This window comes from Tricharina praecox (genome assembly GCF_024521635.1).
Source record: "Tricharina praecox strain CBS 144465 chromosome Unknown BZA05scaffold_4, whole genome shotgun sequence".
In the NCBI taxonomy this organism is placed as follows: Eukaryota; Fungi; Ascomycota; class Pezizomycetes; order Pezizales; family Pyronemataceae; genus Tricharina; species Tricharina praecox.
Genome location: NW_026250406.1, coordinates 1,393,306 through 1,629,432, shown reverse-complemented (window position 1 = coordinate 1,629,432; position 236,127 = coordinate 1,393,306). Strand labels below are relative to the sequence as shown.

Genomic DNA, 236,127 nt, shown 5'->3' with positions numbered 1-236,127 from the left:
TCGTATGATGATCGTCTGGCGGTGATAGGGAAGTAAAGCACGAGGTAGGAATCATTGGGTTGGTACGGTAGCTTGATGGGGGAGGACGCGAGGTTCTCACCGGTTTTCTTTTCATGGTTGAATGGAATTAGGTTTTCGTCTCAAACTTTCAACACTCAGCTCAATGGTTATCTCAGCTATTGGTCTAACTGTTGGATGCAGACGTCCGATCGCTCTGGGGGAGGCCTGGCGCCAGAGGAGCTCTCGCCGGAGGTGGTGGCGACAGAGCTTGTCCGAGTCATATTTGGTGCCGGACGACTGGCGACCGGATCTCAAGCGTCCGGACCTTAGGCGTCCCAGTCATGTCTGATGCCCTGAGCGTGATGGGGTCTACAAGCAGCCCACCGACAGGACGAGCCTGGAGGCCATGTAGATAGCACATGTACATAGAGGACCTTCTGCCGCTGCAGAAGACAGAATAATCAAGATTTTATACTCCTATATTCGACACTAATGGTGGGCTGAGCCTTGTGGGAGCCTATTTGTATTTTCGAACGGCAGTATACACGGCGTCGATTCCCCGCGGTATGTGTTGGGTTAGGGATATGGAGTGATAGTAAAGTCAATGCACACGCGGGCGCTTAACACCCTCAACTACAGTTACACGCGACGCTGTGGGTACATACTACGCGGAACAGAAGCGAAACTCGTTGTTCCACATCGTTTTATCTTACCGGGACTTGGAGAATCGAGAGCATCTACACGCCTAGGCAGCACAGTGGTTGGTGTCATATGTTAGGTCGCAGTACACTTGAGCCGCTGGTACGATATAATGATGCTGATACCTAATACCTACGGGCCGTGTCTTGCTAAGTATGTCCTTTAAACAGACCGATCAAATCTAAGCCACAACACAAACCTGCTGTCTGTTGCAACTAACGCTGCTCTTCCCACCCTGTTTTGTTTGTGCGACAACCAACAGTTACACTTAGCCCTAAAGCCCTTGGTGGGGCGCATAATCCTCGCTGGCTGAACTTTGAAGTAAATTCCGCTCTCCTCCTACTCTCCTCCTACTCTCCTCCCACTCTCTTCTTCTTTCCTCCACAACACCGTTTTTCCTAAATCATCACCCAAACTTCCTCCTTTTCCATTCTTCTTTCTTCCACAAATTACAACACACTTCATCCTCACTCATCACGGTGGACAAAATAATCAACCCCCTTTTCTCCCAAAGTGAGTTTTTCACAAGTTCAGCTTATTTCCACAACACGGCTAACGGACTTGGTTTCCAGAGTGAACTCGGCTCGAGACGTAAGATGGCTAGAGTAGCCCGACTACCCACGCCTCTACAATGGCTGCTGGCAACCTCTATGGTGTGCGCCTTGGTCTGTGCCTCAGCGGAGTAAGTAGCCAGGATGCCATCAACCTTGTTACTACGTGTGCTAATCATAAGCCAAGCCTTTAAAGGAGACGGCAATGGCCCTATGGGGCTTGCCGCTACAGCCACTCGGATGGCAAGACCAGCGGCTCGCCCTGTGTCGTTCATTACACCCGCTGCCTCGGAAGCTCCCACCGACACGGTTTACCGCCGTGTCCGGCGCCACTACCATGGCGCACATTCGATCCTGCCCGCGGATGGCATCCGCGGAGTTACCATCCGGGTGTTCATCAAGGATGCATCTTAACTGGGGTGGCGGCGATGAAATCCAAATGCGCCTGCGCGAGATCGACATCGTGATGGAGTTCATGAGCGAGGACACGGTGGTCTGCTAGATCTGCCATGAGAGGGCCCCAACATCAAAAATCGCCGCCGAACACCATGACACCGTCGCGGAACATGCCGCTATTCGTTCTACCCACTTGCGCCGCGCGCGCTTCTTTTTTTTCAACATCAACAAATCCAATCATCTACCGAAACGATAACAAGACAAGAAGCTTGAAAAGCGTGCGGTGAGCAAATACAATTTGCAGCCTATGATTCCAGCTAGGACGGTCCTAAAAATGAATCAGCCTATGACTTTTATCTGGTTGTCTCTTTGGCTGCTGTGCGAGAGGATGATTTTGTCCACTCAAAGAGTGTTGATCACCCTAAAATTCCCTGATCTACGTTCTCCCAAATCTTAAAGTGATAATAATTGTTCATCGCTTACTGGTGTGCACATTTGCTGTTCATCTTATCTCGTCTTCACCGTCTCATGCCTCCGGAATCTCTGGAACAATATAGCCGCCGCAGGACACACGACTCCCTCTTTTGAAAGGCACGAGAAATAGGTTGACTCAATGTATGATTTGTATGAGAGTTGTCCTTTCATCGACGGCTTTCTACCGACTATTATATCCTCCCGCCAGCGACCACCCACACCTGCGTACAGTGCTGGCCTTCCACCACCGTTCCTTTATACGAAGACCTCAATTTTCTTCGCAGGAGCAAAAAACTTGCGCCCAACAATGAGGCCGGGACGGTGTACAGGTCCTACCCGGAGTCGAACCGGGATTGCCGGAATCAGAATCCGACGTGCTAACCATTACACTATAGAACCGTTCATGTCGCAGCGCCAGTTTTAGCGGCAATGGACCTAGCGCGGCATGGCGCTGAGTCTAGACGGTGTTGGGGGGCCACTTTGACGAAGATCCTGGCATATTGTCACATTAGCTCGGATTTTGACATTTGCGGAGTAGCGCCGTATTAGATTTCGCTCATGCGGCTTTCGCTGGAATCGGTTGCTTTTGGCGAAGAGAAGTCGTCTTAATTAGTGTGATGTGAGCAGTGAAAGTTCATGAAATCGGTTGGAGTGTGGCTGCGCAGTGGTCGAAGCGTGGCCGATTACTCTGCGAAAACCTGGGTACCGATGTCTGATAGGCGGCGGCGGCGGTCCGCCAAGCGGTAGAGCTGTTGTGTCTGTAGTCGTGTAGCGGGGTGTTGCGCCACTCCGGCGGAGAATGGACTTCAGCGGCACTGCGCGTGTAGAATATCGAACATTAGAGGGATGCAAACCGATACGAGTGGAGATGACAGGAAGGTGGCTGGACTTACATCAGTAAAGGTCGTTTTTCGGATGTGCGACTCTGAGGCAGCCCCCACCGACAAAGCACCTTCCCCTTCGTTTTCCCTCCCTGACATGCGCGACATGATTCATGGTTGACGGTCCGCTCCAAATCTATGCGCCATAGTCGACTAACAGACGTTTACACGCTGCAGAGGAGCAGGGCGTTTAAGTGTGGTACGTCTTTGCCGCTCACCGAAAATGAACTTCAAGAGAATCCTGCTTCATATACTCATGATGCTTGATCGTGATTCTTGATTGCGATTCTCGATTCTCAAGGTTCAGTTGACTCGCTGATGCCGTCGGCCCACCCCATCTATCCCGCAGACTGGCGGCACATAATCTTGCCAACGGAATAGTTTACCTAGCAGACCAGAACATAGCCTATCTACGTAGAATGCAAAAGGTGGCACGACACATAGAAGTTCAGGTAGCGGCGGAAGACATAGAAGTGCAAGCAGCGACGAATGACTTCCGTCGGTTCACTTTCCTTTCTTGTTTCTTCTTTCTTCCCTACACTCTTCACAACAATCATCCAACATCATCCTAACGACAAAAAATATCTACCTCCTCAAAAACAAATCCTCCAACACGATGCACTTCTTCAAGTACCTCCTCCCCGTTGCAACTATCTTCCTCACGGCTGTTACCGGTGCCCCCATCGATCACGATACCGCCGTCGACGCCTTCCCCGGCGATGACCGTCCCTCTGCCGCCGCGATGACCAGCAGTGTCACTCCCGACGTCTCCAGCTCCGGCATCGCTCTCAATATACTCACGGCGGGCAACGAAACCTTTTCCGCGGCGACCAAATGCGAGACCAGCTGGGGCAGCCCAGTGAGGCAGCACGTTCTCCAGGCGCTAGCCAAGATCAACACGAAAGCCTGGTACAAGCCGGAAACGTCCTGAAAGTCCCATTGCGGCGACGTCGCCGAGCATCAGTCCGCCCGCATCGTCTTGTGTGGAAAACCTGAGGGAATCATGTGCTTGTTCGTCAAGTCTGCTGCCGAGGATATTGTCGATAGGTGCTCGTCCGACGGCTTTGGTTGGTTTCCTAGGGTGGGCGGGCAAAATCAGATTGAGAGCTTTGGTGTCAAGGTGATGGTCGTATGGGCGTAGCCACAGTAGTGGGAGAGTACAGCATACGGTTATTGGAATCAATTGACATAGCTGTATCCGGGAATCCTGTGAATTTTACGTTTCGCAAAGACGAGTGAATGTGACCTTCCTCTTCAAAAAACCTAATATATGAAACTTTGGGTCCCATTATGAACTTGCCAGCCATCCCATCTACTCCCCTGTGCATCGCGTCGGTCGTAACAATTCCGTGTCTACTTCCATCACCTGGCGTTTAGCGACACCTCCCATCGAAGGCCCTTGTACACGCCTCAATGACAGTTCATTGAGTGCTCTTCTTGGGTATGCACATGTGGCTGACGAAATATCCTCATAGAAGAACTTCCGACGTCTGCGCGTGGTCGTAAGTCCTGAAGCGAGTGATACAAAAACCGGGCGGTTGCTACTGGCGATGTTCCGACAGGTACGTCTACAGTGGTTGATATTCGAGCATCCGAAGTGAAAAATATGTTTTCGTATCACGGAATTGCGAAGTGACTGATGTTCGACAGTGGAGAGTTCACAGCAGATGCAAGTAAGCCGTCGAAAGGGTGAGATCTCATGATCAAATCGCAGCAAGACTGCTTCAGATCACATTCTCTACACGTTCTCGGATTCATTCGGACGCGTAGGTTACCTCCAGCCTGTCTTTTCCCTACACTTCTAGGTATCTCATGCCTCCGTGATTTTCTATCGCAATAACCTGAAATCGCAACCAAACAGAACTCTAGGCACAACCGCTACACCAACTCCATCACACTTACTCACCTCTTGTCTTCACGATCCTCTCAGTCTTCACCCTCTACGCCATAGCAACATGGCCTCAGCCCTCGTGTCACGGGTGGTCTCCCGCCCACGCCGTACGAACCGCCGAGCCGTCGAGCCGTCGAGCCGTCGAACCGTCGAACGACATCGAGTCCCGCTCCATCATCCATGACTCTCGACATTCCGTACACCGTCATACACCCTGAGTTGAACCACTGACCCATGCCGACCTACCGCATGGAAGCACATGATCGCACCACGTCCGTCCACTAGATCGCATCATCACACGCACAGACAATAATCCCGTTTTCTTCGGCAGGTTAGGTAACCTGCCTGCGAGACCTCCGCAGCTTCAACCCCCTAGCTTCACCGAGATCGAAGGCAGTCTGGCGAAGCTGGTTTGTTCTCCTCAGCCTGACTAACACCGTCTCGTCTCGGGCAACCTCAAAGACGGACTGGACGGACGTTTTACAGCCCTGCCTCCTAGAGTCAATATCGTACGTAGATACAGCGTTGGGAGTCGGGAGTTGCGACCGTTGCCTCTGCACCTCGTAGAAACGTTCCTGTTTTTAGACTATCCTCACACGGTCGGACAAACCGTGCGAGTCAGGGTAGCCGAGTATTGCATCGTATGCAGGAGTCTACGCATGCATTCTCTAGAACCATTCTAACGGTTCCTACAGCGGGTGGCGCTGCGGCGGGCGGTCTTGCTACGAGATTAGAGGACGAGTATGAGTAGCTTCGGGTGCATCGTCTACCGATAGCTATCTCGAGGCTGATACCGATGCCCTGCTACACCTATGCACGTGATGCCCTGCTACACCTATGCACGTGATGCCCTCCTGTATTTCAATAGCTTGCCTGTAAGTAATGTGTAGTATGCTCCAGCCGGTTGATCGGACTCTCCACACTGTCAACCTACTGAGCGCCGTTTATGGGAGCACGAGCGGTGCTGGAATATTCACATGTTTGCTCGTGTTTGCTCGTGTTTGCTCGTGTTTGCTCGTGTTTGCTCGTGTTTGCTCGTGTTTGTTTCGCTCGCATGCCTCGCACTCGTACTAACCGTCAATCTCACTCGGCACCACTTTGAAGTTTGCTTGCGATCACCCGGCGAATACTATGTGAGAAAATTGGCCGTCGCTAGCGGAAACTCACAATTGTGAGTGTCCGCTTACCCAGCATTTCAGCTAAATCTCCTCCTGGATTCTCTATAAGAACCCCCCCCTCCTTCTTTTCCTCCCTTCTTCTTTACTCATCTCTCTCTTCACAACAATCTTCTTGGTCTCTTCCTTTTATACTCGACTCTCTTAGCTCATCTTTACACACACCACTCTTTCACATCCCTACTCCCCACGGAATCTCCCCAATTACGTCCTTTACACCATGACGTCCAAAGCCACCGACTCTTCTTCACCGCCTCGGCGGTGCCGTCGCCCACGCCCCGGCGCCCCGTCACCAAGATTATTGTTTCGAACCAGGAATAACTTCCGGGTCTCGACCCCCACTGCCTCGGCGGTTCAGTCACCCGCGCTCAACTTGGGGAGAAGAGGAGTGGTTTGGGTACATCACGAAGCTGGTAGGCCGGCAAATAAGAATTGCCTGGCTCTACCGGCCCAATGACACCATTCTGGATGGGGGTCACTATCCGTACAAGAACGAGGTATGTTTCCTTTTACACTTTGTTTACATTTCGCTGACACCGAATCTAGCTCTTCTTCTCGGACCACTGCAATTCAGATGAGAATTCCGACCCACTTTATGCAAAGAATACAGTTGGCCGGATGATTTGTGTGGTGTTCAACCCAAAGAACACCGAATAGATTGGATTCCGCCAATTAATCCATCCGGCAGAAGGCGCAGACCACCGAATACGTCTTCATTTCTACATCGAAGAAGGATCTAAAACTCAGCAACTGACAACGCTGAAGACAACTCGGTGGGTGGCTCATGCATCTGGTTTAGGCGCCTTCCCCCGCTGCTCATAGCTGACCGAACCTAGGACATCAAGGACGTACTGTTTGTCCGGGGCTATGGCGCTCAGAAGGGCCGCAAGAAGCGTGAAGTGGAGATACCACCTCGGCGGCTCTGCCCCCCGCGCCCCGGCGCCCCGGCGCCTCGGCGCCCCTGCGGCCGTGGCCGCCGCGTTCCACGTGTTGGATGTGACGCACATGGTGAGTGGCTCATGATTTTGCGTTACTCATCCTCCTCCTGAGCTCATCGCTGACGGATTTTAGCAAATCGAGAAGGACTGTAAATTCTGCGAGACTTCGGTGGAGTTTGAGCAGTTCCTTGCACATTGCTTTGGTTTTTTTTCTCCGTGTATCAAAATTACTTGCAGTTTTTAATTACTTCCTTAAATTTATAACTTTCTTTCCTGCTAGTCTGCCTGTTATGTATGATCAAGTGAATGGGGAGTCTGTGTGAGACGAACAGTACTGGGTGGTAGATTCGCAGTCGAGTAATTCGTAAAGTGAGCGTTCGGTTCCCGCTTCGCCTCGGGTTGACCGCGACGGTTGGTTAAGAATTGTGGCAATTCAGCAGACAAGCAAGGGCAGCACGGCACTAAGTGCAAGAATTTGGCGACGCACTTCGGCGGCCGTCGGCGAGATCTCGCTATGCGGAACGTAGAGCGTCAACATTCCGTGCAATTGAAACGGGCCGCCTGGGGCGCTGGGCGGCTATGCCAATCAGGAGCATGACCATCTATGGCAATCCGGACCATGGAGACGCAAATGGCTGGTGGACAGCTTGAGGTTGTGGGAAAGTCTGGGATGAGGAAGGTTGCTAATTAGACCGGAGATGTATGTACAGTGCTAGGACAAAAAGGATTGGACAGTGCCCATTTTACACCAAAAATGGCCATTTTCAGCCACCGATCCAACAACCACAACGTATCGAAAAAAATCAGAGACCATCGTGAGACCTCTATAACTACACCGACAAGGATATGCTAACTCCTCGCAGAGCTCTGAGTCGTTGTTGTGGAGCAATACCATACGGGGGAAAAGTTAATAGTTGCCAAGTAGCTTTTTGTATGGGAGCCCCATACAAAATTTCATGTCACTTTTCAACTCCTGCACAATACAACGTCATACAGCCCCAATCTGTGATGAAAGTCGTCAAAGTTTTTACTGATGAAGAAACTTGTGATTTTAACGCTTCTGTGAAAGAGACGGTTTTTTTCCACCAGGTGGAGGGTATGTTTGGGTTGCATGAAAATGGGCATTTTTGGTGTAAAACGGGCTTTGTCCAATCCTTTTTGTCAGGGAACTTTAGAAATGCCGTTGCCAGCGGAGGATGAGGGATAATAAACGGTGGATTTTTCCGCCTATGTACTTTCGCTAGATTATTTAGCATGGATAAATCTTCCTTCGATTACTCCTCTACACAGAATCGATCACCGTTCCGTCTGTTACCTCTTGTTCCTTTCTTTTTGGACCCAGTGGCTTGTTTTTCAAAAAGGTCTGCAGTCCCAATCGGCGAGTCGATATTCGCAAAAAAGCTCCAACATCTCGGACCAAAAGGCGCAGAGAGTATAGCAGAGTGGCGAGAACGTATCCACGAGGTTTTAAACACTGTAATCGATCCTGACGAGATGGAAAATATTCACGAATGGAAGATGAGCGAGTGATATCACATGTCTGTGGAGATGCGCCATCCTTCTCCGTGGGAGGACGGCGGCATCGCACGGGGGACCATGGAAGGGCGGTGGTATACGAGTGAGGAATGAGGCTTACATGAGAGAGAATGATGAAAGAACGGGAAAATAGGGGTCGAAACAGCACTGATGAAACAATGGGCACAGCCAGAGAAATTGACATTCGGTACTCTAAGCAATGAAGGTGTAGAAAAACAGAAACGACCAAGCTATGCGCAGGTGCTATCTACAGCTCCTCCAACCATCGAGCCCACAAATATCGTATGGATCAGGGGTAGGAGCGCGTGGAGATGAAGCCGGTGTCGGTGTCGGGGTAGACGTTCTCCTTCGCGGTGGTTGACTTGTTGGATGACTCTTGCTGCGGATTCTCGATGTGGTCGACATGCAAAGCTTTGAGGGTTTCGGACCTGTTGGAAGACTCCGGCTGCGCGTTTTCGATGTTCGGGCGGTCGGAAACGTGAAACTTGTTCTCGAAGATGTCCTCGAGGGTGGTGATGAGACGGTTCTCGGCGGCTTTCGAACTCTCGGCCATGACGTTGTCGTACATGGTGATCTCGATGCGCGGTATCCCAAAATTGGCGGCATTGGCCTTGCCTTTGCCCTTGACGTCGGAACCTCCTCCCTGCCACTCCGGCTGACCGTTCCGCCTCTGCTCCTTGAGTCTCATCCTCCTCCTGTGATCCAAAAGGGTCCTTGATCGCACTCCCCTGGGAAGACCGGAATGCAGCACCGGCGCGTCGTGCAAAGGGGTGCGGGAGATGAAATCAACGTCGGTGTTCTCGAACGGATCGAAGTCTCGGTTTATCGGAGTGTAAACGGTAGGTTCCAGATCAGGCGAGCTTGGGGGCGAGATGCCGCGTTCGAGATCGGCGGGGGGTCTGGAGGTCAGGAGGGAGAAGATGGAGAACGAAAAACACATGGTCGATCGGTTTCTCTGGGGTCGTGAGTGAGGTGGAAGGGGTAACGAGTGTGATGCGTTGAATGGTAGGGTAGTGGCCCTAGTTAGTAAGGTAGAGAGGGAGGGTACTGTACCAGTGAATGTAAAGTATTAAATGGGGGGGAGGGGTTGTTTAACGGAGTTGACCCTGACTGCCCGGATTTTGGCGCTGACTCACCACTGTTGATATTTACAACGTCCGCAATTCCCATGGACACGCAGTCACTCGGAACTCCCGCCGAGACAGATTTTGTGAATAGTGACTGAATGGATGAATTATGGTATGTTTATTGTGTCTAGAGAAGGGAGGCTGTAGCCTCCAGTATAGGAAAGGGGCGAAGGCCCGTGCCCGCAAGAACGAGTGAGATATTACAACAACCTAAGTTAGAGCGTATCGCAATCACGAAAACAGCACGGTGCAACGACCGTCGGCAGAGTGCTGGTGCAGTCGGGACAAAACCCAGACTTGAGAACACCTGTTCACGAACTGCGCGCAGTGGAAGGAATAACAGAGAACCCTGTGGACGGAAGTCCCCAAGAAAACTGGTCGAAGCGAGGACGGACTGAAGATCAGGGATCTGTTCGGCCACCTGAAGTACAGCGAGCCCGTCCTCCGGATGCCGGCCGTCGGGTGCCCCTCCGCTTCGTGAAGAGCAACAGAAACCCCCGGGCAACACCTCGGACGTGGCGGCGCTGGCGGCGGAGCGCACCAGTTCCATAACAGGGTGCAGGGAGAAGGAGAAAGAGCGGCGGCGGTGGGGAGAGCAATGGAAGCAGAAGAGAAGCGGCAGGCAATGGAACCTGTTTTCCTCCCCCACCCCCCCCCCCCCCCCCCCCCCGACATTTGTCCTTCCGAAGTCCTGCCTCAGGCACACCAACTCCCACCTCGGAGAGATCCATGGACTGGGACGCGGTGAGAGCCAGAGCGGAGGAAAGGGCACGGGCCGTACGACCTGATAACCTGGCAAGCGAGGAAAGAGATCAGGCTTTAGACTGGCTGGAGCCTTACCAGTGTTGGGGAAGTGACAGCCTTCAATCCTTGCGGGAGTAGTAGCAGACGATGTTGGAGGGAGGAGTGGTGTTGAAGGCGGAGGTGAGGAGTCCGGAGTTTAGATAGTTGGGAAGGCTGGGGTAGAAGATTGCTAGACTATGGCGACCATCATCTTCCAAACCTTTCCTTTCCTGCCAGATCCGCGGGTCGAAAAAAAGCTCTAGATACCACCACGGCCGGTTGCTGCGCCGCTGCCTACCAACGTTGTTTCCTATCTATTGTCGTGGTGTTACCCTACCGACTCTATGATCTAGCCTACCCAGTCCTACAGGAAATTCTACTTTTCTCTGCCTGATGCCAGTGTGTAAAAAATGATACGTTTTGAGATGTGGAAGCTCGGAAATTTGAAAATCCGCCGCTATATCCCTTCAGCTCGCATACTTCTATAGGCTACATGTCATTGGGGCCGGTAGTCAGTACGTACATTACTACGTGTATTATGCCTCTGTTATTGACCACTCTCTCAATCCACCCTCCATCGTCCGTCTTTGTGAGCCGTTATGCGGATACGCCCAAGTACTTTCGCCTGTCGTAGACTGTGAGGGTTGTATCTGGCCGCAAGCGGGCGTTCGACGGCGGCGGGTGTCCCGCGCACACACGAGTCCTCTTAAAGTCCGACGTATTCTCTGTATCCTTAGTCTGGAGCCTGCCAGAGGACTTGTCATAATATCACGAACTTCCGTGTACCGCTTCACTTGCGTGGACCGCGTCATATACAATCACTCGCTATGTCGAGATACATCGGTTAGCCGTTCTCACGGAGGTGGCGTGCGGCGGCGAGCGGCCTCTATCCGAGGCTCCCAGCGCCTTTCTCTATATATGCCTTGTACTCTGGCTATCATACACTGTACATTACTTCAATATGCCACTTTTCTTGACAGGACTGACGCCCAGCGAACCGAGTGAGAAAAAGGGGAGCTGTAGTAGGCTGCCTGATATGCATGAGAGCGGCCTGTTGTATGTAGTGGACCCTCATTCCAGGCGCGGTCAGATGCCAAATCCACGTAGATGGTCATTACTACGCTGTGATTAAGCTCTGTACCAGTTGAGTGCCGGTACGCGACCTATTTTGCGTACTGCAACTGATGCCACAGAGGATTGCGAATATGCCCATCCAATGTTCTTCCTAAGCCTTCAAACACCCCCGCCATAATCTATTATACATAGCTCAATCCCCATCGTGCGTGTATCATAGTCACCCTGTCGTGCTCGAATCGTCATGTCCGCCTGCTTCCCGTGTTGCTTCCAGAGTCGAGACCGCAAGGTAGATATCCCACTCTTCATCCCTTCACCCATCTCCTCGGTGTATCACACTGCTTCGGGGTTATTCGGGCAGGCTGGGAGGTACTAGCAGGGTGGTTGTCCAAATTTCCACGCAATCATGGAGTAGACTCCCCCAGATCCATCATCCCTGATCACCAACGCGGTGGACGGGGGACCAGTGGTGCTAGGTGGTGATTGCGGCGGCGGTAATGGCGTTGCCATTGACGATAGTACTCAGAGACCAGTGAGCGGTTCTTGAGGGCGGAACTACTGGTCCTGATCTCGGCACTGGACGGCCAACGAAGGAGTCGCAATGGGCCGAAGTTCTACTCTGCATCGACTCACAAATAAGTTACCAGTAATTATGCATGGAGAGGCGAGCCGGTGGTGAGCAATGCCTGTGGATGAACCAAGGAATGAAGAAGAGCGGTAGGCTGGCGGATTGTTCTACTTGCACGAAGCTGTGGAAATATTAGAAATGTCCACCCAAATAATGACCCAGAGGGAATAGGAGAGAAGGGGCACACATCTGGAGAGACATACCAGGTAAGGCGGAGAGACCTGAGCTAAGACTTTCACGCCCAAGCGGATCGACTATGGTGAACGTTAATCGGTCTCGTTATAGATTTCCTCGCCGTCGTGGGTCACTGATGTAGTCTGACAATCGCTTGTCAGTATGTCTGGAGTTATTGTATGAAATTCTGTATCATCCTTCATCGCTCCGTACTCGGGCACTGCAAAAGGTGAAGATAATGGGATCACTTCTCAACACTCGCTCATCCGACTTTATGCTACGGATTCTTCCCTGACGATTAAGTGCGGCTTATATGTGGCCCCATACGTAGACTGTATTACCGATAGAGCCATGCAGATAATCATCCAACACCGAGCTTCGGGTTGGGTAGAAGTGTGGTTCTTGAAGGGGGGTTGTGCGAGTAACATCGTCTGCGTGGACATTGTGCTTGCTGTGGTTATATAAGTAGAGCGAGACAGTCAGAGAATGAAGATAGACTGAGATTGGTTGGAGTGTTTCACAGACTCTACCTGACTTAAAAGTGACTGCAATTGCCGCCGCCGCCGTGTCCGCCGCGCCTACGAGATAGTCTACTCGATGTCGCCGTAATCACTGCCGCAATTGTCTCCATCGCAGTTCCTATAATGCTTATAAAAAGACGTGTGAGAGTAAAAAAGCGCACGAGAATCAAGATCGCGAGAACGCCAATTTATTCCGAAATTCCCAGTTGAGCCGTACAGGTACGCAGAGCAGAGCACAGTAGTAACAGTAGATCAATGGCGAAGAAATCCGTGCACCTAGTAACCCAGTACCCCGTGCGCCTAGTATCCCCTCTCCCAGAGACTCCTCACCGGCGGATTCGACGAGACGCCGTTCTCCGCGAAATCCAAGACGATAGCCTCCTTCCACTTGTCAAACTTCCTCGCGTAGGGCTTGAACTTGATAGCCTGGGGGACCCAGACGCACATGGCGACGTCGTAGTCGAAGAAGTGATCGCTGTCGTTGTGGATGAAGTTGAACAACGCGGCGCGGAACTCGATGAGCTCGGTGTAGAGCTCGCCCGGCGGGACGTTCCTGGACTCAATCAGAGCGTCAGCCCACTTCAGGTACTTGTTGAGCGAATCCACGTAGTCGATCGTCGCATCCCGCTGGTGCTTGATGAAGAGCGTGCGCAGCTTGCGGTAGCTTGCGATTCCGGCGGCGGTCGAGCTAGCGATTCCTACGGCCCGGCGCAGCGCGGGGGCTGTGAAGTGGTCAGCATATGTAAGCAGATTTTATTGACGGGGGGTCCTACAGCTCGGAGCCGAGATAGAGGTAGCGATCGGGACCGGGGCGGACTTTATGCTCGTAATGTCCGGCGCGGAGTGGATGGTGGTGGCGCTCGGGTTGGTGACAATCGTGCCGGTGGCTGACACGACGGAGAGTCGGTGGGCAGTCATGGCGGAGAGCCGGTTGGCACGGTGGGGGTGCACTTTGGGGTGAGTATGCGCCATGGCCGGTGTTTGGTGGTTGTTTGGGTTGAGGGGACTTGAGGATCCTTTCGCGGCCAAAGAAAAGTGGGAGAAGAGTGAAGCCATCGCAGAGGGCAACAAGAATTTCATGAGTCGTCACTCAGTTGTAGCAGGTGTTCGGTTAGGCTTTGAATATCAAAAGAAATAACAGTGATAAGCACATAGAAAATCTGAGCTTAATATGAATGACTTTCAACTCACAACTCTGTGAGTATCGATTACTGTCGTTGGTGATCGAGCATCGAAGGGGCGCTTCATAAGTCGGGTAAGCTTATCGAGCAGCGGCGCCGCCTGGTACAATCTAATCTCTTCAGTGTTATCATTAAAGTATCATGTGCGATAATTACAGTATCCATCGCCTCCGTGACTCCGCCACGCAGCGACCGCTTCCTTTGTTCGCATAAAATGTGAGCCTTCCGGTCACGTGATTACAGCCTCGCTCGCAAGCGGTCTCAGCCTTGCCGACGTGATCCGTCCGCTTTCACATATTAAGGCCGGGCCACCAGCTGGAAGCCACAGACTGGTTGGTACGAGACTCCGGCGTCCGCAATAACGATCTGTTTAATTTCATGCCGCACTTCAACTAACGTCACATAGAACCACGAGGGCTGCACATTGCCCAACGCTTCGCTTATTTCATGCGACATTTTACACTCCCTACACTCCCGAGACCATGGCCATCGCATTTACTCTGCGATACAAAGCATTTACACCTTACTGTAACGCACCATTTGCAAAAAGATCTATTGGACTGCGAGCGGTGCGGCGTGGATCATGGTCGGCCTTTCTGGTCCACAAGTTTTCTCAACGGTTTTAGCGCGAAAGTCTCTGGACTGTGAGTTAACATTAAGGCTGTCATGGCCGAATAGTGTCCAGAGAAAGGCGTTGTGTCCGAGTGGTTAAGGAGAGAGATTAGAAATCTCTTGGGTTCGCCCGCGCAGGTTCGAATCCTGTCGACGTCGGTATACCTTTTGATGTTTTTCCTTTTGCTGAGAGTATGATGCGGCAGACCCATGCTGGTGGGCTGCATGGGTTGCGACCGTCGCCTACGCTGAATTGGCAATGGTGGCGATGTGGATTTATGCGGTTGCAATAAGCATCTGTTAGCGCCGGGATCTACCGGCGATTCCGTCGCTTAATCAGACCCTGCCGAAACGAAACCCTGTGTACTCGTGTTAAACTTGAAGACGCCGCCGGCGCGGTGCATGTAGCCGATACTGCAGTGATCCCTTACCTTCTGCGCAGCGGTGGAGATCATGCTGCAGGTGCGGGTGATATCGTGCTTTCCGCAGAACGAAATGGCGCCGCCGTAGTACTTGTCAAGCTTGGTGCACTTGGAGCCGCCCATGTTCTTCTGCGTGCAGTCGTTCCAGCCCGTGTGCGTGGCGATCTTGGCGATTAGGTAGTTGACTTCCGTGAAGGTAGGCGAGGCCCACGTCGTGTGGCAGGAGACCCAACCGGGGGTCGGGAAGGAAGATGGACCGGACGACGAGACGGAGAATCGCTCGACGTCGGTGGTGTTGACAAAGTCAGGGTTGATGACGTAGTCGGGGAACTCGAGCTCCTTGTCGACGGCGTGCTCCTTAGCATGGGCTGGGGACTTGTTGAGCATTTTGGTGACGCCGCTGGAGATGAAGGAAGGGGAGGGAAAGCCATCACAACGACGGATGTAATGGCAGCGGCCAGGAAGATGACGAGTTCAGTGACAGGCATGTTGTAGATTGGTTGGTTGATTGTTTTGTGGCAAGGTGTGGTTTGATGAGGGATTGTAGAGGAGGATTGGACGAAGGTTGAGGATGAGAGGTGAAGTTGCACGGTATGTGTGAGGCAGCTACTAGTAATCAGGGATCGGACTAGCAGCACTACTTTTAATGCTACGAGCGTGCCAGAAGTGCTCGTCATTTCGACTCACAGCCGTGCGTTAATATCAGACATCCAGTAGCCCTCGAGCTAGTAGTTGTACTGTTTCAACTCCCTTCTATTGATCTTAGTAGTCCTTGTAAATACTGAGAGCCGCAGAGCTGGTAATTCAGTAGAGGGATTTTTGGTTCACTATTTTACATTGAGAAAAAAACACCCCCCCGATGGGTGCGGGGCGGCGTTTCTACTGCCTGACCTGCACATGATGCAGCATAGTTATTCAATAGGCACGATGCCATGTGTCCACAGTTGTCCATGCCTAACCGCAGCTGTCTATGCCTAACCGTAGGTGTCGATGCCTGGCCGCAGCTTTCTAGGTGTGATCGCAGTTAGCAAGGTTCTGCGCACAGCGTAACACTCTGACTACTAGATAGGCACGGTACCTGGATTGAGAGCAGTGCATCAGTGATCGCAGCCAACCCCACGTAATATTAGGCTAGCGTTGAAGAAGCCATTGTGCGGCCCATTCAGGAAGTAGCAGTCACTTCCCACAATCACGTGTGGTGGGCGCTTGCAATCTTCAATGCGCTAGCGGGTTACAGCTTGGATTCTTCCTCTCTTTCTCTTCCTCTCCCTCCTTCACCCGTATAAACAACTTCAACTATCATCCTCCACCCACATCACTTTGATGAATCCCCTCCAAAACCATCCTTTCACTTCATCATTACAATGCATCAAGCTTCAGAACAACCTTCCTCAACATCGACACCCACCGATCGAACAGCACCACCATCATCACCGCCCACAACAACATCGCAGACGCAGTGCCGCTCGTAACTCGTGCCCCCGGTCGCCCTGAGGGAAACGTACATGCACGAGAAATTGTGCGTGTTGCGTTTCCTCAGGGACGATCTGGGGAACGATTGGCCCTCAGTCGGGAGGATGTATAACGAGCATTGGTATCCCGATCATCCTAAGGGTGTCTACAAGGGCGCTCTGTACTCACGGTACAAGAAAGAAGTACCCAAGGGTGATGGTGGCAATACCGCAATCTTAGGGGTTGATGACGACTGGGTGTGGGTGAGCGAACGATACAGGGCCGTTCCGCAAGCTGACCCCCCAAAGGACAAGCCAGGTAGGTGTAGTCTTCCAGCTGCGGTGGTGCATGCGCCAGTGCTAATGTTTCCCGCGGCGACCGAAGAGCAGAACAACGAAGCGACATGTGTCGTCGAAAACGGTATCACCATCAACCAGGGAGATGCCATGGACACGTCGGAAGATGAAGATGAAGACGAGGAGCCACCCGCGCCCCGGCGCCCAGGCGCTCTCACTATCATCACTGGTGCTTCGTTTGCGGTCATGATCTCAAACTCGGTGAGTAGCTCATGTTTGCGCATTAATTGTCTTCCTCCTCTGCTCGTTGCTAACCGAAGCTAGGAAACAAGGAAAGAAAGGAGGATAGTGGAAGGTCTGATATGACCTAGGTAGTGTCAAGGATACGGATGATAGAGGTAGGGATAAATAGATAGATAGACAATGTTGAACTGATTCTCTACTTCTCGTCGGGCCAGAGATGCCCTCTATACACACGTTCGTCTTGCCAAGGCAGAATAATCTCATGTAGGAGACACTCAGATCCGTCGGGTTCTGAGACGAGCAAATCTTGACACCCATCGCCATCGCGTTTCGCGTTGTCGTCACAAACCCGAAGAGTGGCTCATGATTCTCCGTTGCTTGTCTGTTTCATTCACTCATAGCTGACCGAACCTGAGAGACAAGGAAAGAATGGAGGATAGTAGACGGTCTGATAAGGCCTAGGTAGATGGAAAACGTTGCTGAAATGCGTATTGTCTTTCGCGTTACTTTATTCCGTTATGCCAGTGCGATTGCGAGTAGGTAGTTTAGTGAATCTACTATCGAGCTACTATCAAGGACCAAAAGTTTTTTACTTTCGCATTTCGTCTTTCCATCGAATACTCTCCTGCTCCCTAAGTAAGTATGTCTACATTTCTCCGCGCCTCCATGAAGTTACATCTCGCATCACGCACCCCTGCCCTCCCCCCACCTCACCTCCCTCTGCGCTATTGAAACGTATGACGAACAATTCCCGGCGTTCGATAACCCGTCCTCGAGTTACGCGTGTCGATGACCAGCTCGACCTCGATATTAAGCCTGATTGCCCCCGTCAGTATTGGGGCCCATATCGATTCTATAATCGGGCGTAACATCATTCCTCTCCAGCCCATCGTACCACAGGGTTCTCGTGAATACATTTCGTGACGGACTGAGTCTTGGCGGAGTTTCCTTCCCAGCCGGATGAGATACGGTGTAGGTTGGGATGGTGGATGAATAAGGACCTTTGAAAGTATGTGTGAGATGTAGACGACCGATCGCTCTGGGGAGTCCTGGCGCCGGAGGTGAGGCGTGCGAGTCATATCTGGTGCCGGACGACTGGCAACCGGATCTGGGGCGTCCGGATGTTAGGCGTCTCGGCCTTAAGCGTCGGAGCCATGGTTGGTGTCCTGAACATGATAGGTTCTACGAGCAGCCCGCCGACAGCGCGAGCCAGGAGGCCATCTAGCAAATGTATATAGAGGACCTTGTGCCGCTGCAGAAGAAAGACGATAATCAAAACTTTATACTCCTATATTTGACAGTACAGTGTATGTAGGAGAAAGGCACCACTCGTTCTGGATGCCTGGGTTCTTGGACTCTACGTAGCGATGTGTGGACTCGGAATTTGGCACGGCGGTCGGGAATCTAGGTGGCAGCTAGACCGAGACTACCCGATAGAGAGGAGGCGGTGATGTTTGCAAGCTGCGTAAAGCATGCTAGCGGGCGGCGTGTGTGGCGTTCAATGGAATGATTCACTGGATGTTGCTGGCGGATGCTCAACTTGATGACGCTGGCACAGAGCGACAGGATGGCTCCGCACAAACCATGTTACGCAGTCAGGACCATACGCCGACCGCAACATCCTCGCATTCGCATCAGAGAAACCAACTCCGGTCGCTACAGGGAGGCGTTCGTACTATTTGGACTTCACATGGCACGGCATACTGTTTGAATATGCAGGGTGCCTGGATTGATAGCAGTGCATGAGTGATCGCAGCCGAACCCACGTGGTATTATGCTGCTTGAAATTTTTAATGCGCTAGCGGGTTGCAGCTTTGTTTCTTCCTCTCTTTCTCTTCTACCTCGCACTACTTCACCCGAACATACCACTTCAACTACTATCATCCTCCCACAACATCACTTTGATGAATCAACTCCAAAAAAATCATCGAAATCCATCACTATAAGGAACTATCTACCCGAGTATGTCCCGAAGACCAAAGCCGTCGAAAAATACTACAGTCTCAACTAGGTAAGTGTAACCTTCTAGCTGCTGCGGTGGATGCGCGCCTGCTAATGTATGCTGCGACCGAGGAGCATGATGGCGAAGCGACATGTGTCGCCGACGACAATGACACCCTGGAGCAAGATGACGGAGCCGACACGTCGGAAGACGAAGACGAACCCCAGGTCACCCTGAGGGAAAGCTACACACACGAGAAATTGTGCGTGATGGGTTTCCTTAGGGACGACCTGGGCAACGACTGGCGCTCAGTCGTGAGGATGTATAATCAGTACTGGTATCCCGATAACCCTAAGAGTGTCTGCAAGGACGCTCTGTACTCACTGTACAAGAAAGAAGCACCCAAGGGTGATCGTGACAATGCCGGCATCCTCGGGACTGATAACGACTCAGCATGGGTGAGGGAATAATACTGGGCCCTTCAAAAGCTGACCACCCAAAGAACGAGTCAGGTAAGTGCAATCTTCAGCTCTGGCGGTGCATGAACGATTGCTAATGTATGTCGCGGCGACCGAAGAGCAGAACAACGAAGCGACATGTGTCGTCGAAGGCAGTAACACCCTCGAACAAGGAGACGCCACCGACACGTCGGAAGATGAAGATGTAGAAGAAGAGCAACCCGCGCCCCGGCGCCTAGGTGCCCTTACTGTCATCATCGCCGCGTTTGCGGTCATCGTGACCTAAAACTGGGTGAGTAGCTCATGATTCCGCGTTACTAGTCTTTTTCATCTACGCATCGCTGACAGAACCAAGAGAACAAGGAAAGAGAGCAGGATAGTCGACGGTCCGATAAGGCCCAGGTGGATGGAAAAAGTTGCTGGGTGTCAAGGTGCTAAACGTGTATTGTCTTTCGCATTACGTCCTTGCATAGATTACTTTCCTGCTACCGAAATCTTCGTTCCGTTATGTCAGTGCGAGTACGACTAGTATAAGGAATGTATTATCGAGTTACTGAGGACCACACGCCGATGGCAACATCCTCCCATTTAAATCAGGTAAACAAACTCCGGCTGCTGCGAGAAGTAGTTTGTACTGCTTGGACTGCACATGGCGCGACATACTGTTTGAAGATGCAAGATGCCTGGATTGATAGCAGTCCATCAGTGATCGCAGCCGACTGGCCCAGGTGGTATTACGCTAGCGTCAGAGAAGCCCTTGTGCGGCCCATTCAAGAAGTAGCAGTCACTGCCCACAGGCAATGTTCAATGCGCCAGCGGGTTGCAGTTTGCTTTCTTCCTGTCTCTCTCTTCTACCTCTCCATCCTACACCCGAACATACCACTTTAACTATCATTCTCTAACAACATCACTTTGATGAATCACCTCCGAAACCATCACCATAATGCACCATCTACAAGAGTATGTCCCGAAGACCAAAGCCGTTGAAAGTCCATCTCATTCATCCCACCCTCCCCACCTCACCCTTAATCTTCATCCTCCATCATCCTCAAAGCTTCACCCACACCGTCACAAAGAAACACCCTTCACTGCGGCAAGCTTTAGATCAAGAACTCGAAACATCAACAACCACCGAGCATAACACCACCACCACCACAGAAGCAAAATGGCAGACCCACTGCCCGCTCCCATCAGGACCTCAGTCCTCGATGTCTCCGATGTTCCGGAGACCAAAGCGGCCGAGAATCCCAGGCTTTCCGAGGAACCCACCGCCGTTCCGCAGGCCGACCATAACGAACCAGGTAAGTGCAGTCTTCCAGCTGAGGCGGTGCATGGGCGCCTGCTAATGTGTGCCGTGGCGACTAAAGAGTAGGACAACGGGGCAACATCTGTCGCCGAAGACGATGCCACCCGGGGATAGGAAGACGTCATGGACTCGTCCAAAGACGATGGCGAAGCCGATGATTCCCTGAACCAAGGAGACGCCACCGACACGTCGGAGGACGAGGACGCAGACGAACCTCAGGGCGCCCCTCTGAGGGAAAACTACACGCACGAGAACTTGTGCGTGATGCCTTTCTTCAGGGACGATCTGGGGAACGACCGGCGCTCAGTTGTCAGGATGTACAATGAGTACTGGTATCCTGATCACCCTCCGGGTATCTACAAGGATGCGTTGTACTCACGATACAAGAAAGCGGTACCCAGCGGCAATCTCCGCCTCGTTTGCGATCGTGACGTAAAATTAGGTGAGTAGCTCAGGATTCCGCATTACTCGTCTTTTTCCCCTATTGGTGGCTGACCGAACCTAGAAAACCTCAGAGATCAAAGAGCACAGTGGGTGGACTAAACTTGCCACCCACGCACCGGCGCCACGGCACCTGGGCGTCCTCACTCTCATCATCTCAAACTCGGTGAGTAGCTCATGATTCCGCATTAATTGTGTTCCTCCTCTGTTCGTAGCTGACCAAACCAACGGAACAAGGGAGGAAAGGAGGATAGTGGACGGTCTGATAAGGTCCAGGTAGATAGAAAACGTTGCTGGGTGTCAAGCTGTAAAACGTCTATTGTCTTTCGCATTACTTCCTTCCATGAATGACGTTCCTGCTACTCAAATATTCGCTCCGTTATGCCAGTGCGATTGTGACTAGTATAACGAATGTATTAACGAGCTACTATAAGGGCGTAAAGACAAAATTCGCTCTCGATGACTTCCATTGATTGCTTTCCTGTTATACAAGTAATTATGTCTACTTGTATCCGTGCGTCCAAAAAAAGACACATTACATCCCTCATCCAGCACATCCTGGCCTCACCCCTCATTGCGCTATTCACAATCATACCAGAGGATCCGCGACGATCTGTCTCCTTTCGTTGACCGATGCGTGTTGATGACGTTGTTGACCTCGATGTTAAACCTACTTCTTATGAGTCGTCGGGTCAATATCGATGCTATAGTTGTGGTTAAGATTCCTGTGTGGCATTGGGCAACACGGGCCTCGTGAGTGTGTTCCATGGCGGACGGTCCTTGGCAGACTCAAATATAGAAATATAAAATCTTGATTGTCGTCTGTCTTCTGCAGCGGCAGAAGGTCCTCTAAATACATGTGTTTTTTAGATGGCCTCCAGGCTCGTCCGGTCGACGGGCTGCTAGTAGACCCCATCACGCTCAGGGCACCAGACGCCTAAGGTTCGGACGACTAAGATCCGGTCGCCAGGCGTCCGGCACAAGATATGACTCGGACAAGCTCGAGCGCCAGCACTCCTCGAGCGATGCTGACGAGCGGTGCAGTGAGGCAATCCTAAAGTTTCTGGGAACCACGGATGTGAGGAGGAAAGCACTAGCAGACCTTGAGGCTGGACGAGGATGAGGACGAGGCGAGCATCACATCGGGGGCGGAGCAAGAGTGTCCAGCAGGATACTTCGTCTGCGGCCACTGCAAGGAAATGGGAGAGGAGGATACGCGGGGATAGGTTTTGGAGCGGAAGCACATGACGGGGAAGAGAGGCAAGGGACAGCTAGAAGAGCGGGCATGTGGGCCCATACCGGCCTTTACTGTCGATATACGTTTTCTTTGCTTGTGGCGGCCCGAGGGGGATGGGGCAGGGGAAGTGGGGCGCCTAATCGGACTGGTCGGTACCGGGGCTTTCACCTTGACTGGCCAGGGCAGACAGGAAACGGAAGTCGTGGGTTCGGCATAGTGTCGATAGACTGCATGCAAAATAAAACAGGAAGATCTTTGTCACTGCTGCAGCGATGAGACGTCTACAACCGACAGGCAGAATTTCTTTCTAGCCGCATCCGATCCAGTGTATTTTGGCGTGGTGGACGAAGAAAGATCGAATGCACCGAGTGGTATTACGCGAGCGACAAAGAAGCCATTGTGCGGAGCATTCAGAAAAAGCAGTCACTGCCCACATGGATCTGTGATGGGTTGCAATCTTCAATGCGCTAGCGGGTTGCGGTTTGGGGTTTTCCTCCCTTTCTCTTGCACCTCTCCCTCCTTCACCCGAACACACCACTCCAACTATCATCCCCCAACAACATCACTTTGATGAACTTTCACTTCCAAAACCACCACTATAATGCACTATCTTTGCGAGATACCTACCGGCTTCCCACAAGCCTACCACCCAAAGGACGAGCCAGGTAAGTGCATCGTTCAGCTGTGGCGGTGCATGGGCGACTACTAATGCATGCCGCAACAGGGAGACGCCAGCGACGCGTCGGAGGACGTGGACACAGACGAACCCCAGGTCACCTCCCCTGAGGGAAAACTACACGCACGAGCAATTGTGCGTGATGCGTTTTCTCAGGGACGATCTGGGGAACGACTGGCCCTCAGTCGCGAAGATGTATGAAGATCATTGGTATCCCGATCACCCTAACGGTGTCTGCAAGGACGCACTGTCCTCGCGGTACAAGAAAGCGGTACCCAGCACGAACCGCCGCTGCGTTTGCGGTCATCATCGCAAACTCGGTGAGTAGCTCATGATTCCGCATTGGTCGTCTTTTTCGTCTGCTGGTGGCTGACCGAGCATAGGAAACCGAAGAGGTCAAAGACCACAGTGGGTGGTCTCCGTCTCCCACCTGCGCCGGGGCGCAGGTGGAGTTGGGGTCCTGCACCCTGGCGCCTCGGTGCCCTCGCGGCCTTCACCACCGCTTTTCAGGTCAATTTGACCACCTCAAGCCCCCTACGCACCGAGACGGAATCTCGCTAAACCCCGACGAGTGTAGAACCCAGAACGCAGTTCTCAAGCACTTTGGCAACGTCACGCACCAGCACCACAAGGCCATCGAATTCCGGGTTGCAATAGTTCGCAGGTTCCGGGAGGAGCCCAACCTCATTACAATGCCACTACACAGCGAGGAAAACAAGAAGGCTTTCACTAATCGAGTGACTGCGTGGAGGTTGTGGGCCCCAAGGTCACGCCCCTGCGCGATCTAATGCACGGCACAATAGTGAGTCTGGCCTTTCGCGGCAAAGAATGTCGTCTCGCAGGCAACTACGTGGTGTACTTACTTGTGACGGTGATACGCTCGCGTCTCGCACGTCCGAATACGTAAGGCATCGACTACTCCGCTGCCATGAAAGCAGCCATCAGCACAACTACGCAAACATCAACCGGCGGCAATTTCGATCAGGGTGCATACACTGGCTTTTTCTTCATCGCGTTCAACCCGCCTGGATGTTGCTCTGTAACTTCTCGTGACTAACTCGGTGAGTAGCTCATGATTCCGCGCTACTCGCCTTTTTCATCTGCTCATAACTGACTGAACCTAGAAAACAAGGAAGGAAAGGAGGATAGTGGACGGTCTGATAAGGCCTGGGTAGATGGAAAGCATTACTGGGTATCAAGGTGCTAAACGTCTATTATCTTTCGCATTACTTTCTTCGATAGATCACTTTCCTGCTACCGAAATCTTCGTTCCGTTATGCCAGTGCGGGTGCGACTAGTATAAAGAATCTATTACCGAGCTACTATCAGGGCGCAAAAACAACCTTTGCTCTTGCACTACTTCCCTCCATTGATTACTTTCGTGTTAACTACATGAGCACCTATGTCTATTTGTAACCGCGCGTCCATGAAGTTACACCCCTCATCCAGCACATCCTCGCCTCCCACCCCTCACTGAGCTATTCACACTAATACCAGAGGATCCGCGGTGATCTGTATCCTGTCGTTGACCCATGCGTGTCAATGACGTTGGCATCGATGTTGAGCCTACTTCCTCTTATCAGTATTCGGGCCAATATCGATGCTATCCCCTACATGTCCGGGGCGTGTGTAAATTTGTTGCACTGAAAAGCATGCCCGATTGGGAGGTAAAATTGCGCCTACACAACCACAGAGCTCACTGTCTCGATCAATCTGGTTGCAGCTGTGCTGGTAACAGTCACGGTTGCCAGGTAAAATGACAGTCACCGTCGCCGCCTCTGACCCACGGCACTTCAAACATCCTCGGCGTGAATACTAGAGATATGAGTAACAGCGCTGATACAGAGATTATGAGTCCGGGACTCAAGTCAAAAACAGGCAATCATGTTGCAATCAGGCCTCCGGTGGATACTACTACACCGGTGGCGGCGGCGGGCTCTACTACTAGAGTACACTACTAAATGTTTAGAAACGCATCGGGTGGAGGGAAGTAAGCATGTGTGCCGCTAGATACATGATGGTAGAGAGCATGTTTCTACTAACTTACTCAAGTTGCTCTGCGGAAGAGTACACTCGCCGAATGCTTTTGATATCACTCGTTGCCAACCTTTCTACATCGGTCCAGATTGGGCCAACTTGGTGCGGTACAACAAATATACAAGCGCCGAACATGAAGGGGATACTCTTCTCACTCGATTAACAATCCACATTGAACGATAGCCCCCCCAACGACTGTTTGCTTCGCAGCTGCTTCACTCTTCTCATACCAGCACGACGACTGGTACCGACAACTTCTACAAGACAACCTTCCGTCCTCTTCACCAACACCCCACACAAATACCATCCCACACCACCTCAATACTGACAATTAACGAATCTTCCTACAAATCCACAAACTAAAGTAAGTCCACCTCTTCCTAACGGCGGATACCAATCGCACGCATACCTAACACGCATCGCGCAGCCTTAACCCTCGTCATCACCGGAATGTTTCAACACCTCCGCCACCTCCGCCAGAACTCCCCCATATTCACAAGACACCCAGACCGCAGCCCGATGTCGTCGCCATCCCCGCAACCACCGCATCTCTATCCTCCCAGCACCCCCTCCCCCTCCCCCTCCACCACCTCCTCCTCCTCCCCCTCCTCCCCCTCCTCTCCCAAGTCCCTAGCCAAGCTCTGGCTGCACTCAGTGCGCTTACCGCGTTCCTCCTCCTCGTCGCCAGGCTCATCCAAGTCATCCACTCCGCCCACAAAGTGGAGAACCATCAGCAACGACAGCAACCTCCTGCTGCAGGAGCTGCAGTCCGCCGTGCGCCCGTTCACGCCGACTGCCACGCCGATCTCGGCCGCGTGCGAGGCGCACAAGCATGAGCACCCTCTCGTCAAGGCCGCGGTCAAGCGCATCTTCGATCTGCGCCATAGCTATGAGTACGAGTCCATCGCGAAGATCACGGTCCAGGCGGCCGATGTTCAGCGGAAAGGCGGATGCGCGGCTTGCGGGCTGAAGGAGGGCGCCGATGGTTGGATGCTGGTTGGGTTGAGGGCCCTGGGGATGAATGCGAACGACGAGATGTATCGCGTCGTTGAGCGTGAGCTGCAAGAGATCCTGCCGGAAATGGAGGCGAGCGTGGAGGTCTTGTTGGCGCTATTGGAGTTGGAGAGGAAGATGGAAGCGACGCAAGAGAACGGAAGATTGTGGGAGTTCGAGAGGAATGTGGAACTGCCGGATGAGATGGAACTGCCGGAGGAGGACGAAGAATCGTTGGAGTATGACAGCCAGGAGGAACTGACGGAGGAAGAGGACGAAGGATTTTTGGAGTTTGTGAGGAAGGTGAATCTGAAGGAGAAGATGGAACTGACCGAGGAGAACGACGAATTTTTCGAGTTGGAGAGTCAGGTAGAACTGACGGAGGAGGAGATCGAAGGGTTCTCGGAGTTGGAGAGTAAGGTGGAACTGACGGAGGAGAGCGAAGGATTCTTTGAGGTGGAGAGGATGATGAAACTCTTGGACGAGATCGAAGAGGCGTTGGAGAGTATGGAGGTGAGTCTGACTTCGCTGGAGATGAGGGCTATAGATACTGACTATGGAGATAGGGACACTTGATTGAAGGCTTGATTCACGATTAGCGGCATTTGCTAGCGACGGGTAATAGTGGTGCTTTCATCTCAGGGAAAACATTACATAGTAAGATGAAGGGCCCTTAAGTACTCTCTTGATTGTTGAATGTAGGCTGCCATCCGGCAATGTCCAACTCTGTGTACCTATGCTAATCATTGGGCAAAAAAAGATCTCGAGATGGAGAAACACAGCACACACGGTGGAGAAAGGTTCAGCTGAGGGAAATTTGATTTTTGCGCGCGTGCTTTCTTTTCGTTCTGTACCTAGCGAGTTGAATCATTCCTGGCATGTACTCCTTCTCATCACGTCGTACTTATATGAAGGGAATACGGCATGACACCGCAAGACATTCAATAGAGAGTTAAACTAGAATCTGCCTCTGCAATATATGGCGATAAACCTACTGGGAGGAGTCAGGACAACCGGCAAGCCGGGAGTGGATCATGGGATGTCACACAATATCCGGGATCTTCGGATATCACTCGTCTTTGGAGCGGTTTTCGCCGGTTCGCGCCCGAGCATCGAACTGTCTTCGCAAACCCACAAAGCGCAAAAATTCAAAAAAGGATATTGTGAATTACGTGAATGATATGATATGTACCGTAGAACATATAATACATAAAGCTCACGACCGTCAACAGCTTCTTACGAAAAGTCTGCAAACGCCAAGCAAGGGCCCGTGCTAGACCGAAACAAGTACTTCAGCGAGTGATAATTCATCAAAACCAAAACGAGAGAAATGAGTGATTATCCATGCATTTCGCACATTCGTTCCGCCCTGCAGCTCGACTTTGTCACACACCACCCCATGCCATACGCCTCACCATTGTCACGGCTCTATCACCCCTCACATCAGGATACGATGATACGATGACACAGGCCGACATCATCGATGATGGATTCAATACACCCAGAGCGTCAGTTCAAGAAAATGCAGATCCCAATCCGAATGAAACTATTAGCCCAGCGCTAACTCATCATAGGAGTTTTCGAGTTTGATCCTCGCCGCGTCACCGTCTCAGCATGCTCATGCGCAAAGTTAACGCTTCCCGCCACCACCGCCGCTGCCATCAAGGCACGCCCGATCTGCGATCCATTTACATGATCCATGGATTCCAGTACTTCCTCCTCCTCCTCCTCCGCGGGCGCCTGAGTTGTTGCCGCTGCAGCCACCGTGCTTCAACTATCTGACCGAAGGATAGTGAAGCTCTGGGTTCAGAAAACAGACGGCAGCAGCTAGAGGATGGACAATGAGAGCGTGAAAGTTCCTGAAAAGCTTTCGGGGGCCTACCGGGGGAGCCTGAGGCGATCTTCCGTCTCCTGCCATTAAGGGAATGGTCACCATCGTGACAACATCCCGTCAGAAGTTCGAGCTGCTTATTCAACGATTTGCCTCGCCTTCTCTTACCCTACTACCGTACCCCATCCACCAACGGAGGCGTCCCTCGAGCGATAACTCCAATTCTACATCAACATGCGTCTTCTTGAATTTCACACATTCCTCGTCATCATCGCCGAACCACCGGAGATATTCAAGGAACTCGCCAGGGACTACGAGGTCTCCAGATGTGTGGAGGATGAGATGGAAAGCGAGTTCCCTACAGAATACATACTACAGTCGCTGTGGGTGGGACTTGGTGTGGATGTTTGTCGAGTATGGACATGGTTCTGACTCCGCCGCACCACCGCCGCACCACTGAGCTCGCCGCGCGGAAATCTAGCCCGGTAGAGACTACGAGGTCCCGATGATGTGGAGGATGAGATAGAAAGCCAGTTCGGTTTTCCGTACAATCGGTGTGGGTGAAATTCAGTGTCGATTTTTTTCCAGCATGGGCTTGAGTCTGAGGCCTTTTTGGAGACGCCTGGCGCAGGTTGCATACGGAGGGGAAGGCCCAAGGGATTTGGTACGTAAGGCAGAACGTTCACGATCGACGGCACAGCGTGGAGACACATACCGGACGATTGGAAAGGTGAGGGAAGCGAAAGGAGCTTGATGGAGCATGAACGGAAATGTCGATCAAATCGCACGGCAAAGTCGGACGATACACAGGAGAGTTTTGAACTTCCTATAAATGCCATCAGCCGACGAACTTTCTGCCGCCGAATGCCGGCCCTACGTAGGATATCCGCGGAAGCGACTCGGGAGTCGGTCCCAGGGTTTTGAATCTTCCCGTCACGATCGAGGCCGGTACCAACAACGAATTGAGGGCGGCACGACTTCAATGTTCGCATTGCTGAGCGATGGGTACGATCGGCCACCACGCCCAAGCTCAGTCGCGCGACTATGGTCTCCTTACTTCTGTACGGCCTTCGACGTTGTTTTACGAGTAAGCGTTTCACACTCCGTTGGCCCCGCGCTTTGCGATTCTGACGTGAAATTTAGTGCGCTTTGATTGGTCGCTTGCAGAATCTCTAGTTCGCACTACAGACTTAGTCTGCCATTGTCGCCAGCGATTCAACCGAGTCCGGTTTTTACATGTGCTTTGTCGCGATCATGGGATGAAACCTGAAAGGTGGTGGTGCACTCGGACTTGATCGTCGCTCGACGAACGCAAGGGCGGTGGGCGCCACTGTTTATCGCTCATGCGATGCTGGGCAATATTCGGGAGTACCCGGTTACACGATAGGCCACACAGATATGTAGGCCATGCACCGTGTCTTGATCGAGAGACGGAGCAGAGACAGGTCCAACCCACTTGCGTCCATTCGCGAGGGTCCACGCCGCGCCACGCTGGCGCGCCTCACCTCATGTCGCCCTAGTCACTTCGCTGTGCCAATCGGGGCGCGCTGTCCGCCCATCTAGATCGCGCACTAGACCTGTCTACCCTTACAGGTCTCAGTTCGTGGCGGCGGGTTCTCGGCAGTCTGGATTTTTCCTGCGACGGCACGGCGTGCACGAGAAGTGGATAAGAAGAGTGGGTGTTCCGCGATCGATGATGCTATCGATTTGTCCCCGGCTATCGTCCTGCATCATTCCACGCATTTCACGCATAATTCCTCGCATTCCTCGCATTCGTCGCATTCCTCCCTCGCAACCACCATGTCGGGCGACGCCGAAAATTCTCCCAGCGCGGCGGAACAGTGCGCGGCGTCGCGCTCGGCAATAAACTGCTCGAACTCAGTCTTCCCCGACGACCGCGTCACCTGCTGCGAAACGGCGCGCGCATGCACCGAGCTCCAGGCCGCACTCAACGGCAGCTCCATCACCTGCGGTGGCAGCAAGTTCTGCTTCTCGCAGTGGTCCGTCGCGTCCGGCTACTGCGTGCAGGAGCGCGATGGCTACGTCGCCGAAGTATACCCCCGGATTCCCACGGAGGCTCCCCCGTCCGCCACGACAACGGGCCGCCCAGGATCGGTCGCTACCGCTACCGTCACGACGACGCAAACCGCCGGTACGAACTCCCCCACATCCTCCTCTTCCTCCGACGCGTCGACCGCGGCTGCGCCCACCACACCGGCTCAAGGCACGACGGGGGCCGCGGCGCTAAATCCATCCTCTGGGGCTACGGGACTAAATCCATCGTCGGTGCCAGGCTCGTCCAACAACGCCGTCAAGATCGCAGTGCCAATCGTTGTCGTACTACTACTCCTTCTGGGCGGCGGCCTCTTCCTGTTCTGGCGACGACGGAGAGCACGCCAGCAGCAGCAGCAGCAGCAGGGGTACCCGCACACGAACGAGCTCGAGAAGGCGCCTGGTGCTCAGGACATCGCGGAGCTGCACGAGCATTTTACTGGTAACCGCGCATACCCAGTCGGTCAGAGTCATTGGGCTGATATCTGTGTAGCCGAGCTGGCAGTGCACTCGCCGCCCGTCGAGTTGCCGGCGGAGTACACGTGGAATATGGGTAAGAGTGTGGCGGCAGTCGATGTCAAGCCTGCCACCGTGGCGTCGGCCGCGGTAACCCCCGAGCGGATGTCGCTGGAGAATTCGGTGCGGGAACCGGGAATGAGTGTGCCCGTGTCTGGACTGGTGACGCCGCAGCGGAGATCGCTGGATGGTGGCCCGGCTAGCCCTGTCAGCCCCATGAGCCCGCTGAGTAGTATGGACATGGCATTTACCGCGCCCAGCACGCCGCTACGGGGGTCGCTTGATGGTCCCGCGCGACCGAGGAGCTGATGTGGGCGGGGGTAGGGGTGTGTTGGGCATCTGCCGGAGCTCTGGGTTCGCGGGTAAAAGTTGCTTCGGTGTGTATAAATTAATGGCGACTGTATATATGGGATTGCATTACATGGGAGGGACGCGGAATGACGGGCTTCAGCCTGACGTCGGAATCACGGAGTGTGGCTGTGGGGGCATGAGTGGACGGTTACCGGGTGCCTGCACACGAGATGTCAAAGAATCTAAACTTCCAAATGCAACGGGCAACTCCTACCGATCTACCGGAGTCCGGGACCCAGTTATGCGGTTTGTTTAAGCTCTCGTGTTCATTTCGCTTATCGCCACATGGATCAGGCCAATCTACTACCTAGCACACCGAGAAACTGTAAATTTACACGAGTGATGCCAATATCCGTCGATCCGAAGAATGGGGTGCTGAGACTTGGAGGTTTGTGGCGATATGTACACTCTACTATCTATCACTCGCTTCCTCCCATCCATTCCGCGGTGTGCTGGGTGTCGGATTTCACTATGTAGGAAGGAGATGTGTAAAGGAAGACAAACACTCGATATATTCCGCATGTACAATATATGCCTGACAACTATGTACCAACACCCATCATGTCCGCTAATATCTACAACAGCACTGGCACCGCCCCAGGCTCGAACCTACTCTCGCCGGTCCTGATCCACTCCTGCACCAATCCGTTGCCGTCATGTACATAGAGTCTTACGCACCCATTACCCTGGGCATCATCGTTCCACGCGACGACGGCGGTCTGCGAGCCAGCCGTTGCCTGCACCACCGGCACGAACGGGCTGAACCCCCAGGTCATGGGCCCGTCTCGCGTGCGAATGATGGTCTCGTTCACGCGCCAGCCGCCGTCGAGCACGTAGGCGCGCATGACGTGGCGATAGATTTCGGCGACGCTCGGTGGCGTCACGATGTTCGTGATCGCGACCGAGGTGTGTGAGCCGGGTGGGAAGACGAGTTTGCTGAGGTTGTAGCCGCCTGCGAGGGGGTTAGTAGGTTGACCCGGGATGGGGGGGGGGAAAGGTACACACCGATGTTCCACAGGTTGTCGATAGGGTTCCACCAGAATTGCGTGTGCTGCCCATTATCTAGCTGGTAGTTGATGCTGCAATGGATTGCCGTGGCGGCGCCGATGGCTGTTCCGGGTGCCGCAGGGAGGTACTTATCGCGGCCGGCGCCATCATCGTGGAAAGCCATATTTGCCACATCGTACCAGCATTCAACGATCCTGTTGTCCTTTCCTTGGTAGAAGACCCATCCGAGGCCTCCTCTGGCAGTGCTAGTAGCGTAGCCGAGCTGCGAGTACGGCGCCGGCTCGAACTTCAGCTTCGCGGGAATCGCCATGCCGTCCGTCCACACGCCCTTGTCGTCCATCGTGCGCTCGCGCAGCTGCCACAGCGTGTTGAAGAAGATGACGCGCGGCTGGGAAGGGAGAAGTTAGCACGCACGTACGTGCCTACACACCCAGGGAAGGGAAGGGGAGGAGAACTGTGAACCAACCTTCTTCCCGCTACCAAACGTCGCCGCAGCGGCAATGGGCGTATTCGCCGCAACATTCTTCGCCTCCTCGACGATGCCGCCATCTTTCCACACGCCGGCCTGCGTTCCCGCCTCGATGTTGCACACCGAGTACCTAATATTCCCCGCCGTATCGACATAGTACAGATGCGTCTGCTTATACCCATCCAACCTGAGCGCGGCGAACGCGGACCTCCTGCGGTTCTGCAGGGACTTTCCCTCCTCCACCGCTGCTGCCGGGACAGTGGTCGGCTCGATCTTCCGGAGCACTGGTAGCCGCGCGCGGAAGATGTCCGGGCTCTGGTACGGCGCCTTGCTATCCTTGCACGCGGTGGTGGGGTCCTTAGCGACTACGTCGACTTCGGTCACGATCCGGATCATCTGCTGCCGGCAGAAGGTGCGTGCGCGAGTGAGTGAAAAGGCGTTCGGCTCGTAAAGGGTCACATCGGTCTTCTCGTCGGTGGTGAGGTCCGCGGGGAGGTAGACTGGCTCCGGGTTCTTGATGTATAGGGCGGATTCGTCGAGCACTGGTGGATGGCTGTGAGCTACGGTGAAAGAGTGTGCGGGGTATGTGTTGACTTACTGATATTGATGTTCTTCCAGTGGAGCTTGTAGTCCATGTACGCGTCGAGCAGATCGGCGGTGTAGACACCCGCATTATCGTAGTTCAGGGGGGAGAGATCCTTCTGGTCGATGACGAACGAGCGAAGACTCGTGTACCGTGTGAGGATTGCACTGGTGCGCTGAGGGGTCTGCGCAACCAGGTCCGCAAACTTCGAGGCCGCAGCTGTCACGGTAGAGATGTTCCACACCTCCTCGGGCCTCTTCAGAACACCGCCGCCGGACCAGCTGACGCTCACGGTCGTCTCCGTGTGCTGGGCGATCTCCGAACTCTTGATGCCGACCGAGCCGCTGGCCTCGATTCCGACACCCCCGACACTCAGCGCGAGTGATGCTCTGCACGGTACATCAGCACGCAGCTCCGACAAGATGTGGCGAGGAATAAGATAACTCACGCAGCCTTGATATCCCTCAGTTTTGATTTATCGAGGACCTTGATGCTGATGAGGGCATTGAACTCTCCGCCCTCCAGAAAGCCGGAGATGAAACAGTCGCCAAAGACCTCTGTAAACTTCTCCTTCGAGACATTTGCCAGCTTCTGGTATTCATACGACTCCTCGAGGATCTGCGTCTGGTTGATGACCTTGACCTGCAGCAGGAAGTTCATATCGCTCTCGCGGAACTTGTTGGTGTCGACGAACGCGCCGGAGCCCGAGCCCTGGATCGTTCCGTACTTGATCGCCAAGCTGCCACTGATGTTCATCGAGTCCGACACGTCGGACAGCTTGTCGACGTGCCGAGAGTTATACGTCACGATCTGAGAGTTGGAGCGGTTCTTCACCGTGCCGGTCTCGGCTAGGTCTGTGATCGTGTTGCCGGTCTTGCGGTCGGTCACTTTGACCGCATTGTCCACGCAGATCTGCTGCGTGTAGGAGTTGAATCTGGAGGAGAAGTTAGTCTGTGGCGATCAAGATGCGGGGATGAGTGTGTTTACCCTTGGCCGAGGCGCATGGCATTCTGGTACGGGGCGAGGAGTGTAGACATTGTTGCGGTTGGAGATTCGGGATTCTCGTGAAGAAATTGGAAGGTATGAGAGGAGGGATTGATTTCTCGCTCGGGGTGAATCCAAGGGAGATCTCTGAGTTGGTGGTGATGTTCTTTCGTGCCAGCGATCGAAGGTTATATAGGCGTCTCGCTTCCTAAATCCTGGTTGCAATTGATCTCGCTCATGAGGAATCTTCACGTATTCAGCTCCTCGTACATGTGATGGACTCGGTGGCAACATCTCAGCTGCATTCGTCGACGGCCATCCCGCTTTCGAGTTGCCGCTGTTGAAGCAGTAAGTATGCCACGCGACCCGTCCTCGCTTGCACGGTAGCTGAACTTATCTAGTCACTTGTGGAGTTGTACTGCTCAGCTCATGAAAGATCCGATTCCGCAGCAGTTCACGAGTCCAGACCAAGTAGCCGGGAAGTGCCATCTTATTTTTCGTGAAGATTCTCAGCTGAAACTCCACGCGCGTCGATCGAATTCGACTGGGTGCATAGCATAAGCCACGGCGCGTCTTCCTGAACTCTCCCCGATAGCGGCCTCGCCCTTGGATTCCGCCGCTGCCGTCGCATTGCGCTAACGTGGCGATCGTAGGCTGAATGCACAACATCCTTGTGGCGCGGTTGGGCTGCAGTTGGCAAGGGTTGGGAACGCCTCGACTGGAGAGTCCACGTGCGGATTGTGGAGAGCTAGATCGTGTGCATGCAGAGACCGGCAGCATGCGATCCAAGAGTTCAGCTGGGCTGAACGACGCTCTGCCGTTTGGTGTTGCGGGAAAAGGCACTTTTTTTGGTGAGGGTCTTCAGGTCGTACGACTTGCGACGACGGCTCTCGCCACTGTTAGAGAAACAGTCTAGTTTGCGATTTCGAATCGTGTCCTCTTTTCCACGGTCAACCGCTTCGAAATTCGTTCTCGCTTTAGCACCGGATGCGAATTGGATTTCGAATGGGGTCTTGCCGGCCTCCTTCTTCTCCCATCCTCGCCATCCTCTCCTCTCATCCGCAATGTCCGATCCCTCACAGAACACCATCCAGCGTGCAGTCTCGAACGGCGGTGCTTTCCCCATTCCCTGGGGCAGTGCTTTCCCGAAGAGAGTCTCTCTCCTCTCCTCTTTTGACTCATCTCTGGCCGTCAATGGCAATCCCTTCTCTGTGCAATCCCCATTCGTCGCGAGAAATCCCTTCATAGCCAACGATGAGACAGAATTCGTGCTCGATTGCAGCGGCCGTACTGCAGGCAGCGGCGCGTTCAGAGAGGTCGTTACCTCCGGCTCCAAGTCGACGACGGAGCACCTGAGTGTTGGCATGGGCATCACTGTCGGTTGCTCGTTCCTGAGTGCTTCCGTCAGTGGGAGCTATGATCGCACGGTGACGGGCAACAGTGATGTCGGTACCTCTCTTGCCATCTTCCCTTCATATGTAGGACACTGAACGAGAACACAGTACCATAAGAAAAGCCAGCACAGCCACTACCGTGGTCCCTTGATCAACTGCGCGAAGCTGCCGGACTTCACCGACGATGCGCGTGCATTACTCCAGGAAAACCCCAAGGAGTTCCGGCGGCGCTACGGCGATTACTTCGTAAAAGCTGTACAGCTGGGCGGAGAGAGTGCACTGATGGTCTCGCAGTCGGCGAGCACCACGACCACAGTCGATGTCAGTTGCTCCTCCCATCCACCCATCCACCCCTCTCCCCCCCAGCTCGCATCCCCGTGGCTGACCATCCCCCCTCCAGGCATACTCTGTAACCGTAACGGTCAAGATCCTCTTCATCAAAGCGAAAAAGACGTGGTCGGGGCAATTCATCTCCTCGCTCTCCGACCGCACACTGTCGTTGACCTGCTTCGACACGGTAACGTCCTCACACGTCTCACACGCCGTGAACGCGCAGTCGCCAGAGTGGGTGATCGCGGACCTTGCCGCTATGCTCGAGGAGTACGATGACTATGCGAGTAACCTGCAGGGCCGCGTGACCGATAGGCTGGATCAACTCCTGGGTAAGGGCTGGAAGGAGGGGATGCCGATTAGTGAGGCCGCGGTGGGGGAGTTGGTCAAGAGTGGTTTAGTCGTGGAGTTGGTGCTGGCGCCGTATGAGACCGTTAGGGACTTTGTGGAGTATAAACCGAGGCCGGTCGAGTCGGAGGTGGCATTGTCGCTGGTTCTGCCGGCGGAGTAGGATCGGTGCTTAGAGTGTATGTAGTATGTATGGTTTCTTTCTGCGATACGTAGTATTTTTTCGTCGAGAACGTTATTGTCGTATGTCGTGGACGTCCCGCAGACAATGAGGACGGTGAGGAGGTTGTTGTTTTGTCCACCGCCGAGGGCTCCGCCTAATGGCCACCTCTGACTGGCCTAACCCAATGTGCTCTAGAGTAGTGCAATCCTTCTTCCGACATCATGGTCGCACGTTCCCCAGCCATTAGTTATCTAATCTCCGATGTGATCTCCTCGTATCTTATCAATCTTGGTCACCGCACCTCTCAGAATAGCAGACAATCATTGTCAGGATGATTGAATTTTGGACAACCTCTTCACCATAAAACTTCACTTAATTAAGCAAGTAGAGCTGAAGAAGCGATCAGAAATAGAGTAGTGTACATGGCAAATATGTGGCTAAGTAGCAAAGTGGCACGAACAGGGAATTAACAGGCGAGGATGCAGCGAGAAAGCGCGGCGACGCCGAACCACCAGGACGGGACCTCGTTGGTTCGCTTAAGCAGTGAGAATTTAGAATTCAGCACTGTATTGTAGTTATGATATAAAGGAAGAAAAGCATCACGGCCCACAACTCATCCGAAAGCCAACTGCCGTTCTGATGTCGTCGAAATCTCGAGTCGAATATCGTCGCAAATAGTCAAATTACTGCCGAAAAGTAGCCATGAAGCTCTCTGTGCCGTGAAATTGGCAGGAAGTATTGGTAGAAGCGAAGGTACGAAGAATGGGTGTGAAGTTACCCCTTCCCCAGCAGCACGCACAGTCACAGAGAGCTTTGTGTCGGATGTCGATGGACGTCGCGACTCGCGACTGCCATGCTGTAGATTTTATTTTGACTTCCGGGGAAGCCGACCCTACAACGGAATGTGGAGCGTCTTCGCCGGCTACGTAGAGTCTTGACAGTTCTGTACATATGAGGTATCTACGTACTCTACGTTGACGAGTTTCCACCATCAGCTCCCCTGAGGTTTACGATTTACCTTGGGACAAGTCACCCTTCCCCGACAATCCATTAGCTGAAACGAAACCTGTGTTTCCCCAACGGACATATCAATAGGGATAGTCGATAGCCTTGGTCCCGGTGTGATTTTGCACTGATCGGTAGTAACTGACAGGTATCCGGTGACTGAGGCCGGAGGTGCGGAGTCGTGTATCAATCTATATACTGTAACTACGGTTGCACCGACGACGCCAAGTTCTTCAAGACATTGCTACCAACCCGCACGGTACGACATGAGCGCATAAATGTCGCGTATATTCGGTCGGCCGGACCGGTGAGAGTTTCGGGCAGCTGTCATCGAGAGTATATGTTCAGCCCGTTTCGCTCCGAGAAGAATACCTCCTCACCACTAGGTATCTCACTCATCCTTACCACCATCCAGCCAGTCCTTCACACCTACGCCTGTCACCAGTCGTCTCCATAATGCATCCTTCCACCCGCCTCGTCCTGCTCCTCCTCCCGTTGACACTCGCGCTTCCCTCCCCGCAAGTCTTCACGGCAGCCGGCCTGATCCCAGCGAACAACTGCACAACTAGGTGCGCATCCACGATCAAATGCCCAACCCTATTCCCCTCCTCGTGCATCTGCCACAACCAATCGGTCGCCGACTGCGCGAAGAAGTGCGGGCAGGAGCCGACCCCAACGCCGCAGGACTGCACTGTCAAGCCCGACAAGTGCATGACAATCTGCCGCGGCACCTACGACTGCACGGGAATGTGGCCGCAGAGCTGTTACTGCGATAATAAAGTCACCATTGCCTGCTCGTTTGAGTGCGGAGTTAGGACGCCCGAGTTGTGGGAGTGTCCGCCCCTGCCAACGTTAACGTTGGCGCCGGCGGAGACTGCGAAGGTTAGGGCGTAGACTGGCGTGGGTGGTGATGAGGTCGGCTGGCGGTACCGTTCGGGTTGGCGGTACCGTTCGGTCGGGATGGCGGATTGTGTTTGAGGTCAATGTTGCTCGGTTTTGACTCTGGTGGATGCCGGGGGGATTTGAGTTATGGTTGCCGGGATGAGTTTCCAAATCCATGTCACAGTATGTAGAATGTCGAACTTTGTTTTTTTTTGCGATCACGTGCCATTACGTGCTACGCAACCGAGTGATATGAGCACCAAACCAAGAAATGCATGCTGATGAGGGACGGAGCGTCAAGGCCTCGGAGGTGCGTATGTTGTGACCCTGATGATTATGACGTACGGCTGCTAAACAAACTATAAGTCTATAAGATGCTGAACGGACACATGTGCAGTCACTGAACGAGGTAATGTTGCGGTGTGCCAACAAGTTTCTCCCTACAAGACGAACATCGACTGCTATTGTATGTGATCTTCAACCAGCGTTCCGAAAGGATGATCCGTAGCTACAAGGACGTCGTCCGTAGTAGCAGACCACGATCGCATCTCCAGAGTATGGTGCAGCGAGGCAACGGGCTGTCGGTGCGATAATACCATCTATCCTTCTCCAAATATTACTCAATTAGGCCTTTGCTAAGCTCATATGTTGCTCTTGTGTTCAGCAGATATCATTCGTCGGTATAGTATAGTGGTTAGTACGAAGCTTTGTGGTCCCACAGATCAGCTTAGACCCATGTTCGATTCATGGTACCGACAATCATCAATCATTCTTTTTTCACTCACTTGTTTCAACTTTTTGGGCGGTTGGAACCTGGGACCCGGCAGACATGATTAATGCGGGACAGCAGAGTTACCCGCACTCGCACGTGACCCTCAACATCGATCGTCGGTCAAATCACCACTCCCTACAGGTTAGCTCGTGTGAACGCAGAGTTTTACATCGACTGTGAGACAAGTTGCGGAGGGGGAAAGTGGGGGTGACGATTCGAAATTTTTTCGGAGCCCGCGAAAGGGATTCGAGAAACCTCACCGTCAGAAAGACGGGAGGTTCTGTAAAATGTTCTGCTCGTGAACGTGAACGGAACAGGGGTAGAAAAAGAGGCTCGCAGGTGTTGGCGGGTGCACCGAAAAACGGAGGTTCTGTAAATTTCCGTGCTCGTGAACGGAACTTCAGTAGCCGGACCTGGCTCTACGAAACGAATGTATACAGCTCACCAAGCCGCAGCCTTACCTTTTGCGGATACCACCTCCTGTCCGCATCAGTTCTCACGTTTACACATAAGAAAAAAACCATGACACCCCTCGACGCGGGCAAAAACAATGTCCTGCCCATGCGGGACAGGGCAAAAATAGGTCCTACCAGGAGTCGAACCTGGATTACCGGAATCAGAATCCGATGTGCTGACCATTACACTATAGAACCGGCTGATGTTTGTGATCAAAAATAAAGTATATACACCTAGCACACAATACCCGCGAAGCAATAATTGATGAAAACGGATGGCGATGGCTGGTTGCTGAGCGATCCACGCACTTGTCGTGGTGATCTAGTCGGTAGTCCAACTTTGCAATACCCGAAAGAGGAGCTTTGGAGGATGATGGCTGTATATATGCAGTTCGGCCTGCGAGACAGGCGGTCGACGCCATGCAGACATGAGATCATATTGTTGGCCCGAAAGTTGCTGGTGAGCATCCGAGATAGATCACTCGGACTACCGTTCGGTAGTCAACGTTCAGATGCTTCACACTACCATTGTTTTATAGCTCCAACCTAAAGTCTTTTACGTTGATCTGATCTCCCAAACATCTCTCGTGATTGTGCTTGGAATTTCCATTCTCGGAGATAGATACACGAGTGCATATACGTCGAAAATAATCGCAGCGATTGAATAGGAGAGAGTGAATCCTCAGGCGCAGTCAGGACTGGTTTGCACTCGATCTTTTGCGCCACACAGCAGGATGATCTCTACAGCGCACCGCCTGTTTGATTCAAAAAATTCGCAGGTTCTGACGCCGGAATAATTTCCGCGCAGACCACTCGCGCACCACCGTCCGCCGGTGACCAATGAGCTCTGACTACGGCAATTACTTTGATTGTTCGAGAACTAGATCAGGTTGCTTGAAGCAGTCTGAGATCCGAAACCTAGAATATGACCTGTAGGCTGCAGCGCCATTCCGCAGACAGACGTAGACGAAAGAAGTCCAGAAAAAAGAACAAAAAGAAATGTGACAGGAGTGGGACTTGAACCCACGCTCAGTTTCCCGAACCAGGAATCGAATGATCGTATTAAGGTGACCTTAACCTGGCGCCATAACCAACTCGGCCATCCTGCCTAACGATGTACTCTGCAGCTTATTAGCTGCTATGGACTATTTCGCACGCAGTCTTGTGCAGAAATCCGCCTAGCGTTGCGGGGGCAACATCAACCAGCTTCAATGAGGACTCCCATACGTGCAACCTCACCAACAAACCACCCCACACGACCCATTTACAATACATCCGACCCACAACCATGTCGTCGACCATTTGCCTCAACAAAAAGCCCGCCGAACTGGGAACCCCCAAGCCCGCGCGCACCCTCAAGCCCAAGTCCACCTCGAACGAGTGGGATAAAACGTACGCCCTCCCTTACCCCTTAATCTCCATTCCCGCTTGATACAGTTGCTGATCCGCCTGTCGCCGGCGCAGCTTCATCACCATCCTCATCGCCCTCATTGCGCTGATGGTCCTCCTCCTGGTCTCTGGCGGAACCGTCTTCCAGTGCAGCGATACCGTTTACACAGGCCATGGCCACCAACTGTACAAGCCCACCATCGTCGACCACAACGGCCAGGCTGCGTAAGGAATCTTTCTACTAAATGTTCACATCCACGTAACTGACACCCTGTAGGTTGAAGATTCCGGACCCCGCCTGCAATGTGCAGTGTACCAAGCTGAGATCCCCCGATTCTTGGCTCATCTGGTATGTTCTCTAGTCTTCGCGCGCTCGAAAAGTATTTCGGAAGCTGAATGGTGCACTGTTCATAGGGTGCTGGCTGTTTTCATGATGCTGGTGATGGTTGTTCGTGTGCTTACCGGATAACCTCGGGCTTGGTTTGGGTGGGCGGTACGTCGATAGTCAATACGATTCATCCGCTCTATTGTCTGTTGTCTTCCTTCCAATTAGGCTTCTGAATACTGAGGCGGTATAAGCTGTATGGCGTTGGGGAACGGGTCTAAAAGGTGGTCGGATATCTCCCAAGTGCGCAGCACGAGTGCCTCCCATTATGCGACCTGAAATCGTAGATCTACAGGGACAGTACTTGTGACAACATCGTCCTCCCTGTTAGATAGGCAACCACCGGACTGCCTCCTGAGTAGCGGCTCTGACGTGCTTGAATCGCGTACGCCTTGCCGCGGCCAGGGACGTCATGAATCATCCTCTCGATCGTCGCCCGGGCTCCCGTTTAGATGGTGACTCAACCGCGGATGTACCGCCTCAGATCCATGGCCGCTTCCATTGGTCTAGTGATGGCTGCGATTCGGCTTCACCGTGAATTACCGCCTATTCCTTTCCCTCGTTTCGGCTTTCCCGGGAAGGTGAAAACGTTGCCAGATCGCGCTCTGCGCCCCTTCATACCAGGTCACTAGCCTCTTCTTTTTGATATTCATTTAAACCCCCGTTGACAACCCGCTTTGATTGTGCCCCGTAGGAGCCCACGATAGATATTTCAAGTGAGGCGTCGGTAGTAAGTCAGCTTCCAAGAAAGACGTCACTCCGTGGCGGCCGCCAAGGAGGCTCGAGTCCCAGAGCGCTGAGCTCATGTTCGACACAGAGGCCAATCGAGTCTCGCGCTCTCGCTTCGATCTCTCCTCTGTATTTGCGACCTCTCCCAGCGTCGCGTCGAACATCTGCCCAAATAACGATGTCCAGACTTTGGATTGTCTCTCTTCTATGAATGCGATCGATTGCCGGTCATGGATATGGGTGAGTGGGTGTGTCTTCCTCAAGATCGTCGCTCGGTACTAAGATGAAGAAGTGCAACCGCGGAGATAGTAGGTGGAGCGATGCCGAGGATCAGCGCCCTGCTCAGGTAGGGAAGTAGGCATTTTCCACGAATTGCAAGAGTACCCGAGCCTCGAGACGGAGGATGTCGACGAGAACTTCGAGGTCATCGCCAGGAGGCACAAGGTCGATTACGAGGTATTTGTGCACAAGGCAGCACCATCCTTGGCGGCAAGAAGTTCTTCCAAAGCGACAAACAGGCAACACGGAACGCAACGCCGCGCTATTTAAGACAGTGAATAAATCAGCCAAGGCGGGTTTCTTGAGTTTCTGAGGGTACACGGAGGGTGTCAAGAAGGACTTCGAGGCCATCGTGAGGAGGCGCAAGATCGATTACCAAGACTTTGTGCACAGGGCAGCACTATCGTTGGCGGTAAGAGATGGAGTGTGTCGACGAGGAGTTTCTCGGGCGATGCCGAGGAACAAGGCCCTACATGGTAGGGAAGTAGGCATTTCCCCGAAAAGCGCGGGTACTCTAGACGGAGGGCGTCGACCTGGAGTTCGCAGTCATCCTGAGGAGCCGCAAGGTTAATTACGTGTGAATAGCGCAATGCGGGGTGGGAGGCCTGGATGTGCTGGATGAAGGATGTAATTTCTCGGACGCGCGGATACCAGTAGACATGATTACTTACATAGGTCACAGGAAATTCATGAATGGAAGGAAGTAATGCGAGAGTAAATGTGCTTATTTGCGACTTGATAGTAGCTCGATAATAGATTCTTTGAAAAACTCGCACTCGCACTGGCATAACGGAACGAAGATTTCGGTAGCAGGAAAGTAATCTATGGAAGTTGAAGAAAGTTACGTCGTCACAGCCTGGCGAACTCAAAGGTCAGGACACGTAATGTGGGAAAAGTAAAATAGGACACGCAATGACCATTCGCAATAGTCATTCGCAATAGATATCGCAATGGTACGCTCAATGGTCATGCGCAACGAAGGGAGGGAAAAAACTCGGGATTTTGGGAGGACAGGTGTCGTCCAGTATAGTACTGCTTTTCTTGTTTTATGGTCGTATATAAACTGTCTATATTGTCCGCTCTTTTGTTTCCCAACCAAGTAATCAGTCAATTCAATCTTTTATTTCCTTCTCTCTCGCTCCACCTCCCGTCCGTACGATCATACTTCCACACCGCCCAACGACAGAAGGAAGTAATGCGAAAAACAATAGACGTTTAGCACCTTGACACCCAGCAATTTTCTCCATCAGCCGGGTTTTTCGAGGCATTGAAGATGAGATTCTCGGGCCGGTTAGAGTAATCAGCATAGGCCTTATCAGACCGTCCACTATCCTCCTTTCTTTCCTTGTTCTCTGGGTTCGGTCAGCTATGAGCAGATGAAAAAGACGAGTAACGCGGAATCATGAGCTACTCACCCAGTTTCAGATCAAGATGACCGCAAGCGCGGCAGTGATAAGAGTGAGGGCGCCTAGGCGCCGGGGCGCGGGTGGCTCTTCGTCTTCATCTTCATCTTCCGACGTGTCGCTGGCGTCTCCCTGTTCTAGGGTGTCATCGGCTTCGTCATCGTCTTTGGACGTGTCCATGGCGTCTCCCTGGTTGATGGTGTTACCGTTTTCGACGATACATGTCGCTTCGTTGTTCTGCTCTTCGGTCGCCGTGGCATGCATTAGCACTCGCCTATGCACCACCGCAGCTGGGAGACTGCACTTACCTGACTCGTCCTCCTTTGGGTGGTCAGCTTGTTCAACGGCCCAGTGTCGTTCCCTCACCCACACCCAGTCGTCATCAGCCCCTAACATTCCGGCATTGCCACGATCGTCTTTAGGTACTTCCTTTTCGTACCTTGAGTACAGGGCGTCCTTGTAGACACCCTTAGGGTGATCAGGATACCAGTACCAATTGTACATCCTGGCGACTGAGTGCCAGCCATTCCCCAGGTCGTCCCTGAGGAAACGGATCATGCACAATTTTTCGTGCGTGTACGTTTCCCTCAGGGCGGCGACATGGGGTTCGACTGCTTCCTCGTCTTCCGACGTGGTGGAGGCCTCTCTTTGCTGCTGGGCGTCATCGGCTTCGACATCGTCCTTGCACGTGTCTATGACGTCTCCCTGTTCGCCGTCTTCAGCGACAGATTTAACTCCCTTGTTCTGATCTTCGGTCGCCGCGGCATTCATTAACAGTTGCTCATGCACCGCCGCAGCTGGAAGACTGCACTTACCTGGCGCATCCTTTATCGCGATGGAGTTAGAGTAAGATTTTGGAGGTGATTCATCAAAGTGATGTTGTTGGAGGATGATGGTTGAAGTGGTATGTTCGGGTGAAGGAGGGAGAGGTAGAAGAGAAAGACAGGAAGAAAGCAAACTGCAACCCGCTAGCGCATTGCAGATTGCTTGTGGGTAGTGACTGCTATTGCTTGAATAGGCCGCACAATGGCTTCTTTGGCTCTAGCGTAATACCACGTGGTGTAATCGATCTTTCTTCGTCCACTGGGCGAACATGCACTGCATCGGATGCAGCTGAGAATCTAGGTCTGCTAAGGACCTTCCGCCACAAAACGCACTCACAAGACCCGCGCTGCCCGATGCAACGTAGTCGAATCTCACCCAAGTCTACAGAATCGATATTGGCCCGGATTCTGAATCCTGATACGAGGAAGTAGGCTCAAAATCGGGGTCAACAAGTCATTAAAACGCGTTGGTCAAGGACAGGATAAAGATCGCCGCGGATTCTTTGTTATCAGTGTAAATAGCGCAATGCGGGGTAGGAGGCCAGTTGTCTCACATCAGACTTATTCCTATCGTAAATGACTGGCACCTCGTATCTCGGCGCTAGTCATTGCTTCATCCTGCTTTGGTAATCAAATATCATTGTCAGACACTCCATAAATCGTAATCCGTCACGTTTGGTGAACGGCGAGGGTTCGTTGCTTCCAGGCCTGACGACTGGTGGCATTCGCTGCCATGGCCTCTCTACTCGATCCGCGACTATTTTCCCACGCCAAATGACAACCACATTCGCGGCGAGTGAGAGACGATGAAACATGCTGCTTAGGTAATCAAATATCATTGTCAGCGACTCCACAAATCTTAATCCATCATGGTTCGCGAACGGCGAGGGTTCGTTGTTGCCTGGGTCTCATCACCAGTATACGGTACCCAGCATGCTGTAATGAGGAATTTCTCACGCTAGTTGACAACCACTTCCACGGCAAGAGAGAGACAAGGAAGCATGTTTCTTTGGTACTCAAATATCATTGCCAGCGACTCCATGCATCTTAATCTATCATGGTAGGTGGACGCCGAGGGTTCGTTTCTGCTAGGGGCCAGGGCCTCACGACTGCGTTCGCTCCCACGGCCTCTCTGCCTCACCACTGGAGTCGCTATCCTGGCCTCTCTGCCTTTGTACATACTACCGTTGGTTACTCGTGGCATGTTCCTTCGTCGGTAGATTCTTCACATAGGCCTTCTTACCTTCACCGATTTACAGCGGCATTTCATTCTCACCGGAACCGACTGCGACCCTATTGTGTTCATGCGAAATGTGAATAGATTAATAATATCGAAAGGAGAGTGTGTTATATGGACACTGGACACTGGAAACGCAGATACTAACGAAACTAGACTCTTGATGCTGAATTCACATCTAGGTTGTCCACCGCCGATCACTCGGACACCTGCGGCACCGCATATTTTTGGTGGGGTGACGAGACCCCCCCTGTCTGCGAGGTCTTAACTCAGACTTTGGTGCTGAAGTGAAAATGCTGTGCCCGGCGGAGCGAATTATGGTTGGGGGTTTGAACCGGCTGACTAAAGTCTGGTGCGAGACAAAATGGAAGGAAGTAATACGACAGCAAATGTTTTTTTTGCGATTTGATAGATGTATGTCGAGAATAGATTGTTTAAACTACTCGCACTGGTACTGGCATAACGGAACGAAGATTTCGGTAGCAGGAAAGTAATATATGGAAGGACGTGATGCGAAAGATAATAGACGTTTAGCACCTTGACACCCAGCAACTTTTCCATCTACCTAGGCCTTATCAGACCGTTCACTATCCTCCTCTCTTTCCTTGTTTTCTAGGTTCATTCAGCAATGAGCAGATGATAAAGACGAGTAACGCGGAATCATGAGCTACTCACCCAGTTTCAGATCACGATGACCGCAAGCGCGGCAGTGATAAGAGTGAGCGCGCCGGGGCACCGGGGGCGCCGGGGCACGGGTGGTAACCTCAATCCACCCACAGTGCTGTTTGACTTCTTCGGTTTCCTCGGTTCGGTCAGCCACCAGCAGAGCAAAAAGTCGACTAATGCGGAATCATGTGATACTCACCGAGTTTGAGTTAATGACTGCAAACGCAGCGGCGGTTGGCGGTGGGTACCGCTTTCTTGTACTGCGAGCACAGTGCGTCCTTGCAGATACCCATGGCATGATCAGGTTACTAGTACTCGTTGTACATCCTGGCGACTGAGCGCCAGTCGCTCTCCAGATCGTCCCTGAGGAAACGTATCATGCACAATCTCTCGTGCGTGTACGTTTCCCTCTGGGCGACCGGGGGTTTGGCTTCTGCTTCGTCTTCCGACGTGTCGGCGCCGTCTGGCGTAACTGAGGGGCAGTTGCCCGGGGTTCCTGACAAGTGTAAACGTGTAAAAGTCATGCTCGCCTGGCGAATTCCTCCTCGCGCGAACAGGAGCTCGAGCAGTGAAAATGTTCAGTCCATCGGATCTGAAGCCGCACCAGGCGTAGATGCGACTGGTTGGGCTGGGACGGCGGTGAAGGAGGGGATTCATGATTGTGATGTTGCTGGAGGATGATAGTTGAAGTGGTATGTTTGGGTGAAGGAGGGAGAGGTAGATGAGAAAGAGAGGAAGAAAGCAAGCTGCAACCCGCTAGCGTATTGAAGCTTGCAAGCCCCCACCACAAGCTTTTGTGGGCAGTGACTGCTATTTCTTGAATGGTCCGCACAATGGCTTCTTTGGAGCTAGCGTAATACCACGTGATGTGATCGATCTTTGTTCGTCCACCACGCGAACATAGACTGCATCGGATACGGCTGGAAAGCAAACTGAACCCTGCCAAGGACCGTCGGCCACGAAATACAATCATGAGACCCACATTCCTCGATACGACGGAGAGGAATCTTACCCACGACTATAGAATCAATATGGGCCGATTTTGATAAGAGGGAGTATGTAATTGTAGGCTCAACATCGCCGTCAACAACGTTATTGACACGCGTGGGTCAACGACAGGATACAGATCGCCGCGGATTTTGATTTCGAGTCCATCGTGGGGAGTCGCAAGGTCGATGACGAGGTCTCTGTGCACAAGAAAGAGACGCCGCATTTTCATCAACGCCATACGTGGGGCGAAGCCCGGGATCAGGCCCTGCTCAGGTAGGCATGTAGGCATTTGCCCGGATGGCGAGGGCACCGGAGATGCGGTGTCGACGGGAATCTCGCAATCACCAGGAGGAGGTTCAAGGTCGATTGCAGGTCGCTCGCTCCCGTTGCTCCGATCATCCATTACTCGACCACCTACCGCAACTACATGTTGATATTATGCGCCTTATGGTCTAGTCCGGAGTCACTGCTACTTTCCACTATGCTTTACTAATTTTCACAGTTTTTGCATACTACCCTCATTTCCTTTGCGGCTGCTTGCCAATATCTGTGGCTTCTCATTCGAATCCGCCTCGTTGGGTAAAAGCCTTCACGCCACCAGCCCAGTCCGGCGACGAGTATACGGCGACTAGTATCGTCGCATCCTCTGTCTGAGGCCCAGCCGTCTTCTCGTCTACACGAGATCAGTTCCGTTTATAAGTAGTTTTCTGTCTCTTCTTTCTTGTTTCAGTACATCAATGAAATCAAGTTCTTCTCTCAATTTCAACACTAGACCCCTAAAAGACGAATCTGTCCAATTACGCTACGCTGGGGACGGATGCACATTCCGCACGCCTGCATGATTTGTTCGTAAGTGCAGACTATAGACAAGAAAGAGACGTCTGGTTTTCATCGAGATACGTGGGGAAATGCCGAGGATCAGGGCCCTACTAAGTTGGGGAAGTAGGCATATGCCCGAATAGTGCGGGTACCCGAGACATAGTGTGTCGACGAGGAGTCCACGCCCATCGTGACGAGGGGCAAGATTAAGTACGAGGTTGGGCGTCTCTCTGCAAAAGATCGCATCATCCTTGACGTCAGGGGAGGTCAGGAAGAAAAAACCTCCGATGGGTGCGGGTAGGTGTTTCTACTGCCTGAACTACACATGGCGCCACATGGTCATTAAGTAGGCACGGTGCCATGTGACTACAGTTGTCCATGGCGAACAAAAGCTCGCCAGGTGTGATCGCCGTTAGCCAGGTGCTGCACACAGCGGAACACTCTGACTAGATAGGCACGGTGCCTGGATTGATAGCAGTTCATGAGTGATCGCAAACGACCCCACATGGTATTACGCTAGCGCCAAAGAAGTCATTGTGCGGCCCATTCAAGAAATAGCAGTCACTGCCCACAAGGACTTGTGGTGGGCGCTTGCCATCTTCAATGCGCTAGCGGGCTACAGCTTGGTTTCTTCCTCTCTTTCTCATCTACCTCTCATTCCATCACCCGTACATACTACTTCAACTATCCTCCAAGAACATCATTTTGATGAATCTCCTCCAAGTCATCCTGTTATTCCATCATTATAATGCATCAAGCTTCAAAACATCCTTCCGCAACTCACACACCACCGATCGAACCCCCGGCCGCCCTAAGGAAAAGCTACACGCACGAGAAAATGTGCGTGTTGCGTTTCCTCAGCGAAGATCTGGGCAAGGACTGGCGTTCAGTCGCGCGGAAGTATAACGGGTGTTGATATCCCAATCATCCGAAGGGTGTCTGCAAAGACGCCCTGTACTCAAGGTACAAAAAGGAAGTACCTAAAGATGATCGTGGCAACGCCGGCATCTGCTTGACCGACGACGACTGGGTGTGGATCAGGGAACTATACTGCACTGCTGCGCAAACCGACAACTCAATAGACAAGCCAGGTAAGTGCAGTCTTCAAGCTGCCGTGGTGCATGGACGAGTCCTAATGTATGCAGCGGCGACCGAAGAGCAGAACAACGAAGCGCCATGTGTCGCCGAAGACGAACAGGGAGACGCCATGGACACGTCCGAAGATGAAGATGAAGATGAAGATGAGGACGAAGACGGAACACCATCACCCTGAGGGAAAGCGACACCTACGAGAAATTGTGCGTGATGCGTTTCCTCAGGGACGATCTGGGGAACGATTAAGCCGCAGTGGCCAAAATGTACAACGAGTACTGGTATCCTGAGCACGCTACGAATATATGCAAGGACGCACTGCCCTCGCGGCACAAGAAAGCGGTACCCAGCACCATTCGCCTCTACGTTTGCAGTCATCATCTCAAACTCGGTGAGTAGCTCATGATTCCGTGTTACTCGTAATTTTCATCTGCTCATAGCTGACCGAAGGTAGAAAACAAGGAAAGAAGGAGGATAGTGGACGGTCTGATAAGGCTTAGGTAGATGGAAAGCGTTACTGGGTATCAAGGAGCTAAAGGTGTATTGTCTTTCGCATTACTTCGTTCTGTTATGCTGGTGCGAGTGCGAGTAGTTTAGCGGATCTACTCTTGAACTACTTTCAAGGTCCAGAAAAACATTTGGTTTAGCATTACTTCCGTCGACTGAAAACTTTCTTGTTATTCAAGTATGTCTACATCGTACAGTGTGTCAACACGGATTTAGTGGGGTGATGCCGAGGATCAACGCCATACATGGTAGGAGAGTTGACAATTCCCCGAGAAGCGCGGGTACTCGAGACATAGGGCGTCGACCCGGATTTTTCGGTCATCATGAGGAGCCGCAGGATCGACGACGAGCTTGCCTGTCTTTGTGCACCAGATGGCACCATCCGTGACGGCAGAAAAAGACAACCGCGATGAGTGCGGGGAGCCGTTTCTACTGCCTAGGCCCTGAACGCCACGTGGCACCACACAGTCATTGAATAGGAGAAGTGCCACGGCACCGCAGTTGTCCATGCCTGACCGAAGCTCTCAAGGTGTGATCACAGTTAGCAAGGTGCAGCACACAGCGGAACACTCTGACTAGATAAGCATGGTGCCTGGATTGAATGCAGTCGGTGAGTGTTCGCAGCCGACGAGCCCACGTGGTATTACCCTAGGGTCAAAGAAGCCATTGTACGGCCCATTAAAGAAATAGCAGTCACTGCCCACAAAGAGTTATTGTGAGAACTTGCAATTTTCAATGCGCTACCAGGTTGCAGTTTCTTTTCTTCCTCTCATTCTCGTCTACCTCTCCATCCTTCACCCGTACATACCACTTCAACTATCATCCTCCAACAACATCACTTTGATAAATCCCCTCAATAATCATTCTTTAACTCCATCATTATAATGTATCAAGCTTCAGAACAACATCCCGCAACATCTGTCGCCGGCCACTGAAAGGCCAACTACGTCTCCCACCAGCTCCCAACTCTCGCTCACGATGAACCTGCCGGTCATTCCCCGCGTCTCTACCGGTGAGCTCTCCAAGAAAAAGCGCAAGCCGATCGCCGCCGTCGGCTCCGACAACAAACCGAAGAAGACGAAGACCGTGAACGATGACAATAATGCACCTTCCTTTCCCCCCCACCACCTCCTCACATTTCTACCTTCCTACTCTACTTCCCCACACCTCTACCTCCCCACCTACCCCATCTAACATCCGAGAATTATAAAAACCCGACGCGTTGCACCAATTTCATTCGTCTTCGCTTGCAGCTACTCAATACACCAATGACTAACGATACCCCCTCCACAATTCTCTTCCCCAGCTCCCAGGCCTCTTTCACGATGCACCTGCCGACCATCCCCCCGTCTCTACCGGTGAGGCGTCCAAGAAAAATCGCAAGTCGACCGCCGCCGCCTCCGAAAATAAATCAAAGAAGACGAAGACCGCGAACGATAACGACAATGCACCTGCGACTCCCGGCCCGAGTACTGCGACTGCCGCACCGAGTACTGCGACTGTCGGATCGAGTACTGCGACGCCAGGCCCGAGTAATGTGTGACTGCAGGCACATGCGCCTCGGCACCGACGCACCCTCGCGGCCTTCACCGCCGCGTTTCGCCTCCTCGTGACTAACTCGGTCAGTAGCTCATGATTCCGCATTGCTCGCATTGTACCACTGCCCGTGGCTGACCAAGCCTAGGAAACCGAAGAGGTCAAGGAGCACACTGGGTGGCCTATGCTTGCCACCCGGGCCACGGTGCCCCGGCGCCGAGGTGCCCTCACGGCTATTACGGCCGGTTTTCGCGTCGTCGTTACAAACTCGGTGTGTAGGACATGATTCCGCGTTGCTTGTCTTCTTCCTTTGATCATAGCTGACCGAACGTAGGAAACAAGGCATGAAAGAAGGATAGGGGACGGTCTGATAAGGCCAGGGTAGATGGAAAACGTTGCTGGGTGTCAAGGTGCTAAACGTCTATTGTCTTTCGCATTACTTCGTTCCGTTATGCCGGTGCGAGTACGAGTAGGTTAGAGAATTTACTATTGAGCTTCTTTCAAGGTCCAAAAAAAATATTTGGTCTCGCATTACTTCCGTCCATTGATTAGTTGCCTGGTATCTAAGGATGTATACATCGGAGAGTGTGTCAACGAGGAGCTTGCGGCCACCTTGAGGAGGTACAACATATAATGCAGAAACCGAGATCTTTGCGCTCACGACGACACCATTTGTGCCTGCAAGAGCATCAAACAAAGCGACGGCCAAGCACAACAGAAGGCAGCGATGAACTGTTTGGGGGAGGGAAGAGAGGGATTACAATCGAGGATTTGGAACAAGTTGGGCAAGAAAAACAGAGGTGGTCTTGATGATGAGGAGCAGAAAACTCCACTCGAATCCCGATACGGCGGAGGAACTAGTAGATGGTGAATTAGTTAATGCGATACTGTTGCTCATGTCCACCAGCTAAGGCTTTGGGATATTATCACGATGGTTCATGTTGTAGAGATGGTGTTCATTAAGAGGCGGAAACGAGTAGGCAAGGCAGTGAAGGGGAAAACATTTGACGTTGCGGGGAAAGAGGATCGGAAATTAGGGATGTGACAAACTCACCTTGCCTCGTTTCAATAATCCTCTATAGCACCCCACCGATCTACATTCCCACAGCACCGTGCTTCATTCCCACGTAGGATCTGCAGATCAAAACCACTAGATATCACGCCCGTATGAGAACAGAAGATCAAGATGTTTCAATGTATGCCAGAAGTCGAACGAAGAGCAGTTGCGTGGAAGACAGTCATCTCACCGATTTGCCCCTAATTCCACAATCCAGCTGAGCTTTGAAACTACGGCGGTCGAAATTGAGCAAATAGTCCCCTGTTTTGCGTTGTGCATTGCACATTTAACATTTGACATTTCGCTTCTGGCCTTTGACTTTTGGCGACACGGCTTCTTGAAACCGACCGTTTTGCAACACAGCGCTGGTCGCCCCCTCCCCCCCCTCCCGCCCCACCACCACCACCACAACAGAGCACCCACCGAGGCGGAAAGAGGGCGAAAGAAAAAGAGAAAAAAAGAGAGAGCAGAAAGGAGCGAAAACGCGAGCGAAAATTGTGAGAGGATAGTCAGGTGACAGCAGGCCGCCGAGCGAGAAGTCGGGAGGTGGACTACAAAGTCGCAGGACTGTGCCAGGGCGCTCACGCCGCCGGGCGAGAGGATTAGAGGGTACTACAAGGCGGTAGAGCTGTGGGAGGTCGCAGGACTGTGGCAGGGTGCTCCTACAGCTGGGTAAGACGAGGTGGCAGGACTGTGGCAGGGCGAGATTATGTGCGTGGACTACGAGGCCGCTGGACTGTCGCAGGGCAGTCCCGGCACCCAGCGAGACGTTAAGGGGGGGGGAGACCTATCTCAGTGACGAGTCATTCCATCTTAATGACTAGTCACTAATTGTGCGCATAGCAAGTCAGTATGTTTCATGACTTAGGCATAAATTCCACTCATCTGGCCTGTGCTGATCATACCGTGCGACTGGAGACAAATCAGACAGATATGAGATGCAAACAAATCACCAGCAAAACTCTTTTGATGATCATATTACGATATCGTGGGGTTCTCTCTTATCTACCCCACTCATCCAGTCATGCCCCAGTCGTCCACCAAAGCCGGCATCACCCTCGGTGACGCGCCATGTGCAGGTTCTTCCCACTAGTCATCCACACAAGCCGAAATTCGCCACGGAAGCCAGTTGTCGTCATATACTTCACTACTGAGCAGCAACCTCAAGGGAAGAAGGTAGAGAGAGAAGAGGGTTGATAGGAAGCGCAAAGGGATAGGAAAAGAAAGAAAGGGACAGTGGGGTGAAACGATGTAAGGTGCGTTCCAGCCTAGGCTGATAATACTCTGTTGCGGCCCGTAAGGCCTTGGTTGTCGGAGCGGCGTGTTTGATCGAGTGAGTTTTGTGCACGACTCACGAGGAAGGTTTCAGTTCGTCTGGGACGACTATAAGTACAACTAGAGCTTCAGCTTGCATAATAAGAACTACATCTTCTTCTTCTTCCGACTGCCTTCGAATCGGATCCCCTCGCGTGCGCCCCAAACCTCCAGATCGTGCATCAACAGGTTATTAGCCCTCTGCTTCCCTAGGGAATTCATCAATTAAGTCAACAACTACCCCATATTTTACTAACAGTCGTCCAAATGGAGCGAGTTGTGTTGAAAGAACACAAATACACCGAGTAGGAGGAATACATCAGGGACGAGCTCCTCGCCCGCGCCCTTTAAGGGATCGTTCAGGGCACCACGAAGCCACCCCGGAAGCCTACACCAACCTCAAAGACGAAGACCGAAGCCGCTACTGACACCGAACAGATCGACAACGAGGAGACACCGGAATCTACAGACCCCAGCTACATGAGCGATTTCCGTCGCTACCTCATCCAGCGCGACACGTACAAGGACAAGATTGGCCTGGCCACAGCGGAGATTCGACGTTCCCTGGACCCCTCTGTGCGGAGGCGGTATGCAGACAAGAAGTACATGTCAGCACCAGACATTCTCTAGGCGGACATCGAGAAGGACTTCGACCGGGTGGCCAAGATCGACGCCAACGTTGGTCTCTACAAGCTGAACGCTATCCGCAGGGCCGACGTTGATAGCGCGGCTGCTTACCACTCTCGAATTCTGGAGGTAGCTAAAGAGTTGCGCAACGTGGGCACCGTGCTGCCGGAGACGGTTTTAGCGTTCTACATGGTCCAAGGACTCCCGACGGGTGATGTGTGGCTTGATTTTCGAACACGTCTCAACTCAAGTCACAGTGCCGGAAGCTGCCAGAAGATTTTAGACCAGCTCCAGATCTTCGAGCGCTTATATGCGTGGGACCGTCATGATTTATTTGCAATGTACCAACACCGAGTTGTCGACCGCCCTCTTTGCGAAGAAGGGTATGGCCAAGAAGAAGGATGGAGCTTCCGGGGGATATCAGGATAAAGATTCTAAGGCCATCTAGTGCTACGGTGGCAGCAAGAAGGGACACATAAACTCAGCAAGAAGGGACACATGAAGTTCGAGTGCCGGTCAAAGCAACTCTGGAAGGAGAACTCTGACTCGAAAGACAAGGAGAATAAAGAGTCAAGCAAAGAAAATGTCGTGAATGATCAGGCAGCGTCAAGCGCAGGAATCGGTTTCTTGCTTCTCTCTCGAGAAGACGGGGACTCAGAACCACTTACTCTTCGACCGAAGGTTGATGAAGTTTGCGAGACTGTTATTACCGATCGTTGCGCGACACCCACCGATTGGGTGGTGGATTCGGGGGCAACGAGCCACTGCACTGGAATGGATCACAATTGGATTCGGTACCGCGCGATCGCTCCGGGGGAGCACGCAGTGATCTTTGCGGATGAGATCAAGGTCAGCGCAGCTGGGATCGGTGATATCAGGCTGTTACTGCCATGTGGAACAAACTTCGAACCGCGCCATACTCCGCAATGTACAGCATGTTTCTGCTTGCGGCAAGAACAACCTCATGAGAGTCTACCAGATCCTGACGGTTGGAGTCAAGGTGGACTACAACTTTGACGGCAGGGTCACCCTCTTCACCAAACAGGATCGGAACATCGTTGGAATCGGTCCTATACCGGGCAAGTCGTTCTACATGATTGCTGACCATGCGGCTACGTACCATGTTGTAACACCGGGGTGGTTCACAGTTGGCACGCTCACAGCAGCGGGCAAGGACAGTCTACTGATCAGAAGAGAACAGCACTTGTACAATGGCGGTGAAGTGAATGTGGAGGCCCAACTGATTCGCACGGCGGCTTGTTCTTGGAAACAACTGAGAAGGGTTGATGATCGGCTAATCACGAATAGGGAGAGAGAGTAAATCCAAGAGTAACAAAGTCTGATTGTTATGGCTTAACTCCCTGTGATGGTAGTCGATGCCTTCTCTGCGGCGGAAAGTCGTCGGTCTTTATACCGACACGACTCACCACGCCTGATGTCTAACTATGAGCGCTCGGGAGAGTATTACCTCAATAATACACAAGAGTATCTCGCACGAGATGTGGGCGATGGCTCTAGGCACTGGGTCTTCGGGTACCGAACCCTTGTGTATCTTGGATTTTGGTGTTTCCGAGCTGAACTCGTATGCACCCTTGAGTTGGTCGGCGACTACAAACGACGGAGCCGCAGCCTATTGGCTCGATTACTTCCGTGTCTTTCCGGTGACTACTATCTCGCAGATAGAATCCGTCTTCTTATTGTTTATGACGTGTCTCAAGCGCCGGAGCAATAGCGGGAATTTCTCGGTAGAAGGGTGCCGCTGCGGTGGCCTCCTCTTGTTGAGGCAGGTCTGAAGCCTGGGTGTTTGCGGCCATGACGATTCGCTAGGTGAAGAGGTAGAGACGCAACAAAGTGTAACGGCACGGTTGGGCTGGGCTCCAGGTACCGAAGACGGGTGGACGGGTGGACAGGAACTGGGGTGGGCAAGGGCAAGACGGGTCGGGAAGATGAGGTAAGATGGGACTCAGTGCAGACGGCAACTGAGAAACAAGGGCGGAGAGAGGAAATGCGGCGCAGACGGCAGCCGAGGCAAGGACAGAGGTCACAATTGTTTCATTAACAAGTTGTTGCGTGAAGAACTAAGTACAGAGTGTAATAAAGTACACTGGCAAAGTACTATACCACACGACCCAAAGGTATTTTGATGGCTGAACGCCATCATCCCAGTAGCTACTTAAGGCAAGGATTTGTGAACCGTGACATAGGCACTACGTTGCAGTTGACTGTACAGTATTGTGAGCGGAAGGTGGAGGTGCGGGAGCTGCACTGGATGGCCACATCGTGGAGGTCCATCCAAGGGATTCCGAGGAGAACGGGGGTAGTGGCCTAGTTTGGTGACAAACATAGTCATTTTCTCATGGTGTTCCTGTGAATGTAATAAAGTACACTGGGAAAGTACTATACCGCTAGAATAAAAGGTATTTGGATCGCCGAAGGCCATCATCCCTGTAGCTACTTGAGGGAAGGATTTCTGAACCGTGATAGTGAGATTGCAACGGTTTCACAACGTCAAAGTCTTGATAGATATCGGTTATGGAATACAAGTCAGGGAATCTGATGATTCACAGCGAAACAATTTTAACGGTTATTGCCGCGAGTGTTCGGTGTCCTGGTGGTGCTGGTGTTTGGGATTTCCGTGGTGATAGTCGAGTGACTATATAGTCTCCTCATACACCAAGCACGTTGTCGGAAAAACTCTGTCGTGGGAAACTCTTTTGCAAACGCGGTCTGGGTCATGCGCTGTCGTAAGCGCTTCGAAGAGTCACCCACTGAGTGTAGGCAATACAGTCGCTGTAAGATGACGCAGGGATAGTGGTTTCGACTAGGCGAGAAGTGCTTACTACTTCCTACCCGAGCGTGGCTCCGAGTAAGCAGTACACATCTTTATGTCGGCACTGAGAACTTGCCCGGTTCTACACGCTTCAATTCGTCCATACATTGGTACTCGCGCGTTCTAACAGGTTCCATGATCGGCGTGTCTTTCTACGGGGTTCCATGATGCACCGCCTCAGGCCATCTCGGCCGTATCGGACTTTACCGTGCATCGCCTGTGTCGCCGATCACTGCTTAGACTCTGGATCCCCTTTGCTCACTCCTCCCTCACTCGTCTCTATGCTATGACTATGTATTCATGTGTTCCAATCCTTCTGAAACCAACCGCTCTTGCTGTGACTACCCGAAAGTCTATTGGGGTGTCACAAGAGTACACATTTCACATACTTCATTTTCATTGTAAGAGTAACTCTCGATAAGGTCTTTCATTACAGTGGTGCGTAGGTGGGTAAGCCGTTTGTACCATCGTTTGGATTCAGCGATGGGTAGCGATGTCATCGCTTGTTGATCAGGCACCGACGCGCTCAGTAGAGCGTGAGAAGTGATCTGTGCGTCAACGTGGTACTGTCTGCCGTTACGGTGGCCGCCTGTCAAGGTAGATTATGATCCAGGTGAGGTGATAGTGCAGTAGCCGTTGACGAAGAGCGTACTGTGTCCTCGAGAGTCGAACTCTCCGACCGAGAACAGCGAGATACGAATGGTAGGTGTATGAAGTGCCTCAATTGGGTGATTTTGGACTAGTAGGGAGCCGTAGTGGGTGGCAAGAATGCAAGAATCATCGCTGAGTTTGATTTCGATCGGGTTCATTAGGCGGTTGTAGGAGGTAAACATATTAGGGCTGCCGTTGTAGATATCTTGTGAGGCGCCGAAGTCGAGTATCCACTTAGAGGGTGCTATTACGATGGCCAGAGCGAAATAGCCTACTCTGGCCGAGTTGAATTGGTCGGCTAGTCAATCGAAATTTTCTGGGTTGCTGGCGAGGTTCTCCCAATTGCGGGCCGCGCGTAGGGCCCTGGCTGGTTCTCTGCTCTTCCAGTGCTGGAGTGCCCGTACTCATAGGCTGCAGTCTCTCATCGTGTGGACAGCCTTGAGGCAGTGAAAGCTGACGATGCTATTAGTCCGTGCGTGTTTGCGGGTCTTGTTTCTTCCGCAATCTTCCGTGGTGTGGTTTTCCATATTGCAGTTAGTGTAATTTTATGTCTTACGCTGCGATTGCCTCTGTTTTCCACCTTTTCCAGATTTGGAATAGGCTTCGTTGCCGGATGTCGCACCGAGGTTTGCGTCGCCTAGGCTTTTCTCTTGCACTTCATCCTGCTCATCCTCCGTGAGAGCAGTACTTATCGTTGCTCTGGTGACTTCTGGCGTGCGCTTCAGGTAAGCAATAGTGTGTTTGAAGGTGGTAGGTACGGTGAGAAAGATATGGTTTCGTAGGGCTTGGTCTGTTATTGCTTCGGTGGAGGCAGCGAGTTGTGTAAAGAAGGATTGGAGGCGTGCGATGTACGATTTCATACTCTCTCCGGCGACCGGGCGGGAGTCTTGGAATTGGTTAGCGATGCTAACTCTCCCCATATAGGATAAGGTAGAATCTAAATGATCCCGTAGAGTCTTCCACATCTCTGATGGGGATCTAAGCTCTTCGATGAATACTGCTACTGCATCGCTGCAGGAGAAGCGCATTGCTTTGGCATCGTTTGCCTGTCGCTTGCGGTAATTGACCTGGGCAGCTCTGGCTGCTACGGAGTTGCCGGCCGGAGGTTGCTCTTCTTCTTCACCGGCAACGATTTCCAGTGCATCCATGGCAGTCAGAACCAGCGACAGGTCATTCTTCCACTTTGGGTAATTTAATTCGGTGAGCTTGTTGATGGTACCCCACTTGGAAGCGTAGACAGTCTTATCGGTTGCCATTTTGGTTTTTCGATGGTGATTGTGGTCGAGCGGATTTGTGCGAGTGTATTTTCTTTGGAGGTGAGGCGCTATGCCGGGCTCATAACCTGTTGTGAATAGTGACTGAATGGATGAAGTACAGTATCTCTAGTGTGTCTAGAGGAGGGAGGCTGTAGCCTCGAGTATAGGAAAGGGGCGGAGGCCCGAGCCTGAGCCCGCGATGATAACGAGTGAGATATTACAACACGTGTGCTGGTGGGCGGTAGTGAGTGAGTTCCAATGATGCGTCTCACTGCTGATATCATCGAGGGTGATCCGGCACGGCCACCTCCTGTATCCCAACGACAGCCACAGGATCCTCTCGCATATGTCGGCAGAGATAGGACGAGTATTTAGTAGCGCTGAACTCGTGGTGACTCACCGCCGGTATGGTTTAAGGCCTGAGAGCATTGAGGCCAGCGAATGTTTGTGATTTGGCATACTTCCGCCACTGTGGACCTGTCTTCTTAGTAGAGTAGCTTTACATTTCATGTAGTGTCTTTTCCTCCTATACTCTGCTATCTTTCTTTCTTGAGAGCGCTGCCGGCGTGGGCCTGTTTTCTATTTCATCATGCGAGAGAGAGAGAACTTCAAGTTTGTCGTATGTGGCCTAACTAGACTTTGGCGACCATCAACTTCCAAACCTTTCCTTTCCTGCCAGCTCCGCAGGGTCGAGAGAACAGAACATCAAATGTTGTCTCATGCGGCCTTGCTAGACTATGACGACCAGCACCATCCCAACCTTTCCTTTCTTGCCACCTGCGCGGGGTCAAGAGAAAGCTCTAGTTTCTACCACCACGGACCGTTGCTCCGCCGCGACCTACTATCATTGTTTCCTATCTATTGTTGTGGTGTTAACCTATAAACTCTAGGATCCAGCCCGCCCAGCCCAACTTATAGCCTGGGCTGAGCTGCGAGCGCATCGGCTCCAGCCGAGGCCATCAGATCAATCATCAGCCCACCAGCTCCAGCCCAGCCCATGGATTTTGCGGGGTGTTGCCTGCATTGGTAGGCTCAACATCGTGGTCTACAACGTCATTGACACGCGTGGGTCAACAACAGGATGCAGATTGCCGCGGATTCTCTTTTATAAGTGTCAATAGGGCGATGCGGAATTTGACGTCAGGATATGCTGGATGGGTGATGAAATGTGTCGCACACGCGGATACAAGTAGAAATAATTACTTGTATAACAGGAAAGAAATCACTGGAAGGAAGTCATGCGAGAGGAAATGTTTTTTTTGCGCTTTGATAGTATCTCAATAATCGATCCTCTAAACTACTCGTACTCCTGTTGGCATAACACCACGAAGATTTCGGTAGCAGGAAAGTAATCTATGAAAGGAAGTAATGTGAAAGACAATAGACGTTCAGCACCTTGACACCCGGCAACATTTTCCATCTACCTATGTCTTATCAGACCGTCCACCATCCTGATTTCGTTCCTTGTTTCCTAGGATCAGTCAGCCACCAGCAGAAGAAAAGACGACGACTAATGCAGAATGATGAGCTACTGACCGAGTGTGAGATTATGACCGCAAATGAAGCAGCAGTCATGAGAGTGAGGGCACCGCGGCGCGGATGGCTCTTCGTCTTCGTCATCGTCTTTGGACGTGTCCATGGCGTCTCCCTGTTCGAGGGTGTGACCGTCTTCGACGCCACATGTCGCTTCGTTATTCTTCTCTTAGGTCGCCGCAGAATGCGTTAGCAGTCGCCCATACACCGCCACAGCTGATGATTGCACTTACCTGACTTGTCCTTTGGAGGGTCAGCTCCTTCAATCGCCCAGTGGCGCTCGCTCACCCACACCTAGTCCGCAGGTGCCTGCAGACTCGTGGCTAGGGTCGCAGTACTCGGTCCGGCAGTCGCAGTACTCGGTCCGGCAGTCGCAGTACTCGGTCCGGCAGTCGCAGTATTCGGTCCGGCAGCCACTTACTCGGACCTGCAGTCGCATTACTCAAGCCGGCAGTCGCATTACTCGGGCGTGGAGTCGCAGGTGCATTGTTGTCGTCGTTCGCGGTCTTCGTCTTCTTTGGTTTATTGTCGGAGCCGGCGGCGGCGATCGACTTGCGCTTTTTCTTCGAGGGCTCACCGGTAGAGACGGCTTGATGCATTATAACGATGGAGTGAAAGAATGATTTTGGAGGTGCTTCATCAAAGTGATGTTGTTGGAGGATGATAGTTGAAGTCATATGTTCGGGTGAAGGAGGGAGAGGGAGAAGAGAAAGAAAGGAAACCAAGCTGCAAGCGCCCACAACACGTTATTGTGGGTAGTGACTGCTTTTCCTGAATGGTCCGCACAGTAGCTTCTTTGTCGCTCGCGTAATACCACTTGGTGTAATCGATCTTTCCTCGTCCGGAACGCAACACACACTGCATCGGATGCGGCTAGAAAGAAAACTTTGACAAGGACCGTCCGCCATGAAACGCACTCACGAGACCCGCGTTGCTCGATGCGACGGAGAGCAGAGAGAGATATCTTCCTGTTTTTTTTTGCATCCAGCCTATCTATACTACGGAAAACAAACGAACGCCTTCTCCTGCCCGGCTTGGCCAGTCGGATGCGGCGCCACACTTCCTCTGCCCATCCGCCTCGGGCTGACACAAGCGAAAAGTAGATTGACAGTGAAGACCGCTGTGGACCTACATGCCCGCTCCTCCTGCTGCCCCCTAGCGACTCTCCCCCGTGTTCCGCCTTTACCTCTCCAAACGATATCACCGCGTATCCTCATCTCCTACCTCTTGAAATCTTACGCACGACTATAGAATTCATCTGGGCACAAATAATGAGACGAGGAAGTAGGCGCCAGTGTAGGCAACAGCCCAGCCCAAGCAGAGCCAGTCCGCAGCCCGGCGAGTGTAGCCCAGGCCGGGCTGGTGGGCCGTGGCGAGGGAGTTTAAATGATGCGTCTTACTTCTAATACCGTCGAGGATGGTGGATGCGGCACGGCCACAATCTGTATCCCAACAATAACAGCGACAAAATCACCTCCCGCATGTGTTAGCACAGGAACGATGCGTGTTTAGTAGCTCAAAACGCATGGCGACGGGCCGCCGGTAAGGGTTGAAGCCGGAGATCATTGAGGCCTACGAACATTTGCGGCATTGGCATGCGTCCGCAACTGTAGACCTGTCTTCTTTGTGGAGTAGCTTTAAATTTCATGTACTGTTATTTTCTCCGTGTTGTCTCCTGTCTTTCTTTCTTGAGGGCGCTGCCAGCGTGGGGCTGTTTCGTAGTGTCTATTATGAGAGAGAGAACAGAACATCAATTATTGTCGCATGCGGCCTTACTAGACTATGGCGACCACCAACTTCCAAGCCTTTGCTTTCCTGTTAGCTCCGCGGGGTCGAGAGAAAGCTCTGCTACCACGGCCCGTTACTACGCCACTGCCTACTGGTACCAACGTTGTTTGCTATCTATTGTCGTGGTGTTACCCTACCAATTTTAGGATCCAGCCCGCCCAGCCCACCTGATAGCGCGGGCTGGACTACCAGCTGATTGGCATCAGCCTGGGCTACCAAAACAGCCCACCAGCCCCAGCCCAGCCGATGGGCTTTGCGGGATGTTGCCCGCACTGCCATAAAGGCCGCATGGATGACTTACTACATAGCGTGGTAGACAAAGGAGTATCGATGCAAGTCGTGTGTAGGAAGGACGGACCTCTGTTTCTGAATAGCTGGCTTCTTGCACTCTCCGTAGCAATGTGTTGACTCGGTTTGCAGGGCGGTCGAGAAGGCGGCTAGGCGCAGACGACCTGATAAAGAGGAGGAGAGAATATCAGTGGTGGGCGGCATGATGCTTCCCCGCGCGCGTGTCTTTGGATGGAATCATGCAATGACCATCGCACAGAGCGACAGCATCGCTCTCGCCCAAGGCATGTTTTGCAGGCTGGACCTCACGCCGATAGCTACATCGTCGCTGTCAGAATATGGGACGTCCGGAGATGACGATGTCCCTAGTACTCCAAGGGAGTATCCGGCATTCCCAGCACGGGTGACGGAGAATGGACCTACTGAAGGGATGGATGCAGGGATTTCCTGATCTATGAAGCTTGTATATAGAGAGAGCTCCCTGCTCCCGATGTTCCTTTTGTATCGACTACTATTGTCATGTTTATCTACCTCTTATATTCAACACTCGAATTCTCCCCGATTACCCTAACGGAATGAAGATTGACCGCAACTGCCCCGATGAAAGCTGTTCCTACGGCGGTGACCAAGTGTGTCTGTCTAAGATTCGGATTCCACTCTGATCACCTTCCCCTGCGTCTGCGTCTGCAATCGGTTGAGAGGGCGATTCACCTCATTGATGACGGCGTGCATGAAAAGTTCCACGAGCGCGACGTGCTGCTCGCGATTGCTCTCGTTCCAGCTACTGTCATTCGCTACAAAGGTTTTATGCTACGCACTAAGCAAGCCCCGTTTCCCCGTCACATTCTCCACAACCCCACAAGCCCCACAATCCCACAATCCCACAATCCTACTGCCCCACCACCCCACCACCCCACCACCCCACTTATCCACTTCTCCACTTCTCCACTTCCACTTTCCCCCTTTTCTTCTTCCTCATCGCTCCTGTTATTTAGCTTGCTAAACAACGCGCACGATTTTCGACTTCGATCTCGACAGCAATCTCGACTTCCATCTCGAATACAAATTTCCAACGACTACGGCTTTGCTGCAACGCGCTTTCTTCGACTCATCTAGAAGACACACATACACAGCTTACTTCACGGGTGAGTCCTTCTTAGCTATATTTATCGGGATATTTTCCTTCCTATTTCTGAGGCTTATTGCTTCCGCAGAACATCTGAGCTACAGCGGCGTCTTCTTGGACGCTGCAGTTTGCGCTCTGTTTCTGGTTGGTCGGCGCCGTTTTCCGCTTAGTCAACGTGGGGTCCCCTCGCAGCCTTCCCCGCCACGTTTCACATCCTCGTGACTAACTCGGTGGATTCCGCATGAGTCGTCTTTTTCCTCTGCTCATAGCTGACTGAACCTAGGAAACGTGGAAGGAAAGCAGGATAGTGGACGGTCTGATATTACCTAGTACGAGGTAGATACAAAAATAAGTGGAGATCAAGGTGGGAAACGCCGAGTCCGGGGCCACGGCCCCCACCACTGGGCGGCTTTGCCGCCCGCGCACCCGCGCCCATCGCCGCCGATTTCGCGGTCGTGATCTGGAAATTGTCGAGTCCGGGGCTATGGCCCCCACCACCGGAGCGGCTTTGCCGCCCGCGCCCTCCCGTTAATCGCCGCCGCGTCCGCGGTTGTGATTTGAAGCTCAGTAAGTACCTCATGATTGCGCATGAATTATCTTCCTCCTCTGCTCATAGTTGACAATTGTTCTACACAGACCACACCAGTCGGCCGACCGACCAGTCATAGGCTTTAGGAGGTCCAGATATATCCTGACTGACCAGACCTTGCCAGGCTCGGTCGGCCCAGGTCGGCCGACGTCGGGTTAACTGCTAAATCTATCAGCCGCACAGAATTCCTTAGTGTCTAGCGGTATTTAGAGAATTTCCGGTTTCAAATATTGTTTCTTAGCCCGACCTATCCGACCTATGCCTGGTCGGTCGAGATACATCCCGACCCGACCTGAAAATTTATGATCGGGATATAACGCGATCCATCAGACTAAGTTTATTTTTGGTCGGGATATATCCCGACTGACCAGACGAGAGTGTTTTTTAGTCGGGATATATCCTGACCGACCCTACCATACACAAACTTGGTCGGGACTGGTCTATGAAGAACACTGTAGCTGACCGCACCCAGAAGAGAAGGAAGCAAAGGAGGATAGTGGACGGTCTGACAAGACCCACGCAGTGTCGGGAATATGGAGGATAGAGATAGAGATGGATAGATAGAAAATGTTCAGTTAATCCACTACTTCTCGTCGGGCCCGAGTGGCCCTCTATAAACGTTTGTTTTGTCCAAGGCAGAATACTGGTACGTAGGAAAGACTTACAACCTTCTACTTCTGAGATGCGCACGGTCCACGCCGGGTCATCATGTGTAGCCTTTGGGATTTTAGGTCATCTACAGCCATGCGGACGTCTAAGCGTGTAAGGCACACGGAAAACATCACTGCGTATCAAGGTGCTAAACCTCTATTGCTTTTCGCAATACTTCGTTCCATTATCACTGTGCGAGTGTGAGTAGTTTAGACAATTTCCTATCGAGCTACTATCTGTGACCACAGTTGTCCATGCTTGGCCGCAGTTGTCCGTGTCTGACCGCACCTCTCAAGGTCTCACCGCAGTCAGCCACGTGTCATCGCAGTTAGCCAAGCACTGCACACAGCGTAATCCTCTGAGCACTAGATAGACACGGTACCTTTATGCGTGGTCACAGCCGACGAGCCCACGTGGTATTACGCCAGCGTCGAAGAAGCCATTGTGTGCCCTATTCAAGAAAAGCAGTCACTTCCCACAAGCAATCTTCAGTGCGCTAGTGGGTTGCAGCTTGCTTTCTTCCTCTCTTTCTCTTCTTCATCTCCCCCCTTCACCCGTACATACCACTTCAACTATCATCCTCCCACCACATCACAATGATGAATCTCCTCCAAGTCATCCTTTTACTCCATCATTATAATGCATCAAGCTTTAGATCAATATTCCACATCATCCAGAACCACCGATCGAAGACCACCACCACCACCACCCACAAGAACATGGCAGACGCATGGCCACTCGCAACACAAAACTCTGGTCGCCCTGAGGGAAAATTACACGCACGAGAAATTGTGCGTGATGCATTTCCTCAGGGAAGATCTGGGCAACGCCTGGCCCTCAGTCGCGAGGATGTATAACGCGTATTGGTACCCTGATCACTCTAAGGGTGTCTAGAAGGATGCCCTGTACTCAAGGTACAAAGAGGAAGTACCTAAAGACGATCGTGGCAACGCCGGAATGTTAGGGGCTGATGACAACTGGGTGTGGGTGCGCGAACGACACCGGGCCGTTGGACAAGCTGACCACCCAAAGGACAAGTCAGGCAAGTGCAGTCTTCCAGCTACAGCCGTGCATGGGCGAGTGCTAATGTTGCGCTTAGGAGTCTTGTCGCCGGTGATGGCGCTTTCGGGTGCTGTGATCAGTGGAATTTGAGCTTTTCTTTGGCACAATGCCGGATATCCAAGGGATATCCTGTTTGGAGGAACAAACGACCGAAGAGTAGAACACCGAAGCGACATGTGTCGTCGAAGACGGTGACACCCTCAAATATGGAGACGCCACCAATACTTCGGAAGATGAAGATGAAGAAGAAGAGCCAACCGCGCCCCGGCGCCCTCACTCTCATCACTGCTGCTGCATTTGCGGTCATAATATCATTTTCGGTGAACAGCCCATGCTTCCGCGTTCCTCGTCTTTTGCATCTGCTGATAGCCGACCAAAGCTAGGAAAGAAGGGAAGGAAGGAGGATAGTGAACGGACTGATAAGGCGTAGATAGATGGAAAACGTTGCTGGGTGTCAAGGTGCTAAACGTCTATTGTTTTTCGCACTAGTTCGTTCCATTATCGCGGTACGAGTGTCAGTAGTTTAGACAATCTCCTATTGAGCTACTATCAAGTCCCAAGAATTAGTTCCTTCCATCGATTACTCTCCTGCTGCCTAAGTATGTCTACTTTTCTCCGGGCCTCCATGAAATTACATCTCCCAGCAGGCACTCCTGCGCTCCCCCCACCACAACTCCTCTGCGCTATTGACACGTATAACTAAGGATTCCCCGCGGTCGGCAACACATCATCAACTCACGCGTGTCAACGACCTGCTCGACTTCTATATTAAGCCTGCTTGCTACCTTCAGTATCCGGGCGCATATCAATTCTACAGTCGTGAGTAAGGATCCTCTCCCGCGTATCGGGCGACACAGATGTCGTGAGTGCGTTTCGTGACGGACGGGTCTTTGACGTAATTTGTTTCCCAGCCGCATCCGCAGCTGTGTAAGTTGGCGTGGGGGATCAAGATAGATCGATTGAAGTATGTGTGTAGGAAATAGGAACCACTCATTCCGGATAGCCAGGTACGTGCACTATCCATAACGAGGTCAAGACTCCTCCCCGCGGCGATGAGTGGACTCGGTTAGCAGGGCAATCCCCACTCCGAAGTCGAGATTGTTAGAATATGTGACGTCCGGACTCCGAAGATGACGAGGTCTCTAGCGTACTCTAGGGTGTATCCGAGCACGGAAAACCAACCTCCTGAAGTAATCGATGCAGAAATAGTCTAGTCTATGAAGCTTCTATATAGAGGAAGGTCGCCGCTCACAATGTTGTTGCTATATCTACTATTGAATACTACAATTATCATTTTTATCTACCTCTTATATTCAACAGCAGGATTCCATTATGTTTGTAAGCTGCATGCTGCATGCCAGCGGGCTGCGGGGGTGTCGTCGAATGCAATGATTCCGTCAAATAGAAGAGAATCTTAATTCTTGTCATGTTCATTTACAGCACAGTTTCTCCGGACCGTAGGTTCTCATTACCTCCAGAATCTCAGGTCCCTCCCATAGGCCATCATACACCATACCGATGACGATACGCGCTGAGGCTTTGTCTGCCAGAATTGCTGTGGACTGCCATCATCTCTGCGACGGTCATAGCCACCTTCCGCAGGCCCATCATTCCTGTGGTCTTCATCCACACATTCCGGACCCCCAACTCTGACAGATTCAGTGAGTATTGGTGGCGGACGCTCAACTTGATGACCCTCGCACATACCGACGCCATTACCCTCGCATAAAGCATTTTTTGCTGTCTGCACGGCATGGCGATAGCAACACCCTCGCATTCTCCCCGCTGATCTGACAAAATGGAGTTCGACCGCAACTTCCGCGATGACAGTTGTACCTTGGGCATTGACCAGGACATTCAGCCTAGGATTACAATGTCATTCTGATCACCAGCGTCGCCTTCCCAGTCTGTAGAGAGGGCGATTCGCGTGGATGATCACCCTGTGCATGGAAAATTATACGAACGCCAAGTGTTGCTTGAGATCGCTCTCTTTCTAGCTACTGCCACTAGCTACAACGGTCTTCTGCTCTGCCCTAAGCAAGCCGCATTGCTCGTCACATCCCCCACCACCCCACCACCCCACCACCCCACCACCCCATCAACCCACCAACCCACTTTTCCTCCTTTGCTCCTCTTCACTTCTCCACTTCTCTACCCCTCTAATTCTCCACTGTCCCACTTCTCCACTTCTTCAACACCCCACTTCTACACTTCTCGACTTCTCGACTTCCTCTTCCACCTTTTCTTCATCCCCTCTCTCACTACTCTCCGGCTTTAACCCCGGCACCACCCCCGCACCCCGCTCCAGAGAGCGGTTCACCACGCGGAACAACGACCTGTGGGCCGCGGCCCCATGCGTCGAATGCGCAATCAGATCCGCCGCGCAATTGAGGCGATTGCCGGACAGGACCACGAAGAAATTACAAAGGCCGAGGATGATCCCGTCAAGGCAGGATCATCTATAAACACCGACCGGGCGAAGCTCCTCATGGTGGTCAACGGCTTCAAGAAGAGGCTTGAAGATATTCCTAGATACACGGTTAGACCTACACTTAAAGACCTAGCGAGCCCCAGCCCATCCCAGGCCCTATACGATTACATTCGTGACAAGTTCAAAGGATCAAGGGATGGAATATTCCATTTTGACTCAGACGAGGATTCCGAGGCAGACGAGCTCTTCCTGAACGCGGAGCAGATAGGTTCAATCGAGAACTGTGAGCAAGAGGAGACCAACAAATACGAGGCAGACGTTACCTTTCACTATTCCAATGAGGACCCTCTCAGCCCAGGTACGCTGTTGTTGAACGAATGCGCCGTTGCGGACCCCGGACCCACGGCCTTTTTCGATTCCTACCAGTCGCCGCGTTCGCTTCTTCCCAGCCACTTCTTTAGGTGGCTGGCAACCTGTACACCGACAAGAAGTGAGATGAGCCGTCGCGGACCCCGGTCCCACGGCGTTCTGAGATCCACTGGAATCGCCCTCTTCCAGCCTTCCTCATCTCTTTAGGTGGTGGGCAGTCCCTACACCGACAAGCATTGTCGGTAGGCCGGCCTAAGCCGGTCTCCCAGGAATTAAGAAGCCAGAGAAGGCACTCGTTCCTGGGTTGGTGCTTGAAGCGCAACGAAGGCGAGGCTTATCCTGTGCGCGGCGGGGGTCGTTGATCAATTTCTTTGATCGCCGTTGCTGCGTGGGCCGGGGGGAAACGATGTGGGGTAAGGATGACGGGTGCTGGGAAAGCAGGCTGAGGGATGGAATGACCGCATCTACGAAGGAGCATATATCGCAGGTACGAATCAGGATAAATCTCAAATATAATTTAGGATGTATCATAGCCAATCAGGTGTATGTTCGCAGCTACGCAGGAAGATATATCGCAGGCGCGAATAATGATGAATTTGAGCTACGAAGGGGACATCAGGAAGAAACATTTATCCTTTGGGGGCGTGTAGACGCTCCTGACTCTGGTCACGCTGAGAATGCTAAGGCGCTATCGCACATTATGAATGCCTGGCATCTCCAGTATTAACGACCAATGCCCAGTCATTATCAGTCTGAACGACAAATGCCCACTCATTTCCATACATGAACGACAAATGCCCAGTCAATTCCGTGTATGATTGGAGACACCGAAAACCGTCTGCGTTACCTCTCGCTGGAGTAGTCAACCAGCCAGAAATCCCTTCAGTGCACGGTGTTTACGAGTAGGCGATATTTCCTGTGTATTTCAGAATATCTATTCTATTGCTATTTGTACTATATACCCCGCATAGAACATGTACATGCCTCATTATTTGGGCTAATAAACCCTTCCTATTCCTCCTCCTGCCCGTCGTCATCCTCCTCTCAGTCCACGCTTTCCTCTGCCTCGTCCATTTCCTCCCACCCTCCTCCGCCCGTCCGAGCGGCCACATGCTCCTCTTCTAGGCCGGCATGGCACAAAGGAAGGAGATGGCATCCACGAAGAGACACTCGGCGAGTATCAGTATGTAGGGAGCACGAGATATGGATGCAGGAGGCTGTATCGTGGGAGGAGACTGTATTTATTGAGAAGGCAATATCAGCGGCAGTTCCGGCAAGACGAGTAGCAGTGGGGAACGAGCGCGAGGTGGAGGTGGTGGTGAACGAAGGCGAAGTGGCGGCAGTGTTCTACATAGAACAGACCGGTCGTGATAACTGATAACCTTATCAGCCGCAAAAATTTCTGTCATAGTTATGCGTGCGGAATGTGTGGATGACGACCGCAACAATACTGGAAGTGTTGAGCTTCCGGAATGTTACTATAATTGTCGCAGAAATGCTGGCAGACCACAGAAATGCTGGCAGAGAAACCATTAGCACGTGATGATTTACTAGAGGCTGTGGAATGTCTCAAAATCTGGCAGAAGGATGAGATGATTGCGGCGACTCAGGCGGATGTGAAGGAAGTTGGGGAGATGTTAGCCGCGCTATACGAGGAGGATCCGGTGTAGAACAGATGATTGTAAAGATTCCAGATTTCATCGTGTATAATTTCTTAGCCCGACTTATTCCGACCTATGTCTGGTCGGTCGGCATATATCCCGACCGACCAGACCATTTTTTTGATCGGGATATATCACGACCGACCAGACCAAACATTTTTTTAGTCGGGATATAGCCCGACCAATCCGACCATACCCAAATTTGGTCGAGTCTAGTCTATTCAATCTTCTGCGCTGCCTACGGTTAGGCAGTCCGTTGGGGAGCCGGTATGATCGAACCGTGGGTATAGGGAGTGCGGTGTGTGGATTTGTGGAGTAGCGAATGTGGGAAGGACTGATGTTGGAACTTAAAGAAAGTAATCAAGGTTGCGCTGCCACTGCCATTATGTATGTTCTGGCCTGCTGGGCAAAATTGGTTTTTTATAAATAAACCGGCCTGCGGGGCAAATAACTGGATATGCGATCTGACTGGACTGCCGAGTCAGAAAATATTCTGGGCGGACCGGGCAAAATTATGTGCAGATACGCGGACATCACAATAGTTTTCTATCGACTCAACACTCAAATCTTCCCACAGAGCTCATGCAGTCAATCTACAAATCATCGTCACGTAGGTTTTCACCCTCCTTCTCTTTCTCAACCCCCGTCCGGCTTCCCCTTCTGCTTTCTCTCCGGCTTCCTCTCCGCTCCCATCCTCTCCAGCATCTCTCTGGGTACTATCATCGCCCTGGATGGCCTTTGCTGTGTTCATTTTAGCCGTAGGCCGAGCCCTTTTCTGGCTAGATGCTGTCTGGGTACCTGAGCGGAGACTGCAGCGGCTTGATATTGGTGCTGGTAGAACAGCGGTAGCGGGTGGTGGAGTGTTCTGTCCATCGATACTGGAAAGTTTGGAGGAGACAGCTGGAGCTTCTGGTATTACTGATGGTAATTGTTGCATTCTAGGAGGGCGGTGAATTAAAGCAGCTTCGGTACGAGTTTCCAAACTCGACGGATTATTTTAGTCAAATTGCCTTCCATGGTAGTGGACTGAACAGTTGACGTTTTTCTTCATGCAACGGCACTTGCTGGTCCAGCGTGGAGGCATGTAATTGCAGGAGACGCATATTCGCTCGCGAGTTTATGTTTTTGCCGTTGCTGCTTGAAGTTTAATCGTGTTGGATAGCTTATCCTCGGGAATCAGTTTGCTGGCTTCTATATAGAACTATGCCACGACTTGAGTGAGTTTTACTTGCTAGCGCCGGAAAATTTGCGGCCAGACTGACCTGCTCACAAATATGCCCGAAGACCGGTCTGTCCATGAAACATTTCCCCACTGTCCGTTCACCTCGTATATCCGGTCACTTCGTCTGGGGGCGGGTCACTTGGTCGGATGGCCGGTCCATTTATAAACTACTAATTTTGCCCGGCAGGCTAGAGCATATATCAACATTTTCTTCAGAGGCGTGCGTCCGTGAGTATGAGGTCAGACTGATGGCTAGTGCTGTGGCGAGTGCTGATAAACTTAAAGAACCACACACAATTCGCCACGCATAGTCTCCGTCGTCTTCCAAAAGATTCTAGATCTCATGTTCCTCATGTTCCTTTGTTTCGTCGTCGCCCTCCTCTTTCACTTCCAATTCCTACTCCTCGTCATCACCGCATTGTTCATTCCCGGCCCCGGCTCGCCGGTAGCGAGAGGACATTTCTCGGGTGAATTATATCCTCTATATAAACTTGCTATCTAGGTGGCCCGCTGGCGCGCTGGCGAGAAGACGCGCCCTGATCACCCAATATGTCCAGTGCTATCCCCATTGCAGCGAGAGAGAGAGCTGAGTGCATGGCAGCGAGAGGGGGTTGCTTAGGCGAATCCAGCAGAGTGGCCATGGTAGCAAATCCAGGACACAGGCCATGGTAGCGAATCTAGGACATAGGCCGTGGCAGCGAATACACTAGACCAGGACTAGCAGGACGAGCAAGATGAGCACGACGAGCACGACGAGCACGACGAGCAAGACGAGCAAGACGAGCAAGACGAGCAAGACGAGCAAGACGAGCAAGACGAGCAAGACGAGCAAGACGAGCAAGACGAGCAAGACGAGCAAGACGAGCAAGACGAGCAAGACGAGCAAGACGAGCAAGACGAGCAAGACGAGCAAGACGAGCAAGACGAGCAAGACGAGCAAGACGAGCAAGACGAGCAAGACGAGCAAGACGAGCAAGACGAGCAAGACGAGCAAGACGAGCAAGACGAGCAAGACGAGCAAGACGAGCAAGACGAGCAAGACGAGCAAGACGAGCAAGACGAGCAAGACGAGCAAGACGGGCAAGACGAGCAAGACGGGCAAGACGAGCAGGACGAGGAGCAGTAGGGGTAGACGATATCCGACAGAGCGAGTTGATAGAGGAGATAATAGTTGATATCTAGCGAGAAGAAATTGTCAACGGTAGTTCCAGCAGGATGGTTACACTAGGGCAAGTAGCAGTAGGAGATCAAGGGCGAAGAGGATGAGGAGGTTTTTGAGGGTGCGGAGGGTGTGGAGGGTGAGGACACAGTTTCGGTGGCAAGATGAGCAGGGCCAGAAACATGGCCCGGAGGTATTATTCAGTCGGGACGGGTGCGGTTAGGAGGAATAGAGAGAGAACCCATTGGCGCCGCTGCCAGCGGGTTATTCGTTCTTCCTATGTTTTTACGCGATGTGCTAAGTGACGTCAGCATGGCGCGATCCCAAGGTTAACAGCCAACTATACACAGGTGTCATGAACCATAATCTTCTCTCACCCAATATACCAGAGCGACTATTTCTCCAGAGCACCTCGTACACCAGGGCAACGATTACACCAGAGCTATGTCACGGGCTACTGTCGAAAGGTTGAAGGCTGCGATCAGATGACGGCAACGAAGAGAAGACCGCACGCAAGACATGATGGGACGGAAGAGTTGAGCGAGCACAGAAGAGTCAAGGAGTGGAAGTGTCCAGGGAGCATGGCAACAGCACGGAGGATTTGAGGGACGGGCCAGTCAGGGGCGAGGCAGGGCGAGGCCGGCGAACGGTCCAGGGAGCCAGGCGAGGCCGAGGAAGAACGCCTAGTAAATGGCGAGTAACGAGAAGAGTTGAGGGAGCAAGGGCAATGCCAGGGAAGAGTAGAGGGGACGGGCCAGTCACAGGCGATGCTGGGGAAGAGTTGTGAGAGCAAGGCGAGGCCGGGGAAGAGTTGAGGGAGCGGACGGGGTGTAGATACTAACATTGTTCAGATAGGCCACATGCAAGTAATGAATAACACAAAACTCCCACTGATTTCTAGGTATGATGTTTCGCCCAACAGCGTTCCAACGAACGTTCGAACACCCAACCGCAGCTGACGTCTTTCCCAGGGAGGATGCTGGCGTGGGTCAGTTCACACGCTTCCAGCTGACTCAACGCGCCGAACGTCGCAAGTTTTATGAACGAAGCCGACTCCGTTTATGGAGAATTTGTTTTCCTGATTGATGTGTCCGAGCCGTTAAGGAGGATATATCGCAGGCACGAAAAAGGATGAATCTGAGCTACGAAGGAGGATGTGTCGTAGTCATGAAGCGGGATGTATCGCAATTATGAAAGAGGACTCTGTCATTACAATTGAGAGAATGTTGGCTGCGCTTTTTGAGGAGGATTTAGTGTAGTATAGCTTGAGTCTACATCAAAGAGTTGCTTCTAATTACTAGCTTAATAAAATTTCTGCAAGATCAGCGCTGTTTAACCCGGCAGAAAATTCTGACGTCCGCAGAAAGCCGATATATGCACAGTTGGTCGTGATACACTTTGTTTGATGGTGTGGCGAATCAGCATAATACCAGCACTATCCAGAGGTATGGATGGTAAGCAGCGGCGCCGGCCGGCGTCGCCGGGAGGAGACGTCAACAGGAGATATAAGAGTCGGTAGATAGCCGTCGAAGATATTGCAACTCTCATACAAAACATCATAAGTTCGAGTGAAACTCCGTGCCTTTCAACAAACTTCCTCCACTAGTCCAGACAAACCCCCAGCTTTGTGTTGACCTGTCAATGTGAACCACAGGTGGTGAGCCCACCACTGCTCCCTATGGAGACCGCTGCTAACATGCTCCAAACTCAGACTACATCTTCCGAAGGAATACCTGTTTCAGCAGCCGCAAGATTGACAGAAATATCTTCAGCATCAGTAAATGCAATCAGATGAGAGTTCGGAAGAGTGGTGGGAACGTATACTTAAGGACGAGGCTACCGAAGAGACCATGGAACCAGGCGAGGCCGCGCAAGAGTTGAAGGACCACGCGAGGGGTAGGGAAGAGTGGATGGTGCGGAAGCGATTATGGCACGCAAGGGTTCAGACTCCGGAAGAGTCCAGGAAGCAAGTCGGGGCATGGACGAGTTGACGGCACGGACAATGTCACAGCTCGGAATTGATGAGGGAACAGTAGAGTTCAGGCCCAAAGCCCCGGAATTGTCGAGTGAGCGGAAGAGGTGAGGGAGCAAGTGTTGAATGTATACTAAGGCGCCAGGGTAGATGGCGAGTGTACTAGAGAGTGGGGGAATTGGAAGGTGGGGAAACGGTGATATGGGGTAGTGGGGTAGTGGGTAGTGGGGTAATTGAGGGGAAGGAGGAAAGGGGGGGGGGAGGGCGAGTATGTTCAGATGATTGAGGCGCGCAGGGCTGGATATAAGTAGCGAGTATGTCGCAGTAGCTAGACCGATAGCAATCTCAAGCAGGACTCGCTCGTACATTTGTTCAGCAGGTTGACGGCACGGAAGAGATGAAGGATGAGGCCATAGGATGCATTCTTCTGCGAGCCCGAACTGCTGCGTGGGACTGTTTGTATAGAATTTTGAAGACACTCTGATCACCTTCGTCAGTGACTCCAATAGGTTGAGAGGGGGTGTCACCTGGGTGTTGACCGCATGAAGGCAAGATTATACGAGCGCGGAGTGGTGTTTGAGATTGCTCTAGTTCTAGCTACTGCTACTCGCTACAAACTTATTCTGCTCCGCCATAAGTAAACCGCATTTACCCGTCGCATCCCCCACCACCCCACCACCCCACCACACCACCACTCCGAATCCCACAATCCCACAATCCCACATTTCGAACATACCACCTCCCCACCACCCCACTTCTCCTCCTCCTCTCCCCCTCTTCTCTTCTCCACTTCTTTAACACCCGTATTTTCCCCTCCTCTACTTCTCCACTTGCACTTTCCCAGCGTTAGTAAGTTTCGGAAAGATCGCCTTGGTTAATCTGCTCGCTACCACCGGTGGTGCCACTATATGCACCGAGACCTCGTATTTGACCTTGCGCCTCTTCTCGATGACCGTAAATTGCTCGTCGACACACTCCGTCCGTTTCCGCTATTCTCGCTATTCGAGGAAATGCCTACTTCCCTACCAGAGTAGGGCCGTGATCCTCGGCATTTCCGGAGATATCGCGATGAAAACGCGACACCGTTTTCCTGTGCATAGTGATCTTGTAATCGACCTTGCGCCTGCTACTGATTGCCGCAACATTCTCACATGTTTGCGCTGAATTTCGCAGCTTTGACCATCTTCTCGCACTTCTCGTCCCTCTGCCAGCGCGCGACCCACGAGGTCGCGAACTCTAGCAAAGCGATAAAGCCCTCTAACATTTGCAGCTTGATGTCTTCAATGGCGTCCTGCTCCAGCTTTTGAATCAGCTGTTCGTCGTTGTGGCTTCAGGTTTGCTTGAATTTCTGCAGAAACGAGTCAGTCTTTGGGTTGCTTTTTCATTCATTCTTTCTTTGTTTTTAGCGACGACGCGACAGGACGGAACTGACCTGTGTTGTCTGAACGAGCAAGCGGTCTTGCAGGCGCGCAGAATGCACATCTACCCCGGCGTAACCAGTGTAGGTAGGTGGACATGGTTCGTTGTTTATGTGACTAGTCTTGGTCGTCGAGCGATGCGATAATAGGAACGACGGCAGCGAGCGACCTGTATTCCACGTGCGCCTCCTCTTGATGACCGCAAACGTCTCTTCCACACCCTCCGCCTCGGGTACCGTCGAAAATGGAGGGAAATGCCTACTTCCCTACAGGGAAAGGGCCTGACCCTCGGCATCGTCCCACAAACTCTTCGCCGACAAACTCCGTCTCTGATCAAGAAGAACATCGCCCTTGTCCTAGTGCATGTGCCCCACTGTACTTGGCATCCTTCACTCACTCGAACAGTGCTGTGGTGCGATTGATAGTAGTGCCTGGCTGTTGCTTTGATCGATCGTCTTGCTGTCAAGAATGGTGTCGTTTTGAGCATAAAGATATCGTAACCGACTGAGGAAATTGTGCCACCTCCTGATGTCCGCGAATTTCGGATGGACACCCTGTCACCCTCCGTCTCGAATAGTCTCGCTCGTCTCAGAGACTCTCGCTCCCAGGAGCAAATGCCTACTTCCCTAGCTGAGCAGGGCCTGATCCTGGGCATCATCCCACAGACTCCTCATCACCAAGCATATCGCCCTTTTCCTAACTTTGCTCCCAGATGCTCCATTCTAATTCCCCTCTTCACTCCCTTGAACAGTGCAGTAGTGCGTTTAGTTGTGCCTGGCTGTCGCTTTGATCTATTGTCTTGCCGCCAAGAATGGAGTCGTCTTGCGTACAAAGACATCGTATTCGACCTTGCGCCTCCTCGCGATGAACTTGAAATCGTCGTCGATACACTCCGTCTTGGGTATTCGCGCTATTTGGGAAAATGCCCACTTCCTTACCTTACGTACTTTCGTTGGAGCTGTATGTTCATCACGTGAAACGTCAGTACGATACTCAAGCAAAGCGATATCCGAACGACTAACCTCCGGAAAGCCATATCATCAGCATGCATATTCTCGACCATTTGATCGATTTAATCAGGGTACCAGGCAGCCTTGCGATGAAAATCTCTTAGCTAGGTCGGCCGTATTCGTGATCAATTCGTTCCGTATGAGCGTCGGTTGAGTTTCGGTGCAGTACCAAAATATTCCCACAAATTTGGCAGGCTGAGAGGTCCTGCCATGCTACTGTATGATGAAGATGTAGCTATAGACCGTGAAGGAGGGTAGACCTTATCGACATGTTAGATGTCTGCAAAAACGTAACCAGACTGTAGGAAACTTACCACACTTCGCCGGTCCCTATCTTGAAGACTTGGCCTTTCTTCATGTGGGTCTTCAAAGAGTTCTAGACTCATAAATGTAATCATCAGTCTTTTAGCCGGTTGAGCTACTAGTTTTTTCTTGCAGATATTTCAGGCTATGTACGTACCGTGATGGAGAGTGGACCTTATCGACATGTTAGTGGTTTCTTCAAGAATGGGCTTTCAAAGCTGACGATATTTACCATACTACGCTGGCCATAATTTCTGGCCCGGATCCATTTGGTTCGTCATGTAGGTTGAGGATTTGAAGCGGCATTTTGAGACCTTTAGCAGCACGAGCTCCGGTTTTGGACTTGCATGGCCATAGCGGCTAATATTCACCGTGAAAGAGGGTAGACCTTATCGGCATGGTGAGTTTTCTGCAAGGACGGGAAATCACAGCGAAGGAAACTTATCAGATTTCGCCAGCCATGATTCCCTACCATGATCAGTCATGCGGTTCCTCACCAACTTTGATAGGTTCAGGTTGAGGAATGCCAACGGAGTGTATCTTCTTCGGTAGGCTGAGGGTTACCGTCTTGCCACTGCCGGTGGCTGACCCTATGGACCGTGAAGGAGGGTAGACATTCCTGAAGAGATAACACACTTTTTTCATAAAAGCCCTCTCAAAAAGGATACTTACCACATTTCACCGGCCTGAGCTCCTCGCCCATCACGAGGTGATTCGTCCCCCACCTTCGACCCTCGGAGAGATGCAGACTAACGAGCAACATCATCTTTGATATCTGGAAGACGGCACTCATGTCGTCCTGCGCAGGTATCTGCAGCCAAGGCAAAGAAGAATGGTAGACCTTTTGCTATTTTAGTACAGTGCACGAACATAGAGACCCGAGTAAGGGTTTCTACATACCACACTTCGCCAGCGATGACTGCGAGTCTCTCGAAATAGGGATCGTCACCCATACCCAATCATCGGCGATTGAGAAAAGCCGAGATCTGACAGCTTTGGCAGCATGCGCGTCACAGTAGTTGGCTACAGCTGTTGACCATGAAGGAGGGTAGACCTATTCACAGAATCAGTAATTTTTCACAGGTATGAAGATTCAAAAAGGATAGTTACCACACTTCGCCGATCCCCATCTTGGCCTTTCTCCACCTGGTTCTTCAAGCGGTTTTAGGCTAAGAAGCGTCATCATCAGGCCTTTAGCTGCTTGATCATCTGTTCTGTTCTTAAAGCGGTTTCCGGCGATGTTAGCACCGTGAAGGGGAGTAGACCTAACCGTCATGTTAATGGTTTCTTCAAGGACGGGCTTTCAAAGCAGAATATATTTACCATACTACGCGGGCCATAATCTTTGGCCGCCATCCATTTGATTCTTCATATAGGTTGAGGCTCAGAAGCGGCATCATGAGACCTTTAGCAGCTCGAGCTCCGGTTTTGTACTTGCAAGTGAAAGCGGCTACGCTACCCCGTGGAGGGTAGACCTTATCGACATGTCAGTTCTTTATCCAAGAGCGGGCATGCAAAGCAAGGGATATTTACCACACTTCTCTCGTTCCAATCTTCACCTTTCTGCATGTGGTTTTTTAAGTAGGTTGAGGTTAAAAAGCAGCGTCATCAAGCCTTTAGCTGCTTGAACTTCTGTTTTGTTCTTGCAAACCTTTGCGGCTGTAGATGTACCGTGAAGGAGGGTAGACCTTATCGCCATGTCAGTTTGTTTTATGAACGGGATAACAAAGCAGAGGATACCTACCACACTTCACCGGCCATCATTCCTTGCCTTGATCACCGTGGTTCCTTACCAACTATCACAGGTTCCGGTTATGTAGTGCCACTGTGCCAAACAAGTGTTAGATCTTTGGTGGGCTGAAAGTTTCCGCCATGCTAATGCATGATGCAGCCGCCTCTATGGAGTCTGGACCGTAAATAAGGGTAGACCTTATCAAATTGTCAGTTTCTTGTCCTAGAACGGTTATGCAAAGCAAAGGATATTTACCACACTTCTCCGGTTCCAATCGTGGCCTTTCTCCATGTGGTGTTCTAAATAGGTTGAGGTTGAGAGGCGGCATCATCAGACCTTTAGCTGCTTGAGCTTACCTTATATTCTTGCAGACGTTTGCTGCTATGGATGTACCGTGAAGGAGAGTAGACCTTGTCGACAGGTTACATTTCTACAAAAAAGGCTACCAACGCATAGGGTACGTACCACGCGTCGCCGGCCATGACTTCTCACCTGGATCCTCGTGGGCTTTCACCAACCCTGACAGGTTCAGGTTAAGCAGACCCGAGGGAGGATGAAATCCTCGGCAGGCTCTGAGCTCCCATGATGTCACGGCATGTGGCTACAGCGACGGGCCGTGGAGGAGGGTAGACCTTTCTGCAACGTTAGTACCTTTTTCCGATATGGCCGTCCCAAATACAATACTTACCACACTTCACCAGCCAGAGCTCCTCGCCCACTATGCGATGCATCTATTCGTCACCTACCTCGGAGACATGCAGGCTAACGAGCGGAATCACCGATGTTGGGAAGCCGCTCCTCCAGTCATACTACTACTACGGAGGTATCTGCGGCCAAGGCAACGAAGCGGGGTAGACCTTCCGGTTCTTAGTAAGTTGCACAAACACAGATACCCGAAGATACAGTTCCTACGTACAGCACTTTGCTAGCGATGACAGGTCTCCTCTCGTGATAAGTTTCTTCACCGATCCTAGATTGGCTGCACTGAAGAAGCGCCATCATACTGTGACAGCTTGGCGGCCCTGCCTGAAAGGTACCCTGGTTGGCTACAACTATTGACATTGAAGGAGGGTAGACCTTTTAAAAGCGTTAGTAATTGACGCAGGTATGAAGATGCAACGAGGATGATTACCACAATTCACAAGCCAAAGCACTTCGCCTTACGCAAGAGGGTTCTTCACGTATCTCCACGGCTTGCGGCCAGCGCTGGCTTCATCTGACGTCTCGGTAGACTCAGCTCCAGTTTTATCATCGATGACGGCTGTGACTACGGGCTGTAGAGAAGGGTAGACCTGGTGGGAAGTTAGTAAACCATCTCGGGACATACAGGATATCAATGGGACGCATTAAACTGAGCAGCTAACCGCTCCTCAACTTGAGCGATAAATCACTAATGATTCCGGATAAACAGCGACAAGCCTTGATCGCTTCCCTCGTACCACCTGTTGGTGGCTGTCAGTCATCGATTTTGGATTGCCCCCGAACAAATATGTTGTAGAGAGTTGATTCAAGGCCGCTCGGCCGAGACCGGTGACATGTGAGGCTAAATGCGGATGGGGTGGATCGTACCTTTCGGAATTTCTTTTCTATTGTAGTGTTGTGAAGTGAAGAGGAGAGAAGATGAATGGTTGCCGGGACGGGGGTTGAGCGACCCGGTGACTCCCCTGTCGAATGAGCGCTATCCTATACTGAGCCACATCATGTGGCGCGGTACGTGCCCGTCCCATCACGTTTTCACTTGAAGAAAGAAAAGCCAAATCATCGAGGATGTGTATCAAAAGCCTTTCTGCAAGATGTAGCGTATCCTACTGATTTCTTCATTTCATCATTGGTAATTTATGCATAAATTAATATATCCGAGCAGCGGGATTGCGGAATGTCGCACTAATAGCCCCTTCATGTGTGAGACGATAAATCCAATCTTGTGAGATTGATGATGAACGTGACGCTCGACATTTGAGATAAAGAAAGTCAAATAAAGGAAATCCGCTCGGTTGACAGCGAGTTTTCGTCAGTGGAGAGAGCAGAAGCTGAAACAAGAGACTCCAATCCTCATCTGAGTATACATGTTACATCCAGGATGATGGTGCCGAATTTCATGAGATAGGTAGGAGGATTGGTAGGGATATATAACTGTTTTTCTCCTTGCTTCTTCTTCTACTGCGGGTCACGGCCCTTCTAGTGAAACACAATATTTCTGCCGTTGGTCGAGATACCCGTGGCCGGGACCAGACAGTAGACCCGACAGCGAGACATATCTCCTCCTCCTCATACAGTTCGCGTGACCGAGTCCTGGACTCCTTCAAACCAGTGCTGAGTGCTCCTTTGAAACTTCACCATCACCTTACAGCGGACATGAGGAGAGTTCCCACTTCCTTCATGTGCTTTGAACGCCGTAATCTGACAGGTCGTGGTCAGCCGCTCGTGTTGATTGCACGTTGAGAGTTGGGATGTTGCAGCCCCTTGGGACCCAATATGATTTCCTTTTGCGGAATGTGGATAGCGCTCCCCCAAGCATTGTATGTACTCGGGTAGGGACTTTGGGAAAGTGGCTGTAAAAGAGTCGATTTGCAGGCTCCAAAGTAGGGCTGTGACTGTTGTCACGGTTATTACTTTTTGCACTCTCTCATAATTTCTTTCATTGCGGGTATTGGTCTGCTTTCTGGAGATCGCTTTGGGCACCCGTTCCATTCAATTGTATTTGCGCTAGCGTTATGTTGTAGTTAGTTCACAGACCAGCGCTCAATCTTGATCTTGCCTGAAATCCAATAGTTTACTACAGCATTCAATTGCCGACATCCCAACCTACTACGTCCATCACCACCCGACACTACCTTGATCTTGCCAGCCAATCCAACACACATCTGACCAACATCCCTACATCGCCGTCATGAGCCCTCAGGAACACCCCGCTCTTCCAGTTCCCACCGAAGTCGCACTGATGATTATCGGAGCCCTCGATGGAATCGACGAGTTCTTCAACTTCCGTCTCACCTCACGGACGAACCGAGAGCTCTGCGATCTGGTCCCACTAGCAACCCTGCGCAGGCTTCTCCAGACCTCCAGTGCGATGGTTCGGTCGCAGCAAGATGAAGCGGGTCTGGAGCTTCGGCTGTCTCGGGTGAGGCATCAGTTATTACTAGCCAGGTATGTCCTTGGTACCCGCGACCAGCGTAGGCTCTACCGCGACACGTGGGATCAGCAGATGCAATTGTATGAGATGAGGATGTGGTCTTGGCAGACTGGCATGAGAAGTTGACTCTAAAGTTGGTGAGGCACTGATCCTACTTGACAATTCCACGGACTGACTGGGGATGGTAGGCCAAATGGGCAGTCTCCTCGTCGTCGGCGTCGTGTATGCGCTGCGAGAGGACCTGCAAGCTGTTCCCTAGATCGTAGCTCGTTTCCGGTCAGTGTCTCCTTTCAAATATGGATTTACAACGCTGACAGTAACTTTAATCATCCAGCGGCCCCGCAAATACAGTACTACGGCAAAAAAAATTTACACTTTTACACATAGCGGCATCGACACGTTCCCCTACACCGACCACAGTTTTAGATCATCGATTCACCTTTCACCACCAAACATTACTTCTAGCGACGGCTGTGCAATTACGCTGCACAGAGGAGAAGCGATAGTAGAGTCGCAGGACCGGTTCTGGGATAGAGGAGGATTCGGATGTCAGAAGAAAAGTTTGTCCTGCTGCGTTTACGCTGAATGCAATGTTTGTTTTGTTGGTGATAGTTGAATTCAGTTGATGGTTGAAGGGGATTGGTAATGCCAAACGTTGTGCCAAAGTGATACTGTAAATGTATAGCCAGCAGTGATCTCGAGTGCGTAATACTACTAGCTGGTTTTCGGGTTCGGCATGCCTATCTACCACAGGGGGCCAGCCCACTGGGCAGAATGGTATCGGTAGCCTGGCCTAGGGAGAGATACTTTACTACTGGACTGGCTTATCCGGCTCCTGGTCCAGCCTAGCAACCGCGATACAATTCACGCCTGGTCCGTCCAGGTGTTGGATCCGATTCACCTATACTGGGGCCAGTCCATCTATAGATGCTCAACTCGATTTAAAGACGGACAATTCTGCCCTGTGGCTTACAACATATGTACATGCAGGGCTGTCAACCATCCATCCCGTCCGTATTTGAGGTTGCCCGGCCCAGGACGAAATTAGTCGGAGTGAGGAGGCCAAGGACTACACTCTTCCGGGGTGGAGAAATGAGGACGGATACCCTACAGGGCCCGGAATTGAATGGAACACTAGGGCAATGCAAGCGGCGTGGCGCCACACAGTGGCGCAGGTGTACTGATGTGTGGCTGTGCGGCTGTGCGGCTCCATTCCGCAGTGTCTCTCACGATAGAACTTTCACACCATCCCCATTCCTACTTCTAGCACTTTCTATCCCCTGAGGTCGATTGTTTGACGACGTTGAAAATTCTGCTCGACGCTGAAAATTCTGTTGGTAGTCACCGCGCTATATACTAGGTACTTGGCCAACTAGTAGTCAGCGTAGCACGCTAGTGCCATCAGGTACCTATAGGTACCTGGCGGGTATCTTGGCATTTCATCCTTCAGACGGAATGGATCAGTCCTCTGGAAAGCCTGCCTGAGACGGGAAGGAACGGGAGGGGACGGGACTACCGTCCACTAGTGGACGGTCGTCTGGACGGACGGTTTACAGCCCTGTGTACTAGGCCCTCAGGTATCGCATTCAATTCTCCGAACGAACCATTCGCCCACAGCAGTAACCCGCTGTTCCCGTTCCGAGTCCTGACCGAGTTAGCTTTGATGATTATCGACGCACTCCGGGAGTCCACGAATACCTCGACTTCCGTGGCACCTCTCGCACCAACAGAGCATCATCGCGACATTAGACCCCCTACACAGGCTGCTACAGACGTGTACGGAGAATATTTGGCCGCGGCGATGGGAGGCGGGTCTAGAGCCTTGACCTTTCAGGTTGTGACGCCGCTGGAAAGAATCCAGGTTTCGCCACTCAGCGTAGGTTCTCCTAAGAAGTTGCTACGCTTGGTGAATCCATGTGGTGGCGGAGGATGGGGCTCGTTCCCTAGCGTCCACATGGGTGATGTGAACAATGGGCATCCTAGCTAGGAACTAGACGAATCGACCGGGCCGGATACTGAAGGCGTCGAATCCGCGCCAATGGCGTCGATGATGATGGAGACAATCTATGTACGTTGGCATGCTACCACCCGGCCTTCAAGGATGTTGCCATCTTGTGCGCAATGACGGGTAACCTCGTAATCGACGTTGCGGCTCCTCACCCTGACCGAGAAATCCAGGTCGACGCCCTCCGTCTCGAGCACCCGCGCTTTTCGGGAATATGCCAAATTCGGTGCCATGTAGGGCCTTGACCGTCGGCATCGCCACTCCGCGTCGACACACTGTCCGATGTAGACATACTTGGGTAGCAGGAAAGTGATCAATTGACGGTAGCAACGCGAGACCAAATCTTTTTTTGGACCTTCAAAGTAACTCAATAGTAGATTCGCAGCATCGCTAAACTACTCGCACTCGCATAAGCATGAAAGAAAATAATAATGCGAAAGACAATCGACTTTTAGTACCTTGACACCCAGCAACGTTTTCCATCTACCTAGGCCTTATCAGACCGTCAACTATCCTCCTTTCCTTCCTTGTTTTCTAGGTTCAGTCAGTTATGAGCAGATGAAAAAGGCGAGTAGCGCGGAATCATGAGCTACTCACCGAGTTAGTCACGAGAAGTTACAGAGCAACATCCAGGCGGGTTGAACGCGATGAAGAAAAAGCCAGTGTATGCACCCTGATCGAAATTGCCGCCGGTTGATGTTTGCGTAGTTGTGCTGATGGCTGCTTTCATGGCAGCGGAGTAGTCGATGCCTTACGTATTCGGACGTGCGAGACGCGAGCGTATCACCGTCACAAGTAAGTACACCACGTAGTTGCCTGCGAGACGACATTCTTTGCCGCGAAAGGCCAGACTCACTATTGTGCCGTGCATTAGATCGCGCAGGGGCGTGACCTTGGGGCCCACAACCTCCACGCAGTCACTCGATTAGTGAAAGCCTTCTTGTTTTCCTCGCTGTGTAGTGGCATTGTAATGAGGTTGGGCTCCTCCCGGAACCTGCGAACTATTGCAACCCGGAATTCGATGGCCTTGTGGTGCTGGTGCGTGACGTTGCCAAAGTGCTTGAGAACTGCGTTCTGGGTTCTACACTCGTCGGGGTTTAGCGGGATTCCGTCTCGGTGTGTACGGGGCTTGAGGTGGTCATATTGACCTGAAAAGCGGCGGAGAAGGCCGCGAGGGCGCCGGGGCGCAGGTGGGAGACGGAGACCACCCACTGTGGTCTTTGACCTCTTCGGTTTCCTATGTTCGATCAGCCACCAGCAGAGGAAAACGACGACCAATCCGGAATCATGAGCTACTCACCGGGTTTGCGATCATGACCGCAAACGCAGTGGCTAGGTACCGCTTTCTTATACCACGAGGACAGTGCGTCCTTGCAGATACCAGTACTGGTTATACATCCTCGCGACTGAGCGCCAGGCGTTCCCCAGATCTTCCCTGAGGAAACGCAACACGCACAATTTCTCGTGCGTGTAGTTTTCCCTCAGGGGGGCGACCTGGGGTTCGTCTGCGTCCTCGTCTTCCGAGATGTCGGCTGCGTCTCCTTGCCGGGGGTGTCATCGCCATCGACATCGTCCATGGACGTGTCCATGGCGCCTCCCTGTTCCATTGTGTCATTGTGTTCAGCGACAGATGTCGCTTCCTTATTCGGCTCTTCGGTCGCCACGGCATACATTAGCACTCGCCCATGCACCGCCGCAGCTGGAAGACTGCACTTACCTGGCTCGTCCGTTATCGCCGCTGTCGGGACATCGAAAATTTCCGGGACTGGAGTCATGTTACGAGCGGGCTCTGCGTCTGCCATGTTGTTTCTATGGTGGTGGTGGTGTTAGGATCGGTGGTTGTGGGTGACAGATGTTGCGGAATGTTTTTCTGAAGCTTGATGCATTATAATGATGGAGTGAAAGGATGATTTTGGAGGTGATTCATCAAAGTGATGTGGTTGGAGGATGATGTTGGAGTTATATGTACGGGTGAAGGAGGGAGAGGACGAGAAAGAGAGGAAGAAACCAAGCTGCAACCCGCTAGCGCATTGAAGATGGCAAGCGCTCATCACAAGTCCTTGTGGGCTGTGACTGCTACTTCTTGAATTAGCCGCACAATGGCTTCTTTGACGCTAACGTATTACCATGCGGGGTCGGCTGCGATCACTCATGCACTGCTATCAATCTAGGCATCGTGTCTATTTAGTCAGAGTATTACGCAGTGTCCAGCACCGGCGTGGCTAACTGAGATCATACTTGGAGGCTGCGGTCAGGCATGGACAACTGCAGTCAAGAATGGACAACTGTGGTCACATGGCACCGTGCGTATTCAATGGCTATGTGGCGCCCTGTGCAGTTCAGGCAGCAGTAGAAACGCCTGTGCGCACCCATCGAAGTTTTTGTTTTTCCTTATGTCGAATAGTGATCCAGAACGCTCTCTGCTAAATTACTGTCAGAATATGTGATGTCCGGAGATGACGATGTCCCTAGTATACTCTAGTTTCTGTTCCTTCCCTCGGTTTCTTGGTTTGCCCTACGTCACTCTTTGGGAAAGGCGAGATCGGTGGGTAGGAGAAGCCGCACGAAGCCGCTTTACGAGAGTCGAAGCCCACAATGTCGTGGAAACAGAGTGTTTACATTACTATATTCTCGATGAGTCGCATGCAGTCAATGATTATAGAAAAAACGAAGGTCTACTCGACACGTTTGCGGAAGTCTGGTAAGTGCTGATTTATGCGTATAAATTGATGTTTTCTCTCTCTCTCGACATCATACCAAAACCCATCTAATCTACATAGTTTCCATTGCCGCTGCGCTCACCTCAGCGTCCTAATGTGTCCCTTTGGATAACCTCCAGCCCTCGCTCCCTGGCTCATCTTACAGCTTCGCCGGCTTCGCTTCAACATACAGGCACTCCCCCGTCGCATATACGGTCCCTTCGCCATCCTCGAGCGTACCAGCGACCCACTTCTTCCGCACTTCGCTCTTCGTAATCCTCGCGCGACACACCACGACCCTCGGCGTTGGCAGCGGCTTCTTGAATGTAACATTTAGAAACGCTGTGAAAGCGATCGTGTTTACCGGCGCGCCTAATCCGATGTCAAGGATCGCTGACACCGCGCCTCCGTGTAGAATGCCTTCGTGCCCATTCAGTCCATCCCCCACGGATATAAACGTGCATGTCTCGCTCGGTGTCGCGACGGGAAGGTAGGCGCGGAACGTGTCGTCTGTGTTGAAGGTTACCGCGGTAAGGGAGTCTTCATGGCCATCCCTGGATCTGGGTCTGCCGACGAAGGCAAAACTGACGATCTCAGTGGTAGCCGCGGTGAGAATCGACATCACCCATGGTGCAGAGGTGAAGTCTTTGTGGAGGGCGGAGATGTCGAGGCTCATGGTGGCGTTTATGGCGAGCGAGTAGTGATGCGTGGTTGGCGACGCCAAAGTGCGACTCGGGGATCCTGATAAATCAGTATCTACCCGAGGCTTCCCGTTTTGATGCAAGGATAGGAATCGCGATTGGCTTGTGGTTGGCTTGTGGACGCGCCGAAATTGCGAGGATGTAAGCGAGCTGCATGAACGATCACTCGGATGTGTGCTGCTGTACAGTGGCATCCATATGCTCGCAGCTTCTTCGGAATGTCCTGTCCCTTTTTTCTGTCTGTCTGTCTCTCTATACGCGGATGAGCAGGGTGGAGAGCAATATGGAACCCACATCGAGCTCGTGGCCAGCGGTCGGAGATAGTGGGGTGCAACGGGCGTGTGTACAGCCATGATCTGATAAGGTTGAATTTTACGATGATAAAACAAAAAAACAGACCAGAATCTGCTTCTCGCGAACATGATTTGCCTCCTTTTTCTGTGCTGCAGGCATCATCTTTCTCGCTGGTAGTAGAGTACAATTGCTCGACCATCCTACTGAGTCGCTCGGGGGTCGGGACGCCCCCTGGCCGCCATTCACGGTCGGCTTCGAAGGCGTTTGCTTACGTGATCATTCCCGACCGCCATTCTGGACAGTGCAGGTAACCGCCCGAAAATCCTATGGGCTGGGCTGGGGCTGGTGGGCTGATCTGATAGCTCGGGTTGGAGCCGATGGGCTGGCAGCGCAGCCCGGGTTATCAGTTGGCGTTGGGCGGGCTGGATCCTAGAGTTGGTAGGGTAACCCTACAACAATCGATAGGAAACAGGCTCACGCAGGTGAGACGAAGGACTGAAGTCCTCCTATGTGTGTGATTTATTTTGGATATAGGCAGCGCCACAATGAGCTGGCCGGATCGCCCTCGACGAGACTAGCAGTGAACGGATCGTTGCAAATCACTCTCTACTACACGCGCCGGGCTGCGGACTGGCTTTGATTGGGCTGAGCTGTTGCCTGCACTGATCTGAATTGGCCCTCTGCCTCTTCATTACCTGAACCTTTGCCGCTAGTAACATTATTGTCTCTTCCGCCTGTGTGCATCATAGGTATCACATCAACAGTGTTTGGTGACGAGGATTAATAGTACTAGGACAAAAATAGTTGGACAAAGCCCAGTTTTCACCCAAAGTGGCCATTTTCAACCACTGATACAACAACCCCAACGCATCGAAAAGAATCAGAGACGATTGAGAGACCCCTATAACTACACAGACAACGATATGAGAACTGGGCACGAAGTTTTGAATTGTTGGTGTTGAGCAATACCAAATAGGGAAAAGGTAATGGTTGCCAAGTAGCTTTTTGTATGGGAGCCCCTTACAAAACGTAATGTCACTTTTCAACTCCTGCAAAATACAACATCGTACAGCCCCAATCCATGATGAAAGTCGTCAAAGCTGTTAGTGACGAAGAAGCTTGTGGTTCTAACGGTTCTGTGAAAGAGATGATTTTTGTCGAGCGGGTGGAGGATAGGTTTAGGTTTCGTGAAAATGAGGCATTTTTGGTGTAAAACGGGCTTTGTCCGATCCTTTTTGTCATCGTAGTTCAGCTGAATGGCTACATTACCGGAGATGAATTTCCCTTCATTATTGACTCTTTGGAAGCTTGATACGGGTTATTATTGTCTTTGATCCAGGGAAATTATCTCCAGGTGGACACTCACATTTCAGAGTAGAGCCCCGCATCGCGAACTAGGTCGCCTTGCACGCGCGTCATTCGGCAGCCTGGGTACACAGAACGAAGTGCATGCAGATACGAAACATGCAGAGACAGTTGGCCAATCAAAAAGACCGAAGTACTCATCAACCCCGCATCTTTCGCCAACCGCGCACGTAGTTATCCCTCTCGCGTAAGTACGGTAGGAATGCAGGGTGAACTGCGCGAAAGGAGACCTTTGCTCATGTTAGCAAAAGAGCCGTCTACACAACCCCGCACACCCAAGATCAACTCCTTACTTTTCGTTCTCTACCAGGGCTTAGAGCTGCCTGTCACCTTTTGTTCACCAGTACTCCTTGAAGACTTTGCTTCAATAATTCATTGCAAGCTAACGCGGAACTCTGACATCATTGACTAATGAGTAACGCGTCCTCCAACGATTCGATCGCTCCGGTAGAGCCGGAGCGAAAGACTCCCAAGTTTGTCGTAGGCCTGGACTTTGGGACAACGTGCGTCGATATCTCTCAAACTCACATGCTGACGATGATCCCCACTTTAGATACACATCGGTAGCCTTCGCGCACTCCGAAAGCCAATCGGAGGTAAAGCTCGTAAACACCTGGCCCGGCGGAAGCATCGGTAACAATTCGGCGGATCAAGTCCCGACCAAACTTGACTACGCACAGAGTCCCAAGAAGAGATCATGGGGTTATCAAGTTTCTGATGCCGCAACGACTCCGGCGCCTCGTCCGCTGAAGTGGTCCAAGCTCCTGCTGCAAAGGCCGGATGCCGGCTCTCAATTGGCGGCGAAGCCAGCACAGCGGTCGAGCGAGATCCTACAGGAGCTCGGGATTACGCCTGTGAAGGCCGTCGCAGACTTCCTTGTCCACATCAGGGAGACAACGTTGGCGTGTATCAAGAGAACCTACTGGATGGAGAACGAGGAGGAGTCGAAAGTGGAGTAGATTTTGACCGTGCCAGCGATATGGAAGGACTCGGCAAAGGAGCAGATGATTCAGGCCGCCAGATAGGCCGGGCTTGGCGTAAGAGGGTTGGACTTTGAACTTATTAGTGAGCCCGAGTGTGGTGCAACGTATTCGCTCAAGGCAATTCAGCCAAACAATCTCTCGGTGAGTTCAAACTCCGCAAACGTTTCGGCGGGGATCACACTGCATCTCTGGTGGGCCGCATAACTGCTGATATTGTACACAGCTCGGTGATATTTTCGTCCTCTGCGATGCCGGAGGTGGGACAGTGCACATAACTTGATATCACCATCGTTTGTCAATAGCTAACGCTCGCAAGCGACTTGATCTCTTACAAGATCACTGGCACCGATCCCCTGCGAGTCGAGGAGGTGGTGGCTGGTGCCGGCTGGGGTCATTTCATTCCCGGGTGGCGTCTCGCTAACTTTCCTCCCAGGTTCTCTTTGCGGAAGCGTCTTTCACGACCAGCGATTCGAAGAGTACATCCGGCGCATTCTGGGGGACAAAATGATTGATGCTATGAAGGTCTCTAAATTACAAGGTACCCCACTAGTTACATATTATCGATTGCTGAAAATCCTGCAGCCCCGGTCGAAAGAAGGCATGATGCGTTCCTGGGAGGAAACGGTCAAATTCAAGGTCGGTTCCATATTGCCACACTCGGATGACAGTACGCGGCTCACCATTGACGATCAAAATATTCGCAGTTCGGCAACGAGATATCGTTTGGGAAATTCGAAGTCATCATTCCGGGGGTAGCTGATAGCGAGGAAATGAACTTTGAAGATGGATATCATAGTATGAAATAGTAAGCTCACCCCCTGAACCCGACCTCAGTATGAGCTGAGATCTCGCAGTGAGGATGTCAAGGGGATTTTCGATCACGTAGTAGATCGGGTTATTGCCCTGGTATCGCGGCAGGTGTCAAAGGTTTGGCAGAAAGGCGATAGCGTGAAGGTTTGTTGCGCCTTCAATAGCACCCCAGGATTCTCTAACTAAGGATTCGTACATAGACAATCCTCCTCGTTGGAGGCTTCGGTTCCTCTGAGTATCTGATGAAGCGCCTCGAAGACAAATTTGGCAGCCAAATGATCGAGGTCTTGCAACCAGTTAATGCGTAAGACCTCAGACCGCTACCACCTTTCGCGTACTTCAACGGCTCCATCCAGATGTAACAATAAACACTCGAAGCGCAATAGCCCGAGGAGCACTACTCCGAGGCTTCGATGGCTCGATAGTGATGTCCCGCCGTGCGCCCCGGTACTACGGCGGCAGCTTTGGTACACCGTTTACCGGCGCAATGGAGATGCGACCTCATACCTACCTGAGCGAGGGGTCCAAGAGTGTGCTGGTCCATGAATCGATGGAGTGGTATGTCCGGAAGGTATCCGCCTCCCTACTCCTATACTCCTAGAAACGCAGGCACGTCGGAAATAGTCTACCAAGAGCCGCCATTCAGGGCGCTCTAATTGAGCCATCAGGGTGGTCTGAGTATGGTTGCTATTTAGAAATCCTCGCCAACGCGAAGCCGAATCTCGTCACCAGTTTGAAGCTACACGCCTGTGATGACGATCCCCCTGCCTTCATATGGCAGAACCCGAGCGGTAGTGTTTCTTTGATCCTAAAAAATCTTGCAAGAACACTTGCTCAACTGCTGTAGCCGTCTATCAAGTGTGCACGATGGAAGCAGACCTTAGCAGAATCCCGCGCAGTGAGTTCAAGATGTTAACAAACATTGACAGAGAGAAGTATTACCGCGTACACTTCAAACTTCGAATGACATTGAGTAATGAGGTGAGATTGATGATATTCTTTCACTCGGCTACGCGTATCTAATGGAGTTACTCGTGTAGGTTTGGACGTACGAATTAATGTGTAAGGGAAAGCGCTATGGTGCTGTCGAGACACGGTTCACCTGTGTCCGAAAATACCTGAGCGGACATTCGGGGTAGACTCTGGTGGAGTCGATAAGGGGCGGTCATGTGCAGAGGAATAATTGCAGTGATGTAGAAGAGGATATCATTGTGGACTCGGCACTTTCACATGTACCGAAATAGAAGGTGCCCTTCAGGCTTCGGGTGAGTCGTGACGGTTTCACGTACCTAAGATATGCTTGGCCAGGCCTCCAGGCCAGTGACAAACTCTACCCAAGCTGCCCATGATACAACGACCCGGCGGTGCCACCGCTCATTTTCCTCGAATTTGTCAACTCCCTGTTAGTAACAGGTACCGCATTTATGCTTCTGCAACCTTAAAATAGATTCTAGCTATTTACGAATGTACGAAAGAAAGAATACTGATCACAACTCGCGTTTTACAAATATTCTGTTCCACCAAGTCGACCTCCTTCGGCGGAATCCGAATCCACCCCTTGGAAAGCACTGCAGCGACAATCGCCTGCGTTCCCTCCTCCATCTCGGTGGACCGTACATCCTGCATCGTCTCCTCATCGAACAAATCGCCCACTCCTACACTGTCATCCAGCCGGAAGCTCCCACGCTGACATTTCATCTCCGCGGCGAGGAAGCGGACTGAGCGGAGAGAGCCTCCAATGGCTGGGAGAAGCTGCTCTTGCAAGGTTGCATGCTGTGGAATGGAGCAGAGGACGGCGATGAGTTCTAACGACAGTGAAGAAACGTCTTCCAGAGTTTGCTTGAGTCGCGGATTTTGAAAGAGAAGGGAGGCCGTTTGGGAGCGCCAGATGGCTGTTTTCTCGTTACCTAAGGTGGAATCTGAACCGCTTAGCAGGAATATCGAAATAGAAGTGAGATGGGCGTAGCGTACCACCCTGCTCGAGAAGTGCTTCGAGATCCTTGATGCATTTCAGGATATCCACGTCACATCCTGGCATCCAGACGGAGAATATAAACTTCCCCATAAATGCCCATGCTACGCAGTCGATAAGTTCAGAAAGCCTCAAGAGGCGGATATCGTGAACTCTCCCCCAAAAGAGGTGCTGTGCCAAAATCCGTGGCTCAACCTCGGTTAGAGGCGCGGCACAGCTGCTTTGCTTGAAGCCATTGCGACACCAGCTGTGGATCTACAGATAATGTCAGAAACGTCTCCACTGCATATTCGGAGCATACAGGCCCGCCAAACCTCATGGTGCAACGTTCGAAATCGCCGCACAAAACTCTCATCCGCAATAGGCTCCAATCCCGAGCCGACGCTGTTGACAGCCCTGACGTGTGCTGTCCGGAGTTTTCCCAGCATTTCCCGCTGACGTAGATACTTCTCTGCTTCCTTCTCAGTCCCATCGGACTGTGCTTTCGCGGTATCGCGCAATTCCGAATTCGTCACTTTGAGCCGCTTGTTCAATTTCCTCTCTTTTTGAAACTTCTCGTACCAATATTACGCTGCCTCCCCATCGTACATACTGCGCTGTGGGTGGTCGGGGGTCTCCGCAAAAAACCCCGAGGGGGTGCTTGCTGAAGCCGAGGGAGGGACGCACCAGGGGATGTCGAGGGCGGTAATCCCAGTCAGACATTCGTGTCCATAGAGAGGGGCCCTGATTGCTGTTTGTAACTTGATTTGAACTTCATTCGTCGATGTTGATCGTCTTCCCGCGCTCGCAATCGACTGGCCCGGTTGAGGGGGTAAGTGCGGGTCAGGTAGTGACGCTGTTTTCGCTGGCGTGCGTCTCGGCTCCATCGATAGCATTCATCGTCGCTGAACCGGTGAAGGTCTATATCTGCGTTGGAGATGTTTAGCTTTCGGTGTACTGGTACTTTAGTGGAAGCGGAGGGTGAGATGAACTTGCTCTCTTAGGTTCAGGATGCGAAGGGGAAGTGGCCTGTATACTTTGCTACCACAAGCCGCTACCCCGCAGCCCATCCGCAATAATACTCTAGACACGCGATTACGGTCTGCGGCTGAAACACAGAATTGTACAACCCACCTAGGCAGCCAATCAAGAGAACCGAACAAATAGCCAAGTACCCCGCACGCGACCGACGTCTTGACAGCTCACAACAGCACCAAGTCAGTCCTTCACGTCACTACTCTTTCAGCTGCATTCCTCCGGTTGGCCCAGACCAGATCGATCCATCGTCAGATATCCGCACGGTTCGAAAACGCGAAATGGTTAACGGAAGCGCCGGAGCTGGCGATCGCGTCGCGGAAGAACCGAAAGGCAGCAAATTGGTTGTCGGCCTCGACTTCGGAACTACGTTGCGTCTCTTCACTGATCCTGCGCCTTCATTCCCCGTCTCTAACGGTAGCAGGTATACATCGGTTGTGTTTGCGCATTCCGAAAGCCGACAGGACATAAAATTCGTCCAGACATGGCCGGGCGCCAGCGTCGGCGCGAATTCGGCGAACCAAGTGCCAACCGAAATCGAATACACACCGGAGGGCATCAGATGGGGCTATGAGGTTTCCAGGAGCAGGCCGACGCCAGGATCAGGCCCGCTGAAATGGTTCAAGCTTCTGCTGCAGCAGGAGTGCCACGACGGGGGTGCTGGGTCTGGTTCCAAAGCCCGGCGGTCTACCCACCGGGGGAAGCACGAAGGATCGAGGTGGGATACCCGCGGTAGCGGAGCGAAAAGATCGACAACGGTGGATGAGGCATTGAAAAGGTTGAGTGTATCCAGCTCTGCGGAGCCAACTCGGCCACCATCCCAAATTGCGACGGCGTCTTGCGCCACTTCAGTCGATTCTGCACGCGAGATCCTAAAGGGGCTGGATATCAGAATCGTGACGGTGGTGAGTGACTTTCTGTCCAAAGTTAGGGAGACTACCCTCGACAGTATCAAGAGAACCTACTGGATGTAGCAGGATTTGCAATCCAAGGTGGAATGGGTTCTGACAGTGCCCGCAATATGGAGCGATTCCGCGAAGGATCTGATGATCCAAGCTGCAAGGAAGGCGGGGTTTGGCGAACGGGGCATGGATTTTGAGCTCATCAGTGAGCCGGAATGCGGCGCTACGTACGCGCTAAATGTTATCCAATCGAATAATCTCTCGGTACGTACTGAATCCTCTGCATGCGGCTCATGACTATGCACTTTGTCTACCGTCTGGTATGGCGAACTGAGCAGCTCACTGACTTTCGATCAGCTTGGGGATGCCTTTGTCCTATGTGATGCTGGAGGGGGGACGGTGTATGTACATCGTTCATACGGTAATCCGATTTAGTCGGTACAAGATTAACGAACAAAAGCGACTTGATCTCCTACAGTATCACCGGGAATAACCCCTTACAAGTGGACGAGGTCGTGGCTGGCACAGGTTCGTGTTGCTTCCCGTTCGAGGTACTCCTTTATCAGCATACTTACCCATGCATTCTTCTACTAGGTGCCCTTTGCGGAAGCACTTTTCTTGACAAGAACTTTGAAGACTACATGCGGCGGATTCTGGGGGATGAAACCTTCGATGCTATGATGGTGTGTACCCAATTTTTCCGATCCTTTAATTGCGCGCCCGCTGAATCGTGGATCCGTATGGCTCTAGCCGAGGTCAAGAGCGGCGATGATGCGATCTTGGGAGGAAACGGTCAAATTCAAAGTCTGTTTTTTCTTCCCTCCACAACCAATATCACTGGGCTCACGGCAGTCTTGAAGTTCGGAAACGAGGCACCGTTCTCAAATTACGATATAAACGTTCCCGGCGTGGCCGATAACGAAGAACTGAAAATCGGTGAAGGATGGCACAATATGCAATAGTACGTCATCGGCGGAAACGTCTCATGGGAATGGTCCGAATGGACGCTGACAATCATTTTTCCCAAGTGAGGACGTTCTGAGTATCTTTGATCCCGTGATAGATCAAATTGTCGCGCTCGTGTCTCAGCAAGTCAAGGACGTACGCGCAAAGGAGGAAAGGGTCAAGGTGTGTATTCCCAACCTCGCGGACAAGAGAATGATGTCGATATCCTAATCGAAGATCTTAGGGAATCCTTCTCGTCGGTGGTTTCGGCTCCTCCGGGTACCTCTTGAAACGTCTTGAAGGTCATACTTACCGCGGCAAGAGGATCAGTGTGCTCCAACCCGTGAACGCGTATGACAGCTAGCTTTCACCTTAAACCTGATGGATCCCGGAAATAACATCGAGCACAGACAAACCGCCATAGCGCGCGGCGCGCTCCTCCGAGGGTTTGACGGCTCCATCGTGATGGCAAGACGTGCCACAAGGCACTACGGAAGCAGCTATAACAGCCGAAACTGCAGCTTACCAGAAGCACTGGGTCATATTTACAGATGTCCGTATGAGGACGTCTTGAAGGTTTCTGATAAGATGCACTGGTACATTGTGAAGGTATTATCTCCGCGGTATCTCAAAGCAACCACTACCGGCGTGAAGAGACGAGGAATAACAGCAGCCATCTAGGGCACGGCAATCGGCCAATCCCACCGAACCTTTCGCCGCCACGTCCGTGCCCCACCCGGCGAGGAGCCAGATTTCAAATTCGAGTCGCACCTCTACGCGTGCGATCTCGACGATGCCCCTGTCTACAAATGGCAGAAACGGCCAGGTATGTGACAATGCTTCCCCACTACTCGCGTTTGAACGAACATCTACCTTAACCATCTGTCACATAAGCCGTCTATCGCGTGGGTGAATTGATCTCGGACCTCGGATCCGTCCCCCGCCGCAAATTCGTGAAGAGTAGCTGCACAAATGGCGATACGCTCTATCGTGTGGAGTTCAAACATCGCATGACGCTGGTGAACGAGGTGAGCTCAATATTTCCAGCGGTACGCATGGATCACGTGTAGCTGACGCAGTCACTCGCTCGCGTAGGTCTGGAAGTTCGAGTTGATATTTGACGGACAATGCTATGGGGCTGTGAATATACAGTACACCTAAGCTTGCTGGCATCTGGCTCTGTCGTACCTTGTATGTGTCGGTGAAGGGATCTTTTCGAATGTCCTCGAGCACCAAGCAGGGCGGCGGGCGAGTGATCGGTCATGCGATCGACTAAGGTGATCGACTCAATGGCCGACTCGACGATAAATGATCGACTAGTGATATCTCGAGGGGATATATCATGGCATGACGTTGGAATCCACACATGACTGAATTCGCTTTTTGTTTCTCTGTATCTCCTTACAAAACTCACTCTATTGCCCGTTCCTTTTCATCTGTATCTAAGCATCAACTTCTCTCACACTCTCCATCACTCGCTCGTTTAGATCCGCTGTGACAAAATTATGTACATTTTTATTGTATTTTTTCGTGGAGGAAGTACATAAAAGAGTGGCTCTTTTTCCCCATGTTGGACTGCAGTCGAGTGCAGTCACACCTTGTCCGGCAAAGCGGTTGGCGGAACGGTAGACTACTTTCATCCCGTCCTCCTACAGCTGTTTGGGACAGAACTTCTCCCCTCCCACCCCAGTTGTTCCCATTTCGAACTACTGGAGAGTCTACATCGTTGGAAGAGTATGTCAAAAGCGATCAAACATGGAGTGTATTATTTAGCTTCGTAGCATGTCAAATGAAGAATAATTATTCTAAGAAAGACAGCGTGAACACAGACTAGCACAACGCTCCCGAGGGGCTCCATAGTGACAATTGGGCCCTTCACCCAACCTTCGCACCCTGGTGCGAAGCCCGACCCACTGTGCCATTGGGGTCAATCGGACGCAGCTTCTACATGTCAGCAAAGCTCTCGCATGGGTGTATGGGTGCCGGAACGAACCTCCATGTTGTCCGAAGACATCTGCCCTTCTCTTATGACCTCTCGGGTCGAGCTTCATCGTCATGTGGCCGCGAGCATTACGGTATCGCAAGATACCGTGCATTAGGGACTGCGCAAATGCCCCGGAACTCACCGGCTGGATGTTCTCGGCTTCCGACTCGGACTCGGAGGCGCTTTCTTTTCCTTGGAAGAAATCGGACCAGGATTGAAGTTCTTCTCCATCCAGCGCTGACGAAGGGTGGTGGCCATCTCCAGGGTATCGTCATCGAAGTTAGCTCTTGTAGTAAGAAGATGCAGGGTCGACAAGATTCCGATCTTGTCGACCCATTCGAGTGCGTCTTCTTCGAATTTGATATATGCCAAGCGGTCCAGACCCTGCTTAAGCATCCGAAGATCCTCCATCGTCAGAGAATCGGCGCCCTGCTCGCTGAGCTTCTTATCGCAATTCTGGAAATTGCGTCTCCAGTACAGTAACCGGAAATTTTTGGGCTGGTCTTTCTTCAGTCTCGCAGCTTCTTCGAAAGTCATCCTCTATCCCCTGAATGGTCGGTCCAGGACCACCCAGCCTCCACGTGACGCGACGTCGGTCTCATCTCAGCCCTATGAGTGGAGAATGTTAGTATGAATGAGAATAGTAGGGCGAGAGCTTGACGAACCCCCTCGCGCATAGCTGTCACCCTCCCCCCTTAGGGAGAACATAAGTTCTCCCTTGAAGGTGGGGTTTTGCCTAGCCTTCACGGGGGGGTGTCCTGGGGGGAAGACCTGCTTCCGACCTATCAGTGGAGAATGTTAGTATGAACGAGAAGAGTAGGGGGAGGGATTGACGAACCCTCGCTGACACAGAAAATACCCTCCTCCCCGAGGAAGAACACAAGTTCTTTCCCTTGAAGGGGGGCAGTTGCCCAGCCTTCGTGGGGGGTGGGGAGGTTGCCTGGGGCGGAAGACCTGCTTCCGGCCTATGAGTGGAGACTGTTAGTATGGATTGCAGTAGTAGGGTGAAAGGGTGGCGTACCCGCTAAGAGGTTCTGGATGGACAACCTGTATCCGAGATGCTCTTGATGTTGCTTCGAAAACTCCTTCGAGTCTGTGAGTTGAGGCGGTTGGTATGGATGGGAGTAAAAAGGGAAGAGGGTGACAAACCAGTGAGCAGCTCGCGCATGCACGGTAGGTGTGCTTCATCATGAATGAGGTTGAAGAAAGGAAAAACGTATCTGTATGAAGATCTCGGAAGGTTGTGATGTTGTTAGGTGAAGAGGATGAAAGATGAAAGATGAAAGTAAAAAGAAGGAAGAGGGGGAAGGGAGGGAGGTATTTATAAGAATTGGGGGCAGCAGATTTGGCCGAAATCCTTGGCATGCGCACACTTACAGTTGTGCTTTTACGCTACTAGCGGCGGCCAATTTTCTCTCATAGAATTGTCCCTGTGATCGAGGGCAAATATCATAGTGGTGTCGAGGGAGACTGAGAGTTAGCGCGAGTGTGACGCCTGCGAGCAAAACAAACATGCACAAGCATGCATAAACGAGCAAAACAAACATGCACAAGCACGCACAAACAAGCGAATGCGTCCAGCAGCAAAGATTTGGCCGACATGCTTGGAAGACACACTATCGTGAATTTCCGCTGATTCGCATGTGGGCGACTGGGTGGTCGCGATCGCACGCGTACAGCTGCGTCTCGTCGAGGATATCTGGTTCCTGCTACCTCCCGGAGGCTACGGGAATGTCGGCGTACGCAGCCACGACGCCACTTCGCAGGGCTCGATTATCGCATCCTGGGTACATACGTAGCGGCTTCGATTCTAGTACATCTTTTTTGCGCAGAAATGTGTACGATTATATTCTATGCGTGCACCCAGCGAGCGATGGCCGCAAAGGGCGCTGCAAACGGCTCACGCAGCTGGGAAGGAGTTGTGTGATGTGGATACATCTGGCTCTCGGCCCTCCTAGAGTCAATATTGTACGTAGACTCTACAGCGTCGGGAGTCGCGAGCTGTGACCGTTGCCTCTGCACCGTCTGGAAACGTACTTAATTCTGGAAAATCCTCACTATGTCCGAAAAACCGTGCGAGTCGGGGGAATCGAATATGGCATCGTACGCACGAGTCTACATATGCGTGCTTTTGCATGATTCTCAGGGTGTGCACGGCGGGTGGTCCTGCTTGGAGAGGAGAGGACGAGGAAGAGTGGCTTGCTGTACTACGTCTACGGATAGCTACCTCGAGACTGATACCGACGCCTTGCTACCTATGCACGTGATGCCCTCCTGTATTGTAATATATTGCCCGACTGTAACGTTTGGTATGCCCCAGGCGGTTGATCTGACTCTCTACACCTTCAACCGTTTGAGCGGCGCCTACAGAATGACGAGCTTTGCTGGAAACTTCGCATGTTTGCTCGTGTTTGTTTCGCTCCCATGCCTCACACTCGCGCTAACTGTCAGTCTCACTCGACACCACTTTGAAGTTTGCTTGCGATCACCCGGCGAATACTATGTGAGAAAATTAGCAGCCGCTAGCGGAAACACAATTGTGAGTGTGCGCGTGCCAAGTATTTCGGCTAAATTTCCTCCAGGATTTTCTATAACAGCCCCCCTCCCTTCCTTCTTTTCCTGCCTTCTTCTTTACTTATCTCTCTCTTCACGACAATCTTCTCACTTCCTCCTCCTTTTATACCATCTCTCTCCTTCACCCCAACATAACACTCCCACAGGGGATATCGCATCCATCCGGCATGTAAGTCAACATCACTTCCTGTATCCCGTACTCATCGCTGAACGAATCTAGGACAGCAGCGGACGCGCTGCTAATCGACTGTTTGCCCGGAGCCCTGGCCCCCACCACCTCGGCGGCTCTGCCCCCTGTGCCCTAGCGCCTCGGTGCCCCCGCGGCCGTGCACAACACTCCCACAGGGGATTTACCACCCATCCGGCATGTAAGTCGACATCCTTTCTCTCACCTGTGCTCATCACTGACCGAACCTAGAACAGCAGGCAACAGGGAGCAAACAGACTGTGTGTCCGGGGCTATCGCGCTAGCAAGGGCCGCAAGAAGCGTGGTGCGGAGATCACCGATGCATACTTCGTCCTGTACCACCTCGGCGGCTCTGCCGCCCGGCCCCAGCGCCCCGGTGGGCATCGCGGCCCCAGTTGATGTTATGGACGCGATGAATTCGCCAAAACTCCTTTTGTCTTTTTCATTACATCGTTCGATGCCGAGCTACGACTCGGATAACCGAGTGGGATGGGCGACCCGTGGAGCTTCGGATCCGGAATAACTTCCGGAGTTCGACTCCTTCAGGTCGCCCGACTCCTTCAGGTCGCCCGCGCCCTGGCGCCCGGCGCCCCGGCGCCCCCGCGGGCAACATCCCTCCAACTAGGTACCCAAGTCAACGACAAAAACATTCATTACCTGCACCTATACCCAGAATGCCGATCAAGAGAAAGTTCAACGACGACGTTCCTACCGGCGGAAACGAGGCTGGCGACTCTCACCCGAACGACGCCATGGATCTCGACTATGAAGCGGCCAACACCCCGCACAACGCCGCCTACACCGCGTCGGATCATTAGGCACATTGCTTTGGTTTCTTTTTTCTGTGTATCGTTTGTTTTCACTGTGTATCGTTTCGTTTTACTGTGTATCAATACTACTTGTATTTTCTCATTATTTCCTTACATTGATTTATGTAGTTTCTTTCCAGGTACCTAGTCTGCCTGATACGTAAGATCAAGTGAAGCGTCAGTCGGTGTGTGTGTCGAACAGTAATAGGTGGTGGATTGGTAGTAGAGTAAGTCGTAAAGTGAGCGTTTGCTTCCCGCTTCGGCTCGGGTTAACGGCGACGACTAGTTGAGAATATGCTACTCTCAATGATGTGCCGTCCCCGTCATCGCGGCGCACGATAAGCGGTGGTTACACAAAGAACAGCACCATTCCTGCGCTTCGAATGGGAGGTTGCGAAGAATTTATGATGTCGTTGACGATAACTCCATGTGAATAATGAGCTGAACGCGAGATTCTCACCCGCCGTTTAGCCGCTCGTTTTTGACCATAGTATCGGAGGTAAAGTACCAGCAGTCATGGTGGGTCGCCCGTCGCCGCTAGCCCGCACCCCGACTATCAGGGAAAACAAATTCACCGATCTAGTTAGGTCGCATGCAATCAATGATTAAACAAAAAAAAATCACCATGAACGTAGCCGGCTGCGTGTATACAGCTTGCGATGTTCGGCGGGTCAAGTAAGTTGGGAGAGCGTGAACGGACCCACGCTACGGCGGTCGCAAGTGGACAAATAGCCAAACATGTGCGTTGTGCATTTGACATTTTACATTTGACATTTTGCTACGCGCCGTCTTGCAACGCACCGTTTTGCAACATAGCGCTGGTCGCCCCACCCCACACCACAACAGAGCGACCACCGAGACAAAAAGAGGGAGGAAAATAGAGAGCAAAAGACAGAGAAAAAGAGAGCTGAAAAGAGAGCTGAAACGAGAGCTGAGAAAGAGAGCGAAAATTGCGGGAGAACGGTGGGTGTCAGTGAAGAGCGGAGTTTGGTGGGGTGGAGATGGGTTAGGGTTTAGATGTCGCAGAGACTATGCGACATACGGTAAAGCAATGTCATCACCACCATCACCTCCACAGCTTCCTCCGCCACTGGAAGGAGCCCAGAAGTAGTTGATATCATCAAATTTGAGACTCCGAGTGATATCTGATAATACAGGTTGCAGGCTCCTACTCGGAGGGGCCAGCCCGATCCCTAACAGGAGACAACGCTCGCCCTGCCTCCCCGCTACCCGCTCCCAGAGCTCGTCCGCTCCCAGAAAGCGTCCGCCTCCTGAGTATCGGCTGCTGGCTCCTCTGCTGCCAGCTTCGCCCATTCGTCTGCCTTTTCGTTGCCAGGGACATCCTTGTGAGCGGGGCACCACCGTATGTCAATCAGCATGTCCGGTCTATTCTTCCGGAGGAAGAGATCTAGCGGTGTTAGCAGTACTAGCGGTGTGGGTGGTGATGGTGGTGGTGACGGTGATGCTTCGCAAACAAAAACGTACGGTTAATGGTGGAGATGGCACCGTTTTATCCATTCGGCCTACCTAGTTTCTGTGACACCTAAACCCTAACCCATCTTCACCCCACCAAACTCCGCTCCTCGCCAACACCTACCGTTCTCTCGCAATTTTCGCTCTTTTTTTCCGCTCTCTTTTCCGCTCTATTTTTCTCTCCCCTAAGCTTTCTCTTTTTCTTTCTCTTCTCCTCTCTCTTTTGCTATCTCTTTTTCTCTCTCTTTTTGTCTTGGTGGCCGCTCTGTTGTGGTGTGGGGTGGGGCGACCAGCGCTGTGTCGCAAAACGGTGCGTTGCAAAATGTCAAATGCAAAATGTCAAATGCACAATGCACATGTTTGGCTATTTGTCCACTTTCGACCGCCGTACACGCCACCATATCACCTGAGAACAACGTCAGCTGGGGTGGGTGAACGTTCGTTGGAACGCTTTTGGGCGAAACATCACATGCAGAAATCAGTTTGATTTTAGTGTTATTTATTGCTAGCATGTGGCCTACCTGAACAATAGTAGTATCTACACCCCGTCCGCTCCCAGACCTCTTCCCCAGCCTCGCCCTTGACTGGCCCGTTCCCAACACTCTTGCCCTGCCTGGCCCTTGACTCGCCCGTTCCCACAACTATTCCCTAGCCACGCCCTCCTTGACTAGCTGTTCGAACATCTCTTCCGCGGCCTCGCCTGGCGCCCTCGACTCTTCCTCGGTCTAGCCTCCGCTCCCTGGACTCTTCCGTGGCCCTGCCGTGCTCCCTAGCCGCCTCGCCGCGTTCGCCCTTGACTAAGACACCATGAAGAGTAGGAGTTTCTGGATGGTTGACCACTCCAACGAGAGGACACGCAGGATCGAGAGGTAACGCAGGCACATAGGTGTCTCCAATCACACACGAAATAGCCAGGGCATTGGTCGTTCGTATCTGGAAATGACTGGGCATTGTTCGTTCATATCTGGAAATGACTAGGCATTCACTCTGTGCAATAGCCCCAGGACGTTTCCAGCGTTACTAGAGTCAGGACCGCCTACACGCCCGCAACGGATCTTTTTATTCCCCTGATGTCCGTCGGGTTACACAAAGCTGATTTTGCAGAAACATTCTTAGAACAGTAAGTAGAAGCAACTCATTAATATAGACTCCTTCTATTGCACCAAATCCTCCTCACAGAGCGCAGCCGACATTTTCTCAATTGTTATAACATCCTCCTTCGTAGCTTAGATTCATCTTATTTGTACGTACGACGTATCTTCCTTCGTAGCTGCGACGCATCAACTTCATTAGCTATGATTCAGTCTTTTTCGTACTGGCGGTGTATCGTTATTCGTACCTGCGACATATCCTCCATCATAGCTACAATCATCCCATTTCTTTGCCGGCTTTCCCAGCACCTCAAGCACAATATCTTCCACCGGCCCAGGCAGCAAAAATAATCGCACAGCGAGATCAAAGATCCGCGCTGCGCGGACCACATGTTGTGGCCCCCCACACATCGCCGGGAGAATGCAACGTCCACGCCATGCAGGCCAGGTCCGTTGATCTCCCCTCGTACACCGACACGGTGCTGGCGTCTCGACCGTGCTGACATGGAAAGGTTACGAGAGGTCTTCGCTGCGCTTCCAGAACCAACCCAGGAACGAGTGCTTACTCTCTCTGGTCAGCTCCCGGGAGACCGGCTTCGACCGGTATACCGAGTGGGATGTACTACCCGTGGAGCACTTCGGATCCGGATTCACTTCCGGATCTCGACTCCTTCAGGTTGCCCGTGCCCTGGCGCCCCGACGCCCCGCGAGCAACATTCCTACAGCTACCCAAGTCAACGACCAAAACATCCGCAACTTAGCACCTCATCCCCAGAATGCCGATCAAGAGAAAGTTCGACCGTCGGAAACGACGCTCGCGACTTTCATCCGAACGACGCCATGGATCTCGACCATGAAGCGGCCAACACCCCGCACAACGCCACCTACACCGCATCAGCTCATTAACATTGTTTTGGTTTTTTTCTTTCTGTGTATCGTTTCTTTTTACTGTGGATCGTTTCTTTTTACTGTGTATTCAAATTACTTGCATTTTCTTATTACTTCGTTAAATTGATAAATTTCCTTCCTCCTACCTAGTCTGCGTGATGTTTTGGATCAAGTGAAGCGTCATTCGGTATCGAACAGTGCCGGGTGGTGAATTGGCAGTCGAGTGAGTTGTAATGTGAGCGTTCGCCTCCCACTTCGCCTCGGGTTGACCGCGACGGCTGGTTGAGAATGTGGTACTCTCAGTGATGTCCCCTTCCCGTCGTTGCGTGACAGAATAAGTGGTGGTTATGACAAAACAGGACGATTCCAGCGCTTCGCATGCGAGGTTTCGGAGAGTTTATGACGAACTCTGTCTGTATAGCTTGATCGTATTAATGTGCTATTAACACCCCGCTGTTTATCCTATCGTTCATGACAACAATATCATAGGCAGAGTCGCGACAGTCATGGTGGAGCACTCATCCCCGCGCGCCATCAGCCCGACCCGCTTTCGCCGTAAGGCTGCATGCGGCGGTGATGCGACGGGAAATAGATACATTGCTGAACCGAGCCCGCTACCGAGACCGTAGACATGAACCATGCAGAGCCCTTGTATTGCCATGGTCGGTATAACTGACTACACTGACCGCACACCCGCAGCCTTCGTCTATGAATTGACATGTGGCGCTTCTGGCGAGGGGCGGAGATCACCCGCGAGACGTTTCATAGCCGCCCACGTGCTCACCTGAGATCGAACGCTGGAGTAGCTTCGGCGGCCTCGATGGTCTCGGTGGTCTCGGTGGTCTCGGTGGTCTCGGTGGTCTCAGCGCAGTGATCCCCGTCCCCACCCATGCTCTCGTAGCAATCACTGCACTCGTGCTGTGTCACTTCGGATCGGGTTCTCGGCGGGTTCTCCAAGTTACAGACGTGTAGAATTGGAGGATGACAGCATGATCCGCAAATTCCTGTCCCTTGTCAACTTAAGATGCGCACCCGGCAAGTGAGCGCGCCCAGTCTTTCCGCTAGTTACCGTCGGGTGAAACAAGTTATTATGAAGGTAGGCGACATGCATATCTCGGTGCCGACATCATGAGATTACCAGGACTGTGAGACGATCGCTGTTACTAGTGAGCTGATGCACCAGCGGAGCGGAGAGGAGCAACTAATCTACGAAGAAGAAATCAATCGTCCGGAGCTCGGAGAATGGAGAGATTGGTCGATTTATTGGGCGAGGTATTTAAGCATATTCTGACCGTCGATATGAGGGGGGGATATTGCTCGACATTCGCTCTCTACGCTCTGCTGGACCGGACCACACTCTCTTATCGCGCGATACTTCGGTTACTTTACACTCATTCATTTTTCCTTCATTCTCTCATTCATTCACTCACTCGCTCCTTCGAAATGACCATCCTTCGCACCATCATCACATCGCTCCCGTTACTCGCCGGCGTGAACGGGCACCTCTCGATGTGGAGCACATCCATGTTCGGGCTGGACCCCACCAACATCAACAGCGACAACGCCTCGCAGCCGCTTCAGGACTACACCTTCAACCAGTGGTGGTGGCACGGCGCGCTCGACCTACCGCCCGCAGACGGCGAAGTCTTCGAGCTGAAGCCCAACTCCACTGTCGACGTGATGATCTCCTCGAACAAGGGCCACACACCGCTCGGACACGGCTGGTACGACGAGAACCCTCGCGAAGGTACCTCCCTCCCTTCCTCCCGCACCCTCTCCCCTGCTAACCCACCCCCGCAGCACCGAACCCATGGACCAACACCAACGGCTGGGGCAACATGCACGCGCCTTCCCGCCTTGATGTCGCGGGGTCCGCACTCGCAATCGCGTACAAATCCACTTCCCACACTGTCATGCCGGCGGACTTCGTCGTCTTCTCGGTAAAGTACGACTCTCCGGCGCGCCAGCTAGAAACCTTCGCCGTCCCCGACCTCCCCGCGTGCCCCAACAACCGCTGCATGTGCGCCTGGTTCTGGATTCACGCCAGCGCAGGCGGGACGGACCAGATGTACATGACGCCCTTCGTGTGCAATGTTACCGGCGCGACGAATACAAGGAAGCTGGGGAGGCCGGCGGCACCGTGGAAGTGTGAGAATAATGCGACGGAGGGATGTATGACTGGCGCAAAACAGCCGATGTATTGGATGAATAGGGAGGGGATGAATATGTTCGAGCCCGGCCATTATGCGCCAACGTATGCTGAGCCGTTGTATGGATTCGCCGATGGCGCGCAGACGGATATTTGGGAGGATGGGAGGAACGCTACGCAGGCGGAGGAGGTAGAGAAGGCGGATGATTTCCAGGTCCCGGCGGTGCCGGCGTCTACTTTGGTAACGTTTAGGACTGCGGTTTCTACGGTCGCTCGGACTGCCACCACCACTCCTACTGTGGCTTCGTGCAATGCGCGGGGTTCCCAGCAGTACGCTCGTCGCAAGGGCAGGACATTCTTCTGATCGTACCAGCAGCACGGTGGGTGGATGACCGGGAGTATAATTAACGGGGAGAGAAGTAGTACATAGAAATGTAAACGTGATGTACATTGTACAGAGCGATTTTGCTGCTGGAATTTTCCCACGCGCGAAACCTGCGAAACCCGCGAAAACAGCTGGTCCTGCGAAACCCGTGAAAATAGCTGGTACAGGCTGCAGCTTGCAGACAGTCGGCACACCCGGATACGGAAATTTTGACCATCATGGTCATCCCACGCAACGCACCCATGGATATAGACGGAAGCACCGGAGGCTGCGGGTGGATGAGCAGGACTGCGCACAGCGGTGCTCGAGGACCATGAACCATCACCCAACCACTGCAGACATAATGACACACCGCCTGACATCCCCAGCCAGCTGCACCTCCGGTGATGCCTACAGGATACCTATATATCCCTCCAACTCCAGCAGCCCGGTAACACCCACTCTATGATACGAACTGCATACCCCAGATAGCCGGCAGGGATCGCTATCTACCATGCGTTGTCTAGGTGAAACGTGCTATGGGAGAATACCCGTATTCAAGGTAGAGTACTTGATTTCCGGGATCTTGGGAGTCAGTCGTAGGACTACGGGCCGAAGACGGGTGGCGAATGCCGGAACGTATGTGATGGGAGCTAAGGCCGGTCGCAGAGTGACCCGGCCCCAGAGAGGTTCGGTATCGACTCTTGGTTCTTGATCGATCGACTCGTTGGACTTGGTGGACTCTTGGTGGACTCTTGGTGGATGCGACAGGTCACGCGACGGCCGACCACCCAGGATTGAATGCGGATCTGTAAGGACTGGAAGGACTGGAAGAACCGGTAGAACCGGAGGTCCTGAGTGCGAGTCGGTGATGCTCGCACGTCGGATAGGTGAGTCAAGGCGGATAAATGAAGGCGGAGATGCGAAAATGACTGTACTTGTATTGTGGCTACGATATTTTCGTCGGCAGCACCTGAGTTAGTGTGATGACTAGAGTGCGAGGCTGCGAACCCGTGGTGATCGTCGACATGCTAGTTACAGCGATTGATCTCTTGTTTGCCTTATCGTTTTTGATCAGTAGTGAGAGATGGGGGCGGCTACGACTCAGCGGTGATAACTATCAATGGCAGCAATGGTGATTTCGAAGTATATACTTTGTTCAAAGGCCGGCCGCGGGTGGGCGGTCTGTGAAGGTTCCGTGTGCGGATCGAATCATCGTCCTGTACGTCTTGTCATTAGGGGTGTCGCGGCGGTTCTGATAATCCGATTGCACTCAGCTCTTGGCTGGGTCTGTACGAAGAATGGAGGATGGTGTTGCATCGTGGATTAATAGGCAAGCACTCGGAGTTTCCTCGTCGGGTGCCAAAAAAAAGTGAAGAGCTGCGCTTTTTTTTTCCAGCTGGATACATGTATGCACTATCTGCGAAGCTCCAGCTGCAATTTGACGTATTGTACCCCCTTATCGTGTGTCTGGCCAGGTTATTTCTCCTCTCATCGTGCCGCACTGGCGACGGTTGGATAAGAACCGGTGATGGGTCCCGGCTCGTAGGCGGAGCATGCACACCCGACCTGGTATGTACATGAAAGAGGAATTATCTCCACGATGCAGCAGGACAGAGCTCCAGCTAATTTAACATATTCCACAGACCCGCCGTGTCCGACCAGATTTTTCACCCTCTTATCGCCGCACCAGTGACTGTTGGGTGAGAACCGGTGATGGGTCCCGCTCCCGCGCAGAGCATGCACTCCCGAGTCCCGAACTCGTGTGTACATGAAAGACGAATCATGAACACTTTCCAGAAGGGTGGTTGACTTAACAGTGTATCGCAGCGGCTCAATAGTAACTACGAAGATACCCTCAACTGAGAAATCAAGTCGTCAACGACTCCACACGACGTAGTTGTGGATGCAGCCGGCGCATGCAGTTCTGACTCCTGAGCTCGTATAGGGAATGTTCGCTGCGAAGCAGCACGCCGCACAGGTGACAGCCAAGGAAACAAGGCATGGTGCGTCCGACAGTCCGTGCGACGTTGCGTGCACACCAGAGTCAAGCGAAGCCTGGAAGGTGGGCATTCCTATCCTCGGCCCTTCCGGGAGCCGGGGCTGGCAGCTTTCATCGTCATGTGCTCGTGTGCGCGATGCGAGGATTCCCCGCTAGGACCTGGAGGTTGTCGTTCTCCCCCGCGACTCTATGAGCTTGCTTCTCGATCCTCGATTCTCAACTCTCGCTTCTTGAGGTCTGACGATTGCCGATGGTCGTGGTGGTCGTTGTGGCTATGCTCAGTGCTCACGAGTGACGAGTCACGATCAGAATACGAGCAGAGGACCATGTGTACTACGTAGCACTCCACAGCGCGACCAATGATGGCAGCCGGCACCTCCGGTCTTAGATCAGGTCGCGCAACTCTCGTGATTCTCCTCAACCACTCGGAGAGCCGGAGTTACCGTATCGTGGGCAGTGTTATGGATTATATTTATCACAGCTCCGACCAGTGTCCACACCCGGTTCGTATTCTACCTCTGTCTACGTCGTACAGCACCGTGTGACGATGCGCACCCCTGGTCCCCAGGCCTGCCATCGCACTGTCAGTGTCAAGCAGTCGCCTCCCGCGTGCTCCCGGGCCTGTCGACACCCGTACCAGCTCTACCGAGGCCGAGTTGCAGCAGCGAACCTTATTTCACGATGAGAGCCAATATGTTCAAAACCATCAAAACCATCAAAACCATCAAAACCATCAAAACCATCAAAACCATCAAAACCATCAAAACCATCAAAACCATCAAAACCATCAAAACCATCAAAACCATCAAAACCATCAAAACCATCAAAACCATCAAAACCATCAAAACCATCAAAACCATCAAAACCACCACAGCTCCGAGGCGATAATGCCAAGCATTCTTGATTGCTACTCGTACTCATACTGTCGTACATACACCAATGACCAATGACCATATCCCGGTAACCCCACAGTTCCGACCACATCCGCAGCACAATCCAATCACCGCAGACTTCCCCAGACTTCCAGTACAGTGGATACCGAGGGACATCGACGTCGACATCACCCCTGAAAAAGCGCATTAAAAAAAACAAATCGAAGAAAAATACCCCCCCGCCCAGCCGTGACCCCGCATCCTCGCCGCGTCTACCATCTCCCACCTACACTACCGCTGGCTCCTCCAGGGGCGGACACTCCTGCGCAGGCGGGCCCTTAACACCACACATCTCCGCACACCTCTGATTAATCCCATTCTGGCAATAGCAGCTCTGTGGCCAGATGAGAACACACGCCTGTCCGCCCTGACACTCTGCAAAACAATCTTTCGGTGGTGTTGTGGGCGGAGGCGCAGGCTTGACTCTGCAGTTCTCCGGCGTCGGCGCCGGCTTCTGCTTGCACTGCTTTGCGCACCGTGCGATCGCCGCGTTCCAGCAGAGGCAGGATTCGGGGAATGAGGCCAGGCAGGAGACCGCGGCGGCGCAGCCCGACGTGCACTCGTTCGGGAGGATCGTGCCTCGAGGTCGGGCTGAGGGTGCGCCGAGGGTGAGTGCTACGGCGGAGATGAGGAGGAGGAGTGTGTGGAGGGATTGCATCGTGTGTGGTGGTGGGTGCGTGGTGGGGTGAGGAGGAGTGCGTGGTAGTGCGTGGTGGGGATGGGGAGGTGTGCGGTATGCGTTGGTGAGGGTGAGGGTGGAGGAGGTGGAAGGTATCCGCCTCTTCGTCTGCGAGCTGCGGTGGGTACATATACCCCTCTGCCGGCTCCCAAGCTATTCCAGCACAATACCAACGCGTATTCCGTGCGGTCAAGTGGCAGCATCAAATCCAACACGAGGCTGGTACTCTATATTGCCTGCTCCACTCGCCTCTGCATTGTCCGCCAACTACCGGCCCGCGGGACGGCTCGCTGGCTCGCTGGCTGGGTATATGCAAGGCTTAGTACATATGCGCTCACGTCGCACGGGGCGCATGGGCGGAATCGCCCACACGAGCTCGGCGCCGCATGCAGCCGGATACGGCGGTGTCGCCGCTGCAGAAGGAAGGGGGCACCCCAGCCCGGCGTAACTAATGACCAGATGCGATGTGCCCATGAATAGCATCTGTAAGGAACGGCTCAGTTGGAGGTTCTGTTGCTCAGAGAAACAGCCCGAATCGCGAGTGAAAGACTGCGACTTCTGCAAGAGTGGCAACGATATCTTGACTCACCTAAATCTTGGCCGTATTCTTCGCCACAACCCAGCGTGAGCTTCCGCCGGTAACCCGCTATTGCACCGCGCTCCTTGTTACCGTAAGCAAGCAGGTATCCCGACCGACCGACGCTTGGCATCGACTCTCAATTACACTTCGGCACTTGAGTGGGGTCGATGTCTCTCTGATCCGGGCCCCCCTTGCATCCCCTGGAACATCAGACTCTGGTCTCTCAATGCGATTCGGTAGTCGGTACGACAGGCCACGGCCCAGCTTCGGTGGCTTCGGGGGTCTCGCGAGAAGCGGGGAGACGCTAGTAATAGTTGGAACTTGGCTGGAGTCTGGAAAGCCAAGCTTTGTGATGCGGAAGTGGGTTGGCAGCTTGGCATGGCGGGGATAGGGTTGCGGTCGCCGGTGATGCGTACCGGCAGCGCGGCGTGCCTGCTGCCGGTGAAGAACGACATAGATATCGAAGTAGTGGCTGGCGCTGTAATCGGTAGTTCTATGTCGTCGCTGGGGCTTTCGTCAATGGACGATCTCTCTCTCTGTCTCTGCCAGCGGATGTGTCGTACCCTTGCCTTGCCTCGCCTGGCCTCGCCTCCCTCGCCTCGTACTTCGCGGAAATTAGTGCCAAGGCGTGCCACGAACAACACGTGACGTCACGACTCACCACAGCGCTGACCTATTTACGGAGAGACACCCTTCCTCACACCAACATAGAGAAACAATCGCCATCGCCATCGCCATCTCGTGCCATAGAGGCGGATAGAGGCGGATCATGTCTCCGGCCCGTCGGGTCGCGGGTGCGACTGTCCGTCTACACAGTTCGAATTGGCCCCCCAGTGAGGTGATCACAGGACTCGCTTATCTAGAGTACGTGCACTACTAGTAGGTATCTCGGTGACAGCGAAGCCCAAAATCCAATCCGCTCTCTTCCGACATACTCCCGGCTGCGTCAGGAATCAGGATCAGCCTGAATTGTTGCGCCACGTTGAATCTCCCGCGCACGATTGATTTTCGGGAGTCGGGAAATATTCCGCACCTCCGCACCGGATACGGCAGGCTTCTGGACGGTTGCAAAATAGTTGTGGAGAGGAGACGGTCTAGATAGCGATGAGAGTGGCTTCGCGGCTACGGTCGTCGGTTGTTTGCACGTGCATACGGACTGCTGACGTCATCACCTGGTCGGTGGCTGGATGCAACCACATTCATCGCGCGCACTCGCTGCCATTTTTCAACTCTCTCGAAGAAATGAATCGCACGTCCTAAGTCGGGATCGCCACACTACTTACTTTGGCCGTGACTGGGGTTACAGGTACCTCGATGCCGCTGTGATTTTTGGCTTCGAGTGAGTTAATCGTTTACCTCACTGTTTGTCCTCCCGCATACGGCATTGGCCCCCCCATCTCTCCGCGTCGCTTGCCGCCTATCTGCTCTCTGGCTTCACCCATTTCCTCCCTCTTTCAACCTCGTCTCTTAAGCGACTCCAGCCACCGTGCCTGGCACCGTCCTCATTTATCCGTCCCACTTACACCGCACGTGCACCTACCCGCCGAGTCCCGACTCACCGTAGTCGTCCCCAAACTATGCATACCTTGACGCGTGGAAAAATCAAAAGCCTGCTGTCGAAATAAGCTTTTAATGATCGCCAGGCGATCTCCGGGCACCGGAGGTGGGCAACTGGTTTGCAGATTGTGCGGGGAAGACATCACTGTCCCACAGTTCCGCAGTGCACACACGTTTCCCAGTATAACTAATCACCGATTCACTGCACTCTCGCCGCTCACATGTAGATACTTGATACTGTGTAAAAGCCGTACAAACAACTACTAAGATTCTCTTTTCGCATGATCTCGCTCAGATTCCACTCGTGGTAAAACAGTGCCATGACGTAATCTGCTCCAGCCCTCCATCTCAAATTCTCCAATGCCCATGCCATCCACCAGCACCACCGCTCTTCTACTCGTCCTCTGCCTCCTTCCTCAGCTCCCACAGCTCCTCCACCACAGCCTTGCTCTCAATCTTGCGCCTCTTCCGTCTGCGATGCTCCTCCTTGCTGAATCCAGGCCCATACTCCGGCTCGTGTGGAAAACAAAAATCCTCGTCGTAGCCGTACTCTTGCGCCTGCTCCTCCAAGCGTCTGGACTCCTGTTGCAGCCTGCGGATCCGCTCGCCGACATGCTCGATATCCCTGTACATCTTCTGCTTCTTCCAAACTGGCGGAGCGGGCGGCAGCTCCGGCGCAACGATGAGCTTGCCCGTGGGCGTGAACGTGACCTGCGCTCCCCTTGGAGGGGTATCCCCGCGGCCCGCGATCGGATCCCGTCGCAGAACGACGATGACCCACAGCGGCGCGTACGTAGCGAGGGAAAAGAACGTGCCGACCGTCCTGTCGTTCCACAGCAGGGTGGTATCGTTGGTATACGAGAAGTTATACGTCGCGCCGACGCTGCGGGCGAGCGCCTCGTCGGCGGCGTTGATGTTCCCGCGGTCGTCGGTGATGGAGCCGGAGCCGGAGGTCTCGAGCGGCTGGACGACGCAGCCGTAGAAGGCGCGGGGCGCGCGGCGCGTGCTGCAGAGCGCGGACACGGCGTCGAAGAGACACTGCATGCTAAGTGAGGGGAGCGACGAAAGCGCCCGCCGCGCGTAAATGTCGAAGAGGTCGTAGCAGTCTGGGATGCCGTGGCGGGAGCGGTGGCCGTCGCGGTCGGGGTCGACGATTACTGCGATGAAGGGGGTGTCGATGGCGGTAGTGATGGGTGCGCTGGGGACGCTGGCGGGGAAGAGGACGAGGTGTGTAGCGACCCCGGGCGCCTCGCCCTTCTCGGGGATCGGCGGCGGCAAGAGCTTCGGAGGGAGTGGGTACCACTTCTGCTTCGTCTCCTTGGGTTCGGGCGCTTCGCTATCCTCACGCTTGACCGGATCTTGAACCTGCTCCTCGGACTGTTTGCCTCCCGCAATCGTGCCGCTGGCTCCCGCCGGACTCCAGAAGTTCACCTTGGGCTCCTTCACCGTCGTCGCCTCTCCCTCGTTCTCACCCTCCGTCTCCGGTGCCTCGACGGCGATAGCATTAACAGCAGTGCGCGTCTTATCGCAGCAGTCACTGACGAACCTGCGGAACCCGCTCCACCAGACGAAGTGCGGGCCTTTACGCTCATTCCTGTGCTCCCACATGTGCTGAAATTGTGCGAAATGCTTCACGCAAGTAGGATCAGTGAACAGGATATCGTGCAGAAGTCTGAGGCCATTCTCGTCGCCGATCCCGCGCAGTCCGTAGATGCGAATCAGCGCACGGATGTGCTCCGCGTAGAACGAGCGCGCACGGCTCGAGGTGAAGCGGAGTAGCGACTTCCATGCGTCCGTCTTGCTGGGTGTGCTGACGTCTTTCGAGGCGCGGGGTGGCATGGTGAAAGGCGGTGGGATGTGCGAATGCCTTGATGAACTGGGTGAAGGGCGGATCGGTGGAGGGACGGCTGTCGCTGTCACGTGGCGGCGCTCGACAGGGGTGGGGGAAGACGGTATGGGGGAGAAGGTGGGGGGGAGCTGGTGAGAGGCGTGGGGGGGACAAGGTGGGAGAGGTGGGAGGGTTGGGCTGGGGGGAAGGGGGACGGGGGGGCAGGGTGGTGGGAGCCGCTGTCTGTTGCGTGTGTGCAAAGACGATCGGTTGTGTTGGTGGAGTGCGAGCCTTGCTGTCGACTGAGCGGGCGAGCAGAAGTCTCTTCGCTGCCGCAGGAGTGTGTTTGCTCTGGCTACCAGCAACTGCAGGTTCTACTACTACCACGTACGTCGGGAGTAGCGGAGGTGTGATATGTACGATCAAGTCTAGCTGCCGGAGGCGAGACGGGCACATGACCTGCGCGCACTCCTACCAATCGAGCGGAACGGAATGTTCGAACACGCTGCAAGGTGTGTATGATACATGCACCAAACCTACCACGCCCAAAGACCCCACCGTAAACAAAGCCATCAAACGGGCGCTCACATCTCTCAGCCAGCCATCGCACATGCGACGCAGTTGCCCATACCACGCCGAGCGTGTGATCGCCAGCAGGAAAAACCCAACCCCCTGCGACCGAATACAGAATGTAAAGCATCATCGCTGGCGTTGCCTGTAGCATGCGACGCAAGGGGCCCCCGTCGCTGACAATGGAGGAAAAATGTGTACGATTATATGGTATTCGTGCACCCAGCGAGCTTACGCCGCAAAGGGCGCCGAATAGGGCTCACGGAACATGGAAGGAGACGTCTGGTGTGGATGCATCCTGGCGCTCCTGGAGTCGATATCGTACGTAGTCTATAGATACAGAGTTGGGAGTCGAGGGTCGTGACCGTTGCCTCTGCACTTTGAAGAAACGTTCTTGGCTTTAGACTATTCTTGTCAAGAATATGGATGATAGGGACAGGGATGGATAGATAGATAGATAATGTTCGGTTGATTCTCTATTTCGTCGGGCCAGAGAGGCCCTGTATATACACGTTCGTCTTGTTCAAGGCAGAATACTCTTACGGAGGAGATACCCAGGTCCTTCGACCCGGTGGAGCCTTTCGGATCGTGAGTCTTCGAGACCCTTCCGGATCGTGAGTCTTCGAGACCCTTCCGGATCGTGAGTCTTCTAGAGCCTTCCGCACGTTTAAGTTCGACAATTCTGACCCTGTCGGACAAACGGTGCGAGTCGGGGGAACCGAATATGGCATCGTACGCACGATTCTACATATGCGTGCTTTGGCATAATTCTCAGCGTGTGCACCGCGGGCTGTCACGGTACGAGAGCAGAGGTAGGAAGGGTGAATTAGTGTGTTACGTCTACCGATAACTACCTCGAGGCCAGTATTTCTGTTTTGCTACCTATGCGCGTGATGCCCTCCTGTGTCTTGCCCCTATGTAATGTTTCGTCTGCTCAGGTCTGTAGATCTAACTTTCAACACCGTCAACCTTTTGAGCGGCGCCTACGGAGTGACGAGCTTTGCTGGAACATTCGCATGTTTGCTCCTGGCTGTTTTCTTGCTCCTGGCTGTTTGTTTGCTCCTGGCTGTTTGTGTTTGTTCGTGTTTGTTTTGCTCGCATGCCTCACACTTGCGCTAACTCTCAGTCTCACTCGACACCACTTTGAAGTTTGCTCGCGATCACGCGGACGATACTATGTAACGGAATTGGATCACGCGGACAATACTATGTCAAAACGTTCGCTGCCGCTAGCGGAAATTCACGATTGTGCGTGCGCGCTTGCCCACGATGTCGGCCAAATCTCCATGATTTTCTATAAGAACCCCCCTCCCTCCCTACTTTTCCTCCTTTCTTCTTTACTCACCTCTCTTCACAACAATCTTCTTACTTCCTCCTACTCATGCTTCATTCTTTCTGCTTTTCTCCTTAGCCAACTGGAACTTTGTCCTAATCCATTCATATGCTGAGGGCATTCCCGAAATGATGGCTGCCAACTAGCAATAACTGCAGTGGTTTGTCACCATCTCTCGCTTCCATTATCCACACCAACAGTCTTTACTCTCAGTGTCAAGCAGTGTCTGAAGGAACGCTTCGATATGAAGCGTGCCACTAAAACTGTGGCGGTGAAGGTGGAGCAAACGCTCCCCTTGTTCGGGGTTTGTCACACTCTCCCCCTACTGTCTTCCCCACTAACATCATCGAATCATAGTTTAGAAGAATTCAACGCTTCTTCTGGTGGCCTTGAGGAGATTGGAGGGGAGAGGGGTGTACAGGTTGCGATCAAGCTAGTGCTTAGTTGAGGGGGTTCGTCGCCCTGTCTCCCTACAATTCTCTCCGCTAACCACCTCCACTCACAGAGTTGAAGAATTCCATCCCCGGTAGCAGCACCAACGGCAATATGTCCATGGTGCTTGCTGCCCGAAGGAGGAGCAATAGCTCCCCTTCAAGGGGGTTCGTCTCACTCTCCTCCTCACTCTCATCTACACCAACATATGCCACTCACAGTTCGGAAGAAACCTTCCGGGCCCCTGGGCAACTTGGCCAACGCCGAGCAGAGCTGGATCGAGGAAACAATTGAGGCCATGCTTGGTTGCGGGGGGGTTCGTCACCCCTTCTCCCTACTCGTTTCTCCCGCTAATAACCTTGACTCACAGATTGGAAGAAAGTCTTCCAACCCCCTGACTGTCCATGCCAGATTTGCCGGGCGTAGAAGAACGTGCCTCGGAGGCGGAGCAAAAGCTCCCATCAATGAAGAACACGAGTTCTCCCTCGTGGGCGTACGTCATCGAGCCCGCCTTCAAGAAGCGTTCGGCCTAGCTCCTGGTCATCATTGGCTTCGACGGTCACGTCGGTTGAAAGACAAGAAGAGACAGATCTCTGCATCAAGGATGTTGGAACCATCAATTTCCGTCCCCGGTGTCGAATAGCGGAGATAGTGGCAGTGCCCTGGCACCATCGATCTGTCGAAATCATCTACCTGCCCCCGGGCACTGCCACCGAATATACGTCACATCGGCTGCACATTCTCGTCCCACCTCAACAAAGCCAGTGCCACTGGTACGGGGTGGAAAGACCCGCCGGCGCTGTCGACTTCAGGGCAGACCCGCCGACATCATTTTCACGTTCGCCACCCGCGTCTACCACACCATCTCGGGCTGGAGCCGCCAACCAGATGTCCTTTTCAGCATCCTTCTCCGCGCGTACATCTGGTGCGCGCCCCCCGGGGCTGGCAGTCACTCATTCCGAGATACCCGATGTGTGTTGCTGTTGTTCATTCACCTAATGATCAACAGAACACCATCCGGGGTCCTGGGAGCCCCGATATTTTGTCGGGGCTAACCGATGTATCGGTGGGCTCCGCAGGACGAGTCGCTGTTAGTCATCAATTTAGTGACCAGCAACTATTATCGACGCAATGCTGTCAACCCCTACCACGACCTCTAGTACGCCCACCACTACCCCCTGCCACGTGCAAATCCTCGAAAAGATGTCAACCATTCCCAAGGACCATATTGTCACCTGCAAGTGCGAGTTTTCCTGCTGTCGCTGCTAGTCATCAATTTGATGATTAACAGGACTCGATCCGTTGGAAGAGGTTACCGTTACTTGAAATGCTAGAGACCCAGAGGCAAGTGCGGTTTCCAGTGGCCCCAAAATGTATTGGGGCCGCCGATGAGGAGTCCATCGTGGCCCGAGGGAGCGGTGGACTCCTACGACGACGTCGCAGGTTCGCAGCGGAGGAGAACCGTTTCCTCGACCAAATCGTAGATATATACCAGGATTACCTGCGAACACGCTGCAATACTTCATCACGGGATGGCGGCGCAGCGAGAATATCTCCGACACACCTCCGGAACAGGTTTCATTTCCGAGGCTGGGGGCCCGCGGCTTCGGCGGATAAATGTCCGCTACTGCTTTGGCACGGATGTGCCTCACAGAGGCTCCTCACAAGAACATCAGGTGTTCCTGACGGGTGCAACCGCGTACACACAAAACGATGTGCGTGCATGCTTCTCTCGCGTCTATATTGCGCGTGGGGCCGCCGCTTCATCTGCGGCAGGTGTTGAGGCTGACACCCGATGTGTTCCTGTTGGTCATCTTTGAAGATCAACAGAACACATTCTGGCGTCCGGCCGGGACCCCGATACTTGATCGCGGATCATTGTTGGAAAGCTCACCGACGAATCGATGGGCTCCGCCTGACGAGTTACTATTGGTCATCTATTTGATGATCAACAGGACCCGATCGGGTTTCCGGTGGCCCCGATAGTTTGTCGGGGCCACCGATGAGGAGTCCACAGTGGCCCTAGGGAGCGGTGGACTCCCGCGACGGCGTCGCAGGTTCGCAGCGGAGGAGAACCGTTTCCTAAACGTAACGGTGGACATACGAGGATTACACCCGACCACACTGCAAAATTGCATCACAAGATAGCGACGCAGCGAGAATATCTCTGATACACCTTCGGAACAAATTTTTATGTCCGAGGCTGAGGGCCGGCGGGCCCGGCGGATAAATATCCGCTACTCCTTTGACACGGATGTGCCTCACAGAGGATTCTCACAAGAACATCGAATGTGCCTGGCAGGTGGAAGCGCGTACACTCATGGCTTTTCTCGCGACTATATGACGCGTGCATGAGTGCCGCCGCTTCATCTTCGGCTGGGGCTGAGGCTGACACCCGATGTGTTGCTGTTGGTCTCCTTTGAAGATCGACAGACACAATCTGTCGTCCGAGACCCCGATACTTGATCGGGGCTCACCGTTGGTAAGCTCACTGACGAATCGGTGGGCTCCGCCTGACGAGTTACTTTTGGTCATCTATTTGATGATCAACAGGACCGCGATCCGGTTTCCGGCGGCCCCGATGAGAAGTTCACCGTGGCCTCAGGGAGTGGTGGACTCCTACCACTGGCACTATCGAATATCTACTTTTTCTAAAACCATTCGTTTCATGTCATCCTCCCGTGCCAGTGAATTCACAAATGTTGACTACCACCACTACCACCACCATGGTTATAAAATTTCGGGGCCACCGATGAGAAGCCCACCGATGGATCGATGGACTGCTGCGCCAGCGCCGCGGTCCCGCAGTCGAGAAGGAACACCGGTGGCTCGACCAGATTCTGACTGAATATGTCGAATACCCGCGTAAAACACTGCATCGCGGGATGGGGGCGCAGCGAATATATCTCCGATACACCTTCAGAACCGGTTTCATTTCCGAGACTGGGGGCCCGCGGCTCCGCCGGATAAATGTTCGCTACTGCTTTTTCACGGGTGTGCCTCGCAGATGCTGCTGCGGCGAGCGCATGTGGAAGAGGTTGCCATTACTGGGAATGTTAGAAACCCAGAACCAACAGCGGACTCCGGCGGCCCCGATACATTATCGGGGCCGCCGATGAGGAGTCCACCGATTAGTCGATGGACTCCACGGGATAGGCTGCGGTTGTTCATCTAAGTGATGATCAACCGGGCTCATTCCGGTTGCCCGGCGCCTAGATAGTCCGAGCATTTCTCAAGACAACATCAAGATATAACAATGTCTGCCGCCACAATACTTGATCGAGGCCCGATAGTCCGAGCATTTCTTCCGTGCCGCTGGGCACCTTCAACGCTAAGATGGCGGTCATGATTGTGCTTGGCCAAGGCCGAGCAGAACCACTTCGACAAGACGACCAAGCAAGGAGCTCGGTTTCAAGGGGGATTCGTCACCCAGTCTCCCTACTCTGATCTCCACTAACAGCCTTGACCCACAGATTGGAAGACTTGCCGTCCCCCGCACCAGGACCAACGACAATATGTCGTCGGTGCCTGCAGTCCGAAGGAGGAGCAAAGGCTCTCTCCTTCTGGGGGGTTCGTCTCACTCTCCTCCTTATTCTCGAGTCTCGACCCCACTACAGATTTCACTCACAGTCCGGAAGAAATCTTCCGTGCCCCTGGGCACCTCGGCCAAGGTCGAGGAAAGACTGGTTCAGCAGCCTATCAAGGTGATGCTAGGTTTCACGGGGGGTTCGTCACCTTGTCTCCCTACTCTTATCTCTATTATACTCCTCCACTCACAGAACAGAAGCATAGGCTCCGGCCCTCGTCTGCCTCCAAGACTAACAAGGATCTGAAGAAGATGCCCGGAAAGCAGAGCAGAAGCTCCCCTTCCAGGGAGAACATCTGCTGCCAACAGCTCCAGTCATCAACCTGGTAGGGTCAAAAGACAAGAGGAAACAGAAGATTTGCCGCTGTGGTGGCCCCGTCACCGCCACCGAACCGCTTTGACACGGTTGTGCCTCTTCTGCCGCATAGAGGCTGCTGCCAGGAACGCAGGCAGGAACTCGCCGAATGGCAACCAGGAGACAGACGGACGTTAGAGGGGTCCAGTGTGGATTACTTTACATCGTAAATGACATAGTAGTAGCTCTGGAGTCAACGTGGATGCTGGAAAATGATATTTTCTTTGTAACTTGAAATGACGCTAAACGATACCCTTTTTGTACTAGTGTAAAATATCCTAGCTGTGACCAATGTCTTTATATGCAACACATTCGTGATATCCACCTCTATGAACACCACCGTGACCACGCCGTGGACAGAACGCGTACAGTGGGTAACACATGGTGTAGTTATTGACCATGCACCTTTCGACCTTTTGTTCTTTAGTCTAATACAAGATGCTGTTCTTCACCAGAAATTTGATTACCGAGTGAGTATTGTCATTCGCGATCCGCGCCGACTCATGTCACGAGCCACACGTGTCATAATATCTCACTCAGTTACCAGTCGTTTGCACGAACGGTCCTCGCCCCCATTTCCTGCAAACGCAACAAGCTACAAGCTGTTCATTCTACAAGTACATTATTCCTCACAACAGATGTAGTATAGCCACTCTCCACATCTTTCAATGATGCCAATATTGTAATATCTAGTGATTCGATCCTTTCCTTAGTCGTATCTTGTGTACTCGTTGCGTAGTCGGTTACTCGGTCATGGCGCCGGCGTGAAGCATTTGCCACCTACCACACATCGTGTATGTCCTCTCACTAGGGCTTTAGACGTTTTCTATACAATATTCACTCATACTTCCTAGAGACAAGACCAATTCAAGACGAACCATATTTCATGTTCGGGCCTAAAGTCGTGATACCTACATAGTTGAAACCATTCCGACCTGTAGTACCTAGTATTACGAGACCTCTCCTAACTGATATTGGTGATTACTTGTTACATATGTACACACTCCTAGCATCGTCGCACCTACGAGCGCAACCCAACGTCCCCAGATTTCTGACACATGATTGTCAGCGTGTCGAGGAAGGGGCAGGGCTGTCAACCGTCCGTCCCGTCCGACTTTGAGGTTGCCCGGCCCGGGACGGAATTAGTCGAGCTGCGGAGACCAAGGGCTACAATCTTCCGGGCTGGAAAAATGAGGACGGATCCCCTACAGCGCCGTGAATTTACAGGGACACTAGTACACTGCTTGCGGTGGGGCGCCACACAGTGGCGCCGGTGTGCGGATATGTGGCTGTGCGGCTCCATTTTGGAGTGTCTCACGGTATAGAACTTTCACACCATCCCCGTTCCTACTTCTAGCAGTGTCTATCCCCTCAGCGTTTGATGGCTCTGAAAATTCTGTTGGTATCTACCGCGGTACTCCGCAAACAAGTAGTCGGCACAGCACGCTAATGCTATCAGGTACATAGGTACCTGGCGGGTATCCGGAAATTTCATCCTCCGAACGGAATCGATCAGTCCTGTGGAAATCCGGACGGACGGTTGACACCTATGGGAAGGAGTGGTGCGCCGCGTAGTCACGACTTATTGGAATATCTCGTTAGACGGGAAAATATGATGCATTCGATGCAGCAACAATCTCGTCGGCGGCGAGCTTTCGCTTTATGTACAGACTGAGTTATCACCAAAGGTTCCTCGCCCTCGTCAGCCCTGGGTATCAACGGCCCGCCGCGCAATCATATGAGCGTCCACACTCAGTCTCGACCGCCCGCCGCAGAACCTTATCCGTAACAACATCTCCGGGTTTCCAACCGTTCACACGACTAAGCAGCAGCGAGTGATGTAAAAACAACATCCTCGATAATGGCATTTCCGAGCTTCCCACTGCTTTGCACGATTTTTGGATATGGAGATGCACACCCTCCAATAATGGGTTCAGTATGCATCCTTTTTTGAATGGTCACCGAAAGAGCAATAAAAGATAGATACAGTACTAGTTTTGAATGGTCACGGAAAGGGCGATGGAAGATGTGAACAGTACTAATTTTGGATTCCTACCCTGACTGATGCTACCTATCCATGATGGGAGGGCACCGATTGAAGCTCTTGATGCTCGCCAAAGCTTCAACACTCTCCGTACCTAGCGAATGCCGACCATCAGTGAGAATCATTTTCCACTTAGATAACAGCCGCTCAACCTCAGCAGACGTGGCTGGAATAGACAGAACGTCTACTGTCATTCGGCTGAGGTTCGGAGAACGAAGTTGCTGCGGCCCTTCCAGCCACCATACAATTGCCGCAAGACTGTTTCGAACATTCCTTTCCAAGGGCAGTGAACAATAGTCTTCGAGCTCGTCGACTGGCGCAGCGTCCTGCCTGTTTCCTTTAAGTCAGCGCTCAAATCCTGCGGCGTCCTCGTTGTGTAGCAAATGTTCGCCCTGTAGGTTTTGTGCCGCTACATGTTTGTTCTTGTACTTTGCAACCCACAGCTTTTGCACCGAACCTTTCGCAGTATTGATCCAGTGTGCCCTCCATTTGCCGTTGAAATACGCCCACTTGTGGCGGGGATGCAGTAAGACGGCGGCGACAAAGGCAGGAGATCTGCCGCTAAGGAAGTAGCATCTCTCCAAAAATTCCCACCCAATTATCAGCCTCCCAATCATAGCCACATCTCCGGACCGTTCGGCAGCTTGAATTTCAGTTTTTAATGCCTGCAGAAGATAGTCAATGACTGGCAGAACCTCGGCAACTGACTTCTTCCGCGCTTCCGTGAGGAGAGTCGCCTCTTCAAACGGCCGCAAAAATTCGGCCATCTTTTCTAACGAATTCCAGTCTGCTATGGTGAGGCGATAGTCTGCAAGAGCATCCATATGGTTCGCGGTATATGCAATGATGGCGGTGCGCATACTTCGAAAAAGCATTGAATCTCTCATCTGGAGCCATGAATTCCAACGGGCATCGTAATCTCGGCGAATAAGACTTCCTCCACTGATGCTCTTAAATTCCCGGATCCGTTCAGGGCTGTCACGGATATGTATGGAGCTATTATGGGCACGTCCCAGTGGTTCTCGCTTTCGCCAGTTCCCACTTCCTCATCAGTACCAGCTTGGTAACCGCGGTCATGCACTGCTTCCCATGAGTAGCCGAATAAAAACGACATCATAGCGAGATTGATAAAGTGGCCTGAACACCGGAGGCGTTGTTAAATCGAATCAAAGTCAAACCCCATTGCGCACAGATGTTCTGCGAACGAACCCAAGCGCTCCAGGTATCGAGTGTGATGTGTATCTTGCCGAGAGCGGTTCGGGGAATCTTCTTGGTGTCCTTCTTTTGGGCCTCATATACTTCCATCGTCCATCCTGGAAGAGTGGATGAGGAGGTCGGGAGGCATTGCGCAACCTCCGAGCAAAGCGATGTGGCATAGGCGTGAAGCATGGGAGAGCATGCAAACGCAAAGGAAAGGTTCTAGTCTGCGATCATTTGAACCTGGGAAAACGTTAACACGTTCTCCTACCACCAAGTGAGCTTACTAGGTACGTACCATCAAGGCTTTATGTGACTCCTGTATCTATGTCTGGTTGGTAACCAAGAGTTGCTTCTTTGATGACATTCCCTCCTCAACTTGGTGCTTGACGTTGAGATGAGCAGCAGACCCCGAGTCCCAGACGAGACCAGACACTGCTTAGGAGCGGTTCTGTTCGCACACAAATCACATGCCCAATACTCGTTATCCCCCTGGGCAATCACCGGCTTTCCGAATGTCCAAATCCAGGAGGTTTTTGACCTCTTCTTCGGATTGGTAAGAGCCCTCCAACATTTTCAAGCCCATTGCAATGATCGCAACTGTCGGGCTCGTCAACGGAGAACCAGTCAGAGGTCACGGCGAGACCGACTCTGCCACCACCTCGCTCGCCGAGCTCGAGTCCTACTCTGAGACCGCCTCGCTTTTGCCGATGCTGACCAGCTTCGAGGAGATCGACGGCATCGAGAACCTCGAGGTTCCCGAGAACGGCAAGCTCACCTGCGAGACGACGCTCGCCTCCCCGACGTTTTTCGAGATCGGCCAAGCGATTGCAAGGGTCTCCAATGTGGCAAGGGCCACGTGCCAGCAGAAGAACGCTGGGGGGTCCAAGTGTTCGACGCTAGGCAAGTACAAGGGCGGTCAGGTCGGGATCTGCGGCCGCCACCTGCTCGACATGAGCTGCAAGTGGATCCACTGGGCGGCCTCGAAGATTCGCTTCGAGTGCGGCAACGAGCAGCTTGGACGCGCCGGTGAAAAGTCTAAGTTTCCGGACGGTACGACGGCACTCACGGTTATCGTTTTTTATATGCTCGGGGGAAGAAAAGTATGGGGAATGAAATGGCTAAAAGGGGAGCGGGAGTGATGGGGCAAAAATAAAAAAACTACCTACTTGCGCATTACATTGTGGTTTTTCGTCGTACTTCTCGTTCGTTTCTTACGTAGCAGAACATCTCCAGTGACTGGAAATAGGTGACCGTAGTGGCTCTATATCACTGTATCGTTACTTCTGGAAGGAAGATCTGATACTTATTATATGATCGGGATATTAAACTATATAGTGTGGCGTACATCGAGTGCTAAACACAGAAGGACTTCGAGCGGCTGCTTGATAGCGTTGGGCGCTGGACGGCAGAAGAAATCCAGGCGGAATTACCGCAGCTCTCGATTCTCGGACGAATATCTGCAATTCCCGGAAAAATATGGGCGCACCTTGCGATTTGGGTCAGAAAGGAAATGGGATTAGAGCCGAATGCCATATCGGAGGATAACGAGTTGGCGCAGAAGCGAAAGGAGAAAACTTGGACGACCTGGTGGCAAGGTTCTTGACGAACCCATTCAACGAGAAGCAAATCGAGGATAAGGGGAAGGCCGACAGCGTGTCGAAAACGATCGTCAGCTTTCATGCACTGTGGATGCTGATACAATGCGCCGCGAGGTGGTATCATCACCTACCCGTCACCCTGGCGGAAATCCATGTGGTTATACATATCTTCTATGCCGGCGCGATGTACGCCTGTTGGGGGTATAAACCCATGGATGTTGCGCAGCCGATTCCGATTCCGATGGACGACACGCTTTGGCAAACACTGTTTGACGTTGTTCCGGGAAATGAAGTGGTCACTGAAGAGACGCCTGGATCCGATAGAACACTCGCGCAGACCGACGAAGGGGCAAATGGCTCTGATACAACATATTAGGAGAGGATCGAGGATGTCTCTCTGCTGAGTACTGCTACCGTGAAGCTGGCTGCGAATCCTGGAGCAGCGAGGTCCGGAGAAGCCAGTAGAATGCCGGCCACGGCCAATGATTCCCCTTCAGTACTGACATTGTCTGAAGTGTTCCTGGGCACTGAAGATGACAATGACATTACCCCGATAGTTCCTGGAGATCACCCAAGCTCCTTGACTCTCCCAATCGGTCGACTGATTTCATCCCACGCTTATCCGCCCACCGATCAGTATTCCCGCAACATGCCATTGATCATTGAAAGTGCCAAGTCCAACTACGTCAACATGTTATACCGGGTGTCCCATCGTGTCTTCAATAACTTCATCTACAACCGGGGCCACCGATCGGAGCTCTACGGCATGAGTCTGAGCGCACTCAACGGGAGCCTCCACTTGCTAGTATGGAACTCCCACTTTGCCACGATCACAGAGGCACTCCTCTGGAAGCTCTCGTGCTTCGGACTCATCGTGTGCCCCGTGCTCACGTGGCTGGTATCGCTAGAGGATAGCTTCACCGAAGCTGTCGTCCACGCGGCATGGAAACTGCGCTTTGCCGGCGAAGCGAAGATGACGCCTGGGGCTGCCGTGCGAAACATACGCACAGCGAGGTATACCGCGGCATGGATGGTAGGCAACAACGCTGCCATCAGGAATGGACGTGCGCCAGTCGATGCGGACGTGAGCAAAAGCCCTGGTTGGAGATGGGTTCTCGCGGTCGATGCTACGTGGCACTTCGGTTTTGTCTACTCATTGTCCATGCTGTATCTTGCGGTCGAGGCATTCTTGAGCATTAGGAGTCTGCCTGCTGGGTCGTATGATCTTCCCAACTGGGCGCAGTCGGTTCCCCATATATAAAACGTTGGAAAGGCACCCCCGCGGTTAGGCTGTGCGGGGAGGGATGAGAGATCGATGGTTTCTTTTACCTTTGTCCGGTGGCTTTGTCATGTATTCAATATACGATTCCAGTTATTCTAGGCAGCCTTTTGATTTTTTCCCTGTCAAACTATCATGAGTTGGGTACACCGTACCTACGAGCATAGAAATATACGCAAACTATAGAAAGCATCATTTGTGTCCGGGATAATCCAACTCGGCCGGTGATATTGAACGAGCTACTCCTTCCGGTCAAGGTCTTCCATTTGATCACCACTAATCACGTCGCAATAAGTTGTTTTGTCTCCTCGTATGTTCCTCTTTAATTAATGAGACGGAAGTACATGACACCATTTCGTGCTCGTCGCCCGGCGCAACATGTCGTATATGCGGGGTAAGAAGTAGAGAAGTGGTAGGTGGCATGGAGAAATGACCGTTGAGGTGCAATCGGTTGCATGTAGGACGCGAGAATGGAAGAGAAGTCCTACAACCTCAATGCAAACGGATGGGCTTGAGGCTGTTTGTGCTACTATTTGTAAGACGACACGCGGTTCTATAGTGTAATGGTTAGCACGTCGGATTCTGATTCCGGCAATCCCGGTTCGACTCCGGGTAGGACCTGATCATAATCTTTTTGTTTTGTTGATATAGGTATTTTACGATGGCTTTGGATGACGCGGGACGTGGTGCAGAATATTGGAGAGGGGTATTGTGGCATGGTTAGGTGTGATGTTGCAGCATCTGCCCTCTTCAGGACGGGCCCAGCAAGTTGTGATCTTTCACATTCAAATGGAATAAGTCAAGTTTCATCGCATCCCCGCTGCAACGAAACACTCCACCACCCCGTACATAGAGCAGTTCTCGTGAGGATCAAGAAAATGCTGTGCGCGATATCAAATTTCGACTAAACTATGTCCTCCTCCGTTATCTTCGCCGCTAAGCAGAACCTGGTACAATCAGCCAGCAGTGCGGGCACATCTCAGGGTTTCTAAACTCTACGGTCACACCAGAGCCGCAGCAGTAGCAGATACAATAGACGGGCATTGCGGAGTTGACACAGGTCTCGCCACTGGGTGGAGTTTGGGTGAGCAGTACGTTTGAATTTGGTGTGATGCTTGGAGGTTCAATTGAGTACGAATCTTGGGACGAGCGTTGGAAGTGGGTAGTAGTTTGAGGAAAGTAAGTTTGGGATGGCCGTGGATCTTTTAAGGTAATTTATGTAGGGGTGGCGGTGCAATCTGTACGGGATCCAAAAAGGATCAGATGAAGCTCGACGACAGTACACAATTCAATTCGATGCCCGTACTATACTAGTAGCAGCTTCTAATAATCCAACGTTATTACTTGGTCACAATGGAAGAGAATCATGCCGTCGTCTGTGCTGGGATAGAAATGATACTTGGAGATTTGAAGTAAACCTGAGAATTCTTCCGGACTCCATGCCTCCATATGTAACAGTCGCGATAAACCCAAGTGAAGACTGCTATACTAGACGTTCGCGAAATTGTGTCGTATCAGCCATGTAATGAGGACAGAAACTCAGACGTATCTGAGAGCGTACATATACAGAGAACCTACTGCTCGGTGATAGAAGAAGCTTCCGTAGTATCTTCGTCTACCCACTTCGCCAGACTTCGGGTCACCCTCTCAGGAAAGCCGTTCGATGTCCTCAATCACTCTCGAGGTTCGTTTCAACATCCACTCCCCAATGGGAGAGCTGCACTGAGATGCAGAAGCTCTTGCCCATCAATCTAGATGTGGATGCTCCCAACGCTTCCTACTAGGGAGCTCACCCTCAAGTCCACGTGGTTGACAACCACCACACCGAAGCGGAAGCTTCATCACTGCAGAGGATGCCGATGAGATCCGTGAGATCTCTCAGGCTCCCACCAGTCTTCGCGAAGTATCTGACGGCTCTCATCAAAGTTCCGTGACTGAGCTGCACTCAGCTGTTGTAGAGTCGGAATCCCAAGTCCAGGCTAGTATTGATGCTCTGAACACTGTTTACAGAGACCACTGCTGATTCGAAGAAGGTGGTTGCTCGAGTGTGTCTCCCGGCGAAACGTTGGCCTTAGGCGCGCGGCAAAATCATCACCCAAGGAGCCGGTGTGCGTGAATGGCGGGAAATGGAGAGTGGCGCGCCAAAATTTGGCAGGCATGTCTTTAAATTTTGGTGCTTCATAGTCTTGATAGGCTGCGAGTGGGGGAGGGATTGATTCCCAGATACTGTGGTTCGAGGAGATTGTATATGGTATGGAGAGATGTTGGATATCGCTGCTCACGATATTATTGCTTTACCAAATTTGTTTACTTTCTTCTACCCATCCAGCACATCCAACAGAGAGAATTAAACATTTTGTGATTATGTGCTCAACCTGTACTTGATTCGTGCTGCTATGTAGTATCTACCGTTGTTGAAGATTGCCAATCTCAGATTTCCTAAAACTCTGTGTCTTGAACTATCTACTGCACGAATACCCATGTTCCTACTACTTTTCAGTTGCGAATTTGTCGATACTGGAAGTTTTGTATTTTGGCTATCGCCCATGGCTGCCATCCCCTCTACTGATGGGGCCGCAGCAACGTTATTCTTCACCACAGTGATGCGCACAATAGGCACTGCACTAAATCCCACTCAAAGCTCCTTCATTTGCTATGCTCTACCCCGGCTATTCGCTCAGGCTTTTGACTCACATCTAACCCTGTTTCTTGACTTTCGAACGCTTCAAACACACAACATGCCGGCATTCATTGCAGCGTGCCGGCGTTGCGCCTATTATGCCAATGGTGCCGCAGCGGCAGCAGCGGCAGCAGCGGCAGCAGCGGCAGCAGCGGCAGCAGCGGCAGCAGGAAAATAGTTTTACCGAGTCTTAACCTTCGGCATAGGTGAGGACGGCGGCGGGGGTTGCACATCTTTGCAGAAGTAGGATGCTAGGACACGAGGTAGGGATTCAGGATGCAAGAGCAGGAGTGTAGAGAAAAGAGGGAAGCGATTGGGGAATGACGAGCGGGCGTGCACTTATATGAGCGAACACTATGAGATCAAAGCCTCGGAGTGAATGCCAGCCTTCACGTCGACCGGCGGTCAAACAACATCATTGCGGATCAGGATGGTTTACAGCCAATCATGAGATCGCACGCGACATAACAGTTGACGCCACTGTCAAGAAAAGTAGTATTCTGAACTCGTGTACAGTAGATCGTAGCCAGAAGAAAGGCATATTTAGAGGGAGGCACGGGAGGCCTTGGATAGAGGCCGCTGATCACCTCTGTGAAAACCGAAAACGGAAGTCTCTTGACCTAGAGAGTGATCTCGCATGACGCGGTGCGCGGAAGTTCGTGATATTATGACAGCCACTATATCAAAGTCTACGGACACATTCATCACGATCCTCATTCATCGTAGTCACCCATTGCGATGGCCGACATATGTAGCAGAGCCGTCGGTTGCCAGCAGGCATCTTTCGTGACAGGTAGTATGATTCTGAGGCTTAGAGGGATACAGCATTAATGTACTTATGCGCAACAAACAGTAGTACATGAGAATCTGAATCTTTCCATAACAGGTTCACCGAACAGTAGGCCCCGAAAGACATTTGTAGTCTCTGGAGCTTATCAATCCCGGGCTGGTACGGTAAGTAATTCGCACGGAATTCGCCGGGGCGCCACAACCGGGTGGCGTACAAATCAAAATGATTAAGAGAAACCCATTAGACTCGCCTAAAGAAAATGGGGCAGACCTAGAAATAACATGGAGATTTCTTTCGTAACAATCTCGCGCCACAAGTGCAGGCTAGAGAGGTGAGGCAGGCCGCAGGTGTGAGCAAATTTCCCACGGTGCGATCTAGCCGTATCACGTCAGAGCTCAACCAGTGCATGTACTATGTAGCCATGATAATCCTTTCTTCTCGGCGAGCTTCTTTGAGGCGAAATACGGCCAGTGGAGTAATTCTGTCCAGCTTCTGCAATTCTGGACTTCACCGATCACCGTATCGGTACCGTCGATTTCCAAGCTGCGAAGCCGCGACACTGGACCGAATGAGTTGACCGCAATTTTCTGGGGCCGAGAAAACTCAGGAGGATAGCATCCCTCAACCCACAATACTGCAGTCCAATCACGGGCCGGGCCAATAGCCGAGCGGAGGATCGGATGCTGCGGATTCTGCATGCACGAAGTGCATCATGCATACATTGAACCGCCCAAACCAGCGCCGGTCCCACGGAAACGGCCTGCGCCACTTGACACGTATGGCGTCAGCAATGAGGACTTAAAACTTAGCCATCAGGGTACGTCGAAACCGGATTTTATTCGTTTACGTCGAGATTCTTTTGGAGCTGGGACATATTATTTCGCGTATACATGACAGGTGACAATGGGTGAATGAATGTTCGATGCCCGAGAGTAACTCTCAAGTCATTAGACGGACGGCTTGTCGCATTTGGCCGAGACTGGATGGCGGCCCAGGCGCTCTCCGACAGAATTTACTTGCTCGCAAACTTCAATGTTGGCAGATTGTGAGGATATCATCGGGCTAGAGACTGGTGATTGGTGTTTACTAGTACTCGCTAGTAACCTACTGGCGGCATACGCTTCTCCGTATTCTGTGAGGCTGATGATAGATATAATATCGGATAATGAATTATGAAACTTAAAAACTACGACGAGTACGAACGATGCCCACATTGAGTTCGCAAGTTTTGGTACTTGATAAAGCTTGTCTGTGCTGGTCCGACATGGTTCTATAGTGTAATGGTTAGCACGTCGGATTCTGATTCCGGCAATCCCGGTTCGACTCCGGGTAGGACCTCTGGTTGTTTTTTGTTTTCCACAGGCGTGTTTTTATGCCTGTGGTTCAGAAGAGACGAGATGACACTTTCGCCGCCTCATTTCACTAACGGCCTCACCTGCCGTCACATTAGTAAAGTTTGTCTTGGTTTGGTAGCTGGCGATCATGGTGGTTCGACAACTGCAGAAAGCGGGACCAAACCTTCAGCTGTTTTTACAGTTCCCATCGTTTAATTTGCGCTACGTATGCTTGACAGAGCCCGAACTGTAGATCATTTCCGTAGTCAAGAAATACTTCGGATCCTTGAAGGCCTTCCCCAATGATACGGCACGACGTGTTCGGTACGGCCATACGCTCCCCACTGCCCGTGCTTGGAAGTCACATGTCACCCATTCCATGGGAGGGAAGATGCGAGTTAACGTCTCCGGGAAAGGAGAAGCGATGAGTATCGGAGGACGGAAAAATTTCGACCGACAAAAACACCGAGCAACTAAAGACTGCAAAGAAGAGCAAACTAGTATACATGAATATCATATCCCAGTCACAAATTTCAACACTCATCATCGTGGAAAACGATTGAGCAATTTACGGACATGGTGGAAAGAGTATATCCACTACTCATGAAGCATCTACGTATATGCGCGCCAAGTGTCTTCCGTTTGCCACCTGCGATTCCAGCTGCTCCGATCTAGGTTCCAGCAGATAAGCCAGCGCTATTTAGTGATCGCGCCGTGTACGCACCGCCGTCTCGCATGGCAGGATTGTCGTCAGGATTTCTGCCATTCTATCGGCTGTCGGCAGATGGTTGGCACACGGTACGAACGGCTCCGACGGTCCTTTGGGAGGCTGCAGAATCGGCGGTTTGAGTCGAGCACTACTCTACCGTACTGTAGATGTTGACATTTATTCTAGGCAGCGGCCGATCTGCTGCAATATTCGACATCCACCGTGACCTCGCAGTTATGGGCTGTTTCCGGACGCGTCGAGAACTGCCGCCTCCTCCGGGAATGAATCAGTACATAACCGCGGGTGTCGATTCTTTCTCGTCTCGATCGCCGGCGAATTCATTCCAAAGGGTGTAGCCGGTCGGCAGACCAGAGTTGATATGCCGACTCTCGAATGGACGCCTGCCCGCGGACTGCACATGCACGGATTGCATATGCACGTAAAAAAGAAAAACAACCCAATTTTTCTTGCAAGCATTAGGACGTGCTTTGGCTTCAGATATACCAATGAGAATCGTCGGAAGCCTTCCCGCACATTGCTGAAGGGTGATACGTTCGAACGGATCCTACAAAGTTTCGGATTTAAATTTGGGCTGCAAAAAACGGTACCCCGCAGATACTGCCGGAAATAGTTCACGGCTGCGAGTCTGCGATCGTGATATTACTTAGATAACATACCGCGACTCCGGAGGGAAGTGTATAAGGATAAGATGTCACCGATGGTGCGGAATTAGTCCTGTTAACGAAGCGACGAGCACTATCCATTAATAAAATAGTCCGTACGGTCACCACGTCATTATCACGTTTCGGGTTCCTTTCAACGGTAGCAGTACTACATACTCCCTCTCAATCGGCGCTCGGCCTTCACCTACACTCTGCGGTAGAGATTCGTCGGAGAACGGTACAACTCGGAGGCAACCTTGTCGGTAATTCAACTCGACCATGAGGATCGAAGAGAACCACGCGCTTAGCCGCAGGCGCATAGGTCGATGGGACGGAGATTTGTCCGAAGTGCAGTTCACTATGGGGTATGGCATCCCGTTGATGGTACCAGTAGTAGCATGACGTGCTCACTTCGGTGCCATCATCTATGGTCACTCTTGTACTAACGGCAGTGTGACGGTTCAGTTATCCCCAGTGGATCGGGCTCACACTGCACAATCTCCATAAGGAAGCCATCTACATCACCGGCGTGGGTCTGTTCTGGGGGAAGCTTTACCGGCAAGGCAACAAGGACGAGGAAGTGCCCAAGAATGAGCTGCTCGGTGTTGTCATCGAGGGTGGGGCAAAGTATACCGTGTGGGCGTGTGGACGCAGCGGTACTTCTTCCGGTACCGAAGGGCAGATCGAATTGTCGACCAACCTACTGGAGCCCCCCCACAAGATTCCACTCGTGAACATTTACTGGAGTGTTCCGTGGGGATCGAGTGCAAATAGACTGGAGAAGAGTCGGCAGAATGAGGAGTGGCTGGTTGATCTTCCGCCGATCAGTCAAGACGGAGCTATTGGCGAGGTTACTGTGAGATTTCAAAAAGTGAGTAGGCTTCGAGTGATATCACGTGCTTTGATGTATGTTTGAACTCGGCTGGATTCAGGCTGACCTACAAACCCCTCTTCTTTCAAGATTAAGGGGTAATTCTAGAGGGTTGTCTGTATATGGGTTGGATGATTGGTTCATTCACGGAACTGGGTGAAAGATGGGAGGCAGGTGATTGTTGGGGATTGTGCATGATTGATTGGTTTCTGTTGAGGGTACTTTTTTCATATTGTTTTTCAGTATGTGCGACAACTGCTCTCAATACGACGCACGGCGTTTTCATGCTTCACGACGATTCCTGAGATCGGATTCAAACAGCCAATCTCGTCCGGCGGCCGCCCGGATTATTGAACTTGATATGTGAACCCGATGATGACGTGACAGTGAATTTGCCTTGGACGAAGAAGCGTTGGGGTGATAATTCATGTGTTTCGGCCGAAGTCATGTGACGATGAACAACAAATATGCGACAGACATTGCTGCCAACAGTTCTTCCGCGCGCTATTTGGCAGCATTACCCCCAGGGACCCCCAGGATGTATGCGTGATTATACCAGTCGGTCTAACCATCGCTGTTCAAGATTCTGTTTCACCTGGTCGCTCATGAAGTTGAGCCATGCGTCATGAGTCTTCCCTATTGAGTCATAGGAGCAACGCCTCAAACTTTCACTGAACTTTCGTTGTTCCTGCGCTGTATATAATTCGTCTCCCTCATTACCGCATACCCCGAACGGCGTTCGCCAGTATCTAGTCCGTCCATTCGACTGGAATCCGTCCAGTCTCGACTCTCAGCCCTCCGTAAGACTGCCTCTAAGACCTGCACACGTTACACGTAAGGTCGGCGTCATGTTTTTAATGGGAAGTGGTGTGCCAGAGCCGGAAGTTCGGAATGTGTCGATGACGATCCCAGGAATGCCGGAAGAGTTACGCGACCGGAATCGGTCGTAGCAATGCCGGCAGTCCACAGCAATGCTGGCAGACGATGTATTAGCGCGTATTGTCATCGGTATGCTACGCCATGAACTATGGCAGGGAGGCAAGATTGTGTATATATATAGGACCTCCGGTTCGGATAGATTGTGCAGTAATTGAACATCATAAGCATCGAATTCCACTTCTATTTGACAAGGTGTAAAATATAGTGAATAGGGGTTTATATTTACCTCATGCTTTGCAACCTTACAGATACGTGCCGTAAGCTTTGCTTGTTTATAGGGACGTTAGCCACCGCTTTTTTTGTTTGAAGCCTAGGAAGCGATGTCAGGTTCAAACATGGCAGATCATTTGGCGTTATTCATGTCGTATATCCATTGCTGATGTTTCGGAACCCGTGACAGTGAGTTAAGAACTCGATCACTGGGAAGTCCGAAATGAAAATTCGCATAAAAACGTCTGCACTGGCGACATATAACGACTGGCGTTTGTTTTGGAAGTCAAAAGGCTAGGCTCAAAACCGCTAGGGTTTAATTGCGGCTAATATATTCCCGTCGACGGGGCCTGATTCTTAAAAATCACCTCTCTCCGCCATCAAATTAACATCTCCTTACCATCAACCTCAACCTCTTATCCCCCTCAGAGAGGTGCAGATCGCACAGCTTCAACAACACGAACATGCGTATGCATTCCTCCATCCTCATGGTCCTCTGGACCATCTCCAGCATCACCACGGCGGCTCCCTCCGGCTTCGACGTTTCTCCCGAATTCTCCGGTATCCCTGAGGAAGTCGACATCTTCAAGCTCGCGGGGGTCATCGACCCGACCTCGAAAACATTGGCGTACTCTCCGGCGCCGATCGCCAGCTTCACCCACGGAACGTACAGCTTCTCACTTATATCTCGCATCGCCGGCACGCCGAACCCATTCTACTCCGTCACCTGCGAGACCTCGGAGGCGTCGCCGTCTATCGACGAGATCGACGGCTGCATCGCGATCCTGGACGCCAAGGAGGCTTGCTGGCAAGGAAACCGCTGGGACTCAAAGTGCAGCAAGCTCGTCACCATGAAGGGCGGAGAAGTCTCGCTGTGTGGATCCATCACCCGCGTCGACTGCAAGTTCGTCGTCTGGGCGATCAGCCGCGTGAGGAATGTCTGTGCTTGGTCGGAACTCTCGAAGGCGGGTGGTTACTTCAGTTTCGATGTGACTAGCAAGTTGAAGGTGCGCGCGGTGGTTCATTAAGATTGCATGCTTGGCTGGAAAATGGAGTGGCGGGAATGATGGTGTAAAAATTGGGGATAGATCAAGGCTTTTACATTTCACCATTACAAGCTTCTTTTCCATTTTTGCTTCTTGCTCGTGAATCGGTGATTAATAGTGAGGATGTACCTATATGGGTCACGATGGTTGGTCGTTCGGGAGAAGATTCAAATGCCGCATCCCCCACAATTCGTAACTGCTTACAAAAGCACTGTTACTTAGCGTATTCGCAATGGGTTTTGTTTGATCATTGATTGCTTGTGACCAATCTGGATCTTGGGGTTTCATGGCATTAACCAGACATACACACTCTGGTTACATGCCACTGTCGAACTGGACTTTCATCGAGTGGCCCGGTGTGGCTTTTCCTGCCTTTTCGTCCCAGACTGTGCCAGCAGTAGAAGTAGAGAGTCCTAAGCAAACAATCGTAACTAAAAGCAGCTCCCATTCCCTTCTCCACCTTGCCTCCTGCCTCCTGCATCCTCAGGAGAAACCAGATCATGCCATGAAGGAGGGTGTGTAAAGAAATGGCGGGATTAGTCACGGTTCTTCCACTTGAGCAGCCTCATTGTCCTACTCTAGTGTCAGCTCCGCCTATCTCTATGCCGGCGTCCTGTGTCAAGTGCGGACCCGCCAAATCAAGGTCACTCCTGTCATAAAATCACGAAATTGCGTGTACCGCGTGATACAAGATCACTGTCTATGTTGAGAGACTTCCAGTATCCGTTCTCACGGGAGTTGGCGAGAGGCCTCTATCCGAGGTACCCCCACCTTCCTCTTCATATGCCTTTCTTCCGGCTATGTCTATGAAACTGTGCACTATTTCAAAATACCACTTTATTCTTGATGTAATATCTCAATCGTCTGCTTAGTTCAGGTAAAAGGCACGGGCCTCTACCCCCTATTTCCTACACCGTCGAGCTCTCTATCTTTCTCTCCATCTTCCATAGACATAATACGATACATCTATAATATTATATTTTTTACCATTTCCAACAGGTTATGAGCCCGGGATAAGCCATGCTAGAAACCAGGTTCCTCACACATCCTCCCTGACTCCATCCTGATCCCCGAAGAAACAAACAAAAATACCCTGATACTATCCACTCGTACCCACTGGCCTAAACACGAAAAAATGGCAACTATCGACAACAAGAAGGAGTTCTACAAGTCGAACCATGGCAATTTTGAGAAGCTGAATAAGCTGAACTACATTGACTGGAAAGCCAATGTTAACGTGACCCTCAAGTCTTTGGGCGCGTTTGCGATCGTCACGGCAGAAGAGCAACAACCCAACGCAGGCCGTCCCCTTGCAGACTACAATATGTGGCGGGCCGAAGGCGAGAAGTTAATCCGCTTTTCGGTGGGCGAGAAAATTATGCAGCACATCACACGGCTTGATGACACAGCGACGATGTGGACTGTCCTAAATTTGGAGTTCGATAGCTCCAGCTCAAAGGCGAGCCGCGCGAGGCATGCAGGAGAGCTGTATACAGTCCGGGCCACCGACAGCGAGAAGATATCCGACTACTACGAGCGCCTCATCCAATATTGACAACCACGCGATGGAAGTGACGAACAAATCTCCGACAACACCCTCATTAGCCACATTCTCACCTCCATATCCAAGTCATTCAACGTGATCGTCCATCTCCTCCGCAAACTCCCACCGGCAGAGCTCACCTTGCAACACGTTATAGACGAACTGTCGGAGTTTGGGCGTACAGTCAAAGACAGCTCAACGAATATTGGCGATCGCAACCTCGCCTCTACATCGGGAACGGCCCTTTATGTCCGAGGGGGGCGAGTCGGACAATCCGGAAGAGGTCGTCAAGGTGGCTTGCGTGTCAGAGGTGGACGAGATGGGCAAGGAAAGCAGCACAACGACGAGCCAAAGACGGACCGGTGCACAAACTGTAGTATGGACAACCATAATACTGACGAACACCGAAGGGACCTACCAGCCAGACAGAATCAGCAACCCCAGGTCCATAGTCGAAAGCATGCTCGTAGCAGCAGCATTGTATGCTTCTACTGTGGGGAAGCTGGTCATACTAAGCGGTGTTACGAAGTTCGGAAGCGGGGGGAAGATGTTCTCAGACGATACAGGGCAGCCACCGCTTTACAGGCGAACACCGAGACTGCTCTGGTGCGGGCAAACTACGAGAATGATGACAATATCGATTGACTAGCTGACATCCAGCAAGGCCCCGGGATTCCGACTGACCGGACGCAGCTGAATCCGGTCGAGGAGCTCCGCGATCAACTGAGTGCTCTCCAGCTAGGCAACATTGATATGGCCTCTGAAGTAGCCTCATCCACATGCATTGTCGACTCTGGAGCAACCCACCACATGTATAACGGTGACAAACGAGACTTTATCAGTTACCGCAAGCTAGCGTTCCCTATCGAGATCAAACATGGGAGACGACACCTGCACTCGAGTCGAGCATCACGGCTTCATATGCGTCCAAAACCACCGCCTGAACGCCTTACAAACACCAACCTTCAGGTACTCGCGATTACCGGTCGGAAGCCTAGATGTACGCGGCTAAACCACCGAGTTTGGCAACGGCAAATGCACCGTATCGGACTCCCATCGCAACGCGCTATTGACTGGTCGGAAGAATGCGAGGTTGTACCAACTCGACAGAATTATCCATTCCGCTCCTCAGGCTTTACTCGGCACCACCCCTTCAGAGTCAGTTCCCGTACACGCATCGAGACAAACTCCACGTCTGTCAACCATGGAATCCAGCCTCTGGCACAAGCGGCTCAGCCACTTACACGCAGCCGCAATGAAGACTTTAATCGACGGCTATACACACGGTACAGATATCTGTGAGGTATGCGTGCTTGCCAAGCACGAGCAGAAAATCGTCCGTATTCCGATGCAACGCAGAACGACTCCATTCGAACTGGTTCACTCCGACTTATGCGGTCCGTTCTCAACCGAGTCCGTAGATGGGGCCATCTACGGACTTGGTCTTCACGCCTATGGAGCAGACTGGGAGCAAGCCTATTGGCTACAAAGGGGTCTATAAAACTAAGAGGAACCCAGATGGTTCTACCCCCGTACAAGACCAGACTTGTGATCAAGGGCTACAAGCAAGTCTAGGGACACAACTATGATGAGACCTTTGCTCCAGTTGGTAAGCTGATTACCCTGAAATATCTGCTAAGCTTTGCTGACTAGAACGGTTGGAAGATCTATCACCTTGACGTTGTTACCGCATTTCTCAACCCTGCAATCGATGCTGAAGTCTACATGCAACTCCCGGATGGTATCGAGTGGCTTCACGAGACACCCAGAAACGGTTTCCTGCGCCTGAATAAGCCCCTAAATGGTTTAAAGCAGGCACCCAAACAGTGATACAATAAGATCAATGACTACCTTCTGTCGCTCGGCTTCATACAGTCCAAGGCCGACATCAACCTCTACATCCGGGACGATGCAGTAATGATACTACTGTACATCGACGATATCATTGTTTTCCATGGGGACTCGGCCTCCGATAGGGCTATGGACGTCAAGAACCACCTCATGCGGCAGTAAAAGATGTCAAACGTGGGCCTAGAGAAGCAGTTCCTCGGCATTGAAATCGATCGGAAAACGGATGGATCCATCACCGTCGGTCAAAGTGCATACATCGCCATGATTCTAAGGTGCTTCGGTATGGAAGATGCTAATATGGCCCCGACTCCTCTTCACGACAAAACCAAGCTCGACTGCATTTCTGACGCCGACTCCGAGGCAGACTTAATCATATACCGTCGCATTATCGGCAATGTGTAATATGCAGCCCTCGGCACCCGGCCGGATAACGCATTTGCTGTGTCCGCCCTTGGTCGCTACAACCAGACACCCTATGCTACACAGCTGACCGGAGTCAAGATAATCCTACACTATCTCAAGGGTACCGCAACTGCCAAACTTATGTGGTGGGTGCATAGGGAACGGTGGAAGGCCGTTCCACCCTAACATGAATGATGTTCCGTGAACACGACGTTAGGTGGGGTTTGCCATATAGTTTTATTGACTGATATCACGTGGTTCTTTGACTGGCCCGTTACGCAAACTATTCCTCAGTATCGCCCTTGACTGGTCCGTTCCCTCTGCTCTTCCTCAGACTCGTCTTTGACTAGATGTAATTCCCCAGGTTGGCCTGGTTCCCTAGACCGTTCGCCGGCCTCGCCCTGCCTCACCGTCGACTAGCCGTTCCCGGAACTTGCCCCAGCCTTGCTCTGGCTTCCTTTGCTCTGCCGTGACCTCTAACTCATCCCCAACACTGCTCCAACCTTGCCCTAGCTCCCTCATTTCTTCCGCGACCTCAAAATATTCCCACCATTTTGCCACGTCCTCGCTCTTGACTGGCCAGTTCCCTCAGCTCTTCCCCAGCATCGCCCTTGCTCTCAAAATTCTTCCCCAGCCTCGACTAGATGCCCGGTCTCCTCTCTGGCCTCGCCGTGCTCCATGGACTCGTCCAGGACCTGACTGGCTTCCTGGGCTCTTCCCCTGCGCTGCCCTCGGCCGGCCCCTTCACTCGGCTTCTGTAACACCGGGGTGGTTCACAGTTGGCACGCTCACAGCAGCGGGCAAGGACAGTCTACTGATCAGAAGAGAACAGCACCTGTACAATGGCGGTGAAGTGAACGTGGAGGCCCAACTGATTTGCACGGCGGCTTGTTCTTGGAAACAACTGAGAAGGGTTGATGATCGGCTAATCACGAATAGGGAGAGAGAGTAAATCCAAGAGTAACAAAGTCTGATTGTGATGGCTTAACTCCCTGTGATGGTAGTCGATGCCTTCTCTGCGGCGGAAAGTCGTCGGTCTTTATACCGACACGACTCACCACGCCTGATGTCTAACTATGAGCGCTCGGGAGAGTATTACCTAAGTAATACACAAGAGTATCTCGCACGAGATGTGGGTGATGGCTCTAGGCACTGGGTTTTCGGGTACCGAACCCTTGTCTACCTTCGATTTTGGTGTTTCCAAGCCGAACTCGTATGCACCCTTGAGTTGGTCGGCGACTACAAACGACTGAGCCGCAGCCTATTGGCTCGATTACTTCGGTTTCCTTCCGGTGACTACTATCTCGCAGATAGCATGCGTCTTCTTATTGTTTATGACGTGCCTCAAGTGCCGCAGCAATCGCAGAAGTATGTATATGCAACTCGACGAGTTTTAATCCAAACTTCTCCAAAGTGCTGACAGATGACAGGCTTCCGCCCATATATCCACCGGGTACGTTTCGCCTCGCCTGTCCGGGACGACCGTTGGAGGATTATTTTGACCCCCAAATAAAACTTTATTTGTATCGGAACCGGCAACTAGTATGCTTTTACGATGGCGGCCACGGAGGATAACCTTCGACAACCTGCAAGTCTTAGTGAGATTCTCAACAGATTTTCCTAGGTGATTGCGCGCACTCCCGAACTCACCAATGAGTCCATAGCCACCCTCCACGAGGTTCCAGCGGCTATCTCTGTGAGGTTTGAATCTCGATCACGAGATATTGCTCGTCCCAAAACCTCGGATTCTGGCCGAGTTCTTCCAATGACTGCCCATAGTAATGGTTGACGATGACCGACAGCGGTACTAATTTATTCCCATATGCCTGAGGTATATTGCCAGCTCGCTGGGTGTAACATCACCCCGGCTCACGAAGCGTGATGTATTAGGGGAACCTAGAAGTCCCCAGCGTGCTGGAAGTAGTTAAGCATCTCCTCGAGCGGCATGGCTATCGAGAAACCCCTTTTATGTCTGCGGGTGTTGAGATGATCCACTTCGGTACGATATGAGACTGATTGGGTTCACTTATTTCGCTAACATGACCGGTTTTTAGATCGTCGCCCAGCTGTGGCCGGAAGCCAATCAGCGGACAGGCTTGAAAATTGACTCTGAAGTCAGCAAAGTGGACAACCTGAAGTACGTATAGTGATATCCTGCTCCGGAATGGGTTCAGGAAATTATTCTAGTTGCTAAGACTACTCCGTACGCGGCGGTGCATATCAAGAGTGGCTACAACACCAACCAGTCGAGCTGGATCTCGACTGCGCTGAACAGCATCGCGGAGCTGTATGGTCTGAACGACCATAGAAGTGCTTCCGAGCGTCTGGTGGCGGTAAATGAATCTCTTCGTGATGATGCTTTCATATACCGCGATAGTGACCGCGGGCTGCCACTGAGGGTGAGTGCTCCAGGCCTGTGCCATTACCGGTGTATCTGTCTGCTGCTTTGGATCGTCTCACACATCTTGTAGCGGCGAGTAACCCCTTTTTTTGCCAGTCAAATTCCACGGTTCCTCCATCTGCACTTTTCAACAGGTCCCGTAGTCATAACGCCGGACTACACAATTGGTTATTGAAGGAGTAACCTCCCTCCTTGCTCGTGTACGTGGTGACAGCCGTGCACCGTGCATTGCAGGAGTGGTAGAAGCGTGGGGGAGATCCGCCCCCATGGAGGCTACAATAACTGTTAGCAATGCTTGTGAAATATCAAAGACTACTTACGGGCATAATTTCTGCAATTGAAAACATAAGACCAGCCTGCTGAACGGCTCTTGGTACCCTTGTCAGTCTTTGCCGATGGCAATGTACCGTAATTTCATGTATTCATGGAACCTTCTGGATCATCGGATGCAGGAAAAGGCGGTGTTGACAGTACGCAACGCGCTGAAGATCAAGATCAGGTCCTCTATCGATGAGGACGACAAGGCACCAGTGGTGCACACGGAGTCTACTCGCGAGTTGGATCCTGCTGTAATGGAAGCATTCCGTGGGGAACCTCTTCCTAGTGATCCGGATTTAGGACCATTGGTGATGCCAAATGCCAGGAAAGACTTCCCCAAGGAGGGAGAAATCCCGCAGGAGGGGGCCATTCAGGAGAAGGGGGAAAGCCAGGCGGAGGGGGAAACTCAGGAGGAAGGGGAAATTCAGGATTAGGGGGACATCCTGGAGGAGGGGCGTTCGGCGACTAGTCCTATTCTGCTTAAGCTTCATGCTGTGGAGACTGATGACAAAAAGGGTTTTGACGAAGAAGAAGAAGACGATGAGCTGAGATCTGAGCTTTCGGAGGAGGATTCTGTATGATAGGAATTACAGTATTTATCTATATATGCAATGTTACGTGCAGGTGGTAGATATTGCGAACACAGTATGGGTTCCCTGTCTTTATTCCGCAATCCGCATTCCGACACGGGTAGCATATTTGAGACCCAGACAGCTATAAATCTAGGCACCGTACCTACTCAGTCAGAGTCTTCCGTTGTGCGCGGTGGATGGCGAGATGCGATCGCTCAAGGACTGCGATCAATCCAGGCATCGTGCCAGTCCAGTCGGAGTGTTACGCTGTGTGCACCACCTGGCTAGCTAGGGCCAGGCCTGGCGAGCTGCAGTTTGGCATGCAGAGCTTTGGTCCGGCACGGACCTCTGTGGTCACATGGCATCGTGCCTATCCAACCACCATGTTACGCCATGCGCAGTTCACGCAGTACGAACCTCACCCCGCGCCCAACGAAGTTTTTTTTCTCCTGATGTGGTTCCATTTCCTCCAAGGGTCGAGGCCCACCTACTCCTCTCGCTTCAACTCCGGCTCCCGCTGTTCCCGCTCCCTTGGATTCCAATCGGAAATCCCGCTTGGACAATCTTTCTCGGCGACCTCCAGGATTCGGCTGCCCAGATCGGTGACGGGTAGAAATTCTAGAAATCTAGACAGGCTGTTCTGGTCGTCTGCCAAGAGATCTGTAGTCCCGGATTTAAAAGCCATCCTCTCCCCTGAGTCACCGTCTCCGTTCGGACCTCTACCCGCACAATGATCTGTTGCCTCTCACCTTAGGGTAACCTCGGAAGACTTGCTCCTCGGTCTGGGGCGGGATGTCGTATCGGCATCATCCGCAGAAGGCGACGGGCGACATCTCATATACCAGAGGTGCTAGCCGGTGAGGCAGTGTCCCATCTACGGCCAGAGCTAGAAAAGTGGTATCCGTGATTCCTCGCCTCTGGTAGGCAAATAGTGGGAGTGGCAGGGAGCCTAACACCGGTTCCTCCTGGTGAGGAGATATCATCAAGGAGTGGAAGGATGTCGGGAGCATCTTCGTCTGCGGCCTCTGGGATTCGCCTGCCCACGTCAGTGGAGGCAAGGAGGTCGTCTGCAGAGAGGTCTGGGAATTGGAAGCGATCCATGCCCCTCTGCGTCTCCATCTATTCCTTTGGACATAGTATCTTCAGCTTGTTCATCCATTCGAGGAGGCGGTGTTCCTGGGTCTGGCCCTTGTAGCGACACTATTCGCAGTGAACGTCGGAGTCGATCTTCTTCCTCGGGAGGTACTCGCTAGTGAGGCAGTACCCTGTCTTCAGCTTGTACCTAGGTCTCCGGGGTTCCGCACTTCTGGTGAGCGATTGACGGGGGTGGCTCTGACCTGCGCCGCTCTTTGCTCGTCAGCGGATGCCGTGAAGGATCATAATGGCGGAGGGGGCGGAGGGAGTGGCTACTGGTTACTGGTGACTGTTCGTGGTTCCTCAACTTCATCACCCTCGTAAGATTTGAACCTCCTCGGACATCCTGTTCCCGCCTCACCTCACCCTGAGCTCCACCTTCGTAAGCTCCTGCGCGGACACCTGGCTACTTCTGCTTCTCGGGCGACCTCTAGGATCCGCATGTCCACGTCTGAGCCGAGTAAAGAGGTGGCTGTAGTCCGGTGCCGCAATGATTGAGCCGGCGGGGGTGGGTCAAACCGCGGAGGGGTTGTGGTTTCAGCAGCCCATGTGACCGATTCTTCTGCCTTCTCGATTGCGGTGAGGTCGGTATGTGACGGGCGCGATCGAATCATCTCAATGGTGATCGCTGACAGCATCCGCAGCGGAGGTCGGAGAGGTTTCACGTCGCCTGGGGGTACTGATCGGCCGCCGTGAAGGAATGTCCTCTCTTCAGCGTGTAAGTTAGCCGCGATGACTCCAGGACTCACGTTGGCTAATCACGGGGGATACTCACCTGGTGCTGTGCTGACTCAGGCAGCCGGGGGGGCTTCGACTTCGAGGGCGGTGGGCTTTTCGGCTACCAGCTTCGCCACGGATTCGTTGGGCCTTCTCGTTTGGGGAGACGTTTTCATGTGTCGGACACCGTCTGTGCTGGGTGGCGATGATCTCAGGATTCCTCCGGCGGAGGGAATGTGGCGCTGTGCGTTCGGGCCTGATAGGCTTCTTGGGCCGCGGCCAGTGTATTCATAATTTCGCCTGTAGTCCAACGTCTCGAACCGAATTCCAGCACTTGTTGATGCTCCGTAGGCAGACTACGGGCATAATGTGGGGAGTTTTCGTCAAACGGAATGATGTAGAGGCAATCGGTGTAGCTGTTGAGGTGGAACTTCGCTCAGTTCGTCAGCTTCTACTCGATGTCACTGTCAAGCCCTGTTCGCTCCTACGTCGCTGGATTTGGCGCGACTCCACGTAGGTATCACGGCTTCGACCCCTCGTGGGTGGCGACGCCACCGGTTCTACGTGACGAGTGGCTCCTTCAGGGATTATCTCCGACTCCAAGTTCTAGATGTGCAGGCCACGGAGTATGGGATGATTAGAACACTCGTTTGACAAAGTATCACAGAAGAAAAGCGAAAGTCTAGCGACCCGATGTTTGTATTCCCAGATGCCACCTGCGACACTCCCCAACGATCATCAACTCCCAAGTCCGAAATAGAAACACCAGGCAGCCTTTGAACACGAAACACCAGACACCCTTGAAAGTCATGTCCGAAAGTAAGCCTATCGGCAACAGTGGATGAGGTTTCGGTACTCCCTTAACATCGTCAGTAATTGCGCCATATAATACATACCAGTGTACGTACTCATCGCGCTTGTCGTAGGGCTTGCCTTCATTGTTGACCGTGGCATAGTAGGGGCCAACCCAGGAGAGCCCAGTGCTCAACTTTGTTTCGAGAGATATTGGTTAGTCGCTCCTGATATAGAAAGGCCAAAGCAGGAGGAAGGGAACATACGAAGCAGTACGAGTACACGGCGATGACCTGGGAGGCCTTCGCCTCCTTGCCGAAGCGCTGGGCGCAGTGCTTGCGGAAGACGTTGAATAGCGACATTGTGATGTCGGTAGAGTCTTGTGGTTTGGGGCTTGAGGTGTTGTGGCGATTCAGTTCGAGTCGTGGGAAGTCGTTTGAGTCTTTGGTTGTGTGTGGTGTAGAAAGGATGCGCAAGAATGTCATGTTGGGAATCTACCTGGGGTTCTCTATAGTCGCTATCAGATCGTCTCCGCGTGGCTTGGGAAACCCTCTGTTGCGCAAAAGATCTGATACACAATGGACTGCTGTGACGTCGGTTGGGACAGTGCAAAGAAGGTACTTTGGCCGAATTCAATGTGCCGCATCATTGAGCGATGTGCGCGATCTGTAGGACATGATCGTCTCAAAGCTGCTGTGTGACGGCAGGCGATCTCTCATGCTCTCGCTTCCCCTAACAATCAGGTTGTCCTCATGTGCAATCCTACGAGATTCGCTCTTCGGAGATCAGTCTCACTAAACTTCCCTACACCTTAGAATAATCCAAAGCTAGTTATAGCTCAAGATCTTCCCCCTTGTGGGATTGTTCTGCAACCGCACTCGTATTAGTGCGTAGTGGTCCGGCATAGTGGACGTACGATGACTTCTTCCTTTAGTTTGTATCACCGGACGGTAATGGTAACCTCGCGGCTCGGTGGCAGTGACTTGTTCCGCACGGCCGCCCTTCTATGCATGAAGTGAGTCCTCACGTACTGACGTATCTACTGCGTATATAGAGTATCCGTAGCGCAGGAAAAGGCTTCTGATATTTATAATACCATCTATCTGTCTATATACCCACATTTTTGGTACATGCATCGAAGTCGTAGGCCATTCGTTCGATCGCAAAACGCCTCGTCGTAACATCCATTTTCATTGGATCCGAATTTCTATGCTCGATATACGTACTTGGCGACCACGGTGTAGCAGTTGCTCTCCTTGATACCCTCGCCATCACGCTGTGGTTTGTGTGGAAAATAGAGTGGCATCGTAAAAACATATCAATTTCGTTGACTCGTTGTCCTTGTGGGCGCCCATCTCTGCACGGATCCCATTCATGGAATTTCCTTTCTTGAGGTTCGGAGGTTTCTCTCGCGTCAATTTTATAGTCACGAGAGGTTGGAGGTCTTCTTGCGTTGAAACTACTTGTACCCATTTCTTCGCGAATTCCGTGTAGTAGCGGCCGGCAAATCGTAAGCGGCCACTTCTTCAGGAGCGATTCCATTCAATGGAGGTCATGGGGGAGTCGCCAGCGACTGGGCTGGCATCAGCGTGTCGCGGAGTCGTCGCAGTCTAACATTCGAGTCAGTTCCGATTCCCAGGTTCGAACCCCGACACGGAAAGTTCATGCACATCCACCCTGGTGAATCAGATTTTTCCGAATTCCTGCCCCTAATCAGCGTAGATATGCCATTTAAGGCTCGTTATGAACTGATGTAACTTGACGACGCACTCGTGGTCGTATCGATTGAGGCCTCGAGTCCGGTTGGGTAGAGCATCCATCAGCTATCCGTGCGCAGGTTGCGCTCCTCATTCTTGTTGTAGAATGCTTAGATCTGGGACACCACCGCGTAGATACTGGTTACGACAATCTCTCAGACAGGAAGTGCATTACGTTACCTGCCGGTATAGAACGAGCCCCTCCAGTAATTCCATTGATGCCCTCCTCCACTGGCAGGACGGCACTTCTAACGCATCGTAGATGAGTCTTGACCTCACCGGTAAACGATCTTACCTCCATGAACTCAGGTCTCCCATCGTTTTCCTCTGCTTGGTGATAACGTTACTGCGGTACCACTTGCCATATCAACTACCTCATAGATTGGAGTCTGATTCGTCTTCTTCAATCCTGCCGATGAAAAAGGTTAGCCACCGGAATGAACGGTGCCAAGGCGGCGATAAGAGTAATTTGAGCGGGTATTTACATCCACAACAATCTCGAAGCAAAGACTTTCTTCATTCAAATGTTAATGATTCACTCGAAGTAACCTTCGCTGTCTGGTGATCCATTAGGGGAACCCTTCAACAATTTGACGAAGCCACTGGATTGGTATACGAAAGACCCGTACCATCCAATATGGAGGAAACTCTTCCGAGGCAGCCTGACTGCTACGTTAGATCATATAGAGCGATATGGTTTGAAAATAGAATAGAGGGTGCTTACGCCGTCTCCTATTGCTTCCACCAAAAGGTCTTCCGCTTTGGACACCTCCGAGCTTCAAGTGCTGATGAGGCGTAAACCGATGGATGGAATGACGCCGGTCATGGTTCAATCGTGCGAGCGGTACGGCTAGGCAAAGCACAGGACTTCGACCGGGTGTAAACACCGAGAATTACGTCGATGCAATCTTCCTGGCGAACGGCAAGAAGGCATGACTTCGCAATGGGGTAGACCCATGTGCGGAAACCACTTCGCTATGGGTTAGAGCCATGTTCGGGGAAGGGGATTCGTGTGCGCAGCAGCCATATTCTAGGGTTGGTTGCTGGAAGACGATTGTGCGATGCCCGTTGGGGAGAAGATGAAGTTAAACGGGCGAACCACTGAGTGGATGATCTGTTGATGTTGCAGAGGGAGGTAGAATGTATGGTGAGTCAGCATAGTAAACTTCGAGTGGAGCGGTGTAGTTTGTGTAGGCGTGAGGGCAGATGGCGCAAAGGGGATCGGCCGGGTATGTTACCTTTTTTCAATGTCTTTTCCGAATCCCGATTTGCTTGTCGACATCAACATAGCCGATCCACAGAGCTACAACGAGACCGCTACATTGCAAAGCGTTTATCCAAGGCACCGAATTTCATGAGGAGCAAATAAACCACCATTACCAGCCCCGACACATTTATTTTCAAATTTAACCCCACAAACGCCACTTTCAACATTCTCAATCTCCCTTCAGTGGCCACCGACTGTCAGAATGACAGGTCAAATCCGGAGCCATAATTCGTCGCGGCCCGCAGGAATATCCTAAATAGGATTGCTTCACTGCGAGATATATCTTTCCGGCTCTCCGGCAGCTATGATTTCAGTGATCTCCGTTGCGGCTTATTCGCATAGTATGAGGAGAATGTTGCACTACGTCGAGAGCAATTCCTCTCTCTCCACCTTCCCCGGTCGACATCATGAGTAGTAGTAGTCGCTTCCCTCTCTCTTGGTTGCATTTACTCGTGTCGTTAAATATTGCTTATCCACCCAGATGACAGTGGATATTCGGATAAATTCTTCTTTTGTGTTTATTCGATCAGGGAAACAAAATCAACCCTTATTTACTGGATTTCCTTTTCTCATCGGTGCGGCAGAGGAGAAGATCATGCGAAAAGAATCGCAATTATTAGAAACTCGTAAGGAAATCCGCAGGTGTAACATTTAACGGCCTTTCAACGGTTGATGTTTCAGCTGGAGTTCCTGAGAAATATAGACACGATGAAAACAGATCCACTATCTCCACCACCAAAACGAACATAACTCGTTATGGGTGCGCCCGAACGCAACCCCATGCAGAACTTCGATTTCAGTATGCGGTTAAAACTGGTCAACACTGAGAATTGGCAAAACGGTGATCACATGATAGATGGTGGGCATACAGGATGCGTACGCGGGATGGAAGAACAGTAGTAGTATGTAATAATAGTTTTTAATTGCGGTCCCAGTAACTTCACCAAAAACCCCAAAGCTTCATATATTCGGAGAAAGGTCGTTCCGGCCCTGGCTCCGCCATCATTACACTTAACGTTTCAAGCTTCCGCATGCCAATGTGCCTTTATTGTCCGTTAGGTTAGCACCATCGGGGTGTCTCTTCCCTTGTCGATATTGTCCAACTGCGAAAACCTATTAGTCTAGTGGAATCGAAGACTAGAATGAATCACTTACGACGGCGTCTTTTGGAATCACCAAGCCGCCCGAGGCGGGTTGGGGCGTGTTCGATCATTATCTTCTCTCAGGGACCGAGGATGTGATAGTCTGCGCGAGCTTGACCTCGCCGCCGCAGTTGTGGTCTGGCACTATCAACAATCTGTTCTGACTGGAAAATGCTTTGGCGATCTTACGGTCGTGACATCCTTCCCCCAGCGGGGTGCACAGGCGAAGCAGCGCTCTGTTGGACGGCATTCCAATAGTGCCGGGTCGCCGAAGTTTAATACATTCCCGAGGGAATGGCGTGGTAATTCCCCACCACGAGGTTTGGCGGAAGGCTGAAGTATATTTCTAAACCTTCCAGACACTGTTGATAACAGCAGGTAACAAACCTCGAGAGCAGATCCTTCACACGGGATCTGGGCTTAATCCCAAATATCTGCTTCTGGCCAGGTTTGTCGGCAATGGATTTCTGATGCAAATGTAATCTGTGGAGCTTGTCAGTGCCCGCAGGCAGGATGCAGGGACCACGTTGGTCCTATGCAGTAGCACCGACCATTTGGAGGTGCAGTGACATCACCTTTTGGCAATTGATTGCATGCTCAAACAGTTTTCCAGACGGGAAATTATGAAGAACTTACCCACGTCAAAAGATCCTCGAACCACGGCAAGCCGCTCATCAGTGGAGCTGGCAAAGCACCCAGCAGTTGGATCTTGTAGGCCTCTTCCATCTTTTCTTCCCATTGGGAAGCACCACCCGCGTTGATATCCGCGAACCCACCAGTGCTCTGGGGGAAGCGGAATGGAGGGATGTTGAAGGGCCTCTCCAGGACGACACCGGCCGCCCAAAGCTGCGAGTCGGCAATATCGATGACCGCCGACGGGTCCTTCTCCTCTCCCGTCCGGGTCCAGGCGGGCTATGCTTTGTGGGCCGTCCGTCCGGCCATTTCCTGCTCTCCCAGACGCTCCGCACGTCTGCGTGCATGTAAGCCTCAGCATGGGCTTCAGCACAAGCTTCTTCCGTAACAAAGGTACTGTTACCTACCGCTCCGCCGGAGATGCGGGACAGAGAAGCGCAGTATATGCAGATACAGTCATTGTTTTTGTCTATGACGCTGTTTACATTGTTCATCGAGTTCTTAGCAGCTAGGTAAAGCATGTGGGGGAGGAATGCAGCTGACGAGCGGAGGAGGTGCAGCATCAATATTGTCGTTCCTGATGGTCAGCTTGCCTCGGCTCATAGAGCTGGTGAAGGCTTCACACCCCACCGAGATATCCTCGGGTGCAGGTGTCCGGGGCGCCGAACCTGTCCGACGCTCGGAACCTGCTGGAGGCGGCAACGCCGCACATCGGCAAAAACCCACTCCTACCTTTGCCTATTGAAACAAAACACATTATCAATCCATTGCAGAGCTCACCACACGAAGAAACCTGATTCTTCAGAAGACGGGGGATAGATGTACGCACATGTCTCATCTCTGCGACCAACGGAAGAGGGAGAAAACAGTGATCGAGGGTCATTTCTGTCAGAATATGGCAAGTCCGGAGATGACGATGCCCCTAGTGTACTCTCGTGGAGTATCCGAGCTCGGCTGACGGTCGACGGGCGACGGAACTATTTCCTGAACTTATCGATGCAGATATCTCCTACAAGAGTTATGGGGGGGAGGAGTTGTGGGAGGGAGGAGGAGTTGCGGAAGAATAAAAAGAAGAAGGAGGAGATGGCTAAGAGAGCATACGACCCCGCTATACCCGCCATGCCCGCTGACGTTTGTTCGCTCTGCAAACCACATCCGTCTTCTCCCACCGACAGCAGTCCTCCTTCACTTCCGCCTCTTGACGACAACCCCTCCTACAGCTCCTCCACATAACCAGGAATTAGGATCGCTGAGTATGAAGGTGTGAGTATCTGTATAGGAATTCAACTTCATCAAAACTGCCGGCTCGTGACGATAGTTGCATGTAAGGTGTGGATATTTGCGACGAGTATTTGCAGGCGCAGCGGAAGAGATGAGTTGGCGAGGATGTAGAAGAGATGAGTTAGTGATGCTCCGGCTCAGCAGTTCTTTCTGACCTACGGCTAGCTTTGAATATCTCCAACTCTTGTACAGTAACGCTAGTTGTATGGCAACGCTGGTTTTATCACAATTTACGACTCACATGGGCTGTGTTTCGAAGTGCGCAAGAATTCCGCTGCAAGCTCCCGGAAACCTTAGCTCTCCCCAAAGTTGACTGCGTTATTGCCTGCATCGGAATACCGACTTTTACTTCACTGCCGGTTCAAATGAAGCCAGTAATAAGCTAGGGTTGCCCACAAATCAGGCTGTCTACATTCCAAGTTTTTTTAAGTGGCACGGTGTACATCAAAGCCAGCCGCATTACCGCTACTCCCCACCAGCCGTTTTACTGTAGTAAGAGAAACTCCTATAGCGTTGTTAGTGTAGTCTATGAACACTGTGCATGGAGAGGGAGAGAGCTGCTCGCGATATTGCTACTGTATTGAATACTATTGTTGTGTTTATCTACCCCTTATATTCATCATTTGCAAATGGCCCATACTCTCTCATCAACTTTCGATCCATCACCAGCTATCACAGCCTTGATACCATCAACCTCAGTGCCATTCCGCCCTCACCGAGCTCGGCCGTTTAAACTTATTGTCTTTGGGGTCATCTTCGTCCGCCTCGTCATCGTGGGACTCATCTTCAGCCAGCACAGCCTTGATATCCTCGTGCGTCCTTTCCATTGCACCCTCGCCGAGCTCGGCTATCACCGACGCACGCTTCCTATTCTGCACCTCCAACACGCGCTCCTGAACGCTGTCCTCAAAAACAAGCTGTACACGATCGAGGCGCCGAACCTGTCGGAGGCGGCAACGACGCACGCCAGCAACGTCCCCCTCCGGCGTCCACCTATTGAAACATAACAGATTAGTTATCAATTTCAGAGCTCAGTACTTGAAAGAACATGATTTTTCAGAGGAGGAGAAACATATGTACGTACCAGGTCGCATCCATGCGATTGATGGACGCTGGAAAAAACACAGCTTGTGGGAAATCTGAACGTCCATGCCCTACACGCACTAGACAGCATTCCCATGGGCGATGACGAGCTGGCGAGCGAGCACGAAACATATCGTCCGCGAGTATACCCCCGGTGACAAGGTGTGATATGTCCATACTGCGCCATCCGGTTACCGTCTGTATGTACAGGTGATAGTCTGTTCTCATCTTTTCCCACAGCTTTACTTCCTTGTCAACTGTGGGAAAGTCCGGATCTTCCTGCTACAGGAGCCACTCGAGACCCTATAAGAGTAATCGGACACGTCAGTTTCCCCTAAGATCTAGATGCACGAAACCCGGGCGATGAAACTTGGCTTACCCGAAGCTGGTACGGAAGAAGACGTGTTTTCCGATAGACGTGTTCGGGACGCCGAACGTGTCGGAGGCAGCAACACCGCACACTGACAACGTCCAGCTCCTGCACAACCTATTCGAACAAAATACATTAGTAATCCATCACAGAGCTCAGTATGCGAAGGAACATGATTGGTCAGTAGAGGGAAGACATCTATACGAACCTGACCGCATCCCTGTAGTCGAGCAATCGATGCACGAGAAAACATCGCTTGAGGGCCATTTTTAATGGCCCAGCCCAATGACGAGATTAAGTCGTCATCAGATGTCACCGAAATTACTCTTCGGCAGCTTTTTTCGAACGCTGTCGCGGGAGAGTGCAGGTGAAGCCGGAATAAGGGGGGTGTTGAAAGGGTGGAAGTTGTGGGAAGAGGACAATGTAGGGAAAGAGTACGGGTGGTAGGCGTAGTTGGTGTAGTTGGAGTAGATGAATAGTGGAACTAATGGGAGAGAGGGATGAGTAGAAGAGTGGCAAGAGAGATGTGATTCGAGGAAGACGCGTGTGGGTTTTGTTGGGGTGCGGGCGAGACTTGGCATGGTTGCCAGTGTGCGCTCGGTTAAAATTTGTGTGTGCGTTGATTTATGTGACTGCTTATAAGCAGATAAGTGTGAGTAGACGTGATATGATTTGCCCTACCGTGCGGCATATTTGTAACACAAGCCCTTCGAAGCTCCACTTCTCGCTAGCGACTCTGTTTATCACGTGACGTTGACCGCGCTTATGCCTTGCAGCGTGACCTCTGTGCTTGTGACGGTGGCGATATCCGCCTCACTCAGTGTTCTGCAAACTCCCCTAAGATTCAAACTTCAGTACCTTCTGGTCTTCTGGTAGACCTTGCCATGCATAAATTGCGATTATTCACCACAATCCTTCGAACCACCACCAAAAATATGATTTTGATCGCGCAAATCCCGGAATAGTAACCGACTACCTCGCTTAGTTCAGGCGCGATTGCGGGGCTAGCGTGGACCTACTTCCCGCAACAACAGCGAAGTGCTTGTTCCCTCATTTTTGAAATATCTTGACGATTCGAGATATGTGATCCAACAAGAACACGGGTGATGGTATTGATGATGGAAAAGCTCGATAGCCGTAAAACTCCATCAGGGGTGACGCTGCAGTGTTTCATTGCTAGCAAAGTAGGGGAAAGGCGAACGCCTCTTTGCGGCCTTCCACAGCGAATCGGCGATATAGAGAAGCGGGTGTCACTAGTCTGAGGTCGACAATATATTCAACAGTAAAAAACCCGAACGCCGTGACCTACCTATTACCCTATACCACACACGACAGGCCGAGCGCCAACTACTACAACGGTCGCCGCCCATCAGACCACTCGAATGCGCCAGCCCCCTCATGCCCCACAGTGTGAGTGGGATCTTCTCAGCGACTGCCATTGTACAAGCCACAATTCTCTCACATCCCACCACCGTATCCCACCACCGTACCGACCGAGTCCACCGTGTAACAACTCACAACCATGTGGAGCAACAACCCTTCATTTCCGCCACCAGGACAGTGTCGGCCTTCAGAGCCTGAGGACGATGATAGACCTCCTTCCGTCCCTCCACACCGCGTACCATACATTCGCAGAGCACCGCACTACCTAGCTGAGATGGGATATGAACACAGCTTTTCCAATGCGGAGCGCCTTCGCTCGGCGTCCGAGCCTTCCCCCGCAATGAGCAGTCCCTACCCGCTGCATGACATGCCTATGCCTCCGGAGGCTTTCAATGGCGGTCCCTCGAGGATCCGAATCCAGCGCAGCGCAACAAACATAGCTCCTCCAATCCGTCCTCACAATTATCAGCAGCCTTATCAGCTTCCGGAGGAAGCGCACTGGTACCATGAGCCTCCGCGACGTCAGCTACAGTCGGCGAATGAGGCCATTAGCCGCGTCCTTTCCGGCCAGGATGGTCATCCTCAAATCTATGAGGGCAATGATCTGTTCGGAGACGCCAATGCCAATCGCCTGCGTTCAATCTCAGCGCCATCGCCGCCGTTGACAAGGCCCTCCATGATTGCCGCACGCCAGCTATTCATCGAAGGCTATTCACCACGTCGCATGCAACGGAGCTCCACATCAAGTACTGCCCGCATATGCTTGCCTCCACCCCCTCCACCCCCTATTCCCCCAGAGACGGTCCCATTCGACTACCCAATCGTCGCCAATGCCAATCCGCATGACGCCGACTGCGCGCTTCCGGTGGACGAATACCACAACGCTCTCGCCGCCGCCAAAGCCGAAATCGCCAACATCCTGGTCCCCCGGGGCGCACTGAAACGGGCGCAAACCCTGAGCAATCTCGGTCCTCCTGTCAAGTCTTTGGACCGTCGCAACAGGCATCGTGCGGGGACAGCGTATTCGTACGGACGGGCGCGGCGCCAGGCGGTATTATTCGGAGACCCGACCGATCCGGCTATCCAGGGGCTGAGAAAAATCGACTTCGGCGACGAACCCGAGGTTCCTCGACGGCCACCCAGCCCTGTATTCCCGCATGAAGACTGCGTTTACTCCTACACCACCAACTTTCAAGGACTGTACGGCGAACTCGGAACCAAATTTAGGAATCGCCCGATGGGATGTTGGTCCATGACCACACAGCCGAGGTCGGATTACTTGCATACGTGTCTGCACTTCAACGACATGCTGATGCCAGAGAAGCGGCCTGCACACACAAAAGCCCCGAGAAAGGCGCCGATGCCAAGGATCTATCCGAGCTTCTTCCCCCCGCGTAAGACGCTGGAGGAGAGATTTACTTTCACATTGGGCGTGGACGAGTGGGAGGCGGAGCAAGGGAGGTTGGCGGCGGAGAAGGCTAAGAAGATTACCATTGGACGGGGTGTAGGTTTCATGGCTGATGATCCAGGAGAATGAAGTGATAACAGTAATGCTAATTATGTGGCAGATCAAGAAGGTCAAGAAGATTTTCGAAGCTTTGACTCGAAGCAATGAGCCTGAGTTGGAGCGAGATGACTAGGAGCTCTTACCAAGGGTCACTGGGCATGTCACTGTTCGCAATCGGGGTTCAAACGTCATAGTACTGGCGAGAATGGTAGTAACGGCGGAGAAGCCGGAATAGCGAGGGTTGCAGGAAAAGAAAAAACGATTCGATCTCTATCTGCGCGAATATAGCAGACATAGGCATCTTTACTGAGCTTTAATTGCTGCGGCTTACATTTAGGCTTCAGGTGAATGTGTAGAAAGCAGCTGTTGATTTAGGTATTACTAATTTGATTTTACACTAATCCTCACAGGTATCTAGCAGCTCTCATCGCTGGTACTACTGCAAAGCACAGGTTTTAGTAAGATTGTCATCTTGCGTGTAAAAGAGTCAGCTGTGGGCTACACACGGGTGAAATGGCTGTCCGTCAATGGCAGCGACTGTATGAATGCCTACATTTAAGCAAAAGGTTGTAGCATCAATCTCGTATGGAATTAGCATTCGATCAGGCGGGCCTGGTTGGGTGGGGCCGTGAGCGGTATTGAACCACGCGATGACAGTAATCCTCCAGCGTTGAAACCGATGTCAACCATCCCGCCTCATCAGGATCACCTTACGATCGTCTACAGGTAGAAATACAAAGTTGCGAAGTCGACATCAAATCTTGTTCGTGGCAGGACAAGGTGTAATAAAGCAACAAGTAAAATTAATTACTACAGCAGAAAGCAAAAAAACAAAAACAAAAACAAAAACAAAAAGCAAACACAAAAATTGAAGCCCGAGCCTTCAGCCCAGGCCGCGACCTCCTCAAAAACAAAAGCAAAAACAAAAACAAAACAAAAACAAACACAAAAAACAAAAAGCAAAAATAAAAATAAAGCCAGAGTCTTCGGCCCAGGCCGCAGCCTCCTCCACCAACTGGAAAGGCGGCCTCGCCAATCATTGGATACAATCTCGAAGATGAAATCCCACACGGCGCAATTCAGCCGCTTGGTTATAGGAGTTGGGCGGTTATATTACTGCCGTAAAGCGGAAGCCCCGCAAATACAGTAGCGGTGATTTCGGCAGACGTCACTGGGACGCCTTGCCGTACACCTTCCATATTACAGCTTGTAGGTACCGGGCAAGGCAGTTTGCGGTTGTACGGTAGTTGGTCAGGACGAACGGTTCCCTGACGTTGTCTTGGTTGAGAGCCGAGACAGTTTTCTGTCATTCGGCTCCAGCTCCGCAAATCTCTGCGTGGCCCGTTCGATGCGGTAGTGCATTTGATGGTGCTTGTGGCAGCTCGAGCGTGTCGATATTATGCGTGCAGCACCGCAGGAGCAGGCCCCGGGGCCCGCTGTGTGAACATCCGCATGAACACGTTGTTCTGTTACGCGAAACATTAGTAATTGGATACCTGGTGAGAGAGTGAAGAGCCCAGGGGAGGAGTGAAGAGTAGGTATATACCATGAACACGACGTTTTTGCAGTTGCCCGACTTGATGTACTCGGCGACAACGATGAGATCGCGTCGCGAGAGCTTCGCTGGGGGCATCGACTGGTCGAAGGGCTCTGTAGACTTTTCCTCTCATTTTGGCGTCTGGTAGTAGTTGATAGAAACGAAATACTGGTCTCCGACGTCGTGGACGCTTTCGCAACACGAGGCAGGAGAAGGTAACTCCGACGAGACGTCTGAGAGGCGAGAGTATTCCCCATACTAGGAACATCTATTTGAACGCAGTCGTGTCGGGCCAGATGCGAATGGGACTGTTGATATTAAGAGTGGGTGACCGAGGCGCAGTGGGTGCAGCGTAGGTGGCTCAGACATGACTCTCTTGTCCGTCTTAATCTAGACAGACATTTTCCAAATGCGGAGCGGTCGCCGGTCTTCGAAACGGTTCATTGTCCTAATTCAATGCCGAGACAATTTTCTGTCATACGACTGTTGCTCCGCAGATCTCCGCGTCGCACGTTTGACGCGGAAGAGGGTTTGATGGTGCTTGTGGCACCTCGAGCGTATCGATGTTTTGCGTGAAGCAGCGCAGGAGCAGGCCCCGGGGCCCGCTCAGCAAACATCCGCATGAACACGTGGGTCTGCTACACAAAACATTAGGAATTGAAGACCCGGAGAGAGAGTGAAGGATACACACAGGCCCGGTAGCCGGGTATATAAACCCAAAAAGCTGGAGGTTCGGACATGCTTGTCTTGTCAGACACCGTGGGACCGTTGAGTGGCTGCCACCTGATCAGTCAAAACGCATCGCTTAATGAAGAGGAGAAATCTGGGAATGACATACTTCAGCGGCGGTGGAGTGACTCCGTCGAAAGCCGGACTCCTTTTTTGAACCGCCATGGTGGCGACCATGAGTTTGTGCTTTTGCCTGATTGGACCGGAAAAAGGGATACGCCCCGGAAGGCTGTAATCATGTGTGGTTGTGGTTGTCGTCGTTGTTGAGCAAAGGAGGTTGATGAGGAGGAAGAGAATGAGAAGAAGAAGGATAATGGGAGAGAAAGGATGAAAGACGGGGTGGTAGTCATGGTGATGAACGTCCACGCCACTTCTAGGCATTGAAAAACGTTAACACTAGTTTAACCTTTAGGGTTAGACCCGCGACGGGAGCACATCACGTGGCTAATGCAGCTTGCCATTTCTGTCACGGGAGCCAAGACAGTTGTAGCTTGGGGAGCGCGGTACGCAAAGCTTTCGAGTAGCTGTCAGAGAAATCCGATTAGCAGGTATCTACGTCACTTTCTCAAGGGTCAGCCTGCTTTTTTGGCTAACCTTGGCCGGCCCCGTTTCTCTCCCATCATCGTGCGGTATACCTTCACACGTTTTGCTCCTCCGCTTCGCGCTCGACTCCTTCATCCTTCCTGTGCGCAATTCTAAAACAACCGGGGTCTACGCAATCCTGCTCTATTTCTACCATACTTAGTTCGCGATGGAGATGCTGGCCTTCGATTGCGGAGATTGCATTCCGTTAAATCAAACGCTTATATTTGGTTATGCTGTGCGCAATATACAATACGTCGCGAGCTTGCGGATTCTAGTGTGCGAGCCACTATTCGAATCATTTTTTTCGCTCTTCATCCCGAGTTTTCGGCAGCGGTCCTCGACTCCTTGTGCGACAGGTGTTACGCTCGCTTAACTAGGCGCCCTTAGTTTCCTGGCTAGTCGAGCATAGTCCATGCGCCGGATCGACGCACGAAACAAAGCTAGTAGTACGAATACGTAAAAAATATTCACCGCGCTGAGTGAAGTTCCAGTATGCAGCATCCCGAATCATTCGCCTGCAGGATCCGTTTGACCACGCACGATAGTTTCGACCCCAGCATTCATCCCTCTGTTTTCATACAGTTGGAAGCAGACATGGCGAATGTGGACCTCTCTAACTCTATTCGTGACGGACTCTGGTCTATCACGGCCGGAAAGAATCAAGATCCAGTTTGGCTTCATAAGAAGCTATTTGTACAGGGTGACGGTTGACACATCACATTCCGATTACGGTAGTCCTGGTATGACCGTGCATACGACCACAACCAAGGTGTGCCTTCGGCGAGACTTCCGTGATCTTTGAGAGTCTTCGTGGCAATCAGATTGCAATTCGCATGGTGATATGCTTTTGTAGCACACACGAGCAGGATACGAGAACCGGAGATGTTCGCTGGGGTTCGTCGAAAATCAGAACATCGCGAATTGGCAGGGGTACTTCCTTCTCATTGCTGTACGGATTCGAGATGGAAGGATATAAAGACATGTTGCGATAGATCACGTATTCGGATAGAACATCGCATTGGAAAGCAAAATGAAAATTCTACATCGATGAAACTACTAGGCCGCCGGATTACATGTATCGACCGAGTAGCGACCGGAAGAAAGCACCAAAAACCTTCGCAGTACCAACAATCGGCCATAGAGCGGAGGAGGTAGATCTCCCGCGAGGTCTGTATGAGGGTATGAACAGACGTCCGAAAGGTAAACACCGTTACTACGTGCTGAGGAACGAGTCTCTACGGTTTGATTGTTTTTACACACATATCTACCAGGGGATGATTAGAACTGACAGCACACGGTCGCACTGCAGAGATTTCCCTCCGGTGTAGACAGCTCAAAATCCTCAATTATTTCCATCATAATGTGCAATTGGCTAGTAGCCGTTCAGTTTGAATTCAGGACAAAAACCCTTCTCCTGATCATCAAGCCTCCACCTCCATACCAGAAGATATATTCTCAGCAGCAGCCACATTTCCGTAACAACAGCCCACCGCTACAGTAGGGGTCGGGAAGAGGCGTGAGGACATGAGCATCTCCCATCAAGGAGGCAACTCCTAGCATCGTCACCATTGTGGTGATACACCGATCCCCTTCGGCAGAATAATGTTCATTCCTCCGCACAATTGCGGAAACCGCACTGGATACATCAGTCACGGCTTTGATTAAAGGGGGAAGTGGGGAGATCGGTTGGGGAGGGGACATACTATCGATTGCCTGAAGCACTGAAATCCGCGGCCAGAGTGGAGTAACTTGTTACAACCACGTCGTAGTCGGCGAAAATTATCGAGTATCTCCGTGGCCCATGGTAGACCGCGACATTGATGGGATTCTCCTTGGATACACGGTGCGCAATTGAGAAGGCATGCATCCGCCGTGCTGCCGCACCCATATTACAGGCATAACCCCGAAGAGCCGTTCATACCTGCTCGGTCCAGGTGGACATCACCGACACCGGGGCAACAATCAGCGTCAGGTTTTCGGTCGATTCCTTCTCGTTCGTCCCGGGCGCATTGTACCTGTAGGCATCGACGCCGCAGACAATTAACGCGATCGTCCGAAGTGTCTTACGCAAACCCCACACCGAGCCGTCAGTATTTCCATATTCGACGGTGGGCGGGCGTGCACGAAACCCAGGCAATGGAAATTGACTTACCTAAATTTGATACGGGAGGAGGCGTGTCACTAGACGGGTATGTTGGGCAGCGTAGAGCATCATAATGAGCTGCTGCGTCGTCCTTCCAAAGTTCTGCATCATGTGGTCTGATCCGTTCGGATCGGGCTGCTGGCCTTGGTCGACTGGCTGACTAGCCGGCTGCGCTGCACAGACAGCGGCAGGAAGAGCGGTTGGTGAGGGCGCATCAGGTACAGCGGCAGGATTTGCCGCATCCTCACCGTCGCTGTCCGACGTCTTTCGCTTGGTACCAGAACTCATCTTGTTAGTGCGGGTAATACACGGTAGGTAAGTAGCTGGATTGGATTTCGAACGTTAGGGATGATGACTAAGTGCGACGATTAAGGAAGAGGAGATCTACCTTTCGATTGTCGGTGGAGCTGGTGATGATCTCGTAGCAGAGTTCTAGTTGCCAGATGATGAAGGAGAAAGGAAGGAGGAGTGAAAGTTGATCTAGTAACAGACTTACCCCCGCTGACATGGGGCGGTACATATGGCGGAACTGTGTCCGGGAATTGAAGGGGGCAAAGGAATTATCTCCCTTGGCCCTCCTTCAACAACCACTGTTTTGCGTCAGTTATCATAATAAACAGCATTGAGATGTGTCGCCGCGGTTTGGTGAAGTTAAGAAAGGATTAGTAGCGTTATTCTTAGTGTGCGCAATTACATACCTAATCGTGGTCCTTGAAGGTGTGTGCGGGTATTCTCCCAGATCGCTCCCCATGGTAGCGTGGCACGGTCGTAGGCAATGATGTGCAGGAGAGGGGAAATTTGTGGGAGAAAGAATGGGAGATAAGGGGAGAGAGAAGGCAGGTAGCGTCGCATGGACGTCAGTGATGATGAGTAGGAGAATCAAAATGTGTGGAAGAGCGAAGGAGAGATGAGGGGAGAGAGAAGGCAGTGTTTGCATGGGCGCTTGCCGACCCCACGTGGTATTACGCTAGCGTCAAAGAAGCCATTGTGCGGGCCATTCAGGAAATACCAGTCACTGCCCACACGGAATTGTGGTGAGTGCTTGCAATTACTAATGCCCTAGCGGGTTGCAGCCTGGTTTCTTCCTCTTCGTCCCTTCTATCTCTCCCTCCTTCACCCGAACATACCACTTCAACTATAATCCTCCAATAATATCACTTTGATGAATCACCTCCAAAACCATCACTATAATGGTATATCCAACTGAGTATGTCTTGAGACCGGAGACCTCGAAAATCCTAGCCTTTCCGAGGAACGTATCGCCGTTCCACAAGCCGTTCACCCAAGGGACGAGCCAGGTAAGTTCAGTCTTCCAGCTGCGGTGGCGTATGGGTGACTGGCGTATGGGTGACTGGTAATGCATGCTGCGGTGACTGAAGAGCATTACAACGAAGCGACATGTGCAGTCGAAGACGGTGACACCATCGGACAGGGAGATGCCACGGACACGTTCAAAGACGATAACGAAGCCGAAGAGTCACCCGCGCCCCGGCGCCCTCACTCTCATCACTACTGTTGCATTTGCAGTCACGATCTCAAACTCGGTGAGTAGCTCATGGTTGCGCATTCTTTGTGTTCCTCCTCTGCTCGTAGCTAACGAAAGTTAGGAAACAAGGACAGAAAGGAGGATATGGAGGTCTGATATGACCTAGGTAGTGTCAAGCATATGGAGGATAGAGATAAGGATGGATAGATGGATAGACAATTTTGAATCGATTCTCTACTTCTTGTCGGGCCAGAGATGCCCTCTATATACACGTTCGTCTTGCCCAAGGCACAATACATATACATATAAGATAATCAGATACGTCGGGTTCTGAGATGAGCACGGTCCGCGTCCGCTTCATGAGGTGGAGCATTTGGGATCTTGAATCTTCTAGCCCCTTCTGGACGTCAATCTTGACACCCATCGCCGTCGCGTTTCGCGTCGTCGTTTCAATCTGAAGAGTAGCTTATTATTCCGCGTTGCTGGTAGTTTTCACCTCCCAATAGCTGACCGAACCCAGGAAGCAAGGAAAGCAAGGAGGATAGTCGAAGGTCCGAACACAGTTCGGAAGATTCAAAACGTTACTGCATAGCAATGAGTTAAACTTCTATCGTCTTTCGCATTATTTCGTCCATTTATGCGGCTGCGAATGCGATCAGCTTAGCGAATCTAGTATCGAGTGTTTACATGTATTCCTACGTCCATGAAGTTACATCCCCCAACCAGCACAGCCTCGCCTTCAACCCCGTATTGCCCTATTCACACTTATCATAGAAACTTTGCGGGATCTGTATCCTGTCGTCGACACACGCGTGTCAATGACGTTGTTGACCTCGATGCTCAGCCTACTTCCTCCCAATACTATTCGGGCCCTTTTCGATTCTATCATCGGGAGAACCATTTCCCTCTGGTGCATTGCCCAACAGCGCTCCGTGAGTGCGTCATGAAGAGAATATATCCTGGTAACGTACCCGGATGCGAGTATAATGATTGCTACGTCAGTCGCGCCGAGTGCGTTGGGACCGTCTGACCGGACCCGCGCCCCCATATTCGCTGGGAGCGACGTCTGCTGGAGGTCTCGAACGTCGAAACGTTCGTTGGAACGCTGTTGCGCAAAACGCACCCAGAAATCTGTGTGGTTTTGGTGTTATTCATTGCTTGCATGTTTTCTATCTGGAAAATGGCAGTATCGACACCCCGTAGGCTCCCTCACCTCTTTCGTGCTCTGAATCTTATGCCACCTGACTCTTCCGGGGTCCTGCCTTGCACCCTAGAGTCATCTGCGGACTGGACATGATCCCAAAGCTCCTCCGCGCGGATGAGTAGGTTGTTTTCACAACTCATCAGGCCCCTTGACTCTCCCGGGGCCACAAACCTTCTTCGCCCCCTCCCTCACTCTTCCGGCCTTGCTCTTCCGTCCTCCCACAACTGTTCCGGGGCCTTGACCCTGCCTCTACGTTTCTAGTCCGCGACGTCGGCTTCCTCCCTCATGTCTTCTACTCCCACAACTATTCTGTGTCGTCAAATCGTCCTTGCTCTAACAAGGCTACCTTATCCTCGCCCGTCGCTGGTCGGTTTTCTTAACTCTTGCGCTCCGACAACCCTTCCGTTCCTTGACTCCCGTCCTGTCAACTATCCCGTCCCGTCAACACGTGGTGCCAACAACTCGGGGGTGACGTTAACTCGGAGGTGCCCTCAACATATGGGTGCGGTTACATAGTGTGTTGAAGACGCCGGCCCGCGAAATCGCCCTGGTGGGATAGGTGCTGTTGGTAATAGGTGCTCCGGTATGATGGGTGGGAGACCAATATTGTTCGTGACTCATGTCGATAGAAGGCTGTTAACATTGGGGCCGCGCCATGCTGACTTGACCCTGAACAACAGATACCTCGCTGGCACCGCTGTGAATGCCTTTTCTCTCTACTGCTCCTCACCTGGATCTCCCCGACCGGGGACTTTCTCCTCACCCGGAACCTCTTGGTCGTCCTGCTGCTGAAAGAATCCCCTTGTGCTGCTCGTCCTGGTGCCGAAACGCTCTCGCTGCCAGCCTCGTTTCGATCGAATACTCTTTCCGCGTGCTGCGAGCCATTCCGCGGAAAGAGTTTACTCTCCTTGCCCTTCTGGCTAGAAATACCTAATACCATGTCTCCCTACTGCCACTCGCCGTGCTGTAACTGCCTTCCTGTAACTGCCGCTAATCCTAACTTCTCTCTAGATGCTGTTGCTCGCCATCAGCCATCTCCTCTATTTACTCACCCTGTCAGATACCCTCTACCCCTACTTCGCCTCATCCCCCGACCTCCGCTGCAGATGCATGGTCGTCCTATGATCCCCCGTCGAATTGCGCCCTCGCCACCATGCATTGGATTCTCCTGCCAAATGCTCTCCCGCCGGCAATAATGGATTCGCAGAAGAATTGCGCTGCCAATTCCATGAGCTCGCCACTGGATATGGAGTGTACACTGGACATATATGTGGCTCATGGCGCTTTTTGTCGCAATGTTAGCATGTGAATATAGAAAATCTACTGCTACAGCAAGACAGGGAATAATGAAGGCTTTCTATCGTCACACTCCCGCTGCAACCGCCTGAACTGCCCACTAGCTATCGGGCAGCCGGGGCTGTTCATGCACAACGTGGTGATGAGAAGGGATAGGCAGCGAAGGTGGAGGAGGAGGACGACGAGGAAGATCTGGAAGAAGGAGGCCGGAATCAGCCTGGATGACGGCGGAGATGGTTTTTCTAATGGTGGACTCTACGCGTCGCGAATTGTGTCAGGTGTAGGGTTCTTTGGGTTTATTAGCACTGGCGACAGCACTCGCCATCAGTCTGACCTCATCCTCACGCACTCAAGCCTGCGAGGCGAATGATGATATGGAAGGTCACTCACATCGTAACTCTGATTGCTTTTTCTGTACGTTCGACATCGTTCCTCCCCAAATGTCTTACTCCAGAAATGTATGAATCTGTCACGCCGACTACCTACAAGTCGCCCAACGCCACTGACGCTTCTCCGTACCCCCTGTGATCCGCTGAAAATCCCCTTTCTCCCTACTACTACCCGTCCTGCCGGAAACGTCGCTGACACGGTTTCCTCCCTAGATACCGGCTCCTTCCTCGATACGGCTAACTTCCTCGATAGCGCCACCCCCCTACATACCCGCTTCGCCCTACCTACTGCTACTCGCCGAACTTCTCTTGGTACTGTTTCTGGCGCTGCTGGTGCCACCGCGGATACATCTCCTTCCCCTGTGCCATGCCAGCCTAGAAGAGGAGTCGGTGCTCCTACACGCGTGAAGCCACGAAGGAAAGGGAGAAGGGTGAGGAAAGGGTGCAGGGTGAGGAAGCGCAGGATCTGGAGAAGCAGGACGGGGGATGAAAAGGATGTATTTATTAGAATATAGTTTGATGCATGTGCATAGTCTATGAAGGGTATATAGTGAAGTTGGAAGAGAATAGATGTTCTTACATACGAAAGGAATGTTACCTTAAATAGACCGTGAACATTTAGAGATTTTCAACGGTTATCCATTTCAACAAGAAGTTACGGTGGAACGAAAGGTCACACAGGCACATGGGTTTTCCGGCATCTCTAATCATACACGGAACAGACAGCGCATTGTTATTTCCCAGCAAGCCTAGATCATTGGATGCGTTACGTAGTTCGACTGGTATCGCATTTCTAGACACGAGTAGGCATTCATTCTACGCAATCGTTCGAGAGCGTTAGCAGCGTTGCCAGCGTCAGGACAACCTACTCGCACCCAACGGATTTTATTCCTTCCTGATGTGCGCTAGCGTCAAAGACGCCATTGTGCGGACCAGTCAAGGAAATAGCAGTGACTACCCACACGGACTTGTAAGCCTGAAGACTCTGAAAAGGCTACTATGACCTGCTACTACTGCACCAAGAAAAGCCACAAGGCGAGTGAATGCCACGTTACGAGAAAGGCGGCTGCGATCAGAAAAGAATGAGACGAAAAGCGAGGCCACCAGTCCACTTCCGGACATCATGCCAACATTACCGTTGTAAACGGTCTCTCCGATAATATAAGAATCGGCAAAACTACCTCCACATGTAGCAGGAGAATCGACTCCGGCCCCTCGCATCACATCTCCGCTGAACTTTTGCCCTTCCGAGAAGTTTGAGCTCTCAAAAAACCTCTGGAAGTCGAATCGGCAGACTCACTAAGTCTTGCCACAGCAATAGAGACAATCGAATTCCAGCTTGACTGTGGGCTGACATTGATGGTGGAAGCTTTATACGTTCCTAACTTTGGAAACTTTCTTCCTTCGGTCCCACAACTGACTGAAGCTGGCTTCGATGTCACCTTCAGATCTCGAATAGCGACATCATTCATATCATCTAACACTGTTGCCGAACAACCTCTAGGCAAACGACATCTCGGCTGTAGGACCTGCGTCCTCCTCGGCAAACCAATCACTATCAGTCACGTGCGTGCGCACTCGGCAATTGCTGCAGCTTCAACCTCGCACCGCAAAGATCTTCATACCTGGCACCGCCGTCTTGCGCATCTAAACTTCGGAGATCCCCGTCAACTTCTGCCGAAGGATCTCTACATCGACACCTCTGATTCTTCTGAGACTCCAACATGTCAAATCTGCGTCCAGGCCAAGGCCAAGGTGAAATTTCAAAGGAATGCTCCGGTCAGAAGAGCAGGAAGGCCCCTCGAACTCATACACTCAGATCTCTGTGGGCCGATAAAACCCCAATCTCTATCCGGATGCAAGTACAATATTCTCTATAATGATGACTTTAGTCGAATTACGTGGATATAGAAATATGCCAAGTCTTCCGAGAATTCAAGATCATGTTCGAGTCGAGACTGCAGCAAAATCGGATTACTCGGTTCCGGTGCGACAATGGTAAAGGTGAATACAATAACCATTCGTTTCGGTCGATCCTCGTAGAACACGGAATTACCTTCGAGCCATCTCCACCTTTTGCGCAGCACAAAATCGGTGCATCCGAAAGGATGATCCAGACGCACAATGCGAAAGCTCGACCTATGCTGCTGGATTGCGAAGGTCGTCTACCACCGAGCATGTGGGCGGAAGCCGTCTGTACTGTATTTACACCGCCTATATACCGAGCCGCGCTTGCAGGGTGACGAGGTATGCTGCAACCATTCGCGTGTTCTAGTTTATTTGCCACTCTCTCTCTCACACTTGAACTTGCTCTCCAAACCTCTTTGAAGCTTGACATTTGCCCCGCGATCACAAACAGGTCTATGAGAAGAGTTTGTGCCTCCGCTAGCGGGAACTCACAACTGTGTGTCCGCTAGCCGGCAATTTCCGCCAAATCTGCTGCCCCCGATTGTTATAAATACCTCCCTCCCTTCCCCCACTTCCTTCTTTTTTACTTTGTTCTTTCATCTTTCATCCTCTTCACCTAACAACATTACAACATTTCGAGATCTTCCTACTACTACGTTTTTCTTTCCTCAACCTCGATCTTCATAGAGCATACCGACCGTGCTTGCACGAGCTAATCTCCGGTTTGTCACTTTCTTCTCTTATTACTACTGCCATCGATACTGACATTCTCCACTCATAGCTCCGCAGGAGATTTACGCCCAGCAGACAACCCACGGGAAGGCTTGGCAAAAGCCACATTCGAGGGAGAACTTATGTCCTCAGGGGGAGCAGTGCTCCTGTCGCTCCAGGGGGTTCGTCAACCTCTCCTCCTACTATACTAAACCATACTCACATGCTCCACTCATAGGTCAGAAGCAGGTCTTCCCCCCTGGAAACTATCCCCCACGAAGGCTGGGCAAAAGCCCACCTTCAAAGGAGAACTTTTATTTTCCCTCAGTGGGGGCAGGACTATTTCTCTCGGCAGTCCTCGGTGCAAGCGAGCACGAGCCGCAGGGAATGCACTGGCACAATTTCCACGTCTCCACCGACGTTTTCGCCATGTTCACTGCCAATAGGGTTCCCCTGGCAGACGAATATTGCGACGGTCGGTGGGGTCGTCAGCTCATTGGAAAGAGGATACTCAAATCGTGCGCTCACCTGCGGTTGGTTTGCGCACATCTGGGATATCCTCCTGCGTCCTGCCGGAAGATGCGACGTAAATTCCCACAACGATGTACACTACCTCCATTTTCGCAGAACGCAAGGTTTCGTGGAACTCGGACTAGTGTGCATCGGAGCGCATCGAAGAGCTGCAACGACTATTTTCCAAGGTGGTTACAAAGAAACGAGAACGTAGGACCACAAGCTTCATGGACCCACCGTGGCGTCGGCCGCGCGTGTCGCCGAAGCCCCACGCCGCTCGTCGAGTTCCATCTACAGGGAGTTCGTCAAGCCCCTCCCATACTATTCGTATACATACTAACATTCTCCACTCATTGTTTGGAAGCAGCGCTTCCCCCCAAGACACCCCCCTGCGAAGGCTGGGCAAATGCAGGGCTGTCAACCGTCCATCCAAACAGTTGATCATGTCGGCGGAATTCACGGCTACAAGATCCCATTGGGACCGGATACCGGATACTGTTACGATGGCTTTTCCAAGGTCGTTGCTGCTTGATCAAGGACTGTCTCCTCATCGCCAAGACAGTCCTTGATCCGGTGGTCAATTCAGGGAGGCGCATAGCTCAATTCACAGAACTTTACCACCACAGGGCCTTCGAGCACGCATACCTGAAGGTTGAGCTTCTTCCCGGTATTGACGTCTTCGTCAATATCTGGATGATCAGAAACCCGACGACACTCGTTGCAGAAGGAACGATCACGGACCTGTCCGAGTTTTGCAGCGTTCCGATCGGTTTTGGTGGATTGGTTGTTGTTTTGGTCAAAATATCTAGTTGTTGTTTTGGCTGGAAAAATCGTATTTTTGCCGCTGTTTCGATGTGAGAGTGGAACGGTTTCGGAAAGTGGGAGTCTTAATAGATACTGTATAGTGAAAGGGGGGGGTAAAGAATACGCTCTGTGGCCGTACCGATACGGAAAATAGCGTATTAATACGGTCAAGATACGTTATCAGTACGGCCACAAAGCGTATTTTTTACCCCCCCTTTCACTATACAGTATCGAGTGTACAATAAAAGTCAGAGATTTCAATAATTCACAGCGGAATGTTCTTCTTGTCGGTCTCAATAGGGAGAGTATCCTTGATCGTCGCTAGGCATCCCTAGTAGTCTCCGTTCTTGCATAAAGCGCTCCAGAGCAGCGGCTGGCACCAACATCGGCAGGATCTAGCCTTCGGAGCCCTGCAGTCCTTGAGATACCATAACGAGGACGTCTTCCTTTGCCGGATTGATCCACCGCAACCGATGCCGATACATACACCCGCGGCAACCTCTACCTCGCCAGGGCCTCATCATGGTGCTCCACATATCAGGACGAAATCCTAAACCACCTGCACTCTTAGTTCCATCTCTCGCCATCAGTCAGCTAGCCCTCTTTCGTCGATATTGGCCTGCTTGATCCTGGTAGAACAGCTTTCGTATGCTCTCGTCGATGACGATGGGTCTGGTCAAGGAGGAGGGGTTGAAAAGCGGTGCGCGTGACTAGAATACACTGGAGTGGATATTCGGCAGGTTCCACAGGTTCGGCGGGGGAATCGGCGCAGGGAGGATGATGGATCGCCGGTTGGTACAACCGTAGAACGGCGCTACCTGGTATGTCCAGCTTGCTATATGCTCCAGCCAGTAGATGGGGTTCTCTATCTACATCGCCTTTCTACCGAGTCGCGCTTGCGGGGTGACGAGGTTTACTGCAAGCATTAGATTGTGCATGTTTGTTTCGCTTGGACTCCTCACACACTCTCTCACTCGATCTCGATCTCCACACCACTTTGAAATTTGATGTGTTTAATGTTTGCACCATGACCACACAAACAATTCCATGAGAAGAATTTGCGCCGCCGCTAGTGGGAACTCACAATTGTGTGCGCCCACTAGCGGTAATTTCGGCCAAATCCGCTGCCCCCGATTCTTATCAATACCTGCCTCCCTTCCCCCTTTGCCTTCTTTTTTACTTTCATCTTTCAACCTCTTCACGTGACAACATTACAAGATTCTGAGATCTTCATACGAATACGTTTTTCCTTTCTTCAACCTGCATCTTCATAGAGCATGCCGACTGTGCTTGCGCCAGCTGATCTGCGGTTTGTCACCCTCTTCGTTTATTAGTGCCATCCATCCTGACATTCTCCACTCACAGGTCGGAAGAAGATTCACGACTAGTAGATTCACCCTGGCCAAGGCTGGGCAAATACTCACCTTTAGGGGAGAACTTATGTTCTCCCTCAGGGCGAAGTGGTAATGCAGTCGCTGAAAGGTGTTCGTCAACCTGTTCCTATACTATTCTCATTCATACTATCATTCTTCACTTATAGGTTGGAAGCAGGTCTTCCCCCCCCTAGACACCCCATCGCCCCGCGAAGGTTGGGCAAATGCCCACCTTCAAGGGAGAAGATATGTTCCCCCTCAGGAGGCAAGGGGTGCTCCCATCATTCCAGGGAGAAACCTCCCGCTTTTGGGATCGGACGTCCGACAGACGTATTTTGCCGGGGTTTCCAGTCGTTAGTCACCCTCTCCCCTTCACGCATCACGACTAAAATCCTGCCGCCACTCAAAGGTTGGTTAATGACGGGGAAATCCTGTCCGCGTAACTCGCGGCGACAAGAACCCCTTGGGGTTGGAGACCGGATACCGCTACGATGGCGTACATCGTACACTCACGAAATCAACGAGAAACCTCTTGCTTTCGTCATTCGCTCGCGACTGACGATCGTTCGTGGGGCGCGCTGAGAGATCTACAATCTCAAACCTGGTGGTTGTGGCCGGAGCTGACATCGCGACACCCGACCGTGGTGGTCGGTGCTGGAGCTGGCATCATGACCGGAGGCCCTGGTGATCTGGTGGTCTGGGCGAAATCCGAGTTTGTGACTCTGGACCCTGGTGGTCGGGTTGGAGAATGCGAACTGTTCACACGTATGTCTCCTGTGTTTTACATCATGCCGATTGGATTTGATCGTGAAGGGTAGTTGCTGATGTGCATATTCGCGGTAGTAGTGAGTGTGAATCGCAATTGCGGTGTTCATACGCCGCGCCCCGGAGAGGAATGTTCATTCCTCTCCGGCGATCGGGGATTGGGCAGTCATCCTGTCTATAATCTTGGCCATCGCCGAGACACTCCTTCATCCGATTGTCGATTCAGGAAGACGCATATGGCAGTTCAGGGAGTCGTACCAGCACAAGGACTTTGAGCATGCATACCTGACGGTTGAGCTACGTCCGGGTATTGACGTTTTGGTCCATATCCAGACGATTAGGATCCCGACGACACTCTTTGCCGAAGGAACGACCGTAGACCTGTCTGATTGGTGGAGTAATTGTGGTTTTAGTCGAGTAGGCGTTGTTTTAGTAGAAAAGTGGTTGATTTGGTGCAGTAGTTGTTGTTATGGTTGGAAAAGTCGCAATTTTCCCTCTGTTTTGATGTGAGACTAGAACGGTTTCGGGACATCAGCGTCTTGATAGATGCCAAATGTTGCTGGGTATCAAAGTGCTAAATGTCAGTTGTCTTTCGCATTACTTCATTCCATTATGCCGGTACGAGTGCGAGTGGTTTAGTGAATCTACTATCGAGCTACTATCAAGTCCCAATGCTGTTCTTTTGCTATCCCATTTTTTTTTCGCATCGATTACTTTCCTGTTACCTAAGGACGTCTACTTGTATCAACACCTCCACGAAATTACAACTCCCAAAACACACCCCTCCCCTCCCCTCAGCCCAACCCCGAATCCGCTGATAAAACATAGGACGAAGAATTACTGCGGGTCGGTAACCCATCGTTGAGCGACTTGTGTCGATGACCTGGCCTGCTTGCTCGTATCAGTATTCGGGCCCATATCGTTTCTATAGTCGTGGGTAACTATTCCCGCCCGCGCATCGGGCAACACATGTCTCGTGAGTGCCTTTCGTGGCGAAAGGGTCCTTGGCGGGGTATGTTTCCCCCACGGATCACGGTTTATGAGGGCGTGGTGGAGGAAGAAAGATCGATTGAATATGGTTAAAGGAAAAAGAAAACACTATTTCCGCGTGACTGCGTTCTTGCACTATGCGTTGCGATGTGTCGACTCGGTTGGCCAGGCGGTCGGAAATTGTCAGAATATGCGACGTCCGGGGATGAAGATGTTTCTAGTGCACTCGGGTGTTCTGTCTGCGCCCGGTAGACCAGCCTCAGGAAGGGATTGATGCAGAGGTTGTCTGGCCAACGAAGCTTGTATATAGAGAGAGCTCGCTACCCACGATGTTGCTGCTATCTCGAATACTATTGTCATGATCAGCCACCTCTTATATTCAACAGGAATCGAGATCGCGGCCAGGCTCGGACGGCCTGATGGAGAAGAGGAGAGAATAGTGGTGAGCTGCATCATGCTTGCCAGTGGGCATCTCACTGTATAAAATCACGCAATAGGTGTTTGTGGCGGATACTCGACTTAATGACCCTCGCACAGAGCAGGTTCCGCAGCCAGGTTGACACGCGCATACTATCGTCCTCCCATTCTCCCTGGTTACCCAAAGAAATAGAGATCGATCGCAACTCCCGCGATAACAGCTGCACCTTAGGCATCGTCGACCTGAACTTTCAGACTAGGATTCCGATATCACTGTGATCGCAAGCGTCGGTGTCTCGATGTTTTGGGAGGGCGATGCGCCCGGGTGATGACCCCCCGCACATGGAAGATTTTACGACCGCGAAGTGCTGCTTGTGGCAGCTCTTGCTCTGGCTGCTGCCACTCGCTGGAAACGGTTTCTCCTCCGCGTCTAAGGAAACCGCATTTCCCCGTCACATCCCCCAACAACCCATCACCCCACCACCCCACAATCCCACTTGCCTACCACCCCATAATCCTACTTACCCACTATCCCACAGCCCCACTTCCTCACTCCTCCACTTCTCCACTTCTGCGCTTAATTCGAAGGATACATCTGCGCTCCGGCCCCGCTCGCTGAATGTTCTTTCGGTTCCGCTGTTGAAGAGAGGATACATCATCCAGTACCCGGTCCCTTGTCGATCTGCCATCCATTGGAGTCGCCTCCATCGTGCCTCCCAAGTTTCTTGCTGGGTCGCGCGTAACGTTTACATTGACAAGGATTGTCGGTAGACCGGCCGAAGCTGGTCTCCCAGGAGCGGAGAAGGTAGAGAAGACACTCGTTCCTGGGTTGATGCTGGAGGCGCACCGAAGGCGATGCATACGCCGTCTACTTCAGCTTCATCGAGACCAAGGAAAAGGATATTCACGCGGCGGCCCCGGTCGCTGAATATCGAATACGTCGCCGCGGACCTCGGTCGACCGGCATCGTTAAATTGTATCCTGTCGCTTCGTTCGTTGCTCCCCAGCCACTTCTTTAGGTGGCGAGGAACGTCTACATCGACAAAATGTCGGTAGACCGATTGAAGCCGGTCTTTCAGGAGCTGATCAGAAAGAGAAAGCACTCACTCCAGGGTTAGTGCTGGAAGGGCAGCGAAGAACCGTCGTACCCTGTGCAAGTCAGCACGGTGGAGACGCCAGCATCGTGTCGTGGTACGACGTGAAGTAACGGACCTGGCCTGCGTGGCCTGGACGTTGCACTCTCCCGTGAATCAGTTGCTATTTCCGGCAGGACGAGTAGCAGTGCAGGAACAAGGTATTCGTAGCGGATCTATAAGAGTAAGGAGCAGTATCAATAGCGTTCGTTCCTCTGAGGATCTTCTTGCGATCTTTGTCGTTACTAGGCGAATAGTGTCTCTCGGTCGCTGTGACGGCCAACATAGCCCGTGGGGAAACGCGGGCAGAGTGGGGGTGAGGAAATGGCGCGAAGTGCAGATACGGAATGAAGGGGAAACGGAGGTGATGAACGGGGGCGACATGTAGGTGGAGAACGAACGTGACGTGTAGGTGGTGAACGAGGGCGAGATGGAGGTCATATCGGTCTCTTGGGAGGCCATCTCCACCGTCTGCGCTGCTTACGGTTTGGAAGTCAGTTAGCCGGCACGATTGATCCGTGGGTATTGGAAGTGCGGTGTGTGGATTTGTGGAGTAGCGAATGTGGGGAGGACTGATGTTGGAAGGGATAGAAAGCAATCAAGGTGACGTTGTGACTGGCATTATATATCATCATTTGCCTCCGACTGCAGAGTCCAGAAATATCAGGTCAGAGTGCTGGTGTTTCGTGGAAAGACCTTTCGTTAGCTGATGGTGTGTGATGTGGCGGGTGCGGATAAATCCGAAGAACAACACACTTCGCCACGGGTGGAATCACCTTCTGCCTACTACTCAATTTTTAGGCGAATCAAGTCCACGGCAGCGAGAGGGAATGTCTTAGGCGAATCCAGTGGCGCGTTCCTGGCAGCAAATCCAGTAATCCAGTACTGAGGTCCTGGTGGCGAATCCAGTAGAGAGGCAGCGACAGCGAATCTAATAGAGTGACCATGGCAGCGACTCGAGTCGAGAGTGAGGGCATGGCAGCTAATCTAGTACTGAGGCCCTAGCAGGGCATCTATCATCACAGAACACAGTTCTTAATAGCGAATCCAGTGGAGTGGCCATGACAGCGGTTCCAGGACACAAGCCATGGCAGCGAATCCAGTACAGATGTAGGAGTAGGACGGGCAGGACGAGGAGGAGCGGTTGCGGGAGCATGAGGAGTGATGTGTATCCGCGGCCGGACGATGAGGTCGATCAGGACGATCGGGACGCGCTGGACGCGCTGGACGACCTGGACGACCTGGACGACCTGGACGACCTGGACGAGCTAGACCCCAGTCATCCGCTTCTTGAGCGAATCTTGTTTTGTTCATGCAGGGCAAGGAGCGATTCGGGTGAACCGTATTCGACATGGCGAGTAAATAAATGTAGAAGAATAAGGCGGTTTGCGAATAGCAGTATCTAGTGAAAAGACAGTATCAGCGGTACTTACAGCAGGGCGGGCACAACACTGTGAGCCGTAGTAGGAAGACTTGCTATTAGCTGCCTGACGGGAAGCGAGAGAAAACTGTTTCTCAGAAGATCGCGCAAAAGCGGAAGAGCTGGTGGCATCCAAGATCACGCCGTCGACGACGACACGAAATGGTCGAGTTGACGGCTCGGAAAGGTTGTGGTGATGGTTTAGCCGAGGGCACAGGAGACCTGCGGGAGCGGAAGAATTTAGGGACTGCGGAAAGGATGATGCTACCGACGGGTTGGCGGTGCCAACAAATTGTGGAAATGGAAGATTTGAGGGGGCGAAAGAGTTGAGAGAGTAAGGAAGAGTTGTGGGAGCGAAATAGTAGACGGGCCGGAAGAGGGGACGGCATGGAAAAGTGGGTGGCACGTAAAGGGTGACGGCACAAACGAGTTGTGGGAGTACGGACGAGTCGACGGGCGGAAGAGGTGACAGCACGGAGGAGCTGCAGGAGCCCGGAAGAGGGAGGGAGCGGACGGGATGTATCATGTATGGACAGGGTAGATCCTGCTGCTATGTAGATGAGCCCCCTAATATAAACGAACTTACAAGATGTTCGTATGCGACCCTCACGTCGTGCAAACTGAAAATCATTCATGGTAAGGTGAAAGGCCCCGCCACCGTTTCAGATGCACCCACCGCAAACTCCGCAGCAATGCACTAACAAGCAGTCGACCGTTCAATCCGGCTAATTGTTTTTTTTACTGATGGGCCCCACGTCCTGGCCGCGAAGTGCCTATGATGGGTGAATCCGTTCATACACTGCTAACGCACTTGACGTGCCTAACGTCGCATGTATAATACAGGCAGCGCACCACGTTCCCAGAGATATTAGTTTCCTGGTGTACGGAATGAGGTAAAGTGGTCAAGATTTCTCCCAGTAGCGATGTGTCGATTCGGTCGGCAGGGCGATCAAGATCGCCGCCACACTCAGACGCCATGATGAAGAGGAGGAGACAGGCTTCGGTGGGCTGCATGAGGCTTTTCTGCAGGCCGCGGGCTTGACTTCGAATGATATCATTCACTCGGTGGCGGATGCTCAACTTGATGACCCTTACACAGAGCGACGGTAATGCCCTCGTACAAAGCATGTTTCGCAGTCTCGACCACACACCTATGGCAACATCCTCGCATTCTCCCAGGTTACCAGACCCAGCGGAGATCGGCGGCAACTCCCGCGACGACAGCTTCCTCTTCGGCATTTAACAATTTGTTTTGAGAAGGATTCTGATGTCACTGCTCACCTGCGTCAGCGTCTGCAATTGGTTGAGCACGCGATTCGCCTCATGATGAGTGCATGCATAAAACACTTTACGAGCGCGAAGTGGTGCTTGTGAAATGAGGACGGATACGCGACAAGGCCCGGAATTCACTGCGCCACTAGGACAGTACAAGCAGCGTGGCGCCATGCAGTGGCGCAGGTGTGCGGATGTGTGGCTGTGCGACTCCATTTCGCAGTGTTTCTCACGATATAAAACTTTCACACCGTCCCGTTCCTACGTCCAGCAGTGCCCATCCCCTGAGTTCGATTGTTTGACGACGCTAAAAATGCTACTCAAGGCTGAATATCCTGTTTGTAGCCAGCGCGCAATGTACTACTCCCCTGACTAGTAGTCAGCATAGCACGCTAGTGCTATCAGGTACTTACAGGTACCTGGCGGGTATGCAGCCATTTCATCCTTCGAACGGAATGGATCAGTCGTATGGAAAGCCTGCCCGGGACGGGAAGGGACTGCAGTCCACTAGTGGCCTATAGCCCGGACGGACGGTTGACAGCCCTGAACGGCATTTCACCGTCACATCCCCCACACATCCCAAAATCCCACAATCCCACAATTCCACAACCTCAGCACACCACAACACCACTTCCCCACTTCTCCACTCTCGCACTTTTCTACTTCCCCTCAGACATTACTCTCCGGCTTTAGCCGCGGCACCTCAACACACTTGCAATATTGTACTCCCCTCCTGAGGCGAATCATGGACACGATTCTACTCGCACAACCCAAGACTAATTCGAAAGCTGTGATACTCACAAGCTACGAGCGTTCGACGTTTTCTACTATCCAAAAGGAAATCGGGATCACCACGTGGAACAACCCGTGCCCCTGGCGCTCCGGCGCCGCGAATCATGTCCTCGTGACTAACTCGGTGAGCAGCTCCTCATTCCGCAGTACTCCTCTTCCTCATTTGCACATAGCTAACCGAACCTAGAAAACCGAAGAGGTCAAGGGCCATAGTGGGTGGACGCATGTTGCCACCTGCGCCCCGGTTCCTTTGCGGCCTTCGCCTTTGCGTTTTGCATCCTCGAGACTAACTCGGTGAGTATCTTACGATTACGCATGAGTCGTCTTTTCCTCTGTTCCAGGCTGACCGAACTCAGGAAAACGGGTACATCAAGGAGGACAGTGTCCGGGGGTCATGGCCCTAACCACCTCTGCGGCTGCGCCGCCCGCGCCCCGGCGTCTTCGTGTTCATCGCCGCCGCGTTTGGTGTCGTTATGCAGTGTTCTCTATCGTCCGGTCCGCCCGTCCTGGGCGTCGGACGGTGACGGACGGCGTGTTCTCTTGTGATCAGCGCCTCCGACATGATGACCAAGGTTTTTCTAGTGGACGGGCGGGACGGACGGCCGTGGACTCAGCGATATGAACGATGCGAACAACCAGCTACACAACGGAGGAACCCCCGCAGGAGGATCTACAGCAGTGGATGTGATTGTTCCAATAATATACCTGTCCGAACTGGGGCCCTTAATACGAAGGACGTAATATATAACTTCCTTTTTCGATGTTGTTTGTAAGCTTTGATACACGGATGGGGCACTACTGGCGTGGCGGATTGGGCGCGTCACTGGAATGGGTGCTTGTTTGTGGTTTGATTTGCTTTGGGTTTGTGTCAAGAAGATGGATGATAGAGATAGGGATGGATAGATAGATAAACAATTTTCAGTTGATTCACTACTTCTCGTCTAGCCAGAGATGCCCTCTAAGTACACGTTCTTCTTGCCCAAGGCAGCGTACTTTTACGTAGGTGATACTCAAGGAGAGAAAGAAAGGTAGTGAAAGGTCTAATATACCCTAGGTAGTGTCATGAATATGGAGGATGGAGATCAGGATGAATAGATAGATAGACAATTTTGAATTGATTCCCTACTTCTTGTCGGCCAGAGATGCCTTTTAAGTACACGTTCGTCTTGCCCAAGGCAGCATACTTTTACGTAGGTGATAGTCTGATCCTTCGGCTTCTGAGGCGAGCACGGTCCGTGCCGCGTCATCAGGTGGAGCCCTTGGGATCGTGAGTCTTCTTGAGCCTTTCGGATCGTGAGTTTTCTAGAGCCTTCCGGACGTCTAATCTTGACAGATTTGGGTATGATTCCTTCTACAGCCATACTTCGTGCTCTTTCATCACTACTCCTATCTTTCTTTGGTTGCGCATTCTTTTCCTTTCTTGCTTGCAGTTTTCATGGTCCAATAGTTTTGTTTCTCGCTCGCTTTCACCTAAATTTTTCTTTCGGGGTTTGCCGAGGATAATCCAATCTTTTCGTCTGTTTAGTTGAGCGCTCAGCTGCCATGCTGTGCCACACCGCCCACGCGCCAGCGTCAAAATGATTATTTCCATCTCAATCACCCAACCCTTCCAAATGTACACATGGGTACATGTGCGGATGATCACGGTCATGTCGCTCTTGTTCCTCGGATATCCGAGCAACGATAACTTTGAGTAATTCTCACGCAGCTTACTTGCACCTCTATCCGCTGGCATCTTACCGGTGCTCCATGTGGTGCCTTGACTGTTCTCGAAGCTGTGAAGAAGATTCAGATAGCCTTCATGCCTGACTAAATCTCACCGCATCCGATCCACTGAAGGCAGGAAGATGGCACAGTTTCTGAACACGGACTGGTAACCGATCGGTTGCGCGGACCAGTCAAAGGCAATGGTGAGGAAGAGGTCCGTCCCGTCCCGTCGCGGGCTAAGTCTCCAGAGGGCTGATCCGCCCCGTCCAGAGGTGTAAATTGTCGGTGATTTAGTTTAATGTCCTCGGGCATCAATGGACCCAGTAGCTGGGAACGGACGGATATGATGGGAAAACGGACGGATATCTTGGGACTTGATGTTATGTATTTCCTCAAATACTCCTTCTGTCGTCCGCACTTTGGTTCTGTATCTAGCAATCATATCTCCATCTTTCTCTCACTACTCTGCTCAGATACGCTTGACAAAATAAATTTCCGGATGCCCAAAGCAACACATCCGCACACCGGCGCTACCGTGTGGCGTTACTCCGCTAGTAGTTTCCTAGAAGATTTTACGACCGCGAAGTGCTGCTTGTGGCAGCTCTTGCTCTGGCTACTGCCACTCGCTGAGAACGGTTTCTCCTCCGCGTCTAAGGAAACCGCATTTCCCCGTCACATCCCCCAACACCCCACAAACCCACAAACCCACAATTTCACAACCCCACAAACCCACAATCCCACAACCCCACAATCCCACAAACCCACAATCCCAAAGTCCCACAATCCCACAATCCCACAATCCCACAATCCTATAACCCCACTTTCCCACTTCAACAATACTCTACTTCTCCACTTCTCCACATCACCACTTCTCCACTCTCCCACTTTTCTGCATCCCCTCTCTCACTCCTCTCCGGCCTCAACCCCAGCACCTCAGCGCCCTTGCAACATTGCACTGCGCTTACGACCCGACTCATTGACTCCAAGAATACGAATGCGGCCCCGGCCCACAGTGATTCGAATCGAATGCGGAATGTGCATCACCAATTGGATCCACCGGTGGGTCGCGGTCCCGGCCGCTGAAATTACATCCGGTTCCGCTGTTGCTGAACGAATTCGTCATCGGTATCCCGGTCCCTTTGCGATCAGCCATCCATCGGGGTCGCCTCCATCGCGCCTCCCAAGCTATTTGCTGGGTCGCACGTAATATGTACATCGACAAGAAGTATCGATTGACAGGTCGAAGCCAGTCATCCAGGAGCGGAGAAGCCTGAGGAGTTACTCGTTCCTGGGTTTTTTCTTGAACCCCAGCGATTTAATGACGGGAGGCGCTGGGAATGCTGGAAGAGAGATGGGATAATTGCAGCTACGAAGAACGATATATTGAAGGTACGAATAAGCAATAATTACAAGTACGAATAAGTATCTCGCATAGCTAATGAGCTGGATGTGTCGCAGCTACGAAGGAAAATAGATCACAGGTACGAATACGGATATTCTCAGCTACAAAGGAGGATATTATAGCAATTGAGGAAGTGTTAGCTGCCCTTTGTAAGTTTGATGCGGTGTGATAGAAATAGTTTAATGGCATAAGAACGTTTCTGAAAAATCAGCTCTTTTTAACCCGACATATTATCGCGACGTCTGCAGACAGGGGACCTATGGTTGCTCCAAGACCGACCGGAACACCTTCCGCATCACTAACCTCAACAGAATCCCCAACATCAAATGGATTTATCGCCGCAACAGCAATTGCTATGGAAAATTAAAAGCTAGTGCTTGGGCAAAGTTCAGTTCCGCAGCTTCTGCCTCCATGCCATCAACAGCAGCAACAGCCTCAACACGAAGATCTTCAGAATCTCCAGCAGCGTGCGTAGCTCTCGTGAAACTCATTCAAGGCCATCTACCAGCAGCTGCTGCAGACGGTGTACTAAGAGGAGGTCAAAACATAAACGCGGTACCCATATGCTTTCTGGGAACAGAGGCACAAGTTAGAAATAGTCCGAGACAGGCAGCTCAGTTCGGCCAATACTTCATGTGACCAGAGTTGTCCATGCCTAACTGCAGAGGTCCATGCCTGAACGCAGCTCTCCTTGAGTGATCGCAGCTTTCCATGTACTGAACACAAAACAAGACTCGGAGTAGCTAGGCACGGCGCATGGATCGATAGCAGTCTAAGACTGATCGCAGCCAGCCACTTACCACACACAATGGGAGACGATGCCTGAATAGGCGCGGTGCCTATAGGACTGCTACATACGTGTACAATGCAGATTCCGAAAGAAGAAGACATATCGTACTCTCCTCGCAATATCTAGCACTTGCACGTAACTGTCATCCTAGAGATCACTACTATGATTGCTATCATACAGAATCTTCCTCCGAATTTTCCCCAGCTTGCCAATCCTCACCACAAAGTAGGTTTCGCAGTCTGACCACACGCCGATGGTAACATCCCGGCATTCCCCCTGATTACCCGATACAACGGAGATCGACTGCAGCTCTTGCGATGACTGGTGCCAGCTGCACCTACGGTATTGACCCAGACTTTTAGTCTAGCATTGCGATATCACTCTGATCACCCATCATTTGCAAGGCGAGCAACCTGATTGATGACCGCGTGCAAGAAAAATCGCTCGAGCGCGAGGTGCTTCTTGAGAGTGCCCTCCTCCTAGCTACTGCCACTCGCTACCACACGTTACTGCTCCGCGCCGAGGCAAACCAAACTTCCCGGTTTGCCCCACCACCCCACCACCCAACCAACCTACCACCCCATTTCTGCGCTTCCCTACTTCCCTAAAACCCCACTTCCCCACTTATCCGCTTCCCCACTTCTCCTCCTCTCTTCATCTCCACTTCTCTACTTCTCTACCTCTCCACTTTCCCACATTCCGACTTTTCTACGTCCCCTATCTCACTTCTTTCCCGCTTGAACCTCGGCACCTAATCACACGCAACATTGCACTCCGCATCCCAGCCAGCTCATTGACTCGAAAGATACATTCCCGGCCCCGGCCCCCAACCAATCTACTCGCACAAATAACGACCATTTCGCAAGCTACGATACGCGCCAGCTACACACATATCGACTATTGAACCCGCAGTCGGGGTCACCACGTGGAACAACTCGGGGCTGCGGCCTTCCATTCGGATTCGCTACTGCTGAACGAATTCGTCGTCGCGGACCACGGTCCCACGACTCTCGGCGATCGGTTCAAAAGGATAAGGAGTACTGGCCGAACATCTTGAAACAGATGAAGAAGGCTGGCGATTACGACCCCGCTTCCAGTCGCCGTCGCACCTCACCTCGAGTTGCAAATGATTATCTCTGACCAGACCAATAGATGTGTCAGGATTTGCATTCGCATCGGCTGTTGCTGGATCAATGCGTCATCGCGGATTACGGTCCCACGGTGTCCTTCGATTCGCACAAGTCCCCTCTTCCGTTTTTCTCCAGCCACCTCTTTAGGTGGCGGGGAATTTCTACGTCGACAAGAGTCTGATAGTCGGAAATCATCTACGGAACGGGGGGTGAACAACAGAAGGAACGAGAGTGATAGGAGGAGAGCTGGGAAGAGGCAGAGAAGGAGGCGGAGGAGAAACAAGAGGGGTTGGAAGGTGGTTAAGTTCACCTAAAGAGAGAAGTGTCGGTATACCGGTCCAAGCCGGTCTCCCAGGAACCAAGTAGCCCGACAAGGCACTCGTTCCTGCGTTGGTGCTGGGAGCTCAGCGAAGGCCTACCGTGCCCTGTCTACATCACCACATTTGAGACGACGACCGTGTCGGCTGACGATGCGAGAGAACGGAACTGGCCTGCGGGGCCTTGACGTATTGCTCTCTTCTGGCGATATCTGCGGAGCCACGACATGTGGTGAGCGCAGCGGTGATCGTTCATCACCCTCCACGGTTACCAACGCTGCGAGGGCCAATGGGAGATGTTTTGCGCGAAGCTGTCGGTTACTGGGAAAGCTGGCAGAAGAATGATGTGATCGCTACTACGAAGGAGGATATATTGCAGGTACGAATAAGTATAAACCGCCGGTACGATTAAAGATGCATCATAGCTAATCAGCTGGATTTGGCACAGCTACGTAGGAGGATGAATCGAAGCTACGAAGGAGGATGTTATAGCAATCGAGAAAATGTTGGCCGCGCTTTGTGAGGAGGATGGTGTAATAGACACAATTTGAACCAAATATTTGCCTCCAATTACTGGCGTAAGAATATTTTTGCAACATCAACGTTGTTTAACGCGACAGAGTCTCCTGACGTCTGCAGGAAGCCGAAATATGTGGAAAGGCACGGGAAACAGTTTCACTCGAAGATACAATGATTTGTATGATAGTTGCCTTTTCATTGGCGGCTATCCACCGACTCTTTTATCCTGCTGACGACTCTTACTGGCGACCACCTACCGGCACCACCTGCCTCCACCGTTGCTGACCACCCACGCCCTGTATAGTGGTAGCATTCCAACAATATATGCATAGGTTGTTGGTCTTGATACACTTGCTAGTACAGTCCAGAGAAAAACCTTAACTTTGTGTTGACCTGTCAATGTGGACCACAAGTGGTGAGCCCACTAGTACTGCTGTTTTTGGAATCCGCCGAACCCGCTTCCGAACACAAACGACAGCTCCCGAAGCGACACCCGTCCCAGCTGCCGCAGGACTAACTGGAACATCCTCAGACTAATAATAACAGCTTCCGTCGCAGGCGCCGTTTTCGCAACCGCAACATGGTTCGCTATGCCCACTACCAGTAGCGTAACCTACGCAAGTGCAGGAGTAGATGCCAGATCCGCAGCAAGCCACCAAAAGCAGCATCGGCCTGAAAGACAGGACCTCCATGATCTGCAGCAGCCTTTGCAGGTATCTCGAAACCGTTTGAAGCCAATCTCCCAGGAGGATGTGCAGATAGTGTACGAAGAGGAGGTCAGAACATACACCCGGTACCCAAGTGGTGTCTACAGCGTAGCCGGTTCTCTTAACTATACCAGAGCCTTGAATAGCCCGCTGCCGCACCTCTTCCGCTCCCATCACTAGGCTTCTCCCTCGACTCTTCCGGGCCCTTGACTCTTCTGGAGCCTGTACTGGACCGTTTCATGAATATACCGCACCAACATCTCATGGGCCCCATCACCTTATCGGCGCTGTCAACTCTTCCGTGCAGTAAACATGTTCCCGGAATTCATCCGTTGCTTGACTAGGCCACTCCCTCGACTTTTTCGGGGTCTCCTGTTTTCCACAGGAGGCTTACGACCCCGACGCTCGAAATTGCCCTGGTGTAATGGTTCCTCTAAGATACTAGGTGCTGTGGTATGATGGTCGAGAGACGAATATGGTTCTTGACACAGGTCCATGGTTGGCTGTTAACCTTTGGACGCGCAATGCTGGCGTCACCTAGTACAACAAATCCCCCGGTGGCAGCACAGCGAATTCGATTCTCTACTTCTTTCAACATTATGCAGAGTAGGAACTGCTGGATGGTTGTCTACTTCAACGAGAGGTCACGCAGGCACGTAGGTTTTCGGCATCTGAGATCAGATACGCAATTGACAAGGCATCGGCCGTCCGAGATCGTTGGATGCGATACGATACGTATATCGACTACTATCGGATGTCTGGAAGCGACTACGCATTAACTCTTTGCAATGTCGCGAGGACTTTAGCAGCGTTACCAGTGACAGGACCGCCTACACGCACTCAACGGATTTTTCTTTCGTCCTGATGCCGATGTTGGTCGCAGACGCTCAACTTCATTACTCTCGCACAGAGTGACAGAATTACCCTCGCACCAACCATGTTTCGCACTCTGTGAATCGCACGCCGATACCAACATGCTCGCATTCTCCCCGATTACCCCACCAATTAGAGATCGAACGCAACTCCTGCGATGACAGCTGCAACTTTGGCATTGGCCAGGTGTTTCAGTCCAGGACTTCGATTTCGTTCTCATCAGTGATCGCCTTCGTTGGCGTCTGCAATCGGTTGTGAGGGAGATTTGCCTGGTTGATGACACCCTGCAGGAAACATTTTACGAGCGCGAAGTGCTGCTTGTGATTGCTCTCGTTATCGCTACTGCCGCTCGTTACAATGGATTGCTGTGCTGCTCTAAGAAAACCTCATTTCACCGTCACATCCCCCACAATCGCAGAATCCCACAATCCCACAATCCCACTTCCCCACCACTCCACTTCCCCACTTCCTCACTTCTCCGCTTCTCCACTTCTCAACCTCTCCACTGCTCCATTTCTCAGCTTCTACACTTCACCACTTCTGTACTCTCCCACTTTTCTACTTCCTCTCTCTCACTACATTCCGGCTTCAACCCCAGCACCTTATCACACATGCAACATTGGACTCCACATCCGAGCCGACTCATCGACTCGAAAGACACATTTGAGGCCCCGGTCCACAAAGAATCTACCCGCACCAACAGCGATTGTTTCGCAAGCTACGATCGTCTACTAGCCACGATCCCACGACAATTGGACGCTAAAGCGGCATCAGTGAAGAACAGAAATACCTGCGGCCCGCGCCCCTGGCCGCTGGATATTCATTCGCCCTCCGCTATTGCTGAACGAATGCGTCGTCGCGGACCCCGGTCCCACGGCAGCCTTCCATTCCTTCTGGTTGTCTCGTTTGCTGCTGCCGAGCCACCTCTTCAGGTGGCGCGCAATCTCTCCATCGACAAGAAGGGTGATACGTCGTCGCGGACCCCGGTCCCACGACTATCAGCGACCCATTGAGATCGGCTTTCCCCTTCTTCCCTACCCACATCTTTAGGTAGCGGGGGTGAAGAATCGCCTACTCAACTGTCTCGTCTTCTTCGTTCTTGTCCCATTGGTCGTCTTGGAGAATGCGATGTTACTGTCTCATCGATCCGGGATGCAGTGCGATCCGGTTGCAAGGAAGATTGACTGGTGGATCTGTGAGTTCATTGCCGCCGGTTTGTATCGCATAGTCGGAAGTCATTTACGGAAGGGAGGGGGGGGGGGGGGGGGGGGGGGGGAGTACAACTGGAGGAACGAGAAGGATAGGAGGAGGGATAGGTGGAGGCAGAGGAGAAATAGGAAGGGATGGCAGGAGGTCAACTGGACCGAGGGAGATACGGTCACGGCCATGGAGGAAATGGGGGAAATGCATGTACTTCATTTCTCCCACATATGAATAACGATGATACGTTTGCGTTCCCATCTGCTCATCTAGAACGGGGAATGGCCTCTTCTTTTTGATGTTCGATTAAACCCCCTTTGACAACCCGCTTTGATCCTGCATCGCAGGAGCCCACGATAGATATTTGAGGTGAAGCTTCGGTAGTCCGGTCCAGACCGGTCTTCCAGGAACAGAGTAGCAAGAGAACGCACGCGTTCCTGGGTGAGGTTTTGAAGTGCAGCGAAGCCGTACCGTGCCCTGTCTACATCCGCACCATCGAGACGCCGATCGTGTCAGCTTGGGACGGGAGAACAACGGAACTGGCCTGCGTGGCCTTACGAATCCTCGGAAATCGGACGCGACTTCGGCACCAGCAAAGAATATTACCTGCGGGCCGAGGCTCCGGCTGTTCAATGTTCATTCGATTCCGCTGTTGCGGAACGAATACGTCGTCACGGACCCCGGTATATTGACGATCTATCTCCTGTAGTTGATTGGATAGAACCCCGCTCTGAAAACAAACGCAACATGAAAACAAACGCAACATGAAAACAAACGCAACATGGAAGAAAAATAAAATAAAAACAAAAATAGCTGTTGAATGAGCTGTTGAAGTGAGTTAGTAGAATCTTCAATGGAGGGGAGGCAGGAAGCGGAAGGGGAGGGGAACATACCCTGTTCGGCCTCTTCAAGGTTTTCCGGTCTCTCAACTCGTATCGAGGCTTCACGGTGTTTTTCCTAGATGATGGCACGGAGGAGTTGTGGACAGGGACGAGTTGTGGGAGCACGGAAGAGTCGCTGGGTTGGACGAGATGATGGCACGGATGAGTCGAGGGGCCGGAAAAGGCGACGGCAGGGAGGAGCGGTGGGAGCCAAGAAGATTGGGCGGTACGGAAGAGTTTTGGGAGCGCGCGGAATAGAGGGCGGCGTTGGAAGAGATGAGGGCACCGACGAGATGACGAAGCCGAAAGAGATGACGGAGAAGGCCCCGGGACAGTTGAGGCAACCGACGGGGTGTAAAAACAGGGCGTATATTCATTATCATTATGTACGTACATAGACCACGTGATATCAATCAATAAAAAGATGTTGCAGAGCCCACCTGACGTCGTGCCCACGGAATATTACTCGGGATAGGGTGGAAACCCCTACCACCGTTCCCTATGCACCCACTGCAGTCACCGTGACACCACATCAATAGGCAGTGGACACTCTAATGAAGTAGATTTTTTTTCCTGATGCAGGTGGGAACTTCCCCACTCCGTCATTAGGCGGAGTGGGATACTTGATCCGATCCCGCCACCTGGGCGGAATCGGAATACTCCTACTTGGAAACTCTTCCAGGTGGGACTAGGGCAAAGCGTTGGTATCGTCAGACTGCAACTCGTGCTGTCCCAGCAGCCTCTGAACGCCCCAGCTGTCGGATCCGTGATTATCTCCGAAAGATTCACATCGAGATCAACCAAACCAACCCCCCCTCTCCCTCGCCCTCCTCGCGCGACTGCGCGATCGCATGCTCCTGCTGGGCAGCCTTGGCATTCCAGATACCTCATCGAGGTGCTCAAAGTCTAGGTGCTTGTAGCGGGCCCTGAAATCAGGGTCCACTTCAGTGGAGTAAACCTTGCCGGTACGCTTCGGTGTCTCGTCGATCTCGCTGTCTGACCCGAAAGACTCGGCAGCTTCATCGTAGTCGGTTTCTTTGTCCGAAGCGATGATCTCGTCTTGGTCATTGTGGTCCGAATCCGAGACTTAGTATCTGCCGACTTTGGTCTTTTTTCCTGCTCCGACCTGGCACTTGTCTCCGGCTCCGACCTTGGACTTATTGGCGTTTTTCACAGCTTCCCGGGCCTCTTTCTTGTACTTGCGAAGGAGCGTCTTGGTCGTACACCGGGTCTCCCATCCCACTCCGTTCATCGTGTCATAACATGTTTCCATATTCTCATCTTGCTCGAACTATTCATGCTCGTATTTCGCCACACGTTCTGGAGAAACAAACTCGTAAACGTCCCTGGCCCCCACCTGTATGACGTTAGTATTTCTCACTAGTTTTGTAGGTGACATGGTATGTCACCATGCCGGCGGGTCCTGTTTCCGTGAAGAGGTGGACAACATCCTCATCGTTGACTTCGGAGCTGTACCCGAGGTCACTCTTGGCTTTTTGAGGTTTTCCTCGCCCGGCGGAGTCCACCGACTAATCGGTGGACTCCTCATCGGCGGCCCCGATAAAGTATCGGGGCCACCGGAAGCCGGACGGGCCTAGTTGATCATCACGTGGATGTCCGACCGCAACACGTGCAGCTACCGTATTCTCGCGGGTGTCATCCTCGGGATCGCGGTCGTCGTCTCGCACCTTCTGCTCGTCTGGCTTGGCTTCTGCAAATACTACATTAGCAACGAATTGACTGCGAGTATGTAAAAAAAAAGCTGGGTGCTAACTACATACCTTCGTTATCTGAATGATTGTGAGAAGCGCGCGAAGGAGAACTCGGAGGTTCCCCTTCAATCCAGTGTTACGCCGCCACTGGGGCGCGCGAAACATCAGACAGTAGCCGTACGAAGGCACGGCGTGAGCTGCCTATTCATGACCATGTAAGCGGCCAGACCACTTGACAGAAGGAACTGTCATCTTACCCGATTACGGCGATGACCGTAGGTATGTGATGAACGCACCAAGCACCGGCTGATCGGAGAGGCTCGTATGCGGCGCGGGTACCCCACGGTATCTATCTTCAGCAGGTACTGCTGTCGGAGTTAAAGTCAGTGTTTAGCCGAAACAGTAAGTGCAGAGTGGAAGAGCTATTACGAACCTGCTGGGTGCGATTGCCTTGAAACACCCATCAAGTTGATCGACGAAAGCAGGTGGTAATAGTGATCGCAAAGGATGGTGGGAAATGGAGAAAGAGGACGGAGCGGAAGCGAACTCAAGCGGGGAAAGGAGGGCAAAAACATCCAGAAAAGCATGGAAGGAAAGAGTAGATGACGAGCTTGTTCAGCGAACGGCGGTGGAGATTGTTTGTGTCGTAAGCGGGGGTCGTGTGGTTGAAGGAGGATTGTATGTTGTAAGGCGGGTTGTGTGCTGTAAGGAAGGCTGTGTTGTGGGGGGGAAGGTGTTAGAAGTACAGGAAGCGGAAGAAATTGTTTCTGTGGAAGTCGAAGCCCTGAACCCACAAAAACTAGCAAAATCTCGAAGCCGCAGTCACATTAGGTCACACTACACATTTGCACACTGCTTGCCAGGCCAACTGAGTTTCATCAGGTGATCGTCGGGAATCATTGAAAATTCAGTGACGTGTTGAGCATTGCAGTGGTAAATATTATAGAATATGGTTATGAGAAAGCAATTCCATCACCAGATACAAGAAACAGAAATGACAGTCAAATCCCTTGAATCTGGGAGAGTTTCAACGTGAACCTGCGAAGAGGCTCGATTTGTCGGTTCTGAGCTGTAGTCTCGTGCGGTGGCCCTCCTCGTATGGAAATTATCATCACCCGGTACTCACTATCCGCAAAATAAACAATTTAGCGCACAAGACATGTTGCATGAAAGAAATTCGCATCTCTGAGTTTGCGTATCTAGCAGTGGTGGGGCCACATGCATCACATTGGAACCTTCTTGAAGTGAAGCCGGAGTTGGTGAAACGCGAGTCATCGTGGCTCGTTGCAGACTTTTAGTCCGTGTGCAAAGGGTTACGATTCCCCTCGGAGAATTTCACTCTTCTCCTCGCCGTCGCCATTTCGCCTGCTGCACAGGCGAGTCTAGAGTGAAGCAATTCATCCCTATGTGTTCATGATCTTATTCGTGGAATCAATCGGTCGAGGCTGCAGCCGAAGCAGCGTTTTCATTGTTTGTTCCCACGGCGGAAGCTGCTGCCGCTGGTGAACATCTATCTCGACAATACAAAAAACAACAGCTGAGGACATATAAAAGACCGGTCTATGATGGTTAAGTAGGATGTAGCATTTGATTTATTGATACCATACTCCGACCCCTAACTCTGCTTCCACTTCACAATGAATCTCCGCTTTTGTCTTCTCCCAAAGCATTCCATCATGCAGACGTTTAATAAAGCTGAACCTTCCTCTCAACTACACATCAGACTAATCTTATTCGTATCAGCGTCGTAAATTTCGCCATTAACCCAGCAGGTTCGCCCTCACCTTCTGCAAGTCAAAGGAGCAGCTGGACTTAGCTTCGTTTCAGTCATGCCCATGTGCGTACTTTTTCCTCCCTCGCCAACTATATCCGATAAGGTGGACGAACCGTCCGTAAAGAAGTAGATCGGATTTCGTTATCGACTGGCTCGAATAGAGCCTCACAGCGCAAACCGTGCACCGGCCATGGGGGACCTTCAAGGAGGCTAGCCGGTGTTGTAGTGGTCGAGTCCGTTGCATACGATTCCACCCTGGCAGAGGAAGAGGTCACTGCGGATAACCCCACCATTGAGATTCAAACCTCGTACCGGTTATGGGTTGGTCTTTAATTTCTCCTCTAACTAAGGAAGCAGGTCAGATTTGGGGCTCAGGCGGCCCGAATAAAGCCTCACAGCGCATACCGCGCACCGTCCATGGGGGATCTTCAGGTCCCCTAAATCATGGACGGAAAAGTATCTCACAACTCCGTTGCGTGCGATTCCACCCTGCCGGAGGAATGGAACGCTGCGGCTAACCGCACCACTGGCATTGAGCGGCGTAGCAAAGGGCATCGGGATGACGTGGGTGCTTATGGCCTCGATATATGTCGGACGAATTCAGGGTCCTCGTATTGCCTGTAAATCATGTTCCAGTCAGCGTCAGAAATTGCCTGAATATCTCAGATACGACCTTACCTCCTGCAGGCAAAATGGTTGCTTTGGGGTATAATATCATGCGTTGTCCTGCCCAAGTATCCCCGGGGCTTCTTATTCCTCCACTCACTTCATCCGATGAAGTGGTCCAACGGTCAGGAAGGAATCAGGTCGGATTTCGGGCTGAGCCGGCCCGAATAAAGCCTCATAGCGCATACCACGCACCGTGGGACCTTCAGGTCCCCTAAAGCAGGAACAGAAAAGTGAAAAGTATCACAACTCCGATGCATACGGTTCCACCCTGCCAGAGGAAGGGATCTCTCCTGATCACCACACCACTGACACTGGAACCACGCACAGGCCACGGATGTCCTTCAACGTCTCCTCCCCGTGATGCTAGGCATCCGCATTGCCGCTAGCGTGCATGGCCAGTGGCCACGAGATACCTGAGCCCCACGATCGATCGTAGAAACTTTCTGGTTCATTTTGGTATGATTCTGGCGTAGATGGGATTCAGGGAACCAGGATTACTTCTACAGCTGGGCATTGCTGCCTCCAATCGGTTTGGGAGAGAGGAACCGCACCGTGGTGCGATTTTGGGCATGTTGATGATGCCCATTTCTCCGCGGGACGCGCAGTAATATGGCGATCGACAGTCGCCAGCCACCGTAATAGTATGTTGAGCAAAGCGGCGATTCGTGGCAATGCGTGGCGACTCTGCGCGCCCGCCGCAAGTGGATGGGCTGTGGTTGTACTGGATGAGGAGAGATGTGAGTCGATGGAGTAAAATCTATAGGCGGCGATGGTTAGAGTAACTCTAGGTAAACCTTGAGCAGAGACCAGGCCTGGTCGACAACATGTTGCCGGGTTGCTGTTGGACTGTGCGACTTACATAGCAATAAATGATTCATACCCAAGTAGGTTGTCAATAGTTTCGGTGGTCGATGAGAAACGGCTCCTGAGGGAAAACAGTTGGGCATGCTTTGGTGGTTTGAAAGGTGGATGTGTCGAGCAGGATGTAGCAGGAAGGAAGAGTTGGTGTGGGTGGGGGTGAAGCAACCCGCGATCACATCGGACAATCGTTTACCCGGTTTCATCCACGTGACTTTAGGGCTACGCTAGTCACACCAAGCCCAGCAAGGACGGAAGATTTTGAATTGCGGAGATACATGCGCGTCCTAGTCAAAACTTATACTCCGAAACAACAAAAAAAGATGGCAACAAATTCTGGGCATCAAATCTACAGCCGTATCATCTCCCTCGTCAGCTATGTAGCTCGTGAAGCCACGCCAATGGTCACCCTTGACGAGAATGTACGATTTGAATAAGCGACACGACAAGGTTAACTCAACGTCCTTTTTGAAGGCCAGGATCTAGTTAACGTGCTCGCTTATTCGATTTTATCCAAGGATGTTCCATTGCGAGGCGATCAGCGGTGGTGGATGACAGTGCCGAAATCGTCTGGTACTGACTGGCCCAACTACATACTTCCCAGCTCACTTTAATAAAATGTCATCGTTACGTTTGTCTTCACCTTGCTTCTCTCGAGTCTTCCGCATTCCCACCCTGTTCAATAACTTGCACTATACTACAATTACCTCGGTCACCGAATGTCGTGGACAATGAATGGAATTGTCAACCAGGCCTGGGAATAGTCCGCCCGGACGGAAAACTATTGGGGCCCAGCGGCGCCGTCCCGTCTGGGGCAAGCATTTGGCCGGACGACACGGCTCCGTCCCAGGTCCAAAAAGCCCGGGGCCCGGAAATCTTTAGTGCGGAAGTAGCTGGCTATTAAGTGTACGGTGCCGGCTATCTGGAATATTTTGGCCAATGAAAATTTTGGATCGGATCGGATACGAGATTAAGCAGCGAGAAACAGACATCCACAGAGTTTAAGATCTGCCGGCAGAGGTGTCTCCTTGGCCGTCTACTTCCTATAGTCGTCTATTCTTCGCCGTGCTGCCAACTCCTTAGTATCATTCCTGCCTGCTGCGCCACTGCGCTACTGCCCCAGGCTAGTACTAGCGCCGAATTTCCGGGCCCGAATGGTGCCCCAGTCGCCCCCGGTTTGCCCGGAGCCCTATAGTCCTTGATATTCCGGGCCCGACAAATTCCGTCTCGTTCGGGGCATAGACAAGGACGGACGGGACGGACGAATCCCAGGCCTGTTGTCAACTCTGATTGAATTCTAGTCGAAGGAGTCAGGCTAAAGCACGCGTTCTGGCAACATTTTTAATGCGCAAGATTCTTTTGTATTGCTACCAAATACTGGTAAAAGAATGTAAAAACACCGTCTATAACCTCCAGATACATGGTACCAGAAATCTCACCGCCACAGGACGCACAGTCCATTCCCTGCTTCACTGAGTCTTCAGCAAATGCTTAAACTCGTCGTAATACATCTTAGCCGCCTCCCTCACTGAGTAAAGGACCTTACAGTTGCACGGGAGCACATGCTCGTCGATGGACCCCGCAACCTGCTTCTTCGCCCACTTCGCTAGACAAAGCGCCTGGATATAGTGATCGCAGGGGAAGAACTTGACGCCTTGCGTAGCGTCGACGACTAATCCAGACCGCCGGAAAAGCTTGCATCGCGAGCTGATCATGCATCTGCAGGTTGCCTTGCGGGTGTACATAACTGTGGCAGGGTTGCGGGGTGTCCAAGGTGAGTTCAGACAGTACTCACCGATAAACAGGGGCTTCGAATGCACAAAGTGGGTTGAGAGAATAAGAGGGAGTGAATCAAAGAACGGTGGATGAATGCCGCTTCGAGTCGTATGCGAATTGCACACAAAGGATCGCCATGTTCAAGCGTCGGAGTCGACGGCTGTTTGTGCGCCTGGATTGCTCGAGAGCGTTCGTAGGATCATATACTATTCGTGTAATTTTCTCGCGTGGCGTCAACACTTTGCCAGCTGCTACTCAGTCCTGTGGCATTTAATACAGCATATATCACTCGCAAAGTGCGACCCGAAGCGCAGTTCCTGTGGGGCGATGGGCGCGCGGAGACAAGTCTTGTCCTCTCAAAGGCTCAGCGGCGTGTCCAGCTTCATCACTACTGCTACTCCCTCTTTTACGCATCCTTTTCCTTGCGCATGCGTGCTCGATGTGAGCACTACTTCACTCTGCTCCCACAGCTTCCGACAAAACAAAGACGAAGAAACCATTACCGCTACCACTCTAAACCCACGCATCATTTACCCTGAGTACCTCTATGATATATGTCCTGACGGTTGCTACGACCCGGATATTCGTTGGATCCAGATATTCACGGCAATGCGGAGTTGGTATATACCTTCGTCTGGGCCAGTCCACAGTGCGAGTGCAAGACAAGGTCACAAGGAGTCACAGTTCGCTATGGGGTGCCTAGAGTGGGTAGAATGGAGCATTATGCAAACAGGAAAGACAGCACGACACATCCACCATGCGCTCAGATAGTCGAATAACACATGTTGCCCCAAAAAAGGTATTGCATTAACGCTTCGCACACTCATGCAAACAGTAAATTCCCGCAACCCATCGTTTGCTTCATGATTGTCAAGATTAGACGTCCGGAAGGCTCTAGTAGACTCACGATCCCAATGGCTCCACCTGCTGACGCGGCACGGACCGTGCTCGTCTCCCGCTTTCTACATAGACCAGACCGATCGACCGACCGACCGACCAGACGAGAGTTTTTTTTAGTCGGGATATATTCCGACCGACTAGACCAGAGTTTTTTTTAGTCGGGATATACCCCAACCGACCAGACGAGAGTTTTTTTTTGCCGGAATATATCCCGACCAACCCGACTATACCCAAATTTGGTCGGGACTGGTCTATGTAGAACACTGCTCGTCTCAGAAGCGGAAGGACCTGAGTATCTCTCAAGTAAGAGTATTCTGCCTTGGCCCAGACGAACGTGTATATAGAGGGCCTATCTAGCCCGACCAGTAGTAAAGAATTAACTGAACATTTTCTATCCATCTATTCATCCCTATCTTCATCATCAATATTCTTGACAATGATCGCAAACTCTAATGACCAACCCCTATCCATCGCAGAGATCCCAGTTGATGCTGTTTCTGTTGGAGGGGGAAGCCCCCTGAAATATAGAAGGCTTTGATCCCCTCGATCACATCGAGATGACAACCTCGATCGTGTAGTCCAAGTGCGAGATAACCTACCAATCGATTAGTATGCAATACCAGTAAAAGAGGAAAATGTGACCGATTCTTACCCCTACTCCACACCCAACACTAGTCTTCCTCCATCGAGTAACGCTGCGTAAATAGGTGATACGTATTACCAAGCGCATCGTCCCCGAGTTTGGAGTAACCGCAGTCCGTGTTGTGGTTCGCGGACCAGTCTTTCATCTATTGCCCCTCCTCCGCACACAGCTACTCCTTCTTCAAGGACACATCCCCTCCCCGCAGTGAGCCAATGTGGAATAGGGGAAAACCTATGACTCAGTCAGCATGAACGACCAATCAAAGCAGAATATGTGGGCGATTCTTACCCCTATTCCACGCACAACAGCTCCTAGGCTGTGCGCAGCTACCGGAGTGGGGGATAACCTATGGGTCGCTTAGTATGAACTAACAGTAAAAGTAGAAAATGTGATCGGTTCTTACCCCCTACTCCACCCACACAGGCCCCCTCTCTGCTTCCTCCCTTCTTGGCCAGTTTCCGCAACGGATTGCGGAAGCGACCAACTCCCGCCCGAACGGGAGTCATGCGCCACTGCCTATAGGTCTGCATCAGTATGTACCATCCATGCGGGTGGGAAGATTAAAGGTTCTCACATTCACATGTGCGCGGCGAAGAAAGCAACACGTCTTTGGTCACAAACGGTCTCTCGCAAGATCCGCAGTGAAGGACGTTCAAGTCCCAGTTTTCGACCCAAGAATCGTCGGCAATGACCGGCAGTGCTTGGGTGTGTTCCGTCGTGGCGGCTGCGTCCTCGCTGGGCGTACCCACATTGAAGATGGTTTCGCCGGCCATTCTTTTTCTTGTCTTGTTGTTGTTGTGGGAGGCGGGGTTGATGAGCGGCATTGTTGTGGAGGGGCGTTCGAAGGATGGTTGCTAAGTAGCATTGATTGGGGATGCTAGTGGGCAAGAAAGAGAGATGATTGTGGGGAAGAAGGGAAAATGGATGGGTGCAAAGTAGAAGTAGGATGGAGCGAGGGTTGTGTGTGTGGTAGAAGGGTCTGTGGGATGAAATTAGGGTTTAACATAAGCGAAACCCAGTCACAACTTTATATTTGGTAGAGAACGGTGGTGGTAACAACGCCATCACGTGAGTTATGCTGTTGTGGCGTTGCAGGCTTCATGTGGGGCGGCATTATCTCGTTGGCTGGTTGCATCATAGGCCGGGGGTGTAGAATAGAGCTAGCGACAGAGATCACAGCGCCTAAATCGATTCTTCTTTTGGAAACCTACGGAGCCCGTACAGACGGGCTGTTCTGAAAATATGGATGGATATGCTATCGCATTGCCGCCTAAAAAAGCCCACTTGATGTTGAATATGGCGGCGATTGTCGATCTTCACGTATGCACTTCCAGCGCATTCACTCTGAATCAGCTTTATCGAGCTGGAAACCCCCCACTTCCACGATCTACACGGGCTTTACACCCGTCACTGTGCACCGCAATCATACCCACGGCTTCATTGGTTGATGAAATTACTGTTATATTCGTTTGCGCCACTTTATCGACCACTATCTATTCGCTCCCCCGCGTTTCATCCTCATCGCAGCAAGCTTTGCTTCCACACGTGACAAAACAGCATCCATATTCCGCTCACGATCCTCCTCTGGGATTGCTTTGTGCTCTCCCGACTCTAGATCCTTTACCTCAGGATCGGGCTCGGACACGGGAGTGTATGGCCTTGCCTCCAACTGCTGAAGATCGCCAACGTCTAAATCAAGTGGCTGTTTCATTTGTAACAGGTTCTTGCTGAGGCCGTGTTGCTGATCAGGCCTCATTTCGAGTTGCTGAAGTTCGCCGACGTCTGAATCGAGCGGATGTTGCGTCTGTAATCGGTTTTTGCTAGGTCCGTTGCGGTGGTCAGTATGCAGCGTCTCGAAATGCATGGTCTTCACCGGTTCGGACGCTTCGTAGTCGAGCAGGGAGACCTCCTTCTGGCTTTCGTTACTCGTGTCGTTTTTTGTCTCCATCTCCTTGTCGTTCTCCACCATCTTGATCGTCCGGTCCGCCGCTCTCTCCTCCTGCTCGACCAGATCCTTCAAAGTAATCTCTCCTTTCTCCACCTCCGCAAGCACCATATCTCCCACCAATAGGCCCTTCAGGATCCTTCCAACCGCATGCCGATACATCAAATGCCCGCTTACCAGCTTTCCCTCATCGACGTTCTCCACTCCCTCCAACTGAATCTCCTGAAGCCCTCCCACACCCAATTGCACACTGCTCGTCCGATACAGAAATGCGAGGACATAGTCCTGCTTGCTGTAGACATTGACGACTCTCCCAGCCACGACCGAGCGGAGCTCCCGCCATTCCGCCACTGTTGCCGGCACGGGTGCGCCCATCAACACCACATTCTCCACCATACCATAAGCACCACGTTCCGCAAGCGAGCGGAGACAGCTATAAACCACCCTCGCGCCGAGAGAGTATCCGACGAGCGTAATCGGCCGATTTCCCTGCGCCTTGTTGATGATCGCGTCCGCCAAAACCAGCCCAGCCTTGTCGGCGCGGTGCTTCGCGATCGAGAACGGGTTGTCGATGACGCGCGCGGTCTGGAGCATTGCCAACGGCCAGATGACGGAGTATAACGCAGCGGATAGGGTGATTTTGGCGAGTTCGAGCTTGACCCAGCTCATGGCGGTACTGGTCAAGATCTCCGAAAGCGATACGCCGAGCTCCGTTAACGCGTCGAGTTCCCACCGCAGCGCATAGGCTTCGAGACCCCCGCCAACACTCCGCCAGGGATCCACAACCTCCGCTTCCCCATCGACAACCCAGCCCGTTATTGCCACCCCGACGCGCAATCGCGATTCGGAGGACCCGTCGACAGGGATAAACTTGAAATCTTCCACCTCCTTCGCATACCGCTGCATCATTTGCCCGCCCATTCTCCCGCCGTACGCCCCAAAAAGCGCACCAATGATGGTACTACTGCCAGCGACAACACCAAGGTACCCTGCCACAGCACCGAGTCCGACGCCCCCCATCAAACTTCCGATACCTGCCGCCACAACTGGTGCTGCGAGACCACCGGTAACACCGATCAGCGCGGCCCCCGCGACGGACGCCAGTCCGATCTTCCATCTGTTCGACGAGCGGGACGCCTCGACGCGCTTCGCGGACTCGGCTTCGGCAGTCATCTGCACGGTTTCGAGGAGCGTCTTGGCGGTTTTCGCTTCGATGTCGAGGAGGGAGTCGAGCGGGAGGGCGAGGGAGGACACGACATGCAGGAGTAGGACGCGGGAGCGTGCATCATACGACTTCAGCGAGAGCAGCAACAGCAGCAGCGACTCGACGATAACCTCTCGCTTCTCGAGGTGCGTGAGAGTTGTCGCGAACGGCGGGAAGTGCACGTGCAGGAACGGGTCTTCGTGCGGGGTAACTTCTCGCTTGTCGTCCACGTCTTTCGGCACCGGCACCTGCAGCACCGCGCTGATCCGCACAAGAACTTCGTCACGCCACCCATCGAAGCTGCGCATTGCCAGACGGTAGAGGCGCGTGCTGAGTCGTTTGTCGGAGGAGGGCTGCGGGGTGCTGGTGGCGAGGCGGAGTGCGTGACGCATGTGCTTTGCGATCGACATGACTAGGCGGATCAGCTCCTGGCGCTGCACGCCAGAGAGGGCTGCGAGCGGGTCGGCCTCATCGGGGGCGCGAGTTGAAGACATGTTGGTTGTTGGGGGATTGCATGAATGCGAGGGCGATCGCAATGGTTATATCGACTGATGTGGGGACATGCTGCATACTGCGCCTCCGCGGTGTAATTGCCACCCGGGGGCCGGGTGGAGGCGAAAGCTGCCGCATTGGGCTACATATTCGCAGATCTCCAGGATGACCGCGGCCCGCCCACGCTATGTACCTTTTACCCTAGTCGTACATACACCCGAGGGTGCCACGCGAGAAATCCTCGCATGTAACACAGCGGATGGAAACCAACACATGACAGAAATGAAAAGTTCGGGAGGTAATACTAGACAACGAACGATTCATAAATACATACACAACCTGAATGGATCCTGGCTTCAGCGCGAAATTGTTCAAGCATTAGTGCTGATTCCCAGATTATCCAATTATTGATACCCGTTCGCATACTGGGTAGGAAGTGCTCGCGATAGTCGAGTCCATCAGATGGAATGCTGGGTGTGTAGTCAGGCTGTCTAACATTTCACCGGCACGGACGACTGTCGACGGCACTCGAGTATTTGAGTATTCCCGCAATAAGTGCAGAGCCTGGACGAGTTTCTAGTGAGGCTATAATTGAAGTCTCTATCATGGCGATTCTCCGCCGCAGCATGGGTAATCAGTAATGAATCACATGAGGCATTGGATGATCACAAAAGCTACAGCCTGGCAACCAGCTCTACACTTTGCCATCCAGATGTGCACTCCGTTCAGAGTCGTCGATTCAATGGGGGCATTCCTAGGAAGTGTTACTCCTGTACGGTCGGCTCTGCGGCAGTCGATGGTAGTCGACTGCGAAACAATAAAAGCAGTCTGCATTAAGAAGGTCCAGTATTCGATAGCATTTGTGGTAGTACAGAAAGCAAAGAAAACAGCTATCTAAGGAGTGGGACTACACATTGCCCGACTCAATCGCTACCGTTCGCAGGGTCCTCTAATTCCAAACAGCCGCATTTGAAGCCCTTGTCCACCAACAGTATTCCATGATTCCATCTACGTCTAATTGCCCGAGCTCCCCCTTGCCGCCGCCTCGTAGTCGAAGTTATGCCGGTCCGCGTGCCGCCCAGCCCGAGCAATGACTCATATCAGGAGATACAGGAGGTATCCCTTCGCGTGTCTCTTGTGTCGCTCGTCCAGTCCCACGTTGCCGAAATAGTCGTCCATCTTCGTGAGGAGCGGCTCGACCTCTTGACGGCACAGGTCCCACTGCCAGATGCAGCACGTAATCGTCCTTCTGAGCCGTGCTTCTGACCGGCAAACCCATCAGCTCCGGTTGCTGACGGAACATCCGCAGCACCTCGAAGCGAAAATCAAACCTGATTTGGTCATAATTTGTCACCCCGAAGATGTCGAGGATGGGCTTGAACACTTGGGCCTGGAACCGATCGGGAAAGATCGGGATACCGACCGGATGTGGCGGTGGCTTGCGGTAGTACAGCGACAGTTTAATGGTGGCTAGAGATCATAATCCGTTATTTGAAGTTACATATTAGGTAGATAGATCGGGACCTACGTTGGGGCGCCATATCAAAGCGTAAAGGATCTGCTTTGGGAGGATTCGCTGCGGATTGCCGCTTCGGTTACTGGTTTGCGCAACAATTGTAGGTGAGGGTGTGCGTCCTGGTGGCTTTCTGAAGAACGGGTTCTGTGGGAAATCTGGTGCCGGATTGCGTGGAGAATGGGTTTGTGGTTGTCTGTGTATGGTGTTGATCGTTTGGAAGACTCGTTGGTCGAGAATCTTGTGCAGGTTCCAGTGCTTCAAAGGTGATTTCGCAAATAGATGAATCGTTACTACTACCGTCTACGAGTTCGATATCATACGCTCGTCTGGTCGCGACCATCCGCGGTGCAAGAGCGTCGGGAACAAGCCTGCTACATTAATCCGCGAGGCAAACACGGCTATGAAGCACAGTGGGTGGTGAGAAGATCCCTCGTGGGATCGCATCTGCTGCGGGCCAATCGCGGCTGTAAGGGAGAATAGAGATATTCCTCGTGGGATTCCATCATCTCCTGCGGGCCACCCGCGGCTGCAAAGGACGACAAAAATATCCCTCGTGGAATCCCGCTTCCTGTGTGCCACCCGCGGCCACAAGGAAGAGCGGGAATATTCGTCTGGGATCTCATCTCCTTTGGCATTCTCAACCGTCACTTCGTCAAGCACCGATGCTGCAGAGTGCCCGTTTATTTTCTACCCAGATGGTATATGGCTGTAAGCAAGCTACAAAATATCAGGCGTCAAACGACGAAGAGGCCAGAGTGCTAGATCCGCGGTGATAGTGGTACTGCAGGACGTCATAGGAGAACAAGGCGTACCGGCTGTAGGAAGAGCAGGTAGACATCGAAGTACGGCGACGAACATCGATTCTTGCCCGTTGTGTGACGACGAATAGCTCGCTGGCCCCGTCGCAAATAACGTGTCCTCGTGCTGCTCCTCGCCGTGATAACCGTGCTGTCTTTATCGTTCGTTCAAACGTAGAAAGAATTCGCATCAGATCCATTCAAAGCATACGTCATGTTGATCGCTCATTCAACGCAGACAGTCTTGCGGCTGAGGTTCTTCGTGGTGAGTGCACCCGCGCTTCATAGGTATCGGATTAATGTTTCCAGTACGGCAAAAACCACCGCGTAGTCTAATGCTCTGGGCCATGCAATCGGCGAGGGGATTTGAGTGAAATTGCTGAGTTCAGCCCGGGTAGAAGACCTCTGTATTTGGTTCTTGCGGTACTCAAGCCTCTTACCGGCAGGAGGTGGTAACAGTTTTTGCGTTCGTACCGGGAGTGACCGAGGGGACACCATATGTAAATATCACTCGGTAGTATCACGTGACACACCTTACACTACATGCAGACTAGAATTTACATGAATGCAGCTTCGCATTACTTTTGCCCAACGGCCGTCTCGCGATCAATCTCCGGTTCGTTCTATCGTTGCCGGTTCTTCATTCCTGATTCGCAGATGCTTAGTGCCACGCTCGCCGACATCAAGCCCCCCCAGATCGTCAACTTCGTTGGCGATGAGGGAGAGGTAGAAAGTTCTTCAATATATTTCGCCCGCAGCCTTATTTGTTAGGCAGCGAGGCCACACAGTGCTGGCCGGTAGCGGCGTCTCAACCGCTCGGCCGACTAGCAACCACGCTACCGGTCAGTACCGTACGGCGCCGCTGCGTACCAAAACAAGTACACTGGAAATGGCACCAAGAATAGACAGTCACATATCGTCACTCGTCGCCTCCCTAGACAGGCCGCAGACACAGTATTCTGCTGGGCCGTCGTGTTCTGCCCCAAATGCTTCCCTTCCCTCCCCCGCCTCGCCATCCAAGTCTGGCGGAGCTTTCCTCTCAACCTTTATTTCAATCAAATCTTCGGGAAATGTCATCTAATGTCAAGTACCGACGACGAAAGTGATTTCAAGCACCGCGTGACTGGTAATGAAGTGGGTACGGAGAAGGAAGATGATGTAAATTGCTCATGCCTCTAATATCGAAACCTCTGTGAGTTCGAAGCTTAACCGACCTTGTCTCCGCTTTTAAGATGACACTGATTTTTCTTCTTTTCTTTGCGATACACTTTAGGCGACATGATGAGCACACTCACACCGTCCAATTCTGTCGTTACGTGGTGTAGAGTAGCCATGTTCATGCTCATAATCCTTCACAGGGAAACGGTTATTACAGGAAGTGCAGGATAGCCTGATTGCCCCGTTTCTGGCCACGATGATGAACTCTACGGTAGGCGTTGTCTTTCCCCATAAAATCAGGTTTCGCACAACAGCAACCGTAGTTGTGGCACGAGGGGGTTCAGCCGCTAGCGCCAACGTACAACGGTGCGTGTACCAAGGTTTTCGGCCAAATCTCCAGCGCCACTTCTTATAAAACATACCTCTCTCCCTCCTTCCTTCTTCGTTCAACTTTCTCTCCCACAAACATCACAACATTCTCAAATACCATTAGGTATACCTTCTATCTACCAACTTCAACCTCGACCATGAAGAACAATACCGTCCAGCAACGAGGTCCTCAACAACCTGTGGTGCTGGAGAATCGATCCAAGAAGCGTCGCATAGGGAAACCAGATACTCGAAAACGTGGCCGGCAGCCAGGACGCCATGCTCAGTAAGGTTTTCGGGCAATAGGCACGGTGCGCGAACGTATTTAGAAATGTCAAGACGAAGAGACATCGTCCTCACCCCCCACTCTCATCCATGTCCGACTAATATTATAGGGTCTGGAGTGGCTCCTGGCGCAGGAAGATCCCGACTTCGCCACAGCCGACAAGGAGGTAAAGTTGTGGAAAATGATGGGACCAGATTTTTACCGGTACATACAGACGGTAACCGGCTGGCGCAGCATCAGCATACCACCCTTTGTCAGCGGGGGTATGCTTGCGAACGATATGGTTCGTGCTCGCTCCCTCACTAGTCGCCAACCATGGGAATGCGGACGGGTGAGTGTAGGGCTGGGTCGTTCAGATGGCCCGCAAGCCATGTTTTGTCCTGCGTCCATCGATCGCAGGGATGCGACCAGGTACGTACATCCGTTTCCCCTCCTCTGAAAAACCATGTTTCTTCATGTACTGAGCTCTGAAATTGATAACTAATGAGTTTTGTTCCAATAGGTGGACGCCGGAGCGGGACGTTGTCGGTGTGCGGCGTTGCCGCCTCCGACACGTTCAGCGCCCCGATCGCGTCCATCCGTCCCAACCCTCCGGTCGGCCAAAGTTGGCCGCCGGATACACAAGGGTTGGACGCGTTACTCGACACTTCCGTCGGATTTCGCTACTACTTCAACTTGCATCAAGACTGTCTGATTTCGCTGCTGCTTCAACTTGCATCAAGACTGTTGTGTGCAGCCAATGGAAGAACTTCCTTCACATCCTCGCGCCTTGGACATCTTAACGTCCAGGAGGCGTTGAAGAACTTCAAGAAGAACGGTGTCCCTCAGGACAAGGCAATCAGTAACGGCAACGATGACAAGAGTGGTGGACCGGCGTGACAGTAAGTAGGATGAATCTTGAGGGCCGGTATTGGCAACGATGAGAAGAGTGGTGGCAGCAAGTAAGATGCGGGCGGGCAGCAGATAGATGGGTTCCTGTCTAAATAAACTACCACCGTTCAAACAATACTCCAAACCATCGATCACCAACGCTTCATGCGACATCCTTGCATATGTACCTATTCCGCGCGCCGCTCTAACATCAGCTATACATCTTTTCTAGTTTGCCGGGAAACCATACCGCGGTTGATCCATCGGTCGGACCCCAGAGGCCTGGGATTAGTCTGTCCGGACGGAAGACCATTAGGGCCCGGCGACGCAGTCCCGCCCGGGGCAAGGATTATTCAGACTAGAGCAGTCCGGTACAATGTACAAAATACACGGAGCCTGACCGGCTCCGTACGGTCCGGAAACGTTTGGTGCGGCATCGCAAACCCGAACTTTCATCGGTTAGTTCGGTGAAAGTCTTGCAGTTGATCGGATACCGTAGCCCACATTATTTCTTATCTTATCACAGTGGAATGTCAACTTGAAAGTCAGCAGCGAGCAACAGACATTCACATAGCATGACTTCAGTCGGACTCGAGGGAAATGGCCGTGCTGTAGGCAGTAGTAGCATTCTGTAGTTTATTCAACCCCTGATCATCATTTTAATCCTGTCTGGCACGCCTGGTTCCAGGAGTATTGGTGAAAAACGATAAAATTGAGGAGAGACGGCATCATACCAGTGCCAGCCTGCTGGGTCACCGCGCCACGACATGTACCACTAGCGACCACACTTCGGGGCCTCAATGAGGCTCCAGCCTCCCGTCCTCCTCTGGTTTAGGCTGGCATCAAGGAATAGTTGAGAGATCTGACCAGTCAAGGGCGAGGGCGCGGAAGAGTTGTGGGAACGGGCCAGTTGAGAGACAGAGAGAAAGAAAATGCTTGTCTATTTGATCGAAACACTGAAGCTCGCTATGGTGCTGCTTTCCCAACATTTATAACGATTTTTTCGTGAGACGGTAGGTTAGCAGTGACCTCTATACACGGCAGCGTGGCCCTCCCACATTGACCAGTTTACACACAGGTGGATGTTTCTTTCGGGACTGGTGGGGATAGTGTATCAAGACCGACTGAGCATGTTTCTGCTATCTGCAGACGTCGGAATAACCTGTCGGGTCACAAAAGGGGGAACTTGCAGAATATTCTTAAGCCACTAAGTAGGAGCAACTCTTTGATATAGACTCTTGATATTACACCAGATCCTCCTCACAAAGAGCGGCCAACATTCTCTCAATTGCTATAACATTCAACTTCGTAGCTGCGATACATCCTCCTTCGTAGCTCACATTCATCCTTATTCGTACCGGCGATATTTCCTCCACCGCAGCTGTGCCACATCCGCCTCATTAGATACTTATTGGAACCTATGATTTATGCTGATGCGTACCTGCAATACATCCTCCTTTGTAGCTGCGATCACACTGAGCGGCACTGCTGCGAACCATCGAAGGGGCGGAGTCGTTGGCGTCGCTGTGTGCGGTGTTGTACCTGACGAGAAGGATAGCGAGACCGTCGGAGAGGTAGTCGACGTCTTGAGCGAGATTGCTGCCACCCGTCGAAGGGGCTGATTCATTGGCGTAGCTGTGTGCGGTGTTGTAAGTGCGGAGAAAGATATAGAAAGCGTCGGAGCGTTGGTCGACCTCTTGAACGGGACTACTTCCACCCGTCGAAGGGAGCAGATCGAACTGTTCGTACTAGTATTACATTGGTCTTGCTCGTACACTCCGCATTTGTGGGGAAGGTTCTGGGTACATTTTCAAAAGACACTTTCACCCACCAGTCTTTGAATGCAGTGAGTTGTGAGTCGGCCAATACTCAGCTTGCCAAAACACCACTTACATTATGTCTCCCGTCGCAGGAAACCCCTGATCACACTGATCCCTACTCCCACACTATCCTCCTGCACTTCAATCCCCTTCTCCACTTCACCCTTCTTTCCTTCACACCTTGCAGCCAACCCACATCCCGCATCGCAAGTCCGAACCCGTAACCAAAAGCCAGAACCCGCAATCCTCGTCCACCTCTGACTGTCGTCTCTTCTCCTTTTTCTTTTTCTTCTCCTCAGGAAGGTATCCAATCGGGCTTTTTCTTCGTCTGCAATACACAATGAACAGCTCAATCGAACGCATGTAAGTTTCTTCGACTCAGAGTCACTTACAGCTCTTCGTTTCGCTAATCGCCCTGTAGGTTTGACAACGGTTGGGACTGGAAGGTCGGCAAGATCACGGAAGAGGTCCCGGTCATTATCACCAGGCTCCCGGCGAACATGGAGACTTGCGTTGGCATGCTCGTCAAGAGACTCAAGGGCACCGTCACCACCATCATCTGGTCCGTCATCGACGTCACCCTCCGGTCAAGCACCTCGTAGGAGAGGGCGGATTACTCAAGCAACACTTGCTACCACCCAGCTGAGATCTCGACGTCACCCTCCAGTCAAGCATCTAGAAGCCGGCAAAGTCCCTTTCGTGAGTCTTGGTCGTGGGAGAGAGCGGATTACTCAAACAACACTCGCTACCAGACAACTCAACTGGGAGCAAGCAAACTTTCGGTTGGAGTTGTTATTGAGTTCCCCTGACCACGTCCTGAGCAAGTTGATGTACCACAGGGTCCCGACCACGCTAGATCCACCGGCGACAGTTGCGGAACCGGCACCTGCGCAGACTGCAGGCCAGCAGAAGCTGGCGTCTGTCATCTGGCAGCATGAGGATCCTTTAGCGGTCGAGGATGAACGTCACTGGATATGCAAGCACTGTCTCGACAAGCACAGCGGCTTCAACAGTAACAGCGGCTTCGTCCCTCATCATCTGCGGAGTGCGCAACGCGTCCTTATTTAAAATGATGTCCACCGTCACGCCTGCTAGAGTTGGATTCAGATTTTTCTTGGGCAGTGGGGAAGCTCCGCGATCGCCCGGATGTAAGACGTGGGGAAATCACGATGGGTACGATTCCACGGAGCGTGCATGATATTAGGCGACTTTACAAAGACTAACAGCATCAGGAAGAAAACAAAATCCGTCAGGTGCGTATAGGCGGTCCTGACTCCGGTAACGCTGGGAAAGTCCTCGAGCTATTGCACAGAGTGAATGCCTAGTAATTTCCAGGCAGCACAGCGAGGGCGTGGAAGAGCCGATTGAACGGCCAGTCAAGTGCGCGGCGGGGGAAGAGTTGAGGGAACCGGCCGGTTGAGGCTGAGAGCGTGGAAGAGCTCAGAGAGGGAGGCAAGGCCCCGGAAGAGTCAGGTGGCGGAAGAGTCATGGCACGGAAGAGTTGAGGGAAGGGGTCAGTCAAGGGCAAGGCTAGGGAGGAGTTGTGAGAGCAAGGCGAGGCTGGGGAAGAGTTGTAGGAACGGGCCAGTTAAGGGCGATGCTAAGAAGAGTTGTGGGACCGGACGGGTTGTAGATACCGCCAAGATGCAAGTAATGAATAACAATAAAATCACACTGATTTCTGGGTATGATGTTTCGCCTAACAGCGTTCCAACGAACGTTCGAACACCCCACCCCAGCTGACGTCGTTGCCAGGGAATATGGTGGCGCGGGTCCGTACACACGCTTCCAACTCACTTGACGCGCTGAACGTCGCACGTTTGTACACGCAGCCGGCCACGTTCATAGAGAAATTGTTTTTCCTGATTTTGCCCGGAACTATATAGTCCTTGATATTCCCCGCGGTCCGGGCCAGACAGATTCGGTCCCGTCGATGCATAGCCCAGAACGGACTGGACGGACTGGACGGACGAATCACAGGCCTGGTCCCCAGGCAAAGTGACTGGTCCCTTGCCAAAGAGACTGGAGATCCGAGGAGACCGCTGAGGGAATATGGAAAGAGTTCCTGATTCCTTACCGGTTGCTAAGCCTCAAGGGCGGGGTAACTCAACCTCTTCGCAAACTAGGCGATGCTACAGGTTACATCAAGAGTATGTACATAGAGTAAATTGGGCCTCTTGGCCGACCTATGATAACCTTTCAACTTTGCTTATTTCGTGCGGCTGAACTTCCGAAACCGTAGCCTATGATCATCTATATGCACCCACCACACCTAGTCGATGTCTCAGCCGCTGATGCCTATTCGTGCCATGGCCGCAGCTATCATAATCATGCAATAGTATAGACATTTACGGCCTGTATTCTGTGCGTAACATGACTTGCGGTCCCCGCCGTGACGCGTAGAATCAATGCGTATATCTACGGTCACATCGCCACCGCCCATAGTACATCAAAACGGACAGCCTCGATATCCATCTCACTCATAACGAAACCTATTGAGACTTATCGGCGCATTGTAAGTTCATCTCGTTTTCCGCCATCATAGTATTCTCTTTGGTTGTGGTAATTAATTCATAGAAGGTACTTCCAGTGCCCTGGAGATTCATTCTCAATCGTATGAGGTTGCTAGGTTGGCCGACGCTTGTAGTAACCTCCGGCAATCATACCTGAAGGTACTAAGGGGGAAACAATTCAATACTAAGCACACTGTCACTCCCCCGGGGCGTTTCAGCCAAGCCTCCGCCTTGTTCAGCGGACCCGTATCCCGCGATGTCGCTACATTACCTACCAGTGCTGTTGACGTCTTGCATCGTACTGGCATTGGCAGCACCGGCATCGCCAAATATCACGGACGGTGCCGAGTCCGCCAGAACGAAACACACACGATTCGGTACGTTCGAACCGGAGCCCAAAGGGCGCGGAACATGGGGCCTACTTTTCAGCTGTACCGTGACCTTTGGATTCTGCGTCTGGACGGCAGTACACCCAAACATCATCCGCGGGGTCGCAAACCGGTACCGGTTCTGTCATAAGGCGGCACTGATGGTCGTGTCGATCATCGTTCCCGAGGGCATGATCGTGTGTGCGTTCGGCGAGTGGTGGGAGGCCCGCAAGCTGAATAAAGCCTGGAAGACTCACTGCGCCAATCAACCGGATTATTTGGGGATGGATGGGGCGTTTTTTGTTGTCATGGGGGGGTTCGTACTTGATCCCAGCGTGACAAAGGAAGCTGGGGAGAGGGTACCAACAATACCGGAATACACGGCGGATACGGCAACACTGACGTCGGCGGGCTTCCTAAAACACCTCAGGGACCACCGGATCGATACGAAAACCTTTGACAAAGCTGCGATATTGGACAAGTGCAAAGTCAGCAACATCATGAAGTTGTTTTCCAGCTTCCAGGCTATATGGCTGTTCGCCTCGTGCTTTGCACGGTGGAATGCGAATCTTCCGCTGACGCTACTCGAGATTCACGTCCTGATTCAAGTAGGATGCACAATGTTCACCTTCGCCTTCTGGTGGAACAAGCCACTCGATATCAACGAACCCCTCACCATCAGCCTCCGCCCACCCAAAACTGAAGATCCCCCCTCACCGGACACCCACCGTCACATCCGTCGCGCTCCTCTCCTCGAGCACGAGTACGAACGCCCCAGAAAACTGCTTTACATCAAGGAACAGTGTCCCTCTAGCGTGATTGCAGTCATCGCAAAGGCTTTCTACGACATACTCGTCAACTTCTCTCCCATCGATCTCGACGAAGAAACGGACGACGAATCATCCATGAGCTTCATATACAGCAACATGCGCATCCTCATGGAGCTGTTCTTCGTCGTGAGCGTCGGGATCTTCCATGCCACCGCTTGGAACGTGGAGTTTCCCTCCTCCGTCGAGCGCATCCTCTGGCGCGTCTCCACCGTCGGGATTTGCATCTTTCCCGTATGCCTTGCGGTAATGGCAATTCCCTGGGGCTACCAGCAGGATATCATCAACGTTACCTGGGAGTTCCACTCGAAGAACATCAGTATTCTGCGGCTTCACGAAGAGTCCCTGAAGGCGACTGACATACTGGCCAAAGCACATGCCAAGAGGATAGAGAGCAAATCGACAGCCTGGTGGATGTATCAGTACATTCTATGATTATTCGTGCTCGAATGAGCAGAATAAAAATCTTAGAAGCTTACCCTGCATGGTTGGGTTTGTAGCGGCATGGAGGACACCAATCCTCGTCGTGCGAGTGAGACATCCACTGAGCAGAGTGCATTTTCCAAAGCGAGGTTTCAGAGAGCAGCCTCGCGCTAGCGAGCCAATCTTCCTATAGGCGCCTCTAGGGGCACATTGGGAGTATGCCGTAACCTCGCCTCCTCTACTGGTGTGGTGAATATGTGCACTCCCTCCAACCTCAGACCTGGCCGCACGGACGAGATTCCTTTCTTTTTTGGCCGGTCAATCAGCATCGGTGACAGGGCTGTCAACCGTCCGTCCCGTCCGTCTTTGAGGTTGCCCGGCCCGGGACGGAATTATTCGGGCTGAGAAAAACAAGGACTACAGTCCTCCGGGCTGGTGACCTGAGGACAGATACCCTACAGGGCCCGGAATTTACTGGGACACTAGTACACTACTAGCGGAATGGCGCCACACAGTGGCGCCGGTGTGCGGATGTGTGGCTGTGCAGCTCTCTTTCGCAGTGTCCCTCACGGTATAGAACTTTCACACCATCCCCGTTCCCACTTCCAGCAGTGTCTATCCCCTGAGCGTTTGATAACTCTGAGAATTCTGCTCAAGGCTGAAAATTCTGTTGGTAGCTACCGCGCTACTCCGCAAACTAATATTCACCATAGTACGCTAATGTTATCAGGTACCTATAGGTACCTGGTGGGTATCCGGGTATTTCATCCTCCGGACGGAATTGATCAGTCCTCTACAAAGCCTACCCGGGACGGGACAGGACTACAGTCCACTAGTGGACTGTAGTCCGGACGGGCGGTTGACAGCCCTGATCGGTGATCGACTCTCATTTTCTACAGGCTGAAATCATGCCTGTGGTATCCCCATCTTTCCACACAACGGTATGCGATATGTTCACCAACGAGGTACTCAGGGAGTCATCGGTTCTATAGGAGGAGTACCTCACACGTTGGTGACTCCAATCCCATCTTTGCAATTGTTTTCACTTTTCCGACCCGCGCTTCGGCAGAGGAGATTCGCCAACGACCGATTTTTCGCATGCGGGAGCCGGAGATTGGTATTTTGCCCATAATTTTGGGAATGCAACCTTTGGAAGACTAGAATTTCCCGGTCCCAGTTACCCGGTTCAAGGCAAAAACAGAAAGGTGTTCGGTCTGTGCGCTGATCGTCGGGTGCGGGGAAGTGAATGTGAAGTCTAGGATACACTACGATTGTTCGTCTGCGCTGGCACGCCTGATCACTTGGCTCATTTTCTGCAATCGCCGCCCCCTCGAAATCCTCACCTCACCGCGTGCACAGGAGGTGCTCGGTCGATGTCTTACCTGCAGCCTCTCGATTTCGAGATCACCCTCCGAAATCGTTACATCCCAACACCCCCCAACCGCCCACTCCCCACCAACCAGCTTCATCGCCGAACATCTGACGCAACACTCCACGGTACTCAAGATCGCACTCCAGGCGAACCTCTCTCCGCCATACCCTCCAATACCACGAACCGTTCGATTCCACTGGCACCGGAGAGCCCTTTCCCAGGCGAGCTGCCCGACGGGCGAAGATCGAATACCACACTCTGCGGTGCTGAGGACCTCACCTCCGGCGAACCTCTCGCCATCACCCTCTCCGCCACCGCCGACCCTTCGATCCCACCGGCCGTAGAGACAACTTTCCCTGGCGCACAGTACGAACGATCCGACACGACGTTCACATACAAGGGGACATCCAGCAACCGTGCCGTCGCGATGTTCACGAAGGCGTACTACGACATTGTAGTGAACATGGCGATCGCGGAACCCTCGAGCACGGACTCCTCCGTCGCGTCGAAGCACTGGCTCAAGCCGGGCTCGATGGAGATGTTGATGGGCATCTTCTTCCTGATCACAGCGGGGGTCCTGCATGCGGCTCCATGGCTCCTGCCGTTCCCCACGGAGATCGAGCGCACGCTCTGGCTTACCTGCTGTATCGGCATGTGTGTCCTCCCCGTGTGCTGCGCAGGAATTTCTATGGTCTGCGGATACCATCTGGCCGCATATGTAGCGTGGCGTTTCGGAATGGCGGTTATCCGGGTTGTTGTTGGATGTTTCTGCCGGAGCAATGGAGAGCGAGAGAGGAAGAGTTTTCTCGATTGAAGCCTTGCCACGGGTAAATAGCCGCCTGTATATAGAGCTCGATATATTCTGAAGAATCCCGATCCAGATAGTAGTCATAGATGCTGCGCTACCGAGGCCTTCATTTGGGCCATCGTTCTGACTGTTCTGCTTTTTTTACTCGCGTTCGAATAATGTGGATCATGAGACGATGATACTATTGATTCATCATTCCCGTGCTTCGCGCTGGGCTACGGATTCCCTCCAGATATACGCTCATATGATCCAGGGCACGATAACTACGTAGACCGCTGCTTAATTGCGGACCCGGGAGTCCCAGACGCCATCGTCACTCCCGTTACCGGTGTCATAAAATCACGAACTTCCGTGTGCCGCGTCACACGAGATCACTCTATATGTCTAGATTGTTCCGGTATCCGTTCTCTCACGAGGGGGCGAGAGGCCTCTATCCGAAGCACCCCAGGCTTCCCTCTACATATCCATTTCTTCCGGCTATGTCTGATACACTGTAAACTACGCACTTCACGATACCACCTTTTTCGACATTACCGAGATGCCTCAGTAGCGAGTGCTAGTCCATGACAGCAACCGGGGTCCAATGCGCCAGTTCGCCCTCACCCACAGGCTACGGTACCAGGAATAACTATAGTTACGAGCCTCGCGAGACGGTAGTTACCTAATAAGTTTGCAACGCCCAGGATATAGCATACAGTATACACTCCAGTTATCGGAACGAGCCTCCAATCTTGCTTCCCAAATAAAATAATGACTCGCGTCGTCTTGAAGTCTCGCTGGGGCTGTGCGGTCGCGAATCATGATGCATCAACAGCATGGTGTTGCTTTAACTTGCAGTATAAGGATCAGCTTTTGTCTTTCCAAGATTCGAGAGCAGGATCATCTTTCATAGTACAGACCAACCCAACCAGGCATAGCGTAGATTCTCCAGCAGTGGGGATTCCGGCGAGCCTCTCCCCTGCGTTATCTTATCGATCTCTATGTCCCGATCTTGTCAAACATCTACACCCTACATCGCGCTCCTCTCATTACGGTGGCAGAGAACACATGGGTTTGTACAAAATTCTCTGAAGTCGTACAACATATAGGCAGATTGCACGAGTCGCGCAGTGGCTTCTTGGCCCTCCCGTACGCATTCCTTCTTCTCATCTCCTACGATTCAAAGTTCTGTATGATGTATGATGTATCTAGGGCCGGTTGGATTTCTTTTACCTAATGGCCAGCCTTCCCACGGCGCACACTTCATCGTTCTCCATCCGCTTGTCGTTCCGAAACGAGTCGACAAGCGGATGGAGAACGACGAGTATGCCCGCAGTGGGAAGACCGGCCCCGATTCCAGCGCGTGACATTTCATCTCCAAAACCCGATCCGTACAGTCTTCAGCGACATAAGACGTGATAAATAGCTACCGTAACTGCCTACACTAGGTAAATTACTCCTGCCGCTATCCCTATTCCGCACGCCTCACAACATACCCGCCATCAGCCTCCCCGCCAGCCCCCCGTGCCCAGCGGAACGCGCATAATCCCCCGGCGTCTTCATCTTAAAGTCCCTCACATTAGTATCCGCGCCCTTCTTCACGAGCATGGTAACAATCTCCTCATCGCCCGTTCTCGCGGCATGATGCAGCACGGTGACACCCTTCAAATCCCGCACGTTAGGCGAGACGCCGGACTCGAGCATCATGCGAACGTTTGCCGCGTCCCAGCGGGTGACAGCGTCGATGAGGTCTTTGGTAGCCTTGGGGCCGGGCGGGATGGGCGTGTAGGTCTGTGTGGCCGAGGGTACGGGCGGCACGTCGTCCGCAAGCGACTTCAGCAGCGTCCGCAGGTGCGACAGGATCGTCTTGTAGGTGCGGTCGGTCTGGCTGTTGAACTTTACCATCGTGCTGTGGTCGCCGTCGACGGGGATTGCGGTCTCCTGTACGTAGGGCAGGTTCAGCAGCGCCGAGTCTGTGTCCACCGGGATTATGTAGTCGCCTGTTCGCGCTGGTCGGCCATCCGTCTTTTTCCCCGCCACAAGTCAGCAGGATCCGCACGGGGAGGCGCAGCGGGGACGAACTATGTCGATGGCCCTTGTCTTCTGCCGCTCGTAGAAATTGAAGATCTTGAGCCTGTCGGCAAAATGCCCAAACTTGGTGAGGTGCTCCGAGAGCACCGGCGAGCCGACACCGATGGACTTGACGAGCTCCGCGCGCTCGCCGTTGTTTTTGGCGTCGATCATGCTGAGGATGTCGTCAGTCGGGAGGCCGTGGTGCGGTGTACCGAAGAACATGACGGCTTTGGTGGCTTGGTAGATGGAGTGCGTCTCCGGATCGTCATCCCATTCCAGGGCTTCTTCGGATTTGACCAGCGCCTACAGGATTGCAGATTATCAGCCCAGACGGAGTTGCGGAAGAAAATAAGTATACCTGTAAAGTCACAATACCGCCAAAACTATGTCCGATAAAGATCAGCGGCCGTCGTTTTTGCTATGCCGATCATCAGCCTGTATCACAACCTCTCACTCGCACTCGCTGCGCACCTCCGGGGTAGTCCGGGCATTTTTGATCTGCTCCAACAGATCGATCTTGTAGTCGGCAATCGTATGGATCGAATGGTGTCCCAGCTTCGTGTTGTACCCGTACGCCATCGTGCGACACGTCGGTAGATCCTTCGCCAAGAAGTCTCGCAGCCACATCCGCGCGAGCTCGCCCTTCCCGCGCCACGAGCCGAAGGCGTGGCCGTCGAGCCCCGTGACCGCGACGATACTGTCCGTCGTCAGTCTACCTCCACCATCGGAAAGCGGTGGGCGGGGAGGAACTCACTCAGCTTCGATCCGCTTATCGGGAGTGGTAGGATACAGCTGCGTCAGCCCGTAGAACGTCTTATCGAAAGACAGATCTCCCAGGGGCGTGTCGATCTGAACATCTTCGGCTTTGCACAATGGGCCCAGGAACTTGGGCGCTTGCGGCGAGAATGTGACGAGCGCGGTGTTGGTGTCGTCGTCCGCGTGCGTGGTTGCGGGTGCGATCGTTGCCTCGATGGTTATGGCGTCGCACTCCTCAACCGCCATGGCGTTCACGAGCGCATCCTTGAGCTCCGGGAGGGTTGCGGACGAGGGGATGTTGCCTACGCGGAAGGTGGTGGGGCGGCGGGACATCGTGGGCGCTGGGGGGCTGAGGGCGATGTTTCGGTGGTGCTGGTGGTGGCAGAGCTGGAGATTGAGGATGGATGTTTCCGTTCGAGCAAAGCTCACTGATCAAGTCCTAATGTTTCGATTCCTCTGTCCGCACAAAACACTCGAGACCAAACGTCCGTGACGAAAACGAACCCCACTTCTGAGCCGCATCTCGTACTGTGCTACGTATTGCACACCCATTGGCCCCCGCGGTCTGCAGGTCGCAGGATGCAGGATGCATTATACAACCCTCATGTTCATCTGGTTACGATGTTTCCCTCGGTCTAGAACCGATCCATCGATCCATCGACCGTTTGCCTAGCTGCACCCCCGGAAGGCCGGAGTTTCGTACGCGCCTTAGTAGAGGCACAAGGCTAGTATATATAGGAGATCCATTGGACCATCTCGAAACGTCCTCGTTTGCACGTCCTCCGCGGGACCGACGATATTGTTCCGAGACCCCGTGGGGCGAATGGAGGCGGGGCTCGCAAATCATGAATGTCAAATTGATTGGAGGGCCAAGATACATACCGTATCGCTGCGATACGGTGCATATTCTGCATATCTGCGTCGGGTATTGCATGAAGCTGGGTCCTGAAGGTCAGGCTGGCCGGCCGGAGGTGACGGGTGCGAAGGAACTGAAGATCGCAGCTGAAAAATGGAGAGGGATATTTGCCTGATATAGCGGTGATAATGATACCGGTAATTGCCGTTGAAGGCTTGAGGAGTGGCCCGTCCGCGCGGGCAATCGGAGGTCCACACGTCTGCAAAGCAAGAAAACGCTGCACCGGACGGGTGACGTCGCAGGGTACGTACTTCTTTTTACGTACGGACGAGTGTTAGTTATGGAGATCGTTGTCTTGCTCGGATGGAAATACTTACCCAGCGATCCCCGACGCCTCGAATCACCGCTCCGGATCCGTCCGTAAATCCCACCCGCACGGCCGCAAAGCGGGACACCTTCTCCACCTCATCGCAACCAATCACGATTCACAACACCCCGCAGTACCGATAGCAACACCTCGCCAAAAAATGAAATCAATTAAAAATAGAAAAGAAAAAGAAAAAGAAAAAGAAAAAGAAAAGAAACGATTCTGCGGCCCTGAAAACTCTATTTTTTTAGTGGCTTGTCCCCGCGTCCCCGCGTCCCAGCGTCACCATGCAGAGGCGCTGGAGCTAACCACCGTACTGCTTCAACGTTACTCTATGTAGAGTACAGAGCGCGATGTCGGTAATCGTAGATCCCCGTGCGTACGAGCTCTATGTAATGCGCGGTGATGGTGGTGGTGGTGGATACTATCGCCGCAGAACACTCCTGGAGTATCGTGCAGGCGAGATTCTCGTGTTGTAGGCGTGTTTCTTCTACCTATGTAGAGTAGGTATGCTGCTGCGTTAGCTTCGACCTGATCAGCGATCATCTGCCACCTGACGATGGTAGTAACGTACTCGCCTGTGTGCGTACTCTAACTCTGTATCAGGAGCTGCCAATAAGTGGTGCCTCACCACCATTACGAATTATAAGCACTCGATACAATTAAATGAGTGAGTGGTTGTGACTAAGTTGTATGGGGGAAAAACTGGTGAGCCAGCACTTGCCCTCACACCCAGTACGATAGACCTGTACGTAGTGCCGTGTGCGTCAGTTCGGCGGTCTAGGAGGGGCTTCACAGCGCTGTATAGTAGGGTGCTGTGCTGTCCAGAGTGTTGACGTACTCCCGCACTGGGAACGGTGAAACGAAGGATGATGGCGAAGTTGAGGTTCTGTTCAACTTCAAAGGCCATCTTACAGTACATGGCTGCTCCGCTGCTTTCAACGCTCGGAACCACCCGATCTGGCTAGTCCGGCTAGCCTTCCACCTTATCTTATCTTATCGCTCGCCATGATCTTATCCACCGTCTCTATCACAGGGTGTTGGCGGGACGAGTGCATCATCATGCATGCAGACAGGGTCTGGTGGGGCTGGTGGGGCACAACGACCGGGCTTCGGAATAATGTCGGACTGTTGGATAACAATACTGCTACGATCAATGCCAGTGTGTAGGCAAAGCCTTACAGCTCACGTAGTGGAAAGACAGTTAGTTGGGGAAGATTCATTGTGTCACGGTCACGATCACCGGGAAAGAACGGCACAAGATTCAGTCTCAGAGTCTTTCGCGTGCGCACACCTCCGCTACATGACCCCTCTCTTCTGAAACTGCATTGCACCCATTCCTTCGCACTCACCGCACGGACAACTAGAACTTGAGGTTTCCGAACTTCTGCGAGCCTTCGCCGGTGTTGTGCAGCTGTGTGTTCTTGGTGTTGTCGTCGTGTTTGCTGTAGTCGTCGTGTCTGTCGTTGGAGTCGGTCCGGTTGTTGCTGCCGGTGACGTTGTTGCTGCTCCACGTGTGCGTGTTGCCGCTCTGGTTGGGCGCCGAGTTGTTGGAGTTGGCGGTGTCGGTGTTGTCGCGGCCGGCAGCTTGCTGCTTGACGTTGCTGCCTGCGGGAGCGGTGGCGGTGGTCTGGGGCATGTTTGGTTTGGGGTCTGCGGAGGGAATGGCAATGTCAGTGGGACTGCAACCGGCGAGGAGATGGAAGGGGGGTGTGGGTGCTTACGGTTGTTTGAATAGGTGGTTTTGGCTGCGGAGTGTGTTGGTTGCTTGGAGACTGAGGACTGTGAACTGCGAGTTGCTGGCTGAGGATCTCTTCTTCCTCGGGGATCATCGACGGACTTATACCCTCACCCTCATCGCCTCTCCATCCTCTTTCGTTTCCCCTCAATCTCGTCCCCGCATCTGTTCATCCCCTCACTCCTCCCTTCAGCCACTGCTTCCGTAGTCGGCTGTCGCACTGCCGAGTCCGTGAGCTGTCCCGTTCGTTTGCATCTCGTCCAGAGTGGAGGGAGGTGCAAACGGCGTCCACGTCGTTGGTTGTTCGAACTGCGGGGTAGCTGGGAGCTTGGTAGCTTGGTGGGGTTAACTATCCCTGCATGCACGCGCGGCGTTGGGAGGAGGCCAATGCGAGCTAGTATGGTATATAGCTGGAAGGATTGCGGCTTCTAGAAGCGCACTGCTAACTGCTGTGGGATTCGGGGGCCGGGCCCGATTCGGTCGCCTCAACGTTGAAACGTCCTCTGTTGCTACGTTTATGTATTGTACAACACGTCGGTCGGTCTCAACGCGAGACCTCAGACATTTATCACCACCGCAGAAATGATTACAATTTACTTCAACATCGCGGAGATACTTTGAGGTTGTTCAGCCTGAAGATCACAGGCTGCTTTGTGTCGTGAAGCTCATCTGCTCCACTCCCCTCACCCCGCAGTGAGCGCCGAGCGATATGATCCGCCATGGCTACAGTAGACTCCGTAGGACATCCGACTTGTAAACGCGCATCCGTACTGTATAGGAACCGGTGACAGGAAATGACACGCGGCCACTGTACTAGTACCTAGACCGCGTATCTCTCTGTACTGTATCACTCCTGCACTTTTACGAAATCAAGCCTCGCAAGACCCACATACAAACCGCTTACAGACGCACAATGCAGATATCCAGTAACTAAGACATCGTGAGTAGAACATGTCAATGCCTCTTCGGCTGCTCGGCTGTCCCCTCAGGGCCTCAAGTTTCAACTGAAGGCTGAAGCTGCTGCCCATGCTATTGCCGTCTCGACTCTGGAGAAGTGCAAACCCAAGACAGTCGACATCCAAACTTGCACGGAATATATGAAAATACTCTAAGATAGCTGCCCGGGCAGGTCTACACTGCCGGTATTAGAAATACTCCCGGGACTCATCGGCGTGGGGAGAGGCGGGGACTGTGATGACGAAGCCTCTTCGCCTGTACGTAGTACCACCACCACCACCACCACCATCTTGTACATAAATTGTCCAGCCTAGCATAGCATGGCATGACCCCGCCATTTCTGCCTTCAAAGTTCAAACTTCACTCCACCGTCGCTGTCGCCACCCCGCCACGAGGCCTGTAGTTACATAATACTTACATAACAACAGGGCTGTCAAGCGTCCGTCCAGTCCATCTTTGAGGTTGCCCGGCCCGGGACGGAATTAGTCGGGCTGAGGAGACCAAGGACTTTAGTCTTCCGGGCTGGAGAAATGAGGACGGATACCTTACAGGGCCCGGAATTGACTGGAACACTGGGACAATGCAAGCGGCGTGGCGCCACACAGCGGCACCGGTGTGCGGATGTGTTGCTGTGCAGCTGTATTTCACAGTGTCTTTCACGGTATTGAACCTTTACACCACCCCCGTTCCTACTTCCAGCACGTGTCTATCCCCTGAACCTGTTTGACGACTCTGAAAACTCTAATGGTAGCCACCGCGCTATGTACTACTGCTCTGCAAAATAGTAGTCAGCATAGCACGGTAGTGCTATTAGGTACCTATAGGTACCTGGCGGGTATCCGGGCATTTCATCCTCCGGACGGAATGGATCAGTCCTCTGGAAAGCCTGTCCGAGACGGGACGGGACTACGTTCCACTAATGGACTGTAGTCCGGACGGACGGTTGACAGCCCTGCATAACAATCGTCCTATATACGTCCTACTCTAACCTCGCTATCCCTGTTCGATCTCAACCTGCATTGCCAATCTTCCAGGGTCCCCGGGGATGTGCTTCTAGGATGTTTCCGATGGCTCCGGCTCCCTGCAGGCTGCAGATATAGAGTATGTAGAGTCCCTGCCACGCCCGCCCGCGGCTTTTGCACCTCGCTCGGATGCCTGCTGGAAACCTCTTTGCTACGGTATGTACTCAGAAATGCCCGTTCGACAATCTCGCTAGACCATGTGTGCCGCAGGCATCCGAGCCCTAAGGTGTTGGGGACGAATGTAGGTATACAGGCAGGGTCTGGTGGGGCTGGTAGGGTACAATTACTGGGCTTCGGATTTCGAAATGTCGGATTCTGCTACGATCGATGCCAGTAGGCAAAGTAAAACAGATGGAGTGGAAAAGCGGTCGGTTGGGGAGCCTTCATGGTGTCAAGGTCACTATCACTGGAAAAGAAACGCAGTCTTCTGGGGAAGTTTCATTAAGTCACGGTCACGATCACTCGGCACGAACGGCACAAGCTTCAGTCTCAAGTCTTTCGCGTCTTCTCAACTCCGCTACATGACCATTGCTCGCAAACTCCACCCCCACAGACAACTAGAAAGAAACGTCTCCGAAGGTCTGGTGGCCAGCGCCAGTGTTATGCAGCTGCGTGTTCTTGGTGTGGTTGTCATGTGTGCTGTGGTCGTTGTGGACATTGTGGGAGTCGGTGGTGTTGTTGGAGTTGGTGGTGTTGTTGCTACCCCAGGTGTGCGTGTTGTTGCTGCGGTTGGCGGCCGTGTTGTTGGAGTCGGCCGTCTCGGTGTTGTCGCGGCCCGCGGCTTGCTGCTTCACGTTGCTGCCGGTGGGCACGGTCGCGGTGGTGTAAGGCATTTTTGCTTGGGGTCTGGGGATTGTCAGTGGGACGGAAACCGGCGGGGAGATGGATGGGTGGGAGTGTGTACGGTTGTTTGGAGAGGTGTTTGGGCGGCGGAGGATGTTTAGGCTGGAGAGTGTTGGGGACTGAGGGCTGAGAACTGTGAACTGCGAGTTGCTGGCTGAGGATCCGTTCTCCCTTGGGGATGATCGGCGGACTTATAGCCCTTCATCCCCTCACCAGAGTCCATCCCTATTCCCCTCAACCTCGTCCCCGTACCTGTTCGTCCCTCATTCCTCTCCCCGCATTGCCCAGCCCCTCACTCCTCCCCTCACCCCCTCCTCCGCCGGTCAGTAGTCGACTGTAGATACCGTCTGATCCGTGACTTGTCGCGTTCGTTTGCATTTCGTCCGGAGTAGAGCGAGGTGAGTGTCGCGAACGGGTGGTGCAAACGACGTCCACGTCGTTGGTTGTTTGAACTGCGGGGTAGCTGATGGGTAGCTTGGTAGCGTGGTCATGGCTTGGAATGGTTGACTATCCCTGCACGCATGCTCGGCGGACGGTGGAGGCTAATGGGCGCTAGTATGTAAATAGCTGGAAGCATTACGGCTTCTAGAAGCGCACTGCTACATAGAGAAAGTAGAGTCTGGTGGGTTGGCTGGCGACAAGGCAGAATGATTAGGAAACATCTGCAGCTAGTCCATCCGTGGTAACCGGTACACACATCACCATAACGTGTCAGTGTGTCGTGAAGCTCAGCTGCCCCACTTCCCTACCTCCGCAGTGGACTCCGAGCAATATGCTGGCAAACTACCGTACATACACTCAGTAGGACCGGAGGACCGTAGGACTTCCGACTTCTAAAAGCACATCTGTGCTCTAAACGAACCAGTGACAGGACACGCCACGCAGCCACTGTACCAGTATCTAGACAGCGTATTCCCACCGTATCGGCACAGTAGCAGCGCAGAGGAATCACGCACTTGCGAAACATTGTTCGACTAGGAATTGTCGGCATTGTCGGCGATAGTTAGGCATCACCGCGCTCAGCTACTCTAACTCTACGAACGCAAGCCTCGCAAGATCTACATCTGTGCAATACATGACGCTTATAGAAGCACAATGCAAGTAATTTAGTAACTGGGACGTGGTGAATACATCCGACGGGGAGTCATACTGCCATAGCTCCAAGGCTGGCACTGCTGAATTAATGTCAGGGTACGTGCGACGCAGGGTGCATGTCCGAAAGCTCGAGCCAGCAACCACTCCATATCCGAGGCAACCTGCAATTGTCTGGTATCGAGTACATAGTTCAAAAGTCAAATTTCAATGAAGACCGCCGTGTTGATAAGGGATTATGCACATGATACACCGAGCCAGTGATAGGTACAGACTACGGTACGTTATCGGGGGGATTGGCGAGAATTACGTCGTCACAGTGTCTCTACCATTTAGGCTGAATACTCGTATCATACTTCGAAAAAACAAAATCTCCACGAGTCCAACGACGTCAGAACACCTACTAAGGGGCCGTTTGAATGGCCTCAGTTTTCAGTTCCAGTATTAGAGCGAAATTCAGTTCCCGGACTGGACACCGAATTCTGTCCAGTTTCAGTTTCTGGAGAACTGTGAGATTAATAGCGTGTTTGGCAGTTCTCAGATTACTCAGCCATAAGTCTGAATAATAGGCTTTACCAGAACTTTAATAGTGGACACATTGTGGCCCCGCTTTCCCTGTAAAGGGAGTCCATGGTTGAAGTTAAAATGCGATACTGAGTGGCGGCAGAGAAATGACCTCTCGAGGTTAGTACCAGTTCCGTCGCTGGAGCCGCACAGTTTCGGTTTTTTGAAGTTTTTGTGCCATTCAAACGGGGTCTCAGTTTTGTTTCCTCGGTTTCTCGAAAAACTGACAGTTTTCGCTAAAACTGAGGCCATCCAAACGGGCCCTAATGGGTACACGCATAGCGCTGCCTCTTCGGCTTCTCGGCTCCAATGAAGGCTGAAGATATTGCGTACGGTCAGTACATCTGCTATCGCCGTTGCGAGAAGTGCAAAGCCGAGCCGGTTGATATCTAAACTTCCACGCAATGTACGAGTACTCCAGTCTCGACTCTCCAGACCCCAGAGTCGAAGATGGCTACCCGCACAGGTCTAGGCTACATGTTTTCTAGGTATATTCGGGGGACTCATTGGCGTGGGGATACTTAATTAGAGTAGGTAGGCGGGGTTGGTGATGTAGGAGGCTCCTCGCCACCGTCGACGCGAAGAAGCTGCATTGTCCACAGTCCACCCTGGCATGGCCTGACCAGTGACCCCGCGACTGCCGTCTTCAAAGTTCAAAGTTCAAAGTTCACCCCGCCGCGAAACCTCTAATCCATGTAGAGTACGTACCTCGCTATCCCTGTTCGATCGCAACCTGCATTACCAGGGCGCAGGATGTGCTTCTAGGATATTTCCGTCGTCTCCGGCTCTAGGCATCTGGCTAGGCGGTCCGGGGTTCGCTTTGGTACTAGTAAGTAGATCAGCGTGTCGGCGGATTAACCGGGGTGCGCTGGCGCTAGTCAGCCAGGGATCGGTCGTCGAGCGAACGTGATTCCGCGTTTGGGTCGGGGTGTGGACCGGTGGTCGACGAGTGACGAGTCGGCAACCCCTCGCGCCGTGGGTGTGGCGCCGCCCTCAGTCGCGTGCCCTCGGTCGCGAGCCCTCGGATTTAGTCCGCACGCCGGTGACTGCTCACATTGCCGAAACGTGTGCGGGTTTGTTTTCCCAGTTCGGACACCGGATGAGCATCTTGATTCCCTCCAAGCCGGTACATACAACGACTGGCCCCGAAGCCGGAACGTGGGGGAACTGATCGACGAGCCGGTGAGTGGCAGTCACATTCTTGCGTAGTTCTGGAAGGAAGACGGCAAAAGTGAAAGATGATGAAGAAGCGGAGGTTGTATGATACCCTTTCAACTTCGAAGAGCCATTTCGGACCCGGTTGGATAGGCACTCTTTTCAGTTCCAGTTTTCGAGCCAAATTCAGTTCCCCACCGGGCCGGGACACCGAATTTCAGTTTGGCAGTTTTCGGTATACTCAGCCATACGTCTGAGTAATAGGCTTCACCAGAACGTTAACACCTAGTAGACACATTGTCGCCCCACTTTTCTCTCTTCGCCATACCTCAGTGAACACCGAAGACACCAGCCCAGTACCTACCAACACCACGGTACCAGCAACTACCAAACACCTACACGGTTTGCAACACCAGCTCTCCAGCTTCGATCCGCGGCACCACCTCTCCCAACTGCCGCGCGCGGTACCAGAGCATCCTCAATACCAGACGAAATTCGGCATCCGCACCACCAGCTCTCGTGCATCCACAACACGCATTCAGCCGCACCCCCCAAATCCTGCAGGTTCCAGACAAATGATCCATCTGGCATCTGCCCGATTGGAGTTGAACTGTTGGTTGCGTTGTGCGGCAGGTACTACGGCCACTGGCTGAACACCTATAGGATGTAAACAGCAAGAGATCGGCAGGCATCCTGTTCTTCGACTCGACAACCCAACCGCGCTGGCTGTTTGCACGGCCAGAGATGGAGATGGAGATGGAGATGGAGATGGAGATGGAGATGGAGATGGAGATAGACTCCCATTTCCCGGGAGAACAGCACGTCCACGGAAATGATAGCCGTTCATAAATATTGTATGTACATCTGAAAAGCAAGAAAACAGTAAACACCACCCAAACGCCTCGAGCACGCAACCCACGCCCATAATCCATTCCCCACCGAGGCTGCCATATCCATTCCCGAATCCCCGCCATGGCGCCCGGCCAATGGCTCGTTCCCCGCATGTGCGGCCTGACTTCATATTCCTCGGCCACTCGGCACGCTGTCGTGATCCAAGTCCAATCCCGCGGTGATCGTCTCATGGGAGCACCTGCCCCATTCGCAGGTCACCACCCTTCGCAGCCTCGTAGCCCCGTAGCCTCGCAGTCAACCCCATTCCCCCTCCTCCCAAGAAATAAAAAATCAACGCCAATAAACCTCCCCAAAACCGTCATAAATCATCATAAATCATCATCAACATCAATCGTCGTCGTCGATCATTAATCACGCATAATACACTCTCCAATCAGACAAACCTCCCCCTCCGGCATCCACTCATCACGCACTGATCACGACCTATTAATCGCAACCGACAACAATTCCAGCAACTGTTCATCCCACCCATTCATTAGCCCCTGCAACATCTCCAATAAACCCCCTTACACCCCCACCCCTCCCTCACCGCCTCCCAGGTAAGTGTGCAACATACCGAACGATTCTTCGTCGCCGACGACCCACTAGCGAGCTGCTCATCGAGCTTTTTGAGGTTACAGTAGACCATGCCCTCGAGCTCTGGGTCTACGGACAGGCTGTGCACGAACTGCTCCGCGTCCGCGTTGTCGCCTACGTGCGATAGTTGGAATACCACCGCTATCCTTCTAATCAGTAAAAGGTGGGGAAAGAAGGGAAGGGAGGGGGGAGAAACGCACAAGAGCGACCGTACGCGCTGCCCGACGCGTTCGTAATCTCGTCGAGGTCGTGTTTGCACGAGATGATAGTGTTTTTGAGGGTGTCGAGTGGTTCTCTCGACGGCTGTCACGCGGGGCGTTAGCTGCTGCCCCCTATCTACCCCCACCGCTCTTCAACTCAGCTCACCTCTCCATCCGTAACAATAACCACCAACACGGGCGAAACCAGCGTATTCGCCCTCGCCTTCGCGAGTATGGGCTTAACGATTTTATGCCGTAGCACAGTCCCGATCCGCGTCGTCCCCGCGGGCGACACCATACGCAGCGTCTTCGCCACCTGCGGCTGCGACGTCAAGTCGTTGAACTCGCGGTCCTGATTGTAGTTGATGAAGCGCAGGGAGACGCCGGCCTCGTTCAGCCGAGTCGCCACCGGCAGGATCCGGTCGATCGTCTCTGCCAGCAGCGCGTTGCGGTTGCCGAGGTTCATGGAGCCGCTGTCGTCTGCGCTTGGTCAGTGGGGCGGGACGGGGGGGGGGGGGGGCGGGGGGAGGACACGGACCGCAGAGGATGATCACGTCGTACAGCGCGACTTTGGTCAGGTTGAAGGTGTCCGGCTGCGCGAGGTGCAGGTCGCGCAGCGCGGGGTTGATGTTGCTCGCGAATTTCCGCGCTTTCGCCTCCATGGTTGGGTAGTCGGCGGTGAACGCCGGGAGCTTCTGCATCATGTTGTGCATGTATGTGAGGAAGTCTGTTGGGGAAGTAGGCTGCGAAGGTCAGGTCAGTCAGCTCGCTCGGCTACACAGAGCACGGCTCGCGGGCAGGCTTACAAAGTGGTAGAAATGAAAGTTCTGCACGGCACGGTTGGAGTTGTCGATGGTTGTATTGTAGCTGCCATTGGTATTATGTGAGTTGATGCTTCTGCCGCTGCCGCCCCCAGGGCCATCTTTCTCGCTCGCGAGCAGCCGCTGCGGGTTCTGGAAGTGCCACAGCCCCACGTCCGGGTCGGCGCACTGCAGGTTCGACGACCCGATCGCCTCGACCGCGTCATCGCACAACTTCTCGATCTGCATGTCGATGATGATCTCGCGCTCGTGCGGGGGCAGCCGGTCCGCTTTCGTGCTGTACAGCTCCCCCAACGTCAACCGCACCGACTGCGACTCCGAATCTGGGTCCTCCGGTACGTAGATCTGCAGACACCCGGCCATTAACACGGTCCATCCAGCGCTCGCCACCTCCGGCACGGCATCAACATACCCACTCATCCACCAGCACCGTATTTTTCTTCTTCTCGTCCATTTCATAGACCTCGATGCGGCCACCCATGATGCCGCCAGGCAGCATGATCCAGATAATCAAGATAACCTTCTTGACCTGGTTCTGGCCCTTCTTCAGCCAGTTCTTCATGTCCTTGACCATTTCCTTCTCGTCGTGCGCGGCGCCGCCCTCAACGACGAGCGACGGCTTGGTCGCCCCCGGCGGCATCAGGTACACGTCTTGGATATCCCGCTTGCTGCCGCGATTGCTGCCCATGCCTTTCACGGAGGAGACTTTTTCCCGCACCACCACCGTCAGCAAACATCCACCGAGGGAACGCGAAACACGGTGGGTAGGATGGTAGAGTACGTACTAAACCCCACGCCGGTGACCAGCGCGTCCTTGTGCGCCTTCGTGATCCAGCCCTCCTGGACCCAGCGGTCCTTCTCTTTTTCCAGCCATGTCACGTGGAAGTTGTCGAGCAGTGGCGCGACCCGGATCGCGTGGTCGCGGATGCGCGCATCGGGGAGTTTGGATGCCCGCAGAGCCGGCGATGGCGGTAGAATCTCGACGGCGCCGGGCATGGCTGCGCTCCTGGGATGAGGTTGGGGATGGGGTTGGGGATGGGGTTGGGGATGGGGTTGGGGATGGTACTAGAAGATGGTAGGTGTGTGGGAACTGGTATGGTATGGTGTGGAAGAGCGAGTGGTGCGGAGGATTTGATGGGTTGGGTTGGGATTGGACGTGTGTGTGTGTGGATGGATGTGGCGATGTCCCTCAGCTGCTCATGCCTCTGCTTGCCTCTGCTTGCTGCTTGGTGCTGCTACTAGCTGACCTCGAAGGACGACGACGACGACGAGCACAGTGAACACTGGGGGGATCAAGCAGGTGGGAAGATTGGCCAAACTACATAGATATATTTCCTCGCGCTCGCGGCCTGCCGCCCACGAAGATTTTTTCTGCTCCTCGCAAGATCGATGCAGCCCAGAAGCGCAGGCCCAGTTAGGAGGATATCGCCCCGCCCGCCCCGACAAGCTGGCTGCTGGCTGCCGGCTGCTACTATGGCCAAGGTAGGGTGCAGAAAGAACTTCTTGACGCGTATGGGCGGGGGGTGGGGGAGCGAACTTTGTCCTTCCCGTGTGGGGGGACTATCGCGCTCGATAAGCACATCTTTCTGCCCATTCTCGTAGTTACAGTGTGCGCAGTGTAGTCAGAGTGTGCAGAGTGTGCAGAGTGTGCAGAGTCCGCAGAGTCCGCAGAGTGAGGGTGCACACGCCGGATCGAAAGCGCCGGACATTATTTCGATCTCCGATACCGACCGATACGAACGGAGCTGATATGCCGTCACTGTGCAGCAGTGCATCAGCAGCGTTGGGTTGGGACGAACGTGAGCGTACTCTAGGCGTGTCCTTGTCGTATCATCGTCGTCGCCTTGTCGTCGTCGACGTCTGTCTGGCGATGCACGAATTTCGGCAAGCTGGCCACTCCAAAGCCGCGGCGCACCTGCGGTTAGGGTTGGTTTTCTGCTCGGATCGACATCCATCACCCCAGACGCGGCCCCCACCAACACCTCCCCATCCCCCGCCAGTATCCTACAGGCAGACAGACATTCCACGCCGCCCCACGTTGCGAATCAAATACTGGAGCTGCTGCAGGAGCAGGAGCAGGAGTCGGTACTCTCATTCTCCGTCCTCGCCTGCGGCAAGTAGTCGAGAACTCCGACAGTCCAGGTTTCAGGTGCCGGATAACCACGATACGATGACGACGCTGCCTGCACTGTGACTTCAGCTTATCGCTGGAGTAACCTACCTTACCCCGCACTGCGGCTCAAAAGAGCGGCCTCTCTCGACTCCTGTGCTGACACGTAACTAAAGTACAGTAACTAAAGCGATGTCCGGGGTGCATGGATAGGCCAGCGCTATATGCTTCTTCGATAGACAGACATGCTGGTTGCTGGGATTGCTCGAGGCGGCGCGAATTGAATGGGTCGGTCTCGATTGATCCCAGAAGGTAGATTGATGCAGCGCCGAGCAGGGTGGTGATTGTTCCTCCAATTTCTGTCGTTCCTATCGTATCGCATCGTCGTCGTCGTCACGCTGACTAACAAATTGCTTCCACTGTCCAGCTAGGAGCTCAGTGCGCCGCAGAAACAGCAGCCTTGCATTTGCATCGATATTGGAAATGAGGCTCTCGGGGAAGAAATTACGCCTCTTTTTTGAAGCGGCGGTGATGATTGGCGTGATTCCTTGAGGCACAGCGGATCGGTTTCGTCAGGCGGAACTTCGTGAATGTGTTTTTGTCTCGAACGCTCGTAAAGAGGCATAGAGAGAGGCGCAGAGGCACGACATGGTGATGATCGCTGCTTGCTTGCTTGCTTGGACCTCTAGCCTAGCCTGGCATGACTAGCCTCGGAATAGTGCTCGTAGTGCCCGTAGAATGACTGCGGCCGCGAAACCGCCTCCACCACCACCTCGAGACCGAGTGTTCGCGGCGAGGAGGCATTTCGTCCTCAATCGATAAATACCGCCGATGTTCTGTTCGGTATAGCTGCAGTAACGTACGCACTCGCACTCGCACGGTTGGGCCAGGAAACCCTCAGAACGCACCTTCAACCCCCGAAAATTCCTCCCAATGTCTGAAACCATGGCTATGGCGTCGACGGTTGCAAAAATGGCGCCGCACAGGTGGTTCTTCGACGAGAAGGCAAACTTCGTCAAGCTCGAGGTGCTATCGCCGCAGGATGCCGACGAGCTACGGCACTGGAGTGGGAACGGTACTGTCAAAGTCTCCCCTCCTCTCCTCGCAGCCTGGCTCACTAACCCCCGTTCCCCCATAGTCTACAAAACACTCTCCCTCCCCGGCGTTCCACGCCCGGAACACGACGTGGGCCTCCGGCCCTCGGAGAGCGAGTACCCAACGGTAGTTGTCCTCTCGGCGTGGATCGCGCAGCGCGACCAGCTGCTGTCAGAGATGCACGCGTGGATGTCGTGCAGCGCGCGCACGGTGCGGAAGGTCATCCTGCTCGTGTTCACGGAGCTGAGCGAGGACGTCGTGGCGTGCACGCTGGAGGCGTATGAGCCCCAGCTGGGCGAGGAGGAGGATGACGATGGACCAGTCGTCATCGGCGGGAAACTGGTGCAGGAGTTGGTATGTTACCTGCGTGGAGAAACTGGCGTGGAGACACTGGTGTGGAGAGGCGGCGGCTGATGAGTGCGTGAAAAGGCCATGGATATGGAAGAAAACTACGACCGCCCGCTGCAGGCGATCAAGCTCACCGTTAAGGAGATGTTCGGCGACGCTTTCGACGACCTGGACATACACCCCGACCGGGCGTATTACCTCTCGATCGACAATCTGCGGCGATGGGTGAAGCACACTATCGACGCCGACAGGTGTGAGGAGTCTGAAGAGAGTGCGGATGACGACTCGGACGACTCCGATGGTGATGCGCCCTCGACCGGGGATGAGATTGAGCCGGTAGAGTATAGTAGCGATGAGCAGGTGGAGAGCGTGGAGAGCGTGGAGGTGCCCAGGGAGGTGCCGGAGATGGAGAAGGAAGAGGAGCTAGAGCTGGTGAGGTTGCCGGTACCGGTGATGCAGACGAGGGAGGCGGAGTACAGTACAGGTCGGTCAATACAATCCCCAGACATAGTTGGGCGGTGGTGCTGACATCTCTCCAGAACACAACCACGAGCAGTCCCAGTCGGAATCCCATTGCCTCTCCCAATCACGTTCCCATGCACAATCCCATTCAGAATCCCATTCCCACTCGGAATCCCACTTTCATTCACAATCACATTCCCACTCCCACTCCCATGAGGAGAGCTACTCCCACTCGAAGGGCCACTCCCACTCGGAGGGTCACTCCCAGTCAGACAACCACTCCCACGAGGACAGCCACTCCCACTCGCCCATAGAACTCGGTGAGCCAACCTGGCACTACTGTCACGGCAAGGGGTGCTGCCCACCGCGCAAGGCGTCGGGGTGCACCAGCTGCAAGTCATCCAAGTGCTGCTCGGGCGCGGACAAGGAGCTTCCAGACATCAACAATGCGGTATCGATCACGTCTCTGGGGCCGATGATCATGGTTGTCAAGCTGCAGCTCGTAGCCGCCGTCGATGGTGATGCAGCTGCAGACTTTGAGAAACAGAAAAATAAGGTCCAGGATATCATCAAGGAGCTGTTTAATAAGGACTTTGATAATGTCAAAGTCGAATTGCTGCCCCCGCCCCCGCCCCCGCCGGTACTGGAGGAGAAGAAACTTCCGATGCCCCCGCCGGAAACGCCGAGGGAGTCGCTGCCGATCGGGGAAACGCCGCCGCCATTGGTGGAGACTCCGAAGCCGCCGACGGAGCTGGTGAAACCACCCGCGGAAAGCCCTGACGTTCTCCCAGTGCCACCGGTAGACACACCTAAGGATACTCTGCCAGAACCTAAGGCTCCTGAAGAGCCAGTGAAGTCGCCTGTGGAGACGCCAAAACCAGCCGAGCCAGAGGTACCGAAAGATACACCAGCACCACCGAAAACTCCTGAGGAGCCTGTCAATCCACCCACGGTGCCGGAGGAGCCAGTGAAGCCCCTTGCGGACACACCTGAAGTTCCTTCATCCCCACCGGGAGAGACTCCTAGGGATACTCCGGCACCACCTAAAGCTCCTGAAGAGCCAGTGAAGGCCCCTGTGGAGACACCCAAGCCGGAAGTGCCGGAGGTGCCGGAAGTGCCGGAAGTGCCGAAAGATACTCCGGCATTACCGAAAGCGCCTGAGGAGCCAGTCGCGCCGCCGCCCATGGAGGCAGAACCCGTAGTGCCGTCGCAGGACGTAGCGGAGCCTGTTACGCCACCATCGGAGGATGAGGAGCCGGTGACGCCGCCTAAGGACGTTGAGCCCGTCGTACTGCCACCCAAGGAAGTTGAGCCGGTGATCCCACCACCGAAGGAAGAAGAGCCCGTCGTGCCGCCACCGAAAGAGGTCGAGCCATTGACGCCGCCGCTTAAAGAGGTTGAGCCCGTCCTACCGCCCCCGAAGGACGAAGAGCCGATCGTGCCGCCTAAGGAGGTTGAGCCTGTCGTGCCGCCGCCTAAAGAAGCGGATCTAGTTACGCTGCCACCGAAGGAGGCAGAGCCGATCGCGCCGCTCAAGGAGATTGAGCCCGTCCTGCCGCCACCGAAGGAAGTCGAGCCGGTCACGCCACTACCGAAGGATGAGCCAGTGGTGCCGCCACCGAAAGACGTCGAGCTGGTGACACCGCCGCCTGAGGACGATGAGCCCGTCGTGCCGCCAACAAAAGAAGCCGATCCAGTCACCCCACCACCGAAGGAGGAAGAGCCTATCGCGCCGCCTAAGGAAGATGAGCCCGTCGTGCCGCCACCTAAACAAGCGGACCCAGTCACCCCACCACCGAAAGAAGATGCGCCGATCGTGACGCCGAAGGAGGTGGAGCCGGAGGTTCCGAAGGTGGAAGAGCCGGTCACGCCACCACCGAAGGAAGATGAGTCGATCGTGCCGCCGCCAAAAGAGGAAGCGCCGGTCACACTGCCTAAGGAGGATGAGCCCGTCGTGACGCCACCGAAGGAAGAGGAACCGGTGACGCCACCACCGAAGGAAGATGAGCCCGTTGTGCCGCCACCGAAAGAAGCCGATACAGTTACCCCACCACCGAAGCAGGAAGAGCCTATCGCGCCGCCTAAGGAGGTTGAGCCCGTCGTGCCACCGTCGAAAGAAGTCGAGCCAATCACGCCGCCGCCTAAGGAGGATGAGCCAGTGGTGCGGCCGCCGAAGGAAGAGGAGCCGATCGCGCCGCCTAAGGAGGTTCAGCCCATCGTGACGCCTAAGGAGGTTGAGCCTGTGACGCCTCCTAAAGAAGCGGATCCAGTCACGCCAGCTCCAAAGGAGGATGCCCCCGTTGTGCCGCCACCTAAGCAAGCGGATCTAGTCACGCCACCTCCCAACGAGGTTGAGCCCGTCCTGCCGCCACCTAAACAGGCCGAGCCAATTGTGCCGCCGAAGGAGGTTGAGCCCGTCGTGCCGCCGCCGAAGGAGGAAGAGCCAGTGGTGCAGCCACCCAAAGAGGTCGAGCCGGTGACGCCGCCGAAGGAGGTTGAGCCCGTCTTGCCGCCACCGAAGGAAGAAGAGCCGGTCGTGCCACCACCGAAAGAAGAGGAGCCGGTCACGCCGCCACCGAAGGAGGATGAGCCAAAGGTGCCGCCACCGAAGGAAGAGGAGCCGGCGACGCCACCACCGAAGGATGATGAGCCGCCGCTAGATGCGCCTGTCGTGCCGCCTCCTAAGGAAGTCGAACCGATCACGCCGCCTAAGGAGGTTGCGCCCGTCGTGCCGCCGCCGAAGGAAGTCGAGCCGTTAACACCGCCGCCTAAGCAGGATGAGCCCGTGTTACCGCCACTTAAAGAAGATGAGCCGGTCACGCCGCCGCCTGAGGCAGAGGAGCCTGTTACGCCACCACCGAAAGAAGATGAGCCGATTGCGCCGTCTAAGGAGGTTGAGCCCGCCGTACCGCCACCGAAGGAAGATGAGCCCGTCGTGCCACCGCCGAAAGAAGTCGAGCCGATCACGCCGCCGTCTAAGCAAGATGAGCCAGAGGTGCCGCCACCGAAGGAAGAGGAACCGGCGACGCCACCACCGAAGGAAGATGAGCCCGTTGTGCCGCCACCGAAAGATGTCGAGCCGATCACGCCGCCTCAGGAGGTTGAGCCCGTAGTGCCGCCACAGAAGGAAGAGGAACCGGTGACGCTACCACCGAAGGAAGATGAGCCCGTTGTGCCGCCACCGAAAGATGTCAAGCCGATCACGCCGCCTAAGGAGGTTGAGCCCGTCGTGCCACCGTCGAAAGAAGTCGAGCCAATCACGCCGCCGCCTAAGCAGGATGAGCCGGAGGTGCCGCCGCCGAAGGAGGATGAGCCAGTGGTGCGGCCGCCGAAGGAAGAGGAGCCGGTGACGCCGCCACCGAAGGATGATGAGCCGCCGCTAGATGCGCCTGTCGTGCCGCCTCCTAAGGAAGTCGAGCCGATCACGCCGCCACCTAAGCAGGATGAGCCGGAGGTGCGGCCGCCGAAGGAAGAGGAGCCGGTGACGCCACGACCGAAGGATGATGAGCCGCCGCTAGATGCGCCTGTCGTGCCGCCTCCTAAGGAAGTCAAGCCGATCACGCCGCCGCCTAAGCAGGATGAGCCGGAGGTGCCGCCGCCGAAGGAAGAGGAGCCGGTCATGCCACCACCGAAGGAGGAGGAGCACGTCGTGCCGCCACCTAAAGAAGCGGATCCAGTTCCACCACCACCTAAGGAAGCGGAGCCGGTCGTTCCACCACCCAAGGAAGCTGATACCGTCCTACCACCACTCAAGGACGATGTGCGGGAGTTACCGGAGGTAGATGTGCCGGAGGTACTGAGGGTAGATGTTCCGGATGTGCCCAAATTGGATGTGCCGGTGCCACCGGCGCCTAAGCACGTTGAGCCAACCAGTCCACCAAAGGTAAAAGATGCCCCTGTGCTATCCTCAAGATATCGTGCGTTTGCTGACCCGGCTTAGGATGAGAAGCCTCCTATCCTGCCGCCGCTCGCCGAGCCTAAGGACCCGGAGGTGGACGAGCCAGTCACGCCACCACCAAAGGACGACGAGCCGGAGATATCGAAGGTCGATGAGCTGGTTACGCCGGCTAAGGAGGTTGAGCCCGCCGTGCCACCACCGAAGGAAGAGGAGCCAGTGACGCCGCCGCATAAAGAGGATGCGCCAGAGGTACCCAAGGTGGATGAGCCCGTCGTGCCGCCACCTAAAGAAGCAGATCTTGTTGCACTACCACCGAAGGATGATGCGCCGGTTGCTCCTCCTAAGGAAGACGAACCAGTCACGCCGCCGCCTAAGGAATTGGAGCCAGTCATCCCGCAACCCAAGGAAGCGGATGCCGTCCCACCACCACCAAGGCAAGAGGATCCAGTCACACCGCCACCTGAGGAGGCTGAACCGGTTGTGGATACGCCGGCAACACCGCCGCCTAAGGAGGACGAGCCGGTTGTTGATACGCTAGTCACGCCGCCGCCTGTGGAGGTTGAGCCCGAGGTAGAGGACCCGGTCGCTCCGCCACCAAAGGATGATGAGCCTGTCACGCCACCCCCGAAGGATGTTCAGCCAGTGGTTGATGCACCGGTCACACCATCACCTAAGGAAGATGAGCCGATCATGCCGCCGCCTAAGGAAGACGAGCCGGTGATGCCGCCTAAAGACGTCCAGCCGCCTAATGCAGATGAGACAGCCGCGCCGCCTAAGGAGGATGAGCCAGTGGTGCGGCCGCCGAAGGAAGAGGAGCCGGTGACGCCACCACCGAAAGAAGTCGAGCCGTTGACGCCGCCACCTAAGGAGGATGAGCCCGTCGTGCCGCCTAAGGACGCCGAGCCTGTCCCGCCACCACCGAAGGAGGAGGAGACAGTGGTGCCGCCACCGAAGGAGGAAGAGCCGGTCACGCCGCCTGAAGGAGTTGAGCCCGTCGAGCTACCACCTAAGGATGTTGAGCCATTGACACCCCTGTCTAAAGAAGATGAACCAATCGCCCCGCCATCTAAAGAAGCCGAGTCGATCACGCCGCCCAAGGTGGTTGAGCCCGTCTTGCCGCCACTTAAAGAGGTCGAGCCGGTCACGCCACCACCGAAGGAAGACGAGCCGATCACCCCGCCGCCTAAGGAGGATGAGCCTGTTACGCCACCACCGAAGGAGGAGGAGACAGTGGTGCCGCCACAGAAGGAGGAAGAGCCGGTCACGCCGCCTGAAGGGGTTGAGCCCGTCGTGCTACCACCTAACGA

The 236,127-nt window shown here is 52.7% G+C and overlaps 62 protein-coding genes and 7 non-coding genes across 69 annotated transcripts; 36 read left to right on the top strand and 33 right to left on the bottom strand.

Moving 5' to 3' along the window:
- Nucleotides 1-2,447: 2,447 nt before the first annotated feature.
- Nucleotides 2,448-2,519, bottom strand: BZA05DRAFT_t70. Its single transcript has one exon. It is a non-coding gene; the product is annotated as a tRNA-Gln (tRNA).
- Nucleotides 2,520-3,617: 1,098 nt separating this feature from the next.
- BZA05DRAFT_416271 (uncharacterized protein) lies at nt 3,618-3,932 on the top strand (the record flags this gene model as incomplete). Its single annotated transcript, XM_051485392.1, has 1 exon — nt 3,618-3,932. The coding sequence occupies one exon, from the start codon at nt 3,618-3,620 to the stop codon at nt 3,930-3,932; it is 315 nt and encodes a 104-aa protein (XP_051342747.1).
- A 2,355-nt stretch (nt 3,933-6,287) lies between these two features.
- Nucleotides 6,288-7,311, top strand: BZA05DRAFT_416270 (uncharacterized protein; the record flags this gene model as incomplete). Its single annotated transcript, XM_051485391.1, has 6 exons — nt 6,288-6,328; nt 6,426-6,564; nt 6,725-6,840; nt 6,904-7,075; nt 7,139-7,154; nt 7,286-7,311. The coding sequence occupies 6 exons, from the start codon at nt 6,288-6,290 to the stop codon at nt 7,309-7,311; spliced, it is 510 nt and encodes a 169-aa protein (XP_051342746.1).
- A 1,519-nt stretch (nt 7,312-8,830) lies between these two features.
- On the bottom strand, nt 8,831-9,481 carry BZA05DRAFT_416269 (uncharacterized protein; the record flags this gene model as incomplete). Its single annotated transcript, XM_051485390.1, has 1 exon — nt 8,831-9,481. One exon carries the CDS (start codon nt 9,479-9,481, stop codon nt 8,831-8,833), a length of 651 nt encoding a protein of 216 aa, XP_051342745.1.
- A 3,667-nt stretch (nt 9,482-13,148) lies between these two features.
- On the bottom strand, nt 13,149-13,766 carry BZA05DRAFT_416268 (uncharacterized protein; the record flags this gene model as incomplete). Its single annotated transcript, XM_051485389.1, has 2 exons — nt 13,149-13,570; nt 13,622-13,766. 2 exons carry the CDS (start codon nt 13,764-13,766, stop codon nt 13,149-13,151), a joined length of 567 nt encoding a protein of 188 aa, XP_051342744.1.
- An 844-nt stretch (nt 13,767-14,610) lies between these two features.
- BZA05DRAFT_416267 (uncharacterized protein) lies at nt 14,611-15,450 on the bottom strand (the record flags this gene model as incomplete). The annotated part of the gene is made up of 3 exons (XM_051485388.1): nt 14,611-14,671; nt 14,807-14,889; nt 15,073-15,450. The coding sequence occupies 3 exons, from the start codon at nt 15,448-15,450 to the stop codon at nt 14,611-14,613; spliced, it is 522 nt and encodes a 173-aa protein (XP_051342743.1).
- On the top strand, nt 14,720-14,800 carry BZA05DRAFT_t71. Its single transcript has one exon. It is a non-coding gene; the product is annotated as a tRNA-Ser (tRNA).
- Nucleotides 15,451-16,527: 1,077 nt separating the features above from the next.
- On the top strand, nt 16,528-17,322 carry BZA05DRAFT_434120 (uncharacterized protein; the record flags this gene model as incomplete). The annotated part of the gene is made up of 4 exons (XM_051486307.1): nt 16,528-16,833; nt 16,873-17,072; nt 17,194-17,209; nt 17,270-17,322. The coding sequence occupies exons 1-4, from the start codon at nt 16,569-16,571 to the stop codon at nt 17,320-17,322; spliced, it is 534 nt and encodes a 177-aa protein (XP_051342742.1). The 5' UTR covers nt 16,528-16,568.
- Nucleotides 17,323-19,109: 1,787 nt separating this feature from the next.
- On the top strand, nt 19,110-19,740 carry BZA05DRAFT_416265 (uncharacterized protein; the record flags this gene model as incomplete). The annotated part of the gene is made up of 3 exons (XM_051485387.1): nt 19,110-19,454; nt 19,485-19,508; nt 19,579-19,740. 3 exons carry the CDS (start codon nt 19,110-19,112, stop codon nt 19,738-19,740), a joined length of 531 nt encoding a protein of 176 aa, XP_051342741.1.
- Nucleotides 19,741-20,619: 879 nt separating this feature from the next.
- On the top strand, nt 20,620-21,674 carry BZA05DRAFT_416264 (uncharacterized protein; the record flags this gene model as incomplete). Its single annotated transcript, XM_051485386.1, has 4 exons — nt 20,620-20,755; nt 20,900-21,202; nt 21,276-21,367; nt 21,645-21,674. 4 exons carry the CDS (start codon nt 20,620-20,622, stop codon nt 21,672-21,674), a joined length of 561 nt encoding a protein of 186 aa, XP_051342740.1.
- A 1,365-nt stretch (nt 21,675-23,039) lies between these two features.
- Nucleotides 23,040-24,228, top strand: BZA05DRAFT_416263 (uncharacterized protein; the record flags this gene model as incomplete). Its single annotated transcript, XM_051485385.1, has 6 exons — nt 23,040-23,103; nt 23,271-23,434; nt 23,498-23,522; nt 23,625-23,761; nt 23,866-23,916; nt 24,184-24,228. The coding sequence occupies 6 exons, from the start codon at nt 23,040-23,042 to the stop codon at nt 24,226-24,228; spliced, it is 486 nt and encodes a 161-aa protein (XP_051342739.1).
- Nucleotides 24,229-25,601: 1,373 nt separating this feature from the next.
- BZA05DRAFT_416262 (uncharacterized protein) lies at nt 25,602-26,743 on the top strand (the record flags this gene model as incomplete). Its single annotated transcript, XM_051485384.1, has 2 exons — nt 25,602-26,657; nt 26,711-26,743. The coding sequence occupies 2 exons, from the start codon at nt 25,602-25,604 to the stop codon at nt 26,741-26,743; spliced, it is 1,089 nt and encodes a 362-aa protein (XP_051342738.1).
- Nucleotides 26,744-27,884: 1,141 nt separating this feature from the next.
- Nucleotides 27,885-28,998, bottom strand: BZA05DRAFT_389089 (uncharacterized protein). The gene has a single exon (XM_051482728.1). It carries the CDS (start codon nt 28,965-28,967, stop codon nt 28,287-28,289), a length of 681 nt encoding a protein of 226 aa, XP_051342737.1. The 5' UTR covers nt 28,968-28,998; the 3' UTR covers nt 27,885-28,286.
- A 637-nt stretch (nt 28,999-29,635) lies between these two features.
- BZA05DRAFT_204841 (uncharacterized protein) lies at nt 29,636-30,947 on the top strand. Its single transcript, XM_051479540.1, has 2 exons — nt 29,636-30,469; nt 30,521-30,947. The coding sequence occupies exons 1-2, from the start codon at nt 29,776-29,778 to the stop codon at nt 30,850-30,852; spliced, it is 1,026 nt and encodes a 341-aa protein (XP_051342736.1). The 5' UTR covers nt 29,636-29,775; the 3' UTR covers nt 30,853-30,947.
- A 944-nt stretch (nt 30,948-31,891) lies between these two features.
- On the bottom strand, nt 31,892-34,286 carry BZA05DRAFT_204837 (uncharacterized protein). Its single transcript, XM_051479539.1, has 4 exons — nt 33,942-34,286; nt 33,403-33,888; nt 32,970-33,343; nt 31,892-32,913 (listed from the first exon to the last, which is right to left on the bottom strand). Exons 1-4 carry the CDS (start codon nt 33,989-33,991, stop codon nt 32,306-32,308), a joined length of 1,518 nt encoding a protein of 505 aa, XP_051342735.1. The 5' UTR covers nt 33,992-34,286; the 3' UTR covers nt 31,892-32,305.
- Nucleotides 34,287-34,777: 491 nt separating this feature from the next.
- BZA05DRAFT_389084 (uncharacterized protein) lies at nt 34,778-36,193 on the top strand. Its single transcript, XM_051482727.1, has 3 exons — nt 34,778-35,383; nt 35,441-35,653; nt 35,733-36,193. The coding sequence occupies exons 1-3, from the start codon at nt 35,003-35,005 to the stop codon at nt 36,171-36,173; spliced, it is 1,035 nt and encodes a 344-aa protein (XP_051342734.1). The 5' UTR covers nt 34,778-35,002; the 3' UTR covers nt 36,174-36,193.
- Nucleotides 36,194-37,491: 1,298 nt separating this feature from the next.
- BZA05DRAFT_471627 (uncharacterized protein) lies at nt 37,492-38,072 on the top strand (the record flags this gene model as incomplete). Its single annotated transcript, XM_051487975.1, has 1 exon — nt 37,492-38,072. Exon 1 carries the CDS (start codon nt 37,635-37,637, stop codon nt 38,070-38,072), a length of 438 nt encoding a protein of 145 aa, XP_051342733.1. The 5' UTR covers nt 37,492-37,634.
- Nucleotides 38,073-38,736: 664 nt separating this feature from the next.
- On the top strand, nt 38,737-38,818 carry BZA05DRAFT_t72. The gene has a single exon. It is a non-coding gene; the product is annotated as a tRNA-His (tRNA).
- A 595-nt stretch (nt 38,819-39,413) lies between these two features.
- Nucleotides 39,414-39,485, bottom strand: BZA05DRAFT_t69. The gene has a single exon. It is a non-coding gene; the product is annotated as a tRNA-Gln (tRNA).
- An 804-nt stretch (nt 39,486-40,289) lies between these two features.
- Nucleotides 40,290-40,396, bottom strand: BZA05DRAFT_t68. The gene has a single exon. It is a non-coding gene; the product is annotated as a tRNA-Leu (tRNA).
- Nucleotides 40,397-40,575: 179 nt separating this feature from the next.
- BZA05DRAFT_471626 (uncharacterized protein) lies at nt 40,576-41,152 on the top strand (the record flags this gene model as incomplete). Its single annotated transcript, XM_051487974.1, has 4 exons — nt 40,576-40,679; nt 40,752-40,901; nt 40,954-41,025; nt 41,091-41,152. The coding sequence occupies 4 exons, from the start codon at nt 40,576-40,578 to the stop codon at nt 41,143-41,145; spliced, it is 381 nt and encodes a 126-aa protein (XP_051342732.1). The 3' UTR covers nt 41,146-41,152.
- Nucleotides 41,153-43,490: 2,338 nt separating this feature from the next.
- On the bottom strand, nt 43,491-44,243 carry BZA05DRAFT_442285 (uncharacterized protein; the record flags this gene model as incomplete). Its single annotated transcript, XM_051486742.1, has 3 exons — nt 43,491-43,714; nt 43,781-43,793; nt 43,845-44,243. 3 exons carry the CDS (start codon nt 44,241-44,243, stop codon nt 43,491-43,493), a joined length of 636 nt encoding a protein of 211 aa, XP_051342731.1.
- A 1,855-nt stretch (nt 44,244-46,098) lies between these two features.
- Nucleotides 46,099-46,902, bottom strand: BZA05DRAFT_471625 (uncharacterized protein; the record flags this gene model as incomplete). The annotated part of the gene is made up of 4 exons (XM_051487973.1): nt 46,515-46,902; nt 46,399-46,459; nt 46,209-46,335; nt 46,099-46,145 (listed from the first exon to the last, which is right to left on the bottom strand). The coding sequence occupies exons 1-4, from the start codon at nt 46,721-46,723 to the stop codon at nt 46,099-46,101; spliced, it is 444 nt and encodes a 147-aa protein (XP_051342730.1). The 5' UTR covers nt 46,724-46,902.
- Nucleotides 46,903-49,364: 2,462 nt separating this feature from the next.
- On the top strand, nt 49,365-49,600 carry BZA05DRAFT_442282 (uncharacterized protein; the record flags this gene model as incomplete). The annotated part of the gene is made up of 2 exons (XM_051486741.1): nt 49,365-49,495; nt 49,555-49,600. The coding sequence occupies 2 exons, from the start codon at nt 49,365-49,367 to the stop codon at nt 49,598-49,600; spliced, it is 177 nt and encodes a 58-aa protein (XP_051342729.1).
- An 817-nt stretch (nt 49,601-50,417) lies between these two features.
- Nucleotides 50,418-54,589, top strand: BZA05DRAFT_471624 (uncharacterized protein; the record flags this gene model as incomplete). The annotated part of the gene is made up of 8 exons (XM_051487972.1): nt 50,418-50,693; nt 50,914-51,144; nt 51,292-51,414; nt 52,766-52,872; nt 53,044-53,050; nt 53,953-54,090; nt 54,145-54,357; nt 54,425-54,589. Exons 1-8 carry the CDS (start codon nt 50,586-50,588, stop codon nt 54,587-54,589), a joined length of 1,092 nt encoding a protein of 363 aa, XP_051342728.1. The 5' UTR covers nt 50,418-50,585.
- Nucleotides 54,590-54,628: 39 nt separating this feature from the next.
- Nucleotides 54,629-55,503, top strand: BZA05DRAFT_389079 (uncharacterized protein). The gene has a single exon (XM_051482726.1). The coding sequence runs from the start codon at nt 54,640-54,642 to the stop codon at nt 55,156-55,158; it is 519 nt and encodes a 172-aa protein (XP_051342727.1). The 5' UTR covers nt 54,629-54,639; the 3' UTR covers nt 55,159-55,503.
- A 2,070-nt stretch (nt 55,504-57,573) lies between these two features.
- BZA05DRAFT_416252 (uncharacterized protein) lies at nt 57,574-58,878 on the bottom strand (the record flags this gene model as incomplete). The annotated part of the gene is made up of 4 exons (XM_051485383.1): nt 57,574-57,866; nt 58,179-58,293; nt 58,485-58,508; nt 58,627-58,878. The coding sequence occupies 4 exons, from the start codon at nt 58,876-58,878 to the stop codon at nt 57,574-57,576; spliced, it is 684 nt and encodes a 227-aa protein (XP_051342726.1).
- A 1,276-nt stretch (nt 58,879-60,154) lies between these two features.
- On the bottom strand, nt 60,155-61,010 carry BZA05DRAFT_471622 (uncharacterized protein; the record flags this gene model as incomplete). Its single annotated transcript, XM_051487971.1, has 4 exons — nt 60,155-60,349; nt 60,415-60,579; nt 60,645-60,654; nt 60,750-61,010. 4 exons carry the CDS (start codon nt 61,008-61,010, stop codon nt 60,303-60,305), a joined length of 483 nt encoding a protein of 160 aa, XP_051342725.1. The 3' UTR covers nt 60,155-60,302.
- A 4,774-nt stretch (nt 61,011-65,784) lies between these two features.
- On the bottom strand, nt 65,785-66,422 carry BZA05DRAFT_389077 (uncharacterized protein). Its single transcript, XM_051482725.1, has 3 exons — nt 66,295-66,422; nt 65,953-66,235; nt 65,785-65,895 (listed from the first exon to the last, which is right to left on the bottom strand). Exon 2 carries the CDS (start codon nt 66,220-66,222, stop codon nt 65,992-65,994), a length of 231 nt encoding a protein of 76 aa, XP_051342724.1. The 5' UTR covers nt 66,223-66,235; nt 66,295-66,422; the 3' UTR covers nt 65,785-65,895; nt 65,953-65,991.
- Nucleotides 66,423-68,268: 1,846 nt separating this feature from the next.
- BZA05DRAFT_416250 (uncharacterized protein) lies at nt 68,269-68,922 on the top strand (the record flags this gene model as incomplete). The annotated part of the gene is made up of 1 exon (XM_051485382.1): nt 68,269-68,922. One exon carries the CDS (start codon nt 68,269-68,271, stop codon nt 68,920-68,922), a length of 654 nt encoding a protein of 217 aa, XP_051342723.1.
- A 3,410-nt stretch (nt 68,923-72,332) lies between these two features.
- On the top strand, nt 72,333-72,826 carry BZA05DRAFT_463835 (uncharacterized protein; the record flags this gene model as incomplete). The annotated part of the gene is made up of 2 exons (XM_051487719.1): nt 72,333-72,720; nt 72,804-72,826. 2 exons carry the CDS (start codon nt 72,333-72,335, stop codon nt 72,824-72,826), a joined length of 411 nt encoding a protein of 136 aa, XP_051342722.1.
- A 3,050-nt stretch (nt 72,827-75,876) lies between these two features.
- Nucleotides 75,877-78,590, bottom strand: BZA05DRAFT_434112 (uncharacterized protein; the record flags this gene model as incomplete). Its single annotated transcript, XM_051486306.1, has 11 exons — nt 75,877-76,041; nt 76,162-76,211; nt 76,545-76,701; nt 76,978-77,057; nt 77,095-77,105; nt 77,472-77,533; nt 77,618-77,634; nt 77,958-78,050; nt 78,133-78,271; nt 78,416-78,514; nt 78,576-78,590. The coding sequence occupies 11 exons, from the start codon at nt 78,588-78,590 to the stop codon at nt 75,877-75,879; spliced, it is 888 nt and encodes a 295-aa protein (XP_051342721.1).
- Nucleotides 78,591-82,082: 3,492 nt separating this feature from the next.
- BZA05DRAFT_442273 (uncharacterized protein) lies at nt 82,083-82,584 on the top strand (the record flags this gene model as incomplete). Its single annotated transcript, XM_051486739.1, has 2 exons — nt 82,083-82,446; nt 82,514-82,584. The coding sequence occupies 2 exons, from the start codon at nt 82,083-82,085 to the stop codon at nt 82,582-82,584; spliced, it is 435 nt and encodes a 144-aa protein (XP_051342720.1).
- A 2,616-nt stretch (nt 82,585-85,200) lies between these two features.
- On the bottom strand, nt 85,201-86,132 carry BZA05DRAFT_442271 (uncharacterized protein; the record flags this gene model as incomplete). The annotated part of the gene is made up of 5 exons (XM_051486738.1): nt 85,201-85,411; nt 85,479-85,567; nt 85,684-85,765; nt 85,825-85,981; nt 86,048-86,132. The coding sequence occupies 5 exons, from the start codon at nt 86,130-86,132 to the stop codon at nt 85,201-85,203; spliced, it is 624 nt and encodes a 207-aa protein (XP_051342719.1).
- A 903-nt stretch (nt 86,133-87,035) lies between these two features.
- Nucleotides 87,036-87,867, bottom strand: BZA05DRAFT_389070 (HotDog domain-containing protein). The gene has a single exon (XM_051482724.1). The coding sequence runs from the start codon at nt 87,703-87,705 to the stop codon at nt 87,190-87,192; it is 516 nt and encodes a 171-aa protein (XP_051342718.1). The 5' UTR covers nt 87,706-87,867; the 3' UTR covers nt 87,036-87,189.
- Nucleotides 87,868-89,800: 1,933 nt separating this feature from the next.
- BZA05DRAFT_416244 (uncharacterized protein) lies at nt 89,801-92,149 on the top strand (the record flags this gene model as incomplete). The annotated part of the gene is made up of 13 exons (XM_051485381.1): nt 89,801-89,892; nt 89,943-90,344; nt 90,456-90,513; nt 90,675-90,762; nt 90,806-90,894; nt 90,955-91,008; nt 91,169-91,177; nt 91,207-91,326; nt 91,383-91,486; nt 91,561-91,740; nt 91,792-91,973; nt 92,030-92,080; nt 92,112-92,149. The coding sequence occupies 13 exons, from the start codon at nt 89,801-89,803 to the stop codon at nt 92,147-92,149; spliced, it is 1,467 nt and encodes a 488-aa protein (XP_051342717.1).
- A 448-nt stretch (nt 92,150-92,597) lies between these two features.
- On the bottom strand, nt 92,598-93,749 carry BZA05DRAFT_204567 (uncharacterized protein). Its single transcript, XM_051479538.1, has 3 exons — nt 93,469-93,749; nt 93,154-93,409; nt 92,598-93,101 (listed from the first exon to the last, which is right to left on the bottom strand). The coding sequence occupies exons 1-3, from the start codon at nt 93,580-93,582 to the stop codon at nt 92,641-92,643; spliced, it is 831 nt and encodes a 276-aa protein (XP_051342716.1). The 5' UTR covers nt 93,583-93,749; the 3' UTR covers nt 92,598-92,640.
- Nucleotides 93,750-94,243: 494 nt separating this feature from the next.
- On the top strand, nt 94,244-97,379 carry BZA05DRAFT_204555 (uncharacterized protein). The gene is made up of 14 exons (XM_051479537.1): nt 94,244-94,538; nt 94,593-95,073; nt 95,146-95,334; nt 95,428-95,471; nt 95,549-95,598; nt 95,665-95,753; nt 95,821-95,874; nt 95,931-96,031; nt 96,099-96,198; nt 96,260-96,366; nt 96,426-96,624; nt 96,697-96,841; nt 96,910-97,043; nt 97,111-97,379. Exons 1-14 carry the CDS (start codon nt 94,450-94,452, stop codon nt 97,174-97,176), a joined length of 1,848 nt encoding a protein of 615 aa, XP_051342715.1. The 5' UTR covers nt 94,244-94,449; the 3' UTR covers nt 97,177-97,379.
- A 2,991-nt stretch (nt 97,380-100,370) lies between these two features.
- BZA05DRAFT_416241 (uncharacterized protein) lies at nt 100,371-101,578 on the top strand (the record flags this gene model as incomplete). The annotated part of the gene is made up of 7 exons (XM_051485380.1): nt 100,371-100,445; nt 100,516-100,538; nt 100,720-100,742; nt 100,919-100,941; nt 100,992-101,136; nt 101,226-101,385; nt 101,434-101,578. The coding sequence occupies 7 exons, from the start codon at nt 100,371-100,373 to the stop codon at nt 101,576-101,578; spliced, it is 594 nt and encodes a 197-aa protein (XP_051342714.1).
- Nucleotides 101,579-106,464: 4,886 nt separating this feature from the next.
- On the top strand, nt 106,465-107,534 carry BZA05DRAFT_332624 (uncharacterized protein; the record flags this gene model as incomplete). Its single annotated transcript, XM_051480657.1, has 2 exons — nt 106,465-106,768; nt 106,822-107,534. 2 exons carry the CDS (start codon nt 106,465-106,467, stop codon nt 107,532-107,534), a joined length of 1,017 nt encoding a protein of 338 aa, XP_051342713.1.
- A 2,494-nt stretch (nt 107,535-110,028) lies between these two features.
- BZA05DRAFT_204444 (uncharacterized protein) lies at nt 110,029-110,696 on the bottom strand. Its single transcript, XM_051479536.1, has one exon. It carries the CDS (start codon nt 110,614-110,616, stop codon nt 110,179-110,181), a length of 438 nt encoding a protein of 145 aa, XP_051342712.1. The 5' UTR covers nt 110,617-110,696; the 3' UTR covers nt 110,029-110,178.
- BZA05DRAFT_442261 (uncharacterized protein) lies at nt 110,695-111,126 on the bottom strand (the record flags this gene model as incomplete). Its single annotated transcript, XM_051486737.1, has 1 exon — nt 110,695-111,126. One exon carries the CDS (start codon nt 111,124-111,126, stop codon nt 110,695-110,697), a length of 432 nt encoding a protein of 143 aa, XP_051342711.1.
- A 2,408-nt stretch (nt 111,127-113,534) lies between these two features.
- On the bottom strand, nt 113,535-115,237 carry BZA05DRAFT_204439 (uncharacterized protein; the record flags this gene model as incomplete). Its single annotated transcript, XM_051479535.1, has 1 exon — nt 113,535-115,237. A coding segment is annotated over one exon (1,560 nt), but the record flags the coding sequence as incomplete, so codon positions are not given.
- Nucleotides 115,238-123,776: 8,539 nt separating this feature from the next.
- On the bottom strand, nt 123,777-124,199 carry BZA05DRAFT_442259 (uncharacterized protein; the record flags this gene model as incomplete). Its single annotated transcript, XM_051486736.1, has 1 exon — nt 123,777-124,199. The coding sequence occupies one exon, from the start codon at nt 124,197-124,199 to the stop codon at nt 123,777-123,779; it is 423 nt and encodes a 140-aa protein (XP_051342709.1).
- A 1,020-nt stretch (nt 124,200-125,219) lies between these two features.
- On the top strand, nt 125,220-125,771 carry BZA05DRAFT_416234 (uncharacterized protein; the record flags this gene model as incomplete). Its single annotated transcript, XM_051485378.1, has 2 exons — nt 125,220-125,682; nt 125,758-125,771. The coding sequence occupies 2 exons, from the start codon at nt 125,220-125,222 to the stop codon at nt 125,769-125,771; spliced, it is 477 nt and encodes a 158-aa protein (XP_051342708.1).
- Nucleotides 125,772-126,243: 472 nt separating this feature from the next.
- Nucleotides 126,244-127,491, top strand: BZA05DRAFT_332584 (uncharacterized protein; the record flags this gene model as incomplete). Its single annotated transcript, XM_051480655.1, has 2 exons — nt 126,244-126,522; nt 126,868-127,491. Coding segments are annotated over 2 exons (903 nt in total), but the record flags the coding sequence as incomplete, so codon positions are not given.
- A 567-nt stretch (nt 127,492-128,058) lies between these two features.
- Nucleotides 128,059-128,130, top strand: BZA05DRAFT_t73. Its single transcript has one exon. It is a non-coding gene; the product is annotated as a tRNA-Gln (tRNA).
- Nucleotides 128,131-132,245: 4,115 nt separating this feature from the next.
- BZA05DRAFT_t74 lies at nt 132,246-132,317 on the top strand. The gene has a single exon. It is a non-coding gene; the product is annotated as a tRNA-Gln (tRNA).
- Nucleotides 132,318-133,754: 1,437 nt separating this feature from the next.
- Nucleotides 133,755-134,834, top strand: BZA05DRAFT_389000 (Aegerolysin-domain-containing protein). The gene is made up of 3 exons (XM_051482723.1): nt 133,755-134,049; nt 134,150-134,555; nt 134,646-134,834. Exons 1-3 carry the CDS (start codon nt 133,964-133,966, stop codon nt 134,655-134,657), a joined length of 504 nt encoding a protein of 167 aa, XP_051342706.1. The 5' UTR covers nt 133,755-133,963; the 3' UTR covers nt 134,658-134,834.
- Nucleotides 134,835-136,168: 1,334 nt separating this feature from the next.
- BZA05DRAFT_442255 (uncharacterized protein) lies at nt 136,169-136,732 on the top strand (the record flags this gene model as incomplete). Its single annotated transcript, XM_051486735.1, has 1 exon — nt 136,169-136,732. The coding sequence occupies one exon, from the start codon at nt 136,169-136,171 to the stop codon at nt 136,730-136,732; it is 564 nt and encodes a 187-aa protein (XP_051342705.1).
- Nucleotides 136,733-142,491: 5,759 nt separating this feature from the next.
- On the top strand, nt 142,492-143,699 carry BZA05DRAFT_416229 (uncharacterized protein; the record flags this gene model as incomplete). Its single annotated transcript, XM_051485377.1, has 4 exons — nt 142,492-142,524; nt 142,601-142,687; nt 142,721-142,945; nt 143,334-143,699. The coding sequence occupies 4 exons, from the start codon at nt 142,492-142,494 to the stop codon at nt 143,697-143,699; spliced, it is 711 nt and encodes a 236-aa protein (XP_051342704.1).
- Nucleotides 143,700-146,513: 2,814 nt separating this feature from the next.
- BZA05DRAFT_442252 (uncharacterized protein) lies at nt 146,514-146,842 on the bottom strand (the record flags this gene model as incomplete). The annotated part of the gene is made up of 3 exons (XM_051486734.1): nt 146,514-146,547; nt 146,597-146,676; nt 146,747-146,842. 3 exons carry the CDS (start codon nt 146,840-146,842, stop codon nt 146,514-146,516), a joined length of 210 nt encoding a protein of 69 aa, XP_051342703.1.
- A 3,874-nt stretch (nt 146,843-150,716) lies between these two features.
- Nucleotides 150,717-152,162, bottom strand: BZA05DRAFT_416228 (uncharacterized protein; the record flags this gene model as incomplete). Its single annotated transcript, XM_051485376.1, has 6 exons — nt 150,717-150,882; nt 151,034-151,113; nt 151,283-151,558; nt 151,687-151,756; nt 151,905-152,017; nt 152,109-152,162. 6 exons carry the CDS (start codon nt 152,160-152,162, stop codon nt 150,717-150,719), a joined length of 759 nt encoding a protein of 252 aa, XP_051342702.1.
- Nucleotides 152,163-153,132: 970 nt separating this feature from the next.
- Nucleotides 153,133-153,973, bottom strand: BZA05DRAFT_204381 (uncharacterized protein). The gene is made up of 2 exons (XM_051479534.1): nt 153,645-153,973; nt 153,133-153,553 (listed from the first exon to the last, which is right to left on the bottom strand). The coding sequence occupies exons 1-2, from the start codon at nt 153,869-153,871 to the stop codon at nt 153,256-153,258; spliced, it is 525 nt and encodes a 174-aa protein (XP_051342701.1). The 5' UTR covers nt 153,872-153,973; the 3' UTR covers nt 153,133-153,255.
- A 1,763-nt stretch (nt 153,974-155,736) lies between these two features.
- BZA05DRAFT_416226 (uncharacterized protein) lies at nt 155,737-157,036 on the top strand (the record flags this gene model as incomplete). The annotated part of the gene is made up of 2 exons (XM_051485375.1): nt 155,737-156,900; nt 156,965-157,036. The coding sequence occupies 2 exons, from the start codon at nt 155,737-155,739 to the stop codon at nt 157,034-157,036; spliced, it is 1,236 nt and encodes a 411-aa protein (XP_051342700.1).
- A 4,420-nt stretch (nt 157,037-161,456) lies between these two features.
- Nucleotides 161,457-162,648, bottom strand: BZA05DRAFT_416225 (uncharacterized protein; the record flags this gene model as incomplete). The annotated part of the gene is made up of 5 exons (XM_051485374.1): nt 161,457-161,629; nt 161,676-161,769; nt 161,937-162,185; nt 162,394-162,475; nt 162,596-162,648. 5 exons carry the CDS (start codon nt 162,646-162,648, stop codon nt 161,457-161,459), a joined length of 651 nt encoding a protein of 216 aa, XP_051342699.1.
- A 25,936-nt stretch (nt 162,649-188,584) lies between these two features.
- Nucleotides 188,585-190,195, bottom strand: BZA05DRAFT_416223 (uncharacterized protein; the record flags this gene model as incomplete). The annotated part of the gene is made up of 8 exons (XM_051485373.1): nt 188,585-188,670; nt 188,707-188,950; nt 189,023-189,138; nt 189,278-189,366; nt 189,427-189,616; nt 189,678-189,686; nt 189,905-189,973; nt 190,042-190,195. 8 exons carry the CDS (start codon nt 190,193-190,195, stop codon nt 188,585-188,587), a joined length of 957 nt encoding a protein of 318 aa, XP_051342698.1.
- Nucleotides 190,196-197,670: 7,475 nt separating this feature from the next.
- BZA05DRAFT_388994 (uncharacterized protein) lies at nt 197,671-199,912 on the bottom strand. Its single transcript, XM_051482722.1, has one exon. The coding sequence runs from the start codon at nt 199,869-199,871 to the stop codon at nt 197,718-197,720; it is 2,154 nt and encodes a 717-aa protein (XP_051342697.1). The 5' UTR covers nt 199,872-199,912; the 3' UTR covers nt 197,671-197,717.
- Nucleotides 199,913-200,964: 1,052 nt separating this feature from the next.
- On the bottom strand, nt 200,965-201,410 carry BZA05DRAFT_416221 (uncharacterized protein; the record flags this gene model as incomplete). Its single annotated transcript, XM_051485372.1, has 3 exons — nt 200,965-201,071; nt 201,145-201,339; nt 201,398-201,410. The coding sequence occupies 3 exons, from the start codon at nt 201,408-201,410 to the stop codon at nt 200,965-200,967; spliced, it is 315 nt and encodes a 104-aa protein (XP_051342696.1).
- Nucleotides 201,411-202,839: 1,429 nt separating this feature from the next.
- BZA05DRAFT_442239 (uncharacterized protein) lies at nt 202,840-204,874 on the top strand (the record flags this gene model as incomplete). The annotated part of the gene is made up of 4 exons (XM_051486733.1): nt 202,840-202,908; nt 204,105-204,278; nt 204,337-204,406; nt 204,498-204,874. 4 exons carry the CDS (start codon nt 202,840-202,842, stop codon nt 204,872-204,874), a joined length of 690 nt encoding a protein of 229 aa, XP_051342695.1.
- Nucleotides 204,875-207,025: 2,151 nt separating this feature from the next.
- Nucleotides 207,026-208,105, top strand: BZA05DRAFT_416219 (uncharacterized protein; the record flags this gene model as incomplete). The annotated part of the gene is made up of 7 exons (XM_051485371.1): nt 207,026-207,048; nt 207,107-207,283; nt 207,333-207,384; nt 207,511-207,730; nt 207,793-207,833; nt 207,912-207,938; nt 208,025-208,105. The coding sequence occupies 7 exons, from the start codon at nt 207,026-207,028 to the stop codon at nt 208,103-208,105; spliced, it is 621 nt and encodes a 206-aa protein (XP_051342694.1).
- A 1,186-nt stretch (nt 208,106-209,291) lies between these two features.
- Nucleotides 209,292-210,828, top strand: BZA05DRAFT_463805 (uncharacterized protein; the record flags this gene model as incomplete). Its single annotated transcript, XM_051487718.1, has 1 exon — nt 209,292-210,828. Exon 1 carries the CDS (start codon nt 209,455-209,457, stop codon nt 210,826-210,828), a length of 1,374 nt encoding a protein of 457 aa, XP_051342693.1. The 5' UTR covers nt 209,292-209,454.
- Nucleotides 210,829-212,053: 1,225 nt separating this feature from the next.
- BZA05DRAFT_388993 (uncharacterized protein) lies at nt 212,054-213,098 on the bottom strand. Its single transcript, XM_051482721.1, has one exon. It carries the CDS (start codon nt 213,078-213,080, stop codon nt 212,082-212,084), a length of 999 nt encoding a protein of 332 aa, XP_051342692.1. The 5' UTR covers nt 213,081-213,098; the 3' UTR covers nt 212,054-212,081.
- Nucleotides 213,099-214,336: 1,238 nt separating this feature from the next.
- Nucleotides 214,337-216,278, bottom strand: BZA05DRAFT_204306 (uncharacterized protein). Its single transcript, XM_051479533.1, has 5 exons — nt 215,803-216,278; nt 215,520-215,745; nt 215,407-215,466; nt 215,058-215,351; nt 214,337-215,000 (listed from the first exon to the last, which is right to left on the bottom strand). The coding sequence occupies exons 1-5, from the start codon at nt 216,135-216,137 to the stop codon at nt 214,461-214,463; spliced, it is 1,455 nt and encodes a 484-aa protein (XP_051342691.1). The 5' UTR covers nt 216,138-216,278; the 3' UTR covers nt 214,337-214,460.
- Nucleotides 216,279-218,283: 2,005 nt separating this feature from the next.
- BZA05DRAFT_388986 (uncharacterized protein) lies at nt 218,284-219,189 on the bottom strand. The gene is made up of 2 exons (XM_051482720.1): nt 218,752-219,189; nt 218,284-218,680 (listed from the first exon to the last, which is right to left on the bottom strand). Exons 1-2 carry the CDS (start codon nt 218,857-218,859, stop codon nt 218,327-218,329), a joined length of 462 nt encoding a protein of 153 aa, XP_051342690.1. The 5' UTR covers nt 218,860-219,189; the 3' UTR covers nt 218,284-218,326.
- A 1,653-nt stretch (nt 219,190-220,842) lies between these two features.
- BZA05DRAFT_204284 (uncharacterized protein) lies at nt 220,843-221,799 on the top strand. Its single transcript, XM_051479532.1, has 2 exons — nt 220,843-220,900; nt 220,955-221,799. Exon 2 carries the CDS (start codon nt 221,050-221,052, stop codon nt 221,686-221,688), a length of 639 nt encoding a protein of 212 aa, XP_051342689.1. The 5' UTR covers nt 220,843-220,900; nt 220,955-221,049; the 3' UTR covers nt 221,689-221,799.
- Nucleotides 221,800-225,603: 3,804 nt separating this feature from the next.
- On the bottom strand, nt 225,604-227,522 carry BZA05DRAFT_204184 (uncharacterized protein). Its single transcript, XM_051479531.1, has 7 exons — nt 227,324-227,522; nt 226,893-227,252; nt 226,625-226,829; nt 226,253-226,566; nt 226,087-226,189; nt 225,867-226,027; nt 225,604-225,765 (listed from the first exon to the last, which is right to left on the bottom strand). Exons 2-7 carry the CDS (start codon nt 227,133-227,135, stop codon nt 225,727-225,729), a joined length of 1,065 nt encoding a protein of 354 aa, XP_051342688.1. The 5' UTR covers nt 227,136-227,252; nt 227,324-227,522; the 3' UTR covers nt 225,604-225,726.
- A 3,046-nt stretch (nt 227,523-230,568) lies between these two features.
- BZA05DRAFT_204168 (uncharacterized protein) lies at nt 230,569-231,215 on the bottom strand. Its single transcript, XM_051479530.1, has one exon. It carries the CDS (start codon nt 231,032-231,034, stop codon nt 230,696-230,698), a length of 339 nt encoding a protein of 112 aa, XP_051342687.1. The 5' UTR covers nt 231,035-231,215; the 3' UTR covers nt 230,569-230,695.
- Nucleotides 231,193-235,186, top strand: BZA05DRAFT_204150 (uncharacterized protein). Its single transcript, XM_051479529.1, has one exon. It carries the CDS (start codon nt 231,398-231,400, stop codon nt 234,860-234,862), a length of 3,465 nt encoding a protein of 1,154 aa, XP_051342686.1. The 5' UTR covers nt 231,193-231,397; the 3' UTR covers nt 234,863-235,186.
- The last annotated feature ends 941 nt before the right edge of the window (nt 235,187-236,127 follow it).

Bases quoted from the DNA above. Each gene is read 5' to 3' on its own strand.
- BZA05DRAFT_389089 (XM_051482728.1), bottom strand. From the start codon at position 28,967: ATGCGAACATTGAAGTCGTGCCGCCCTCAATTCGTTGTTGGTACCGGC.
- BZA05DRAFT_204841 (XM_051479540.1), top strand. From the start codon at position 29,776: ATGTCGGGCGACGCCGAAAATTCTCCCAGCGCGGCGGAACAGTGCGCG. The intron at 30,470-30,520 runs GTAACCGCGCAT...ATATCTGTGTAG, and splicing joins GCTGCACGAGCATTTTACTG to CCGAGCTGGCAGTGCACTCG.
- BZA05DRAFT_204837 (XM_051479539.1), bottom strand. From the start codon at position 33,991: ATGTCTACACTCCTCGCCCCGTACCAGAATGCCATGCGCCTCGGCCAA. The intron at 33,344-33,402 runs GTGAGTTATCTT...TGTACCGTGCAG, and splicing joins CTGAGGGATATCAAGGCTGC to AGCATCACTCGCGCTGAGTG. The intron at 32,914-32,969 runs GTAAGTCAACAC...GCCATCCACCAG, and splicing joins CTGGAAGAACATCAATATCA to TGCTCGACGAATCCGCCCTA.
- BZA05DRAFT_389084 (XM_051482727.1), top strand. From the start codon at position 35,003: ATGTCCGATCCCTCACAGAACACCATCCAGCGTGCAGTCTCGAACGGC. The intron at 35,384-35,440 runs GTCGGTACCTCT...ACGAGAACACAG, and splicing joins CGGTGACGGGCAACAGTGAT to TACCATAAGAAAAGCCAGCA. The intron at 35,654-35,732 runs GTCAGTTGCTCC...TCCCCCCTCCAG, and splicing joins GCACCACGACCACAGTCGAT to GCATACTCTGTAACCGTAAC.
- BZA05DRAFT_389079 (XM_051482726.1), top strand. From the start codon at position 54,640: ATGAAGTTCGAGTGCCGGTCAAAGCAACTCTGGAAGGAGAACTCTGAC.
- BZA05DRAFT_389077 (XM_051482725.1), bottom strand. From the start codon at position 66,222: ATGACCGCAAATGCAGCAGCAGTGATGAGAGTGAGGGCGCCGGGGCGC.
- BZA05DRAFT_389070 (XM_051482724.1), bottom strand. From the start codon at position 87,705: ATGAGCCTCGACATCTCCGCCCTCCACAAAGACTTCACCTCTGCACCA.
- BZA05DRAFT_204567 (XM_051479538.1), bottom strand. From the start codon at position 93,582: ATGCTGGGAAAACTCCGGACAGCACACGTCAGGGCTGTCAACAGCGTC. The intron at 93,410-93,468 runs GTTTGGCGGGCC...CATTATCTGTAG, and splicing joins TTCGAACGTTGCACCATGAG to ATCCACAGCTGGTGTCGCAA. The intron at 93,102-93,153 runs GTACGCTACGCC...TAAGCGGTTCAG, and splicing joins AGCACTTCTCGAGCAGGGTG to ATTCCACCTTAGGTAACGAG.
- BZA05DRAFT_204555 (XM_051479537.1), top strand. From the start codon at position 94,450: ATGGTTAACGGAAGCGCCGGAGCTGGCGATCGCGTCGCGGAAGAACCG. The intron at 94,539-94,592 runs GTTGCGTCTCTT...TAACGGTAGCAG, and splicing joins GGCCTCGACTTCGGAACTAC to GTATACATCGGTTGTGTTTG. The intron at 96,625-96,696 runs GTATTATCTCCG...GCAGCCATCTAG, and splicing joins TGCACTGGTACATTGTGAAG to GGCACGGCAATCGGCCAATC.
- BZA05DRAFT_204444 (XM_051479536.1), bottom strand. From the start codon at position 110,616: ATGCGCTTTTTCAGGGGTGATGTCGACGTCGATGTCCCTCGGTATCCA.
- BZA05DRAFT_389000 (XM_051482723.1), top strand. From the start codon at position 133,964: ATGAGGATCGAAGAGAACCACGCGCTTAGCCGCAGGCGCATAGGTCGA. The intron at 134,050-134,149 runs GTATGGCATCCC...GTGACGGTTCAG, and splicing joins GAAGTGCAGTTCACTATGGG to TTATCCCCAGTGGATCGGGC.
- BZA05DRAFT_204381 (XM_051479534.1), bottom strand. From the start codon at position 153,871: ATGAGAACAGACTATCACCTGTACATACAGACGGTAACCGGATGGCGC. The intron at 153,554-153,644 runs GTACGTACATAT...ATGTTTCAATAG, and splicing joins AATCGCATGGATGCGACCTG to GTGGACGCCGGAGGGGGACG.
- BZA05DRAFT_388994 (XM_051482722.1), bottom strand. From the start codon at position 199,871: ATGTCTTCAACTCGCGCCCCCGATGAGGCCGACCCGCTCGCAGCCCTC.
- BZA05DRAFT_388993 (XM_051482721.1), bottom strand. From the start codon at position 213,080: ATGACTACTATCTGGATCGGGATTCTTCAGAATATATCGAGCTCTATA.
- BZA05DRAFT_204306 (XM_051479533.1), bottom strand. From the start codon at position 216,137: ATGTCCCGCCGCCCCACCACCTTCCGCGTAGGCAACATCCCCTCGTCC. The intron at 215,746-215,802 runs GTGAGTTCCTCC...GACGACGGACAG, and splicing joins GATAAGCGGATCGAAGCTGA to TATCGTCGCGGTCACGGGGC. The intron at 215,001-215,057 runs GTTCGTCCCCGC...GCGGGGAAAAAG, and splicing joins AGACAAGGGCCATCGACATA to ACGGATGGCCGACCAGCGCG.
- BZA05DRAFT_388986 (XM_051482720.1), bottom strand. From the start codon at position 218,859: ATGATCCCCGAGGAAGAAGAGATCCTCAGCCAGCAACTCGCAGTTCAC. The intron at 218,681-218,751 runs GTAAGCACCCAC...TTCCCTCCGCAG, and splicing joins AACCACCTATTCAAACAACC to ACCCCAAACCAAACATGCCC.
- BZA05DRAFT_204284 (XM_051479532.1), top strand. From the start codon at position 221,050: ATGTCGGATTCTGCTACGATCGATGCCAGTAGGCAAAGTAAAACAGAT.
- BZA05DRAFT_204184 (XM_051479531.1), bottom strand. From the start codon at position 227,135: ATGCAGATCGAGAAGTTGTGCGATGACGCGGTCGAGGCGATCGGGTCG. The intron at 226,830-226,892 runs GTAAGCCTGCCC...TGACCTTCGCAG, and splicing joins ACTTTCATTTCTACCACTTT to CCTACTTCCCCAACAGACTT. The intron at 226,190-226,252 runs GTGAGCTGAGTT...CCCGCGTGACAG, and splicing joins TTATTGTTACGGATGGAGAG to CCGTCGAGAGAACCACTCGA.
- BZA05DRAFT_204168 (XM_051479530.1), bottom strand. From the start codon at position 231,034: ATGGGATTCCGACTGGGACTGCTCGTGGTTGTGTTCTGGAGAGATGTC.
- BZA05DRAFT_204150 (XM_051479529.1), top strand. From the start codon at position 231,398: ATGATCATGGTTGTCAAGCTGCAGCTCGTAGCCGCCGTCGATGGTGAT.